Source organism: Lissotriton helveticus, chromosome 8 (genome assembly GCF_964261635.1).
Source record: "Lissotriton helveticus chromosome 8, aLisHel1.1, whole genome shotgun sequence".
NCBI lineage: Eukaryota > Metazoa > Chordata > Amphibia > Caudata > Salamandridae > Lissotriton > Lissotriton helveticus.
This window is the reverse complement of record NC_136069.1, coordinates 1,456,349,966-1,456,638,323: the sequence shown is the minus strand read 5'-3', so window position 1 is coordinate 1,456,638,323 and position 288,358 is coordinate 1,456,349,966.

Below are 288,358 nucleotides of genomic sequence, written 5' to 3'. Positions count from 1 at the left end.
CCTCAATCTAGAGATCTACACTGTGGCTGAGCTCAAGGAATTTTGCAAGGAGAGGAGGCTGCCTACCAAAAGGAACACCAAGAAGGCGGAGCTCCAGAAGGCTTTAAGAGCATGGGCAGAGGCCCACCAGTTGCCGGTCACCACCGAAAACCAGGATGGAGAGGATGATGATGTGGAGGGCCTGAATGCCAACCATGAGATGCAGCAGTCAGCTAGGGGGATAACTTGAGCCCCGAGCCGGAACTCCCTCCCAGATCAGAGAGCAGTGCGTTTTCTTGAGGCCTGTCCCCAGAGGAGATGGCAGTCAGGAAGGCAGAAAGGGAGTTTAGGCTGCAGATAGCCCAGTTGATAAGGGCGGAAAAGAAACTGCCCAAGGAGGCTGGAGAAAAGGAGGCTGAGGAAGAGAGAGCCCGGGAGGAGCATAAATTATGATTGCCTCATGAACTAAGTTTAAAAGAGCTGGACATCAAGGCCGTACAGACAGGGTCCAACAATGATGGGGGCAACATACCTACAGTGCCCTTTGGAAACAAGAGGGTGCATATTCCTAAAGGTCTAGTGCCTTACTTTATGGGATGATGACATTGACAAGTGATTTGAAGCTTATTTGGTGGCTTTGCAGATGCATTGTGTTAGACATGGGGTCTCTAGTTGATAGTGGTTTGCACCCTGTCCAAGTAGGGACCCTCACTCTAGTCAGAGTAAGTAATTTACACCCTCAGAATAACCCGTGCTTACCCCCTTGGTAGCTTGACAAGAGGAGTCAGGCTTATCTCAAAGACAATGTGCAAATTATTTGTACACACACATACAGTAACACAGTGAAAATACTACAGAAGGACGCACACCAGTTTAGAAAAATAGCCAATATTTACCTTATTAACACAAGACTAAAACAACAAAAATCCAACATACACAAGTCAAGATATGAATTTTCAAAGATTAAATATAGTTATAGGTCTTAGAAATCAAAGGTGGCGCTTGACCAGGACAAAGTATCTTCGACGCTTTAAAAATCAATGATGGCGCAGGGGAGGTGAGGCATTGAAAAAGCAGTTGATGCATTGGTTCATTACTGCGATGCAGGTCGTGGGCCCGGTGACCCTGAGGGACAGTGGTTGGAAGAGGACTTGATGGGTTGCTTGTAGCAAGGGATTTGTCAGTTCCTCAAGGTGGTGCAGAGTCATTGAGCCATCCACATCCGGGAATGATGCGTGGTGCAGGGAATGTGATGCGTCATTTGCAGGCACAATACCTTGTTTCCCTACTGCGGTGCCTTGTCGATGATGAAAATGGTGCCCAGTGACGATGCATCAATGCTGTGTGAAAAGTGAAGTCATGCTGCATCGATTCCAGAGTGTTGTTGCAGCTCCTGTGTTGCAGTCGGAGCGGTAGCTCATGAACTTTGGTGATCCTGTCCTCAAGACTTCTCGATTATTCGGAGGTGCTGTGGCGAAAAGTCAGACTTACGTTGTAATCCGCTACTGTTGAGTCAGGCGGGTACCACGCTTCAGTGCATACAGTGGGGATGCGTCGAGTTCTGGCAGTGATGCACCGGTTCTGAATGATGCTTGAGTCGAAGCATTCATTTTTCTTCTTGTTGCACCATAACTCACTTCCAAGGGCATAGGAACTGGATTTGGCACTACTTGGCAGAATAGAGCTCTCAGTAGAGGAGCCAGATGCTGGCAGAAAAAGTCTGTGATGGCCCAGTGGAGGAAAGCTCAATTTAAGCCCTTGGAGAACCTTAGAAAGTACGATGTAGACAGCAAAGTCCAGTCCTTTTACTACCAAAACAGAAGCAGCAAGCAGCAAGCAGCAGGCAGACACAGCAAAGAAAACAGCTTAGTGGTAGTGCCTCCTGACTGCAACACAGCCCTTCTTCCTGGCAGAATGTCTTCAATCCTGAAGTGTTCTGAGTATATGGTGTCAAAGGTCCAGTACTATTATCCATTTCAGCCTTTGAAGAAGACAAACTTCTAAGAAAAGTCTTTGTAGTGCACAAGACTCTGCCCTTCCTTGCCCTGGCTCCAGACACACTACAAGAGGTGGAGACCTATTTGTGTAAGGACAGACACAGTCCTATTCAGGTGTCAGTGTCAACTCCTCCCACCACTCTATCTCAGGAAGGCCCTTCAGCCTGGTAATGGGCCACCAGGATATGCATGGCACACCTCGCACACTTTGTGTGACTGTCTAGAGGGAATGCACAAAAGCCCAACTGTCACCCTGACGCAGACATGTATTCAGAAAGAGGCAGAGGTACAGCACGGTTAAAGTAAGAAAATGCTCACTTTCTAAAAAGTGCCATTTTCAGACCTGCAACTTAAAAACCACCTTACTAAAAGATGCATTTTTAAATTGTTAGTCCCGAGACATCAAACTCCAATTTTCTATCAGCTCCCAATTGGAAGATACATTTGTAAGATGTTACGAGTCCGCTCCAATGCTAACCTATGGGAGAGATAGGCCTTGCTGTAGTGAAAAATGAATTTAGCACTTTTCTCTACAAGGACATGTGAAACACAACTGTAGGTGTCCTACCTTTTAAATACACTGCACCATGCCAATGGGGCTGCCTTGAGCTTCCCTGAGGGGTGACTTATATGTGATAAAAGGGAAGGTTTGGGCCTGGCAAGTGGTGGCAGTTTAAAACTGCACCCAGAGGCTCTGCAGTGGCAGACCTCAGGCATGTTTGCAGGGCTACTCATTTGAGTGGCACAATCAGTGCTGCAGGCCCACTAGTAGCATTTGATTCACAGGCCCTGTGGCCACCTTGTGCACTGAACTAGAGACTTACTAGTAAATCAAATAGGCCAATCATTGAGAAATAAAACACCATTATATTTTAGACATAGAGCACTTACACTTCAGCACTGGTCAGCTGTAGTAAAGTGCCCAGAGTCCTAAAACCAGCAAAAGCAAACTGCAGCACATAGTCAAAAACAGGAGGTCAGAGGCAAAAAAAACAGGGAAGGCCACGCCAAAAGATGCCAGGCCTAACACATAGGATCTCTGAGTAGGATTGGGGGCTAGTCTCAGGACGCACATCCCCAGTTAGGGGCGGGCACCCTACTGACCCTAGAGAAGTCGAACAGGATGAGGCATCCCCCCATGAAGGAAACTCTTGTAAGAAAATATTGCGTCAGCCTAGGAAGTACAAGCAGACATTTAGGGACAGCCAGAAGCAGACCCAGCAGTCCTGGGGGGATTGTGTGGATCCCTATTACAATGCACTGTTTGGTTGGGTGAAAGCAGTGCTTAATTTGTAAAATATTAAGTGCCAGGGCTCTGACCAGGAGGCCACTGCAGCTTGCAACACTCATCTCCCTTGTCATCGCTGCCAAAACAACTGCTAACCATCTCTCTCGCATATAAATGCGACAGTTCCGATTATTCCAGGTCCCCAAAGCTAAAGGAATGGCTGGCGAGGTAGGTATTAGTAATTTTTAATGTATATTGTTTTCCTAAACAACAGTTATACTGCTCATCTCTAAATTATATGAGCAGCGCCACCTTGTGGCAGACTGCCCTAAGTGTGGTGTTGCTAATTAGGTGCCAGTGCGAGTACAGCAAACCAATTAGGTGCCGGTGCTCAGCACCGGAAAGCTCCGGCTCAAATTAAGCACTGGGTGAAAGGCAGTAAAGTAAAGGATTACCAGGTTTTGTACAATTTGATCGCAAGAGAGCACATGTTCCGTCTTTGTATTACAGATCTGTGCCAACACCTTAGTGATAGTAAGCTCACTGACCCCAAGGAGCTTGCTAAGAAGGTAGACTACTGGCTTTGCACCAGGGTCCTGAAGTGGGTATCGGGGGTGGGGGCGCAGAGTCCCCGCCAAAAGAAGGGCGGTGAGACTAATATAAAAAAACAAGGAGGTCTCTAAAGGTCCCCAAACTAGTTCTAAAAGTCAGGACTCCCAATCCTAGCCTGAACACAAAAAGAAATGTTTGAATATGGCACAGGACAATTTTCCGGGTCTTAAAGCCACTCGCTGCTGCGGAGCCCTAGCATCTGCAGCTGAGATGTGCTGATGAGTGGATGTCTGCCAAACGTGGCATAGCGCCTCTTCACAACATCAAGCATTGTTCACTTGTCAAGCTATTCTGCAGCTGGCCTCACATTTCCGGCGCGGTAATGATATGTTACCTCTGAACTGATATCTGATGTTGCTAATGATGCATTCAGCTCTTTATGAATGTCAAGCTTGTGGGTGCGAAACTTTACCTCATTGTGATCAAATCTCTGCACTGCTGGTGAATTGACTGCAGGCCTGATGCGCGCGAGGCTTTTCTCTACGTGATGTCGTTAGAGATGGATGGATGCACCACTGCCTTACACGGAAATTACACGGACCTCGTCAGGAGGGCCCACGTCATACCTGAATTGTTGAGGGTATAATAAAGCTCTCGGTAAAATGTGAACCATCCCATACGCTTTTAGCCTTCGCATTTCTAAAGAAGAAAATGTCAAAGTAGGACACTTCGGTAAATGTAAAGCACTTTTCATCGTCACTTGTAAGTTGCGCATATATCTACCTAAATCATGACAGAAAGGTGATTCGTAATAATAATTTTGCAAAAAAACATAAAATTCAATATTGGCTGTCATAGGGGCAGGTGGAAACTAAGGGGCCCATTAGGATGTCGGGCAGATTGCCCCCGCCAGGCTGGCGGTAGCCACCGTCGGCCTGGCGGGGGCAATCCGCCGACATCCTCTCCTGAATTACCCCCCCCCCCATATTAGAATGGCGGGGGGGACCGCGGCGGGCGGAAAAAACATCCGCCCCTTTCCGGCCCCGGTCGCCTTGCGGCCGGGGCGGAAAAGGATTAATATGGTGGCGGTGTCTCATAGACACTGCCAGCCATATTATGATGGGCCCAAAGAGATGGGGGGAGGTCCCGAATTTCGACAGGATGGCGGGCGGACAAAGTCCACCCTTCATCCTAATGACCCCCTTTGTTCCTCTCTGGGTCAGTCACATCCCTATACAAGTGTAATGAAGCTCTGAAACTTGATTACGTCTTGCACTCCTTTCCTTCTCTTAAAAATGGTCATTTGATGTATTGAGAAATTGTTATGTTGTTTATGCACTCCTATCTTTTTTACCTATTTTTAGTGTAAGTTCGTTTTTTAATCTATATGTGTGATTATAGCCATGCAATATTTCTATGTACTTTTAATGGTCTATTTTTATTTAGACCGAATAAAGTTATATTGATTGATTGATTCGTAATAAAATTCTCCGGCTATTTGCCAGGTACTACCCTACCAGAGGCCGAAAACAGCACGAGCACCGCGCATCTCTGCTCCTTCCAGTCACAGCGATTTTACTCAATTTACAAAGGGTGAAGTGTTAGACATGAATTATGTGCCCCTGGCACACAACCTCTGCTCAATCCCATTGTCGCTTTAATTCATTTGTATCTAATACGTTTTCTTTATAGAAAAGGGAGCAGCTTCCTATCCCCGTTTGACCAGTGTGAAATAACTGACTGAACGTGGAAAACAGGAAATGTAAGATTCCCTGGCATTAGGTAATCATGGCTATTAAACGGAAGCGTGAAAGGATTTAGGGCCTGCTTATAGGTAAGTGGCTCATCTCGAATGCGATCCCACACTGAGGTGTTCTGAGTTTATTGGATGCAGAAATTACTGCCTATTTAGACGTTTGGGGGAAAACAGTTTACTGTACCAAAGTGTGCCTGTCTCTGTAAAAACCAGGCATTTTTCTCTTGTTAAATTCTGAAAGGTTTGACCTGTTGAAATTTAATAAAGGGTGTGATGTTTATCTTAGTGGTTGAGATGAGGAGTTTATACAGGGATCGCAAATTTACTGCCAACTTGCAATCAGGCACTCAGTGCTCCTTGTGGAAATTATTTCATGCCACCACAATCAAAGTTGTATTTATATACAAAGTAGTTGACAGTTCCGATAAATATATAATGGAAATTCCAGGTAACACATTTATTGCAAATTAGCCTGTAAGATTCCAATATGGCATAGCCTTGCAACAGGGCACAGGACCTTCAACAAAGAGATGGATCTCACAAGCGTAAACCAGCTGCCCGTGGGCACGCAGTCCGCCCTCCTAACAGGGCGGCCCCGTAGTGAGCACACTTCCCATCATGCTAGCCTATGGGACCCCTGGGAGAGTCATTACCTTCTGGTGCTCACCCCGCATCATGTTAGGCACCTTGTGGGCTGGGGCCAGGTACTCATACCTGCCCAACACAGTTGCCGCCCTCGTTGTTCCCCGCTGGACACGCTGGCCAGTTGTTTTGTCCATTTTATGTTGTCGTTGGTACGTCAGTTTAGCCAAGGTGAGCCCTGTTTTTTGGGGCCGAGCTGGCCACTTCCTGTCTAGTGTTGCTGGTGCCACTGGGCTGCACTGCCGTTCAGGGCAGGGAAACTGGGATGACCAGGTGCTTTGCTGCAAAACTGAATCCCTCTCTCTTCTCTTCCCCTCCTGCTTCCCTGCTGAACTCGGGTGGTGTGGTGACTCTGGCAGCAGACAGGCATGGTTGCCAAGTGGTAAGGTGTAAACCGAAGATCTCGGGTTAGACCCCGTCTGTGCCTCGGTAAGTTACACCAGCAAATAAAAGCGAGTGCGTTTTTGTGTACTGCATTGAGGTATAAATGTACCAGTGTTAGGGAGTGCTCCCCCCCTCCAGAAGGTTCTGAGGATGGGGCTGCCTCAGCGGTGGCTATAAGTTTCTGCGTATTTAATGATTTTTTGGATGGCGTAATGGCCTATTGTATATTGTGATATTGTATTTGAAATGCCGACCGTTATTGGATCCTGTGTCTTTTGTTCATGAGGGCACTGTGGAGGAATGTGCAGTCGGGGCCCTCACTACATTTAAGGCCAGAGACATTGTCTTCAAAAACGGTTTTGTTCGGGTCTGACAACATTGCAATGGGGCAGGTCATCAATATGCAATCTTCCCACTGCCCACTGGTCCTGTGCTTGCTGAGGGAGCTTGTGAGGGCGTGCCTGCACCACAATGTTGAATTCCAGGCACAACACATTGAGGGGGTTAAGAATGTGGCAGCTGATGCTTACTCGCATTTTCAGTGGCCCCTTTTCTGGGAGGTTAGGCTGCAAGCGAGAGCAGAGATGACACCTTTCTCTCAACAACTTTGGCACCTATTACAGTGGACCAACGCCTAATGAAACTGGGTGAGCTATCGCTGGCCCCTGGGGCAAGGAGGCGGCACAAGAACTGTGTTTTCACAGTCTGCAGGGAGTCTGAGGCCTGGGGGGTGGGGCAGCAACCATTGAGTGAAGGGTTAGCACTTTGTTTTATGGGCTAGGGGCAAGAACAAGAGCCACCCGTGGGTCACAGGGCATCTAGCAACGGTGAGCCACCATTCAAAGCTGGGAGGCCAATAGGACCTCACCACGGAATTCCCCATAAGGGCAGCACTCAAAGGCTGGGCCAGAGAGGAGGAGAGGTCAGCAGATGGCAGGTCACCCATTGAGTTCCACATTCTATAAGGAATGATAGATTGTGTTCACAGGGCCACATATTCTGATCATTAGGCCACCCTATTCTCAGCAGTGTTCAGTTTGGCATTTGTTGGGGCCTTCCGAGTTGGCAGCCAATTCAAGGAAAGATTATACAATTGACGCACTAGGCATAGAACCATAGTGTGCAAAGGGATGCCACAATAGTCCCTCGGGTGGTTGCAAGCCTGAGCAACCAAGGCTTGCCTGGTGATGCGCCGGCCCTAAAAAAGGTGTCAGTAATAATCCTGGACTGGCGGTCTATGGTATTTAAGGGAGAAAATTCCCCAAATACCCAAATACATTTGTAGCACTGAATGGGTTGGCCCTCAGGCAATTTGGCTTATCAGGCCGAAGGGCTGCTTAGGTTACTGATCGCTGCCTTTCCTTGGATTACCCATAAATTAACCCACCACTTTGGCATGTCTTATTTATGAAATAAACCTGCATAAAACTGATTTTCCCCCAAACCATGTGTTGTGTGATTTATTTAATTCCATGGGGGCTGTTTAGCCATTTACCATTGTTTGTGGTGAAGGGTTGCTGATATCAGCAAGATGTGGCTGCCTGCAGCGTGAGCAGTGTGCCCTCCTAAGAGGGTGGCAAGTTAGTGCTGCATTCTAGCACACTCACCATATTGCTAATCTATGAGACCACTTGGTGGAGTCCCTATCTTCCGGCGCTCACCCAGCGTCAAGTCCAGCACCTGGTGGGCAGGGCTCAGGGTACTTATGCTTGTCCCACACTGTTGCCTCCCTCTTTGTTCCCCCCTGAACATGCAGTCACCCACACTATTTTGTACCTAGCATGCCGGAGGCTGAATTTGCTTCTGGTTCTGAGCATATTAATTGTTTACTGGCGTTGCAGGTGGAGTTACAGCGCGATCCTGAGGAAGTTTGGTACACATGGATACCATCTCAGGGAACAGAGCAGGGGTGCTCTATGCCAAACCCCATGAGTCTTTATGACAGGACCCTGGGATGTAAGTGGTGGCACCTCCTTAGTCCCTCGGGCAGTTGCAAGCCTGAGCAACCAGGGGTTGCCTGGTGACGCTCTGCCCCTAAAAAGGCCCGAGTAATAATCCTGGACTGGTGTTCCATGGTATTTAAGGGAGAAAATTCCCCTAATAAAATTATACCACTCAATGGGTTGACCCATGGTGCTGTTTGGCATATCAGGTGGGTGTGCAGCTTAGGTTACTCATCGTTGCCTGCCCATGGATCGCCCAAAAGTTTACCCACTACATTGGCATAATTTCATTTATGAAATAACCCTGCAGCAACTGTTTTTCCACCAAACCATGTGTTGTGTTATTTATTTAATTCCGTGTTGGCTAAGTAGTCTTTTACTATTGTTTGCAGGGAGGGTTGCCGATATTGGCACTATGTTAAGTGTTTTAATGACAAACACAAAGATATCAGGCAATTGACAACAAACTCAAAGAGGTAAACCATTTTCTCTAAGTTACACCTTTCACTGAGCAACTATATGGACAGCTCAAGTTGGTGTGTGCAAGATTAGGCAACCATTCTCTTATGACTGACCCGTACTTCATGTGCATACTACAATTATTAGCCGTAGCTTGCAAAGTTTTATGCATGGGTTTTTTAATGTTAAAATCAGTACTTTAGTGCCCTTTTTAAATAAAGGTGGATGTAACTCTTGTAATTCCGTGTAGCGTAATCACGTAGAATTACCCAAAAAATTCTGCCTAACTACGCAGAATTATTGGAGATGTTTAATTTTGCGTTTGGTGCTATTTTCATAGAGCAACAATGCCCCCATTGCATCCAAAGTGGGTGTGAGTATTCTTTTTGCACTAACAAATAGGACTAAGTACAACAGAGCATAAATAGTGACAACGAGCATCAACTCAGGCTCGCTAATTGTGCACTTGGGGTAGGATTTCCCCCCAATTTACTCCCAGCATTTAAAGCTAGCTTCTAAGTTTTGAATTGCAATACGAAAAATTGAATTTATTTTGTCAAATGTCCTTGCGGGAAGGTGTATGTACATTGGACAAACTATCCAACCTGTAAAGTCCTTCATTTTACATCATTAGTCAAGAATTAAGTGTCAAATTCAGGGTGCTCCATTGGTGAAACAGTTCCACACAATGAATCACTCTGAAAGTGCCTGTCATTTTTGTGGCACAATGTGTCTTTAGGGGTGGCTCTATCTCTGCCTTATTGGCCAACAAGGAGTCAAGGATGACTGAAAAATTTCACACAGCAATGATAGGGCTGAATGACTTTCACAAAATGTGGTTTGTGATTTAATGTTTTAGGTTCACCACTTAACTTGATTGTGGCGGCACGGATCATGTACCTGGTGTTTCAGCTACTTTAATAAGAACTTTAAGGCCTGGTTATATTACCAATTGTTCTCAGACACTTTGCTACAGGCATCAAGTATTTGATGACTTTATTGCCTTAATAATATTTTTAAAGGTATGTGTTTTATTACCCACTGTTCTATGATACATTGTTTCTGTATTAGGGAACTGACTAATGTTTGCTTGAGTATTCACCTATGCATCATGAGCTAGTTACACATGAATTATCATCAATGCTGTAATTGGTCCCTATAGTTCTAGGAAGGTGTTTGCGCTATAAATGTTCATGTGTCTGTTGGAGTTTTCCATTCTTCAATGAGTAGGTACTTGATAATAATTGGTTACTTCCTTATGCACTACATAATTGACATAAATGGCTCACAATTAGCACACAAATAATACAATTGTATTAGACATAATGGCTCGCTTCCATTCAATGATGGCTGCCAGCCATTCAGTGACGCCTCTCGTTAGTTTCAAGCACTCAGTACTTTACCACCTCCACTGCCACGTATCACATTGAGGTCAGGTGTACACTTTAGTGGTGATATGTGGATTATCGGCATGTACTTACCGCCTGACATTAGTTTAGGGCCAGCCTTGTAATCCAATCGCTGGCTATGCATTGTTTGAGAAATACAACAAAATGGACACTAGATGCACAGAAGAGTGCCTTGGCACTCCACCATTCCCGGCATTGGCACCCAACTGTTATTCTAATCACACTCCATCTCTCAGGAGTGATAGGCAGTACAGTGATATGTCGGGAGGTACAGATCACTGAGCACCCATGTTGGTTTAGCCGACAGACCACTACACTCCTTGGAGGGTCAAGCTTCATTGACCATGCATGCGGATTCATACCAACGTACGAGACCACGCTGTAGGAATCTTACCTCCGAAGACAAGGAAGCCAAGTAGGTCATTGAAGACGACAGTGGTTCATGAGTAGCAGCGACAGTTCCCCCTAGAGGGCGGAGGAGCGTTGCCCCACCTTCTACAAGCACAGCAGGTACACGTAATGGTAATTATTGTTATTTTATTAGAGGTACGAGCTGTTGCAGGCAAGTGTCAGAGTAGAGTGGGGGGCGGGGCAACAGCAGGATGCGAAGCTGGCTACCTGCGCGCATGTCGGATTGGCCAGCCATCTTGCGATGGCCAGCCTGACACTCCCACTTGAGATCAGACAAAACCCAGCCATGTTAACCTGGCCGGAACTGCAGGCTCAGGCACCAAGGCTCAAAAGAGGCACTGGGTTAGCCTGCTCAAACCAATCCTGGCGCTTCTCTCAGCACAAGAGCAGTTCCAGGATTGGTTAGGTTTGAACCGTCTTCCTTTCCTCCTTAACTTCCTTCCCTTCACACCATCCTCTGCCAGCACTTCCAGCAACTAGGAGAGTTCCCCAGTCAGCCACTGCCTCCGTGACCCCACCGGACTCGGGGGCTCTTCCCCCTTCTTAAGAGAGTTGACAACCGCTGCCTTGACTCCAGGTGGCCTGTGATCTGTGGGCATCAGCTGTCTGGCCGGGCTCAGTGCCATCAGCAGCAACCTACACTCTGGGCCATCTACAAAAGGTTTCGCAGTTGCCCAGTGATGCTCGGTGGCTTCTGCCGGCAATCCGGCTCCTTGCTCAGTGAGCGGAGGAATCTCTACCTGCCCCAGGTAATGCGGTAAAACAGACGACCGTTGGTACTCGGGCCTCAAGGCCGATTTCACCGTCATACCTGGCCCTCAGCACGCCCTCAGATCACAGGCCAAAAGACGTTCCTTCCATCTGACAGATATATGCTCCCTATACTAGTATACTAGAACCCCCTCCCCCATCTGCCCCCCGCTCCCCGAGCAGCCCCCCCCTACTCCGGGCAGGGAGGAGGCCCAGTGAGCCTGTTTATGGTTTTGGAACATAGTATTTCATTAACTTGAGTAAGACAGTTAGAGGAAAATAAACACCTTGCTCAGTCTGGACAGAATAAAGAGCTTAAGTGGCCGCGCCTTGAACAATACTCCAATATTCACACGGATTTCAAGAGAGGGAAGTCACAAATGAAATTGTAGTTGCCTCAATCAGCCCTAAAGTGATAGTAAATTCTTCAGAAATGTTACGCTCACTGTTTCTGAAAATTAATTTATATTCGTGTTTTCCATTTACATGGATGGGATTGCTTTTTTACTTAAGCGAAACGGTGTGTGTCGGGCATGCCGTGGGGAGAAGGGCGAGGCGAGCAGGGGAGCTGGCTGGGGTGCGGGTAAGATGGGATGGAGACAGCTCCGACATGGCAGCTGTGGGCAGTGAACAAAGCCAGGAGCAGTGGAGGAGCCGGGATGTGCTGCACTCACAATGCTGCCAATGTGGCTCTGGCCTCCGTGGTGGGCATCCTTGGTCTCCCAGACTAAGCTGCAAATGCAAGACAGGTAAGCACTGATGGAGCGAGATTCAGAATAATATTTTGTTCTGGCTCGCAAAGTTAAACTTCCATAAAATCATAACCGTATAATAAGCATGAGATGAAAAGTACTAATCAACCTAGTTTTAAAAGGCATTTACACAACACGTGGGACTAATTCATGTGCTCTATGTTGCCAAAGCAAATGCGTATAAAAATAATAAACTAACCTTGTCTATTGTCTTTGTCAGTATTAAATGCGGCTGTTTTTCTAATGGCATGTGCTTATTTGTGTGCTTAAGTTATGTCTTTTCGTCTTTTATGTGGCAAAGCTCGTGGCGGATCCTGCGGCCTAAAAAGAAGAAGGTTGATATATATGCAGCTTTGTGTGCACAGCTAGTTAATATTAATTAATTGGTTAATAATTAGCAATGGGGGTGGGTAACAGAATGGGTCTCAATTCTCTAATTAATTGATGTCTTGTGTTTGTTTAAATAATAGTTTTCGAGTGAGGCCTAAAAGCACATTGAAAGATGGCGTTGTCAAGTCCTGTCCAGAAAGAGCGCTGCACTGAAGTGGAAACTTTTACCACATTGTCAAGCTTTGCAAATATAAATGAACTGTGATAGACGTGCTCAAAGAGTGACTGATTCAAGGACAGGAAGCGGCAAAGTTTGCCAAGCTAAGGAAGTCAAGGCCTGTGACTCGTGAAATGTTTCTCTTTTGAGGAAGCTAAAAGTCGTGTATGCAAAAGGACAATAGGGCTTAAGAGAAGTCTGAAATTGGTTTGGAAATGGAGATGACCTAACGTTTTAATCATGGACTGACATGGCGTAGCCAATGAGCGACGTGGATTTATGAGAAATTATACAATTTGTAGAAAGTTTAGCTAGATAGAAAGGTATAAAACTTGGCCTCATGGGCAGGAGGGCGCTTCTTGCTTTCCGATTCCTGAAGGGCGTGTCGTGCTGTTGGACGTTTTGGCGCACGTAAGGATAACGGGCTTTAATGACTTTTCCATTTAGGTGAAGTGAGTTTTAGTCAGGGAAATAGAATTTAGGGAATGGATACTGTAATTGACTTTAATTCATGCTAACTGAAATGTCTATAACATTTAGGACTAATGCGCCTTTCTTTAAATAAACGTTGGACTTTTATTATTGCTAATAAAATAAAGATTTCTTATTAAAATGCTCATTCTATGAATAATAAAGTTAATAAAATTAAATTTTGAAATGACAAGCTGGTCTCGTTTATTCATGGTCTAGTTACCACGAGTTTGTTATTACCTGCTAGAAGGGTAGAGTAGCCTTACTTTATCAATGAATTTAAATATTCTGTGAGAATAGCGTCATCTATTTCACGCAAAAGAATACATGAATGACTGAAAAAGCTATCACTTTATTTTAGCGAAACAGACAAATGGTTTGTTTATGTGGAGTTACTAACTGAATTCCATTGAAAAGTTTTGCAAAAATGGCGCTGTGAAAATATTTTGTGAAGGAGGGGTTTTCGGAGCGGAGCTTCTCTGTCCGAAGCTGCAGTGGCAGTATACGTCACTAGTGTTGCACTGTGATTGGCTAGCATACGTCACAGTATTCGCGCACTGATTGGCTCATGTGACTAGTCAGGCTTGCAGCTGATTGGCTTATCCTAAAAAGCAGCTATTCTATTGGTTGGGCCGAACACTGGTAGCTTAACCTGATTGGCTTGTTGGTGAGTTTCGTGCACGGATTGGTTGGTTTTGTGGAACAAATATTTCCTTGTTGAAATATTACGGTCCATTCCGAAGTAAGCGGAATTGTTTTAAAACATGGATTATTATTTCATGAAAAAGAAAAAGAAGCTTTCTTGGTTTCAGAAATTGAAAAATAAATTGAAACCTGACAAGAAAATTGAAACACGAGGTGGGAGATTAATTTATAAGTACAAAACACCCGCTGCTTATATGTTAGGTGAATATGGTTATCATACTTGTCTCTGGATTGAGAATTGGATGGCATATACCAAAAACGATGGTGTATTAGCATGGCCGGAAGATGGATCGTTTAACATTAAGGTTTTGAAAAACTTAAGAGAAAAAATGACTGCTCTTGTACCAAGACCTAGACCTACTCAATTTGAAGCTTTAGTTGAATGGGAGGATGAAATGTTTGAATTACAACGAGAATATATAGGAGTATCGAGGTATGGAGGAATAGATTTAAATAGAGAAACACATCAAGATAGAATGCGTCGATGGAGACAGGGAGACATGTGTGATGGTCTGTATCCAGCAAGATTTGGTGAGTCAACTGATCAAAAGAGTGCCCAAAAGAAAAATAATAATGTTGAAGATCGTGAATTAGAAGATGCAGTTTTAGAAGAGATTTATATTTCAAAATCGAAACCGCCTCCTTATCAACCAGCAGCTTGTTCATGGTCTTCCCCGAGAGTTCCTCCAGGAACTTCTCCAAGTGCTCCTCCTAGAGAAAGTATTGATGAAACATCACCCAGATCAAATCCGAATAATGCAAAAACTCCTGAAAGAGTAGAAACTAGAACTAATTCTAGTATATCTGGTGAAAACAGAAATTATGTTGAAACCCCAGTTCACAGAAACGAAACCCCAAGAAAAGTAATGAGAACTGAAAGATGTGAGGAAATACCAAATACTTCAGAATATTTCCGATCAAAAGATGAATTAATTCAGCAGTTAACTAAAGGTATGGAAGCAGTAACAGTACCAGTAACGATTGGACCTGTTCATCCAGTATTCGATCAAAGAGAAATTAGACATTCAGCTTTAACTATTCCATTAAATGCAGAAATTCAGAAAGTGGCTGAAAATTTGTATTCAGATTTATCAGAAATTCACAGAGATAAAACAATGATGCCTGACTTAACTTTTAATCAGAGTTTGTCGAATAAAACTCCATCTGGTGCAGATTCTGATTCTGGAACTCCGCAAAAGAGCATTAATAAAATAGATTTAACGCATACTCCACAACGCCCAGATTATAAAATACTTGATGTTGCAAAACTGAAAGCAGATTTGGAGGAATTAATTATTGGCACAATTGGACCTGACAGTTTAAAGCTATATCAGGATGAAGAATTATTGTTAATTTGCAAAAGCATACAATGGAAAACGAAAACTAAGTATGATCAATTAGAAGAAATGGCTGTTGAATTAGAAATAGATTTAAGCAGACAGAAAAATTTGCAGAAACATTATAGAGTGAATTTCTCTGAAAAAGATATTGAGAACACGAATACCACAGGAAGAATTACTCATATAAAAGAATTAATTGTGTTTCTAAAATGATTAGGTGAATTAAGTAAGTGGAGAGTAAAATGGACAAAGAAAAGAGAGGAAGACAGATGAGAAAGAGGAGGAGTAATAAATGAATTCCCAATGAGAGAAATAGCTGGAGGTGGATATGTACATGTACCTTGGTCAAGACAAGACATTTTATTGTTCACAAATGATTTTCCTCGGCTGAGAGAAAAACCTGTGGAATGGTATCGACAGGTAGACAGATTTGTTAAGGTTTCAAAAGTTCTGTGGATTGATCTTGATGGATTCTTTGATATTGTTGTCCCATCGGATCTTTGGACAGAATGTAAAATTTCTACAGGTTGGCCCAAAGATGAACCTGCTCGAGATAGAGTAACAGGTGCTCCTTCAAAAGATGTTATGGATTTGTACAGCAAGGTAATTGTGTGGTTGAAAAATAAGATTCCCCCAAAAGAAGTTGATTGGGTTAAAATAGATAGAACAAATCAAGAACCAAAAGAATCAGTACACTCATTCTACGAAAGATAACTACTGATATTTAAGCAATACAGTGGTTATGAAAAATTCAGTGAGAAGGAGATGAGCCATTTTATTTACAGATTTGTTTATGGCTTAAGACCTGAAATTGGTGAAATGATAAGATCAGGAATAGTTGGCTGGCAATCACTTTCCGTTGATGACATTTTGAGAAAAGCAAAATATTGCAGTGATGAAATAGATGCTAAGCAGAAAAAGCTGAAAGAGAAAGCTATGTGGGCTCAGGTAAAAGTGGCTGAACAACAAATAGCAACTTTAGAAAATAAAAATGTTAATCAGAATCAAGCAAAATTTAAAGGTAATTTTAATAAGCCAAAGTTAATGGGAAATATTGAAGAGTTAAAACAGAAACTCCCATGTTTTAATTGCGGCGAAATTGGACACTGGAAGCGTGAATGTAAGAATCCGCCCAGAAATGTTAAAAATGCATCATTAAATCCACAGATGCAGAATGAGATAAATCTGCAGCAACAGCTACAGCGACAGGTAGTGAATCAGAAGAGTCAGATTCCACAACCGCCACTTCCAAACTGTGTTAATGTGCAGAGATACAATACAGAAACGGGATTCTGCGGAGGTGAACAGGTAAACAGATCACCAAGAGTGAATGTGTCAAATGTTTCTCAACAATATTTGTTGAATGAAAATGGAGGGAGTGATTCTGATGATTACTTATGACGGTGCCTGAGAGAGGAGGAAGCGTGTGTACTTGGAGCCACTCTTGAGGTAGATCAGTCCGGTCCATTTGTAAATGGTAAAGTGAATGATGTAGAAATCACTTTTCTTGTGGACACTGGTGCTACCCGTTCTACTGTTAGATCAGTGGAAATAGAAAACCTGCCTCTCTCGGGTGAGAAAATCCAGGTAGTTGGTGTAGCTAATCAACAGATTAAAACAGATTTAACAGAACCAGTTAAGGTTGAAATTGGTAAATTTAAAGATAAACATAGATTTGTAGTTTGTAACAGCAGTCCTGTAAACCTGTTAGGAAGGGACATACTTTGTAAAATGAACTGTAAAATATATTGCTCACCGGATGGTATTGAGCTCCAAACTCTTGAAGAAGATGGGCTTTACAAGTTAACAATGTTAATGGTTGAAGCAGAGGAAAGTAAATTGTTTCCTGCATTTGATAAAAATAATCTACCTGAAGATTTAAAAGAGACAGTCAATGCTGAAATTTGGGATTTATCAGGAAGTGAAATGGGTTTGATGAAAAATGTAGACCCAGTAAAAATAACAGTAAAGCAAGGAGTAGATTTTCCAAACATTCCTCAGTATAAAATGAAAGCAGAAACTATTGAAGGTGTTATTTCTGTAATTGACAAATTCATAAAACAAGGTGTTCTGAAAGAAATTGAAAGTAGTCCATGCAATTCACCGATTATGGGATTTAAAGAACCAAACGGAACTTACCGGATAGTTCAAGACCTGAGAAAGGTTAATCAAATAGTTGTTCCATGTTGCCCAGTTGTACCAAACCCAGCGGTAATTCTTTATCAGATTCCGCATGATGCAGAATGGTATACAGTTATTGACCTATGTAACGCATTCTTTACTGTTCCATTGCATCCAGAAAGCCAGCAAATGTTTGCGTTCAGGTTCCAAGACCGTATTCTAGCATGGTGTCGTATCCCTCAAGGGTATACAGAAAGTCCATCAATCTTTAATCAGTTGCTAAAGAAATCCTTGGAAAATTTAGATTTACCTGAAAAAATCGACATTAGTGCAGTATATTGATGATCTCCTTGTGGCTGCAAAAACACGAGATAACTGTGTAACAGATACCATTACTCTCTTAAATCATTTGGCAGATGAGGGACATAAAGTATCTCCTGCAAAATTACAGTTTTGCAAACAAGAAGTGAAATATCTTGGTCACAGAATTGCAAAGGGAATCAGACAAGTGACAATTGAGAGAATTAAAATGATTCAGGGAATGCAACCTCCAAAAACACAGAGACAGGTTAGAATGTTTCTAGGAATGGTTGGATATTGTCGCCAATGGATTAGTGGATTTTCAGTAATTGCAAAACCACTGCAGAGTCTGACAAAAGCAGACATAAAAGACCCGATTATCCTAACAGATACTGAGTTAGAAGCTTTTGAGCAGCTAAAGAAAAGTCTGTGTGAAGCACCAGCTTTAGGTATGCCAGACTATGAAAAGGAATTTGAGCTTTATTGCAGTGAGAGGGAAGGTTGTGCATCATCAGTTTTGATTCAAAGACATGGAAAACTGAGAAAGCCAATAAGCATTGCCAGGCTGCTTAAAGGCAGTAGCTGCAACAAGTGTAAGTCTTGAGCAAAGTGAGGGAAAAATTATGGGATTTCCTGTAAAAGTATATGTACCCCATTCAGTTGAAATTCTTCTTACCAAGAGCAAAACACAGCATTTGACAAGTAACAGGTTGACAAAATATGAAAAGGTTATTCTGGGATCAGATAATGTTTCGATTGCGAGATGTGCGAATTTAAATCCTTCCACATTATTGCCTGATGGTACTGTAACTGAAATCAGAAATGAAAATGACATTGATCATGAGTGCTTGGATGTTTTAGAATACTGTACAAAACCCAGGCCGGATATTAAAGATGTCCCATTAGCTGAATCAGATTTTGTTTATTTTGTTGATGGTTCATGCCTAAGGACAGATGAAGGTGTTCTGAGAGCAGCATATTCTGTCTGTACAGTTGCAGACGCAGTTGAAGTTTCATGTCTCGAAGGAATTCGTTCAGCTCAAGTAGCAGAATTGATTGCTTTGATTTGTGCATGCGAAAGAGCAAAGGAGTTAAAAGTTACCATAGTGACTGATAGTCAGTATGGATATGGCGTAGTCCATGACTATGGCCAGCTCTGGTCTCAAAGAGGTTATTTACCTTCTGCGGGAACCCCTATCAGGAATGCAAGATTGATCAAGAGATTGATCGATGGCATTCAGTTATCAGAGAAAATTGCTGTCATAAAATGTACAGCACACAGGAAAGGCAATGACTTTATGACGAAGGGATATGCATATGCTGATGAAATCGCGAGGTTCTGTGTGAAGAATAATATGTCAATCAATCGGGAAAAAGACAATGAACATGTTTTGAACTCACTTATGCTAACATCTGTAGTTGAGACATGGCTAGGAGTAAAAGAGTTACAAGATGAGGCAGATGATGAGGAAAAAGACACATGGTTAAAAGCAGGTTGCAGACAGCGAGAAGAAGATGAAATTTGGGTTTACAAAGATGACAGACCAGTTATGCCAGATAGCATGATTGCTGACATGGCCAGAATGTATCATGGTCCAGGACACATTGGAAGTGATTCAATGATTAGGTTATTTAGGCAAACATGGTACAATCCAAAGTTCAGACTAATTGCAGAAGCTTTTTGTCAGAGATGTTTGATCTGTCAACAGATCAACCCAAACAGAAAAAACAGTTGTGAGCTTGGGAACCATAGGACGGGAGGGTGGTCCTTTTACCAGATTGCAAATGGATTTCATTGACATGCCACCTCATAACAAGTTGAGATATGTCCTAGTGATAATCTGTCTGTTTTCGAGATGGGTGGAAGCGTTCCCGACTCGTCACAATGATTCAGTTACTGTGGCTAAATTGCTTTTGAGGGAAATCATACCAAGGTACGGTTTTCCAGTGACGGTCGAGACTGATCGTGGAACACATTTTGAAAACAGATTGCTTAAATTGATTTGTGAAGCACTGAACATAAAGCAAAATCTTCACTGTGCTTACAGACCAGAAGCATCAGGTGTTGTTGAACAAGTGATTGGCACAATCAAAAATAGAATAGCTAAAATGTGTCTCGCTACAGGAATGAAGTGGACTGATGCACTTCCATTTGTTTTGATGTCTTTAAGAAGTACACCAGATAAAAAGAGACAGGTCTAAGTCCGCACGAGATACTCATGGGCAGAGTCATTTCATTTTCATTTTCAAAAAGCTTTATTCGATTTTTTGTATAAAATCATAAAAGCATACAATTTTAAAATACATTCATAATTAAAAAATAAGCTACATACATACGAAACACAGATATCTCCAAGATGAAAGAATAAACAAACATTTGCTCATCCTGTGAATATAACTTCCTACCAATAGCATACTTTACAGTGTTCATGATATCAGTTCTTCTTTTTCATCGAAAGGGAATGTGCAAGGAGTAACAGTGATTAAGAAATGTTAAACGGTATTTCAGTTCTATTTGGGGCGAAAATACTACAAACAAGCGGTAAACAAGATCCTCTACCCAGCCTGGTACAATCCCCAGTCGTTGGCCTAGCGGCGCGAGTATACAATGTGCTTGGATAGAAGTCATGTAGGTCCCAGATGGATATGGGACCATCCCCTTCTTTAGGTTGCCAAGTTCGAAGAAGTGGGACAATGTTTCTTCTTCTGAATCTTATTAGTATCAGGTCACCAATAATGTTTTTCGGAAGGGGGCCCAGCCAACCTACTCTCCTCACGCTCACAATCCCACCGTCACAGTCACGGGGCAGGGGTCTATTTTTTGATAACCAAAACTGGACCTTATTTAGCAGGTCATCCTGTCTCTCTATTTTACCCTTTTTTAGTTGCGGAACTCCCGAGAGGATGCATACAAATGGGGCTGCCTCTGGAGGTAGATGCATTCTGAGAACCCTGTTTCGCTCTACCCTGGGGACAGTTTTTTTTGGCGTAGTGGAATTAAGAGAGGCTTTAGAAGTGTTTAGGGGAAGATTAGTGGGAACTGATACTTGAATTTGGGCAACTTTATTTTGGGTAACTTTATTTTGAATGGCAGGTATGGGCTTATTTAAGGTAGCAGTTGTCAAAGGATGGGGGGGTATAGAAGCATGGGTAGAGGTTAACAAATTAGAGTTTATTTTTTCCTCAATCCCTGTCAACCTATCCCCCAGGATGTTTATTTTATCAATTAGGGGGTCTATGGTGGATTTGATAAGTTGTTCGATCATTGACAATAGGACACTCTGGGAGGAGGGAGCAAGGTCGTCTAATTTATCTACCACCTCTCCAGTTTGGGGAAGAATAATGGGGGGTGGATTCAAGGTTGGGGATTCAAATTGTATTAATTGTACTTTCGATTGGATCTCGTTGTATTTATCCCCGTCCTCCTTACTTTTGTTAGGTGTGGCCCGGGCGAATACTCGACATTGCATATTTGTTTTGGCAAATATAGGGAAAGGTTCCAGCATTCTCTCATTTGTAGTTAATAAATTAATATTATTTGGAGGAGCTGGTGATCCTGCAGGGGCATAGCTGGTCTTACACAAACTGTTTAATTCCTCCAACAGTGAAAGTCTACACATTTTATTGTTTGGTTGAGGAGGAGTGTGATTACAAGATGGACTGGCTACAGGCTGGTGGCAGTTATTTTTATCCGCCTCTGTAGGTGAGGGTAGCATTATGTTATTTATGTACTTATCTTGCGCCCTCAGACAGGTAGTCGGCTGAGGCGCTAGTTTTGTGGCAACCCCTTTCTGGGTCATGATATAGCTTGGATGTGGACAAGGTAATAGAGTTTGTTGGGGTAATAATATTGACCGGAACAGTATGTAAAATGTGCTTTACCTCCTCCGGGAAAACCAAGTGGCGGAGCCCGTCCCGTCCTCCTCGGGCCTCCTCGGGCCACAGAGGGCCCTATGTCCCGCGCGCGTCCCGCGTCGCGGGATTAGGAGCGAGATTTATACACTACGGGCAGGGGGGGCGGGAACGCCGAGGGAAGAGGCAGCAGCTGTGGAGCAGAGAGACTGCTGGTCCTCGCAGTCCCTCGGCGTGTGGTGCAGTCTCAGTCCTTTCCCCTCAAGTAGCCCCACACAAAGTCACAAGCGCTAGCAAAGCGCACGGGTCCCACGCCGTCCTTTCCGGCCAGTAACACACTGTGAGCGGCACCAGCGGAGCGGGGGCCGCAATAGGTTAATGTAATGTCCAGGCGGGGGGGCGGGAACGCCGAGGGAAGAGGCAGCAGCTGTGGAGCAGAGAGACTGCTGGTCCTCGCAGTCCCTCGGCGTGTGGTGCAGTCTCAGTCCTTTCCCCTCAAGTAGCCCCACACAAAGTCACAAGCGCTAGCAAAGCGCACGGGTCCCCCGTCGTCCTTTCCGGCCAGTAACACACTGTGAGCGGCACCCACGGAGCAGGGGCCGCGATAGGTTAATCTAATGTCCAGGCGGGGGGGCGGGAACGCCGAGGGAAGAGGCAGCGGCTGTGGAGCAGAGAGACTGCTGGTCCTCGCAGTCCCTCGGCTTGTGGTGCAGTCTCAGTCCTTTCCCCTCAAGTAGCCCCACACAAAGTCACAAGCGCTAGCAAAGCGCACGGGTTCCACGTCGTCCTTTCCGGCCAGTAACACACTGTGAGCGGCATGGGCAGAGTCATGAGACAAGCATTTGTACCAGTTGGTAAATTAATGAGTGTTAAACTTTTAGCCTTTATCTAAAATTGATATGAAAACTGAATGAATTTATACGGCAAGTTGTGTATTTTAAAAGTAATGTTTTAGTGTATTTATGTATTGTGCTTTTATGGTATTCATGCCGAAATAAAGATTTTCAGATTCAGATTCAGAAATTAATGAGTATTAACGATTGCGTCTTTCTGAAATATTGCAAGAACCTTTCTGACGTGGTGACTTCTGTGTTCCATCAGGTGGGAACTGAAGTGGTAACGAAAGAGAAGGAACAGGCTCATGATCTGTTACCAGGTGACTGGGTGAGAACAAAAGTACATCGAAGAAGAAATTGCCTAGTACCCAGGTGGCAAAAGGCAAGACAGGTGATACTTGTCACAACAAATGCAGTAAAGTGTAGAGGTTTGAGAAGATGGATTCATGCTAGTCACACCATTCGTGTACCTCCACCTGATAATCCTGAAGAAGGTGATACTACAGCTGATTCAGATTCTGAGGAGGAGACTGAAAGAGATCCAGATTCTTAAGATCGACAAGAAGGTCGACATCTGGAAAATTCAATCGCGAATGAGGCGTTGAATGAAGATACTGAAGAATTTGTGGTACAAGACTCTGAAGATCTGCTAGAAAAAGAAGCAGAAAAGGAGTCTGAGGTGATTAAAGATCAGGAGAGTATTGAAAAGCAGATTGGAAGCTCTGAAAGCAGGAATGAAAATTCTGAAACTGGGAAGTTTGAAGTAATTGAAGAAGAAGAAGAAGACGAAATTCCGAGTACCAGCTGTAAGGATGATGTTCCTAACAGAGTGAAACTGCAGAGTGAAGAAGAACCTAGGTTTAAAATTGAAACCTCAGAAACTGAATCTGATGAAAGTGATGATGAATCCAAGGAAAAGAGCTTGGAGAGCAGAGTGTAATCCAACTGAACCAAAAAAGAAATTATCAAGAAAAGGAGATAATTGGCCAATATGAGAATGAGGGCCTAAAATGCAAATTGGTAAACAGATCAAAGGAGCAGGTTAATGATGTCTCAAGTCAAAAAGGAGATTTAGATAAGAAAAATCAAGCAGGAAAGAAAATAGAAGTAATTAGCAGTAGAGCAAAGTGAGTAGTGAAGCCTAACCAGAAGTACAAGTCCCCTGAGTGGCCGTACATTATAATACCACCAGTGGTTGAAGTGAATAGCAGTAGTCAGGAAGATTTAGATCACACAAGTGAAAATGATTGATTTTGTTTCCATATAAAGTTGAAATTTGTATTTGGCAAAAGGCTGAAGAAATTGTGTTAGGGGACACAAGGTCGAAGAAATTGTGTTAGCTGGAAAAACACATTTGATGTAAGACGCAAGGTCGAAGAAAAGCTGTTAGAAAGTAGGGTTTTCTTTAAAAAAAAAATCAAAAATAGGGGGGTGTATATCAATTTTTAATTTTTAATTTCTGACTTTTTTTTGTAAGGCTCTTGTTTCAAAGTAAAGATGCCTTCTAATAATAACAATTTGAGATGTTCTATCTTAAGAAGATGTTGCAAAATGTTTTCTATTTGTGTGATTTTATAAATTTTTGTTTGGTTAATTTTAGCTGTCATTTTTCCTTTAGGGATTGATAAAGATGAATACAAAGCTAATATGACTAGCAAAGTTGTGGCTAAACAAGATAACCATAATGTGGTAGACAAGTCTAACAGAGTTATTGAGCACAAACCAGAGATTCACCAAGATAGATCTGTTGGTGATTTTTCTAGTAATACTTTTTCAAGACTTTTATCTGAATATGTTAAAGTTATGGATGTTAAGGATTGTTACATTCGTGTGAAACTACCCGCTTCTGTTTCAGAGGGGGTTACTTATAATATGCTTCCCCTTACTTATGGCATCACTTGCAGTGTAATAGCTAGTTTATTTTATCAGACAGGTCGTTTGGAGTACTATTACTCTAACTATGACGAAAGTTTTGCAAACTTAAAAGTTGATAAAAGCTTGAATAAACATAAACATGCTAAACAGATGAGGGAATTCTTCATTGTAACTAATGAACTAACTTACTTATGAGTATGCTTTTAAAAATAATTTAAACTTGCAAATTGAGAACTGAAGAGAAATCTTTCTTAAACTTGGTTGAAGAGAGAAGGGCGATTTATAAACGGAATGAAATGCTGAAACAAACCAAATCTAAGTTTTGGCAGATTGAGGATGAAAAGCTTAATGGTAAAAATGAAAATGTTGCTATTCACATAGATAAACCTGTTAGTGGAAAGCTTTGTATTAGAAGAGATAACACATTATTTGATAATTATTTTGTTGGTGCTAGTCAGTGTGAAGATACTCACCAAATCTTAGGTGGGTGGGGATTTAAAGGTGGTAAAGATCCAACTTTTCCAGGAATTTACTTTGTGTGTGGAGACAAAGCCTCCTACAATCTCTCCTTGACCGCTGGTATGGGACTTGTTATGTTGTTTTAGTTTTCCCAAAATGTTTTCATGTTGACAGAAATGTAAAGTGTTCATTCGAAATTAGCAATCATCTGAATAGATTCAGAAGGGAAAGTTTTTCAGAAATTTTGGAAGATATTTTTGGTGCAGTAATACCTTTTGTAGGTATAACCCTGAATGCAGTCAAAATCAGAAAAATGTCTACAATTGTTGACAGATTGTCTACAGATACTGCTAGTGGATTCCAATTAGTCAATACTGAACTTATTTCTATGAGAACGATGGTTATGCAGAACCGTCTTGCTCTTGACATTCTGCTAGCTAAGGAGGGAGGAGTTTGTGGGATTTTGCATGTCCAGCATTGCTGTACAAATATCCCAGATAAGAGTCAAAACATTGAGATGTATATCAAAAATTTTATAGAATTACATAATGAAATTGTACCCTTAGAAGATGATGATTATTCAGAATGTTTGAGCAAAAGATTTGCTGCAATCAGAAACTGGTTTCAGGAGATAGGTAGTTCAATTTTAGGCAAGCTATTGTATCCTTTATAAGCTATAGTTTTTTTGATTCTTTTGTTAAAAATTAGTTGCATGTTACACAAAAGAAAGAAATACCTAAGGGAAAAGAAGAGAATGTTTAAGCTCAGAAAGGAACAAGAAAAAGAAATAGAATTAGAAGAGTTTCGTAGGTCACAATATGAGAGTTACAAACAAACAGCTGATGCAAAGGTTTAGAAACACTAATACTGTGATTGTCCAAAACATGTTCAAGGGTTAAAAATTTGCTAAATTTTTGGGTATAGTTTGGTGATTTTGAAATCACCAGATGAGGGAGTTGATGGAGCGAGATTCAGAATAATATTTTGTTCTGGCTCGCAAAGTTAAACTTCCATAAAATCATAACCGTATTAATAAGCATGAGATGAAAAGTACTAATCAACCTAGTTTTAAAATGCATTTACACAACACGTGGGACTAATTCATGTGCTCTATGTTGCCAAAGCAAGTGTGTATAAAAATAATAAACTAACCTTGTCTATTGTCTTTGTCAGTATTAAATGCGGCTGTTTTTCTAATGGCATGTGCTTATTTGTGTGCTTAAGTTATGTCTTTTCGTCTTTTATGTGGCAAAGCTCGTGGAGGATCATGCGGCCAAAAAGAAGAAGGTTGATATATATGCAGCTTTGTGTGCACAGCTAGGTAATATTAATTAATGGGTTAATAATTAGCAATGGGGGTGGGTAACAGAATTGGTCTCAATTCTCTAATTAATTGATGTCTTGTGTTTGTTTAAATAATAGTTTTCGAGTGAGGCCTTGAAAGATGGCGTTGTCATGTCCTGTCCAGAAAGAGCACTGCATAGAAGTGGAAACTTTTACCACATTTTCAAGCTTTGCAAATATAAATGAACTGTGATAGACGTGCTCAAAGAGTGACTGATTCAAGGACAGGAAGCAAAGTTTGCCAAGCTAAGGAAGTCACGGCCTGTGACTCGTGAAATGTTTCTCTTTTGAGGAAGCTAAAAGTCGTGTATGCAAAAGGACAATAGGGCTCAAGAGAAGTCTGAACTTGGTTTGGAAACGGAGATGACCTAACGTTTTAATCATGGACCGACATGGTGTAGCCAATGAGCGACGTGGATTTATGAGAAATTATACAATTTGTAGAACGTTTAGCTAGATAGAAAGGTATAAAACTTGGCCTCATGGGCAGGAGGGCGCTTCTCGCTTTCCGATTCCTGAAGGGCATTACGTGCTGTTGGACTTTTTGACGCACGTAAGGATAACAGGCTTTAATGACGTTTCCTTTTAGGTGAAGTGAGTTTTAGTCAGGGAAATAGAATTTAGGGAATGGAAACTGTTATTGACTTTAATTCATGCTAACTGATATGTCTATAAAATGTCGGACTAATGTGCCTTTCTTTAAATAAACATTGGACTTTTATTATTGCTAATAAAATAAAGATTTCTTATTAAAATGCTCATTCTATGAATAATAAAGTTAATAAAATTAGATTTTGAAATGACGAGCTGGTCTTGTTTATTCATGGTCTAGTTACCATCAGCTGATCCATTTTCCTAAGTGGCTTAATAGAATGATATATGTTTTAAAAACCATGGTAAGAAATGATAAACTGCAGCTATATAAATAGTGTAAATAGTTTGTGAATAGTTCTGATTTATTAAGTCACATGATTCAGTTGCCCAAATCTAGTCTTGTTAGTTAATGGGCCTGCATGAGTAATTTATGATTAATGGTAAGTATTGTGGTGTTGGGTAGCGTTGGTGAGACAGATTTTCTATAGGGGCGCTGGATCAGCACAAATAAAGAAACAGCCATGCGCATGTTTATACTTCTTTTGATTTATCTGAGAAAGGGGGAGTTGCAGGTTCTGGTGTTTGTTGGGGTTATGTCTGCCAGTAGCTTTTATTCTCGCTGCGCCACATGTTCAATAGGAAAGGACTCTATGACCCCTCTCCAGTGAATTGCACAGAAGCAATATGTGTTCCTCTGTTGTTAAAAATGATTTTTGAAATATGAATGTAGAAGCATTCAGGTGTCCTCACCCTAACAACAATGCTATTAGTGAGTTTTTCTACACCTTATATGTGGCATAGTTTCTCATGATACTTAAGCAGCATTATATTCTGTGAAATCAAACATAAGATATGTTTGTGCAGAGCATATCCTGAACTTGCGTATTTTTAGGTGCACTCATATGTGGTAATGAAGAAAAGCGAGGCTTGGTAAAAAAAAAAAAAATTTCCGTAGGATCACACAGTTTGGTCAAGTGGGGAAGCCGGAATTGGTCAGAGGATTTTTGCTTTCACGTTATGCAGTTCAGACCTTGGGACTGCGTGTCATCTTTGCTTATGCTGTGGAAGTTGGAAATAACTTTAACGCCTCACCACTTTCTAAAGTTGCCAGCCACCACTGCCTTTAAGTAATAAATGTTGCGCTCATATATCAGTTGTCACAGTCTGTTCAGTAACTCAGAACAGACAGTTCATAGTTCAATGAGATAATTACTAAATTGAAACAATCAAATGCCAAATGAGTCAGAATTAATTATCGATTCATTTCAAAGATTTAATTTGACATCTCATGGGGGTCAAGTGGTTCAATTCTTAATTCATTTGGATCATGTGCTGTCGGATTTGGTACACTGTTGGTATAATAAGGCACTCTTGCTCTCTTAAATCTCCTAAGTGTCTGTTGATCTTCTGTATGGCTTACACTACTAGGTTTTGTTTCTTCGTTGATAGTTTGTGGTATGTGTTCGACTGACACACTAAGGGCCAGATGTAGGTAACTCTAATTTACCGACTCATAAATACCGAATTTTACCAATTCGGTATTCATGAATCGGTAAATTAGAAGGAGGGAGATGTAGGTAATTTCTTATTTTGAATTACCGAATCTGTAACATTCAGTATTTACCGATTCGGTAAATACCGAATCGGTATTGTCCATTGATTCCTATGGGCCTTGAAGCCCATAGTAATCAATGGGCAATACCGAATCGGTATTTACCGAATCGGTAAATACCGAATCCTGCAAGGGTGCAGGGGGTGTCACTTTGACACCCTCTAGCACCCCAAGTACAGGCTTGTGTGAAATGTGGCACACATACATGCCCTAAGGGCATGTCTGTGTGTCACATTGCACAGGTGTGCATGCACAGATGTGCATGCACACCTGAATTCGGTATTTTACCACCCAATAGGTTTGGGTGGTAAAATATCGACTCTTAAGGGCCTGTGGCACTCTTAGGAGTGTCAGCTACATATGGATTTACCGAATCGGTAAATATACCGATTCGGTATTTTACAGATTCTGTAAATTTACCGATTCGGTAAATTTACAGAATCGGTAAAATATAGGCGCCCTACAGCAGAAAACCCTAATACCGGTCGGTAACGGATGAATTCGGCCATTACCGACCGGTATTAGGGCTCCTACATCTTGCCCTAGATCTTAATTTCTTTCTTTTTTCCAGCCATTCCTCTCTCCTTTGAGGTATCCCAATTTTCACAGTTCTTCCTTCACCAGTGTCGGTCGCATGTACCTGTGATGGCTCTGCAGCTTCCTCCTTTTCACGTCTCAGATTGTCCTCTTTAGGATATGCTTCCGCACAACTCTTCGAGAATTAAGCAACCTGGATAGATGAAGAACTCTGATGGATGACAGTCTTCTCTGGTCCTTCGTAACATACAAACACAGGAGGTCGCAGACCTGTTTCAAACGTCAGCACATCGTCGAGTAGAAACCTCACTCTTTGGGCATGGGAGACGTGTATCCAGTTAGGTGGCCCAGCACATTTAAGAGCAGTGTTGGCGATCAGACTCACCCGGTAGAGTCTTTTTAACCTTGGTTCCAAGTAAGATTCTTGCCTTTTTAATTTCAAATTTGTTTTATTGAGTTTAAGAGCAAGAAAAACAGGCATAGTAAGGCGAATAGCATGCAGTAGGTTTATGTAGCGAGCGAGACAGACAGGCACGTCTTCTCTGAGAGGCAACCAAGAAGCATATAAATCACGCCTACACAATATTGCATTGCCGACATTTAGGTGAAGATGCCATGTGGGAATTACAACCAAACAAAACAGAAGGAAAAACTCAACCCCCCACCCTTCACCCAACAGCCCCTCCCCCCCTCCCCCCACCCCGGCCAGTATGCCAATAGTTCGGAGTCTCCCTGAGTTCACTCTCGGGCTAGTGTGTAGCAAGGTGTCTAAGTTTGTGGCGGGTTCTGCGGTGGTGTCGTGAGCCGTAGAATGCGAAGATATTTTGGGCATGTGATTTCGTGAAATTCCCTGGATAAGAGGGACAGGAGCGGTTGCCAGGTCTTCTGGAAGGAGTCAGTCGAATGTGTGAGTGTGGCTTGGATGCGCTCCATGCCCAGTGTGAACCACAATTTGTGTAACCAGCCAGTGTGGGTGGGTAATGTGGTGGAGCCCCATAGTGACAGAACGTGTTGTGACGCTGCCTGCATGGCAATGCCCATCTGTTTGCCACGTAGTGACTTTAAGGGAAATGTGAGTGCGTTGGGTAGCCCTAGGATAGTGTATGCAGGAAAGCGCGGGATTTCAGTTTCAAAGGTGGAGTCAATATCGTCTAATACCGCTTTCCAGTACCCTTGCAGAGCGTTGCATTCCCACAGGAGATGGGTCAGAGTGCCCCTTTCACCGCAGCCCCTCCAACACAGAGCGCTTCGAAGAGGATTGCCCTGATTGAGTCTTGTCGGGGTAAGGTGCCAGTAGATGGCCAGTTTCACCGCCGACTCCCTGGCGCTAGTATTACGAGTGGTGTGTGCCGCTCTATGGTATACGAACCCCCATTCCTTGGGCGAAAGTGTCCTTCCGAGCTCCGATTCCCAGCGCCTCTGCCCCGCTGTTTTAACCGGGCCGGCCGCGGGGGATAACATTTTGTAAAGGTCCGATATAAGGTGCCTATCCGAGTCCTTCGTAATCAGCCATTTCTCAAACTGCGTCATCGGTCGAGCGACTAGGGGAGCGCGATCCGGGTGTAGAAGCCAGTGACGAAGCTGGAAGTATTGGAACATGTGAGGTTTATTCACTCCGTAGCCGTGTGTGATCTCGGCAAGGGGGAGGAAGCCCTCTAAGTCAAAGAGATGGCCGGCCGAGCGGCAGTCCGTGTTCCGCCATTGTAGAAAGGCACGGGGATCGGCGCCCGGCAGAAATTCCGGGTTATCAAAGAGCGGAGTGAGCGGGGATGGGAAAGTTGTCAGGCCCCGTTTGACCGCTACCGTGTCCCAGGTCTTCATGATGGTGCGAGTAACCGGAGATTTAAGAAGGTATCGCGGTCTATGCCGGCGGGCAAGAAATGGGATCTTCCACAGCGATGTCTGAGCCATCGCTCTGTCTTGAAAGAGCCACCTCTTTTCTGACTCAGGCCTGTACCATTCCACCAAGTAGCGGAGCTGCGAGGCCTGAAAATATTGCCTGAGATCAGGGATCCCGAGGCCTCCCTCATCAATACGTCTGTGCGCCACCTGTTTATGCAGACGTGCGCGTTTCTTTTCCCAGATGAACTGGTGGAAGGCATTTTGCAATTCAGCAATCGCACCTGGCGGCGGCATTACTGGGAGGGTCTGGAAAATGTACAAGATCTTGGGCAAGGCTGACATTTTTATTGCCGCTATGCGGCCCAGCATGGAGAGGGGTTGTTTTGACCATCGCGCGAGGTCGGCTCGAATTTGGGAGACAAGTGATTTATAATTAAGGGTCACCGTTGAGTCCGTGGAAGCAGTAAGAGTGATCCCTAGGTATGGAAGCTGCGCGGAGGTTTGTAAGTCGCAGCCAAAATCAGGTGGTGGGGTGTTAGGAAGGGCGTTCTTGCCCAGGGGCAAGATCAAGGATTTCCCCCTGTTGATTTTGAAGCCCGACACCGCTCCGAAGCTCTCCAATTCCTCCAGGAAAGCAGGTATAGAGCTGGACGGTCGGTCCAGAGCAGCGATGATGTCATCGGCGTATAGCCCCACCACGTGGGGTTCATGGCCGAATGAGATACCACCAATGCGAGGATTGTCTCGAATTTTCTGCGCCAGGGGTTCCACGTACAGGGCGAATAAAAGGGGCGAAAGGGGGCACCCCTGACGCGTGCCTCGTTGTATTTCGAAGGGGTCCGACTTTAGGCCGCCCAGCCGGACCCGGGCCATAGGGTGGTGGTAGCAGCTCGCGATCCAGGCCTGAAACCGGTCGCCCAGTTGGTACCGCTGCAGGACTTTTTGTAAGTAGGTCCAGTCGACACGGTCGAATGCCTTTTCCGCATCGACGGCTAGAAGCACCGAGTCCGAGACCTGAAAGTGAGATTTATCCACGAGGTGCATCAATCGTTTAGTGTTATCACTGCATTGGCGGTTCGGGACAAAGCCCGACTGATCCGGCTCGAGGATACCCGGTAGACAGGGGCCCAAGCGGGCCGCCAGCACCCCTGTGAAGAGCTTTAAATCTAAGTTAAGTAAGGAGATTGGACGGAACGCAGAGCAGTGCGTCGTGGGTTTGCCCGGTTTGGGCAACACCACTATGTCAGCTGCCAGCATGTCCGGCGGAATGGAGCTCGGGCCCTCGAAAGAATTAAACAATCTCGTGAGTACCGGAGCTAGTACGTGGCCAAAGAGCTTGTAAAAGCCTGAGGAAAAACCATCAGGGCCTGGTGATTTGAGCGGACGGAGGCGCGAGATGGCGGCCAGGACCTCATCAGGGCGAATGGGAGCATCTAAGGCTTCCGTTGTCGCTGGGCATAACGGTGTAATGTCCGCCGATTGCAAGTATGCGTCAATGTCGGTCGGCGAGACACTGTCCTCGCTATACAGGGAGGCGTAAAAGGAGCGGAAGGCGTTAGCCACTTGTGCGTCTTCGGTGAGTGTGGTACCGGAGTCGTCCAGGAGAGTGGTGATTTTTGAGCGGTGAGTTTTGGCTTTTAAGGCACTGGCAAGAAGGCGTCCGGTGCGGTTACCTCCTACGTAGTACGTATGGCGGAGGCGAAGAGCGGCAAATTCCGCTCTGTCTGTATCGATGCCGGCCAGTTGAGCCCTTGCGGCCTTCAGCTGACGCCAGATCCTCGGGGCGCAGGTGCGGCTATGAATTCTTTCAAGTTCGGCTACTTGTGCTGAGAGGTCAGCTCTCTTTTCTTTGCGGATCTTGGCGTCAGCAGCTGCGATGGCGATCAGCTCCCCCCTGACTACTGCCTTCAAGGCCCCCCAGAGAGTCGACACTGAGATAGCTGGGGTGTCATTGGTGGCGAGATAGTCCGAGATGCATTTATGGATTTGTCGAACAACGGCCGGCCTCTGCAATATGGGTTCATTGAGTCGCCAATAGCCAGGAGTGCGTGGCACCTTGGGTATACGGAGTGTCAGCTCCACCGCGTCGTGGTCTGAAAGGGCTGCCGGGACAATGGAAACGTCGGTGATATGAGGGTGCAGCTCCGAAGAGCCTAAGAAGTGATCTAGACGCGCGTATGTATGGTGTACATGGGAGTAGAAGGTGAAGCGCTCTGTGTTGGGGTGTGCCGCCCTCCAGAGATCAAGAACGCCCCTCTCCAGCAGCCAGGACCTACCCGCCTCCGAGAGTGCGCCGGTATCTCCATAGCGGTGCCCAGACCTGTCTTTATTTGTGTCCATGACCAGATTGAGGTCCCCCCCAATGAGTAGCTGAGAGGGAGGTGACTGTAGTGCCTCGGAGAGTGCAGTTTTCAGGAATAGTTCCTGACCCGTGTTGGGAGCATAGATGGTGCCTATTGTCAGCGCACTATTCCCTATGTGGAAGGAGTAGGCCAGGAGGCGTCCCTTAATCTCCCCTACCTTGGTTCCCACCCGGCCTCTGAAACGTCGGGATACTAGGATGGCCACCCCAGCTTTCTTAGACGGGAGAGAGGAAAAGTACTGTTGAGGAAAAGCCCGGGAGCGCATTCTGTGCAGATCTTTAATCAGGAGGTGGGTTTCCTGCAATAAGCAGACATCAGCCTCCGAGTGTTCGAGGTATGAGATAACAGCTCTACGTTTAATTGGATTGTTGAGTCCCTTTACATTGAGAGATAGTACCTTGAGTGTATCAGTCATATTGGGAGAGTTCGAAGAGACCTAAGCGTAGCATCGTGTAGCGCAGTCGTGCTCGACATGCCGTAGTCAACATCTGAAACCTGTAGGAGTCCCTTGGCATACTGGTCCCCGCCCTCGTCCCCCACCCTGCCCTGCCCGCAACATCGTACCCCCCCACAGCCCCTCTCTCCCCCCGTCCCGAGAGAACCTCCCTAACCCCAACAAGATGTGCCCCCGCAAGATCAACAGAGCCCACCCCCCCCCCCCCTTCCGCCCCTCCCTCCTCCCCAGAACAAACCCCAAAACTGGAACTAGTCAGAGTCTCGGGCCTAATTGTGTATGACACAGGTCCGTAGAAAGTCAATAGAAGGGGTACCATGGTAGCGGCCGAATTAGCGGCCCCCCGACCTGTCGCCCCAGGTTATTACAGCGTAAAAGAAAACCCCCAAGCATACTTAGTCTTACAGATCTGTTGCAGTGTTGTCCGCCACTTCTTGCACAGCCGCCTGTCGTTCTTGAGCGACCGTGGCAGGGTCCGGTTTCGGGACGCGTCTCGGGGAGCGTCTTCGTCGCACTGTTTGCCAGCTGTCCCTCGGCCGCTGTGACGAGTCATCCTGTGATCTACGTGGGGATGCGTCTCTGGATTCGGACCCCTCTGGCATTTCAATGTTCAGTAGGGCACAAGTGTCGCGGAGCGATCTGAGCTGATGGAGTGAGCCATTCCACTTAAAGATCAGGCGGAACGGATGGCCCCAGGAGTAGGGTACCCCATTGTCTCTCAAGAAGTTTGTTGCTATCCGGAAGGACTTACGCTTCTGTAGAGTGATGGGAGAAAGGTCCTGGAAAAGAGCCACGGGTTCGTCGCGGAACCGGATAGGCTGTGCCCTGCGGGCCTCCCGTAGAATGCGTTCCTTGAGGGGAAAATCCGGTAGGAAAGCCAGAATATCCGGTGGAGGGGCTGACTCCCGGCGCGCCAGGCCAACCCTGTGCGCCCTGTCGATTCGTATCTCAAAATCCTGAGGTTCGCCCAAAATCTCCCGGAACAGAGCTTGCAAATAGGCAACCAGGTCATTCTTCACTGCTTTCAACGGGACTCCACGGACCCGTATGTTGTTCCGCCGGGAGCGGTTCTCAAGGTCCTCTGAGTGCGATTGCAAGTCTACTTGTTGGTCCTGGAGTCGAAGGATCTCTTGCTGTAGCCTCTCCACCTCCATGCTGCGTGACTGGTCCGACTCCTCCACCGAGGCTACTCGCTCGCCCAGGCCGTCCAGGTCTCGGCGCAGTTCCCGTTGCTCCCCCGTCAGTTCTTGTTTCAGGGTTTGAAAATCCTCCCTCAGGGTATTGAAGAGGGAGGCCAGGAAGGCTTTAGTGATGGGGGCATTGTCCTCTTCCTGTCCCCGGGGGCTTGCTTGGGGCTTCGGGGAGGCCGCTGTTTGTGACTTCTCCACTTTCGGTGCATTTTTGCTCAAGAGGTCCACGATGTTCCGAGTCCCTTTGCGGCTGGAGTGCGCCATGATGTCAAAGTTAGGAACTCGTAGAGCCGGACTGGGGGGGCAAGAGGGACTCAGGTAGCGCTCCTTTGGTGTGAGATGCAGAGTCCGCAAGGCCTGGCGGTCACTCCGGCGGGGTCGCGCAGATGGCTTCTGGAGCGGGATGTAGCGCTCCGGCAGTCTGTCGCCTAGAGCGTTGTAGTCGAGAGATAGAGGCCGGATGCGGTTCCGTGGGAAAGACCCACAGGGTACCCAGGGTGGGCGCGCCGGGAGAAACGAGCATTCAACCACGGGCAGTAAGGTCAGGCTCCCGCCGGTAGTGTGGGGATCAAATCAGGTGAGGTCAGTTCCCTGAAGGTGGGGCACCGATGACCCCTCGGAGTCAGGGGAACCCTGCTGGTGAGGGCGGTCGACGAGCAAGAGCTGCTGTGAGCGCTAGGAGCGCCGGTCCCTCAGGCGTGAGCAGGCCCCAAGCCGGGGAGTAGGGCAGCAGGCCGGCCGTCCGCCGTGCTCCGGTGCCAGGGATGCCGTCTGTCTCTCTAGAAGCCTCAGAGGTGTTTGCTTCCTGAACGTGTGCTGCGTGGTCTGGCAGAGCAACGCAGGAGTGTCCTCAAGCTGGAGTTGGGGGACCGTAGTGGCAAAGCAGGGTCCCGTGTGATTGAATCCCTGTAGTGGTCCCACGTGGCTCCCAGTCCACAGGGGGCCAGAGGTAGCAGGCCGGGGCCGCGGCGCAGGAGGGCCCAGGTGTTTCAGAGCGAGGTCGCAGCAAAGACAGGCCCTGCGCCGGGGCCTCTGGTATGGCGCTGTCCCCGCAGGGGGGGCAGTAGCGGCGGGTGGTGTTCCAGCCCCGGGGCGAGGCTCTCCCTCGACTCGGAGCTCCAGGCGGGGGGGGGTCGGAGCTAGGTGCCGGCTGTGTGTGGTCGGCAGGTGAGGCGCGGCAGCTTTGGTTGGACCGGACTCACCAGGGAGGGGTCCCGTCCGGTCACGGTGTAGGCCCGGACCGGGGGCTAGAGTTGCGGGGACCCGCCGGATCCTCGCGCGGTCCCCGAGTGCAGAGGGCGCCAGGCGCTGGTCGCGCAGCCGCCGCCGGGATCAGAGTGTCTCTCACCGGCTCTGGTGGGGTAGCGCCGTAGGACCGCAGACCGCTCTCTCTCCTCCGGTCCCGCCGGGCAGCTTCAGCTCCGCGCCGCCATTGCGCCGGTCACCTCGGTCTCAGCAGCAGCGGGCGCAATGGGGCGACGGTGTCCTCCGCCGGTCCGGATTTCGGCCAGGGGGGTGTTGCGGTGGGGTGCCACCCAGCGATGCAAGTTTAAGCTGGGTTCTGGGGGGATTTCTGCAGTGTACACCGTGCTATGGGGCATTGGGCCGGGGAGCCTCACAAAGCACGTCCGTTCAGGCTGCCATCGTAGCCACGCCCCCCGATTCTTGCCTTTTTACTAAGTCTCAGTCACCAAGGCTAAAGTTCTACAAATGAACCACTCTGGTCTATCTGTAAGACTGCACCAAGTATGCACCATCTCCCCCCATCATGCACTATCATTGTGAACTGTCGGAGTCAAAGCTTTCATTCTCAAGTATAGGTAATTGTTTTTTTTTTTCTCAGAGTCTTATGTAGCGCGAACTAGACCTGAAGATATCGGGTATCAGAGTGCTTTACAAAGTACCAGTTTAGTTACACAAGGTCACATTCATTTTTGTTAGGCACAGGGAGATTAAGTGATTTGCCCTGAATCACAGGATGTTGAGCGTCGTTGGCGAGACTTAAACCCGGTTCCCCAGCTTCGACATCAACTGCTCTAGCCCTAAGGCTACATCCTCTCCCCAAATTTGTTGAAATGGATTTTGATTTTGGAAAGGACTTGGTACTTGATTTGCAATATATCTGGGGTTACCCACATTCTTGGAGGCATTAGAGCTTGCGGGACCTGCATCATTGGGGCTTGTGACTGATTTGGAGTTTGCACTTACTGAATTGGGACATTATGCATTCGAGTTGGATTAACATTTTGCATTTGTCCATCACCAACTACCCTATTAGGAATCTGTCGATATTTCCTTTGTCAGTGCCCCAGTTTGTTACATTAATGGCAAGGAGTTGATATGCCCCAATATCTGTCCCCAAATTTGAATCACCTCAACCCCTACCTTTTGAAATGCCAACTCCACTTAGCATCATTTGACCTCCACATTGGTAACCAACATCTTGCATTCCACCAACATTTCCTACATATGGCTGATTTTGAAACCCTTTCTGTACCAACTTTGTTTGGGCAAGCAAAAACTTCTCCTTAAGTCTTTTCTGCTTCATCTCATGTTCACCGGTAAAGTACTTAGCATACCTCACGATCTCATCTAACAGCTTAGTCTGCCAGCAAATCAGATTCTGTTGTATGTGCATACTGATCTCTGGGCACAACCCAAGAATGAACTGTGACACAATGCTTTCCATTTCTACCCTTTCAGGATTTTCCTAACCACTGAGATGTTTGAATGACAACTTTGACAAACAGACACAGGACACCAAAAGCCACTCCGCTCCCAGCAACGAAAGTCAGCCTACCATCTCCTCCTGAACCCCAGTTACCATCGAAGACACCGCATCAACCATGGAAGGCATTCACTTAGGAGCCCCACTGACCTCTGCCCTCCGCACATCTTCCACAGAGCTGCTGCTGCCATTGCACCGGAGCTACGACGCACCATCAACACCTTCCTCGAAGCCAGCACATTCCCCGATGACTGGCAATGTGCAGAAGTCAAGAACCCTCCTCAAGAAGCCCTCAGCAGATCCAATGGACCTCCAGAACTACCGACCCATCTCTCTCCTCGCCTTCGCGGCCAAAGTCACAGAAAAGATCGTCGACGTCCAACTAACGAAATTCATAGAAAAGACCCTTCCCAATCTGGACTCCACAGCAACCACAGCACTGAAACTGCCCTACTCGCTGTCACAGACGACATCCACATCCTCCTCGACAAAGGACACACCGCAGCCATGATCCTGCTTGACCTCTCTGCAGCCTTCAACACTGTCTCCCACCGCACTCTCACTGCCAGACTCCATGACGCCGGCATACAGGGGACAGCCCTCGACTGCCTCAGCTCCTTACTCACCGGCAGAACCCAAAGAATCAGACTTCCTCCCTTTCTCTCCAAACCCACAGAGATCAGCTACAGAGTACCCCAAGGATCATCGCTCAGCCCCACGCTCTTCAACATCTACAAGGCCCCCTCACTGCCATCATCAGACAGCATGGACTCAGCATAGTATCCTGGGCCGATGACACCCAGCTCATCCTCTCCCTCACTAAGGGCCCCCTCACCTCAAGACTCAACTTCCAGGAAGTAATGAAGGACGTCGCAGCCTGGATGAGCAGCAGCTGCCTGAAGCTCAACTCAGAGAGTCCAGAAGTCCTCATCCTCAGACCCTACCCTTCTGCATCTGACAACACCTGGTGGCCCACTGCCCACAGCAGCCCTCCCACACCCACAGACCATTCCAGGAACCTCAGCATCATACTTTACTCATCCCTCTCCATGACCCGACAGATCAACGCTGTCGCCTCCACCTGCTTCAACATCCTCCACATCCTTTGCAGACCCTCAAATGGATCCCCCTCGAATCAAGAAAGACCTAACCCACGCACTCATAACCAGAAGATTAGACTACGGAAACGCCCTCTATGCCAGGATCAACAAACCCTGCTCCGCAAGCTCCAGACCATACAGAACACCGCAGCCAGACTCGTCCTCGGCATCCCCGACACGAACACATCACCCCACACCTGTGAGACCTCCACTGGCTCCCCGTCAAGAAGAGAGTAACTTTCAAGACACTCACCCATGCATACAAATGCCTCCCCAACATTGGACCCCAATATCTCAATGAAAGAATCACCTTCCACATACCCAAGAGAAACCTCCGATCTGCCGACCCTGCCCTCGCCAAAACCCCGTGCATCCGCAGAGCCAGAACATCACAGCAAAGACCTGGAACAAGCTCCCAATCAACATCAGACACACACCCACTCTGCACATCTTCAGGAAGACCCTCAAGACCTGGTTCTGTGACTGACCAGATCTGTGCCCCCCCTCAGCGCCTTGAGAACCCCACAGGTTAGTAGCTCGCTTCACAATTCAATGATTGATTTATTTGAACACCTGCAACAATTTTTCGTAATAAGTGTGCACTGAGTCTTCCTTTTGATCTTCAATCAATCAATATACCTAGCCAGAAGCTTTCCTTTCAAGATGGTAATTGTTGCCTCATCATACTTTCTCATCACCGTAGAAGACTGTGCACCAGTATGCGGATCCCTTTGTGGTTCTGCACTTGGCCACTGTATGGCTATTCTGCCTTCAGCCCATAGATCACTCGCTACCACAATGTCAAAAAAGTATTCAAATCTGTTTACAAAATGATCACAAACCTGTCGGCCTGGGTATACCACTGGGCAGGATTTTATCTTAGTTTAAGGACGTCGTTCAGGAATATTGCAAGAGAACCTTGACTCCATGGTACTTGAACATGTCCTCCTCCTGGTATTTCTCTGATAGGGAATGTCAAGGCCTCGTCTTTTTATGGGGGTGCAGGAGGCCATTTACCTCTACACTGTCTGTTTGTTTATTTTTCTTTCCTTGCTTCTTTGCTCATTTGCTCTGCAATCTGTAAAAATGGTTCCATTTCCAAATGCATTTAACCAATTCAGCAAAGTGTAACTTAATCCTTATAGATTGCATGGTGACGTCGCTTCGTCGTCTAATTTTGCTTTAAAACTTTTCTGCAAAGGAATGTTCTAATGGCCAGATGTACAACCCTTTTTTGCGGTCACAAACAGGAGATCAGCCCTTTTGCGACTGCAAAAAAGGTTCCAGGCATGCACAAATGCTGTTTTGCGAGTCACTGACTCGCAAAATAGCATTTGTGACTCTTGGTATTAGGAAGGGGCGTCCCTTCCTAATAGCAAGTCATCATGCCATGTACTGTTGTTTTGCAACCACATTTACGGTCGCAAACCACTTGCAGTTTACCACCTACTTCAAATAGGTGGTAATTAAACCACTCGCAAACAGGAAGGGGTCCCAAGTCCTTTAAGTAGAATGGGTTGCATTTAAAAAAAAATGCTGCTATATTGAAAAAGCAGTCACATGGTAGTCTGCTGACCCCAGCAGGCCACCATCCCTGTGAGTGTTGGCCATTCCCAATGGGGTCACAAATTGCGCTTGCCTCATGAATATTAATGAGTAAGCATGGGCGTAAAATCCGCTCCGCTCGCGGATTTTTCGGATTTTCGGCAAATCCGCAATCCGCGAACGCTCGCGAATTTGTCGAAAATCCGTGAATCCGCTCGCGGCGGATTTTTTGCTTGGTTGCGGCGCGCGGCGTGGTGCACGGCGTTCACTTTCCGTCATTTTAGCGTTTGCCGAGTTGTTTTTCTTTGCGAGTGACGCGCCATTTTAGATCTTGCTGCGGGTTCCCGCGGGAGTTTGTCGCCAGCGAATACGTACTCGCGGCTTGCCACCTTGCACAGCACACCTCGCGAGAGTTCGCAATTACGAACACGTAGTTGCGGGGGAAAGGAACAATCTCGCACTTGCGAAATAGAGATTTTGCAATTTCGCACAAGAAAATCACCAGCAAACAGGATAAACCTTCAGAAAATTATGATTTTTATAAGATTCACTCCTCAGGTTGACATTTGCATGGCCTTTTTTTTTTGCAAGGAGTCCATTTTGGGGGGGGGGGGGAAGGAAGTGCCCCACAGTCTCCAACTTCCTGTTCCTGTCCAGCAGGCTCCTCCCAGTGCTTTGTCCATCTCCTGGTCACTTTCATTTGGATCTGGAGCTGGAAGGATTACTTTTTGTGGGTGCTGCTGGATATTTGGACTTGAGGCCTTTTTGACTGTCTTTGGATCACTTTTGGATTAGAAATCAACTTTCACAAGTAAGTTTGTTTGGGGCATTACAGTTGCTGCAAGTAAAATTTTGGAACTTTTTCAGAACATTAAATAAATTATATTGTGGGTAGCCACAGTATCCAGTAGGACCAGGGTTGGTTAGGGGTGCATGATACAACTGTTTTGTTGAATTTAAACACCATTTAGGCCATGGATGGGCTGGGATTGTGCTGATTTTTGTCCTTTTTTTGGGACTGCTGGTGGGGCCCTTTGCCCAGGGGTGGTGAGTGTTGCATGGGCCTTGTCTTTCTGTGGGGTGTCTTCTTGAATTTAAACATAATTCATGTCATGGATTGGCTGGGATTGTGCTTATTTTATTGTTTTTTGTCGTTTTTGGGGGGCTGCTGGTGTGGCCTTTTGCCCAGGGGTGGTGGGTGGTGCATGGACTGAGTGTGCCTGTGGTGTGGTCTCACTCTCTTTAATGTAAACATCATGGATGGCGTTGGATTGTGGTGATTTCTGGCTGTTTTTCTGTTTTTTGGGGGTGTACTGTTGATTTGGACTGGCCATGTGGGTGGTGGTGGTGGGTGGCCATCTTGAGTGCTGGCTGCTACAGGCAACATGTGCTTGGGGTGTAAGGGGCCATTTTGAGGAGAGGCAGTGTCTGAGGCCTGCACTTATTTTGCCTACTTTTCATCCATTATGCCCAGGGGTAGTGAGTGTTGCATGGGCCTAGTGTGTTTTTGAGGGGTGTCTTCTTGAATTTAAACACCATTGAGGCCATGGATGGGCTGGGATTGTGCTGATTTTATTGTTTTTTGTCGTTTTTTGGGCCTGCTGGTGGTGCCCTTTGCCCAGGGGTGGTGAGTGTTGCATGGGCCTAGTCTTTCTGTGGGGTGTCTTCTTGAATTTAAACATAATAGAGGCCATGGATGGGCTGGGATTGTGCTTATTTTATTGTTTTTTGTCGTTTTTGGGGGGCTGCTGGTGTGGCCTTTTGCCCAGGGGTGGTGGGTGGTGCATGGACTGAGTGTGCCTGTGGTGTGGTCTCACTCTCTTTAATGTAAACATCATGGATGGCATTGGATTGTGGTGATTTCTGGCTGTTTTTCTGTTTTTTGGGGGTGTACTGTTGATGTGGACTGGTCATGTGGGTGGTGGTGGTGGCCATCTTGAGTGCTGGCTGCTACAGGCAACATGTGCTTGGGGTGTAAGAAGGGGCCATTTTGAGGAGAGGCAGTGTCTGAGGCCTGCACTTATTTTGCCTACTTTTCATCCATTATGCCCAGGGGTAGTGAGTGTTGCATGGGCCTAGTGTTTCTGAGGGGTGTCTTCTTGAATTTAAACACCATTGAGGCCATGGATGGGCTGGGATTGTGCTGATTTTATTGTTTTTTGTCGTTTTTTTGGGCCTGCTGGTGGGGCCCTTTGCCCAGGGGTGGTGAGTGTTGCATGGGCCTAGTCTTTCTGTGGGGTGTCTTCTTGAATTTAAACATAATAGAGGCCATGGATGGGCTGGGATTGTGCTTATTTTATTGTTTTTTGTCGTTTTTGGGGGGCTGCTGGTGTGGCCTTTTGCCCAGGGGTGGTGGGTGGTGCATGGACTGAGTGTGCCTGTGGTGTGGTCTCACTCTCTTTAATGTAAACATCATGGATGGCATTGGATTGTGGTGATTTCTGGCTGTTTTTCTGTTTTTTGGGGGTGTACTGTTGATGTGGACTGGTCATGTGGGTGGTGGTGGTGGCCATCTTGAGTGCTGGCTGCTACAGGCAACATGTGCTTGGGGTGTAAGAAGGGGCCATTTTGAGGAGAGGCAGTGTCTGAGGCCTGCACTTATTTTGCCTACTTTTCATCCATTATGCCCAGGGGTAGTGAGTGTTGCATGGGCCTAGTGTTTCTGAGGGGTGTCTTCTTGAATTTAAACACCATTGAGGCCATGGATGGGCTGGGATTGTGCTGATTTTATTGTTTTTTGTCGTTTTTTTGGGCCTGCTGGTGGGGCCCTTTGCCCAGGGGTGGTGAGTGTTGCATGGGCCTAGTCTTTCTGTGGGGTGTCTTCTTGAATTTAAACATAATTGAGGCCATGGATGGGCTGGGATTGTGCTTATTTTATTGTTTTTTGTCGTTTTTGGGGGGCTGCTGGTGTGGCCTTTTGCCCAGGGGTGGTGGGTGGTGCATGGACTGAGTGTGCCTGTGGTGTGGTCTCACTCTCTTTAATGTAAACATCATGGATGGCGTTGGATTGTGGTGATTTCTGGCTGTTTTTCTGTTTTTTGGGGGTGTACTGTTGATGTGGACTGGCCATGTGGGTGGTGGTGGTGGCCATCTTGAGTGCTGGCTGGTACAGGCAACATGTGCCTGGGGTGTAAGGGGCCATTTTGAGGAGAGGCAGTGTCTGAGGCCTGCACTTATTTTGCCTACTTTTCATCCATTATGCCCAGGGGTAGTGAGTGTTGCATGGGCCTAGTGTTTCTGAGGGGTGTCTTCTTGAATTTAAACACCATTGAGGCCATGGATGGGCTGGGATTGTGCTGATTTTATTGTTTGTTGTCGTTTTTTTGGGCCTGCTGGTGGGGCCCTTTGCCCAGGGGTGGTGAGTGTTGCATGGGCCTAGTCTTTCTGTGGGGTGTCTTCTTGAATTTAAACATAATTGAGGCCATGGATGGGCTGGGATTGGGCTTATTTTATTGTTTTTTGTCGTTTTTGGGGGGCTGCTGGTGTGGCCTTTTGCCCAGGGGTGGTGGGTGGTGCATGGACTGAGTGTGCCTGTGGTGTGGTCTCACTCTCTTTAATGTAAACATCATGGATGGCGTTGGATTGTGGTGATTTCTGGCTGTTTTTCTGTTTTTTGGGGGTGTACTGTTGATGTGGACTGGCCATGTGGGTGGTGGTGGTGGCCATCTTGAGTGCTGGCTGGTACAGGCAACATGTGCCTGGGGTGTAAGGGGCCATTTTGAGGAGAGGCAGTGTCTGAGGCCTGCACTTATTTTGCCTACTTTTCATCCATTATGCCCAGGGGTAGTGAGTGTTGCATACTTGCATGTCCGTAGTCTTTCTGTGGGGTGTCTTCAATGTAAACATCAAGGATGGCATGGGATAGTGCTCATTTTTCTGTGTTTTGTCGAATTTTTGGGGTGTATAACTGAACTGATGTTCCTCTGTCTTCCATTGCTTTTAGGTGCACAAGAAGACTCAAGAGAACCACCAGTGCCAGGAAGAAGTCCTGCAGCGGTGTGTGCAGCATAACGTCACGCGACGTCACGTCTGGACACAGAACCCTCTGCAACTCGTGCAACTGCTGCCTGCTGACCTGCTCTGAAGAGGATGGCCCCAAAAAAAGTAACCCGTAGCTCCTCTAGCAAGAAAGGTGCCAGTAAGGAGCAGAAGAAGCAAGTTACCAAGGAGACTGGTGTGCCGCCCGCCCCTTTTTTTGGGAGTAAAAAAAAAAGTATGCCTGCAGCAGCAGCAGCGGGATCTGCTGGGGACCAAGCTGGCAGCACCCCCCCCCCGCTCCATTGGGCTCAGTGCCACCACCACCACGCCAACTTAAGTCCAAGCCCTTGAGTGCTGCAGAGGCAGCCAGTATAGTTGTTCAATCACCATCGACCAGTGATGTTGGCTCATCGCAAGAAAGCAGCAGCAATGTCCCTCAATCAACACAGGTTGTTGTAGCTCATCTGACGAGTGTTGAACAACCACAGCCGCAACAACAATCACATGTGCAAGTACAAGCCCAAGTACATGTGGAAGGAGAGGCAGCGCAAGGAGATGCGCAAGCAGAGGTGCATGGAGGGTCACAAGTGCCCACAATAGTTGTTCCTCCCGAAGTAGGGGCACATCAGGAAATCGACAATCAAGGCGAGGTATCATTTGAGGAAGCCACTCCTCCTGCTGATCCTTCATTGTCTTCCACAACCCTAGCAAGGAAGAGATCAAGGGTGGTGTCTACATCCTCTTCAAGCACACCTCCTTCTGATGATACGGATCAAACTTGGGAACCAGCACCACAGCCGTCTGAGAGTGAGGCACACCATGATCCAACAAAGGTACTTAAGCGTAAAAGGAAGCTCGTCCAAAGTCTCAGACTTATGGAGTGTGATGAGGCTCAACAAGAAGTGGCGGATACTGCTGCTGATGAAGACTCTGCCAACGACGACCCAGTCATCATAAAGGTCACTGCAGCCCCAGCGGGCATGCAGCAAACAGACATTTTGACCCTAGCCCGAAGAGCTGCTGCGCGTGATGATGATGATGATGATGTTGTCGATGAGGAGGCAGTGGAAACACCACAATCATTGGAGTTAAGTAGTACACCAACTCGTCCCGCTTCCATATTTCTTTCTGGCAAGAAGAGACCTCCGTCAACCTCGACCTTAATTAGTGGCGGTGAAAGTGGAAAACGTACAAAAGTTGGGCAATCCAGATCCTCCACTTCATCTGGCATTAGCTTCATGACCACCACCACCAGTATCGCCGCCTCCTCCAGGTCCCACAGACACTTCAAGTCCCCAGTTTGGGACTTCTTTACTGTTTGTCTTAAAAATCCAAAGTTTGCCATTTGTACCCTTTGTAAGCTTGCAGTTAGTCGTGGTAAGTCAGGTACCAACTATGGTACCGGCGGCCAGAGTGGTCATCTTGAGAGAAAGCACGCTGTCAAATGGTTTGCGCACCTAGCTGCGATCAAGAAAGGCCAAAATCAAGGAAACGTTGATGTTTCATCTGATGTTGACGAGCAGGAAGAAGACGTGCCAAACACTTCCCTTACACCCAGTACCCCTGTCAGCAGCACACCCAATGTGAGGCACACTAAGAGTGTTGGAGCGAGTGAGACACCAACGCACAAAAGTTCACCAGCGAGCAAAATTGGGTCAACGAAGTCATTATCAGCCCGTAAATGCTTGGTCCAGGGCAACATTAGAACAATGCTTACTTCAGACGTGCCATATGAACGCAACCACCCACTGACGCGTCTGTATAACACTAAGCTGGCTAAAATGCTAGCTGTGGACCTTCTACCTTTTTCTTTTGTAGAAGCGGTAGGTTTTCTTGAATTAGTTGCAACGCTCTGCCCTAAATGGAAGGTTCCGAGCCGGTTCTATTTTGCCAGAGTTGCGGTTCCAGCACTACATGAAGATGTGCTGCAGGCGATTGGGGCAGCTTTGCAGAAGAGTGCTGTTCACACAATACATCTGACAACAGACATGTGGACCAGTGGCCCAGGCGATGATTACATGTGCATCACTGCACACTGGGTCTCTTTTTCAGGTGTTAAAGCAAAGCTAAACGCAGGTGTTGACCCGGACCAAGTTTTCAAAGCTGCTCGGAAACATGCAACACTAGCCATGTTTGGCTTGGAGAAAAGTCACACAGCAGAAAACCTTTTGGAAGAGTTTGACAAAAAGGTCTTGACAATGCTATCCCCCCTAAAACGCAAGATTGGTTATGTTTCCACGGATAATGGCGCCAATGTAGTTAAGGCCATGTTCCTTGGTGACCATGTTAGAGTGCCGTGTTTGGCGCACTGTATCAACCTGGTAGTTCAAAAATTCTTGAGTGATAAAGAGAGTCCAGCGTTCGAGGTAATGGCCACCTGCCGCAAAATGTGCAACCATTTCAGCCATTCTTTTAAGGCCCGGAAGCATCTGCGGAGACTGCTACTTCAACGTGGAATGCCAGTGAAAGCACTCATCCAGGAGGTGGCAACACGTTGGAACTCAACCTTCTACATGCTTGAGCGTCTGCATGAGCAGTATACGGTACTCGATCACTATATCTTGACAGAGGCTACATCTCAGAAGGAGGACCTGCGGATGAGTAAGGCGCAATGGGACATAGTTAAAAGCCTGACAGACATGCTTCGTCCTTTTGAGTTCTTCACGCGTGCAGTCAGCCAGGAGGACTGTAATTTGGGAAAAGCTATCCCATTGTTGTGCATACTGGAGCACCAACTGATGGCGGTTTCTTCTGAGTTTGAAAAAGATGAAAAAAAAAAAAAACATTTCATTTTGTCTGAGAAATTATTACATCGCCTACGTGGTGATGAACGTCTTCAAAACATCAACTCAGATCAGCATTACATTTGTGCTACTATTCTGGATCCACGCTACAAAAAGGCGCTGGCAGACAACGCATTCTTTCCTTTCGCTGATGCAGATGTTCAAAAGTACAAACATTGGTTAGCCTGGTCAGCCAAGAGGTTTGAAAAAGAACGGCAGGTTATTGAAGGAGAAGCCAGTACATCAGCATCAGCATCAGCAGGCCATCCGCAGTCACAAGAATCCACTTCTGCACCTGTGGCTGGGGCACAAGTGACCTCTCAGCCGTTAAAGACACCGGCAACTGGATCATCTGCACCACACACAATGACAACACTAACAGTGGCTGGGGAGGAGGATTGGCTAAGTTTGATGGGGTATGGTTCTCGAAAAAATGTCACAGGCACAGCAAAAAGTAAGCAAAGTGGAGGAACAGTTGATGACCTTGAGTCGATGGTGCAGGACTATCTGAATGACTCAACAGAGGTCTTCCTTAATGATGAGCCATTGCAGTATTGGCATGGCAAAAAACAATTGTGGCCACAGCTCTTCAACCTGGCTATAAACTATTTGTCTTGCCCACTCGCAAGTGTGTCTTCTGAACGTGTTTTCAGTGCTGCTGGTGGCATTGTAACTCCCAAACGGAGCCGCCTCTCGCCCAAAAATGTGGAGCGGCTGACAATGATCAAGATGAATCAGCACCTCATACCACCAGATTACAAAGTACGAGAAAGCACGCCGCATGAAGACGAGGAGGACAGCAACGTAGATGAGGGGATTTTTTCTCTGTTCGGTGCCACTGACCTCATCCAGCCTGAATTCGCAGAGTATGATGACGAAATCTTGTTCTTATTCCCTGACACCGAGCCCTGAAAATGAGACAATCAATCAAGAACTTTCTTTTTCGTCCTTATTCACTTTTATTCCTGTGTGCTTTGTGTCTCTCTTTCTTTGTTTTGCACAGTTAATTTAATTCAAACTTTAATCACCTAATCCCAAAAACAAGACCATCATCAGAACTGTCTTCACTTGTTTGCTTATTGATTTGAAGGTGCCGCAGTCTACATTCCTCAGGTTCACAAGTTCTGAAGAACATGCTCCTCTATCCTCCTCCTCCAGACTGCGATTTCCCTCCAAGCAGAGTGCTGGATTACGCACAATGAAGAAAGACTCAGCACTTGTGGGGGTGTTGTACTTCTTTGCGGGTGAGTTGACGGTTTTGGGCCCATTGCTGTGAAGCTCTAATAATGGACAAAAGTGTTTTGGACCAAATATGAGGTGGAAATTTCTTGCCGTTTTTGCTGACTTGCTTGCCTTTGAGGTGCTCTTTGGCGGGGTTCCGGGGGTTTGTGAGTAATTTTTGGTGTCTGTCGAAGCACTGCTGCGACAGTCTAATCTTGATTGCATTTGCTTTTCAGGAAATCCGTGGTGGAAAACAGGAGTTATGATGATTGATGATGATGACCTAGCTGAACAGCGCCGCATTTGGAACGAAGGCCGATAGATATTGTAAGTATGAGATTTAGCTTTTTCGCTGTTTGGGGGTGTTGTCGGGTGTTTTTTTGCGGGTGGGTTGGCGCCGGCGGGTCTTGCCTGGGGCATTCCTGGGAAGGTCTAATACCGGATAGAAGTGTTTTGGACAAAATCCATAAGGAACAGCCTTTTTTTTGCCATTTCTTCAGACATCTTGCTCAATGTAGCGTTTTGGGGGGCTTCCTGCTGTTCGTGGGTGGGTTGCGGCCGGGGTCTCTGTCGAAGCACTGCTGCGACAGTCTAATCTTGATTGCATTTGCTTTTCAGGAAATCCGTGGTGGAAAACAGGAGTTATGATGATTGATGATGATGACGACCTAGCTGCACAGCGCCGCGTTTGGACCGAAGGCCGAGAGACATTGTAAGTATGAGATTTAGCTTTTTCGCTGTTTGGGGGTGTTGTGTCTGGTGTTTTTTTGCGGGTGGGTTGGCGGGTCTTGCCTGGGGCATTCCTGGGAAGGTCTAATACCGGCTAGAAGTTTGTTGGACAAAATCCATAAGGAAACACCAGTTTTGGCACTTTTTGTAAGTTAGGGTTCGTTAGGGTTAGCCCTAGCAGCAGGATTGCATGTGTTTAGGGGGGTTCTATTGCAACGCGGTTCTGTTGTTGTAGAGCACTGTTGGAGCGATGCTGGCTATGGATACTTTTGCTTGCAGGCAAGTGGTTTGAATACAATCCACGGTCTGTATTTGGGCCTACTGTTACTTTCAAAGTACGTTTTGTAACCATTTTTCTGCTAGGCATCGTTTTTGGAGATATGATTGGGTTCTTCTACATTTTTGCGACTGGCTTTAGTAAGGGTCTTAGTGGGAGCATTGCTGGGAAGGTCAAATTTTGTTCTAAAACACAGTAGTACACCCACCTTGAGGGGAAAGATCCGCTATAATATTTTGGCCATACTTATTGATCCTTAAAACGGTGACTCAGACAGAGCACGCAATTTCAAAAATATTGTACTGTCTATTAGGGAAATCAAAGTGTCACTTTTTGAACCACACAGCGTACATACCTTTTATTTATTTATCAGTGGTATTGTAATAGCACTTCCTGTTTTCCGTTCAATAATTACAGGCCGGGTTTCAGTCAACATCCGCCAGGCAGGCAGTGGACAGGGTGTCTCTTCTGTCAGTGGTCACCACCACATTGATGGACGAAGCGTCAGCTGGAATGGAGGAGTGCCGCCAATAAGAGGAATTGTTTGCTGCATGCAACTTACTTACCAATTTCAACAGGACAACTCCAACAACATACGCAATACAGATACAGTATCCATTGTTGTCTTTTATTCTATGAGTGTGACTGCATGTGCTTACCTTTAGTTTGTAACCAAGGATTGTCTGTAAACTCTGTATCTTCAATTATTGTTTGTCCATGCTCTGCTTTTTTTTTCTTCTCTCAACAAAACCTACCCAAAAAGAAACCCCCATTCCCATCCATTTTACAAACCCTAACCCTCTTCCCCCGGGCTGTGTTGTTTTGCTTGATGTCTGACTAAAATGACATCAATAATTCCACACACTTGCTGGGAAGGATAAGGTGATAGCAGCAACAGGCTGGTGAAGGAATACGAGGATATCTTCTAGACTTACTCAGCTTCAGTACTATATCTTCTAGTAGTAGTAGCCAATGTCAAATAAATTCAACGCAAGTACTAGTTATACTTGCAAGCAAATACTTTACCATTTGTTAGGCTACATTATGGCACTGTTCTAGTGTACTGTCACCTGCTATTTTCTCGATCGTACCGTAACCGTTGTAATGCTACAGTAAGGAGGACAAACAAGGTTTCGTTTTCTTTTTTTCCATAGGCATGCAACTGCCACTGTGTCACACCACTAGTACCACCGCAATGAGGAAATGTCACCCGCCCAGGATTGACAACGTTAATCCCCATTTCACCTGGAGCCAGCCCTGGGCCTAGCCCTAATTTCTAACACAAATTACAGGTAAGATAAGCGTTTGGTGGGAGGTAGTATAATGGAGTATTATTTCGGAGTAGACAAGAGATTGACGGTTGTACTACTAAAGTCCTACGACTGTTCAGGAAAACAAAGTTACTGTTACACCCCCGCCCCCCACCCACCAGACTGAAAAGCAGTAAAAAACAGGTATGGTCAGATAAAGTTGAAAAATATATTTATTTAGCCCTAACAAAATAATCTCCCTCACCCACCCTAACCCCAACGATTGTCTCTGAAACGTCCCAAAACGATCCCAACTCCCAAATCCCACCCCCCAAAAGTCTATAAAAAAAGGGCAAGGGACACTCCACTACTGGAGGGTGCTGGTGCTGGTGCATGATGCGGCATGGGCATCATACTCCTTGCGGAGGGTGGCAAGCTCGGAGCGGAGGCCCTTAACCAAGTTCTTATACCTCAGGACCTCCTGCTCCAGGTTGGACATGCGGACTCGTAGGCGGCGTTGGCGTTCCTTGCAGCTCCTGTGGGGGGCAGCTGGTATTTCGGTTGCTTGGCGGTGGCGGTCGGCTTTCTTAGCCCGGCTCGGTCCCGCTGGCTTAGTCACGGAGGAGGATGCAGTGGTCACAGTCGAGGATATTGCCCCGCTCGACTGCGTGTCCTCCTCCTCCTCCAGGGCCACCAGCCGCCGATACTCGGCGACTGTGGCCTCCAGCCTCCGTTGCCGGGCCAATCTAGCCTGCTCCCTCCTTGTTGTTGATTTGGAAGGAGCAACTATATGAAGAAAGAAAGACATAGTCTGTAACCAATGCTCCTTATTAATAACACAAAGTGATTGAGCCGAAAGTTGGGTCACAGAGTACAAGTAGCAAATTGAAAGCACAGTACATAACTATTGAGGACAGTATCTATGTAACCTCCCACTTCTGCATCCTTGCTCTAACAGTAGTGGTAGTTTAATGAACTAATTCTACGACCACTATGGACTTCCATTACAGTCGACTATGACAGTACACCAGTCTTATTCTTCTTCTTCTCTCTTGTTTAGGGAAATGGGTACGTTATCTTATGCAAGCCGGCAGAATGACATGGACACAGCACAGTGAAGTTGCACCCGAGAAAAAAAGTTGCACACCATGATGATTGAGACAGACTTGCGTTACTGTACCGGTCCAGTACATGCAGGTGGTGAAGCTATTACTTTTCTATTACGGGTGGCACTGAGAATACTCTGTTACAAGGGCTACTGCTTAATTAATTTACCTTTCACCCTACAGTGCAAATGAGTACTAGAAAAGGAAACTGAAGAAGCTAACTAATTTGATTATCTATCACTTCACATGGGACGTATTTAATGACAGATGAGATGACTTTAGGTGCTTTGCTTAATATTGAGTGAACAGTGATACACCCACACATGAATGACGTACTACAAGTAAACTAAAGTTATTAAGAGAGGTACGGAGTGTCCACCGTAATAACCAGATATATGCTGTGAATGCAAACGCAATACAAAGTACTGCTACTATTCATGGTAGTATTGGACACATTTACAATTTCTTTTCCTTGCCTTCCCTGCACTGGGACGGACGTGCGGGTGCGGTGGTACATGCTCTTCAAGGTAACACTTACTTCACCTGGCGACCATCTACTCTCTCTAGATACACATGTGCTATGTAAGAGTCAGAGAATACCATGCTCCAGGCATCCATTCAGTCAAAGTATACGCACACATACAGTTTCTGTTTCACCCACCCAGGCTGCTGTCCTTCCACCCATCCTTGCTTCATCATTGACCCAGCCATGCACCATACCATATTCTTTCCTTCCCAGCCACCTCGGGGGCCAAGCAAACACATATCGTTCTTCTTTGCCAGCCATCATACAAGTTCGCGTCCCACTTACTTACACCCTTCTTTCGCTTTTCGTTCATCCCATCCATCACGTTCGTCTAAGAACTTATTGGGATTCTTCTCACCAAAAACTTCACAGCTAAGTCGAAGTACATTTCGAGGAGGCTACTACCTGGTTGATTTGTAATTGTAATACACCCGTGCAGAAAGCACACTATGCAGTCTTCAATCTCAATAAGTAAGGAATATATAGCTTACCTGTTTCCGCCACCACCGTTTGATCCCCCACAGGAACGGCCACCAGCTCTTCTACCGCCGCCTCCTCCCCAGAGGCCTCCGAGTCCAAGTCCAACACAGCCACCTCCGCGCTGGCCCCGTCACCAGATGTTACACCTACAAAGTACATTTAAGAATGTTAATACACCACTCACTACTATATAATATTTGGTCTAGGAGAAATGTTAAAAAACCAGAATACAATGTAATAATTTGTGACTGTCTACTCCATAGTAAAAATGTCCCATTTTCCAGGGAAGGCTGTTGTCTTGCTGCACTTTTATGCACAACTGATGAATGCTTGCTTTTGATTTTTAACACGCACCACTTTTTCTCCTAACAGACAGAAGCTTGACTCCTGAGTCCTAAGAACACGACCAGGATCAAGTTCAAACTAGGTGAGAGTTCGGCTCGACCACAAGAAATGTGTCCAATTAATCGTCAGCACTAACCACTTTTCCGTTTACAGTTAAATAGTTTTATGACAAAGTAGATTTTAATAAATGTGTTTACTTTTAATAAAGCTTTTACACTTAAATAGACTCTGTGGTTTTTGTTCCTCTAGACTAGAGTGGATGAGCTAAAGGTTTTGGAATTTTTGCAAGCATGAGTGCCTCTGACACTTCTTGACTGTGCTGTGACTCCGTACTACTCTCTTGTCCTGCGTACGATAATCTAGAGATCATTGGGGATCTATAATCGGTGACTTCGGGAGCTGAATGACTCTGCCACACTATCTAGTCAGTAAGGAGACAGTGCATAGAGGTATTGCTGAATATAATGGGAGTCCAATGGAATTGCCAAATGTCCAATCTTAGTTAGCTACACAGACAGACTAATAAGAATAGTCTAGTAATACCACAGGGAGTCATATTCGAGGCAGGATAAGAATTTATATCCAGTCTACAAGAAGATCAAAGACGATTTAGAAAAAATCGAATGAGGAACGCTAGGAAAAAATAGGTACTGTTTATTAAAATGTAAACTTACTGGGGCCAGCAAAGGAGCCCTCGCCTGCCCGATCCTGGCCTGCATCCTCAGCACCCTCCTCCTGTGTCCTCTTGCCCTTGGGGGGAGCTGATGTACAACATGAAAGAAAGAAAAACCAGAAAACATGGATGAGATTTTTCAACCAAATCAAACATTTCAAAAGAACAATAACAACATATTTTGGAAAAATAGCAAATAGATAGACAACTATTCCACGGGATCTATCTCATGTGGTATACTACGTTATTCGTATTGCCTGATTTGCGGAACGTTGACTTAGAAAGTTCCTATGTAACTCAATAAACAGACTACTAAAGAGGTTTGCCTAGGCCTGGCACTGCAGGCAGCAGTGCGCAACACGTGACAGACAAAGTCCATCCTGCTTGCAGATCAGTGAATACTCAAACTATCAATCCACCCGCCACCACCGCCACTATTTCTTCTGATAGCCATGTGACTGTCTAAAGGAAGGACTGGACTTCAGTCTGTTGGGGCTGATTTATAAGTCCCTTGCGGAAGTTGCGGCTGATTTTCCTCCATTGTTGCGTGCCTTTTCTGACGCAGCGGCAGAACAAAAGACTCGCCATGGTGTTGGTGCGGCGTATATATTAAAAAAAAAAACACATATGGGCATATGGGCGATGCATCACGTTGTAAAGCCCTGCGCCATCAGGGGGCGTTCCGGCGCAAGGGAGGGCGTACCTGCGCAGGAACGAATCCTAACAGTGGCTGAGGGAAATCTACAAGATGTCAATCAGTCACTTTTAGGACAATGATGCATGACTCAAACCCTGCGCGCTTGAAGCCGACGTACGGCTTGATGCAGCATTGGGGAGATAGGGTACCCCAGAGCATTGCTGGAGCTGCGCCATCGTTGGCACGCAACTCCAGCAATGCGCTGCCTTTACGGCACAGATGCGTAAGGCTTCTGTGACGTTTTGGGCCAATGGGTGGTGGTGGCATGGCACACAATTACTGCCGCATCCCTGCTACTTTGCAGGGATGCGCCGGTAATTGAAAATATGACCCTTACTGTCTAGCATTACGCAGTTCTTTTCTTTACAGTACACTCATACATAATTTCTCAGGCCAATGAAATGCTTCTGAACACAACATACAAGACAAAGAAGCATAGTAGCAAGCAAGGCTACTGAGAAGGAGAGCAGTGCACCTGAAATGCATAGAAGATTTTGAAATATAATTTACCTCAATGTAATCGGCAGCATTATTGCTCTTGGTAAAGAACAAAGATTTGCAAATAACAGAGCAGGATAAAACAGAGTAGTAAATGTACTACTACTACTACTCACCAAGCCCGGGGACCTCTACGCCGAGCGCGTCCAGCAAGTCCCGCTCCCGGTCCATGACATCGGTCCAGCGGTGGGTGGCCTGGTTATATGTGCGCCGGACCCCAGAGATCTTGTACATGGCCCGGCACACCTTCTCCCACCGCTTGCGACGCTCCCGGATGCCATAGCCGGTCGCGATCTTGCCGCCTCCCAGGATCGTCTTGGGGAGGCGGCGCTGGACGTGGAAGATCAGTGCCGCCACTTCCTCCGCGCTGAAGATCTCCCTCGGGACCACTTGCTCCCCCCTTAAACGCCCGCACGGGAGCCGGGCACGGGGTGCGGGACCCTTCCCCTTCTCAGGGTGCTTCCCGGCTCCCTTTACCATGGTCTGGGCAGAAATAAACTTAAATGATAAAGAAGAAATAGAATAGTGAAGAAGAAAAGAAAAGAGTTTAAAAAAGTAGTTTAAAAGTAACTAAAAGCTGCAGAAAACACAAAAATATAGAGCTAGAAAAATAGAGGGTTAGATAATAAGTAAAATTAGATCAAAAAAACTTCAAACAAGCAAAGGATGGCAGAGATTGAGAGAGGATAGAGAAAGCATGCCCAGAACCATAGCAATGAATGAGAAACAAGATGGCCGCGCCCGTTCACGACCGCGTGGGTAAGTTCGCGCGAGATTTTCCTTGCGAGTACGTGCGAAATTGTACTAGCGAGCAGCACACTTTGCGAGATTACACATAGCGGGCGGAAACGGAATTACGTCACGCCAACAAGATGGCCGCGCCCGTGTACGACCGATAGGGTAACTTGGCAAACGTATAGCTAGAAGCGCCTCGCGAACACGCGCAAGATCACGCGAACATACACGTCGCAACAAAAACAATTTTGTATTCGCACGTATTCGCGGCTTCCGAAATCGATCTCGCACGGATTCGCGCCCCAAAAAACGCGCGAAATTGCAGAAAAAACGATTTTAGCTAAACTGAAAGCAATGAGCAGGTGCAAAAGTTCAAACTTAACATTAGTAACATTCAAGGTAGTGCTTCCTGATGGGCCCCTCCAGAGTTTGCAACTATTCTATGACCCTGCTATGACCCAAACAGCAGGCTCATAGAATAGCACCATAAAGGTCCTGTGAAAAAAAAATTTCACTGCAACAAAAAGCAAATTACAGATAAGGAAGGAAGCAGGTGCCAGCCAGACTGGAACTTTCAAAATTACTGACACATTAATGAAACACAAATTAATTGATGGCAGTTGAAGAAGGGCAGGTGTGCTTGCTTTTTTCAACCACCATAATCTACAGTGATAAATAAACCTAATAGGTGCCAGTGAGGATGTACTAGAGGGTGGCATGGGTGTCCCAGAGGGTGGCAGTGGTGAAACAGAGGGTGCTGTGAACCTGTGATGATAAACCAGACGTAGAAACAACATAGTCGCGGCCGTTGCACGCCGAAAAGTACGTTCGCAATTGCGAACTTGTCCCAAAATCGGCGCGAACACGCGCCAACACAAAAAACGGAAAAATCCGCAAATCCGCTAGAGTTCGCGGATCTTCGCGGATTGCGAATCCGTAAATACGCAAGTTCGCGGATTGCCAATCCGCAAAATCCGCCCATGCTTATTAATGAGGCATGCAATTTGCGCCCCCATTGGGAATCGCAAACAGTGTATGAGACACTGTTATACATTGTATTTAGCGAGTCGCAATTTGCGACTCGCTAAATGCAAGCGTCGTACCTTTGGCTATTAGAGAGGTATAACTCAAATTTTCCTGCCAATTCTGTTAATTTCGTATGCGTTGTAGCTGCACATGTTTGAATCTCTTTACCTTGATATATCATCTCCTTTTCCTGGCATTGATTCAGATGTGAGATGCCTCAACATCCCTTAATGATTTCTTCCAATTCCACCTTTAACTTTGGTAAGTCTAAGGATCTATTTCTCCCTTAACTCTTGGATGCTGACTCAGTATCTCTTGTCCCTCTACTCTCCGTAGTCTCCTCAAACCATCAGGGGAAGTTCCTCTAAAGGAGCGTGAGGGCGTTGACCGCCTACTGGGAGAACCCATAGACAGAGAAACACATTATTAAACTAAACTAAAATGTACCCGTTCTTTCACTAGTTTTTGGAATTGGGGGTTGGGCTACAGTGCTATTGCTGTTGGATGACCAGGACCAGCTGAGGTTATGGGAACTGGACTGCACTTGCCAGATTGGCTGGTGTTTTCACCATGGTCAGCCTAACATGTGCAGTTCAGACTTTCAGAACGAATGTGATGAGGGGACTGGAATTTCAGAGACATAGCCCCATCAGTCTCCACAAGAACGTTGTGCTTGCCTGACCCAGCCAATCCTGGCACTGCTCTTAAGCTGTTTACTAATTTAGACAGCATGAGAGCACTTCTTAGATTCAATCAATCAATCAATCAATCAGTACATTTATAGAGCGCACTACTTACCCGTGAGGGTTTCAAGACGCTGAGGGTGGGGCGGGGTGCTGCTACTGCTCGAACAGCCAGGTCTTGAGGTCACTCCTGAAGGTGGAGGTGGGTGGGGAGGGAGTTCCAGGTCTTTGCGGTGAGGTAGGAGAAAGATCTGCCGCGTGTTGTTGTTTTTCTGGTGCATGGTACGGTGGCGAGGGCGAGGCTGGCTGAGCGGAGTTGGCGAGTCAGGGTGTAGAACGAGAGGCATTTGTTGAGGTATTCGGGTCCGGCGTTGTGGAGTGCTTTGTGTGCATGAGTGAGGAGCTTGAACGTGATCCTCTTGTTGACGGGGAGCCAGTGCAGGTCTCTCAGGTGGGTGGTGATGTGGCTGTGGCGGGGGATGTCCAGGATGAGGCGTGCGGAGGCATTCTGTATGCCTTGTACTCTTTTCTGTTGCTCGACCGTTGTCCCTGCATAGAATGCGTTGCCATAGTCGAGCCGGCTTGTGACGAGGGCTTGGGTGACAGTCCTTCTTGTTTCCGTGGGGATCCATTTGAAGATCTTTCATAGCATGCAAAGGGTGTTGAAGCAGGAGGAGGAGATGGCGTTGACTTGCTTGGTCATAGTGAGAGATGAGTCCAGGACGAACCCAAGGTTGCGTGCGTGGTCGGTGGGGGTCGGTGCTGTGCCCAGGGTGGCGGGCCACCAGGAGTCATTCCAGGCGGAGGGGGATGGTCCAAGGATGAGGACCTCCATCTTGTCTGTGTTCAGCTGATCTTCATCCATTCGGCGACGGCCCTCATTCCTTCTTGGAAGTTGGATTTGGCAGTGACTGGGTCTTTGGTCAGGGAGAGGATCAGCTGGGTGTCGTCGGCGTAGGAGATGATGTTGAGGTCGTGTGCGCGGAGGATGTCGGCGAGGGGGCTCATGTAGATGTTGAAGAGCGTCGGGCTGAGTGATGAGCCTTGGGGTACGCCGCAGATGATCTTGGTGGCCTCTGAGTGGAACGGGGGTAGGCGGACTCTCTGGGTTCTGTCGGTGAGGAAGGAGGAGATCCAGTCCAGGGCCTTTCCCTGGATCCCTGTGTTGTGGAGAAGTGTTTTTAGGGTGCGGTGGCAGACCGTGTCGGAGGCAGCTGAGAGGTCTAGGAGGATGAGGGCTGTGGTTTCTCCATTGTCGAGCAGGGTTCTCATGTTGTCGGTAGTGGCGATGAGTGCGGTCTCATTGCTGTGGTTGCTGCGGAAGCCAGACTGGGACGGGTCTAGGGAGCCGTTGGTTTCGAGGACGTTGGTCAGTTGCTTGTTGACTGCTTTTTCGGTGACCTTCGCCGGAAAGGGGAGCAGGGAGATGGGCCAAAAATACTTGAGGTCCTTGGGGTCTGCTGTCGGCTTCTTAAGGAGGGCGTTGATTTCAGCATGTTTCCAACTCTCAGGGAAGGTGGCAGTGCGATGATGGTGTCTGCTTTGTTGAAGATGTGGTGAGGGCAGGGGTTGGATGGAGAGCCGGAGTGGATGGTGTTTATGATCTGGGTGACGTCTTCAGTGTTGACGAGGGTCCAGCGACTGAGGAGGGCGGTGGGGGGCGTTGGTTCTGCGGCTGGTGGAGGCGTCTGATTTGCGAAGCTGTGGTGTATGTTGGCGATCTTGCGGTGGAAGAAGGCTGCGAGGGAGTTGCAGAGGTCCTGTGAGGGGAGATGTCGTTGGAGTTGGAGCTTGGGTTGGAGAGTTCCTTCACAATGCTGAAGAGCTCCTTGCTGTTGTGTGCATTGTTGTCTATGCGCTCTCTGAAGGCCGTTCTCTTGGCGATGCGGATGAGCTGGTGGTGTCTGTGTGTGGCGGTCTTAAGGGCCTTGAGGTTTTCCGCAATCCGTTCTTGGCGCCAGGCTTTTTCTAGAGTAGGGCAGGATTTTTTGGAGTCCTTGAGGTCTGTGGTGAACCAGGTGGTTCTCCTGCTGTTGTGCTTGCTTGGAGGGTTCTTGATAGGGGCGAGGATGTCGGCGCAGTTGCTGATCCACTGTGTGAGGTTTCGGGCGGCGGTGTTTGTGTCCGAGGCGTTGGCCGGGGTGCCCTGGGTGAGGGAGGCGGTCAGCTGGTCAGTGGTGACTTTGCTCCAGCATCTTTGGGGGAACTGCTGCGGTTGGATGTGTGCAGTGAGTTTCTTGTAGGAGAAGTGGATGCATCGGTGGTCGGTCCAGTGGAGAGTGGTGGTGTGGCTGACCGTGACGTTGGTGCTGGCGGAGAAGATGGGGTCCAGCGTGTGGCTTGCTTTGTGGGTCGGGGTGTTCACTAGTTGCTTCACTCTGAAGTTGGAGAGGTTGTCGAGCAGGATGGTGGTGTCGTTGTTGTTGTCAATTGGCTGGGAAGCTTCAGGCTTATTTTATCTGGTAGTTAAAAAAAAAGGGAGAAGCCCCTCAACCAACGGTACAGGGCTTGATGTTCGACTGTAAAGTCACAATTTTTGACTTTGGTATAACCTTTCAAAACACTTATCTGTTTATAATTCATACATGCATACATTTACCGAATTCCATACATCTACCATTCATACCCCCAGCCTGAATAAGTCAAGTGACAAACTAGTTCACAATTAATTTCTGATTTTTTATATAAAATATTCATTACATATATCATTCAATTGATAGATCAATTAAAACGGTGTGTATATACACATCACATAAAACATAAATATGAAAAAACCCTTATTCTTTAAAAAAAAAAGATTATATTGATGATGGCTTCACCTCTTTTGTGTCACTCCAAGCAAAATTACATAAAATACCAATGAATTGATTTGATGATGACGTGCAGAAGTATACATGTGGCAGACGTATACGTGCAGCATGACATGTGGCACAACATACCTATGGCATTGGGAGCTATTAAGAACTATGAAAAGCCCCTTTGTGCATTGGAAGTAGCTGCAATGCATCCCCCTAAGACTCAGAGGATTCACTTGGGAGTCTTGTAAACTTGATAAGGAGGAAGAATCTCCAAGATAAAGGTAAAAAAAAGTGGTTTTCAAAGACCTGTGGGAAATGACCCTTAACTGAGACCAACAATGCAAATTCACTGGAACTTGACAATACTTGAACTATCACTATATAAAAAAGACCTTTAGCTTCTTCTTGGATTTTAACATTAATCATGTTTACATGAGAGATATCTGTTGTACTGAAGAAGGTGTTCCAAATCTGTAATCAACCACCAAAATGCATCAACGCCTTTTTTGGGGCTAAATTCGGAAGGCACATAGGCACAGTAGACAGTGGCGTAAAGAAACTTGAGGGGGTCTCCTGCAAACTACACGGAGGGGGCCCCCCTCCCATCCTCCGTGCCAGTCTAGAGCTCTCAGGCCAGCGACCCGCCAGTCTGCAGGGGATGTGGGGCGTTTGTTACGCCACTGTCACCAATACAGCCGTCATAAGTAACACTGGATGGTGGAGTTAAAGGTTGGGCTTAGGTTGCCAGCAGGCTATCATAGGTGGTGGTCCATTCATTACAGGGTCTCTTCCATCAGTACGCCAGGGAAGTTTGCCTAATTTTAGGTGGGTTTCGTGATGCAGACTCCTGTCATGATATACAACATCGGGTCCACTCATCGTTCAGTTTTGACAAAAGTGCATCCACTGCTCCTTCTTGTTTCCGTTTTAAAACATTAGACAAAGCGACAATGCAGTATTTCAAAAGCAGATGTAACCACAAAGAGCACATTTTGATAATACATTTTTATTAGTAGACAATAGCAATCTTAAGAGGCATTGCACAGCTTCATACACACTGTGACCCAATTCCATCACAGTCTCTCTCTCTCTCTCTCTCTCTCTCTCTCTCTCTCTCACTCTCTCTCTCTCTCTCTCTCAATGAGTCAGTCTCTCTCTCTCAGTCAGTCAGTCTCTCTCTCTCTCTCATTCAGTCTCTCTCAGTCAGTCAGTCTGTCAGTCAGTCTGTCAGTCTCTCTCTCTCTCTCTCTCTCTGTCAGTCTGTCAGTCTCTCTCTCTTTCTCTCTGTCAGTCTCTCTATCTCTCTCTTTCTGTCAGTCAGTCAGTCAGTCAGTCTCTCTCAGTCAGTCAGTCTCTCCGTCAGTCAGTATTCAGACTCTGAGTCAGTCAGTCTCTACTCTCTCTCCACTCTCTCTCTCTCTCTCCATTCTCTCTCTCAACTCTGTCCACTCTATCTCCACTGTCTCTCTCTCCACTGTCTCTCCACTGTCTCTCCCTCCACTGTCTCTCTCTCCACTGTCTCTCCATTCTCTCACTCTCTCTACTCTCTCTCCAGTCTCTCTCCACTCACTCTCCACTGTCTCTCTCTACTGCCTCTCTCTCCACGGTCTCTCTCTCCACTGTCTCTCTTTCCACTGTCTCTCCACTGCCTCTCACTCTCTCTACTCTCTCTCCACTCTCTCTCTCCTTCCTCTCTCTCTACTCTCCCTTCTCTTTCTCTTCTCTCTCTCCACTCTCTCCACTCTCTCTCTACTCTCTCTACTCTCTCTCCACTCTCTCTCTCTCTCTCCACTCTCTCTCTCTCCACTCTCTCTCTCTCTCCACTCTCTCTCTCATCCCTCTCTCCACTCTCTTTCTCCACTCTCTCTCTCTCCACTCTCTCTCTCCACCCTCTCCCTCTCCACCCTCTCCACTCTCTCTCTCTTTTCTCTGTCCACTCTCTCCACTCTCTCCTCTCTCTCCACTCTCTCTCTCCACTCTCTCTCTCCACTGTCTCTACTCTCCCTTCTCTTTCTCTACTCTCTCTCCACTCTCTCGACTTTCTCTCTACTCTCTCTACTCTCTCTCCACTCTCTCTCTCTCTCTCCACTCTCTCTCTCTCCACTCTCTCTCTCTCTCTCTCTCTCACTCCTCTCTCTCTCTCTCTCTCTCTCTCTCTCTCTCTCTCAATGAGTCAGTCTCTCTCTCAGTCAGTCAGTCTCTCTCTCTCTCTCATTCAGTCTCTCTCAGTCAGTCAGTCTGTCAGTCAGTCTGTCAGTCTCTCTCTCTCTCTGTCAGTCTGTCAGTCTCTCTCTCTTTCTCTCTGTCAGTCTCTCTCTCTCTCTGTCAGTCTGTCAGTCTCTCTCTCTTTCTCTCTGTCAGTCTCTCTATCTCTCTCTTTCTGTCAGTCAGTCAGTCAGTCAGTCTCTCTCAGTCAGTCAGTCTCTCCGTCAGTCAGTATTCAGACTCTGAGTCAGTCAGTCTCTACTCTCTCTCCACTCTCTCTCTCTCTCCATTCTCTCTCTCAACTCTGTCCACTCTATCTCCACTGTCTCTCTCTCCACTGTCTCTCCACTGTCTCTCCCTCCACTGTCTCTCTCTCCACTGTCTCTCCATTCTCTCACTCTCTCTACTCTCTCTCCAGTCTCTCTCCACTCACTCTCCACTGTCTCTCTCTACTGCCTCTCTCTCCACGGTCTCTCTCTCCACTGTCTCTCTTTCCACTGTCTCTCCATGTCTCTCCACTGCCTCTCACTCTCTCTACTCTCTCTCCACTCTCTCTCTCCTTCCTCTCTCTACTCTCCCTTCTCTTTCTCTACTCTCTCTCCACTCTCTCCACTCTCTCTCTACTCTCTCTACTCTCTCTCCACTCTCTCTCTCTCTCCACTCTCTCTCTCTCCACTCTCTCTCTCTCTCCACTCTCTCTCTCATCCCTCTCTCCACTCTCTTTCTCCACTCTCTCTCTCCACTCTCTCTCTCCACCCTCTCCCTCTCCACCCTCTCCACTCTCTCTCTCTTTTCTCTGTCCACTCTCTCCACTCTCTCCTCTCTCTCCACTCTCTCTCTCCACTCTCTCTCTCCACTGTCTCTACTCTCCCTTCTCTTTCTCTACTCTCTCTCCACTCTCTCGACTTTCTCTCTACTCTCTCTACTCTCTCTCCACTCTCTCTCTCTCTCTCCACTCTCTCTCTCTCCACTCTCTCTCTCCACTCTCTCTCTCTCTCTCCACTCTCTCTCTCCCCCCTCTCTCTCTCTCTCTCTCTCTCTCTCCCCACTCTCTCTCTCCACTCTCTCTCCACTCTCTCTCCACTCTCTCTCTCATCCCTCTCTTCACTCTCTCTCTCTCTCTCACTCTCTCTCTCTCTCTCTCTCTCTCTCTCAATGAGTCAGTCTCTCTCTCTCAGTCAGTCAGTCTCTCTCTCTCTCTCATTCAGTCTCTCTCAGTCAGTCAGTCTGTCAGTCAGTCTGTCAGTCAGTCTGTCAGTCTCTCTCTCTCTCTCTGTCAGTCTGTCAGTCTCTCTCTCTCTCTCTCTGTCAGTCTCTCTATCTCTCTCTTTCTGTCAGTCAGTCAGTCAGTCAGTCTCTCTCAGTCAGTCAGTCTCTCTGTCAGTCAGTATTCAGACTCTGAGTCAGTCAGTCTCTACTCTCTCTCCACTCTCTCTCTCTCTCTCCATTCTCTCTCTCAACTCTGTCCACTCTATCTCCACTGTCTCTCTCTCCACTGTCTCTCCACTGTCTCTCCCTCCACTGTCTCTCTCTCCACTGTCTCTCCATTCTCTCACTCTCTCTACTCTCTCTCTCAGTCTCTCTCCACTCACTCTCCACTGTCTCTCTCACTGCCTCTCTCTCCACTTCTCTCTCACTGTCTCTCTTTTTCCACTGTCTCTCCACTGCCTCTCACTCTCTCTACACCCTCTCACCTCTCTCTCTCCTTCCTCTCTCTCTACTCTCCCTTCTCTTTCTCTACTCTCTCTCCACTCTCTCCACTCTCTCTCTACTCTCTCTACTCTCTCTCCACTCTCTCTCTCCTCTCTCCACTCTCTCTCTCCACTCTCTCTCTCTCTCCACTCTCTCTCTCATCCCTCTCTCCACTCTCTTTCTCCACTCTCTCTCTCTCCACTCTCTCTCTCCACCCTCTCCCTCTCCACCCTCTCCACTCTCTCTCTCTTTTCTCTGCCCACTCTCTCCACTCTCTCCTCTCTCTCCACTCTCTCTCTCACTCTCTCTCACCACTGTCTCTACTCTCCCTTCTCTTTCTCTACTCTCTCTCCACTCTCTCGACTCTCTCTCTACTCTCTCTACTCTCTCTCCACTCTCTCTCTCTCTCTCCACTCTCTCTCTCTCCACTCTCTCTCTCCACTCTCTCTCTCTCTCTCCACTCTCTCTCTCCCCTCTCTCTCTCTCTCTCTCTCTCTCTCTCCCCACTCTCTCTCTCCACTCTCTCTCCACTCTCTCTCCACTCTCTCTCCACTCTCTCTCTCATCCCTCTCTCCACTCTCTTTCTCCACTCTCTCTCTCTCTCTCTCTCTCTCCACTCTCTCTCTCCACCCTCTCCCTCTCCACCCTCTCCACTCTCTCTCTCTTTTCTCTGTCCACTCTCTCCACTCTCTCCTCTCCCTCCACTCTCTCTCTCCACTCTCTCTCTCCACTGTCTCTACTCTCTCCTCTCTCTCCACTTTCTCTCCACTCTCTCTCTCTCTCCACTCTCTCTCTCTGCTCTCTCTCTCTCTCCACTCTCTGTCTCTGCTCTCTCTCTCTCAACTCTCTCTCTCCACACTCTCTCCACTCTCTCTCCACTCTCTCTCCACTCTCTCTCTCCACTCTCTCTCTGTCTCGCCACCGTCTCTCTCTCCACTGTCTCTCACTCTCTCCTCCACTCTCTCTCCACTGTCTCCCTCCACTCTCCCCCCACTCTCTCTCCACTCTCTCTCTCCCTTCTCTCTCTCTATTCTCCCTTCTCTCTCTCTACTCTCCCTCGACTCCTCTCTACTCTCTCTACACTCTCTCTCCACTCTCTCTACTCTCTCTCTACTCTCTCTCTCCACTCTCTCTCTCTCTCACACTCCCTCTCTCTCCCACTCTCTCTCTCTCCACTCTCTCTCTCTCTCTCCACACTCTCTCTCTCTCTCCACTCTCTCTCCACTCTCTCTCCACTGTCTCTCCACTCTCTCTCCACTGTCTCTCTCTCCACTATCTCTCCACTGTCTCTCACTCTCTCTACTCTCTCCCCACTCTCTTCCCACCACTCTCTCTCTCCACTCTCTCTCTCGCCACTCTCTCTCTCCTCTCTACTCCTCTCCACTCTCTCTCTCTACTATCTCTCCACTCTCTCTCTCCACTCTCTCTCTCACTCTCCACTCTCTCTCTCTCCACTCTCCCTCTCCACTCACTCTCTCGCCACTCTCTCTCCACTCTCTCTCTCCTCTCTACTCTCTCGCCACTCTCTCTCTACTCTCTCTCAACTCTCTCGCCACTGTCTCTCTCCACTCTCTCCCTCTCCACTCTCTCTCTCATCACTCTCTCTCTCTCCACTCTCTCTCTCCACTCACTCTCTCTCCACTCTCTCTACACTCTCTGTCTCTCTCCACTGTCTCTCTCTCTCTCCACTGTCTCTCCCCACTGTCTCTCTTCACTGTCTCTCTCCACTCTCTCTCTCCACTCTCTCTCTACTCTCTCTCCACTCTCTCTCCACTCTCTCTCTCCACTCTCTCTCTCTCAACTCTCTCTCTGGACTCTCTCTCTCTCCACTCTCTCTCTCCACTGCCTCTCTCAACTCTCTCTCCACTGTCTCTCTCCACTCTCTCTCTCTACTCTCTCTCTCTACTCTCTCTTCACTTTCCCTCCACTCTCCATCCACTCTCTCTCCACTCTCTCTCCACTCTCTCTCTCTCCACTCTCTCTTTCCACTCCCTCCCTCCACTCTCGCTCTCCTCTCTCTCTCCACTGTCTCTCCACCCTCTCTCTCCACCCACTCTCTTTACTCTCTCTCTCTACTCTCTCTCTCTACTCCCTCTCTCTACTCTCTCTCTCTCTCTCCACTCTCTCTCTCCACTCTCTCTCTCTCCACTCTCTCTCTTGCTTCACTCTCTCTCTTGCTCCACTCTCTCTCCACTTTCTTTCTCCACTCTCTCTCACTCCACTCTTTCACTGCACTCTCTCTCTCACTCCACTCTCTCTCTCACTCCACTCTCTCTCTCACAAAGTAGTCTTCTCCCCTCTGCCTTGTACCCTTCTCGCCCCCTCCCTTGCACCCTTCTCCCCCTCCCCCTTGCACCCATCTCTCCCTCCGCCTTGCACCCTTTTCTACCTTGCACCATTCTCCCCTCTGTCTTGCACCCTTCACCCCTCTGCCTTGCACCCTTCTCCCCTCTGCCTTGCACCCTTCTCCTCTCTGCCTTGCACCCTTCTCCTCTCTACCTTGCACCCTTCTCCTCTCTACCTTGCACCCTTCTCCCCTCTGCCTTGCACCCTTCTCCTCTCTACCTTGCACCCTTCTCCTCTCCGCCTTGCACCCTTCTCCCCTCTGCCTTGCACCATTTTGCTGCCTCATCCCTTCTCATATGAGCTTTGCCCTGGAGAATGCTCTCTCTGGGGACCCCCACTCCCACCCTTGTCAGGGTCCTGAGCAGTGCTCTGTGCTGCCTTCTGCTCTCTCTCTGGGGCCCACACCCCTGTCCTTGTCAGGGTCCTGAGCAGTGCTCTGTGCTGCCTCCTCTCTCTCTCTGGGGCCCCAAGCCCCCCTCTGTCCTTGTCAGGGTCCCGAGCAGTGCTCTGTGCTGCCTCCTGCTCTTTCTCTGGGGCCCCCCTCCTTGTCAGGGTCCCGAGCAGTGCTCTGTATTGCCTCCTGCTCTCTCTCTGGGGCCCCCACCCCGTCCTTGTGAGAACCCTGACAGTAGATGAGGATTGTTAAGAATCGGGTGTCCATAGTATTGTCTTGAACAAATGATCAAACCTGTAAGACAGATGTGATTATTCAGTTCTTGTTCTCTCCTTTTTATGTAATTTTGCTTGTAGTGACACAAAAGAAGTCACTCCATCATCATTATATTAAAAATCATTTTTTTGAAAAAAGGATACTTTTTTCATATTTATGTTTTATGTGATGTGTATACACACCGTTTTAATTGAACTATCCATTGAATGATATATGTAATCAATATATTTTATATTAAAATCGTAAATTATATGTGAACTAGTGTGGCACTTGACTTGCTCAGGCTGGGGATATGAATGGTAAATGTATCGGATGGGGTAAACGTAAGCATAAGTGAATTATAAACACGAAATGTGGAATCAGCACCCATCAAAAAGTCTCTTCAATAGTCTTTTAGCAATCTTTAGTAAATTTAACAGAATTCACTCCAAATGAACAGGTCCGGACTTGCGAATAGTTGTTTTTCAATTCTTTATTCAGTCAGTAGAAAAAATTATCCATAGATTTCTCTTTTTTTAGCCAACGCGTTTAGTCTCAAGAATGAGACTTCTTCAGGGCTAAAGATAAAACACATAGAATATTACAAATCCACATATATATTTACAGACATACGATATTTACAATGACAAACATAAGAGTTCGATATTAGCATAATATATACATGCCAAGTTAAAACCAATTTGGATCAATCCGAGTTATTCCATAAACACAATGAAATCCATACAGCTGTTATTTCAAAGTGCTATCGATATTTTTTAAAACAATTTGATTGACGAAGTTCCTACACTGAACTTCGTTTTTAGCTAGAAATTGGACAACAGAGAAGAGAATTCAATAGAAAATGGTCGAATAGTATCAGCCTTTCAGGAAAGCCATAAGCAATGAGTCAAATTCACAACATGAGTGTCATCATACCTCTAGAAAATTGTCTTTGAGGATCTATTTAAGGCAGGAAATTCTCATGATTCGAACACAGAACGGAAGATCTGGAAATATACATAAATAATATTTGGACCAATCGTCAAATAATATCAGTTTTCCAGGAAAACCATAAGCAATAAAACAAATTCCAAACATGAGTACCATCATACCTCTAGAAAATTGTCTTTAAGGATCTATTTAGAGCAGGAATTTCTCATGATTCGATCAAAAAGTAGAAAATCTGAAAATATACATAAATAATATTTGAATCGATGATATTAATTTTTAGGTAACACAAACAAAATGTGAAAACAGATATATCCCAGCACGATTCAGTCAAAGAGGTTCCACCACTAATGGCTAACACAGTTACTTCTTTGTTGATGACAAATGCAAAGATTCAACCCTACATAATAGGATGTTTCCTCTGATGGTACTCACTACTGATTACAAAAAATCTCAAAGGTGCCCTCGAGTTTTACACAAACAATGATAATGACAATGCTGCTTAAATATGGGCAATACCATGTATAATTGTATATGAACACGCTTTCACAACTATAACTATTCATCGAGCACGTCTTGTCATATCTATTTATGCTAAAATTTGGAAAAGTAATCATGATTATCAATAGAAAAAATAAAGTAAAGTTGTGTAATTATGAGACATTTTATTAAAAAAATACCTGTGAGTTCATGTATGTATTTCGACGAGACTAAAGAGGGAAAGAAAGAAGGAAAAATTTATAATACTTCAGTTCAAAACGAACTCTCAATAAAAACAGATAATTTGGTATATGTGTTTTTCATATGAGCCATTTTTAGGTAATGTGTATTGAATGGACTCGCCTTTTAGTACTAAGCAATAAAAATCGTATCCAAATAAACTGCGCTATTGGGTGTCAAGAAATGTTATTCAAAATAGCACTATCGAGATCTTGTTATGCGGACTCAATAAAAAATGTCCCACTATATACTCAAAAAGAATAATATTATGGGGAGGTATCTTTGAATTACGTTTGACCTAAGCACGACTAGAAGTAAAAGTTAGTTCTAAAATATTTCGGCAGAGCCTACGGCCAAACTTACCAGAGAAACGGCAAGGTAGCCAGATATCCTCGATCATCAAACTCGGAGCGGCAACTGAGAAAGACATCGGGGCCACTTACTCATATATGCTGTTTAATTGAATAATTGGTACAACCTGTGTACTGAGGAATGTCTATCAGTTACCGGAAGTGTGTTCTCGAAAGTCGAAAGCCTTAGTTAGTCGAAGCTTAGTGCAGTGGCCATCTTGGACTGTCTTTTTTCAAAGACGTATTCAATTTCTTGCTCGTAAAATAAAAAAGCTCCGCGGTAATATTTATACTAAACGGAAAAGTAAAAGTGTAAATGTGCAATTCTAGAAATTAAACGGTAAACAAAGTGAAAAAGAAAAAATTCATTAAATAAATAAAATTCTAATTTGCAATAATTATAAGAGCGTGTCGATCACATTTAGCCAGAATTCAATCCATATTATATCTTCAATAAGTCAATTATTACGATCCTAAGAAGATTACGAAAATGTAAAAACGGAAGTGGAAAGCGTAATCGACCACAATACAGAATCTTATTAATCGTACGGTATGTTCAAAACAAATTTAAATCCTGGGAAGAATATGTCAATGAGTAGTAAGGACAAAATATTAATAAGAGACCTGAGATAGTATAGATCTAATATTAAGACAACCCCCGTTAGTAATGAGGGTGCAAAGTCATATGTGATCGCCATCTTTAAAAGTCTGAGAAGTGGAAAACTTCAAGTGTATATCGGGGGATATTGATTTTCTTGTTTTATTTGAGGTCAATCATAATATACTGAGTGAAAAGGAATCATTATTATGTGAATTTCCAAAAGGACAGACAGAAAAATAAAAATAAAAAGTTTTAAAAAAGAACGTTAATTAATCCAAAAAATGCGACATTTTTACTTTTCATGAAAATATATATAACATCCACATTTTAGATTTGAACTCTTGCAAATTAGTCCAGGAAAAAAGGAATTGTAGATACACAGATAAATACATAAGCATTGAGCCATACACAAAATCTTAATCGCCAATACATGTAGCTTGTAACACATGTTTTCCAATTCATTAAGTACATTAAGAATCTTAGACATAAGATTTGATAATGGACGCCAAAGTCAAACTATGTTACCAAATTCACAAGAAATGATGGAATTCATTATTTTGGTTAACTCCATACTGTACACTTCTCAGACAACAAATCCAAAAGGATTCTAATCGTCTGAGGTTATGTTCCCTATTTCCTCCTCTAATATTAGCTTTCTGATGATCAATTGCATGAAATGTAACTGTCCTTTCATTAGGGTGCTCTGTACAGATATGATTGGCCATTGGATATTTTAAATCTCCATTTTTTATAGCTCTTAGATGTTCTTGTATACGTATCTTCAGACATCGAATACTACTACCTACATATGTCTTGTCACATGAGCATTGTATAACATATATGGTAAAGGTAGTATTGCAATTAATAAAATCTCTGATTTCGAAATTTTTAGAGCCATTGTACGAGAAATGGGTGATCTTATTTATGTCAAACTTACAGACACAGCAATCCCCACATACAAAAATACAATACACATACAAAAAAGCCCTTCGGTCGTTCTGGAAACCAAATTTTATTTTTCTGAGGAGTGGATTTGAAATAGCTGGGGCACAATTTGTCTTTTAGAGTGGCTCCTCTTTTGTACACTATCTTAGGTCTGACTGAAACTATATCGTTGGGAATGCTCTCTGATCTAAGAAGGTGCCAGTTCTTACGAAGAATGTTGAATATATGGCTACAATAGGAATTGTATTGGGTGATAACTAACAGGTATTTTTTTAATAAAATGTCTCGTAATTACACAACTTTACTTTATTTTTTTCTATTGATAATCATAATTACTTTTCCAAATTTTAGCATAAATAGATATGACAAGACGTGCTCGATGAATGGTTATAGTTGTGAAAGCGTGTTCATATACAATTATACATGGTATTGCCCATATTTAAGCAGCATTGTCATTATCATTGTTTGCGTAAAACTCGAGGGCATCTTTGAGATTTTTTGTAATCAGTAGTGAGTACCATCAGAGGAAACATCCTATTATGTGGGGTTGAATCTTTGCATTTGTCATCAACAAAGAAGTAACTGTGTTAGCCATTAGTGGTGGAACCTCTTTGACTGAATCGTGCTGGGATATATCTGTTTTCACATTTTGTTTGTGTTACCTAAAAATTAATATCATCGATTCAAATATTATTTATGTATATTTTCAGATTTTCTACTTTTTGATCGAATCATGAGAAATTCCTGCTCTAAATAGATCCTTAAAGACAATTTTCTAGGTACTCATGTTTGGAATTTGCTTTATTGCTTATGGTTTTCCTGGAAAACTGATATTATTTGACGATTGGTCCAAATATTATTTATGTATATTTCCAGATCTTCCGTTCTGTGTTCGAATCATGAGAATTTCCTGCCTTAAATAGATCCTCAAAGACAATTTTCTAGAGGTATGATGACACTCATGTTGTGAATTTGACTCATTGCTTATGGCTTTCCTGAAAGGCTGATACTATTCGACCATTTTCTATTGAATTCTCTTCTCTGTTGTCCAATTTCTAGCTAAAAACGAAGTTCAGTGTAGGAACTTCGTCAATCAAATTGTTTAAAAAAATATCGATAGCACTTTGAAATAACAGCTGTATGGATTTCATTGTGTTTATGGAATAACTCGGATTGATCCAAATTGGTTTTAACTTGGCATGTATATATTATGCTAATATCGAACTCTTATGTTTGTCATTGTAAATATCGTATGTCTGTAAATATATATGTGGATTTGTAATATTCTATGTGTTTTATCTTTAGCCCTGAAGAAGTCTCATTCTTGAGACGAAACGCGTTGGCTAAAAAAAGAGAAATCTATGGATCATTTTTTCTACTGACTGAATAAAGAATTGAAAAACAACTATTCGCAAGTCCGGACCTGTTCATTTGGAGTGAATGCTGTTAAATTTACTAAAGGTTGCTAAAAGACTATTGAAGAGACTTTTTGATGGGTGCTGATTCCACATTTCTTGTTCTGTAACTAAGGGTTTTCCCTTAAAGGAATAGACAGGGTTGTATTCCTTGGTTTCTTGGGCCCCATCGTCATACTACAAAAGTCACGGACTGCAACAGGTGCAGGTTCTATTGCCTCAACCCTTGTGTACATGTTTGTATTGAATTATAAACACATAAGTGTGTTCAATGGTGATACCAAAGGAATAAATGTGTTATTTTCTCTGGAAACAGCTTTAATCTTTTTACAGCCAGGCAGAGTGATACATCTGAAGTACTGCAATAAAGGTAAGTTGAAGTTTATTTATTGCAGTTCTCCATGCTTTTTTACGGATGGTAAATGCTCTTTAAATAGTCTGTGCCCAATCGTTTCAGCATTACAAATTCCATTTTACAGCTAAGCTGTACTTTAAATGGAATTTTTATTGCAGAGGTGTTTTAGCACTTTCTATTTATAAGCATTTACTGTTTGTTATAAATATATTCCCCTTTTACTCACCCCACCACTTTCAATGCCATCGGATGTCACTTCAAACCATGGGGGCAAAATCACATTGTCGAATGGACCCATTCCCCCATGAGCAACTGGAGTCATAAAAACAAGTTTTCTCCCTTCTCTTAAATATTGGATATTTTGTGGTGTAGTCCAGGCAACAATGTGTGAATTCTGTGACGTAGGGATAAACCCTATTGCAGCTATTCCACCTACAGCTCCTGGAACAGAAGGACTTGGGGCAAGGATTACTAATGTTGATAAACCAGGAATTGCTAAAGTCTGAGAAGATATAACTTGTGACATTGGTGCCGGAAACAGACACAATACAAGCTGAAACATTAGGAGTACATACAGTAGTGGCTACCTCAACAGGTGCAGCTGCAGCTGTAATTGGAAGAGTTGAGAGTGGTTTCCCAATGTGAGCTACATTCACATCAACAGGAGCTGTGACAACTGTACCACAAAATGTTGTAGCACTATCTGAATCAGTTGATGGAGCAACATAAGGTGGTGGACATGAGGACAATAAAGCATCAGAATCACTATCGATACCTGATTTCTCTACAGTATCAGCATCTTTGTTTCCCTGTTTCCAATTCTTTGTAGGCTTTTCTGTAGTTTGTGCAGGATACATTCTAACTCCTTTAACTAGACATTTCCTCCACTGATGGTGTTCTTCATCCCATTTAGTGTCAGCATAATTACACACGGCTCTCTTTGCTCTATTCTGATATTCTTCTTTCTGTTTTGCATGTGCTACATGCTCCCAAGCATTTACTGCTTCATATTGTGCAGGCCTTGGAGGTGGCTTCATGTCATATAATATTCCCCTCAAGTTCTTAATAACCTTTGGATTGAATGTGTCATCCTGTGGAAATCTCAATGCTCCCTCTTTTTTATTTATCTTATGCAATTGATGAAGCTACAAACATGTATGAGACCCTACACTTTTCAGAGGTCCGTGATGGAGCAACAGGTTTAGCGTGCCTCACTCATAAAGCCCTACATACCGGCATACCCTACATACCTGGCGGCCAAACTCAAAAAAGCCGGTCAGGCCAGGAACCTTAGAAGCTCTAACTCCTTCTTTCTCATCCCACCAAAAACTCGAAAAACAAAAACTGCATCCCCCCACACCACAACCATCCCCTGCTTTGTAAAATTCAAAAGCCAACTCAAAATCCTTTTCCTCAAACGTGCTTCAGGTAGACTATAGGAACTCTCAGGGTGGAGGTACAGACTCTTATTTTCCGCTCCTTCACCATCTCGGGGAGAATACGAAACAGATGCTCCCTTGAATACAAAGCTGATACCCCAACATCGACATGCATTTTGTCACTTTCTTGTATATTTTGTTTTCTTTGCAATGTATCCTCTGTAAAGCGCTCTCCGATACCCTCGGGTCAGGCTAGCGCTATATAAAACTACTAAAATAAAAAATAAAAAATGAAAAATTAAGTGAGGGTCTTGACCACCAGTATCGGTCAACACCTCTGCCGGACACCTCCCTGGGGCATTTGTGGCAAAACGCCAGCTGATGCTTGAAGAGGGAATCTCCCTCCCACACATATAGCATTTTAGCGAGTACTTCACATTTTTACAATCAATACACTCACTTAAGTATAGGTTGCCCCTTCACTTATTTAATGGTCCTGAGGAAAGCCAGTTTTAATCATAAAGGCCTGGCTGAAACATGTCGACCACACCTGGATGTAGGAGGTCTTAATATACACTCCTATTACATCCACTCGCCTTTTTAAACGCTAATAGAGGCCCAGTTATTAAAGATAAATGATCTCTCCGGTACTGGGACCACTGTATAGCTTTTTTAATTCTCACTATTCATGTCACTACACTGCACACTCAGCTACATACCTGCTCCGCTGTAACCAGGCGTAGAAGCACACCCGGGAAAAACTCGGTGTCACTGGGTGGGCCCGATGATGAAGCATGCCACCAACTAGGTTGGTGGGTGAGGGCTTCATGAAAAAACCTAATGGTTTACATTTCGTCATACATTTCGTCATACAGTTCTGAGTCCTGTAAACTTTTCACAACCGGCTAGTTCTCTTTGATTAACACACCATACACTTTTTGCCAAATAATGACCTGGCGTGCCTTCCAGTGGAGCTTCCGTACTCTCACGGACAGGAATTCGCACATCACCCCTCATTAAATCTCGAAGGACTCTGAAACATTTCCTGATTACAACAATTCGACTAAAATTAATAAAGTTCAGATATTTTCAATGTTTTGGTCAGATCTCAATTCAATCCTATCACAGCGCAACACCTGATGACTCACCAACTGTTAGAAATGGGGTCTCTAGTGGCAGTTGTTTTACCCTGTCCAAGGAGGGACCCACGCTCCAGTCAGTGTAAATGTAGTGCACACTAAGTTTACCTGTGCCCACCCTGGGGTAGCTTGACACAGAGCAGTCAGGCTAAAGGAAATGTGTAAATTATTTTTGGGGACACACACACGTGCACACACACACACGTGCAGTTTCAAAGTTAAATTCTTTGTAGTAAAGCATTTCACTCGTACTTGAGCCAGAACATCACTTCACATGAGTTTCTCACACTGCCTTGTGAAACCTGAAAGTTTCCCCTAAGGACATGCACTCAAAAACTATTTGCAATCATTTGAGATATCTAACATCAGGAAACAATAACAATACTTATCAGAAATGGAAATAAAGAGATAATTATGAATGATTTGGGTAAAAGAAAATTAAAGAATAGTTCAGAAAAAAAATTAAAAAGAAGGGTAAGAATAAAAAAAAAGTAAAATGAGTAAAGGGATAACCCCCGGATCAAAAGAAGGGGGATATTTACAATAGAATGTTAGAGTGCAGTGGTACTCCAAAATTGATAATGCCATGCTTTGATATTTTTTAAACGCAGGAATACGGCGTATTTACAAAAATACAGAGCACCCTGGCATTTCTTCTAGTGCTGGCACTAAAAAGACTGCCTAGCACCAGCGCAGACATCTTGCGCCATTTTGCAAGTGTGCATGCGCTGCTGGGGCAATTGTTTGTGAGCAGGAAGGGACCCTTTCCTGCACATAAACAATCTTTAAAGATGATTTGCTGGTTCTATGTGTGCAGCAGAATGCACACATAGAAAGAAGAAATAATGAGGAGAAATTAATAATTTCTCCTTGTATCGCCATCCTAAAACCAGGTTTACTTGGTCTTCGTTTTTGGCGTTGCCCCATCCTTGTAATTATTGGGCATCATCAAAAATCCATTGGGTGTTGCGGCAGAACGCCCACTGCAACATCCATCGCATGCCCCTTTCACGCTGAGTGAAGCCTGAAAAGGGACTTTATTTACAAGGCGGCGTTAAACCACGTTAAGTGGCTTAACACCGCCCTGTAAATAAGGCGAGGGGGATATTGCCAACAGAATGTCACTAAAAGTGACATTCTTGTGGCAATATCCCCTTGTGAATATGCCCCGAAAAGTTAAAGAGGCAACAGAGAAAAGTCCTTGTGGGGAGTTCCCCTAGTAAATTGATATTAATGAAAAAATAAATTACTTTGGGAATAAGCCTAAATTAGCAATCCAATATTAATAGAAAAAAGAAATAGAAAAGGACTGCATATTTCTTTGCTCTGAGTTTAATTTTCCAAGATTAATCATACAGATATTCCTACAAGGAGCCTCTTGTCCTGTGGAGGGGCGTGGCTAGGCCAGCAATGGTGGCAGACGTGCTCGGGTATAGCTCTGACTGGTGCTCCCTGTCCTGGCCACATTTCTCCGTGTACAATGCTCCGTGGATGAAAGTTGGCGGCGAGGCACTCGGGCATCCATTGAAGCTTTGAGGCAAACTTTGTGCACATTGAAGCCCGTACACCGCGCTGAGGTGAGCTTGCAGCAAGCTGGAGATGAGGATCAGGCAAGCCCGCGGTTGAGCTCCGCCCACAAGGCCAAACCGAATGGCACAGTTGTTCTGCAAAGACGCTGCTGCACGGAGACGAAGTCTCCCTGCACAGCTGGGTACAAGCGGCGCCCTGAGCCCTTTTGTGCAATTTGACTGGACTGCTAAGGCACCACAGACTCTAGTGATCAGTTCTAAAGGGCCAGCAACAATCAGATCCAAGTAGCGCCACAGTGACACACGGACTGTTCTGCCCACACACCACATCCCGGGTTCTGGTGCAGCAAGCAACCTCGTGGGCCCCGTTGGTGGCTCCCCGCACAAGCTGCACTAATCGACCTACCCTGCACCACTGGGACATTATCTGACCCCGCAGACGGCTGAAGCTGTCCTGGGCACGCGGAAGGTTACAGGGTGTTTGAGTCGGGGTTTCCACACTGGAACTGGCGGCCTTCCCTGGAGCCTGGTGTGGATGTTATTGAGCGGGGGCGGTCACTCGTGTGGACTTGGCGACTGGTCCCGCCCGCTGGGCCTTGCACAGTGGTGCGCATTGCTTAGGTTGCCACCGGCTGGGCACTGACGGCTGTTCTCTTCCCTCGATTATCGCAAGCTGGCAGACCGCACTGGTGTGCTTGTGGTCGCGGCGGTAGAGATGTCACCACATGTGGCGAAGCAGACAAGCATATCCAGCAACTCCTTAACAGAGTGGACTTTCTTGAAGACAGTGCGGCCGACGAAGAAGGTCGGGCCCGCCGCAACAACTTGCGAGTGGTGGGTTTGCCGGAGGTAACGGAGGGGAGGAATCCTGTTGCCTATGCAGAATCTTGGCTGCGTGACCTGCTGTCGGAAGGAACCCTCTCCTTGCACTTCGTGGTGGAGAGGGCGCACAGGGTGCCGGCCAGACCGCTGCCGTCAGGATCGAACCCCAGGCCACTGCTGATCCGGCTGTTGAACTATAGGGATAGGGACATAACATTGCAGGAAACCAGGAAATTGCACAACATCCAAGTGGACAATCATAAAGTGATGTTCTTTCCTGACTACACCATCCAAGTGCAAAAACAAAGATACTCGTACATGGCAGTGAAGACACACCTCCGGCAAAACAACTTAAAATACTCTTTATTATTCCTGGCACCCCAGAGAGTAGTGGCAAATGAGAAAATGCACTTCTTCAACACTTCCAAGGAGGCTGAGGATTGGCTCAACAGGTACGCTTCATCGGGGGCTATGCTCTTGCCTGGTCAAGCAAGCAACAAACCAGCTGGTGAGGTGTGCCACCATCGCCGCCCCAGGCGAAAGAAGCCGAGGCACCTACCACTCTCTCCAAAGATAAGCCCGGATCTGTACCAGGTACTGCAAGGACCGCAGGGGACTCTTCAGTTGGTGGCAAGTACCAGAGGAACACAGATGGAGGACAGTGTGTCCGTCTCCAGTCAGCGAGATCAGGCCAGCGATGCCGATGCTGAAGACCTGTCAGATGACCCTCTTACCACGCAAGACTCATATTATCTGCCGGATGTCCCTCCTCAGACGGCTGATAACATTGTTTGATGTTCAATGCTGTCTCAAGTTGTTTGAACTTATCCATGTCTCGTGCCTATACACGCAAGTATATAGTTATATGTTGTGGATTGTCAAGCATTGTTAGAAGTGCAGGTAACATATTACTGAATGTTTTATTTTACTATCGACAACCATGATTATGGTTTGCCCACTATTTAGCGTAGCGGTATTCCTCATATGTCATACAGTGCTCCTGAGACCTTTTGATGTTATATTTTAATGGATGTCTCTTCTTGCTGTTTTATTGAGGGTGACTGGAAGTCTTTCCTGGAAGGCAAATTGTTGAAAAATACATGACTGGTCAGAGACTAGGGGGTCCGAGGAGACTCTCTTCTTCCCTAGACACATTTTGATTATAGTGCTCAGCGCACCCCCACTGTCTTAGATTGTTGGATGCTTTTGCATATGGTTTGGATGATTGTCTGTTGCACAGTCGCCCTTTTGGTATTCTTTTTTATTTTGGGCATTTGCCTGCTGCGCACCAGTCTGTGTGAAATGTTGATTTTAATCTTTATTGCTGCTAATTATTATTTTTTGGCTCGTCATGCCATATTTCACGGATTGAGTTGGGACAGTTGTGATGAAATTGTGTACAGGGGGACGCACTCTGGGGTCACACACGTATGCACTGTTCTTCCTCCTCCCACTGAGGGGCTTGGCCAGCTCACATATATGGCTAGCTTACAAATGATATGGCACCTATCAAGATAATGACCTGGAATGTGAGAGGCATCCATAGTCCGTTTTGCCAATACCTTATTTATTTATATCTAAAGCATCATCATGTCCAAATAGCACTGTTACAGGAGACTCATTTGCATATGTCAGAAATACAACGCCTGCATAGGCGCTGGAGGGGTCAGCTGTACGCAACGGGCTACTCAGCATATGCATGTGGGGTGCTGGTGTTGAGTAAAGCCAAGGACCCCCTTCCAGGTGGTAGACTCCCATATAGACACAGAGAGTGGATACATCATAGTCAAGGGTATTTTGGACGGAAGGCAGATTCTGCTGGCTTCATTGTATGCGCCTAACACAGAGCAGGCAGCTTTCCTGGACCTTATCTCCCTTAAACTGTCCGGGTGGCACGATATTCCCTCGGTATTGGGTGGTGACCATAACTGGGTATTAAAGGCATCACTGGGCCGGTCTTCCCCCCGCCAGGCATGACTACACACACTGCTGCGAAGGCGCTAAACCAATCGGCTGCACATTGTCACCTGTCAAATGCTTGGTGCCACAATCACCCGCATGACAGAGTATATTCTTATTATTCAAGGGGCACACAGGCTCCATGTGTGCCTACACCGATTTATGATATCCAATGATCTTATGAGCATTTTAAGGTCCTCCTATATGGGACGGACACACTCGGATCATAATCTGCATAAAACAGAGTTGGGATGGGAGGACGAGTTCCGTCAATCCCCATGTGGCAACCTCAGAAGGATTTACTCCTTGATGCACCATTTCGGGACTCCCTGGCTACCAGCGTAGCTCAGTACTTTGATGACAACACGGTCACCGCTTCGTTACTGCTGGTGGGGTGGGACGCCCTCAAGGTGGTAGCTAGGGGCCATTGCTTGGGTACACAAGCAGGCATCAGAGTACAGCTGGAAAAAGTCCTTACCGCCTTAGAGAGGCAACTGGCAGATAGGGCGAAAGAGGCGACCGAGGGGTCCCAGAGGCAGCTAGATCACTGTAGAGAAGAGCATGCACGATTGCTGCGATGCCGCAATTATGCTGCACACTTGGCACAAACGCACCACATGGGGTACAAAGCTGAAAGGCTGCTAACGTGCCTCATCCGTCAGGAAGAGTCGTCGTCCCCTATCACGTCCGTGCTAACGGCATCAGGAAAAACAGCGTACACACAGCGCGACATCCATGCCACGTTCGTGACTCATTATCAGGGCCTGTACAAATCTCAAACACAGGCCACGCCCTTGGAATTAAAGCTCTACCTAGAACAGATAGAACTACCACAACCCACACGCCCACAGAAAGAAGATTTGAATGCTCCTCTCTCTGGGGAGGAAATATTACATTGGCATATTCTCATTATCCAACGGGAAGTCGCCAGAGCCGGCGTATATATTGGTATATATTGGTATCGCAGTTGCTGAAGGTGTATGAGACTGCTCTAGATATGTCCACGCTCACTGATACGCAAAATGGGGCTCTGTTAGTATCTCTCCTGAAACCTGAAGAGAGTCCTGAATCCCTGGGGTTCTATCGACCACTGACACTTCTTAATACTGATTACAACATTTTTGCATCACTACTTGCTAGATGGCTCTGATCCTTAGTGAAAACATTGGTGCATCCAGATCAGAACGGTTTTGTTCCCAACAGGAGTACATCACTAAATCTCTGTAGGTTTTTTCGGATACAGCAATACGCGCTGCATAGATGGCCTTGTTCTGGCTTCCTGGTGCTAGATCTGGAAAAGGCCTTTGATTCTTTGGAATGGCCCTATCTGGCAGCAGTGCTCAATAAATATGAGCTCGGAGATCATCACCTCAGTATGGTCCAGCTGCTATATCAACGCCCAACTGTCCGGGTCCGTATCGGCAAGCTCCTCTCAGATTATATCAGAGTGAGGCGGGGGATGCGCCAGGGTTGCCTGCTGTCCCAGATGCTCTTCTCCCTGGCCCTGGAACCGCTGGCGATGTTACTCCGCGGCAGTGGTGAGGAATGGGGCATACCGCTAGGGGACGGGACTCATACTGTGTCCCTGTATGCCGATGATTTATTGTTGTATGGCCGTGACATTGCTGCCATCCCCGCGTCCATTGCAGAAGGGTTGAAGACCTATGAGGGCCTCTGGGTTAATTGGGCCAAGTCGGGAGTGTACCCCTTTGATGCACACATGGAGGAAACTGACATGCTCATCAATGGCTTAGAACTCCTGTGCTACCCCACCACCTTCCGATATCTAGGGTTATTTATTTATTAGACACCTGATGATTTGCTGGAAGGCAACTTAATGAGGACGATCTCAGCGGTGCGGGCCCAGTTGCAGTTTTGGAAAATGCTCCCATTGAATTTTATGAGCCGTATCACCCTGCTGAAGATGATGTCCCAACCAAAATATTCAGTGACTAGGAGAGCATGTCCCGAGACTTCATATGGAATAAGGGCAGGCCCTGTCTTGCGGTATGGAAATTACACGCACCTACCAGTCAGAGGGGGTTAGCAGTTCCCAACATGGAACTATACTATATAGCTGCCCAGCTGCAATGGGTAACAAAACGGCTAAGTGGCAGCAATCTGGATGACACGGCGACCTTGCAGTAGCCGTGGACTCATACCCAAATCTATCACTTGTTTCATCCCGCAGCAAAGCTCCCACGTACGTCCCAGTTACATTTAGGATTAGTGTACAGATGCTACAGGAGGAGCTTGTATCTCACCCACGCGACTCTTCCGTACACCCAAAACTACCACTTTTGGGGACACCAAGAGGGAGGGCGGGCACTTCTGGCGCATGGCAGGCGTGGATATTCTGGGCGACCTTTATAGGGATGGTGTGCTATTAACGTTCGAGGCCCTGGCAGACGACACTGATTTACCTGTAGGGCAATTCTTACTGCACGCCTCTTTAACGAGAGCCCTATCGACTCTTTGGGGGAGATCTAACGACTGAGCCTCCAATTCTTTTATTAATACAGTATCTACACGTTATGGGGGCGGGGTCACATATAGTACATTGGCTGGTGACGGCCTTGCTTACACACACACTGAAATTGATGAAGTCCCTTCCTGCCCGCTGGGAAGCAGATCGTGATCAACCCTGGACTGACAGGGAATGGGACAACAGCTAGGCCAGCCCAATTTATATACCAAGAAGCTGGTGGAGTGGTGTGGCTCACTGGTTAGAGGCGGCAGACCCGGAAGCAGAGAACGGCCCGGGACCAGGTTTCAATTCCCGACGCGGCAGGGTCGTGGACCAGGGTCAGCGGACTCGACAATTCTCGCCTCGGTGCCTACTCTAACCAGGGATCACACTCGGCAACTCTGGGCATTAAGCTTGCCTCATCTCTACAACGGCCCCCCACAGACGCCGGGGATGCCTGGTTTCACCTTGGAGATACCCAGAAGGGACCATCTCACAGGGAAAGCTAGGACGGGTTCCCCAGCGGTCTCCAGCGCCGGGACGCTTACAGGCAGCTGTGCGCTTTACAAGTCCAACACATTTACATTTACATTTACAAGCTCCAAATTCAAATTAAAACAAACTTATTTCTTACACAGGGCGTATTTCTCTCCTGATAAAATTAACAGGTACTTCAAAATTACTACTTCTGAGTCCCTGCGCTGTCGACGGCCTGATGCAGACCTACTCCATATGTTATGGTCCTGTGTTTCCCTCCAAAGCTACTGGCGCGAAGTCCCCGCATTCCTAGCGCTCTGCACTGATGCATCCCTGCAGTCAACATGGGAGGTTTGCATATTGGGGGTTTATGTAAGGACCAAGAAAAATAAAGTAACGTCACAATTTAGAGACTTAGGGCTGATAGTTGCAAAACTCTTAATTACGAAGCGGTGGAAACATGCAGATCCCCAAAATGATTAGCTGGAAAAGATCACTTACAGTCTGGGCTCAGGCGGAAAGTACAGCGCTGCACAGGGAGGAAACCGCAGGGCTGCGCAACTTTCCCATTATGCAATGCTGGGACACTATACTCTCAGCCTTCAATAACGAGGGACATGAAGACAAAGCCGATACTCGCCCAGCTGACACATAATACGTATACTGGTGGTCCCGGGTCACGGGGGATATGATATCAGTAGATGGGAATCACCAACTGTTAGAAGCTACTACATAGTTGTAATCTGATGTGGAGGGCCCCTCACCCCTTCCCACCAGACTATTCACCGACACAACGTTGCCCCTCAGAAGTCTTGTGAGTCCAAGCCCCACCCTGGCGAACCCCTTCACTGCGAAGGTTGAGATACACAGTTCCACACACAGTCCAGAAAAGATTATCACATTTATTTATCAATAGCAGCCTCCTTTTTCTTTGTTTTTAGTATGTTGTTAGTAGACGTTCATTAGTTAGTATATGTCTTATTGGTGCATTCCCATTTCCTCTCTCTTTTTTTTGCCAAACCCCTCTGTTAGGGTATTGAAGCAATTGTACTTGACCTCTATTACGTCTACTGACGACGTATATGCTGTGTATTATCGCACTATTCAGAATAACTCATGCTAATGTATAGACCTAATGATTTCAATTGTGAACTAGCAATAATGGTGCAGAAGTGTGGGCAGGCAATCATAGTGTTGCATGGTTTACTGCTTGTTCGTGCTGCATGTGAGCGCTATGGCATATCCTGATTATCCTCCTGTAATATGCAGTGTTGATCTACATAGTGATCTAATGAGGTTGTATAATGAAGATTTATATGTAGCTTTTTTCGGTATTGTCATGCAAAGTGTAAAAAGAAGGGGAAACAATTTAAGAAAAGCCCAATAAAGATATATAAAAAAGAGCCTCTTTTCCTGTGGGAAAAAAATTAAGAAAAGACCAATGAAGATATTTAAAAAAAAAAAAAAGAGCCTCCTTTTTCTGTGCACATGCGTGTAGCCCCAACCAACATGGCAGCTCTCACGGTATAAAAGCTGGACTTCAAGGCTGTCTTTGCTCCAAGCTCAAAGTACAACGTGAGGCAAATTGATCCCAGGTAAAAACTAGAAGGTCGATTCTAAATAATGAAATATACTGCACATGACATCCACTGAATGCGCATCTTGCCTTTTATGTTGCTGGTCCCACCACTAGGGTGTATGTGGCTTGAGACCCTTACCAACGTGAAATGTCGCTGTTTTCGCAGTTTTTGAGATCCAGATCAATTTCAAATGCACTGCTAGTAAGGTATTTCTTTGTTCTCGTGGCACACACCTTAAGAACTGCAGCAGTGTGACACAATTTCAAAGCCCACCAGGGACCTTCCACTTAAGAGAGACATGTCTCCAGTTGGGAAAAAGAACAGGTAGACGTTTCTGGCATCACCATCTCTTCTTCAACCACCCATAGGAAGAGTCGGGCCATTAATCAAACACGTTCTCCTCATTATTAGGAACTATAGATCGAGAAGAGATGTGTGAGTTTAATGGGGTTCTCAGAAACCAAATAAGTGTAGAGTCAAGAAAGGCGAGGAGTCTTGATTGCAGGAATTAACCTGTGGAGAAAAGTGGTCTACTTTGTTTCTTGTCTTTTTCAGAAGTAACTATCTTGCAGTAAGATCCGCTCTTTGCATTCGCTTGCTTTTGTTAACAGACGCCTTTGCAGTTTGTCGACAACCCTCGCAGCCAGGGATAGAAACCTGCATCTTCTTTCAAAGCATCAGTAGCTCGTTAGCTGCCTGAAAATAAAGACATCGTTATTCACGAAGCTGTTTGCCTGCTGTAATGTTAAGCCTGGGATGACAAGGAGCGTTGCTAGAAATTGTCTTTATTCCTGTTCATTTAAAGTACCTAGTTGCAATGCAAAAATAGCTTTATATTATGCAAATCACCTAATTCCGAATTCTTTTTAGGAAAAAATATGCGCTTCTAATTTGATGCTCACTCGTATATCATTGTTAAATAGAAGCAAGTAATTTGGGTGTCCAATTTGCTTCTTCAGCAGAGCTTATATGCAACTGCAATTTAGTGGGAGAATGTTATTAGGAGCAACAAGCGTGCCTTTATTCCTATATATTTAAAGTACCTATAGCAATGCAGTTGATTTCTACTGCATAATTCGAAACACCCGTGTCCACTACGTTACCCATTTGTTTTAGAAACTGAATTGTATTATTTTAAATCAAATGACACGACATTACATAGCCCTGTACATATGGTGATAAAATACATACCCATACATCACAAAATATCCTTCAAAGTGGCATTATTCTGTTACAATACTCGTTATTGTAACCAGTTCCCCCATATTTTATCATGTTTACTGGCGCAGCATCGTGATCTATAGAGAGCCTGTTAGAAACTGGGTTTCTGGTTGGCAGAGGTATGCACCCTATCAAAACATGAACCCTCAATCACAGTCTGGCTAAGTAAGATGCACACCCTAAATTAACCTGTGCTCACCCTTTGGTAGCTTAGCACAGGTCAGGCAAGCTCAACTTAAGAAGTATTGTGTAAATATTTGTGCAACAAGAGTAAAACAGTGAAAACCCCACATACAAATAATCTACACCAGTTTAGAAACACAGCTCTTCATTTAATGAGAAATACAAGGGCAAAACAACAAAAATCCAATAGGTAAAACCAGAGATATACATTTTGTAAAGATTCTCTGCAAATATAGTGCTTAAAAGCATAAAGCGCCAACTGGGACTATCTGGTCGCACTTGACCGGGTTAAATCCAAAAGTTTAGGCCCACTGCGATGGAGCATGGGTCGGATTCAAGGACCAACCTTGTCCTACTGAAAAAGTCCCTTTTCGTTATTTCTTATCAATGGTGGTTGTTTTGTCTTGTTTTATTTTGTTGTGTCATAACCATTTGTTTTGGCATTTCCTGCTGATATTTTACTCAAGCACTTCATTCTTACCTATGACTGCCTTACCACTGATTAATACAAGTACCACACCCTCAAAGCCCCATGAGGAGGGTCCTTTCGTTCAGCCAGTAGCAGGCCACTGAAGATACAGAAAAGAAGTGTGTGATATTCTTTATGGCCTTCAGCTTAGCTGGAAAAATAACACATATTTCAGGTCCATTTGACGTAAGTGATCTTTTAGTGTCAGAAGGTACTCGTGCTGTTTCTGCACTCTGACTGTATAATCTGGGAAGATGAACACCTTGAAAACCCTGGGCAGTGTCTGTGCCACTTGCAGGATCCAAGCCTGTCTATGAAATTAAGTAGCTACCTTGAGACTCTGGTCTTGAAAAAACATAAGTACACTCTCTGCACAGCAAAACCCCCACCCGGGTCTATTCCCAGTTTCTGCCACGCACCCTAGCAGATTATATATGTCAGTCAGGCCTTAAATCCTCATGCTTCATCTTTACACCAAGCACGGCTTTGTCTTTCTTCCATCTGCTGTCCACTGAGGCCCACTCCAACTCAGTGCTCCTGCCCGCTTCAGGTCTGGGCTGCCCCTTTCCACTCTAATTCTCCCACTGGCGGAGCTCACTGTTGAGTCCCATTGAGCCCCAAAGTTAATCTGATCAGCTGATTATGTAATGCCATCTTGCCTTTCACACTCCCAGCTTGTGTTTGGATCTTTTCTGTGCATTGTCTGCTATCTCTATTGTAGCTCTGCCATCTACGTTATCAGCTGTGGTAGCAACATTTGGGGGTTCAGGATTTGGCTGTATTTTGGTACTTATTTCTGTGCAGTCCTTTTGTGGACCAGTGGTCACGAAGCTAAATTTACATGCATCTGATTCCAAATTCAAATCGGCCATGCCCCAATGGCTAAGAAAAGGATTGCGGATTAGGAAGTCCATCTGCTCTTCATCGCCAAATACCCATAATCCGTTCTGCCACCATCACTTCTGAAAAATTCTGGATCCTTCTGCTGGCACTATTCAGGAACGGTTGCCATGTGCTCATGAGATATCGGCTCCAACGCTCGCACGCGGGGCTAATTCCCCCGCTGTGCTGAACGTTTCAAAGAAACGGGTGTGGCCGTGACAAGCTCAGCTTGTCATGAGCACACAGCCATCATGGCTCATGACGAGCTGAGCTTGTCACGAGCACAGGGGCGATGTGCGCGCCCTTCCGCCCCTCAGCACAGCGAGGGAATTACCCCTGCGGCCAAGGGGTTAAAAGATGGCAGAGCAGTGCACTGGTTCATGTTAGAAAAATGCAGGTCATTCCCTCCCCATCTGCTTTATATTATTTGTGCCGCATATCTAAAGCTGTTAACCGCAATTAGCGCCGGGACACCTCCGTTGGAGGTAGCTGTGCATTCTACAAACTTTAAAAGAAATAAATAAGTTCAAGGGTGCCCGTGAATCATGTACAATAGGATAGGCGTCTTTGAGCCTGCTTGAACTTTAATATTTTCAAAGGTAATGGCATTTGATCCTTAGCACCATCATTCCATGGCTGCCCACAATATGCCATAAATTACCATCACTAAGCCAAGACCAGCGATATGCTATGGTGGCATTATCATGCCAAGACATGAGTAGCATTTTACCAGTGGTGGTCATCATGACTTGGATGTCCAAAGGTTATCATGAATTACTGTCATTATACAAGGGCCTGCATTTTAGGAAGGTACAATGGTCCTCATTCAAAGGATGCCCACAAGTTTCCAAAAATGACCACTATGATGTCAGTGCCAGTATTTTTGGATGAAGGAACTGGACATCATCCTATGGATTTACACAAGCTTCCAAGGTAAGTGGTTTTATTTTTTTTATATTTAAGTTAACTTATCCCATCGTATGTCGACTTCCAAGACGTCCATCTCGCCCCCACCCCACTGCCTCTACCTGTGCTGCCCACCACTGCTTGTAGGACAGTGGATGGGACATCCTTAACGTTTGTGACAGAGTATCATCTCTGCCAAGTTCTAAATAAGACCCTTATGGAGCTGATGTACAACATTTTGCAATTGTAGACCCTGCTATCTGCAAAATCACAGGATTTTTACCTGCAAAATGTTTTCATTAAATGCCCTGAATCTCTTTTCTGTCTCAGTCAAGCCTCTGTCAATAAGGAAAGGGGGATTGTGACTGATCCGAAATCGTAATTAGGTGTGGATGTGAAAGGTCATCTCCTATTTGCCATTCACAATGAAATGTATCAAAGGTGTGTGACCACTGTTGCAGTCACAATCCCCCTTCAGTGCTAATGACAAGGGTAACTCGTCATGGAGTTTCCATTGATTTCAATGGAAATTCAATGGTCCTTATTGCACACCCCTTAGCATCCAAGTGGTTAAAAGATACCAACGTCAGAGAAGGTGGTAACTCATTCATGTCCCCATTGAAAAGCTTCCCATTTGGGAACTTGAGCCCGCAGCTTCAATAAACACTGCCTGCCCGATGTCTTGACAAATTATAAACATTATTTTTTTTAAACAGTATCTATTCCTTTAAAAGAACATGGGTAGCTTTAAAAGAAAGTCCCATTTGGGAGTGAAAACGCCCGGAGTAGAATGGAGTCCCTTACAGGCCACCATCCTACATGGGCAGACAATTGAAGAGGGTCGCAAAAATCAACCTGCTTGATTACTATTCATCATAAGGCAGATCATGCTGCAACTCCCTGTGAATGGGCATTTTGCGATGCAACCTTTTAGTACACAGATGGGTTTGCAAAATTAAAGACAGGTCACTAAACGCTGGCGTGCAATTTGCATCTATTATTTGTAGCCAGTCTGCATGTTCTACTGGTCCCAAGTTATATTTACCCTCACGTATTTGCAATTAAGTGTTTTATTGAATACTTTTATGAGAGTAAAAGGAGAGCACAGATTGTGTTTTCCAGTGGCCCTGCCTAGACTCTGCAACTCCAAACCGAACATATCGTTGTAATGTTTTAAGAAGCTCCATCAAGTGTTAGCTTATAGTGGAAAGAAAACTTTTAGCGAATCAACAAGGCATATCATTCATTAGGAACAAATGAAAAAAAAAAATTTCCTTTCACCATTTACAACTGGTTATTGATGACTATTTCCAAGTACAAAAATATTTCAGAGTGCGCAAAAGTTATATTTAAACTTAATAGTATTTCACAAGAACAAAACTGCTGAATTTCTTCAGCTTTTTATTTTCACAGAGCATTATAAAGCTGCAAAAAACATCGGGCCTTATTTATGAAGGCCTTACGCCGCCGGTGCGTCACTTTTAACATGGGAAAAAGTGACGCACCGGTGGCGCAAGGCCTTCATAAATAAGGCCCATCAGATTAAACTATACTGTGCAAAGAGGGAGAAACCCAGAGTTGATATTACGTCCGACCCCTTGCTTTAAAGGATGCAGTCACTCTCTGGCAAGGGAAGGCCACGTATAAATGATTAACTCGACCTATAGAGCAGCCATAATGTCTTTGAAAAAACGAATTCCATTCATCCCACATTTATACATATTGCACTTCAAAAGAAATATATAGCTAAAACGCAAAATATTTTTTGTAGTAGGAGAGGGTATAAAAATAAGAGTTCTATGTATGCCCATAAGCAGAGCAAACAGATGCAAGGTAGCTCTGTTCTCAAAGGCTTTATTAAAATCTTTGCCGATGGCACAAAGCTTTCAGCTGCGGCTCGTGGAATTAGATCACAAAGAAAATCCGACAGTGCGCAAAAAGAGGTTTTTTTTAACTCATGCAAATGAGTAAACAACCCTCTTGTGAAGTTTTTTTTCAAAGTGAAATATGATTGATTTGGTTTCAGGGACAGTTATGCTACTCTGATTATAAGAACTGTTTATTGTGAATATTGCAAGGAAGATAGGCCATAGAAGCACATAAAACCATTGTCAGCAATTTCTTAAATGCAGAAACAAGTAAACATATATTTTGGGAAAACTGCTATGTCAACAGTAGAGTTGCAAGCTTCATCTTTTACTTTCGGGACCGTCCACGCAGGGCAACTGCAGATGTTCTTGTTATCCAGAGGGCAACATGTCAGAATATGATGGACAAAAATATTGACATGCCAAAATATTGTAGCCAAAATAACGACAGCTAGAATGTCGTGAAGGAACCATATATAAGCACAAATATAGGAAAGTAAAGAAGATTTACAATATATGACACTATGCTTAAATCCCTCTAATCCCTCTAGGAGATATATATATATATATTATTGCTTGCATTCTTCAATAAATATGCAGAAATACTCACCCGTGTGAGCTTCATCATTGGAGGCAACTTTGTGTGTGGATATATTATATATATATATATATATATATATATATATATATATATATATATATATATATATATATATATATATATAGATGGATATATATCTATATATATATATATATTTAGTGAAAACATAGGTTTCAGCGACGTTATAGTTAGTTGGACATTCTTCTCGTACAAAACCATAGAAATTCCCCGTTACAGTTAGTTCAGCTAACTATAACTCACGCACCCGCAATGCACTGCTGATGATGTCACATATTACATAATTCATGACATGGTCAGTGACATCACTGATGACATCTCAAATGACATCACTCATGGCATCATCCAGTGACTGTGTTTTTCCTTAAAGTTTAAATATGTATTATATATATGCCAAGTTGTATTGAAGAATGAATGGGTGTATAAGTGTCTGGATGGAGGATTTAGTAAGTGTGTGACTGACTGTTTAAGTGAGTGATTGCATGTGTCTTACTGAATGCATGGGTTAGTGACTAAACTGTGTGAATGTCTTTATCAGTCTGTCTGTTGCTGCTGCATGGGTTGGTCAGTAGCTACATGAGTGTCTATATAGGTTATCAATTGGTTGCCTGACTATTTGTATGGGTGCCTGGGTGTGTGTGTGGGTGGGTGAGAGGTGTGTGACTGCGCATAGATGCTTGAGTGGTTGAGTCACTGTGTATATAGGTTCAAGAGGGCTTGTGGAAACAGCTGTATGGGTGTCTGAGTGTCTGTATGGGTGTGTTGGTGAGTGAATGGATGTCTCAATGGCACATATCCAAGTAACTACATATGTAAAAGGCAGTGTATGTGAGAGTTGAAGTATATAAATGACTATACGTGAGAGTCAGTGATTATGAGAGTGGCTGTATGGATGAGTGTGTACTTGTATCAGTGATTGTATAAAAGAGTAAGTATGCATTTGTTTATGTTTGAATAAGTGATGTGGTGTGTGTATAACTGTATAGGTCAGTAAATGGAAGTGTGATTTCTTCTTTGCATGACTGACTACGTGTGTGAGTAACTCTGGATGAGTGGTGGTGTGTGAGTTCATATATAGGTGATTGAGTGCTTATAATGGTGTTGCATTTATGAGTGACTGCATGTATATGTGATTGTATGGGTGAATCAGTGGATGTGTGTGTAGACCTAGGAATCCGTGAGTACGTATGTAGTAACTGGTATTGGTGTGTCAATGGTTTCGAAAATGGTAGTCTGTATTTTACAGTGGGTGTATCAAAGGTTATATTAGAGTGTGAGGAGGTGCATGAGATTTTCACGTGGATGATGTCATCAGAGATGTCATCAGTTATGTCATTTGAGATGTCTTCAGTGATGTCACTGCCCATGTTATGAATGATGTAATATGTGACATCATCAGCAGTGCATTGCGGGTGCATGAGTTATAGTTAGCTGAACTAACTATAATGGGGGAATTTCTATGGTTTAGTACGAGAAGAATGTCCAACTAACTATAACGTCCCTGAAACCTATGGTTTTTTCAGTGAATTTCTCAGATTTATTAAATGCTAATTTCTAACTATAACATGCCTAAAACCTATGGTTTTTTCAATGAATTTCAAAGTGGTAATTTCTAACTATAACGTACCTTAAACCTATGGTTTTTTTAGTGAATTTCAAAGGTTTTTTAAATGCTAATTTCTAATTATAATGTTCATTATAAAATCTATGTTTTTTTCTGTTAAATTAAATTATCATCTCATTCTCAACCTGGTGAAAACTGCTGATATCGTCAGTTTTCCAGCGATATCCTCCGCAAAAAAAATCACCACAAATGAGAGCGACAACTAACACTAATGATATGCAGAGTAGGTGTTCCCGTGCAAAATTAACACAAAAGCACAACTTCCCGATATTTTCAATGACCAGCCAAACCTGCGATCCAAAAACAGGCAAAAAGCTGCGTTAGAATTTAACATCTGCCTTTTACTGGTGTAAAGCAGGACGTCTACCTACAGTATAAAAGGGAGCGCAGCCCAGAGCCACATCTGAAGACCAACACATGTCATAGAGTTATTGATCATGCAGCTCCGACATCCAAGAAGGCCACAACACCCACCACCACCACCCCAGGACCTCCACCCTGGACCCCCCCCACTGCCACGAGGCAGCCCAGAACAGGACAGTGGACCTCCCAGAACGGCATGGCCCCTCAGCCACACAATAGCTGAATCTTGGGAGATGTGGCAACCAAGTATGTGTGAAGGACGCAAGTCACCCATCAACAACAATGCACACAATGCCAAGTGTAGCGGTGATGTACTGGTCGGGCCTCACTATGCAAATCACAGACCTCTCCATGTGTACATATACTGCTGGTGCTTTTGTTGTTGTGGACACTGAATTCAACCATGTTACCTCAGGCAGTGGGGAGGATCCCAGTTATGTAGCTGTGTCATTCCCCCTGTAAGTAGAAGAGGAAACTGAGTGGGCTGGTCCAACGTACGCACTCCAGCGAAGGAATGTAAATAAATAGGCCGTGGCTCTGGGTGTGGTGCACTTCTGGGAAGGCCAACACGTCTGCCAGATCAGCGGCCCTCACCCTGCCATGCGGCCGCCGCCATGACCGCCGGCCTCCTTGACAGAGGCCCCTGCGAACCCCGCGGCACAGCACCGCAGATTTATGTCTATGCTGACTGCTGCCTTCGATTTACATTGCGCACAGCAGGGCTCACAATTCAGATCGAGTCGCGATTGCAGATGATGCAGTCCAATGGGCAAGACACATTGCCCCCAGTGCGGCCCACCCAGACAACACATCATCGCAGGCTGCACACACGCTGGTTGCTTCAGGTGCCACTAACTCAGTGCACCACAAGTCATCACCACGTAGCCTTATTAAGGCAGAATTCATTAGACAAAAGACATTGCTACCAGCGCGGCCTGCCCGGACCACGCATCATCGCAGGCTGAGTACATGCTGAGTGCTTCAGGTGCCACTAACTCAGTGGACCATAAGTCATCACCACGTAGCCTTATTATTCTTTTAAATTGCCATGCATCCTCAGAGAGGTGGTAATCATCCTATATTTAGTACCCTCTGTCTCTTTAGATTTCTTCACATTTGGGAGTATCTTTTAGAAGGTCTTACCTCACTAGAGAATTTGCTCTATTAAGAGCTCTATTAAGGACTGGGCTACTATATCCTCTGGCTCTGAACCTAGACATGCCGTCTTTGGCTGCATGCTGGAACTCTACTTCACTGCTGCTGTTTCTTTTGAGTCTGAGTAACTCCCCATATGGTATGCTCTCAATGAGTTTACTAGGGTGACTACTCCTTGCATGGAGAGTTGAATTCCCTGTGGTGGATTTTCTATGGAGCCAAGAACATAATTCTCCTGCTGAGATGTAAACAGTTAAATCAAGGTAATTAACAGACAAAGGATTAACCTCCCCTGTGAATTTCAAATGGACTTTATTGGAATTTAAAAGGCCATCACTATATCGATGCCAGGTGACAATTTTTTTTGTCCAAGGTTCATTGGTGGCCACCCAGGCCACCCGCTCCTCCCACCAGCAATGAATAAATTTGCATAGCTCGGGGCGAAGCAGATGCCCATCACGGTTCCGAAAGTCTGCCTGAAATATATGTCCTGATAAAGAAACATGTTATTTTCAAGATAAAACTCAATTAATTCCATCAACATTCCATTATGTTGTACAAAGGTCAGAGGTCGGTTTCCCAAAAAGAATGTTACTGCTTTGATTCCATCTGCATGGACTATACATGTATAAAGACTGTTTATGTCCAACACCATTAATTGATAATCACTCTCCCACTTGATTTTGCTGATGTGTCCCAAAAAATCTTTAGTGTCACGAATGTACGATGTAGGTTTTGTTACATGCTCTGAAAAGAAAAAGTCAATGTATATCGACAAATGCTCAGTTAGACTAGCCCCACAGCCGAACCCATGCTGAAAGTCCTCAGGGGAAAATGTATTCCAGCCATTAAATACGGCTACCTGGCATTTCCAGGAGCTTTAGACAAACTTATAGCAGCAGCGCATGTCAAAGGCCACAAGATCGTGCGGCAAGTACCCAGGAATGCTAGGAACACAAGATTACGGCCGGAACTAGGGCTAGCCAGACCGGAACTGGCCCTCCAGGGAGACCTAATAAAGTATTATATTGGAGTCCTTAAAGCACTGCACAACTCTCTAAAACATCATTTGGAAACAATCTTCAATGAAGAGGTCTCCCCCTTGCACACCAAGCTTGGCAAAGCAATAGAGACCCTAAACATAGGTCAAAACAGTCTGCCCCTAACAGAAATCCCGCACAAAGCCTGGTTTAACACCATGAGACGGCATGCCCATTCCATTTCCTATGAAAAGGATCTAACTGCACTCTGACATAACACCCATACGAAGGCACTGGACGAATCTTACATCCTGGGGAAAGTCCAATCATAACTAATGGAAGGACTAGGGGCCCAGGCCGTTAAGAAAATCCTTTTTATGAGGCTAACAGCCGTCAGAATTTGTGACTTTAACCCAGCATAGTCACGAACAGACGGAGCTGTTTCATGTTGCCTATGCTGCTACCAACAGGAATCTTGGCTTCATTTACTGTGCTGTTGTCCAAAATTCATTAACGAACGACAAAGGCTTCTTTGCCCCATTTTAGGAGTCCTTGGCATCTGAACTTGCAAGGAGGCATCAGATTGGTGCTTCTCGGAAACAAAAACACACCACCTTGCAAGAGCGGCAACATTTATTTACATGATTGAACAAGCTCTAGGCGCTAGAGTATAAAGGACTCTCCTTAAGCTCTCAAAATCAGAGTTGTCAAATGCACCAACAAACGGTTTCCGCAAACAACAATGGGCAAAGAAGAACTCACAGCTACTTCAAGTGCTCTGCCTGGAACCCTGCTGCATCAAAATGAAGTCACCGGATAGAAAGCTGAAAGGTCCCCGTAACACAAGATTGTCTGTTGGAACAGGGTTTTTAATCTCACAGGGGGCACTGGGAGGGGAGTTGAAAGGGCGGGGGTAAGGGGGTGGGGTTCTAATTTGAGCTTTTTACTGTAATTTTAACAAATCAAACAGTTAATAATAAATCAATCAATCAATCAGTTAGACTACCCTGTGAGGCAACAATTGGTCTTCCCGGTGGGTTTTATCTATCCTTATGGACCTTAGGGAGATGATAAAAGATCGGAATCATCAGATGCAGGTACCTCAAATACAAATATTCCTCAGTTTCTAGCATCTTCCTTTCATACCATTTCTGTGTCATTAGGTGGTAGTTGGTAATACTCTGGTTATACGTTTTTTACTCAATCCTCATGTAGCAAAGTGTCCGAGAGTTGTCGATTGGCCTCTTTATTAAATTGCTTCAGTGTCTGTAGAACCTCCTTTGTCTGATGGCTTACAGACTATGGAAGTGTCCTGGCAAAGATTATTTAATGCTGTCATGTATTCCCTTGGGAAAATGTTCTCCTTTCCCCGATATTGATTCTTTCCATGTCTAAGTTTCAGGATATCTCTATTCACTGATCCCGCTCAAACATCAATGGCATCAGCCGACATTTGTGGCAGAAATACTGAGGTGGGTTGAAAGGGACTTTGGGGTCCTTTGGGGTAGAGAGCCATATCTCAGTGAGGCATATAAACAGCTTAATAACAAACTGAACTATGCAAGAGTGAAGAAAGAGGCCATGATTGCTAGTCATTGTAAATACAATGATTCACTCAAGGATTGGTTCAGGTGAGGTTTAATCAGTAATGATGAGATGTTATTTTTAAAAATAAGCAATCCAACAACGCCTGTATTATATCTAATACCTAAGGTGCAGAAAAACTTTGAGAAGCCCCCAGGCCGCCTTATAATTTCGGCCATTGCCAGCGCTTTTGAAAATACATCTAAATATGTGCATTTGTTTATTTGTCCCTTGGTTAAAAAGCTTCCGTCCTTTATCCAAGATACAGGTGATTTTTTGCGTAAAATATATGACATACCATGGGAATCTGATATTTTTGCTGATGACTATGGATGCTACAACTTTACACACCAGCATTAGACATATGGATGGGCTCAATGCCTTCAAACACTATCTAGGGAGCGGGCCACTAAAACTATGGCACCACACTCAAATGCTGCTAAGTATGGTATCTACCTGTCTTGATAATAATTATTTCTTGTTCAATGGAGAATTGTTCCATCAATTGTGCGGGACTGCGATGGGCACCTGCTTCGCCCCCAGCTATGCGAATCTGCATATGGGCTGGTGGGAGGAACAGGTGGTCCAATCGTATTGGCACAAGGAGTGGCATGAAAATGTGATGTATTGGTGGTGATACATCGACGATCTCTTAGTTGTGTGGAAAGGGTCACAGACAAGTGCAAAATAATTTGTAAAAAAAGCTTTAAAATAACAACTTGAATGTAAAACTGACATGCGAGATAAGTAACACAAATGTGAACTTTCTAGATGTGAGAAAACTAGAAACTAAACTTTATCGGAAATCCACAGATGGAAATACCTTACTCCATGCCACCAGTTCCATCCCAATAATCTAGTGAGAAGCATCCCTTATGGGGAATGTCTTAGGGCTATGAGAAATTGCAGTAACAATCAATATTTAGAGTCGGAATTGCTATGTCTGAAGGGGCGTTTTGCAGCCAGAGGCTATCCTCGGGCATGGATTAAAGCAGCAATCTGGGAAGCATGCAAGAAATTAAGGGAGGAAATCCTATTTAATACTGGAAAGCAAGTAGAAAGGTCAGGAAAGGAGGGTGAGAACAAGGGTAGGATGATCACAGGCCGAGGACCGGAACCTAAATAGGTTAGAATGCTGGGTGACTACTCAATTGAAGACCACCCGCATTGTCAATCCGGTCCTGTGTGATAAAATCAACTTCCCCGAATTGGATGCAGTCTGGCAGATGACACACACATTCTCTTTACACACCATAAGGAACAGCTACTCTGCCCTCACTTTACTGATAGGATAGGGACCGCCCATCCTTTGAGTTGCCTCATATAGGGAGTCAGTCTTGCCCTGAAGAAAATCCTGGACCTTTACGGCCACCACGGACTGAAACATGTCGGCACTAGGGTCTTAGGACCATAACACTACAACAAAGACCCAATTTTAGATATTTTTAATTACCCAGACAGACCCAAGAATAAAGGGAAACCGGGGATCTGTTTGAGGTATTTTATCTTTAAACCCCCTTGCCTCTTGTCTATCAAAAGAGCTCCCAACACTGGGGTTGAGCCCACCTTGACTTTTATGAGTCGGGCAGACCCGATGATGAAGCCTGACACCACTAGGGTGTGTGAGGGTAATTAAAAAAAAAGCTTTTTTCCCCACAATTATGGTTGGGTTAGGTACGACCTTTCACTATAGAGTTTTTTTTACTTCCCCTCCTATTTCTTTGGTCCCCAACTTCGGGCACAGCTAGTTTACTAGCACCACTGACCACTGTGTGGTCAATGTGAGTATTTTTTTGTGATTAGTACACAAGCTATAATAACCATCAGGTCAAGCTGAGAAGCATCTTGCAGAAACACTGGCACATTATTTATAACAACCCCATCCTTAGAAAATGTGTCAAACGCAGGCCCCAGATAACTTTCAGGAAAGCCAAATCATTGAAACAAACTTTGGTAAGCAATATGCTGCCGACATCACATAACAAACCGGCTATCAAGAACTGGCTACACAGGAAAGATGGTTTTATTAATTGTGTCAAGTGTAAAGCTTGCACACATGGCAAAAACACCTCCACTTACATATTGGGGCTCTCTTCGAATGAAAGAAAAATCAAAGGGCAGTACGAAGCTTAATCTTTATTGGCTGTGAAGTATTAAAAGTAGAAGGTTTGGCAGTCATTCCTTGCTTGTCTGTGGAACAACATGGACATTTTATTGGCTAAAGTGTTCCGAGCACAAGTTTGCGCCTTATTGGGTGGGAACGGTTCACTGTTGTCAGTGATATTGTGATGCATTTTCCAAAGGAGTATGGGAAAATAAAGTAGTAGAGGGCAGGTTAGGAACATTATTAACTCTGTACAGTGCCCATAAGGTGGTGGAGAGGGATTATGAGGGAAACAATTGTTTTTATATGTTTCAAGGGCCATTTATATAATTGCCGTGTGGTGTATAAATCACGGCGGAAAAATTACCGTTTCTTGCGCTGTTTCTTTTTATTAAGTTTGTGGGTGACCTACATCTTAGGAGTACTATTTACTTATAATGTGGTGTTTACTTTCCTGATGGGGAGGTGTGGTTGCGCAGCCAAAAATTCAGTCTAGGTTTGAAACAGTTTTTATTAAGCAAATACAAATAAACTTTCTTCAGAAACTGTCGCTGTATATATGAAAGGGGTGACAATTAAACATGGAATTTCATAAAATATCAGTTAGGAGTGGCTATATCCTTCTTTTTTGAGCTACAGTTTGTAAAAGTGTTGCCCCACATTCTTGATGATGTAAGAGGGCATCAGTTACTTTTAGATAAAGTAGTGCTAAAACAAACACTCCCACACTACATTATCTCAGATCAAGAGAACAAGTAAAAAACAGTTAAATACAAGTAATTTCATATTACATAGAAATGCATGCATTATTATTTTTCAAATTTGTATTCTGTACAATTCAGGAATGTGCTGTCGTAGTGCTTAGAGGTTGCAGACTGTTCCGCTAATAAATCACATACTCACTAAAGAATATATAGGATGGTACTCTTATAATATAAAGTACAGGTCCTATATATTCTTTAGGGAGAAGGTGAATAGGAACCGCAAATAGGAATAGAAATTAGAAAATAACATTCAGAGATGTAGGGTTTATTAAATATTTAAAGTGACAAAGTATGCATGATAGCTATATTTTTTTGTTCTGCTGTTTCGTAAAATATGTTTCTTGAAAAAAATATCTGATCAAGTACTTTTTAATATTTGAAAGTTATATTATAGATGGTGCTGAAAAATTTCCCATTCCTCTTCTGTAGCAATAGGACAATCTATGATAATAGAACGATTGATACCATTGTTACAGTAAAAAGAAAAGGAAAATAAAGTTATGTATTTAACAGAGCATCCATAATGAAGTACTTTCGAGCAGTAATTATTTACTGAACTTCTTTTCTCCGGGAGGTGAAAAAGTTTGATCTTCGTGGTGACTGGTAATAAACTCCGCTGAGATCATGACGGTGAGAATAATAATATGTATATATTTTCACAGCTCATGTGCCATGATTAAGTGCGCCAGTGGAAGACGGAAGACCGTGTTTTACTCACGGAATGAGCAGAGTTGCCAGTCCCGATAGAAAGAGAAGAGGAGCTGGTTGTTCGCTACGAGAGGGCTCGAGGCTGATGGGCCGTAACTGTGTCTTTCTGTCAGTGTCTGACAATCGAGTACCCGAGTTTCCATTGTGACATACGGTAAAAGACTGAGAAAATAGAGTCTATTCACCCTCGTCCTGAGGAGGCCAAGAGTCTTGGTGGCCGAAACACGTCCGCGTCGACATACCATTCTGAAAAGAGGGGTCTATGTGATATAATGTACTGGATTTAATTGTTTGGCTATACACAATCTTTAAATTTTAGTTCGGAATTGGTGAACTAATTGTGTGAATACACGACTTCCTCTTTAGTGTACCACCTGACTCCATAGTTGGACACTTCTTTGATTATGTGTGAATTTTTCGGTGTACAACCTTTACAACGCAACTTTTACCACGCAGTGCCTTTACGACGCAACTTTTACAATGCAAACCATTACAACGCATTGCGCTGGGGGGCACTCTAGGATAGGGAATATATTTAATTTACTATCCAACACCTTCCCTACTATCCACGGGGACTGGAGTTGGAATAGTAAATTAAATAAATCACTATCCAGCGCCTAAAAGCACTATGCGTTGTAATGGTATTCATTGTAAATACCGCGTTGTAAAGGCATGCGATGTAAAAGTATGCGTTGTAACGTCATACATCCGATTATTTCGGTGAAAATTGGAAAACAATATTTACTAGTTTATTTTAGAATCATGTCTGTTGGTAGGATTGTTGTTTAATTATGTAACAATGATGTGTATATACGTGTATATTGTATGATTACTAACATTGCATAAAAAAAGCATTTTTGAAGTTCAGATTGCCAAAAATAAAATAGGTGATCATGATGACTGGATGGCATATATTCATTATATTTAAAAAATGTTATGAATTAAGACTGAGAATTATGTTCTTACTGTAGGGGGAATTTAAAGTCCCTGTACTTGTAGTAAATTTAGAAATGGATCCCTCCCCACTACTTTCTGTAATTTGCAGCACAAGGGGAAAATAGACTGAAAACCGCAAGCCGGTAACGTTGCTTACTTATCGTTACTCTTTGTGACGACGGATCGTTCACTCCACTAAGATCACCAAGACTGTTAATGTTATAATATGCATATTAACAGTATGTGATCTCTAGGGGAAAACACAATACCAAGTGGAAGATGGTGACGTTGATTGTAAATGTTTAGGATTTGCGTCGACGGGTCACCAACACCTCTCAAGCGAAGCACAGTGTCAATATTATAATATAAAAAGTCACTATATATAAGGTGAAAGGAGCCAGAAAAGGAGCAATGTTTGTTATAATCTATCTGTTTCTAAAAACAGGCTGCTGACGTTACAGAGAAAAAGCGAAAAACATGCAATAACATTTTTTTTCTAGATATAAATGTTTAAATATTGACAAATAGCCACAAATTATAACTAAGTACTATGCCTATGCCATATTGAAACAACTTACAACTCCGGAATATGTTTGTTGACGCAAAAAGAGAATCCAATGCTAGAAAACGGAACCTGCAACATGGATTGGCGGCTTAGAAATAACTCGCAAAAACGAAACTAATTGCACAGTAGGTGTGGTTTATATAGTTTTTGGTTGTTTAGTAGTCTATGGAAGGAAGCTGTGGGTCCGCCTATTTAGATGGCACATTTTGCAGTTTGCATGTGCGCACGTTTTAACTGTTTTTCTTCTGCACGTGTTCGGAAAAGTTACAAACTGTGAAGCTGTAAAGGTTTCGATTTCGATCGTAATACGTATAAGGTATCTACATACGTTGGAGAGTTTAAAAAGTGTTACTCGATAAACTGTGTTCTTTGCATTTTCATGATAAAAAAAATCTAAATAGAAGACATAAAAAAATATCGTTATCATTAGAAGAAAAAAAAAGGATTAATATTTGTTATTATTATGCTTCTTAATTTAAAAAATGCCAGCATTTGTAAATCGTAAACCTATCCTCGGAAAGGTGTGCTGGCACTTGGGGCGTTGGGAAGATTAATAAATAATAAATGCCCTTTTCTATGCACCTGTAAACTTGGCTTTTAAACTTTCAATTGCCCAGTCTGTATCTTTACTCTTCCTCCAAACATTCTGCTACTGCTATTTTAGTATTGTAGTGAGCCATACAGCAGTATGTGTTTATACACTGTTTTAAAAGTGAAGCATTAATACATTCAGCTCGACACTCTCCTTGGACAACTGTAATCATTCAGCCACTACCCAAGTAGTCATGCAGCAAAGTAGGCCTAAGGGCATGGATTGCTTCAAACACCTATAGATAATAGATGCACTTTTCTATGCATCTGTAAACTTGACTTTTAAACTTTCACTTGCTCAATCTGTATCTTTACACTTCCTCCAAAGATTCTGCTACTGCTATTTTAGTATTGTAGTGGCCATACAGCAGTATGTGTTTATCTATACACTGTTTTAAAAGTGAAGCTACTATATATTCAGCCAGACACTCTCCTTTCAGAACTGTAAGCATTCAGTCAGTTCCCAAGTAGTCATGCACAAAAGCAGGCCTTAGGGCATGAACTGCTTCAAATCTGTATAGACTATGCATGCACTCTTGTATGCACCTGCAAACTTGCCTTTTAAACCTTCAATTGCCTAGTCAGTATCCTTACAGTTCCAATTAACACGTTCACACTTCTGTTTCAGTATTGTAGTGAGCCATACAGCACTATGGGCCTCATTTATGAAAAGTGACGCATCGCTGCATCAAAACAGCGATGCGTCACTTTTCATTGCACCCTCTTTGCGACACCAATGATGCAGCATATTTACAGTATGACACATCATGTCGCAAGGAGTTACAGATACTTCAGTATTTCTGACGTATCTGTACGGCGCAAAAGTGACGCATTGCTGGAGTGTGTCACAAAAGTGACGCAACTCCAGCAATGTGTCCTTTCACATGGGGCAAGTCCCATGTTAAAGGGCCTGCGTAAGTCTTACGCCTGCTGTGAGGCAGGCGTAAGAAATTGACGCATTTGCATCCTAGAAGTGGCGCAGTGAAACTTATAGATTTCACTGCATTACATCTATGACCTTTTCTTGCGTCAGAACGCTCCCGCTTGCATGCATTATACCTGGTGCAGGTATAATGTAAAGCAGGGGTTTACAAAGTGACGCATCTACCTAGATGCGTCACTTTGTAAATTTGGTGCAACAAGGCACATTTTTTACGCTGCTGGTGCGTCACAAAAAGTGACGCACCAGCGGCGTAAAAGTGACGCACAGCCTCATAAATGAGGCCCCCAGTGTTTATCTATGCACTGTTCTAAAAGTAAAGCTGCTATACATTCAGCCAGACACTCTTCTTGGAGAATTGTAATCACTCAGCCAGTACCCAAGTACTCATGGAGCAAAGTGGGCCTCAGGGTATGGACTGCTTCAAACCCCTATAGACTATGCATGCACTGTTCTATGCACCGGAAAACTTGTCTTTTATGTCTTCAATTCCCCAGTCTGTAATGTTACACTTTCACTAAACACTATCACACTACTGTTTCAGTATTGTAGTGATCCATACAACAGTATGCGCTTATCTATACACTGTTCTAAACGTGAAGTAGTTATACATTCAGCTTGACACTCTGCTTGCAGACCTGTTATCATTCAGTCAGTACCCACGTTTTCATGCTGCAAAGTAGGCCTTAGAATATGGACTGCTTCAAACTCCTATTTACTATGCATGTACTCTTCTATGCACCTGAAAACTTGTCTTTTAAACCTTTAATTACCCAGTCTCTATCCTTACACTCCCTCCAAACACTCTGCCACTAATGTTTCAATATTGTAGTGAGCCATACAGCAATATGTGCTTATCTATACACTGTACAAGAAGTGAAGCAGTTATACATTCAGCTCGACACTCTCTTTGGACAACTGTAATCATTCAGCCACTACCCAAGTAGTTATGCAGCAAAGTAGGCCTAAGGGCATGGACTGCTTCAAACACCTATAGCTAATAAATGCACTTTTCTATGCATCTGTAAACTTGGCTTTTAAACCTTTAATTACCCAGTCTCTATCGTTACACTCCCTCCAAACACTCTGCCACTACTGATTTAGTATTGTACTGAGCCATTCAGCAGAATGTGCTTATCTATGCACTGTGCTAAAACTAAATTCAGTCCGGCACTCTCCCTGCAGAACTGTAATCATCCAGTCAGTACCCAAGTAGTCATGGAGCAAAGTAGGCCTTAGGCCATGGACTGTTTTAAACTCTTATAGACTATGCTTGCAGTCTTCTATGCACCTGCAAACTTGCCTTTTATATGTTCAATTCCCCAGTCTCTATCCTTACACTTCCAGCAAACACTCTGTCACTCCTGATATAGTTTTGTAGTGACTCATTGATCAGTGAATAGTAATCCATTCACTATATTAAAACACTAATGGGTAGATGTACAATAACTGGCATATCCCCATGGATATGCCAGTTATTGTGCACAGTGACATCATCACTATGGATGCGGTGTATTTAGAATGTGGAGCACTATGGGGCAAAAACGGTACAGATATGTGATGTATCTGTGCCGTGAATGTGACGCATTGCTTAAGTTGCGTTGCAAGTGCAACGCAACTCTCGCAATGCTCGGGGGCTCTATGCTCACAATGCTGAGTCAATTCTTTCTCCTGCTTCGAGCAAGTGCAGGGTTTTGACGCAGCATGAGTTCAAAAGTGACAATGTGAAATCTTGTACATTTCACTCAGCCACTTTTAGGAGGTGTTCCTGCGTCGGACCGCTCTCCCCATCCCCCCATGTAGGAATGTCTCCTTCTGGTACAGGAATTTACAATGTAACGCACCTCCCAGATGCATCATATTGTAAATAATACACACCGTGACGCATCCTTTGCACCACCGCTGCGTCAGACAAGTGATACAATAGCAGTGTAAAAGAGGCAGAAGGAGGTTGTAAATCTGCCCCTAACACTTAAAAGTTAAAGTTAAAAAAAACTATTTTCATGATTATCCCAGATAATGTCTACCCTTAAAATTTACATTAAATACATAGATATATCGTTTTAAACATTATAAAACTTTTGTGGGGTATGCGTGCGGGGCGCCGTACAAGCGTACATGACGTCACGCGGAAGCGCTGATGATCCGTGTAACGTCAAAACATATTTGTGTTGTGTGTGCAGGTATGCGCAGAGTACGATTCACCGTACAAAGGACCGTGCGATCAACGTACTCGTACCGTAAGATTATCCCTCAAAAAAATTGGAAAAAGAAAATATATAGAATTAAATTTTAATATATTGGAAAAAAAAATTAATAAAAAATCTTTTTGTTTAATTTGTTTTGTTATTATTTTACATTAAGAATAAGGAATATAACTTAAACAATAAAATAACTAACATAATTATAATAGAAATGTAGGAATCTAGTATAAAAAGAAAGTAATATAATAATTAATACATTTAAAAATTATCATTTACAAAACCTTTGAAATTCACTGAAAAACCATAGATTTCAGCCACGTTATAGTTAGGAATTAGCATTTAAAAACCCTTAGAAATTCACTGAAAAAACCATAGGTTACACACATGTTATAGTTAGCTGGACATTTCACTCAAACAAAACCATTGAAATTCCCCCGTTATAGTTTGTTCAGCTAACTATAACTCGCGTGCCCGCAATGCACTGCTGATGACGTCACATATTACATCACTCATGACATGGTCAGTGACATCACTCATGACATCACTGATGGAACTAAGGAAGAGACTATCCCTAAGCTGATTGCTGTCTGGGGGATTGGCCTGCAGTGGTTTTCTGACGGCCAAAGAAAGGAGAAAAAACTTTGTGCTACTGTTATTCAACTTGTGAAGGATCTCCAAGGGCTTGAAATAGAGCTTGCCTCCTGCTGAAGTCTCAGGGACAACAGACTTCACCCACTAGCTCCCCAATAGTTCTTTGGAAGTGCCTGCAGTTGTGTTCGGCTGTCTGAGGGGCTGCGTGTCGCAAGGAGCTGGAAGCGTGACTCACGAAGAAGAATCATGTCACCGCCGCAGCCACTGTCATCGCATCACTGAAGAAGGGTGTGGCCGCTGCTGCTTCGCCTTGCAGAAGCGCCTCGCATTGCCGGAGAAGAGTGCCATGTCACATCAGATGCTGTCGCATCATAGGGAAGTGTGTCGCCGCTGCCGCATCGCATCGCCGAAGCGTCTCGCATTACCGGAGAAGAGAGTCGCCGTCGCTTCAGACGCCGTCTCTTCACCGGAGAAGCGTGTCGCAGGGCGTGTCACAGTTCAGAAGAATCATTGAGTCGTCGCACGGCCGTCGGGTGTGCACGCATCATGTTGCATCAAGGAGAAGACGCCATTTGTGTTTCATTGCACCAGATCTTCATCGCATCATGGCGCTGCTGGTTGCATCGCCACAGAAGCGCTGTAAAGTAGCAACGTATCACCTCCCCACGCCAAGAAGAACCCATGCATTCCCTAAACACCAGTAGGGACCCGACGCATCACCTTTCTTGCGTGTAAGGAACCGACGCATCACCTTTCCTGCAACACTTTAGTTGTATAGTGTTACGCATCCAGAGGTACATTTAACTTAAAGTGTCGCATTTACCATCTAATGAAAACTAAGCTACCATTTTTAAAGTACAGTATTGTGTTTTTTTTTGTTTATGGTCTTGTGTTAAGTCTATATAAAAAAACGTATATTTATACTACAACTTGTGTGGTGTCCATCTGTAGTGTTGTCACTGGGTTACCGTTTGTGTTCACAAATACTTTACACACTGCCTCTGAGATAAGCCGGTCTGCTCGTGCCAGGCTACCAAGGGGGTGAGCAGGAGTAATTTTAGGAGTGTACCCCCTTACCCTGACTAGACACATGGGTCCCTGTTTGGTCAAAGGTACCTACCTCTGCCAACTAGAGACCCCCAAACCTAACATTGGTGGTGAGCGGTGAGGATTCTAGACTTGCATTTGTGACTCATATACAGTGATTGGTGAACACTACTAGTAAGTGCAGACCAAACGCAACCACATACTTTTGGTAGATTGTTGTTTCTGAGATTTTCTATTTTTGCAAAGAACTACCAAGTTTAACCACCATGGAGAAAGCAGCATCCATAGCATCTGTTGATTTTGATTGGAAAGAGGAGAAACTGGAATGCTACAATGTGAGACAGCTAAAGCACTTCTGCAGGAAATTTAAAGTTGCAATGACCAGTCTCACCAAGAAGGATGAGTTCCAAAAGGCGCTGAGGACCTGGGTCAAAGCAAGGAATACCCCTGAGAATGAGGACGGGGTTGAGAATGCAGATGAGCAGCTGGATGGTCCATTGGGTCCGGGGGAAGGAGAGCAACCTCCCCAGTAGGTAGCAGTGTTTCTGCCAAAGCCCTGTCCCCAGAGGAGTTGGAGGACAGGAAGGAGTGTACTATGCATGAAATGGAGCTGACCAAGCTCAAGTTAAGTGGGCAGTTAGAATTTGAATTGCAAACTAGGAAATTAGCCCTAGAGGAAAAGAGGATGCAGTTTGAACATGAGTTGAGAATGAGGGAGCTTGATTTGGAGCTCGAGAGGCTTGAGGCCATGAGTGTCTCAGCACAGAAAAAAGAGGTGTGTGTAGCTCAGGAAGTGAGCTTTGCTGAGTTGGAGGTGGAATCCAGCTCAGATGCTGGCAGCAAAATTGGGTTATCTAGTGCTGAGGGAGCAGTACATATACCCATAGATGTGGCGCCTGACTTGAAGGTGGGGGTTAACATACACCAGGAGGTTCAAGGACAAGAGGTAGCTCCAGTAGTGCACAGTGTCCTTGAGGAGAATGGGGAAACTGACGCAGGGGTTCATGGTCCTAGTAGCAGGAAGGACACTACTGACTCTAGATGAGAGGTGCAGGGAGAGGGGTTCCCCCAAGGTTGAAGTCCTGGTATGTGAGTGTGAAGACCACCCAGAAGAGTGTGGGTTGAGTGACAGACAGTCAGATACTGTCTTGCCAATCTCAGGAGAGTGGTGTGGGGTACGCGTGCAAGGCACTGGATGTTGAGGTGAAGGATAGTATGGTTAACCATTTTAGGGGGCTGTGTGATTCAATTGTGGGAGAGCATTTTGTAAGTCCCTGTTTTCCAGAGCTATGCCAACACCTGTTGGAGAGTGAGTTCTCTGACCCAAGGGAACTCACATTTGAGGCAGACCTTTTGGTGGATTCCAGAGGGTCGGGAGAGGCATTCGGGAGTGATCCTAGGAATGGTTCAGGTATCTTGCAACCCAGAGTGGTGGAAGAGGTGCAGAGTAGGCCAGCTAGGCCCGGTGTAGTGGGAGGGGTGTAGGGGCTCACGTCCTATCTCAGTGGAGACGGAGTGAGTGTGGGATTGCGTGTCCCAAAGTGCCCAAAACCCAGTCTCAGCGCCTGGATGGTTCTTTAAGGGAACACCAGGGAGGAAGCCTAGTCGGTCCTGATGGACCCTCCATTGAGGGGGATCTCCCTGTGTCAGGTGAGCTGGGAGTGTCTGTAAGTGGACCTCCATCAGTGCTGGTGTTTGGCAGTACCACTCCTAAGTGGAGGGTACAGACGTTCAGAGTGGGGGGTGAGAGGGGGAAAAGGTCCCCAGTCGAAGAACCAATGGGTCAGGGGCCAGCCAGAAGGGCTGAGCCTTAACTGAATGACCATGGTGACACAACATCTGTTCCTGGGGGATCTTCACCCGCTGTCAGATGGAGAAGGGTCGGGAGATCTGCGCCAGGCAGACTGTCACATGACACATGAGTGCCTCCCTCAGGGGGCATATGTGATCCCAATGAAGTCCTGGTGCAATGGGAAAGTGTTCAACCGCAGGGTTTGGTCCCTGGGTTGGGAAGCCAGTTTCAGGTGTTGTCTGACCTGGAGGAACGTGCAACTGTAATCAGTGTCCGGACAAATGTAGCTTCTAGGGGTACAACTCCAGTTAGGAGGGTGCAGTGCTCTGGAAGGGGGTGCAGAGGGAGGGAGTCCTCGCCTCTGACCCCAGTACAGCCTGAGGGGTTAGACCCTAGGTTGGAGGGCCAGGTTCAGGGTGTCTCCCCTGACCTGGATGCCAAGTTGCAGGATAGAACCCCTGAACTGGTGAGCGAATTATGCAGGACACCTGCTACAGGCACCCTGACAATTCTGGAAGGGGGTACCGTTCCAGGTGGGAGGTTATAGAGCCCCAAGGAGGAGCACAGGGTGTGGGAGAGCCCTCCCAAGTCTCTGGTCCAGCCACCGGGTACAGGCCTGGGACTGGTGTGTCAGTGTTAGGATGTCTTACCTGGCCTGACAGGAGGGAGAGTGGACAAAGGGTGCCAAGCACCTGGGTCTACAGCCCCCACTCTCAAACGCCAAAGAGGTTTGAGAGCCCTGAGAGGCATACGGCCTGGGTATCATCACTGACTACTGTCAGTGGCCACTGTGGCTTGCTGTCTGTCTGTTGGGACACACCTTTGAGCAGAATAAGGTTAGGTGCTGCACAGATGGTGTCCACAGGTGAGGAGAAGGGTTCCCCATGGGTTAGCTTGGTGGGCCCTGAGAGTATAGACAGAGAGATCCAAATGGGTTCAGATTGGTGTAGAACTGGAATATGCCCCTGCTGTTGCGGGCCAGGGTCCATGTTCTATCACCCAAAGCTGAGAAGCCCATCAGGGTGGTGATTGGTCTACCCTGCGGTTTGGCTGGAAGGGGGTTGTGTTGGACTTTTTGCAGGGTCATCCCTGAACTTTTTGCCTTCCTCCTGTATTTTCTTCTGACCTGTTGTTGGCTGTTTTATGACTCTGGGCACTTTACCACAGCTGATCAGTGCTAGAGTGCATATGCTCTCCCTATGGTAAATTGATGTATGGATTAGTGATTCCATGATTGGCTGGTTTGGTTTACTTGTCAGACCCTAGTACAGTGCACTAAGTGTGCCCAGGGCTTGTAAACCAAATGCTGCTGGTAGACTTGCAGCACTGGTTGTGAAACCCCCAGAAGCAGCCTGTAAAAGTGTGTCTCAGGTCTGCCATCGCAGAGCCTGTGTGCAGTCTGGTACTGCCATGTTGACTGGGCAAGTGCACCCACTTGCCAGTCCCTATAACTTCTCTTTTCTGCATATTAGTCACCCCAATGGTAGGCCCAAGGGCAGACTGCATTGTAGTTAAAAGGTAGGACATGCCCTGGTGTGTGTGGCATGTCTTAATAGTGAAGCCATTTTCGTTTTTCACTATTGCAAGGCTTCCTGTTCCCCATAGACCAGAATGGGCTGTTTCATTATTACATCTTATAATCCTAACTGACTCAGGGAACTAGGTAGAAATTCGAGTTTAGTATGCCTGAACTCAGAATGATAAAATACATCTTTTAGTGAAGGTGGTTTTAACATTCTGTGTTTGAAAATACAACTTTTAGAAAGTAGGTATTTTCTTGCCTAACTGTCCAAGCCTGCCTCTGCTAGGTTGTGTATTCCTTGTCTGGAGTTTGAGTGACAGGGGCTGGGGCATTCCAGGAGACAGGGTGAGTCAGCACAGTTCTGAATAGAGCTATCTGCATGTAGATGGGCGGGAGGAGCGCACTTGGGACCTGAATAGGGCTGTGCCTGCTTTCCACAATGCCGGCTCCACCTCCTGTGGTGCGTCTCATGTCCTTGGCCCACACTGTCAAAGGAAAGAAGGAGTCTTGTCAACAAAGTGCTCCAGGACTGCACAGAACTTGTTTGGACTGGGTACAGGACCCGCTGCCTTTAGAGGAGAACGGATTTGCTAGTATAAATATGGGGGCCCAGTCCCCAGAATTTTAGATCACTTTTGGGAAACAAGAAGAAACCTTTGCTGAGGAGAGGAACCAGAGGAACTGAGGAAGGGACTATCCCTAAGCTGAGTGCTGTCTGAGGGATTGGCCTGCAGTGGTTGCCTGACTGCCAAAGAAAGGAGAAAAGACTTTGTGCTACTGTTATTCAACTTGTGGAGGATCTCCAAGGGATTAAGATAGAGCTTGCCTCCTGCTGAAGTCTCAGGGACAACAGACTTCACCCACCAGCTCCACAAGAGTTCTTTGGAAGTGCCTGCAATTCTGTTGTGCTTTCTGAGGGACTGCGTGTCACAAGGATCTGGAAGCGTGACTCACGAAGAAGTAGCGTGTAGCTGCCGCTGTCGTCGCATCAATGAAGAAGGGTGTCGCCGCTGCCACCTAGCAGAAGCGTCTCGCATTTCCAGAGAAGAGTGCCGCCATTGCATCAGATGCTATGGCATCATCGGGAAGCATGTTGCCGCCGCAGCGGCTTTCGTCACATCACTGAAGAAGGGTGTTGCTGCTGCAGCTGTCGCATCGCATCGCCTAAGCATCTCGCATCACTGCAGAATAGGGTAGCCAATGCATCAGATCCCGTTGCATCACCGTATAAGTGTGTCGCAGGGCCTGTTGCGGCTCAGAAGAATCTTTGCGTTGCCGCACGGCCATTGGGCGTGCAGGCATCGTATCGCATCAAGGAGAAGACGCCATTTTTGTTTCATTGCACCGGATCTTCATCACATCACGACGCTGCTGGTCGCATCGCCAGGAAAGAGCAGTAAGAAACTGATGCATCACCTCCCCAAGCCAAGAAGAACCGACGCATCCCGTATGCATCAGTAGGGACCTAAGCATTACCATTCTTGCGTGTAAGGAACCGACGCATCACCTTCCCTGCAACACTTTTGTTGTATAGCGTCACGCATTCAAAGGTACATTGAACTTAAAGTGTCGCATTTACCATCTAAAGAGAACTAAGCTAATTCTACCATTTTTGAAGTACAGTATTGTGGATTTTTTTCGTTTGTGGTCTTGTGTTAAGTCTATATAAAAAGACTTATTTTTATACTACAACTTGTTTGGTGTCCACCTGTAGTGTTGTCACTGGGTTACTGTATGTGTTCACAAATGCTTTACACACTGCCTCTGAGATAAGCCTGTCTGCTTGTGCCAAGCTACCAAGGGGGTAAGCAGGGGTTATTTTAGGAGTGTACCCTCTTACCCTGACTAGACGCAAGGGTCCCTATTTGGTCAAAGGTACCTACCTCTGTCAACTAGAGACCCCCAAACCTAACAATATGTATATACACAAATATCCAGTGAATGAAATCCGTTTTACAAGAAAAACACTGGTTCCGTGGTCTCTATAAACAAACGTGTATATTGCAACACAAAGTCCCGAGGCAGTTCGGAGTTACGCCACTCCTTTCTCCTGGGCAAAGTTTTGTGCCTCCTTGCTTTCTTTTAAAGAAACAAGTGCTAATTCATGTGCATAATAATAGACATAAAAAACATACTTCGACTGGTCGCCATTAGGTGTGTCAATAAAGTTATTCTATATCAACAATTGCGGGAAATGCATCTTATAAAACATCATGAGCATTTTTAAATGATGATTTGTGCCAAATAAAATAGCAGCATAATCTAGCCTGCGTTGTTATCGCTCAAGTGAGCCAACTTCTTCCACAAAAGGTGCACTGTTGCACAGTTATATTATAAAGTGACAAAGTGGGCAAACTTATAGCTTCCTGCGCTATACGAGCACGATGAGAGCCCATTGCTACATGAATGCAACATAGTTGTAGTGAATCACTTAAATAAGGGCAGTCCTCGTCCAGTGAGCAAGTTATCCAGCACCAAATTGTGACAGGAATTCAAATTCATCAGCTGATGTGTAGAACGATATTAGAGCTCATCTGCATGCCTCACTGGTATCTGTAACAGACCAGACAGAACCAATCAAATTCAAAACATTGATCAAAGTGCACAAAATAATAAGTTAAAACAGAAAATCAAACCCTTTTTAAAACATATGGATTATGTACGAGGACAGCTGTGATCACACTCCTTATCCTAAATGGACGGACATTTCTTCGTCCAGATTCAGACCCAATGGAAATAGGGTATCGTATTCGATAATCATTATTAACTCAAGTTTTTTAATTCTAAGTTTCTGTTGCTTCATCTTTCCCTAAGGGGTATACAGTTAAAGACATAGAATTTGAGCAGATTGGCATTCTGGTTGTGGCATGTGCTAAAATGACGTGAAACAGGATATTGCTTGTCATTTCTCTTTATGGCATGAGGATGTTCCAGCACCCTCTTTTTAGCCTTCTGGATCGTGCTCCCTATGTAAAATCTAGCCCTGTGATAGATAATTAGGCTGTGGAGTTTTAGGTTTAAACCCATAATAACTGATAAAACCCCACTGAAAGAAAAATAGCCCTCACCGGTGAAAGCATATAAACACTGAAAAAACACCTGGACAACCACAAACTAAATGCCATTCAAAGAAAGGAAAAAGAGAGTGAAAGAGTCATTTTTTTCTTCCTGAAGGGGTCAATACAATGTAACTTTGTTTTACAAGTAGCAGTAAGAAAGACTGGCTAACAGTATTCTGTTTGAGTTTTGTTCTTTAGGGATGCCACTAAAATATTGTTTCTTCTTCCTTTTACTTTTTCAGTTTTGTGGCCTTTGGTCTAAAGATGCAGGGTTTAGTTTCATGTTTTAGGTCTAGTTTAATTATTCTATAAACTTTAGAGAATCAGGAAATATCAAACTCATATTTGATATTTTGGCTGCATTTGATTCTTTCAGCGATAGGTAAAATGGCTGGTTTCATAAAAATCTTTCCTAATATGTGTCATCACATTTACCCACAGAGAATGGGTAAAACCCCTTAATACATCAGACCATAGTTTCTAGTGGGTCAGTATTGATAGTAGGTGAATTGCCAACACCTCAGGCTTTAAACATTCAATGCAAGGTATAGTGACAAGTATATATATCACCAAGCATCTGGGATAGTGGTGAAAACATGACACCAGACTTTTAGAAAACATGGAACGCAGGTTCACTTGTAATGCTCTGCAAAAAAGGCTCTTTCCAAGTTCAACAAAGATTGGAGTGATATTGTTTTCGTTTTTGTTTTTGTATTTGCAGTGATTCAGCTACGTATATATAAAAGTTGTGTGATGACCTGTCAAAATTGATACTCGAGCTGAAATGATTCCCTGTAGTAGATCCTTGCCACTTGTTAGATAGTATGCTGAAAGCATCTTTACAATCTTAAGAGTTAATGAGGGATGCTATTGACTTTTTAGTCCATTCTGGTGCATTGGTTTCTAATGCACAGGAACTAAAACGCTAATATTTATCATTTCAGGCTTTATGTGGCATCAAAGAAAGAGTCATCCCAACTGTGTCCCTTAGCTGATGGTTCTCAGCCCAATGGGCTAAGAATGCTGAGAGGGCCTTTTCACAGACGTTTACATGGGACGGAAAGAGCGAGCACACATGACCCAAAGACTCACTGAAGAAGTACTGTATGGTGTACTACAATAAGATTAATTTGCAAAAATCTATTTGGACCTCATATACACTATAAGTACACTGTCTAGATACCATGCTCTTTCAGTGCAGAAAGCAAGCAATAATAAAAGAAAAACGTTCCATAAACATCGGAAAAACACTTTTTCTGTTGTTTTTAGCGGCGCGAAAATGTGTAACCACTGATAACAACTGTTTTTTAAGATATTGAAAACACTGAAAAAACCCCACCAGAATTTACCAAAAATAGAAACTGAAAATAGGAAAACCTATAGATAATGTATCTATAATGTATCTATGTAACATATATCCATGTGATGTAAAATCTATCATCCAACCTGTGGGAGAGAACAAAACAACAACAGAAAACTCCAGGGAGTCCAGTCGGCTGCTTTATGGACAGGATGAGTGTACAATTGCAGCTGTGATCACCAGTTCTAATTGGCACCAATTGGCACCGCTCAGCGGTGCACAGTGGGTGCTGCCCTACCTAGACTCAATGCATAGCCACTGTCTATATATTTGACGGTGCACGTGGAGCGATAGTGAAGTCTGTGGATGTTATGCTTTCAAAAGAAAGTAAACTTGTGCTTCCTTCTCTCACCAGGATCCACTATCTTACCAGGATTCCCCTCTCAAGGGAGTCCCCTGAGGTCCTCTTCACCAGACTTCCATGTGGATTGCACCGTCTTGCTCCAATGCCCTACTATAGGCTCATGGAGGAATCGTTATGAGTCCCACCTTCAAGTCACTCACTCCGCCTCGAGGGTAGTTGTTTCCAGGTTGGTGTACTCCAGCCCTCCTGACTCTGGGGCACCAGCATTGACAAGATAGTCTTTGATGTAACCAGCTTCCGACAAGAGAACTCTGTGCTTCCTGGGACCTGCAGGGGAGCTGGAGCAGATGCATCTCTTGTGTCAGGATTCCGCTCTCACCGGTGATCCCTGCGGCCCTTGCACCTGGATCGCCACGGTCTGGTGTGGATTGGTCAAATCCTCTTCTAGATCCCACGAACAATGTCCCTCAGAACATCTGAGCAGGACCACAATCCAGTCCAGCTTGCTCTCTTCTAAGGGCATCAGGTTTTCTTGGGGTAACAGAAGTCTTCTGGACAGCCAGCCTACTATGATGCCACAGACTCTTCACTGACCTCTGGGTGTACATAGGTACAGTGCTTCACTCACGATGTCAAAAGTTCCTGAGATGTTCTTGCACTCACAGTCATGCCCTGTGCTGTACTTTGAGGTGTGCCAGATGTCTATTACACACCCTTCTCTAGAACTTTCTTCAACTCTTTCTCTGATTTAAATTTGTGGCCTCATGCCACTTCTACACTTTCATATTCTTCCTCTTGATTTACTCTTGTGGCATCATGCCATTTCTCCACTTTCATTTTCATCCTCTTCACAACATGGTCTGGTCCCATCTTGCCTTATTCTCTTTCTTCTGATGGTCACTTCACATGGGTCTCGCTGGCCATATCCTACCCCTAGGACTATACTTTCTCCTCATCCTTTGACCAGACCTCTTGTCATAACCTTCTTCATTTCACGACCTCGCCTCGGTCTTCTTCCTTTGACTTCAGGTAATAATTTCTCCGACCTCTCACAGGTCATCTTCTCCAACCTCTCACAGGTCATCTTCACCGGTCCCTCACAGGTCATCTTCTCAGACCTCTCGCAGGTCATCTTCTTGGACCTCTCACAGGTCATCTTCTCCTACCTCTCGCAGGTCATCGTTTTCGATCTCTCACAGGTCATCTTCTCCAACCTCTCGTAGGTCATCTTTTCCAACCTCTCACACGACTCTTCTCCGACCTCTCACAGGTCTCTTCTCTGACCTCTCGCTGGTCTCTTCTCCGACTTCTCACAGGTCATCTTCTCTTGAGGATGCACTCCTCTCGCTTCAAGGCTGTGATTGATTGATTTCTTGTGGCACTCTCTTCAGCCTCTACTCAGGTAGGCTTCGCAGGGCCTGTACTTTCAGCTTCAATGACGCAGTCTTCGGCGCACTGCAGACTTTGGCACCCTCCCCTTCTCCTGGCGTCTTGCTCATCTTGTTCCTCCTCTTGCGGTGGTGATATGCAATCAGAGGGGGTGCTCATTCCCCACCTTCTTCCTCCGGAAGTCTTTCGCTTGTTAGGGGCCTCTCTGCTCGGGCCCACATTCTTCCAGCCTTCTACCGTGGCAGCCAGTCATGATGGTGCATGCTGGGATTTACCTTACTTCCCTTTCAAAAATGCTTGGCAGTACTCGGGTGCACTGTAGTGGGGGCCCGTCCTCTCTTACCCCTCAGCAGTTTATGTCCCTTGGGGCTGCTGCTAGTTAACCTGGGGATCAGGCAGCTTGCGTCACACTGTAAATAATTCCTCTATGATGCGCTAAGCAATGGGGTGCAGTAACCACCTGTGGCCACTAGGGAGTTCTGTCCCTTCAGTTCTGGAAGTCCCAACAACATGTGTCCACAGTGGGATGCCACTTCTCCCCCGTTTACAATCTAAAACTACTGAGCTGCTCTCAGCCTTTTAGCGGCAGTTCCACCCACCTCATCGGCACTGTGGGATGAGGCTAGAAGTGGTACTGCAGAGGAGGCACACCCTTTCTCAGTCCTGCAATTGACAACAGGCTGGCCCAAAGAGGCCTTGCGTTGCTGTTCAGGCCCATTTCCTCTGTGGTATGCTAACTGCTGCAGCACTGGGCACAAAGAGATGGGTTACCCTACTGCTGTGGTCCTCCGTAGATGATAGGGCAAGCCTGCAATGTTGCTGTCGGCAGCCACCACAGACAAACTGCACAAACCTGGGCTGCCTGTAATTCATCTCGGGCCGTCACTACCCAATCCTCTCCTATGACAGTGCCATGAGCAACCAATAAATGGCACTAGGTACTACATGCACACGCCAACACAGCTTTACTTTCTCCGCTATGGATGCTAGTTGACCGGCATTTCCCCAGTCATGCTTCCTTCATTGACTCGGGCCGCTGTGGCATTTCTCATGCTGCAGGCCTTATCGTGTTTTGTGGGCACAGTCTTTACTTGGACCGCCTGCAGCTTTCCAAGTAAGCGCAGAGGGGGTGATACTCTCCTCGGGCGCTCACCAGTCTTTGCCCCGGGGACACACGATCTAGGTGACATGGCGGAACTCCAGGATTACCAAATAGTAATCTGAGAGAGGCAACACTAAGAACCCCCGCAATCCGGGACAAAGATTAGAAACCCTAATTCTGGATAAAAGTATTCTACATTTTTTGAGAGGATAACCAAACGGTCGGTCCTTAATGCATGATATACACTCCTTAGCGCGAGTGTGAAAATGCAATTCACGTGGTCATTTTTTACCACTCACTTAATTTTTTACCACTTACTTAATTTCACTAAGTTACACTAATTTTGAGAGGTCCTGAAGAAAGCCCTCCATAATTTTTCTTGGGCTGAAACATGTCAACCACCTGATGATACATACAGCTACACATAGTGCCTGTAAGATCTCATCCACTCTCTATTGATTTTAATTGTACCCCAGAACTCCAGGAATAAAATAGCAGGCAGCATTCTGGAGGTATTTTTAATAGTAAATTCACACACTAAGTCACACATCACATCACCTCAAAAGAACTCGCTCCACTGTAACCAGGTGTAGAAGCACAGCCAGGTGGCATTTGGCCGCCTGGCTGGGACCCGATAATGAAGCATGACACCAACCAGGTTGGTGTGTGAGGGTTTTATTAACAAACCTTAGAGGTGCTATCACTTCACATTCGTCAGACAATATTTGTTCCTGGCCGTCTCTTTCTGTTTTTCAATATATTACCTGGGACACAGACGGCTGTCTTGTAGTCCTATCTCTCTAATTTGTTTTCAAATTCATCTCGGGCCGTTACTACCCAATCCTCTCCTATGACAGTGCCACGAGCAACCAATAGATGGCACTAGGTACTGCATACACACGCCAACGCAGCTTTACTTTCTCCGCTATGGATGCTAGTTGACCGGCACTTCCCCAATCATGCTTCCTTCATTGACTCAGGCCGCTGTGGCATTCCTCATGCTGCAGGCCTTATCGTGTTTTGTGGGTACAGTCTTTACTTGGACTGCCTGCAGCTTTCCAAGTAAGTGCAGAGGGGGTGATACTCTCCTCGGGCGCTCTGCACTTGTGCTTCTGCTACAGTCCTCACTGTCAATGCTGGCAGCCCATCTGGCTGCTGGTGCAAGTCTCTGTTTTTACCCTTGACAGCGTGGGGGTTGGGGCTGTGCACAGGTGTTCGCCGCTGCGGAACGTGCAGGTTGGCACACCATCTCTCAGTTTCTCACCCATGTCTGGCCATCACGCTTGTGGAGTTTCTGTTGTGGTTTGGTGATCCTCCTCACGAGTTACGGTCACTCCTCCTAAGCTGGTGCTCGTACTTCTCAGGTAGGTGGGCACTCACTGTACACTCTTCAGAGCCTCAGTAGCTTCACTCATGTGGTGGGATCCATGGGTGCAGCGGGGCCTGGAACGACTACTACTCTTACTCTCTGCCATGGCCAGGAGCTCACCTCCTGCCTGGTTGCCGAACAGGCCCTCCTCTTCCTCAGACAACAGGATGCAGCAGCAGGCAGCCACCTCAGTATTACAGCACCACTTGTGCTCAGGTTGAGGCCTCAGCAGTTGTACCTCTTGCCCAGCTATTTCTCTCTCACTGCAGGCACTCAGGTTGCCAGAGGATGGGCGACATTGTCTGGCCCCTCGCAGGCACTTTTCACCACAGCAGGGACTTACTCAGTCCTTTCTGTGTCTGGTGCGGCAATGCACCTCTAGCGTTGTGCTTATTGCAGCACTTTTCCTCCATTTACATCTCTCAGACACTGTCAGCAAGACAGGGGGTGTTCCAGACGTGGGCTACACTTTGCCCCCATAAACAGCGAAGTGGTACAAAAGGGGGTGGGGATGGACAGAGCATCTGAAGCAATCAAACACTCACACCCAGTCAACAGATCTGGGTTTAATCCATCACCGTTCTTTAGCCCACTCTGCCACCCCAGTTCAGACATGGCCATATGCACATCAGTCTGACCCTGTGCCTCATGGGAACAGTCCAGCCCGAACTGCCAAGCCATGCCCTGCCTGGACCGGAAACAAGCCTCCAAGGAGCGGTTTCTGGCATTTCAGCCGTCCATCACCACCCCCTTTTGTACCCCATAAACAGCGAGGCAGCTGCCACACACTTGGGGACGGTCCTGCCCGTTGCCAATGTAAAGAGTCGGGCCCTAGCCCCCCCCTGCACTAAGAGTAAGGACACAGACAGAGTGGCTTACATGGTAGAACTGGCCCAGGGCATGCGCACCCAGCCCCTTTTATTAGCAGAGTCACATGTCCTGTGATGGATGAGTGTGGGGTGGTAATGTAAGCCAGCCCTCGGGAGTGGCTGGTACAAGAAACACTAGAACAGTGGCCAGCCGGTCACTACAATTAGAGCATCGGTGCTATTTATTTCACCTGATAAAGAAAGATACATGGGGTAAGTTATTTATCATGTGTGATAAATAGCAACTATTATGAGTTGTTGGGGTATAATATGAGGATTTGGGTGTTTTTTAAGGCACCAAAATCTGCATGACATGGTAAATGTTGTATGCTTTTCTCCTATTAAATGTTGGCAGGTTCGGTTTTTGCACAGTACCCTGAAGCCAGCACAAATAGTGTCCAGAAAAGGGGCAACAATCTGGGGTGTGCACTGAGAACAGGCGGGTTTGCTACACTGGTTCTACATATTCTTTAGAATGCAAAAACCCTTCTTTCTTCCACAAGTTCCTTGTAAATGTATTCCAAAATGATTAGTTTAAAATTCCAAATAGTGACCACCAGTATGGCGGGTGACCTAAAATTGCAACATTTGAATGATCATGTAATCAGACCTGAAAGGCTAGAGTGGAAAACGGGGAATTAGCAGCCTCTCTATTTATTATACATTAAAGTGGAAATGACTGGAACTGATACCCGTCGTCTGCATATAAAAATCCGAAGCTTAGCATGCCCTGCCTGGAGGTACCAATTTCCCTTCTCTACAACTCACAATCCGGTATCCCTCATGCTTTTTTAACAACCCCACACACACCCACACACAAAGGCAATGCATTCAAAGAATACTAATGCCAAACGGGCGGTACACCACAAACTCAGTTAGACACTGGGAGATATGTACAAGGAAGTGGAGTAGAGAGGCGTTAGTCTTCCTGGCTTAACCCCTCCCTCCTTCACTTTTGAAACGCAAGGCTGCACCATATTTACAAGAATGTGGTGCAGCCTTACGTTTCCCCCTTCGGTGGCGCTAAGGTTAGCAACTTAGTGCCAACGCAGGCACTCTTGCACCTGAGTGCAAGGGTGTCTGTGAGCAGGGGAGGATTGTTTATGTGTAGGAAGGTGTCCCTTCCTGCACATAAACAATCCTAGAAATTCCATTCTGTCACTTTCATGTGTGCTGCTTCATGTAGCACACATGAAAGTGACAAAACTGCATTTTTTTAAAGGTTTGTTTATGTACAGGAAGCGACACCTTCCTGTACATAAACAAACCATGGCACTTTGCTTTTTTCATATGTGCTGCACAAGGCAGCACACATGGACAAAGGAAAACCAAAGATAATTAATGCATTTCTCCTCGTTTTGCCAACTTTAGACCAGTTTTTACCTGGTCTTAATTTTGACACTGCCTCCTATGTACGCCACCCTTATACATAGGGGCAGCGTCAAATAGAATGGGTGTTGCGGTGGAACGCCCACCGTAACACCCGCTGCCCACCCCTTTCACGCTAATCATAGTGTGAAAGGGGGGGCTTATTTACAAGGCAGCGTTAAGCCACGTTAAGTGTCTACATTTTATTTGCTCCCCTAAGATGCTAGTTCAGCTGCTTGTTCAGCGCTCTACAGTTGCTGTAAAGAGACAATGTGATGCTTTGTACTATTCCATAAGAAATAAAGATATTATTAATTAATAAAATAATACCTGAAAGCAAAAAGTCTTAAACACGCATAGAAGAGACTCCAGAGTTAATATGAAAAGAGAGCATTGGCCACTCTCAATTTGGAAATGCTCAGCTTTGCTACATTTCTTTTCTTAACACGCGCCCATTTTCTGCTCGTTTGACTCACACAATGCACTGATTGAATGATTTAATGTAATGCAATCATTCTGGTCATGTAAGCACCGCCATTATGAGTTTCCTGTTGGCTCGCTAATAAGACAACTTTAGTTAACAACTAGGTGAGTTATGCCTGGGTAGGCATTGTGATTGATTTTTCTAAATATGATTCTCATTTCTTCCTAATTTAAAGCGAGGCAAACATTTGCTGCGACCATGAGGATGCCAAGGAACCGTTCATTAGGAAGGCAGGCATCCCGCGGAGTACTGAACTGAGTGTTATTGTTCTCTCCACAGGAAAACATGCTTCATTGACTGTCTGCTGCTTGGCTACAGCAAATCTTGCAAATGAGCTCAAAGGGCATTATTTATTTTGCTTTTCAGTTTTACGTTTCACAAACTGGACCCAAGGGGCGTCAAAGCTCTGCATAAGGAGGATGAGTTATAGAGCTTAGGAACATCTCAGTTACCTATCTATTTTTCTATGTTTTCGTAATATTTTTCTTGATAATATCCTCATTGTTTAAACCTGGTTTGGGCCTTTCAAGTTCTTATTTCTTGTCCTGAATTTGTTGTTATGGGGTAAGCCGCATACTTCCACAGGTGAGCAGCCCTTTGACCTTGGCACTGTGCCAAGATACCAAACGAACAAAATGACTTGACTTACAGTGGCTTCTGTTGTGGGGTGCTTCTGGGGTAACCCGAACTTCGCTTTAGCTCACGAGGCAGCGCGGGGGCAGAGCGCGCAGCAGCAGGCAAACCACACCGACACAATGCTGCAGTCGGAAGTGACGTCCTCGGGCGGGCGTACTCCTTTTATTCACCCGCACAGGCCACGCCTGGCCTGCGGATGTGGGGATGCGTGTGTGCATGCGACCACTAGACCGCTGGGGACATTACATCCCTATCCAACTATATTATTTTTTTTTCTTGTTTTCAAACAAACAAACAAGTCCTGAACAAAACATTTGCAAACAAAATGTCTGAGTACTTGCGTGTCCCTTAGTGCTCGTTTTCAGGGTCTCAGCTAGCAGGCATAGTCTCTCAGCCTTTGGCTTGGTGGTGGGTTGGGCCGCAAGTTGTATCGCTGTGAGTTGGCCCTACCATTGTCGGCATCTTGACGAGCACTGCTGGTCGTGGTAGAGGGTGTGGGAGACTCTGATGTGTCCTCAGGTCCCTCTACCTGTCTTTCCATCCCCGTTCTTTCCTCTGCTCCTCCGGGGGCTGTCAACGCACGCGAGTCGGGACTCCTTCCGTCTGACTCTGAGTCTTGTCCGTTGCCTGACGATATGGCCTTGAACCAGGAGATGTTCCTTGATACTTCCTCCTCTCCTTTCTGGGCTGTGATCATGGTGCCTCTCGTGGATGTAATCGTCCAGGTGCCGGGCTCATTCTGAGTTTGGAATTTTCCCCCTGGGCGTCTGTTCCGTATGATCACCCGGGTCCCCGGGCTCACTCTTCTAGGGGTGGCATTTCTGCGGCGACTAGCTCGTTGGTTCCCCTGGCGCCTCCGTTCCTGGGCCTCACCATTGTCAGCTGGGGGCGGTGTCCACCCCTCGGCATTGGGAAGGAGGTCTCTTTGTGACCCGTGAAACATAAGGGTCCACGGGCTGCTCTGGGTGGTGCAGTGAGGGGTGCCCCGATATTCCCTCAGGAATTCGTGTAACCTCTGCTCCGGGTCGGCCTGTTCTACCGTTGCTATTCGGAATACTTTGTTTAGAGTTCGCAAAAAGCGCTCGACGTCTCCGTTGGCCTGGGGCCATTGGGGTGTAATCCGGCGATGTTGAATTCCTCTTTGTCGGAGGAATGTTGCGAACTCAGCCCCTTGAAATGGTGGTCCGTTGTCACTTCGTATCTTTGACGGGTATCCAAACATGGAGAACATCTTCTCGAGAGCCGGCCCCACATGGGTGAATGCAGTGGAAGGTACTTTGTCCACTAGTGGGTATTTCGAGTAGGAGTCGATGACCACTAGGGTGTGTCCCTCTCCCGGAAAGCTCCCAAAGTCGATGCTCACCCTGGTCCAGGGTGATGTAGAGGCTTCTTCAGTGATCACAGGCGGGGGTCTTTCCGGGTCACCCGTCAACTGGCAGGCCATGCAACTCCGCACGTGTTCCTCCACCATGCTCTCTAGCTCGGGGAACCGTACCTTCTCCCTCATTCGCGCCTTCATCTTCGTGGTGCATTGGTGCCCTCCGTGGGCAAGTTGCACCGCTCTGCTCCTCAGGCTCTGTGGGATGACCAGGCGCGACCCTCTTAGTAGCACTCCTTCTTCCGTCGCGCTTAGGTCATGCCTGACTCTCCACATTTTCGTGAGGGCTTCTCTGTCCTCGGCTGACCAGGAATTTGAGGGGCGTAGGTACTCAGCCCACAAGCCTTCTTGAACCGCTTTCAATGACCTCAGGTAGACATTGTCGGTTGCGGCTGCTTCTTTAACTTCTTCTAGTGTCATGCTCTGAGGGCACGAGGTAAGTGCCACCCAGTGGGCATACTCCTCGCAGTCGTCGTCCACCGACTCTGGTTCAGGCAGGGATGGATGGCGTGACAGAAAATCCGCTGGATTTTTGGCTCCCGGTCGATACACGACTTCCATCTCGTATGGTTGCAGTTGGATCACCCATCGCTCTATTCGGGGTGGTGGATGTGGAGCAGTCCCCTTGAAGAGAGACACCAGGGGTTGGTGGTCGGTGACCTTGACGAACGGATGTCCTCGCAGGTATAAGTGGAAGTGGCCACAGGCCCACTTAATGGCTAAGGCCTCTCTTTCAATCTGGGCATACCTAGTCTTGGTTGGGGTAAGGGCTTTGCTGGCAAATGCTAACGCCGTCCACTGGCCGGGTTCGTGTTCCTGGGTCAGTACTGCACCAAGACCCACCGGGCTGGTGTCCACGAGTACCTCCGTGCGCTTCTTGGGGTCAAAGTACGACAGGGTGGCCTTTTCCAACAGAGCATCCTTGATCCCCTGGAACGCTTCGTCTTCTTTCGGACCCCACTGCCAGACTGCGTCCACCTTGGTCAGCGCCCTTAGTGGTTCACTCCAGGTGGCTAGGCCCGGTATAAATCGGCCACAGTAGGTGGCCATCCCGAGGAAACTTCTTATCTCCGTTGGGGATTTCGGTGCCAGGGCGTCCTTGATGGCCTTGGATTTCCTCGGGTCTACTGGATCCCTTCCTGGTTGAAAACGTATCCGAAGAACTCTATGGAGGGTTGGAAAAACTGACATTTCTCCTTGTGGAGTGTTGCTCCGTGGGCACTCAGTCTCCTCAGCACACCTCGGAGGTGTTTGTGATGGTCTGAAGCGGTGGCAGAGTGGATCAGGATGTCATCGCTGACATTGATTACCCCGGGCAGCCCGGATAGAAGTTCTCTAATGGTGTTCTGGAACACCTCGGCTGCTGAGGAGATGCCAAAGTTCAGCCGCTTGTATCGTCGTAGCCCTAGGTGGGTACTAAACGTGGTGATGAATCGACTCTCTTCCGCCAGCGGTAACTGGTGGTATCCTGCGTTCAGATCAATCTTTGAAAACCACTTCGACCCATTTACGTCTGCAATGATATCGTCCATGGTAGGGGTCAGGTGTCTCTCCCTCCGGATCGCCGCATTCGGTAGTCGCATGTCGATGCACAACCGGATTTCACCCGGTTGCTTGGGTTTTTCCACAATGACCATGAGTGAAACCCACGGAGTGGGTCCCGTGACTTTTTCGATGACTCCTAAGTTCTCCAGCTTCTCAAGCTCTTTCTCCACCAGTGGACGTAGGTGAAATGGAATCCGGCGGTGTCGCGGGGCGGTGGGGGTGACGGACCTGTCGATATGTAGCCTGATTAGTTCACATTTGATGCAGCCCAAACCCCTGAAGAGTTCGGGGAATCGTTCCCAGTAGCTCGTCCACCTGGTGTGCTCTGATGCGGTTGGCAAATGCCATTAACTTCAGATCTTCAGCCGTGTGGCTGCTTAGCAGAGTATCAGCCTCTCTGTTGATTATGTGGATTGTCGCCACACCCTCCGATTCATCAGCCTTGATGGGTATTGTAATTTTTCCTTTAAGGGGTAGTGGGGTATCCGCTCCGTATGCAAATATCCTCGTTCGGGATGGTAGTACCCGTGGTCGTAATTTCCTGAATTGCTGCAATCTCATGACATTCACAGTAGCCCCTGTGTCAATTATTGCTTTGACTTCGTTCTCCGCCATCTGCACAATGCATGTCGCCTGTGGCCGCCGTCGCTGTTTTAGTTCCCGCGCAAACGAGATGACGTATGCCTCTTCGTCCTCGGACTCCGAGTCTTCGTCCATCACGGGTAGGTGTTTTTCCGCTTTCAGTGATGGTGGTTCAGCTAGCGACAGCTGCCGAATTGCTTTGGTATGTGTGCGCATTCTTCTGGATGATTTTGATGTGTTCTTTCTTCGGCACACCGTCGCAAAGTGGTTTGGGATCCCACAGTTGGCACAGGTTTTCCCCTGGGCTGGGCAGTCTTTGGCCGCATGGGGCTCGTGTCCACAATACCCACACCTTCCCCGGGATTGGTCTTTCCGGTATTCTTTCTGTGGTGGCCCGCGTGGCTGGGCTCTCACCGCATCTGCTCGTTCACTCTTGATGGCCTCTGGTTTGACTTGGGGTTTATGAAGGGCTTGTTCCATGACGGTAGCTCTGGCATTCGAGAGATCATGAGACCTGGCCAGTATTAGGATGTCCTCAAGGGAGATCCCTGGTTTGCGTAGTATCGATCCTCTCAGTGCCTTGTCTCGACACCCCTGGATAATTTGCCTCCGTATGGCCTTTGGTTGGTCCTCGTCAGTACAGGAGCTTGCTAGCTCTCTTACACGGGCATAGAAATGGTCCATGGTCTCACCTTCCCTCTGGCGCGCCTGTCCCAGTTTGAAAACTTCAAAGTCTAGGTTCAGTTGTGGGTCAAAGTGACCGTTGAGGGCGGTTACAGCAGCGTTATAATCAGTCGCCGCCCCCGTATTAGGCAAGTGTTTGAATAGTCTGAATATCTCGTCCCCTGTATAGTGTAGAAGCAGGGATCTCTTCACTGCCGTGTCGGTCTCTCTCGTGACCACAAAGTAATTTTCCAGTCTCTCAAGCCATACCTTCCAACGTGGGGATGCCGAAGATGGATCTTCCATTTCGCTGAATGGTGGCAGGACCCCAGATGCAGCATGCTGGAACGGAATGTTGATGGTGGCTGCTGGTGCATCCCCGTCCCCCATGGTGGTGGTTCGTTAGGATGATTACCCTTTCTTCCCCTTTTCTGCCGCCGTCTCGGGGTGGTGCGTATCCTCACTGAATTTTCCCGCCTTCCCAAATCCGCGGTACCACGTGGCAGCTAGGCGGCCTACCTCAGCGTCGTCGGGTGTTTTGTAGGCGTCTGGACGTGGACAGCCGTCAGCGATCTTCCTCCTGCCAGACTTGTGCTTATACCCCCTCCAGGCGCAGAAAGGAAAACACCAGGAGCCAAATGCAGTGCCTCACGCGAGATGCGTGAGCTTTGACAGGGTCCTCCACGTACCCGCAGCTCACGCGAGATGCGTGAGGTATGGCACCACGTCGCACCATCGGCCCGGTTCTTCTCTGCGGGGCTCCGATGCTGGGGGTATGCCACTGGGGCCTCCAGCGATCCCCAAGGTGAGGTGGCAGGGGTGGCTGGGTGGTGACAGGCAGGGCCGGCATCGAGTGCAGACACACGGCCGGGTCGCGTAGGGAGGCGGAATGCTCCGTCTCACTCTCCGGTGCACGGGCGGGGGTATGGATCCCTCCGCTCGTCACCAATGTTGTGGGGTGCTTCTGGGGTAACCCAAACCTCGCTTTAGCTCACGAGGCAGCGCGGGGGCAGAGCGCTCAGCAGCAGGCAAACCACACCGACACAATGCTGCAGTCGGAAGTGACGTCCTCGGGTGGGCGTCCTCCTTTTATTCAACCCCGCAGGCCACGCCTGGCCTGCGGATGTGGGGATGCGTGTGTGCGTGCGACCACTAGACCGCTGAGGACATTACAGCTGCCATAGGTACTAGGAAAGTTGTCTATTTTTTATTGGACCATGATCATTACCTATGAGTCCCTCTTCCTTTTGCCACTTACTACTTGCAAGATAAATCGCACCTCCTTGTCAGGAACTTTGAGTTCGAAACTACACATTTTTTGATGTGAGTGCCACTTCCACCTAAAGTATGTGACATGAACAAGGGCTGAAGTCCCAGAAACCCCTTGCACGTTACTATCTCTTTCCAGAAATGGGAGGTTGGGTAGGTGGTCTTTGCTAGACTTCGGTCTCTTCTTGTGCATCACTTTGAAAAGCCTCCTCCTTAGCTGAGGTGTTATTTGGGAAATACAAAGTTGGAGATCTGAAAGATCACAAACACAGAAAAAGTGGCCGATACTGATTGATGGAGCAACCAATTTATTGGATGGTCATGAAGATTATGTCTTTCAATCCCGCAGCACTTGCAGATTTTTGGATTGGTGGTCGGAATCAAGAGGTGAAACAATTCAATATGGTCTGTAGATCTTACTCTTGTTAACAGAGGAGGGCTTTGTGGAGGTCCTAGTCCAAACACACATGAGTGCCTCTAAATTCCAAACCTATCTCACCCAACCATCAGGGTCTAATTGCTTTGTGTTGATGATCTCCAATTCAAAGTTGTGGCACTGCTGTTTGGTTTAATAACTGTTTCATGTGTATCCACTGTGGGGTGTTTTGGTGCTTTCACCATTTTAATCACAATTTTAAGAGTAAGGTTTGGAGCATAATTGACAGAACTCCTAGCAGGGTAACTCAGTGACGTAAATGCTTGATACTCAATTGGCTAATTGGCTACATTTTCTGAGAGCAATGACATTTTACACGATACTCAATCTGGCTTTCGTGCCAGTTTTAGTACAGAAACGGCCCCTGTAGAGGTGGCTGAATCAGTGAGGGCGACAGTAGACTCGGGGGCATCAGCCATGCTGGTGCTACTGGATTTATCTACCGCATTTGATAGGGTAGATCATGATATTTTGGTTCTACGCCTTCATGACTTCGGCATTAAGGGGAACCGCCTTTGAGTGGGTGAGGTCATTTCTCCACAAGCAGACTCAAAGGGTGGCTTTACAACTCTATCAGTCTGAGCTGAAGTGCTTGTGGTGTGGGGTGACCCAAGGATCAGGTTTAAGCCCATTGCTGTTCAACATCTATTTGGCCCCTCTGTTTTCACTCTTTGGCAACTGGGGGTCAAGGCATTAAACGAAGGTACTCAGCACTACCACTCTTAAAGTGAGGTACTAAGTATTACCACTCTTAAAGTGAGGTACTCAGTGTTACCACTCTTAAACCGAGGTACTCAGAGTTACCACTCTTAAACCGAGGTACTAAGCGTTACCACTCTTAAACCGAAGTACTCAGCTTTACCACTCTTAAACCGAGGTACTCAGCATTACCACTCTTAAACAGAGGTACTAAGTGTTACCACTCTTAAAACGAGATACTCAGCGTTACCACTCTTAAAGTGAGGTTCTAAGTGTTACCACTCTTAAAGTGAGGTACTCAGCGTTACCACTCTTATAGCGAGGTACTCAGCGTTACCACTCTTAAAGTGAGGTACTAAGTGTTACCACTCTTAAAGTGAGGTACTCAGCATTACCACCCTTAAACCGAGGTACTCAGCGTTACCACACTTAAACCAAGGTACTAAGCGTTACCACTCTTAAACCGTGGTACTCAGCATTACCACTCTTAAAGCGAGGTACTAAGCGTTACCACTCTTAAACCAAAGTACTCAGCGTTACCCCTCTTAAACCGAGGTACTAAGCATTACCACTCTTAAACCGAGGTACTCAGCATTACCACTCTTAAACCGAGGTACTCAGCATTACCACTCTTAATTTGTTTTACCAAACGTTTTGTTGTTTTATCTATCTTGCAATAATTGCACACTCTTGTTAACGTCAGTGATTTGATGCGCCAGGAAGGGCACATGACATCTCCTTCTACTGTGAGAGTCAAATGTCAGGTGACAACACTACCTGTGATGTCATCGAGGGATCAAAGGGCCAGTCACTTCTGCCACCCCTGGCATACTGGTGAACACCCCACGTAGAATCAGGAAGACTCGGCAAAAGGCTGTCATCATGTGTATGTCAGTCAGATGGTCCAGGTTTTTAACTGTGCTGCTTGAGAAAAAACATCCAAACTGACTTAAATTCCTGTAGATAATTCTGAATCTTAGTGGTGATGCAGACTAGAATAAGACCTCTCTTTCTAGTTGAATGGTTCTTCGTGAATAGTAATGTGTACTAATCATGTCATTATTCCAGTCAGCTTTGCATATGACGTGAATCAGGTAACATCGACCTACATTCAGGAAAGCAACTGTGAGTACGTGGGATGAAGTATGTACTTTTTTAATAAGACAGCTGTCTCGAATTTAAACGTTTAAGCAGGTGTGTCAAAAGCTTTCCATCTCAAGGTAATACGATTTACTGAGGAAGGAGAATTTGCCCCATGCAATATCAAATATCTTTTCTGCTCTGCTGCAGTGTGCAAGATTGGTTTTAACCACTAAAGCATGACATTTAAAGACAGAATTGCACACCTTTTAATCCTGTCCACAGCTTTATTTGTCTGAAATACTTCACTTTATCAAATATTCAAAAAGTACAATACATATAGGGAGATGGCGGGCTTAGGGTCAGCACCCTTCAGCCACTTGCATGTATTTTCCAACGTTTGCCATTGGTTGGATGGGCTGTCTGTCAACGCCGTGCAATTTTGTGGATGGTTAAGTTGTCCCATGTGTGTTCCCGTTATGTTTTGGTGATGGGGCATCAAGTAATTCTTTTATTGGACTCAAATGCGGCATGGTGTGTTGCCCTTAATCTTTACAGCGAGCATGTGTTCTTTGATTAATTTAGTTTGATGAAAGAATAACACGTCAGTTGCTGAATTATGGCTTTTTGTTTAGCAAGTGCATGCTATGAACCTGCCCTAGAGTCACAGTGCCACCACGGAGCGTTTGTTTGTTTTACATTAATGTCATGATAATATGTTTTGGACGCATGTCTTTTTTTGTTCACAAAGCAAATACATGCATGCATGTAGGTTTTCTTAAAGATGCAATGAAATAACTGGTCCTTTGTCAAAAATACCTACTAAGTTGTGTATGCATTGAAGAAATTGAAGAAATATACCTGAAAATCATGTCTGCCCTACACAATTACGAAAAAGAAATTGAGAAATACTGTTCCATTGATTTCACAGCTTGGAGAAAATAAACTGTCCATGCACAATTCGTGAAAATTATGAAACTCCATCTATGGGTAGAAGTCACATATTCCCAGTTTTTGCCAAGAATGCTTGCCCCGCCTTCCATTGCCGTTTTCCTTATCCATGATGCCATACTTAGTGACATATTATAACAAGAAATAGCTCTGCAAGTGGAGGAAACCATCCCAGAAATACTTGTAGGTGTCAGGAAAGTCATCCATGGAAGTGCTGACAGTAAACATAGAGAGAGGTGGGCACGCTGCTAGGCTTTAATTGGTCGAGGTTATTAACAGTCATTTGGCATGGGTGGTCTGGTAATTTCTGTGGCTTGTTTAAGTTAGTTGGGAACAATTTTATTTGATTTGATGACCTAGGCTGAAAGGGATTGTCTAATGGGGAGAAAATGGTTCTAATTTGGAAAATGGACAATGGCTGCTGAGTAGATCCAATCCCCCTATTGTCTAGTCCTGCAATTTTTTTTAAAACTATGGGTAGTTTAAAAACGTCAGTGGAGCTGTGAGCAATCATGCTATGCAGCCCAGCACATCTCCTTTGCTCCCTCGTGGCTGCTGTCAGGTCTTCATTTCAGCAATATTGTACTATCATGATGTGTTATTAGATTTTGTGTATTGGATTGATTCAAGCGCCATTAATATTGAAGCCCTGCCCAAAATGGGTTTGGGGGATTAAGAAGACACTTAGGTAAAAGAGGAAACAAAGTACTTGCAATTAGCCCAGGACCTGGTTCATCTCTTGATAATTAACAATCGGCAACCTGAGCAGAGGACACGAGGAATATTTTCCTTTATCGGAATGCCTGATTGAGGATATGTGGTCTATTACGACCTCCTTCTGAATGTATGATTCTGTCAAATAACGGACCTTTTACGCTTGGAATGATATCTTGTATTGGACTTGGATTTTAAGGATACTTTTAAATATTGCTACCGTACTTTAAACTCTAAGAGTACAGTTATTTTGATTAGTTTCTTTTTTGCCCTGATGAAGTTTATGGCTTACAGCTGTATAGACTAAACACGTGTTGTAATGGTTTGTGGCTTGGACAACGAGTGTTAAGAAGATTGAAATATGGATGTATACCTAAAGATCTTGGAATAAAGCAAGAAGAATAAATTATGGACTGACACTTGGACTTTATATGTGCTTCTACTTTTGTGTTTCTGCTCAGGTTGCTGATTGTTAATAATTTTACTATATGTGGACTCAGGTCTACATGTTTACAGCATGGGGCGGTCGTTGTACAGTGACCTTAAAGCACTAACACTGATTGGTATATTTGAATCGGAGATATTTGTAGACTACCCTTTGAATATTTCCCCTACTACCTTCCTTTGATTAGTCGTTCATCTCTTGATAGACTCTTATTTTTAATTTCAAATTGAATACAATTTATAAAGTACAATTACCCTACAGAGTATTCAGACGCTAACTGAAAAGACTGAATAAAAAGTTTTGTTGAACAACCAAGTCTGGATTTTCTTCCTGAAAGCCCTATAGGTAGGTTCTGCCCTTTTATGAAGAGGGGCTGAGTTTGGTGAACAGAAGTAAAATGATATTCCTTAACTCCAACCGTTGGTAATTTTAGTAACAGATAGTAGGGACCTAAATGTTGAATGATGAGTCTTTGGTGGGTAATAAGGTAGAATAAGAGCTGTAACATCCATTGCGTCATTTCTAGAGCAGGCCTTGTTACAAATGCAAAGTGCCTTAGAAGCAATTCTACTTTCAACAAGAAGCCAATGTAGACTGTGATGATGGGATGACATAGAATTTCACCGCAATAACCCTAGAAGGAGTCTAGCAGCATTGTTATGAATCAGTTGCAGTCTATTCATAAGAGTAACATGAAGGCCTACATACAGAGAATTACAATAGGGCAACCTTGACATTGTCACTGCCTAGAGAATGGTCTTGTGTTGTTACAAAGGCAGGTAAGGAAGGATCTTATACAGCAGGAGTAAATAATAGAAACAGGTTGCATTAACTTTATTTATTTTAAAACAGATAAATAGCTAGCTGTCAAAGATCACCTTAAGACTTTTTGCTGCATCCACAACAGCAGGAAGGCATTCTAATTCAGCTGACACCATCTAGAAGACCAAAGTGGAACCGAGCAACCAAAACCCAATACCTATATTTTGTCTCTCTTCAGCTTTGGTAATAGAGCAAACATCTATAAGGTCACCTCAGACATGCATTCCTACAATCTATCAGTTTCAATTTCCTCATTAAAAGGAAAAATAATATGGGTATCATCCATGTATGACAACTGTTGAAACCCAAAGGACTGAACGACCTTGACCAAATGGGCAAGTAAACATTAAATAATGTAGGCCTCAAAGAAGAGAGGTCAAGCGGATGAGTGATAGCACGAAAGCCGTACAGCGCAGGTCCTGTGCGTCAAAAATGCCTTCCCTGGAATGTTGCTGAGTGCAGGCTGTTTTACCTGTATGTGGTGAGCTACCATGTCAAAGATGGTGCTCAGGTCAAGTATAATCATAGATCCTCTGTTCTCTTTCTTAAGCATTTAATGTAAAGACTCAATAGATGATAGTAAGGCTGACTTCGCACTATGCACACCTTGGAACCCACCTTCAGAGGGGTCAAGAATATTGTTTAAATCAATGGATTGGGACACTTTTTGGTTCACCTCTTTCGATAATTTTAGTGTGTAATGTAAGCAGAAAGATGGGTGTAAAATTTCTCATTACCGTAGTATCAGCCGAGGGCTTCTTCAAGAGTGGAATTAGAAGTGCCTACTTCCAACTGGAATGAAAGAAGCATTACATAAGTTGGGAAGGGCAGGAGCTACTTGCAAGTTTCAACTACTTCAGATGCAATCCGCTTGACCTTCAGATGCAGCTTCTTCATATGCAACCTACATGAGCTTGTTCAATCCACGATTCAGCCACTGATACCATCTCATTTACATGGAACAAGACTCTCCTGGGTGTTTGCACAAATGCATACTCGAGGGAGGTAAAAAATGAATCCAAGAGGTCATGCTCCATGCCAGATATTCCAAATAGCCAAAGGCTATGTAGAAGAATCTCAATAAGATTAATTGTGTTCTAATGCATCTTAAATGGGTATACTTAACAACTGGACTGGCATGCACCTGACCTTCCTGGATGCATCATGGACACCTCTGTTCTAAGACATTTTTTGATGTGGTAGCATATACTATTACAGGTGCCAATAAGTATGATTATAACTTATCTACCATGTTTTCATTAAAGCATTTCATTTGCAAATGTCTAGTGACCTTGCTGACATGTTGCCTGTTGAGGGAACCTGTGGTACTAGTAACATATCTATGCAAGTGCTGGAGATTCCACAAATAACGGATGAGACACTGAATCATGCCATCAGTTAAACAAAAAGGATGAATGTTCCAAGGGACTTCCATCGTTAGATAATGGGGATAGTCAATATATTCAGATGTCCATAGCAAATGGTAAACCCCTAACATGTTAGGCCAAAGCTGAGTTGCTGTAGAGGTATGTTGTGAATTCCAATAAAACAGATCGGTGGTCTTTTGTATTATATTTCAAGTGGTAAATGTGGAGAAAACAAAGTTTATGGTGCTTCACAAATCCAAAGCCGTAACTGGGAGGGTGTATATGAATAATGTCTCATTGGAACAGACTGATGTTTTCACCTATCTGGGTATAACACTAGGTAGGAAACTAAACTGGAAGCCCCAGATCGATATGCTGGCCTTAAAACATGCACAATTAGCTGGTGTATTGATAAAAGAGCAGAGGCTTTCGCAGACCAAACCCATTGTCCCCGCCCTTCAGATTTACAACTCTAAAATCAGTACCTCAATACTATATGGCGCTGAACTTTGGGGCTTTGAGGATTTAACATCACTGGTATTAACCCAAAACAAATTTGTCAGAGCATTAATGGGCCTCACGCAATCCACACCACTCACGCCCCTTTATCTTAATTTGGGTTGCTACAGCAAAGGGGATACGGCACGCTTCAGACCTATAGCATTCTGGAGAAGGCTCTGGACCACACCTGATCTTACTCTGTATGCTAAAGCTCTCCTTGAATTTTGGGGGTTGGCCCGTTTATACAAGATCTTCTGGTTTAATAACATCAAGACCACCTTGGCTAATATGGGGATGAGTACCCTGTGGGAGGACCCGGCTGCTAATTTATTTCCATCTAAAAAGAACTTCAAGGCAGTGTACTGGAATATGGTCAAAACCAAGCGGTTCTCATCAATTGAGGTCCACCCTGACTAGAGAATTCTTGGCGTTCAAGCATGAGACCAAGGTAGAAACCTATTGGGACCTTATCACCAGGTCAACAGACAGGAAAGTGTATCACCAGTTCAGGGTGGGCTCACTCCCTATAAGAGTTATTACTAGTAGATGGCACCTGCCAACGGATGACAAATGCATTTCATGTCCAGCCCAAATTGAGACACTAGCGCATATTTTGTTTGTATGCCCAGCCTATAATCCACCTAGGATCAAATGGCTTATACCCATTTGTATGAATCTGGGCACAAGATTGGCTCTGGAAGCCCTAAGGATCCTACGGACAAACACCAAAGATTCCATAGTGGTAGCAGTGGCAACATTTTTAAGCTGGATGTGGGTCATCCGTGCCAACAAGATGAGGGTACACTAACCTTGTCACTTTTACTCTTGAGGGTTGAGTCAACACGGAATGGGCTTCTTGATAAAATATCTGTCTAGACCCTGAGATTTGGTTATTTAAGAGACGATCAATTGCTGACCCTTCGCCTAAATCTGGTCTCCATATTCTGGGCTGATAAAAGGAAACAACTGTCCTGTCACAGTATTCGCGTTTTTGCGTATATTTATCTTTATGTCCTTATTAAATGTACTTTTATCTTTTGTATTTACAACTTTGACACCTTATGTAACAATGTTTTTAACCCACATGTAAATATATTTGTGATTTTTACATAAGCCGGGACGATTGTAGAACGTATATTATATCCCAGGCTTTTAAAATATTGATGTATTCTGTCTTTTATGATTTTGAAAATCTAAATAAGACTTTATTGATGATGATGATGATGATGATGATGACGATATTTCAAGTGTCTTTATTTTCTGTGTTAAGGCCTGTGATTTGATTCTTCATGTAGAATCAAAGGTGTTGTGAACACAGACTGATTCAATAGGATTCTTATAGTCAGAATCACAAGTTTTGTGAAGAGAGCCACCAGGTGTTTCGCCCCCTACTTGGCGCGAAGGCCTGGGCTTTCTCAAGGCTTATAATTTAGATACACTGCAAACAGGAAGTACCAATCATAGGCCTTACCTCTGAAAATAAAGACCCTTTATAATCCAAAAGACCATCGATCTGTTTTATTGGAATTCACAGAATATATCTACAACAACTCAGCAATGTCCTTTTCTTTACGTGTTCACTGAATCATGCCATGTTTTGTGCTGTGTGTCACTCACATTGCATCTACCTCAAAAGTTCACAGAATTGTGTTAAGTTTACTGGGTATAAAAACAATGAATTCAATCTAGACAGTGTGCTAGAGCAATTGGGCTACATCACTGTGCACACATGGCCCCACAGCAGCAGGGTTGGACAACGTGCTGTTGAATCTCTGCCTCCTCCTGCAATAACAGTTACCAGGACCAGGGACGGCATTAGCACTTGTTGGCATCACCCCCAATGACCTCCTTCTCCACAGATTCTCTCACTATTACCTTCCAACATCTCTCCATAGCCTTCCATCATAGATATTTCATTTGATTTATATTGATACTCATAGCAGTGTAGGGTGTCAGGGTACTTTACATCACACACACAATATACAGACACAATTAATCATAGTTAAGTAAATTAGTGTGTAGTAAATGTTATCTTGGACCTTTTTTTTATGCAGGGTCGCCCCCATATTTTTTTGTTCTGTTACTTAACCAGTATTTGATGGCATTAGGACTGCATGCACTTTTTCTCTGCTAACCACCAGTAAAGTGCTAGTGCTTGCTCCCTAAAGCATGTTACAGTTGGCATATATCAGATTGGTACATATAATGTATTTGTAGGTCCCTAGTAAATTGTGCTACAAGTACCCAGGGCCTGAGCAATTACGTGCTTCTAGTGGGCCTTCAGCACTTATTGTGCCACGCACTAAAGTAGCCTTTTAAAACATGTCTCAGGGCTGCCACTGCAACCTGTACTGCAGTTTTAAACTGCCATTTCGACCTGGCAAAATAAACATTTTGCCATGCCTAAACCTTCCTTTTTAATAATTAAAAGTCACCCCTAAGTTAGACCGTGAAGGCACACAGAGTGAGGTGCTTTTTTTAGTAGGTAAAGGGTGCTTAAGTTTTACATATTCTAGTGGTAAAAATCTCCTAATGTTATTTTTCACTGCTTTAATGCCTATCTCTCCCATTGACTAATAATGGGGTTCCTTATACTTAATAAATGATAACTTTTGATTGAGAGCAGATAGAGATATGGTGTTTACACTCAAATATATTGTGAGATAAGACACAATACTGAAAAGACCACTTTTATAAAATTGACTTAATCTTGTCTTAACCATTTGTGCCTTCTGCCAGTATGCTGGGTCACATGAATGTGAATAGCTCACCCGTTGGGGTTTGTCTATTCCTGCCAGGCAGTCACACAAAAGGGGACTAGGTATGGATAGGATGGGCGACCCTGCCAGGATGACTGCGGTTGGTCTGTGCCTTCTTCACTTACACTTCAAATTGCTTGCCTCCAGCACACACAAAGGAACCTGCCATTAGTCTTTTGTCACCCCAGACTCTCCAATGTGAGCTACAGGGGCCCAAGCTCCAGAGGACTCCCTGCAATTGCCCAGCTTTATTACTGTTTATGTGCTTTATAAATATATTACACATTGCCTCTAAGGTAAGGCTGACTACTTTGTGCCAAGCTACCAGAGGGTAAAGCACAAGTTAATTTAGTGACTTTTGTTCTGCACCCTGACAAGGACTGTGGTTGTTGCCTGAGTGGGGCGTTCACCCCCACCCCCAAACCAATAACCCAAATGTCTTACATGATAAATAAGACAGAGAGGACTATAAGGTGCAGGAGTCACATGCCACCCATACAAGTAGGTGTTATCTTTTTAAAATGCTTTGTCTAGAGAAGCACAAGATCCCAATTTGAAATGTGGCACAGTGGTTGGGGTTGGCTTTACTAATAATAATTTATTTCAACCCAAACAAACGTTTTTAAGCAACATTAGGATAATTACAAACTGGGGAAAAACCATAACATTCCAACCTGTACCTTGCAGTTTGTATGCAGCTCTTTGATGGCAGTTCATCTGCTATATTAGGATTGTAATGTATGAACTGCAAGTAACAAAAAGATGTCTCTGATGATAGCAGTAGCCCAATGAGCTACCAACAAAAAATATAATGTTCTGAGATTTACAGGATACACGTGCTGTGCAGTAGGCACATTGACCCTCAGTACTACATAACCATGAGTCACAATTGCCACTAGACTAGACAAAACTCTTATTTCTCTCCAGCAGGTACATTAATCATCAGAGTTATCTTGACATTTTTATTGTTGCTTGAATATTGCTAGACACACAAGGAACTCTGCAGCAGGTCTTCCGAAGCCAGTGCCCAGCTCAGTGCCCAGCTCAGTGCCTGGTGTGATGGCAGCAGTCACAGCACCCTAAAGCCAGCCCTGGCCATGACAGTCAGGCCTTCTGTGCTGAAATGGCTGAAAGGTTTGCTGTTCTAACTGACACTTTCCAAGCGACCACAAACCATCTTTGGACAAAATTGCACCAAGACTTGTTTCTCCTACAATCTGTTCCACCTCATAGAAACTGATTTGTTGCTCTCTTTTTTTGCCTATGGTAAGAATATCAAAATAGCATAGGAAACCTATTCAGTGTCTCTAATGAGAAGACAATGCAGTTGTGTCCGTCGAGAACTTGGCACCAAATGTTGGTGACCAACTTTGCCTTTTTGAGTCAGGTGCATCCTCTGTGAGTCCAACCCACCATTTGAGCCCTGCAGCTCAGCATCATGAATTAAAGTTTTCCACAGACTCCTCACACCCTCATCTCTCTGAATTAGTGTGAGGACAGGCACGCTCTCTTTTGAACTACTCTCAGACACCTCTTCAAAGAAGAATACAGCACAACAAAGTAAGAATCAACTTTTAATAAAAAAAATCACTCTTTAAATGTTACGTTGCGTTTGCCCCAGTATAGTTATCTGCTGCCTTTCAGCTTTGTTTGTGCTGTACAAATATCTTCTGCATATCTACATAGCTACTCAAACCACCTTAGACTGTCCTTCACACAGCCTGTCCAGTAGGTCATTGTGTTGTTAGAAATTGGGTTGCATGTTGAGGGAGGTGTGAGCCCTTGTCAAGCAACCAACACAATTTCTGTCAAGGGGAACCACAAAAGTCACTAAATTAGCCTGTGCTTAACCCTCTGGTAGCATGGCCACGATCTCAGGGAAAGCCCGAGGAACCGACGGAGAGGTAAGGCCATTTTCTGTCTTCGTGCTAAATATTGCTAAGAAATAAAGTGACAGCACAACACAAGAAAAATTCCACACCAATTTAGAAAAAAGGAGTGAAATGTAATAAATAGCTTGAGTAATAAATTATTTGACACCTAAACAACAAATATCCAATCAGTAAAACCAGAGATATGCAACGTCAAAGACTTAAGGTAAGTATAGTGCCTAAAAGTCCAAAGCAGTACTACGCGCAGTTCTCTTGTCAGGCTGGTCAGGCTGACTTCACTCAATGGAGCATGGAGCACGTTAATCTGACTTAAAATGTTACCTTCCAAAGTCCAGTGTGAAGAGTTCCATTCGAAGTGAAGAAGGCTGTGTTGAGCACGGAGCGGGTCGAGGATGGTAGTTACTGTATCATGAAGAGCAGGCCGGGTTTCATGGACAGTTCCTCACTGTAGGTCAAAGGTCTTGTCGGGCGTTGCAGACAGTCGTTGCTGGAGATTTGCATTGGCGGTCACCACAGGCTTCAATGCTGTAGTGTGAAGTGCATATCTCGAGGTGCCGATCATCACTGGTAGTCGCTTTAGCACAAACAGTCGGGTTCACTGCTGCTTTGTGTTGGTGATCAGCAGAGGTGGCAAGATGTTGGTGTGAACAGACCCATTCCCAGTCGCAAAGAACCAGAAACATCAGGATTTCTACCTTTCTCTTAGGAGGAGCTCAAATGATGCCATTCTAAGGTTCCAGGGCATTAGAGGCACCTCTTGGGGATCAGGAACTCATTCTAGCAGAGGCAAGTGGGGCTTAGGCAGGTCCAATTGCAAACCCAGGTGGGTCTAATGCAGCTGGGAAGTTGCAAGGAGCCCTATGGAGTTTGTTGCATCCATGTAACTCAGAACAGTAGGCCCGTCAGCTGACCCCTGGAGTCACTTCCAGCTGGGATGAAGTGTGCAGGTCCTTCTTAGACAGCTGGGCATGCCTCAGGCAGATCAAATTGCAGTAATCAGGTAAGCTGGGCAGCACTTCTGTCATATCTACACATTCAGGAGCGTACAGAAGAGTGCGTCTGAGGGTCCCCTTTTTATACCTGGTGCTCCCTTTGAAGTGGAAGAAACTACTAGAGTCTTCTTCCTACAGATATGTCTGGAATTTCCTGTCTCCTGTCCAGGTACCAGTCTGTCTGGTGGCACAATCGGCAAGTGTTAAGTTCTTTGTGAGTTCCATGGGCCAGTGCCTGTCAAGCGTAAGTGGGGTAGGTGACAACTCTGCCCCATCAAGCCAATATGGCCCATTCTGCCAGCATTCAGGCCCTCTATGGTAATACTGTCAGGGAGCAATACACAAAGGCCATCTGTTACTAACACCTAGTCTTGTGGCCTGGGAGCAGGTTGCAGGCACCAAATGGTTAAGACTAGAACATGGCAAATTTCTAAAAGTGGCATTTTCAGAATTTTGTCTTAAATCTTGACTTTACCATTAAAGAGGATTTTAAATTGCAAGTTCTCAGACACCAAACATCACATTCCTACCTGCTCCCAAATGAAAGTTATGACTTATTAAATGTTATAAGGTAACCCAGTGTATATCTTCAAGCCACATTATCTCCTTTTACAAATTTTCTTTAACTTCTTCCAATTAATGTACCTTGTTCTCATACTCAGACACCATTTACTCCATTTAATCAATTCTGGTAGAGAGGTTCCCCAGCTGCATACCATCACAACACCCTCATGCGCCCTCTATGTAGTGGGCTGAGCGCGCAGGGCTCATGTTGCTTTACCCCAGTAGCAATTTATGGTATACTATGGTACCATGACTGATGTTCCCCAAAAACCCATTGCGCTTGAGTATTTGCAAGCATCCCCAGAACCTGTAATTACATTGCACTTGATTCCATGCCAGAGTTCCTAAAAAACAGCAATTCCATTGTGCTTGATCCCTGCCAGCATCCTTTAGAACCTGTGTACCAATAGACTATCTGCACCCGCTGTTACTAGGGTCTTGGTGTAGTTTCCATTGAATCTCTGCAGGCTTCCCCCAGTATCCCGTGAGCCAAAGGAAAGCCTTGCTCCCGCTGTTACAGGGACCTTGGTGTTGTTTTGTATTATGCACGTTCGAGCAAAAATTATACATTTGTTTCCTGTTATTATGTTGTTTCGATCAACAAGTTGCAACTGCTTATTCTTTAAGGTGAAAGCTAGTGTACTAAAACATGTTTTCTCCAAGGCTTGAGAACCTTTTAGAGGGTCATGTGCCCCACATGTCACACATGATCTATCTACATTTGTTGAGGCTTAGAGAGTGTATATAGTCCCCGCCCAACCCTTCCTACTCACCTGAGGAATCCTGCCAGAACCAAGAAGTGATCCAGTCTCCTTGAAATCCATCTGAACTGGTGGTTCCTGTGGCTCCATCTTCCTTGATGTCTTCCTCCTCACTCCCTAACGCACAGCTAACTGGACTCTCCATGACTCCCTGGGTCAAATCCTCAAGATCTTCTTCAAGCGTCTGTCAAGTGGAATAACTAGGCTGATTACCTGATATAAGGTTTGTGCACACTAATCCTCCTATAGTAGTAAGCAGCACCAAGTATCCACGTCTTCAAAGACTATAGACTTTTCCTCAATGCCCTTTCTTTGATTTAGTCCAGTGCTTCTTGTGTGTTTATTCTCTGGACCTTTCCTACAACCTCTGTACTAGACTGTCGCCAAGCAAAACCTGAAAATTTTACCTTGATGTTTCTCTGATGAACAGTTGTGCCAACAGAAAGCCCAGAGAGTCTTGGATATATGCATCAACCTTGTATCACACCCTGTTTTCTGAGTTTACCCTTGGGAGTGCACGTAACTCCAAACTTTGTCCCAAGTTTATCGCTCGGAGTGACACACTCTAATCTGAGATTTTGGTTATTCTGCTCTCATGCCATGCTGCTGATTAAACCTGTAAGTGTACGTCACTGAAGTGAATGCATGTTCATTGTATGAAGAGACCTGATAGTGTACTGATGGTAACTGCCTCCTCTTGTTATTTCCAGTGCATTGTGCCACTGCAAAACCAGAGGTTCTGGTCCTGTGTACATATACCTCTCAAAATCAAAGGTCTCAAAAGTGAATGATCCTGTTATGCAGTGTCGCACAGCTCCTGATAAGATCTAATACCACAAGTCTCTCTTTCCTTATTTTGGCCCCAACCCCTTCCACCGCGGGCCGTGCGTGATCGAAGGAGTTCAGTCCCTTGATCTTGTGCTGCTTTGAGAGGGATAGGAGGTCCAGCATCGGCTCCAGTGTCATCTCCATGGTTGGAACTAAGTGAGTGGAAGACAGAAGGCCTAGCTTTGCATGCTTCCACTGTGAGGACAACATGGATGACCAGATACATGTTCAAGACTTGGCCCAGATGGAGGATACCTGTGTGTTTTAGATTTGGCAAGGTCTTTATGGGATGTACCCCACAAAGTTCAGTCCTTGTAACATGAAAATCAGTTGCTTAGGGACGAAGTGGTCCAATGTCACTCTCGCCCTTCACCATGGTATATTGAGGTGAGGACTAGGGTGGTTCCCAAGAGTACATGTCCCGTTCTACAGCCGCTACACCTTCACTACCAGAAATGCTAATCCTGTCCATGTCACAGGTACTACTCCTGTCCCAGTGCCCTTGGCCGTGCCTGAATGATTTTTGGGGGAATAGTCACAATTTCGATGCATTCTGGGGTCAGTGGGCCTTGCAATTTTTTTGTTACCAGGAAGCTTTCCCTCGGATACTGCTAATTGGGCTATTCCGCTCATTGAAGATAATGATCAGGCTTTACAAGATTTTGGAACATTTAATGAGGCGATGCGTCATGTGTTGCCATGCACACCTCTGTCCAGGTCAATGATAATGAGTTGTTAAATACTCCTTTAGAACAGTATGTACCTCCTTACCTACATTACTGACTCCTGTGACCTAGTTACGGAAACCCAGGGGCCAGAGAAAAATAGGCCTTCCCTGTTTTACAGAGGGTCACAGGATGACTTAAAGCATTCCTTGGTGTAAGTTGTAGAATTACCCTCGGATTGTTTGAAGTTCATTAACTTAGTTGTCAGGCTTGACCATAGTTTAATGGTGGCTGTCCCAGAAATTGTATGCACATAGAACTCCCGATTAATTCATCGATTGATGAATGATTTTTCAAAGTTCACCATTATCCAGAAATTGTGTCCTCAGGCTGAGCAATCTGAATAAGAGTGAGCAGGGTAAAATACATTAGATAAATGTGAAGGGTGAGGTGGTTAGGAAGACAAGAAGACAATAATATAGAGGGATTAGGTTCCTTGTATAGCTACAAAAAAAAGAAAAGTATGTTTGGCAGGTGAAAATTTGAGAAAACGGGCAAGTGAAGGAGACTGATGGAAGATTACTGTTAAACTGGAAAGAGTTGTGGGGATAAAGTCATGCTGCAAATAAGAAGGTCCTTGGTGGTAGACTGCTCCATTGGGAAGGCACAACATATAAAATCAGTGTGTTTGGTAACTCCTAACTTGTGAAAGTTTACTAAGTGTGCCAAATGGGGATACAATGATGGAGACCCAGATGCAGCTTTCTGGATGACCTAAAGCATTGAGATCAGATAGGGTGGCAGCAGAAGGCAAAGAGAGTTACCATAGTCAAGGCAAGAGTGGAAGATCAATGGGATAAGTATTATGAAGCAGTTCAGAGGAAGGACAAAGATCATTTTACATGGCATCTTACTTTAAAAGAAGCAGTTGCCAATGATTCTCTTGACTTGTGGATTGATTGAAATTTATTGATTGAAGAGAAACCCAAGATCCCCAGCAGATTTGGCGGGAGAGAGTAAGGGTATCTATATCAGAGCATCAGAATGCGGTGGTCCACCCAGCACCAGTACCTACATCTTATCACTCGGTTAAAGAGAGTTTGCTCTCTTTCAGAGCATACATTCTTTAAGACAGGTACAGAAACTGAATGTGTTTCTCTCTGGTTGTCATCAAAGCTATTGATAATTGTGTTTTGTATGCCAGAAGGGAAAAACTAATCAAGTGGAAAATTTAACTAAATATACAACTTCAATTTCAGAGTTCTAATTAAGGGAGTACCCTGGTCAAGAATCCCATATGACAGCCACTCAAAGGAAAAGCGGCAAGGAGGAAGACGGGCTGTGTGAGCGCGTTGAGAAAAACAAATAGGCCAGAGAATTGGAGCAGATATAACATTGATACAGACAGTTACACAGGGTGAAAAGCTGCAAAGAGAAGGGAGGGTTTACAAAAGCGTAAGCTAAAGCATAAGCTAAGCTAAGCATAAGCATAAGCGGTGTGTATCAATGGTCATCTCAGTGGTGCATCCTTCACCATGATCCATAGTCTTTTCAGACTGCAGCCTTCCAGTCAGCTGCTTCCTAATTTAAATGAATGACTTGCACAGGGCAGCTGCTCCAGCTGTTAACAGCACCTCTCTACATCAGTGTTTTTGGATGCCTTAAAATATTTTATGAAGGTTTGGGAGGAAGCCAATCTCTGCTATTGCTTGCTCTTGTAGTTTTTGGGTTATTGCTTGAAATCTGCAAGCATTGCAATGAAAATAAACAGAGCTGCATTCCATTAAGACGTTTTCAGAAGCAAAGTAAATCCTTTAAAACAGAAAAACCAAGTTCTTCCATGTTTGGCTAAATGAATCTAATACCCGAGTTTATCATTAGGAAACATGCATAAACCTTTTTGAAACAAGCTAAATTAAGCCTGGTGGTTTAGGCCCACTCATTACATGATCCGGTAATCCCCAGTAAAACTCTTTAGTGCCATATGGAGCTTAATCATTTGTTCTCTTAGACCTTAACGCGCGCGTGCTGGGTTTTTACTAATGTCCATCAGCACATAGCTCAAGCCTGGTACTTGGGATTGTTGATGTGCACGTTGACATTTCACTGCTATTCTTCAGCATCCTGCTGCCTGTGCACAGAGCTACTGCATTGTTGTTACAATGGGAATTGGGGGGCGTATTACCAAAGAGGGCGATAGGCGAATATCGCTGCGTCAGCGGCCGTTTGCGGCCGCTAAGCGGCGATAATTCTATCGCCCTATTCACAAGCTGTCGCTAACAGCAGTTAGCGACAGCTTGTAGGTGATAGCGAGCGGTTTGGGGCCCGCTTTGCATGTTAGTGATAGTGATCGCTAATGACATGCAAAGTGGGCGTGCCCAACCCGTTAGCGACCGAAAGCAGTCGATAATGACGCTATCGCCTATTAGCAAGGCAGTCGTAGCGATGGAAATATTCGCGCTAAGCGCGAATATCTCCAAAAACTAACGCCTGCCCAGACCAGTTCTTAGCCATGTTATCCAATGGGAGGTGGATAACATGGCTAAGAGCATTTCATTGCTAATGCGTGAATATCACTGTATTCTCAGTGATATTCATGCATTTCGCTGCTATCGCCTAGATTTTTATCGCTTTTGAGATAAACCTTGCTAATAGCAAGTTATCTCAGCGATAAAAAACAGTGATGCGCGGCGATAAAAATATTGCCGCTAAGCCTACTTAGCGATAAATATCGCTATTTGTTGGTAATATGCCCCTCTGATCTTTCATAGGGAGACGCTAAGAAAGTTGGAACATGCAAAATACAAACTTCTACGGAAGCAGCAGTAGACTAGAATTATTTTGGTGAAATGGACAAATGAATACTGCTACCCAACTATCCAACTAGTGTGGTGGTACATGCCTGCACAAACTGCACCAGTTCTTTGTGTCCTCAAATGTTAAACATGCCAATTGCTGAAAATGTATACACTTGTCTCTAACAGCTCAAGTTCGAGGAAATCTGGCTTCCTTTTAAAACCTTGAGGAACAGGAATCTTTCTGGGCCTTGGAGTGGTCCTCCAGGCATCCACATCACATTTTGCGTAGGTCTACTGTTTGTAAAATATTCATTTCACTGAAAGATGAAGAAGTTGTTGAAGCTTGACCCTGTTTTGATTTCACTTTAATGCTCTCCCTTTTTATTACGTGTCTGGATGGAACACTGTGCCCATGAATTGATGGTGCTTATGTCTGATCGTTTCACTCTTTTTGTATTGATTTTTCCTCAGGTGTACAACTCTTGCCATTGACGTGATGCTAAGTTATTTTGTATAGCTTTCTAACTTCAATAACAAAAATAAAAAAAATAACGTTCTATAAAAACACGTGCCAATTACCTATTTTCATAATTAACCAAGTTGTTCCAAACAATAGTTTGACAGGGTATGGAACTACACCCCTAACCATCAAAAGAATCCAACTATGGGGGGCGTGGCTTGCGCGCCGCTACGAGATGGCGGGTCGCGCTTGAGCTCCAAGACGAACGAGGGCCGTCGGAGGTTTTCAACCGCTTCCAGTTACCCCACAGTCGTCCAAAGCGGGTCTCATGTTTCGGAAGCTGCCGAGTGCTGTTCCGGCGACCTTCCTGCGGCCTGGAGCTGCTGGTGCCTGATTTTTTGCCGTTTTGAGGTGGCGCTCGGTGTTTCTACGAGCGGCCGCCATTTTGGTTTTCTTCACTGACGAAGTTCCGATTTTCTTCACAAAACGGCGGTGCCATTGCTAAGAACTTGCCAGGAATGCGGGTAAACAGGTGCTGGTGACTATTGTTATCCTTTATAAGCCTATAACGGTTTTCTTTCACTCTTCATGCTGCGTGGCTGCTTAAAGTGAGACTATTTTGGGTTCCCTTCTACTTTACCTTCCTTCAGACGCCTCCACTGCCTTTCAATGGTACTTATATCCTCTCTTTTTGCGTGTAAGTCCGCCACTATTTATTACTCTGCTTTACCTGCTGGACGTGCGCTCTCCTATTTGTGCTCATTTCTTTTTTTTTGCATGCTGAGTACGCCAATATCCTCTGGCCTTTTGCTTTCCCTCATTTATCTGAAGTTGTTTCTTCTTCTCCCTCTGTTTTGTGGGCTCTATGGCTGCAAATATGGGCTTGTCACCAACTGCTAAAGACGCAAAAGATTCCAAAGCCTCTCTTAAGAGGTCCAAACAAGTATCTCCCACACCTGAATCTTCTCAAAAAGATACCAATTCCACTTTGGAGACTATTCTGACGCGTATTAATGATGTACATGACATTGCGCAGTCTACCAAAACTAATACAGATTTGCTACAAGTGGAGGTGTCAGCCATCAGGAATGATCTTAAGGCTCTCTCCCTTCGTGTCTCTGCCACGGAGACACGTATCAGTGGTGCAGAGGATAATATGCAAAAGCAATCTCGATCTCTTTTGCAGTTAGATCGCTCAATGGCGGCATTGCGGAGGGATCTCACTGAGCAGGAGGACCGTAACCGCAGATCCAACCTGCGCATTTTTGGCCTTCCTGAAGAAGCCGAGAAAGTAGCACCGTCTATGATTGATTTTTTATACCAATGGTTGCCTTCTACGCTACAAATTTCTTTTCAAAGAGACTTTGAGCTGGAACGGGCACATCGTGTCCCCACCTTTCGTTCTAAATCTGCTACGCAACCAAGGGCGATCATTTTTTTTTTTTTTTTTTAAACCTTTATTGACATCAAAAGGAGAAACAAGTCGAGGCCTACAACCAAGCCAGCCAGCCGCAATGTACAAAACAATCAGGAGTCACCAGGCAAATATCACATAATCAATCAATACAAAGCAGAGGCCGTACAATCATAAAAGGGGAGAAGAAATACAGAAACCAAAGGGCTAAAACACAGGAGTAAATAAGGCTTAATTTTATAATAAGGGGAGAAGACGTATGACAGGCTCACTTTCAATACGGAGGCATCCGACATCCCGTAAACAATCTCAACATTAATAAGGGGGCATGGGGCCAAAATATCGGGGGGACAATACAATGCATTCAAGAAAATCAGGATATGTGAAACACAGTCAGCCCCTGAGCATTATCCTCGTAACATGCCCGCCACCCAAGACACTACCAAGCCAGAACAGAGGGTTCGGAAAGACAATGCATCAAAACCAGCCCGTCATAGCAACCTCTGGGACACAGGAGGGAAAAAAGGGGGGGGGGGACTAAGTAGGGAAGGGGAAGAAGAAGGGAAAGGAAAAATGGAGGGAGGACAAAATAAAACAATAAAAAGAAAATACGGAAAAATGAAAAACGAAAGGAAGAAGACACGCCGACACAGGCCCCCCGTGGCGGGAAGACAGGAGACAAAAGGAGTAGCGGCCCAAGTGGGGGTATGGCGATCGAGGAGAAAGACAGTCGAAACATAGCAGGAGAATTAACGACGCCACACCCCCCACCCGAAACACACCATAGGAGGTCGGGACAGACGCGGCCTCACGAAAAAGAGATACAAAAGGGCCATAGAACCAGAAGACAAACAAAAAATAGAACCCAACCCACCCGTCCCACCCTGCACCCCTGTAGAAGGCTATGGCCTACCCTTCGAACAGCGTGCCTGTCGCCCTAAACCAGAACACGAAATATAGCGAGAAGTAAGAAAGAAGAACGAGACAAAAAGGCAACAAAAGCGGAGAAAAGAAGACAGGAGGGAGGAGCAGAATAACTATAATCCGAACGGTCGGCCGCAGCCCTCCGCCCAACCAGACAAGCACAGTCAAAAACAGACCAGGACGACGCCCCATCACGCGCCACAAAACCTTATGAGAAGGGGACCTCCCACCTTCCTACGATTAGAACAATTGTGGAACTAAATCGTATACCGGGAATCAAACAGAAGTCGTACATTTCACCCCCAACCCTTTCGAGCGACAAACCCCACCCACCACATGGCAATGTAAAACCACGTACTAAATACAAAATCAACATATAATCGAGTGGAATGGTGACTAGCATAGCTACGTGGGGGGTAGATAGATCCACAAGAAAGCAGTAGTCCAAACAGAAAGTATCGATGCATCAACAATCGCAGCACAAGCCATGAAAAACAGGAGTTCAGTTGCGCCACTGGAGCGGGCGAGGTGGTCCCGATTATAGACACAGACAAAGTCATCGCAGCAGGCACAGGAGGCAGTTCACCAATAGTTTCAGGCAACAATGCCGAACAGGGTCGCAGTACAGCATCCAAGTCCCCGGGGTCCGAACCTTGAAAAGCAGGGCGCCCCAAAGTCACCGGCACACTACACAAACTTCGATCAGTGGTGGAGACACTCAAATCAATCGAGAGGGGTGAGGCAATGAAGTCATCGAAACAAGAGGGCGACAAGAAGAAATGGCCGCCCAAAATGGCGGCAGATCGTGGCGGACCCTCCGAGACGCCCAGGGCCAGGGAAGCGTGCAGGGATCTCAGGGCTTCCAGGATATCTCTGACTGTCGGCTCACGCCCACCAGATCCGATCCCCACACAATTAGGCAACACGGGCCCGCCACCACAGGGTGACTCTCGTTCCAGAGGGCCGGCCGCCATTTCGTGAATCAGCCCAATCGCCGCCCACCAAGACCCCCGGAAAGAACAGTTCGCAAATGTAGGACTTTACAAGCTCCGGGGGTCCCAGCAAGGGCGGCCTCGATGCGAAAAGGATGTCCGCCCAAGACGGGTCTCCGCCAGCACCAGCACCGGTGCCCCAAACAAGCGGAGTCCGGGCCCCGAGGACCAGGGCAGCGGCGGGGGGAAACCCCTTCACAGAATCAGGTCCCGGGGCTTCTCACCCACGTCGGCCGCGCGGCCACCAGGGCCGGTCCGGGTCAGGATCGCCGGTATCTTCGCACATCGGCTCCCAACACTGGTTCTCGCTCTCGGCCGGGGCCGAGAGCCGTCGGATCCCACCGGCCAGGTCCCGGTCCAAGTCTCGCAGAGGCCCCGATCTCTCGGAGGCCAGAACTCCGGAGCCACTGCACGCCGAGACCCCGGGGTCAGATGGTAAGTACAAACAAGCCGTTATGTTTCCAAGTCCCAAGTCCCCAAAAATGTGTCGTCCCCGGACAGGATAGAAGACAGGATAGGCAATCAGGACGGAGGGCTGCGGGAGCCGAGCTAAAGGTGACCATTACGGCCGCGAGCTAGGCTCCTCCCCAGGGCGATCATTTTTAAACCGCTGCGTCATCAACACACGGAACAAATTTTGTCTCATATGCGGAAGGTTAAAGCTGTCTCCTGGGAAGGTCATCGCATCTCAATTTCTCAAGACTTTGCCAGAGACACGGTGATAAGAAGGAAAGGCTTTCTTAATCTCCGGAAACGTCTATCAGAGATGAATATCCCCTTTTCCTTCTCGGGCCCTTCAAAATTTCGCATTACCTTCAAAGGTCGCTCCAGAATCTTCGATGAACCTGCTGACTTGGCCTCTTTCTTAGACAATCAGATGGAGCTACAGATGGACCTTCAAATGGAGGCTTTGTTTGTTCCTGGTGCTTCTGGCACTTGATGTGATTCCTATGCCTGCAATGTTTTTTTTCACTTTTCCAGATCTATTGAGCTTGTCTTTTTTAGACCTGCGTGGTGTTTTTCTGGTCCACTGTTGAAGGTGCGTCTTTGGTGTTTTTGTGCGTGGTAATGTAAGTTAAGTTTTTGGTAGTGTTTTCTCCTTCTCCCTGGTGTGTTCTCCTTTCCTTCTTTATGATGTCATTGATTGTTATCTTAGACATATCTCATTTATGTTCCCTTTTTAGGGCTCGGGCCTCCGCCTCCACGAAGTGGGGGGGCGGAGCTTCCCGAGGTCTTATGCGTTCAAAAGAAGAAGGAATTCAGAAAGGGCTCTGGCTGGCACATTCCTTAGGTTTTTCTGGCATCTGCGTAGTGATTCGTCTTCGCTGTGCTGTCTATTTAGTAGCGTTGACGTGATAGGCTGTATGTAATGTACGCGTGCCCGATTTGGCATATTCTGTGCGCGAACGAGCACGGCAGAGTGATTAATCTTAATTAGGAGCTGTCAGAGTGCCCGTGTAATGCAATCCAGATGGTGCGAGCGCGTTCGCCATTGCATTGCATACAAAAAAGTCATCTGATCTCTTCTGTGAGTGTCCGCATGCGCTGTACGGGTTTTTTTTTCCAGGCGCGAGGGGTCTTTGTAAAATCGTAGACTGCGCCTCGTTCCCCGCAAATCTAGTTTTGGGCTAGGCACCATGCCCCAGCATCATCCAGATGTCTCCTGCAGGCAAGCACAGGTGAAGCACAGTTGAAGGGCGGCGTGAGGTTCAGTGTGAACTCGGCAAGTGGAGGAAATTCGGCGGACTCGCTTTGACACGGATAATTGCAGGCTGCACGGAGGTGGCGTGTGCCCTGCTCCGGCCCTGTCTTGGTTTCGGCCCCCGCTTTCGCATTGCTTCACTTACTCGGCTGCTGGCATTTTTGCTGAGAGCCCTGAGTGCTGAGTGACCTGGGCAGTGCCGGTGGTGCTGGGGGGCTCCTTTCCTCTGATCTCCACTGCTCGGTCAGGATGGTTGTTTTGACCCAGTAATCTTCCCTATGAGGGTCCAGCAGAAGGGAAACAAAGGCTTGGAGAGGTTTAAAGCGGGTCAACGAGGCTATTGCATGATTCCAGTTGCTTTGGCCACAAAGGAAGGAGCTTTTTCTAACTCCTCTCGCCACCCTCTTGCAGGGTCCCATCCCGGGTGCGGCATCTGAGCGCTACTGTGTAGCCTCGAGGGCGGAGCGCCTGCTCCGGCGCTGGCCTAGCAGGGATCAGATTTCGACTTGGCATGTTTTAAAATGCTGAATGCCCCCCCCCCTTTTTGATTCGTGCGCAGATTAGATGATCAGCTGATGCATTTTTCGGTGGCCGCGGAAAAACTCCATTTGTTTTCTCTCCCTAGCGCCTCAGCGATCTCCTCAGCACGGCCTCCCGGAATTTCTTTAGTTTTTTGGGGCAGTAGATTTGTCCCCTGCCGCAGCCATGCGGCTGTTGCACACCAGACGGCTTTGCGTTTCAGAGCGGGTGAGATGGGGTTGTCACGATCTAATGACCCTGCGATTATATTTCTCCGGTCCCTCAAAGTGCTGGGCCGGAGTTGGAATTGGGGTTAATCGTGCCCAAACCGACCCCCCCCCCCCCCCCCCCCCCAGCGAACACTGGGTGGCGTGGGTCCTGGAGTGCCGGCCAGCTCGCGAGCCACGGCATGGCACTCTGGTTGGGGCGGCGGGTTTTAGTGTGTGACGGGAACGCTGCACAAATAGTAGTGTAATAGGTGAATTATCACTAAAGTTTAATATTCTACTCCAATAACCGGTTAGCAGTGCAAGTAACCTGACCCGTTTCTGCAGAGGGCTTCCACTTGTCCCTTGCACCACGAGCGGTGGTTACTTATTTACAGAGTACTTAGTCTGTTAAGTTCACATGAGGATGGCAGGGTTTCACGCTGTGGTGTAAACGTGCTATTTTGCTTTGTGCTTTTGCAGTTAGTGGCAAACTGTGATTTGCGCAGGCTCATAATCTGTTGGCCACGTGGGGAAATTGGGAGCACTCCTAGTTCCAACACACTTGCGGCTGCCCGAGGCCACCGCAGGGGGCCTTCTCCTCTGGTTGTCCTTCTACTCTGGATGCCCCACCTCCGCCCGTCGGGCAAGGTGGGGCATCCCGACCCAACTCAATTACTGGGGCATCCTGGCGAGGCAGGTCGCAACAGATGTGGCTGGCGATACTCCCAGAGCCACCCCTTCTGGCGTGATGGTGAGAACCGGAGCGCCACTTTATTAGAGACCTGCGCGCGGGCTATCGCTGGTGTTTGCTTTCGGAGGAGCGGTCACACCTTTCAGTGGCCCCACTCACTTTTGACCCGGTGCTGAGGGATCGGTCTGGACAGTTGCTTCCCCTTCATCACTACAGACAGGGCTCAGCTAGACGAGGAACGAGTTGAGTATGGACAAGTCCCTAACTTCGAAGGAGTATGCCCCTTCCCGTTTTATTTATTGATTTAATGCGTTGTTTATATAGCGCGGACTTTACCCGAAGGTGTCAGAGCGCTTCACAATAGGAACAGTAGTGAAACATGAGGAACACTTACTAGTCAGCATGTTACAAAAGCAACGTTGCGTTATATAAGGCTTAGAGACAATTGTGCTTGAATCAAGAGAAAGCAAAATACAAGGTAGCAAACAATACGTTACAGGAGGAAGATAGTGAGGTGTGCATGTAATAAAAGCGTACAACGTACAATTAGAGGATAATACTGCACTAAATGTCAGATTCTCGAAACACAAGAACAAACGTTACGTGACATGAGGCAATGGTGGCAATTGTGCATGTATCAAAAGCAAACAAGGACAATAGTTCAAGGCTTGTGAGGCTCTGGGGACAGGAAAGGCCCGGTATTAATAGCTGTAAAAACTGCATGAACGACGTGCCCCTGTGCTGCTTCTGTGTGAGGCGACTGGTTGAATAAGGTGAGAAGCTGAAAGGACGCTGCGAACTCTGCGGGCAAATTGCTGTTGGAGTGCCGTTGCCCATCAGAGGGGGGCTGCGGGGGCCTTCTTGCCTTTGCCTATATCCATCGCCCTCGGAGTGTGAACTCTGCTCTCCCCGTCACCTACGACGAGGCTGAACCACACTCTGGTGGGACTACCAGTCCCAGAGTGCATAGCGGGAGCACAGTCCTCTGCAGCTGAGCAAGGTGTGCTCCGGGGGCCTTCACAACTGCCGCCCCCACCCCGCAGCGCAGGGCTCGTCCTTGCCTGTCACTGACAGGAAGTGACCGGACAGGGCCATTCCCTTTGGTTATTCCATTCGTACATCGTCTGCCCAAGAAGACCAACATTACCGAGGACATTGTCAAACTCCTGTCTACCCCTCCACAAGGGCAAGTAGATTAATGACATTTGGTGTACTTTGGACATCCTGCTTTTTCACCTGTCGCCATCCTTGTCTGTCTGATCTTCTTTTTTAAAACTGGATATGAGGGGTACACTATCCCGGGCTTTCCTCTAGCTAGGAATATTACTGAGTTCACTGGTATTGTTTCCATGAACCTTTGATTCCTCTGTTTATATATTGTGTATTTAAGGTATAAACTGCAGAGCGTTCTTATTGTTGGGCTATTGGATTGGTCCTAATAAGAAGGGTTGCCTGGACATAGTGTAAAAATGGGGAAGCGCACCTGCATCCCCAGAAAAACTCTTACCTATCCGCACCCCCACGTCAATTGATAAAATGTTGCAAAGGGCCATAGGTGTTGTCACGTCTGAAATAGAACGTACAGAGAGGCAGCTATCAATTACTCCCGATCTTTTCCCGCCTATAGCTGATGTATCTTGTTCCAATACCTTAACCGGACACTTGGAGATGATCTCCCGTCCACCCTACTCCAAGCGGAGGCAGCAACCCTCCAACCAACGTAGGTACCTGAGGGTGCGGGCATTCGCAAGAAGGGGAAGTGTAAGCAGACACCTGGGAAGGCAACTATGAACAAGAAGGCGAGAATAGGGACCGACATAGGAGCAGCGGGTCTGCCCACCCACAGTCTCACAACAGAACCCGCACCAGTCCCTAATACTGATCTTGGGTACCCGTGTTGGGTTCAGTCTTTATTAGCAGATCTACTGCTAGTACTACCAGTACCACCACCACCAGTACTACCACTACCAGTACCACCACCACCAGTACCACCACCACCAGTACTACCACTACCAGTACCACCACCACCACCACCAGTACTACCAGTACTACCACCATCAGTACTACCAGTACTACTACCACCAGTACTACCACTACTACAGCCACCAGTACTACCACTACTACAGCCACCAGTACTACCACTACCACCACCACCAGTACTACCAGTACCACCACTACCAGTACTACCAGTACCACCACCACCAGTACCACCACCACCAGTACTACCAGTACCACTACCACCACCACCAGTACTACCACCACCAGTACTACCACTACCAGTACCACCACCTCCAGTACTACCACTACTACCACTACCAGTACCACCACCACCAGTACTACCAGTAACACCACCACCAGTACTACCACTACCACCACCACCAGTACTACCACTACCAGTACCACCACCACCAGTACTCCAGTACTATCACCATCAGTACTACCAGTACTACAACCAGCAGTACTACCACTACTACAGCCACCAGTACTACCACTACCACCACCACCACCACCACCACCACCAGTACTACCACTACCAGTACTACCAGTACCACTACCACCACCACCAGTACCACCACTACCAGTACTACCACCACCAGTACTACCAGTACCAACACCACCACCAGTACTACCACTACCAGTACCACCACCACCACCAGTACTACCAGTACTACAGGCACCAGTACTACCACTACCACCATCACCAGTACTACCAGTACCACGACCACCAGTACTACCACTACCAGTACTACCACTACCACCACCAGTACAACCACCACCAGTACTACCACTACCAGTACTACGGCCAGCAGTACCACCACCACCAATGCTACTGCTCACCACCAGCCATCAGTGCACAATTTCTACAGGCAGTCACGGCCAACAGTACATGCATCGATTGTTACACATCCACAATTAAGTATTGTAGCAATCTCAGTATGGTACACTTTAGTTTTAAACATATTCATGTAAAAACACAGCATGCCACCATTGCTACAATTACAATCTAACACACATAATCCCACTACACACCACATTAACACACTCCATAACACTTAGCAAAAATACATCACCATTTACAATGCCATTAGCTCAAACTCAAATAACTCCGAGCCCGATTGCATTTCTAATGCTTGTTCAATTTTGTAGTAGTGTCTTTTTTCCGGTTGCCCTTATTCCTGCTATGTTTTTTTCGCGTCTACCTGGTTTTTTTTCTATTTGTAGGGTCTATGTCCATGCTAGGTTCCTCTTTTTGTTTTTTTCACTTTATGGTATCCTTTATGTTCCTATCATCCGTATGTGAGAGTTGGTCTTTTTTCTATCCTCGATCTTAGGTTTCCTCTAGTCTTCTGCAACGTCAATTTTCTTCACTTGTTTTTTACTTGGTTCTTCCGTTTGGTGCTTCGTTATTGTTTGTATGTATTTATTGATTATTTGCTTGAATATTTCTTGTACTGTTTATTGTTTGGTTACAAGACTTGTTCGCAGATTTCTATTATCTATTTCTATATAGCTAGCATTAAGCTGCTCTTACCATGTTACAGTTATTGTTTGCTCTATTTATTTATATGCTTATTTAATTGTTGCTTCACTGATTAGTGTGCTTTACCATTATTAGATGCTTTTCTCTACTAGGTCTACGTTATTCTATTTATATTGCACTTTATTGCTATCTTGTCTAGGTATCATATATGTAATTGATATATTTAGGAAGTTCCTTCCTTTTTCCATTAGATTAAATATAACAAGGTTTGTATATTTTATGGACGGTAATTAATTGCTTATCCGTGCCTTTGAATATTTACTGTATACTTAGTTCTTGTACATATCTCCATTGCTGTTTCATTGATTGTTCTGCTTAACAGCTATTTAATATCTTCCACTACTAGGGATAATTTATTGTAATTTATCGTATTTCTATTGCATTTTATAGTCCTCTTGGGTAGTTCGTTTCTTATTATTAATTTTTTCCTGATGCATTTGAGGTTTGCTCTTGCTTAGTTTACTTAGTCTTAGTATCTAGTTAAGCTATTTCTGTGATTTTATTCATATAATGGTCCTATACCCTTTAGAATCAGCTACTGTTTTGATACATTTTAGTTTCTACCTATTTCCTATTTAATTACTTTTTGTCTTTTTCTACTTACACTTCATTGATTGGCATGTTTCACACTTATTTGATGTCTTTCTCCCTTCGGTTTCATTCATTTTTTATATTGCTCTCTCTCTCCTCCTATGTAGTATTTGATATATGCATATTTTTTCTATAGACTTACCGGTTGAATTGTTCTTTTTGTAATATTCCTCTTACTATCAGTCCAGATTTCAGATGTCCTCCTTTTCCTGATTACTCATACCAAGTTATGTGTTACATTGGGGCTGTTCAAGCTGATTATTATTATACCTCATGACGGTCCCCTTGCTCATCTTCCCACGTTCCCCCTAGTATGACTTTGGTCTTTTTCAGACCTTTCTCGTTAATTTCTTCTCCCTCCTTCTCTTGCCTTTCCTTGACTATCTGTCTCTATCTTCTCTCACTTTCATCTTTTTCTTTCTCTCTTCTTTCTTTTCTCTCTTTGGATTTCCTCATAGGATTCTCCCTTTTTGGTCTTAACGCTTTGTGGTTGGCTGCTTGTATTGGTGTTGCTTGTTTGCTTTCTCTCATCCATGTATTGTATTTTCTTTTGTCTGCAAGATTATGTCTGGCTTGAATGTGTTGTCCCTTAATGTTAAGGGTTTGAACCATCCAGTCAAGAGGTCAAAAATCTTGGATTATTGCAAATCTCTTTCCTCGGATCTAGTTCTTTTTCAGGAAACGAAGGTCTCTACCAGAGAGGCACTCTTCCTAAAGAAGGAGTGGGTATCAGATGTTGCCTGCTCCGATGCTTGTGGTAAAAGAAATGGGGTTATCACTTTGATCTCTAAAAATTCGGGCTTGTCCATAGCCTCTTTTGAGCACGATACCGAGAGTCACTGGTTATTAACTAAGCTGTCTGATGGTCCTGCTGATCTTTATGTCATGAATATTTACGCCCCTAACAAGGATGATCCGTCTTTTTGGAAAGCAGTTACCAAAAAATTGAACGACACACCTCACTCGGGTAATCTTATTGTTGGTGGGGATTTCAATTTACCAATGGATCCCATTCTAGATAGAAATTCAGCTTTTCAGTTTCTCCCTCCTAAATCGCATAAACAACTAATTAATATGTGTTCTATATCTCATCTTGAGGATATATGGCATCTACATAACCCCACTGGTAGTGATTTTTCTTTCTTTTCTTCCCCTCATTCTACCTTTTTGCGTATTGACTATTTATTGGTACACTCCTCTCTGGTTTCTTCTTCTTCCTCTCCGCTTATTCACCCTATTCTGATTTCTGATCATGCGGCGGTTACTTTTACGTTGCTGTCCTTTGCTCCTAAGACAAGACCTCGCTCCTGGAGATTAAATACTGAAATTTTGCATGATGATTCCCAGATTCGTGAATTCTCCAATGAAATTGATACTTTTTTTCTTGAGAATGAAGGCTCAGTTACTTCCCCAATTGTCCTCTGGGATTCGTTTAAGTGTACTTTCCGCGGTCAGGTTATTAAGTGTATGTCGAAAAGGAATGCTGCTATCAAAAAGGAACTTACCGACTTGGCAACTGAGATAAAAAATCTAGAAGCTCTCTTTCGACATTCTAAAGATAAATCCTGCCTACAGTCGATTAAGCAATTAAAATATTCATATAACACCATAGTCACCAAGAGAGCCCATATTGGGGTTCAGGCTCAGAAATCCAAAAGGCTATTGTTAAAAAACCGAGCTGGTAAAATTCTTGCGGCTACCTTAAAATTTCAGGAATCCTCTTATCACTCTTCTCAGATTTCTTCTATTAATGATTACCTTGGCAATAAAAAATTTCAGACTGAGGAGATTCTTGAAGTTTTTCGTGGTTTTTATAATAACCTATACACTCCTTCTAATCAATCCTCTTTTGAGCAATGTCAAGAGTTCTTAAAATATGTCCCAGTAAAATCTACTTCTGTGGAGGATAGTAGTTCTTTAAATGGACCAATTACCTCTGACGAAATTATTGCTGCAATTAAAGCCACTCGTTCTGGAAAAGCTCCAGGGCCTGATGGATACCCTATTTTGTTTTACAAAACCTTTCTTCCTTTGATTGTTCCCAAGCTTCAATCTGTTTTTGATGCCTTTATTAAGGATGGATCTGTTTCTGGTTCTGCTGCTGATGCCACCATTGTAGTGATTCCAAAAGAGGGAAAAGATCACTCTGACCCCAAAAACGTCCGTCCTATTTCCCTTCTTAACATGGAAGCTAAGATTTTTGCTAAAATCCTAGCTAAGCGTTTGGAATCCTTCATTCCTAAACTGGTGCATCCATCTCAAACTGGTTTTGTAAAGGGTCGTCTCGCGCGGGATAATATCAGAACCTTTTGTCATATTCTCAGTTCAGCTAAACGCACCAAGCTCCCGGCCGCTGCTTTGGCTCTAGATGCAGAAAAGGCCTTCGATAAGGTCTCTTGGCCTTTTCTACGTGCTGTATTATGTGCACATAATCTTGGTGACTCCTTTATTCATATGGTCATGTCCCTCTATTCACAACCCCGAGCCAACATAAGAGTCAATGGCGCTACGTCGTCTTTTTTTAATCTTCGCCAGGGCACTAGACAGGGATGTCCTTTATCTCCACTTTTGTTTTTATTATCCATTGATCCCCTCCTTAGACTATTTGACATACATCCAGATATTAAGGGTTTTTCTTTTGGCCCTCACCGGATTAAAACTGCGGCTTACGCGGATGATGTCCTTATTTTCTCAGATGATATTGCTTTGGCCATTCCTGCTATTTCTGATACCATCTCTCTTTTTTCAAAGGTTTCAGGATACACCTTAAATAAGGACAAGACTGAGATGTTCCCACTGAATGCTTATTGTTTCTCTACACATATGGGCTCTGCTGGCTTTAAATGGCAATCTAAGCAATTGAAGTATTTGGGTATCTATTTTTGTTCCACCTTGTATGATACAGTTGCTTATAATGAAAATCAGACTATTCTTAAAGTACGGCGTCTGTTGGATGCCTGGTCTCCGAAACACATTTCATGGTGGGGGCGCCTTCAGACTCTTAAAATGATGATTACGCCTATTATTAATTTTGTCTCTTCCATGCTCCTAGTAAAGTTATCTGTTTCCTTCTTTCATGACATTGATGTTCTTACTTCTAAATTTTTATGGAATAATAAAAGGGCTAGAATTGCTTATAAATTCTTACGACAACCTTATGATATGGGAGGTTGTAACTTTCCCGATTGGGAAAAATATCAAACTGCCTTTCTGGCATCTCAAGGTGCTCTCTGGTTTTCATCCCCTCCTATTTATGTTCCATCTTGGTTGCTAATAGAGCAAGAACTGGCCTCTCCTTTGCCGACTGCTTCTTTTTTAATGACGTCTACCTTGTCTATTCCTTTTTCCCGTTCTATTATATTGGATACTATTGCTGCGGTAAAAATGGTGGACAAGAGGGTGGCGACTCCATTACACAAATCTAAGTGGTCGTCTATTTGGCGGAATTCTAAAATTACAATTACTATTGCTTCTTCTTTAATGTCTTATTGGGCTTCTAAAGGGATCTCGCTTGTTAATCATCTCTATGATTCCAATAATGATCCATTGCCGTTTTCCTCTTTAGCTCAACAGTTTTCTTTATCTAATTTAGATTTTTATACCTTTCTCAAGATCAAAGTGGCACTGGCTAAGGTGCGCCTTCATCCTACTTCCGCTACGATTACTCTCTTTCAATTATGGATTAGGACTGGTCACGTAGCTTCTAAAATTTATAAATTTTTACAATCTACTTCAACACCTACCCATACTGTAGCTCAGCAAAAGTGGTTACACCATTTTGACCAGAGTGTCACGGACCATATTTCTTGAGACACCTGGCAGATGATTGGTAAATTTTCTCTTCGTAATAAAATCGCCCCATCGTTAATGCAATCTAAATTTTTCTCCGTTAACCTTCTCCATTGGACTCCTACTCGCTTACACTCGTTGAATCTCAAAGAGGACAATCTTTGTTGGAGTTGCGGCTTATTACCAGGCGATTTTCCTCATATGTTCTTTGACTGTTCCCTTCTTAAACCCTTTTAGGATCTCATTCACAAACACCTCACGCTCATTTTTGGTATTCAGTTTCAAATATCTTTTCCATTAATCCTATTAGGCCCTTTAGCATCCCCAGTCCCTCTTCCCTTAGATTCCATGGAATTACAGCTGGTAGATCTTTTATTGACTGTTGCAGTTAAAGTAATTTTAATGGAGTGGATATCATTTTCTTTAGTTTCTTATCATACTTGGTGGGCTTGGGTTTCCTTTTTACACAGTGCTCATACCTCGGTTGATCACGCCCATCTTTCTCCGATAGCACGATACTGCCAGTGCGAATAATTCCCTAGTGTCACCCTCGAGGAGCCTTAATGCTTCCCCGCAATGTCTCACACCCTTCGAGTTTAAAGCTGCTTTTAGCCATTTCTTACCAGATTTCTATATTGTGGGCAGAAGAACATGAAATGTTAAACTGTTTCTGTGATGGTAGGGCAATTTGGGCAGAACTTGTTGTTTGTAAATGTCCTGTCCCATTTCATAGTTTGAGTTCCCAGGGGCAGTATGCCACACCTAAATTGAACAAACAGGCGCTTAGCGTAACCTGGATGCATGCGATCCATGTAAGTTTCCAGGCAGGGAGAACATTTATGGTGGAGAATCTGATCGGTAATAGAATTTTCCTGATGTACTTTCCTTGTTTGAAATACAATTTCTTCCCAGAACCGAGTTTTCACTCCATGGGTGTCACTTTTGGTGATCTGCTCCAGGGTGTTCCAAAAATTAGCCATGCCTATTCTGTGGGATAACACTTTTATCTCCTTCAGCCAGGGTGTATTTACATCCCTGTCCAGGGGTACTAGCTCTTTTACACAATCTCTGTACGTTGCTAGTTGAACCACTAAGTGTATAGGGTTGAGGGCAAGATCAAATCTTAAAGGGGTGATAGGGAAACTTGGGGGAAGATTAAAAAAAGACCCCTTATGAACTTATTTTCTATTCACAGCTGTTGCTCTATACACAGAAAGGAGCAGGGACAGAGCACCTCCCAATGCAACCCTGTATCTTCTCCCTATGGCAGCAGTTTTCAATTGGAGGGAGGCTTTACTTTTCTCTAGTTGGGGGCCCCACATCTGAGTATCACTCAGCCTAACTCCCAAGTAGTCAAAGTGTCGAACTTTTTCAAGGCAGACCCCCTTAATTTACACGTTACCTCTATATGTTCTACGTCTTCATAACCCATGCGTTTTGTCTTTGCTGATATCTTTGCTTCCAAATATAAACCAAATTCTTAGTAGTTGTGACCAATCCACGTGAACTTCCACTTTTGAGTTTTATGCTCTTTGTATGCTAAACACATGTCGTAACAGTTTACGTGAGACTGATGCACTCTTTGTGCAGTGCATAATGAAATACTTACGCATAAATCAGTTTATTTCACCTAATGAAAAGCACTTTGCTTTCCAGTCCAGGTCTGGTTCGTGCTTCATACACCCACAAAGAAATATATTAAGGAAGAAAAAAATTAAATCTTGTTTCCAAAAGACCATGTTTGATTTTCATTTTGAAAAAAAAAACACCTAATATTATTCACAGAAAGCAGCTCGCCATTTTCCATATAGTTTGATCCGACCTATGTATATTTAGCCTATATGCTCGTGTCCCAACAGGATGTATGACGTTACAACGCATACTTTTACCACGCATACCATTACAACGCGGTTTTTACCACGCATACCATTACAACGCATAGCGCTTTGGGGTGCTGGATAGTGAATAGTTTAATTTACTATTCCAACTCCAGTCCCCGTGGACACTAGGGAAGGTTATTGGATAGTAAATGAACCTATTCCCTATCCTAGAGCGCCCCCCAGCGCAATGCGTTGTAATGGTATGCGTGGTAAAAACCGCGTTGTAATGGTAGTGCGTGGTAAAAAATGCGTGGTAAAGGTTGTATACCGTCCCAACATCATACGCTCAGTGTCAACCACATGCACTTTTAACCTTTAATGAGTCCATATGCCTATATCATTGTTTGACCTGTCAGCGTTAAGGTGATATTACCACAAACATGTTAGCTTGATCCTCCTGGTTTTGTGAAATTTGTTTTTGTTCACCTTAGGATGCAGCACGCTTTACCACTGCTAAGCAGTGCTGAAGTCAAATGCTTGCGCTCTCTCCTTGAAACATGGTGAAATTGGCTTACATCTAAGTGGCACATTGCCTTCCACTTATGTAGCCCTTTAAACATACCCCAGGCCTGCCATTGCAGTCTATGTGTTGCAGTTTTAAACTGCCATTTCAACCTTGCAAAATAAACCATTTTCCAAGCCTAAACCTACCTTTTAATGTATACTAGTCACCCTTAAGATAAACCAGTTCTACCATGTTCAGAGGAGTGAGCACAAGCACTTTAGCAATGATTGACAGTGGTAAACTGCTAAACGAGTCCTAAAAATCAACAAAAACAGGTTCAGAAAACAGGTAATTAAATGCAAAAAAGGTTGGGGGATTAAACTGAAGAAAGGGCCAAATCTAGCATTTTTTAAGAGTCAACACTAAACAACTACTTCCTCATTGCCCCTTTGACTGTGTCTTTGACATTCTACAAAATGCTAGTGTTCCTTATGAACAATTGTTTTCTTGGTCTCCCTAGCAACGACAAGCTCGGAGGGAGGATCTTGATACTAACTTGGCCACTGGCATGATAGCCCCATCCAAAATAGATTCCATCGTTTTTGTACACAAGAATGAAGCATTTGAACTCTAGGCTTGCATTGATTATAAAGGTCTAATTCTGGTGACAATCAAGTATTGACATCCCTTGCCTCTCATATGAGATATTTTGGAAGCTGTTCACCAAACAAGACCCAATAGGAGGTTATCATCAGATCTGAAGTTGATCTGGTGATGAATGGAAAACAGTCTTTGTAACATCTTTTGGGCATTTGAATACCGGGTAATGCCCTTTGGTCCATGTAATGCTCCTGTGTTTTCTAACGGTTCATGAATGCTATCTTCTCTGATCTGACCCTCCAAACCATGGTTGTCTACCTAGAAGATATCCTGATTTTCTCTAAGGATCTTATGAAATGTTGTCACTGTGTCAAACAAGTTCTGCAGCAAAAACTGCTAATACTGAAAAGTGTTTGTTTGAAAAGTATTCTGCACAGCATCGAGAAACATCCTTTCAATAGAGGTAATTGCCATGGACACATGAAAGGTATGAGCCGTTCTTGACTGTCCCATTCATTCCTCTGTGAAGGAAATACAAAGCTTTCCTGGGCTGACTAACTGTCCTTAAAAATTTATCAAGAACTCTTTAAGCTTGTTTTACCAATTACAGTCTACCAAAGAAGAACAAGGTTTTTCTCTGGACTAAAGATGCCACACTAGCCTTTGAAAGATTAAAAGCTGAGTTTGTCCAGCCTCCCATCTTGTAACAGTCAGATGTTTCTAGACTGTTTATTGTGGAGACAGATGCCTTAGACTTAGCTATGGGAGCAGTTTTAATTCAACCAGGCCATGCAGAGGAAGAACTATTGCCTTCTTTTCAAATAAATGTTTTCCAGTAGAAAATGATTATTTCATACTGGACAAAGAACTTCTGGCTATTAAGGCAGCATTATTTGAGTGGAAACATTTCCTATTAGGGGCCCAACACCAAGTAACTGTCTGAACCAATCATAGAAACTGGGTCTTCTTCTTCCAACAATTAGATTTTCTTCTTGCTTATATTCCTTGTTCTGAAAATGCCATAGCTGATTCCTTGTCAAGACATTACCCTGCATTTGAGAGTTTCAAAATTGTGGAAAGGAAGAAACAATTCTTCCTCAAGACTTCGTTTCTGCCATAATCACCACGTTTCTTGTGTCAATCCATCAAGAATCCAAACGGTTCAATCTACGCAAACTAAAACAACTATATCCTTGTATTCAAATAAAAAACATCAATAGTCTTATTTTGTCCAAAAAAGACTCTCTATTCCAACAAAACATTCACAAATGAAAATACTGCAACTTTGACACAATGGCGTTGATTCCGAATCGGGAAAAAAATCATCCGTACGATTCTTTTACGGAGCCCTCTCTGTACGAATCGTGAACATGCCGTACGAACCGACGAGTACATTCCAAACCGGGGGATGAGGACGCGATTCGTACGGTCCACGTCAGTTAAGGGCGATTCGTACAGAGAAGCACACATTCACATACACACCGTATGGTGTGTACACCTCATGATCGCAGGGGTATGCACCGTACTCCTGAGATAATGGGGTGTACGCACCGTGCCCCGCGATCGCAGGGTGTACGCACCGTACACCCAGCGGACATGGGGTACGGTGCGTACACCCGGCGATTGCGGGGTACTGTGCTTACATCCCATGATCGCTGGGGTATGCACCGTACCCCTGCGATCATGGGGTGTACGCACCGTACCCGGGGGGGCGTTCCATACCTGTTTCGAGGCGAACTCTGCTTCTCCGGACGTTTTCGGCTCCCGTAAAAAAAGCGTTGTACGGTGCGTACCCGACATGATTCGTACTTGCTGGGTCGGAAAAACCAGCCGCGAACCGTACGGATGTGGCGTACCGCGGGTTCCGAGGGAGATTCGTATGGGGATTTGATACATACGGACTCTGTACTATTCGTACGGAGTCCTGCTCCTGGTACAAATCATACTTCGTCGTACATACGGGGGACGTTGCAGGGTACGATTCGTATGGGAAAAACACTCCGTTCGGCTATTCGGAGTGGTTTTTCCCAAATCGGAATCGACCCCATAGTGTTAGTCTCTAAACAAGGAGGTTGATGGGTTGCTGAAGACATCATCAGGAGGCACATCTGGCAGCCTTCTCTTCACCAAGATGTCACAACATTTGTCAAGTCTTGTAGAGTCTGTACACAAAATGAAGTTGAGGCACAAAAAATTAGGATTACTTCTATCTCCTGAATTTCCTTTCAGTCTTTAGGAAATGATATGTACTGATTTTATCGTAGATCTACCCCTCCCCGTCTGCAAACTGTATCACAAAGTGGTTACCATAGATTCATTTACCAACTCTTTATGCTCTGATATATTTCATCTCTATGGATTACCCTTAAAAAACATTTTTGATCGTGACCCTCCAAATGTCTCTAAATTCTGGAGTTCCCTATGTCTTAAGCTTGGCATTCAAAAAGCATAAACGTCTGGTTTCCACCCTCAACTCTGGAAGTATAATGTTACATTTCAGCCTCTCAAGACAACTGGGAATCAATTGTTCTTCCACAGAGTTTGTCTGTTAAAATTATATTCATACCTCTACTGGATTGTCCCTGTTCTTTGCTTCAACAGAGGTATATCTTTAAATCTTTCTGGATCTTTTAGAACTGAAGATCTCGTACCTGCAATCCAAATATCAATAAAGAAATTAAAGAAGATTTGAGACAAATTACTTCAAAATGTACACATTTCTAAAACAGACAAATGTTTCAAGACAATCGACACAGGCGACTTGCTCCTACCTAAAAGATCGGTACCAGAGTCTGGATAGCTTCCATCAATCTACCTACCTCAACCTGTTAGTCCATTTTTCCCTAGATACTAAATGCCTTCTTCCTGGAGAGTTAATCCTTCCTTTTATGTTTTAAAGTAACGTACTTGTTAGTGGACAACCTGAATATGAAGTCCAAGAAACATGTGATTCCTAATACTTCAGAAGGGAAACTTCAGTACCATATTGAATGGAATGGATATAACTCTTATGACAATTCTTGGGAATCAGCAGACCAATTTTGTGCTCCCTTTTTGATTAAACGGTTTGATTTTAAGAATCCCCATAATCCAGGAGGAGAATATAAGGAGAAACTCCTTACTTTCCGCCTGTGCATCCTTCCTCAGCTGCCATGTGTCCCTTTTACCAGAATTATTTTCCTTCAGCGAGGACACAAAGCCATTCTCGTAGGCAGTTATGTTGGGGCCAGGCATGTTCGGTCTTCCATCCACGTTCTGCTTAGATTCGGGGGGATGGAAAAACTAAGACTATATCTACTACTTAATGACAGCCATGATCATCTTTAATGACACGTAAGAAAAGTTCATTGTTATGTATTTACAAATATTACATTTTTATTTGACCTTTTCCTTCCCAATCGAAGATGACAGATCCCTTTTTGGAATTATGTCATTCTCAGCTTTAAAAGGGTTCAAGTAGCATCGCAATTGTTCCTGCACCAATGCTCGCTCGCTGAATGTCGTTGAGCCTGCGTTCTTTTTAGTTCCGGTGTTTCTACACTGCTAGTCGCCCTATGTCTTGGCCTGGTCAGTTAGAAGGGTTTTTCTGGTTTTCAGCTTTTTCCCTTCCTGCTGAATTATTTTCTGGAGCACTGCTACTCCTCCTGTTCCAATCTGGCATATGAACCTGCTTCTGGAGGAAAGAGGCTTTCTCTTTGAATCAAGAAGGCTCTCCAAGCATCACCCAGATGACCTGAGCTTGATATCAGCTAATAAAACAAAGGAGCACATTGCCATGGTACATACTAACCTGAACTCTCAAATAGAAAATCCACCATAAAAACCTTACTCAAAAAAAAGAAAACCACACAGAGCTCAAGATTCCAACCGATCAAGGACAGACCCTAACAAGGCATTAACACAGAATGAAGTCAGTCAGTCAGTCAAAGATCTTTATTCGGAAAAAAATAAATCCATAAAAGTACACAACAAATGCAATGGCATACAATACAATACAGAAAATGAACAGCTGGTAAATATGATCTGTCTGATGTGCAAAAATGCAGAAACATATTAAAAAAGACAAGACAATATATACAGTATTTTTTTTTTAATTCTTAAAAATAACGACAACTGTCCAAACAAATATATATATACAAGTTAAAATGTACAAAAAAAAGAAGATGATATAAAGTGCAATAGCAAATTGTAGGTTCCTATCAATCAATATGCAGAGTAGCTCGTGAGCGAACAGCAGCTTTGAGAAAACAACTCACTCTAAATATTATTTCATCGGTACCTAACATTAGCAAGTTCCTCATTGCAATCTTAAAATCTACCAGATCGTATTTCCTGCAATATGGTATTAAAAAGTGCACAGTAAACGATTTATAAAAATCACAGAAAAACAAGAAATGCATAAGGCTTTGTTTCATAGTCGGGTTACATGGACAACTTAGCGTTTCCAAATGTTTGTTATAACCCAGTGGAAAGTTTAACAAATTTACTATGCTCCCGTCCCGGAAACGGAATAGTAAACTTCTATTCCACCTACCAAGATTTAAACGTAGGTATTTCTGGGGTGGGGCAGAGTAACTAGAAGTGAGCTCTGAGTGGCCCAGATATTTTGCAACCGTACATTTTGGAAAGTGTATCCTTTCCCGTCTTTCTCTGTACAGGTTGTACAAAGCCCTTTTAATACACTTCTTATGAGAACGATCTATGAGGTTAGGGGATGTAAACAAATAACCATACCCAACATTCGTTAGACTTTCATTTACTGCTTTTAGCCATGGTATAAAATGTGCCCTATCACATTTTAAGCAGTCTGATATTATGTCTTGGGTCAATATGGCTGCTGGGTTCGTCCATATCTTTAACGTCACATAATGAAGTAACCTCATTGTTGGAGATGACCATCTTTTGTGTGCTGTACACCCAGATGTTTGCCTTGACTGTTTATTCTGGCTGAGGAACACGTGCACTTTTCCCCAACTAACCACTGGAGTCTGTGATCTCCCTTTCAACATGATGAAACTGGAATACCCCTGATAGGTATATTTAACTTACACAAGTCCTTCACACAGCATCACCAGTGAGATGCATTCATAATCATGGCTCTCAAGTTTCCATCATTTAGAGGGTGCGTCCAGTATTTATAATCATTTCTAATCAAAAACTATTACTTTCCTTCGGTGGTGACCCTCCAAATACTTCTTAGATCCAATGCATTTTAATATGATTGTAGCAAGTTGCCAAAAATACAGAGTTTGCATACTACACTAACATGCCCTAAGCAGTTACACAATGATTCATATGTGCGTTCACAGCAGTTCTACAACATGCTGTCTATTCCCTCACAAATGAAATACCCCAAATCTCTTACTTTGCAGAGATCTGTGAACCTCATATGGGTCCAGATATGCTCCCTCCAGATGTGGCCATACCCTGTTCCCACCCACATCAGGCAGGTCTACGAACAACTAAATCACAGATGATGGAGGCGCGTAGGAACTGTGTCCCTCTACTGATATATTGATGGTCTACCACGTGGTAATCTGCACTCAATCAAAATAAGCTCTCCAATCATATGCGGGACATAAAAGCATGTTGTGCGTGGGAAGCAGGAGACACATTTTATGAGGGGTTACCTAAACAATTATTTTCGATGTCATTCTGAAAAGGATTCGGCGAAAATGAAACTTAAAGGAACATTCTGCCTACTGTGTATCTAGGCACTTCGGCCAATAGATAGGACAGTGACAGTGATTACAACCGCTGGGTTGCTAACATTTTCATTAGTTGTAGATGGAACATTCACAGTAAGCTTAATTAAGCTGCATGGTGTTTAATTCTTCTCGAGCTGTACAGCGAAACGCTTGCAGCCAGCTCACATTACAACAGCAGTGTTACAAACAATATTATGTGCGTGGGAAGGTTTTGCCAGAGAGGTTAATTTAAACAAAACAGGCGTAACTTTTTTCCTGAATGTTAAGTAGTTTTGGGCATAGCGTTAAAAAAAACGGTATGATGCGGCCAGTGTAGGCCACATCATAGCTCTATTCTGTGTTGGGGCAGGAAAAAAAAACTCAAGAATGGACGCAAAGAGATTCAATGGCGGCTCAACATCCTGTGATTCTGGGCCTTCCGTAACTTTCAACCATGCTGAACAGCAGATGTGCTGCGGCCAATAGGTCAGGCAGTGCCGAGACCTATTTGCTTTGCCAATGCTTGTTAGAACTTACTGGCCCGTTCTGGCGAGCTGATACAGAACAGGTGTTCTCTCAGAAAGTGAATGAGATATAAAGATACTTTCAAATCTTGCTTTTATCTTATCACATTTGATCTACCTTCAGAGACAGAGGTCAAAGTCAGCTTATGTCTTACAGTTTGCAGTCAGAGAAAGAAAACTAAACACAACTTCCAGGATAAAATAAGCAGCATAGTTAGAGGATTTTGTAAAGTGAACTATCTAACAATTGTGCTGTGCAAAGAGTGTGAAATAATAGGCTGTAGGATATCAGGTTTTTTCCGCTAACACACAACATTTCAATATCTTGTAAGTGAACTGTTCATACAATAACAAATATATTTTAGTAGTTATGAAAGAACATTTTTTGTAATTCTGTGTGATGAAAAAATGTTTTTATTATGGTGAAAACATATCAGACAACTTTACTTGGTGATGCGCAAATGATAAACATTTTTGCTGACATCCAATTTCCAAAGATTATTGTTATACACGTGAAATAGTTTTATCAGTAAAACTTCATGTTAATGGAACATTTGTGGCCATTTCGATTGGAAAATATGCTGGTTGTAAATGATAGTGTGCTACCAAATCATGCTTTACTAATACATTTATTAAAAGTATGTTTTTAAAGATGAACTGAGAATCGTTCCTGCGCCTGACCTGATGATAATGCTATTAGTAAACTAAGAAGCAGGTCAAGGGTTATTTGTATCCTATATGTGGGTTAGATTGTTATTATACTTGGAGCAAAAATGAAGTTTATCAAATCAAACAAAATAGTTTTTTGTACAACAAAAATGCTGAACTTGCATATTTGAAGGTGCTCTCATATGCGATATTAACGAAACAGGACGCTCTGTAAAATAAAATAATTGCTAGGATCAAACAATTTTCAGACCAGATTACGGGTCAAGTACATTAGTTAAATTGAGTCGATTATTCAAGTAACTAGAACTGCAGGTCTAGTAAGATTTTTGATGATTTTACAAGGCCTGACTTAACCCTCTGGTAGCTTGGGACAAAAGCAGTCAGGCTTAAAATAGAGGCAAAGTGTAAAGTATTTATGCAGCACACAAACTGTAATAAAGTAAAAATACAACACAGGAAAAATTCCAAACTGATTTAGAAAAATAGAGTAAATGTTAATACGTTATTCGACATTAAAACAACAAACATCCATTATGGAGAACCAGACTTATAAATTCATAAAGTTTAAAGTGAAAAATAGCGCCTAAAAGATCAGAGTGCCAACCACTGACACCCAGTCACGACTGGAGCAAAGTCAAAAGTTATGGCTGACCGCGATTGGAGCACTGTTCAGATATACAAGATGGATTGGGCCCGGTCTCCGCTTACCTTCGGATTTAGAAGAAATTTCAAGTACAAATGTCTGAGAAGGTAAAGTTTAGTGGGGCAAAGAGCCAACGACATCTGAGGATGAGGCGTCGTTGTTGAGGAGTGGCTGGATAAAGTTGTGATGAATATTCCTATGTAAACTTCCAAAGATAAGATGTAATTTCTTGGAGAATGTATTCTGTTGTATGTTAACATTTATATAGTGCTTACTACCTCTATGTGGGATGCAGAAGTGCTAGCATACATGTGTAGCATGCAACACTGTGTACAGTGTGTGGTTGGAAGTGTGTGATCTTTGGTTTGATCCTATGTATACATTTTCGTCAACTCAAGAAATTGCATCTAAAACCGTGGGTTATGAGTGCCCATTCCATTGCAAGATTTTGTAATATACAGTAGTCTTCTTTTAAAGCCTTCTACTGACCTATTTGTGAACAGGGACCCCTTCAATAAAGATATATTTCATTGGGGCAAAGCGGCTGACAGCTTCCGAGAGAGGCGGTGTTGGCGAGCCTCTGGATAAAGCTGCGGTGAAGATTCCTAAATTTGGACTTAATCTCTTTTTTGGAAGTCAAAAATCTCCAGTGGGACGAAGCCACAGGCTGTGGCCAACGAGGGCTTTAGCACTGATTAGCAGTGGTCAAGGGCACCAAATCCTAAGCCTAACAAAAACGAAGCTAGAAAAATAGGCTGGTGAAAGCAAAATGTTTGGGGGAAAACCACCCTGGGGCTGACCAGTCTAACAGGGATTATTCTAAACAAAAAATACTAAAACCATTAATTCATAGTTATTAGAAAGTACCCTGACATCAAACTGTGTTGCCTTTAAATGTTACCCTTACACGTGCAAACTGAAGGACTACTAAACTGGCAGCAAACACTTTAAACGGTTTTTTAAATTTAAAATTGTACATACATGTGTGGGAGGGATATTCATACAAAGGTGCATGCTCATTCTTCTTTAGAAATTGCTATGGCTGAGTTTTTGGAACAATTTTTTTCCAAAGATATTTAGAGCTATAACTAAAGATTAACATGTGAGGGTTTTGATTGTACAAGAAGGTATAGATTTCTTCTCACTAGGGGCCAGATGTAGGTAACTTCAATTTACCGACTCATAAATACCGAATTTTACCGATTCGGTATTTATGAACCGGTAAATATGAAGGAGGGAGATGTAGGTAATTTTTACATTTGAATTACCGAATCGGTAACATTCGGTATTTACCGATTCGGTAAATACAGAATCGGTATTTCCCATTGATTCCTATGGGCTGTGAAGTCCATAGGAATCAATGGGAAATACCGAATCGGTATTGACTGAATCGGTAAATACCGAATGTTGCAAGGGTGCAGGGGGTGTCACTTTGACACCCTCTAGCACCCCAAGTAAAGGCATGTGTGACATGTGGCACACATACATGCCCTAAGGGCATGTCTGTGTGTCACATTGCTCAGTGTGCATGCACAGATGTGCAGGCACACCTGGATTCGGTATTTTACCACACAATAGGATTGTGTGGTAAAATACCAACTCTTAAGGGCCTGTGACACTCTCAGGAGTGTCACCTACATTTGGATTTACCGAATCGGTAAAATTACCGATTCGGTATTTCACAGAATCGGTAAATTTACCGAATCGGTAAATTTACCGAATCGGTAAATTTACCGATTCTGTAAAATAATGGCCCCTACATCTGAAAACCCAAATACTGGTCGGTAACGGCCGAATTCGGCCGTTACCGACCGGTATTAGGGCTCCTACATCTGGCCCTAGATGTGTAAATGACTACAAATGTCCTCTATGTAATGTTTTGTGTTTCGACTAGTGATTCAAGCACAATTACAGCCCGTAAAGATATTTAAAACAATATCTGTGAGGATTCCCTATTTTCTTCTTTTCTTCGTTATAAGTCACACTTTTCAGTTTTCACATCATCCATCCAATTGATCACATCATGCGTGGCCTTCCATCATGAGGTCTTTTCTTGTGTAGTGTAAAGACTGTGAGCAAGCAGTATCTTACAACTAAAGGCCTTCTTCTATCAATCAGCAAATTGATCCTGACCAACACTACTGCTCCCTGGCTTTCTATCCAGTCCTATGCTCACATGCAGATTATGCTTTAGCAAATATCGAACCTTCCTTATTGAGTATTCTCATTCTTTTCCCCCTTGCAGTTAAAAATGAGGGCTTAAGAAATCTATTTTCAGCAGGATCTAGGTGTAAAATCCTGAGTTGTGTATAATGGAAGTGTGGCCTTCATTTAAATAAGTGAAGTGTACAAAGTTATTCTCTGCAGAGAGTCTATATTGTCTAAATCAGTCTTAATGTTCTCAACAAAACAGGAGCAATTGTTTAACCAGCTCCAGAGAGTGCCTTTGAAAGCTAACCTCTAATACTCAAAGGCATATGGCTCCCGCTCCCTGGTGCTAACTGTGAAAAATTAGACTGATCAGAGGTATCAGGATCAGGGGGAATAGTAGGCACAAGATCAACTAGAACAGGAGACAGGTACATCAGGGAAAGAGTAGGAAAATGCAATATTGGAGTATTTAGCTGGCATGTCAGCGGTGGCTGGGGCTCAAAGGTATCAGATGAGCCTTCTAGGTCGAGATCACTAAGAGACCAATCAGAGTGAAGCCTCAAGCGAGGGTGGGAGCTTCTAGGAAAATTTAAGAACTATGTTATGTTATGTTATGTTATTAAATTTTGTATAGCGCGCAGATGCCGCAGCCAAGAGGCGTCCCGGCGCTTTTGGAGATAAACTATGAGAAACAGTGGCCAGTTGCCATACAACCCCTTAGTTGTACGGTTTTCTCACTCGTATACTTGTAGCCTCACTAACCGTTTGCCCTCTGTCTGTACTATTTTTTCCTCCTCCCACATGCAGTTGTCTACTTCTTTGGCTTATTCATTTCTGCATTGACTGTTTAACTAAATCAGTTACTCTCTGAACCTACCTGGCTGGGGTGTTCCTCAGGTGTCACTCCCATAACATTCCACTGACTTCATAGCCACTGCACCTCGATTTATCTCCTTCCCAGCCCTCGGGCCCTTCTGATTGCCAGGAGTTTATGTGTACAGTTGCCCCTTTACCATGGACATATGAGAGTACAGAATTAGATACTTGTGACTCATTCTTAGAATTTAGTTTGGCTGACACTATATTCGCTATTAATGCAGTCAAACAGGGCAAAACCCCAGGCCCAGATAGAATACCTGGCAATCTCTGGAAACATGAGAATCTTTTGTGGGCTCCTTACATTAATTTGCTCAGCAATGAGATCTTAAGAGGAGCTCCAATTCCCGAGACTTGGCGGGGCGCAAAAATTGTTACTATTTTTAACAAGGGAGACAGACTCAACCCATCGCACTACAGACCTATTAGTCTGATAGACGTGCTTCAAAAAATTTTTGCCCGACAACTGTTAAGTAAATTGAACATGTGGATCGAGGAAAATACTATTTTTACAAATCACCAGGCAGGTTTTAGAGTTAGAATTAGTACGGTGGACCAGGTTTTTAGATTTTTATGCTTAATCTGGAAATACATTAATATAAGGAATTCCCACTTATATGTCGCTTTTGTGGATCTCAGGGCGGCCTTTGATCTGGTCCCGAGGGGGAAATTATGGAAATCACTAAGGGACATGGGTGTCCCCGGTGACATCCTCTACCAACTGATCAGGCTGCACGAGGGAAACTATGCAAGAGTGAGGTGGGGACCCAATGGAGAGTTAACAGAGAGAATCGATATAAAGAGAGGTGTTAGGCAAGGTTGCATTATGGCGCCAACCCTCTTCTCTCTATATGTAAATGACATCCTAGACACCCTCTTGGGCTGCGAGCATGACTTTCCCAAGCTGTGTGGTCAAGCCGTTCTGGCACTATTGTTTGCGGATGACACGATTTTAATTTCACAGACCCCTAAAGGCCTACAAAACTTGTTGAATAAATTTCAGTCTTATTGTACGGACAAAAGCCTTGAAATGAATTCTTCCAAAACTAAGGTTGTGGCGATCAGTCCTCACAAAGGTTTTAATAAAGCTTTTAGTGTAAATAATGAAAAGATTGAACACGTCCAAAATTTTAAATATCTGGGTATCACCCTTGACACTAAAATGAACTGGAAGCCACAAATTGAAAACTCGAAGCTACTACTAACACAAATTCAAGCCCCCATAATTAGAAAGCATAAGAATAGCTTCGTTAGAGCAGTTTCACCAGCAATTGAGCTATTTAAGTACAAAGCTCAATCGGCTACCTTGTACGGGGCAGAATTGTGGGGCCATGTAGGCACAGATGCCTTCTTTGTACAAGAAAACAGTTTTTTCAGACAACTTCTAGCTGTTCTAGGTTGTACTCCCTTAATTCCCTTATTCTGGGATTTGAATATACGTCGTTCCGATGATCATGCCTCTCTACGTCCATTGTTGTATTGGGTCCGCCTGTGGTCTACTGATGAGTTAGTGGACTATAGAGAAGCACTAAAGGAAATAATGCAAATAAAGAATTTTACCCGGTTGGCATGGCTAGTGCACATTGAAAATTGTTTTTTAAAATTGGTCTTTACAACTTTTGGACAGATCCTGATTCTCTTACTAACCTTTCTAAAAAATTGTTGAAGGCAAGGTATTGGGAATATATCCACAGTCGTATATTACAAAACCCTAATATTGAAAAACAGACCTTTACCTTTTTTGATGTTAAAACTGAAAGGGGCCTATAGTAAATACCAAACCTGATATGTGCGAATTGTTTGATATATGCGCTAGGGAAGATGAGGCCCATGTTTTATTTCTTTGTCCTGCATATCTGCAAGCTAGAAAAAAGTGGATCAAACCCATTTGCCTTCTTTTAGGCTTTCGAAAAATTAAAGATGGGGAAAGAGTGTTCAAGGGCGATACATCACAGACTATAGTATTTAGTCTGAGTCGTTTCTTCCTTGCTGTGGCAATAGTCAGGAAAAGATATGGACTAAAAATTTAACAGGATTGTATTAAAAAGATATGAATTGGTTTTAAACTCGACTCATTGATTTGTAATAGGTCAAGTAAAAATGGTCGTACACCAAAGTTGCTTTTATATGTTTAAGTTTTAACTTTTCCTTGTATAATGTTTACAGACTGCTATGATCTGGATACTTATTTACCGTACCGTTTTTTATATACTAGTTCCTGGTATCTTTTAAGTCTTTTTAGATTTAATCATTGCACTTATTTATTCTTTTAAAATATGTATTACCTCGACCGATGAATTTACATTGTGTCTGTAAGACTTTCCATTCCGACAAATTATGTGCCCCAGAAAGTTAACCCTAACTGAGCAGATATCTTATGTATGTTTGTTCCAAGCTCCATTTTCCATCGGTACCCTATTTCATTTCTATTTCTATTTTATTGTTATGATGAATGTATAAACATTGTACTGTATTCTTTTATGGTTGTCTTAACCGAAATAAAGAAATAAAGAAATAAAGAAAGAAATGTATCCTTTTAACTCTGAAATCTTAAAAGAGGCAGCTAGTAGCTATGATTAAAGGTGTTCAGAATGCTCGGTTAGAGACAGGCTTGAGGTACTAGCAACAGAAAAGTTTTCTTCATTACATGTGTTAACAAAATTAATTGAGAAGAAAGTAGAAGAGATGAGAGATAGGCAGACTGAAAGAAAGCCAATGTGGTATGAATAGCCTCCGTAATAGACTTAATGGAACAATTATGGGAGCTGTAACTGCAGCAGATGCCTGTTTGGAACGAAGAACACATGAAGGATGGACTTCCTAACCTTCTGTGAGATCGAGGGGCTCATTTAAAGTAAGATTTGTTCAGTGATCCTTTTCTTTGTTTCTTTAAATATTAAATGGCACCTATGACTATTAGATAAGCAGCACAATCCCAAATTAGAGATGGGTCACATCCCAAGAATTCATTCAGCTTACAGTTTTTAGCAAAGTTGTAGCTTGGATCAATCTTTAACCTTGAAGACATTTAGGATATTACGGGGGATTCTAGTCTATTAACTCTTGAATGCCATTGAGAAGCTCACTTGGTGTTTCCATGTATTCCAGGAACTTCAGGACTAGACATCTGATCACCCACTATTGATCTGAAAATTCAGTAAGTTTAATAACTCAGCTAGGCCCGGAAGTAAAACTCTCATATATGAACCTTAAAACATCAATGTCACCTTATCTCAAGCTCAAATGTCTTGCAATCAGTCCACCGAGTACTTTACTAATGGCACATCACAAGGCTTCCATTTTTTCAATGTTAAAATACCAACATAAGGGTGACTATACTTACAATGGACTGTACCAGAACTTCTTAGAAAAGCTTTCATACTTCTAGTGTGTCAGTGTCAGCACTTTTGAGAATGACATCTAGCCTAGCAACTAACAGTATCATTGATTCTAAGAAGGTCCATCTGAGTTGAACAGTACCTGCAATTTTCAGCAAAGCTGCAGCGTTAGTAGGCATTCTAGCTTTTTTTGTACAGCCAAATCACTTCGGCTGTTAGTGTTGAAACCACGATGGCAGCTAGGGCAATCGTCAGGGCAGTGGAATGAAAGTGCAGTTTTGAAGATGGCAATACATGTTTGGTGATGATAAAGAAACCATTTATCTTCATAAACATCTGCAAAGGGTTTCAACCTTATTAGATAATGCTAGACGGAGTAACTATTTTGTTATTCATTGTATAGGCGTTTAGTGTACAGTGTTTAGCAATCACTTGATGTAAGATAGAACTGAGAACACAATATATAAAAATCGCACTTGGATCAGAACGTTTGGCTTTGGATGATGGAAGGGAACAAATGCCTTATTACTTACCGGTAATGCAAAAACAATAATTTATGGACAGAATGCGGAACAATGTCATACATTCACCCCAGTACAAATATCTGGGCCTAAATCCCTCGTTTTTTTGCTCACCATGACATTCCAGTTTGTACTCAGCCATATGCAAATCAGTCTTGACCCTGTGCCCAATGGGAACAGTTCAGCCCGAACTGCCAGGCCAGGTCCTTCCTGGACTGGAAACAAGCATCCTAGGACTGGTTTCTGGTCCAGGGTGGACCTGGCTTGGCAGTTCGGTCTGGACTGTTCGAATGAGGCACAGGGTCAAGACTGATTTGCATATGGCTGGGTCCAAACTGGGGTGGCATGATGAGCAAAAGAACAATGGATTAACCCAGATACTTTGACTGGGGGTAAATGTATGATTTATTCGGCATTCCGTCCATCATTTGTGTGCGTAGCACTTTTCTCCCTAAGTGGAATGGGTATGCCCAGATGTGGGTCCCTTGCTCACTGTGCCACTGGATTCAAACTAGCCGGGCTGATGAAGGGTAATACCCAGGAAACCGGTCCCAGGATGCTTGTTTCCGGGCCAGGGTGGACCTGGCTTGGCAGTTCGGTCTTGACTGTTCCCATGAGGCACAGGGTCAACACTGATTTCCATATGGCTGGGTCTAAACTGGGGTGGCATGGTGAGCAAACAAACGATGGGTTTAACCCAGATCTTTTGACTGGGGTGAATGTATGATTTATTCAGCATTCCAGCCATCATTTGTTTGTGTAGCACTTTTCACCTTAAGTGGGATTGGTATGCCCAGACGTGGGGGCCCTTGCTCACTGTGCCACTGGATTCATGCTAGTCTGGCTGATGAAGGGTAATACCCAGAAACTGGTCCCAGGATGCTTCTTTCCGGTTCAGGGTGGACCTGGCTTGGCAGTTCGGTCTGGACTGTTCCAGAGGCACAGGGTTAAGACTGATTTACATATGGCTGGGTCTAAAATGGGGTGACATGGTGAGCAAAAGAACAATGGATATAACCCAGATCTTTTGACAGGGGGTGAATGTATGATTTATTCAGCATTTCGTCCATCATTTGTTTGCGTAGTACTTACTAGTAATGTCCATTATGCTCAGACCTGCATGTCCTCAACCCAGTCAGTACTCTTGATGCAATACCCAATCAGAGACAGGAAACTAAACAGGAAATGCTTACTAACCCGCCCACCCTCCAGCTAAGAGCTATAATACTCTAGCCTTATCTTACTACTTCCTGAAATAGCAAGCACCACAAAGGCCTGATGCCGGGAGGGTGGGTGGGAAATATGACTGAGTTGAGGACGAGTACGACTAAGAGTAAGGAACATTACAGGTAAGTAATTTGGCATTACTTCCATGTCCCTTGTCCTCGACCCTGTCATTCCTAATGAGGCTTACCATAGCATACCCCAGGAAGATTATTAACCTTTGTAAATGCCAAGAAAGGATATGATGCACACCCAGGTGATTTAATGCAATATCCAAACAAGGAAACTATTATACAGGAACGGAACCTTCCAGAGCCTGTTACACACCATTACCAAAATTCAAATGACTGGATTGACCAAGGTTTAACCAACAATGTCTAATAAACATGTGCTCAGAAGCTCAAGTGCCAGCGCTGCAGATCTCTTCCAAGATACACTTTTAAAGGCAGCCCATGATGCTGAAACACCTCTAGTGGATCTCTCCTGGATAATAGTCGGACAATGAACATCAGATCCCCGATGTGCCAAGGAGATGGTGTTCTTAATGCATTGACTAAGAGACACCTTAGGGGCTGCTTTTCCGCGTCCTTGAAGACCAAAAGCCACAAAGAGGTCTGAAACGCAGCAGATCTTTCAACATAGATGGCCAAAGCACGTTTAACATCCGAAGTGTGCAAAATCGGTTCTTCTGCGGAAGACGGATAAAGACAGACACAGGTTAATATCAGTTCTTGTGAAGAATGATATTTAGAGTGAATTTTATGAAGAAAATCAGGATCCAATTTCAAAACTACTGCATCTTCAATGAACCTTAAAAATGGAGTAGAACCACATAAGGCAGACAGTTCTCCCAAACGTATAGCAGATGTGATTGCCACCAGCAAGCCACTTGAAAGGAAATAAACTTTAGATCTACCTATTCTAAAGGTTCAAAAAGAGGAGATTGGAGCAAGTGTAGAACCAGAGAAATATCCCAAGAAGGAAACAAAGATTTCACAGACTAGAGGCTCAGAATTTGAAGAAAAAGACATTGAGTATCTGAAAGCTCGGATAGCCGCTCATTGACCCTTTAAAGTGGACAATACATGACCCTTCTCAAACCGATCCAGAAAGAATTGGAGAATAGAGAATGTTGTGCAGGAGTAGAATAAAGATTATGAGGAGAGAACACCATGTGTCAAAAGTGGCCCAGTGTTTTGAATAAAAAAGCAGTGTAGAGTCTCGAAATGAACCTTTGACCACAGAAATAATATGAGCAGGCAAACCTTACCGCTCTAAAGTCATCCGTTCAATCTCCAAACTATTAGTGTGAGAGGCACCGGCAGCAGAGGACTGGTTGTCTTCAGAGGAGATGAAATCAGAGGAAGGATCCAAGGTGGGGAAAACGCCAAGCCCTTCCACAACAGGAACCATCGTATCCATGGCAAAATTGGAATTGCTGATGCTACCAATTGTGCTCGGTCCCACTGTATCTTAATCAGCTAGCTGAATGAGGAGAAAGGGAGGAAATGCATACAGCAGTTTTGGAGGCCACTAAACTGGCAGTACATTCACTACCAAAGCCCCGCCTTTGGTGTCCTGGAACATACATTCTGAAGGAGCGCATTTGCCCTAGAGGCAAATAAATCCATCTTTGAACAGCCGAACTTCCTGCAGATTTGCTGAATTTGTTGAAGAGCCTCAGGTCTTGAGATGCAAACCTGCAGCTTCAGACATCTGCTACCACATTATTCATGTCCCTGATGTGCTGAGCTGAGACAGATTGGAGATGGAGTTCCACCCGTCGACCTATTAAACAAGCCACCTGATTGAATGACTGACTGTGTGTGCTGCCCGGGTGATTGATGTAGGCAACTGTCACGGTGTTGTCCAAGCATATCAGGAAATTGCAATTGATCAGGTGAGACTAAAAATCCCAAAGGGCTCTCTCCACGGTCGACAGCTCTTTATAACTGAAAGACCGCCTGGCCTACGATCGATTCCCAATGAGCCAGAATTTACCATTTTCTCATTGTGACACCCCACCCCACAGAACTGGCATCTGTCATCACCATTTCTGGAAGGGAAGGATGCATTACCATCCCTCTGGAGAGGATGGACATCTCAAACCACCACTGGAGTCTTTAAACAATGTCCCAAGACACAGGAATCTCTAAGTCCATGTCCTGAATCGAAAATGTCACGAATCGTGAAGATATCACAATAAAGGTAGTGGATGCTGTATTGGCCATTGGACTGTGAATAGAATGTCTGTCATATGGCTCTGTACTTCCATCCATTGGAACAACGTGGCCATCTTCTGGGACAAAAGAAGCATCAGAAGCAATTAGAGACATAAAATCCTGGTCTGGGGAAGAAATACCTTGCTCAGAAGAGTCGATTTTGGTCCTATGAATGTTCTCCATGCAGGAGGTTGTAGATTGCACTTCAGGATGTAGATTGCACCCTAAACCTAAACTCCCTACCCCCCTACCCCAGCACAACTGCCCACTTGACCTTAAAACTGCCCCTATTCTGTCCCCTACCCTGAGTCCAACAACTTAGCCCCCTTAAAACTACTCCGAACCCAACCCCTCCCACCCCTAAAACATAACCCACCTACCCCCGCCCCAGCCCAACTGACCCCTCAGCCTTTAAACTGCCCCTTTGCTGCCCCCTGCCCTGCACCCTAAAACTCCCGACCCCCCAGCCCTGAAAACTACCCAACCTCCACCCCAAAACTACCCCAACCCAAATATTCTACCCCCACCAAAAACTATCCAACCCCACCCCAAATATTCTACCCCCACCAAAAACTCCCAACTGCCCCCTACACCTGAAAACTGCTGCTATCCTGTCCCCTGCCCTGACACTTAAGCCACCTAAAATCTACTCTGACCCCAGCCCTCCGAGCCCTAAAACAACCGCCCACCCCCTAAAACCTAATGCTATTTACCTGTGCCCCAGCCCAACTTCCCCCTTAGCCTTAAAACTGCCCCTTACCTCTCCCCAGCCCTGAACCCTAAAACTTCTGACCCCTCCGCCAGCCCTGAAAACTACACCAACCCCCACCCCCAAAACTACCTCAACCCAAATAATCTACCCGCACCCACACCCCAACTCTGTCCCCTGCCCTGAGCCCTAAAACTCCCACCACATTGTCTCTGTAAACTCCCTGACACTATGCCAGCCCTGAAAACCACCCCACAACCCCTGCAAACGACCCCACCCCCTCAAAACCCGACTTACCTCTCTGCCTCGTCCCGATCCTTCCACTTCCCACTTCCTGCTCTTCTGCTCGGCAGCAGCAGCAACTAGACCACGCATATGCCTTCGTGGTTAAGGCATATTCGTGATTTAGACGGGCGTGGTACTGACTGCGTGGTTCAGACGCATAGTTCACGCGGCATGGTTGCTGTTTCCCCTCCATTTTACGCTATCCAGGGATACTCTGCTTAACCCGTTCGGTGCATCGGACGCCCCCCGGTCATCCGATGTCATAGTGGGCGTGTACGTAGTACACCAGGGGGCCGTCCAAAACACGTCCACTCCAAAAAACACTCACACCACAGCGGAATTCGCGCCGCGGTCAACGGGTTAAAGCATAACTGACACACTTAATGGGAAGGAATATACTATGATAAGATTACACAAATGTGACTGTCTTCCCCTTTTTGTTAATAATTCACAAGTTCATGCTGTTCTGTTCAATGATGAATTTGTAGAGCGCACTACTTACCCGTGAGGGTCTCAAGGCGCTGGCGGAAAAAAAGGGGGGTGCGCTACTGGTCGAACAGCCAGGTCTTGAGTAGCCTCCTGAAGGTCAGCAGGTCTTGGGTCTGTCTTAGGCTCAGTGGGAGCGTGTTCCAGGTCTTGGCAGTGAGGTGGTAGAAGGATCTGCCGCCTGTGGTTGTTCTTAAGATGCGAGGGACGGTGGCTAGGGCGAGGTTGGGATGTAGAAGAAGAGTCGTCCGTCGAGTTAGGCTGGGCAGGTCTTGTGGAGTGCCTTGTGTTTGTGGTTGAGGAGCTTGAAGGAAATCCTCTTGTTGAAGGGGAGCCAGTGCAGGTTTCTCAGGTGGGGGGGGGGTGATGTGGCTGTGCCGTGGTACATCGAGGATCAGGCGTGCAGAGGCGTTTTGAATGCGTTGCAGTCCTTTGATGAACTTGGCCGGGGCTCCCTCATAGAGGGCGTTTCCATAGTCGAGTCTGCTACTGACGAAGGCCTGGGTAACTGTTCTTCTTGTATCTGTCGGGATCCACCTGTAGATCTTGCAGAGCATGCGGAGGGTGTTGAAGCAGGAGGAGGAGACTGCGTGGACTTGCTTGGTCATGGAGAGTGTTGAGTCAAGGATGACTCCCAGGTTGCGTGCGTGGTCGGTGGGTTTCGGGGCTGCTCCCAGTGTCGTAGGCCAGCAGGAGTCATCCCAGGCTGAAGGGTTGGAGCTGAGGATGAGGACCGCCGTCTTGTCCGTGTTCAGCTTCAGTCAGCTGATCTTCATCCAGTCAGCGACATCCTTCATTCCTTCGTGGAGGTTGGATTTAGCGGTGAGGGGGTCCTTAGTGAGGGAGAGGATCAGTTGAGTGTCATCGGCATAGGAGATTATGTTGAGGACATGCTGTCAGGCCACTTGTGCGAGCGGGGCCATGTAGATGTTGAACAGTGTCGGGCTGAGGGATGATCCCTGGGGTTTGCGGCAGATGATCTTGGAGGCTTTGGATAGGAATGGCGGAGGCGGATGCTCTGGGTTCTGCCGGAGAGGAAGGAGGTAGTCCATTCCAGGGCCTTGTCTTGGATCCCTGGGTCGTGGAGGCATGTGCATAGTGTGCGGTGGCAGACAGTGTCGAAGGCGGCGGAGAGGTCCAGGAGGATGAGGGTCACGATCTCACCGTTGTCCAGCAGGGACCTGATGTCGTCAGTGGTGGCGATGAGGGCAGTCTCGGTGCTGTGGTTGCTACGGAAACCTGACTTGGATGGGTCCAGGATGCTGTTTTCTTTGAGGTATCAGGTTAGCTGTCTGTTGACGATCTTCTCGATGACCGTGGCTGGGAACGGAAGTAGGGAGATGGGCCGGAAGTTCTTGGGGTCACTTGGTTCCGCCTTGGGTTTTTTGAGTAGGGCGTTGATCTCGGCGTGTTTCCAGTTCTCTGGGAAGGTCGCGGTCTCGAAGGAGAGATTGATGACGTTGCGCAGGTGGGGTGCGATGGAGCTGCTGGCTTTGGTGAAGATGTGGTGCGGGAGTGGGTCTGACGGGGAGCCGGAGTGGGTTGTGCTCATGGTCTTGATGGTGTCATCTATGTTCACGTTGGCCCAGGCTGGCAGGGGGTTGTGGTCGATGGTGTGCGGGGTGTCTGGAGTATCGATGTCTCTTGGGGCTGTCTGGGCGTTGAAGCTGTCGTGGATGTCAGTGATCTTGCGGTGGAGGAAGGTGGCGAGGGAGTTGCACAGGGCTTGCGATGGTGGGATGTCGTTGGTGTTGGAGCTGGGGTTGGAGAGTTCCTTACGTTGCTGTTGTGTGCATTGTTGTTGAGGGGGTCTTTGAAGGAGGTCCTCTTTGCAGACCTGATGAGGTGATGGTGTTTGCGGATGGCGTCTTTGTGGGCTGCTAGGCTGTCCGGTGTCTTTTCATTGTGCTGTTTCTTCTTTAGTTTCCGGCAGGTTCGCTTGGAGGCTAGGAGTTCTGGGGTGAACCATCTAGCTCTCTTGCTGGTGTCTCTGTGGGTGGGTTTCTTCAGCGGGGCGAGGATGTTGGCGCAATCGTTGATCTAGCATCTGAGGTTGCAGGCGGCATCGTCAATATTGGAGGTGTCGGTGGGTGGGCTGAGAGCCAGGTTTGTGTGTAGTCGGTCTTCCGTGATTTTGCTCCAGCAGCGGCGGGGGATCTGTTGGGTGCGGTGGCGTGTGGTGGGTTTCTCGAAGGTGATATGGATGCAGCGGTGGTCGGTCCAGAGGAGTTCAGTGGTGTGGCTGAAGGAGACGTGGGAGCTTGAGAGGAAGACGGGGTCGAGCGTGTGGCCGGTGGAATGGGTAGGCGTTGTGACGAGCTGCCTCAGTCCGAGGTTGCGAAGGTTGGCGATCAGGATGGTGGAGTTGCTGTCGTTGTTGTTCTCAAGGTGAAAGTTCAGGTCTCCGAGGAGGATGTAGTCGGTGGAGGTCAGGGCGTGCATGCTGATGAAGTTGGCGATGGAGTCGCTTAATTGGGGTCGGGGTCCTGGAGGTCTGTAGATGAGGGTACCTCTGAGGGTGGTGTTGGGGTCTGTGTGGATCTGGAAGTGCATGTGTTCGGCGGTGCTGAGAATGTCGTCGGTGTTGGTCGAGACCCTGACGCTGTTCTCGTGGACAATGGCGATTCCTCCTCCGACTCCGTTGATGCGGTCTCTGCGGGTGATCTTGTAGCCATCTGCGATGGCTATGGCGATGTTGGGTGCGGAGGAGTCGTTCATCCAGGTCTCTGTCAGGAAGGCGACGTCCGGGGATGATGTGTCAAGCAGGTCCCAGAGATCAACGGCGTGCTTGCGTGCAGAGTGGGTGTTCAGTAGGATGCATCGGCGGTGGTTGAGGTTTTTTTTGGCGGGTGGTTCGGCGGCTCTGAGGCTTGTGTAGCTGCAATTCAGGCATTTTCGGTGCGGCCTTGATGCAGGTGTGGGTCCATCCGGGGTTGAGGGCATGCAGTGTGCTGGCATCGTAGCGGCAGCGGTCGTCGTGGCGGGTGCTGGGGCCAGGGGTTCTGATGGGCGCAGACGGGCTTGCCTTAGGCACGCCAGCGGCTCGGACGCGCAGCAGCCACCATATATTTATTTATTTATTTATTTAAGAAGGTTTTCTATAGCGCTGTCAAGACCCAAAGGTATCAGAGCGCTTTACAGTAGGAGCATATCATATAGTCAACAGAAACATGACATATGAACGATATAACAATCAGCGAGTGACAGAGTATAGAGCGGCGTAATTGTAATGTAGAGCTTCTTTGGTTTCAAGATTCTTAGGGGGTCGCATAGCTCTGTGGTTACTGTCTGTCCCGTGTATATGGGTAGGTGGGAGGGAGGAGCAGCTGGGAGGCGGGAGGCGGGGGCAGCGTATGGGCAGTCTTGGGGGTGGGGCCACGGGAGACGCAGCGGCAGGACAGAAGCAAGGGCACACAATCCCGGGGGCAACGGTGGGGACAGAAAGTGACAAAGGCACAGAATCACGGGGGCAGCGAAGGGGACAGAAGGAGAAAAAGGCACAGAGTCACTGGGGCAGCGAAGGGGAAAGGAGGAGAAAAAGGCACAGATTCACGGGGGCAGCGAAGGGGACAGAAGGAGAAAAAGGCACAGAATCATGAGGGAAGAAAAGGTGAAAAAAGGCACAGAATCACGGGGGCTGTGAAGAGGACAGAAGGAGAAAAAGGCACAGAATCACGGGGCAGCAAAGGGGACAGAAGGAGAAAAAGGCACAGAATCACGGGGGCAGTGAAGGGGACATAAGGAGAAAAAGGCACAGAATCACGGGGGCAGCGAAGGGGACAGAAGGAGAAAAAAGGCACAGAATCACGGGGGCAGTGAAGAGGACAGAAGGAGAAAAAGGTACAGAATCACGGGGGCAGCGAAGGGGACAGAAGGAGAAAAAGGCACAGAATCACGGGGGCAGTGAAGGGGACATAAGGAGAAAAAGGCACAGAATCACGGGGGCAGCGAAGGGGACAGAAGGAGAAAAAAGGCACAGAATCACGGGGGCAGCGAAGGGGACAGAAGGAGAAAAAGGCACAGAATCACGGGAGCAGAAGGAGAAAAGTAAAGCTTGCACTACTCCTTTGTGTTGATGCCTGTCTTTATTAAACATGAACAATCCCATTTTGGTTAGGCTTCATTTACCTCACACGCAGGCCTGGCATTGCATTGTGAAGGTTGTAATGACGCACAACAGACGCTGAGGTAATTGCAAGATTATGAAACAATAAGCTTTATTCCTCTGAATCCACTCTCTACTGACATCCGAGAAAATAAGTAGCTAGAAAGTTTCATGGTAGAAATGGCACAAACAAATCTGTACTTACCAAATGTTTATACAGTTTATCCTGTGCTCTCTAAAGAGCTAATATAGCAAAAATGTACTTCTTTTGCAAATTCACTCAACATACACGGCAATAATGCGATAACGTATGGATGTTTTATTTATAGGTTATACGCCTAAAGTGGTTTTCGCAATTTTGTGCTTACTGCTAGCAAAAATAACCAATAAACAGAAATCTATACTGCATTTATTACATTGAACCCGCATGCATCAAGTGCAGATTATACAATATAAAATAATGATTTATTTTGCGCTTGTAAGCAAGAAAAGCTTTATGTAAGAGTGTATCAAATGTCAGAAATAGATCCGAGGAATGACCTTTGAAGTGAAGTGTTTATTTACGGTCCAATACTCCACGTTCATTAGATTAGTCTCGATAGACACAAAAAGGAGAAAAGGAAATGTTTGTGCATTAAACCACGTGAAGAACAGGTATCGATCTGCTGCCTGTGGCTAGAGAGTAAAACTTGACGGGGCTGAAGCACCGCGCCTGACGGCTACGCCGACCACTCCAGGGGAATTAGCAGAATTAAATGATCCAAAGATCATCAAATGCTAGGTCTCGATTTAATCACTTTGTGTAAGATGCCCTTAGCTTCTAGCTCATCGACGTCATACTGGGCGATGAACTTACACGTATGGACGTATGAAAACATACATTGTTGAAGTAAAGTTATGGTTAAGATTGGCTATAATATTTTAGAAAAGACCTTTGAAATTCAACCCATAAACACATTTAGAGTGGAGTTATGCAACCACTAAAATGTATGTTATGGCTAGCTCTTCAATCCATCACTCACACAGCAATGCAAACCATAACTCACATGCTAAGTACAATTAGCCGCATTTATGAAAAGTGACGCATCGCTGCGTGAAAGCAGCGATGCGTCACTTCTCAGTGCGCACTCCTTGCGACATACCTGATGCGTCATATTTACAGTATGACGCATCATGTCGCAAGGAGTTACAGATACGTCAGTATTTCTGACGTATCTGTAAGCGCAAAAGTGACGCATTGCTGGAGTGTGTCACAAAAGTGACGCAACTCCAGCAATGCATCCTTTCACATGGGGCAAGCCCCATGTGAAAGGGCTTGCGTCAGTCTTACGCCTGCTGTGAGGCAGGCGCAAGGTTTTGACGCAACGGCGTCCTAGGAGTGACGCAGTGAAATCTCATAGGGCCTCATTTATGAAAAATGACGCATCGCTGCGTGAAAACAGCGATGCGTCACTTTTCACTGCATCCTCCTTGCGACACTAATGATGCGTCATATTTACAGTATGACGCATCATGTCGCAAGGAGTTACAGATACGACAGTATTTCTGACGTATCTGTAAGTGCAAAAGTCACGCATTGCTGGGGTGTGTCACAAAAGTGACGCAACTTCAGCAATGCGTCCTTTCACATGGGGCAAGCCCCATGTGAAAGGGCTTGGGTCAGTCTTACGCCTGCTGTGAGGCAGGCGCAAGATTTTGACGCAACAGCATCCTAAAAGTGACGCAGTGAAATCTCATAGATTTCACTGCGTCACTATTACGAGGCTTCTTGCGGGGGAACGCCCCCTCTGCATATATTATACCTGACGCAGGTATAATGTAGCGCAGGGGTTTACAAAGTGTCGCATCTGTTTGATGCGTCACTTTGTAAATAGTGCGCAACAGGAGGCATGTTTTACGCCGCCGATGCGTCACAAAAAGTGACGCACCGGAAGCGCAAAACTGACGCAAGGCCTCATAAATGAGGCCCATAGATTTCACTGCATCACTTCTACGAGGCTTTTTGCGGGGGTACGCCCCCCCTGCATGCATTATACCTGGCGCAGGTATAATGTGGCGCAGGGGTTTACAAAGTGACGCATCTACCTAGATGCGTCACTTTGTAAATATGGTGCAACAAGGCACATTATTTACGCTGCTGGTGCGTCACAAAAAGTGACGCACCGGCGGCATAAAAGTGACGCACGGCCTCATAAATGAGGCCCAATGCTTATCACCTCAGAATGTTTACATTAATAAGTAGCAACACCAAAAAGCACACTATTTAATAGCAACTAATATTGAAACCAATAAATATTAGTATATAATACTACATAATAGCTGTCTCAGTAATAGTGAAAATGTGATATTTAAAATGACTCGTAATTTCATTTTAGACATTTGTATTTGCATCTGTTACATGAAGGGTGAAGTTATAAACATTGCATTTGGAAGGCCAGTCATGGTTTGCATTTCTTTTGTGCTTGTGACAGATCCTTTCTTCAGAGTTTCATCCACTCCTTGCACCTCTGATCCACAGCGTTCTATTAGAATTTATACCTGCGTACATTTCATAACTATTATTATCTTGTAGCATATATAGATCACACTTGGGCACAGTAATGCAATTTAGACACTTTCTGTAGGTCAGTCCTTAGCTAAAAGTGCTAATTTGTTGCTGGGCGTATGAGCTAATTAGCACAGCTTTTCATTTCTAGCCTATGTTTCTGCTAATTTGCAGGCTCAAGCAATTTCCAGTATTTTCCTGCATCCTACACTCAAGACAATCTGCTTCGAATTTGGTCTCAATTTGCTTTCTTAGACTTTGAGAATGCCATCCTTAACTGTTATGCTTTACAGCCCTTCTTTTATGATTATGATACGGTACGTTCTAGAAAGGTGGCATAGGTGGACTGCTTACAGGAGGTTTTTTTTCACTTGCTGACATCTTTAGCACACATTAAGATATTAAAATGTAATATTTGTGCAGTGCTTGGAATATGCAGCCAGTACAACGTTGATCTCTGGATTATTTGACATTTCAGAGTGGTGGATAATGTATGAAATAGTCAGCGGTTGTCTGACCCTGTATGTAAAGTACACTGCTAAGTAACTCTTCAGACATTGCAGCATAGTCACAAAATCATGTGTACTACTGTACTGTGATCCAGGAAACGCATGGAATGCTGGCGATACCGAAATAGACTTTGGGCGAAGAAGCCTGAGTTCTTCTTGAGTTGTGAATAATGCACTTGGGTGCTCAGGGGTGTGCAGAGGAAAAGAATGGGTCATGCCTCCATGTGAACTCGTCTAGTATGCACAGAGGTAATTCAAAATAGAGACTGTGTCTCATCTGGCCTGGCATCGTGGATTTACGGATGAGTCCACAACCGAATGAAACCCACACAGTCTTGCGACTATATTGCTCTTTCTGTCTGCCTTCCCCTTTGCTAGCTTTCTCAGGTCTTCCCTCAGACAATGCTGTTGCAGCATTAAGCCATATATTCCCATATAATGTGTCTGCAGATGGTGAAGCTATAAGAAGATACAAGGGGAGTATATGTTAAAAAAGTGTGTCCTCACCTGAGTATAACAATAAATCCTCTCTTCATATTCTTTCTTCTGGTCCCCATTAGCATTAGCCACGTTTTTATGGCTTACTTATTCTGATTTTGGATCTCATGTACATTTGCTTCCAGAAACAGTATTCGATCCACAAGATTCCTTATTACTGCTGAGCATTATTCTTGGAGCTCCTCACTAAGCAAAATAAATTGTTTTCACAGTCCTTTATTTGCACTTTTTAATAGAAGACAATTTCAACTTCTTTTCTTAGATATGCACAGAGCATTGTGCTATGTCTACCTGTGACACTGGCCCCTATTACGAGTTGCAAAAACAATTGATGGACAGAATGCAGAACAACGTCATACATTCACCCCAGTACAGATATCTGGGCCTAACTCCATCGTTTTAGTGCTCACCATGCCATTCCAGGTTGATCCCAGCCATGTGTAAATCAGTCTTGAACCTGTGCCCCATGGGAACAGTCCAGATCGAACTGCCAGGCCAAGTCCTCCCTGGACTGGAAACAAGCATCCTATCCCCACACCATCGCTTTACACAGGCCTATAGATTGGTCTCTAACTCTCCTCAACCCCATTCTTGGTCCATTCTGTAGGGCAGCATGTACTCGACACACAGGGGTGCTGGTGGTCTCACAGAAGATAATGTCAATAAACTATACATAAAATATCTAGAGCACTATCGACAATATATATATATATATTTTACCAATGTACTACATACTCCGTATTGGTATATTCCAGGAAAGGTAATATCAATACCAGAATGTCAGTAACAGGTCTAAAGAGAGGAATTGAAGATATGTGATCGAATAGAGTGTGTGATAGGGAGCAAAAAAGAGTCTAGCGGTTAAAATTCAGGGAAACTCTCTGCAGGATTTTAGAGTGAGAGAAGGTTAGAAGGAAAGTAAGAGGGATAACCAAGCAGCACAATAATCTGTTAGTAGCTACGAGAATACTTCAGAGATCCATCAGCTATCAGAGGCATCATAATATGTGTGAATATTGTTTATGGTTCTCAGATCAATGAGGAAATAGGCCCAAACAGATCTGAGTATTTCTGTGGTGGAAATACTAACAATGAAGCCATGAGTGGTTGAAGGTCGCAACCCATTTGGTGGTGGAAGGAGTTCAGGCTTTGCACCAGATTCATAGGCAATGACACTGTTAGTGAGAGGAGACTCAGATATGTTTAGATGCTATTTCTCACAGTTTCTGGCTTGGGGGTAGCTAACATCTAGGTTTTCATGACAAATTAAGTAAGGCATTACTTAGGCCCTTATTATCAGTTTGATGGTCCAATGGACCGCCGAACCCGTGGTGGCAGTCCACAGACCAGCAGACTAGCGGTCCTCCCACCACATTAGTTCTATGGTGTAATGAATCTTACTTCATTATTCGTCTTTTTTCCCTTTTTTGTGTTAACATGCTTTTATGCTCAACCTTGGATACTTTTTCACATGCTGTATTGATCACTTTCAAAGGGTATCCCCTGGCTTTGAGTCTCACAATCATCTTCAGTCTCAAAAAGATCAGGAGTACTGAAACTGTGTTTTGCCTGGTGCAACTCTCCATATGGGATACTCCATTTCAAATTAGTGGGATGGTGGATACGGGCATGGAGATTGCTGTTACTTGCAGTGGCTTTTCTGTAAAGGCAAGTGTCTAAGGTACCATCTCAGACTGTGTCCAAAACATCTAAAAACTCCCTGACTGGCTTGTGTATTTTACTGGTAATTCTAAAATTACACTTCATTACAATTCATTCAGCCAAAGCAGAAAAGTCTCCAAAGCTTTCTGTGGGCCATCCCAGACGACAAAAGGTCATGTCTGTAACTTGTCCAGAACACCAGATGGTGGGTCCACCTGGTGTTCTCCTCTGTTCAAATGTTCTGCGCTTTCCATCACCTCATGAAATTATGGCATTAAGATTCATTACCACTTACAGCCATGAATCAAGAGCTATAAGTAGTATCCATTAAACATTGGGGTATGGTAAGATCAGATGCAATAATTGGCAAATGAGTCAATTCAATTTAATTTTTTACAACCATAAAAGTATACAGTAAGTAGCATATCAAACAATAAAATATCAATGAAAACCATGAAATATTCAATACATTTCTTAAGCTTATAGTTCACAGACCCTTAAAATAAGAGATAGATATCTTAAAAAACGATTCTTTTAAAAACAAGCTGTCCTTTCTTGGGTCATTTCGACCTTCAAGTATGGCTTACACCATACTTCTATCCATAAATACTTCATACTCACTATCGCTTAAAAGATCTCTAATTCATCAATTCATCAATGCTCTTTACATTTAAGGAACTCTTTAACTTCAGTAAGATTTTTACCAATAGCACAGGCTATATCTAAATTAATCTAAATTCATCATTCCCACCGGTGCCGCTCGCAGAGGAAGACTTTGCCTGGAGGCAGTTTGGTTGCTGGAAGTGTGGGGACTCTAAGGTCCAGGAGCCCCGGGAAAAAACGCACCTGTGTCCGCCCGCCCGCCCATTAGTGCCTCATTACCTCTCACGGCCCCCGCTTCGCGTGAGTTGTTCGCAGAGGAAGACTTTGCCTGGAGGCAGTTTGGTTGCTGGAAGTGTGGGGACTCCAAAGTCCAGGAGCCCCAGGAGAAAACGCACCTGTGTCCGCCCGCTCATTAGTGTCTCATTATCTCTCGGGGCCTCTGCTTCGTGGGTGCCGCTCGCAGAGGAAGACTTTGCCTGGAGGCAGTTTGGTTGCTGGAAGTGTGGGGACTCCAAGGTCCAGGAGCCCCGGGAGAAAACGCACCTGTGTCCGCCCACCTGTCTCCGCCCACAACCGCTATATCACTTCTCGCAGTACCCGCTTCGCGGGATGCGTGCGGGCGCAGGCCGGGCGAAGCCCGAGCCAAGGGCGGGCCCGCTTGAGCCCGTTCGAGACAGGGAGAGGCTAGGCTGGGCCACCCCTTTAAGGTCTTGGACTTTAACGGTGGAAGTACTCTTCTAGTAAGTGGGCTTTATAACTAATATTTAACAAATTGCTAAAGCTTCTACCCCCGACAACAGTAATTGTATTGACCTAACATGACAGCACGTGAGGGAAGAGGGACGAAAGGTGCGGGATTAGGGTATGTGGCGGGAACCCTTGACCAGTTCATAACGAGGGCCTCTTCTGTGCTTGGGCACGAGATTGCCATTACGGAACAACGCCTTTCCATTGACCCGGCACTTTCAAAACGCTCATCTTTGGGGAGTATAATCAATGCGCATTCCCCAGAAAGGCTGTGCCAGCCTGTTAGTATTATGGAACTCCAGCCGGAGAGTGCAGTCTCCATGCAAATCCTGATCCCCCCCTCCATCTAATAAGGAAGGAGATCCCTTGAATCCACCCGTACTTTCAGGAAGGACTCTTCCGGATCAAGCAAAGAGCACAGTAGTGTGCTTGGCAGAAGTCCACAATACACTTTCACAATCTATGGACTCAATACAGGGGGGGCAGAAAGAGAAAAAGAGGAGGCACGCGAGGAGGCACACAGCTTGAAAGAAATCCAAGACCTCTACGTCAAGCAAACAGAGTGTGTTGTTATCTATGGACACACCAATCATTGAAGCCCCACATGAAACTGCGCCTACCGTAATTACCTCCAGCACGGATGACAATGTAATTGACTTAGTGGAGCCAGAAGAAGTGCACTGGCAGAAAATAGGTGCCCTTGTCTCATCGTTATTGGAGCCACTTATGTACAAACTGTCATTAATTGAAAATAAACTTGAGAAATTGGAAGGATTGATAATGCCCACCTTGGGACGTATTGACAAGGAAGTAGTAATTGGTGGCCGTGTAGACAAGTCAGTAGGGGAGGGAGGAAGGGACCCTGCTGACTGCTCCAGTTTGAGAATAGCATCAGCAATGGGCCCGGCTGCCCACCCCATGGGCCCAGATAATCTAAGGGGAGGCTCAGCGAGTGGAGGAATGACAGTCCCGTTAAACGTACAGGGCACAACCAACCGTAATGATAGGGTTAGGGACAAGTATGAGGTGAAGAATTTGCCATCCCCACCTAGACTTACCCCCCGAATGTACCTCTTATGTTGTTGTCTTGACCGGTGTTCCTGAACTGGGAGATGGTAAAACCGAATCCTATGACCAACTCAAAAACAAGCATTTGCAATGCAATAGGTCTCGCATTTACGCAAGTTTGAGCTATTGGCATTGTAAATGACAATGCCTTTTATCTATGTTTTGGTTTTTAAAACATGCATAAAACAAACTGTCATTTACAATGCCAATAGCTTAAATTCTCATAAATACGAGACCAATTGCATTGCAAATGCTTGTCTTTAAAGCCTGTTAGTGTACCGCGCCTACCTGTCATGTTTTTTGAAAATCCCTGTTTCAACAAAAGGGTCATCTGACCGAAGCCCCTCAATTCTCTCGGAGGACTGCAAGATTGTGCTGTTTTCTGTAACTAGGTGACAAACACTGCTCGGTACAGAGGGGAGCAGCGGGCGCACTGCTCTCAATACTTTGTGATTAAACATTGGAAAAGCTTAAGCTCTAAAGTTTAATTGACGGCCACGCACCACTGCGCATCAGACTCGTCTGCCTTTCCAGTTAGAATGGACCCTGTAACTATTTGTATCAATGCCATACAAAATAGCAACATGCCCTGCTTTGTGAAACTACTGCTCTGTAATAAAGAGCGTGTCATTAAAGATGTCAGCTCTGTTTACCAGTGGGTGCATTTCTGTTGCTTGCTTTTACTGTAGAATTTTCATTCGAGGTAGGCTGACGGTAGGAAACATACAGTGTTACATATGAGAAAACCTATTATCCCCGAGGAGTGGCGTGGCTCCTGCACCTGTGTGCATTTTGCACAAATCTTTCCATCGAGCAGGCCCTGCCATTCTGTACTCCCTAGTGTCACCCTATACACCGTCCAGAGCTCTTCGCTCTGGTACACTGCATCTGGCAACCACGTCTAAAATCAATAAAGCCCGATGGGGCGGTCGCTCTTTTACTCACACAGCGGCGAGGCTCTGGAACTCTCTGCCTCTAACCCTGAGAGAAAATAACAATCGATTATCATTCAGGAAAGCTCTGAAGACTCACTTGTTTGCAAAAGCGTGTTGAATTACCCGTTAGCCCGAAACAGTAATCAGTCTAAAGCGCTGCGAGGCCTTCGGGTAGTTATGCGCTATACAAGTGAAATTTTTCATTTCATTTCATTTCCTGTGTGTGACGTGAACACTCAGTCCTCGCGCTGCACTCGCCTGCCTGCCCTGCGCCCGGCAGTGCCCCGTGCAGCGCTGCCTGCCTCGGCCCAGCACTGGGCTCTCGGTGAGGAGGTGGAAGCTTTTCTTCTGGGAGCCCACTAAGCCCTCCAGGGAGCTCTTGCGCAGCAGCAGGCAGTGGCCGGCCTTCACCCAGTCGGCATTGTTCAGCCTCACAGCCAGCTCAGTCAGCACCATCACCAGCGGTGCCTTCCCAGTGCGCACCGATAAGATCAAGGCGCAGAAAGCAGCAGATCAGGAGCAGATGAAGAAAATAAATCAACAAAATGCAGCTATAACTGGCCGCAGTCCGAGGTTAGAGTCTGCACAATAAAAGGTAACAAATCCAGCTTAAACGACTCCTTGTTAAATGCCCTATAGACAGCAGAAACGTCTCAATAACTTCCTGTCTTTACTGTAATTGGGCACCTATGAAAAAGCCCAATCGAAAATAAAACGAGACACAGGAAGCCAGGCGGGACTTTCCGGGACTGACTGGTTGAGGGTGGGGCCACCAGCACAGACAGGAAGCGGACGGGAGCCTACCCCGCGCTCCTGTCAAGGGAAGGGAGCAAACCGCCTACGAATCCCGTGCAGTCGCCACTACGGCGGGACAGGACGAGAGGAGTATAACAGACCCAGTGAGTGGGGGTGTCGGGGCACATTGACGGTGCCCGCCCCCCCAGTGATGGAAGCCCTGCGTGTGCCCGGTGAGTGAGGTTGGGAGGGTGTGTGTGTGCGCGTTTCTGTGTGTATGTGTATGTAATCCCTGCGTGTGCCGGGGGGGATGAGGGGGATGAGTGTGTGCGCGTGGGAATGTGTGTGCGCATGCGTGAGTGTGGCTGTGTGTGCGCGCGCGCGAATGAGAGAGGCGAGAGGCTGCTGAATGTTGAACAGGAGATGTGCACGTGCGCGCCCACGAGGTGAAATCCGCCGAGGGAAAGCGCGTGCACATCCCCTGTCCAACATTCCCGCAAGCCGGCGCCATAAGGTCTTTCGCTGACGCGAGACCTAAAAAGGTAGATGATGGGGAGTGTGTAGTAGAACAAACAGAAAGGGGAATTAATAGAGAAGGCGCACATAATATGGCAAAGAGTTAAATAAAGCAAGCTGCATAACCTGGGAAAAAGAGAAGGTTGAGTGAGGAACTACAAGGGAGAACAAGATAGAGGCAGAGGAGGAAATTGAGAGAAGGCAAAGAGAGAATTATTGGGTCGGAGCTAAAAAAAAAGTGAGGGACACCGATGGGGCCAGTGTGGAAAAAGAGATGGGGAAATAAAGGGTGAAGAGCAAAAGGGACAGGAAAAAGCAGAAGAGCTGGGGACAAAAAACGAGAGGGAGCTATAAACAGGGCTGAATGAGTTGGAAAGAAATAGATATGGTGATAGTAAAAACAAGCAGGAGAAAGATATATCGTGTGCAGAGTTTGCACAGGAGGAAAGAGCTTGTTAAAGGGAAAAATAGAGGAAGAGGTAAAGAGATAAATGCGGGGGAAATGGAGACTAACGGTGAAAGGCAGGAAAAGAAAATATATAAAAGAATAGAGAAGTTGCAGAGAGAAAGAACAGTAGCAGAAAAGGCAGGAGGAGAGTTGGCACCCACTGGGCAGTAGTTACCCTGCCCCCCACCCCGTCTGTGGGAGTGGGCAGCAAACTACAAACACAATTAGAAGAGTTGTGTGCTCTGCTAGGAGGGACGAAAGATCGAGACAAGTCTGCAGGCTGCACTCGGGTCTCTGCAGCAGGCAGATCCAGTTAGTCACTGTGGAGCATTGTGGGAAGCAAAGGTGATATTTGAGATGATCTTGTAGCCGTTTGTTCGAGGGATCAGAAGTTAAAGTTGTAATTTATTGCTATGCTGACGATGCGCACTTTAAGACCACTTTATTAAATGACGTCATATTCCTTCACCGTGCCTCTAGACTCCAGTAGTTTATGCAGGACTACCTTTTCATGTTGAACCGGCAAAAACAGTAGCTTCTTTTGCTCTCCCAATAACCCCTTGTTTTTTTTCTATTTTAGGTCACTGCTTATAATGCTTTTGCACTTTTATGTCCGTTAATGTTTTTCTCTTTGTATAATGTAATTCAGTATTGTTTAGTATCATGCAGCTTTGAAATCGGAACAAATTGGTAATGAAACGTACAGTTTTTCGTAACAAGGGATCTCCAAAATTCTTACGATAACCCTGACAGGGAGCCATTTGCTTTGGGCTGTATTTAATCCCCCGTTTTATATGCTGCTTGTTGCGTGGTTTTGACTTGACCGCAACATGGAAACTGTAACACTTCCCCACTCGATCAAACATTGTTGCCTTGAACAAATAGCTTATATCCACGAACACTTATTTGTTCACCAGTGAGAGTTTCAAATGGCGAAGTAAGGGGTGCCTTGGAGTAGCGCAGTATGCGGAAAAAGTCATTGGGGGAGGAGGGGGGTGAGTGTGTGCGCGTGGGAATGTGTGTGCGCGTGCGTGAGTGTGGCTGTGTGTGCGCGCGCGAATGAGAGAGGCGAGAGGCTGCTGAATGTTGAACAGGAGATGTGCACGTGCGTGCCCACGAGGTGAAATCCACCGAGGGAAAGCGCGTGCACATCCCCTGTCCAACAGTCCCGCAAGCCGGCGACATAAGGTCTTTCGCTGACGCGAGACCTAACAAGACAACAAATTGGCTAAATTTAAACAGAGATGTAAGGTGGAAAATTCTCTCAGTAAGAAGAGTCAACTGGGTAGGAGCAAGGACAAAAAACACAGCAGGAGACTGCATTGTCATTTATTTTAATGACCCCAGGGTGGTGGGTCATGTTTGTTGGGGCCCCTAGATAAACACACGATCACCTGTCCAAGCTCGGAATTTAAGATATTTTTATAATCCTCCAGATTGCAGACTGAATCTTGAGTGTTGTAATGGTCATAGGGCCAGTTTCGGCAGGCCAAGAAGGCCTAGAGGGGGGGGTGTCAGGGGGGAGGAATGACCCTTGGGTTGATACATCAGTTGGGGAGATACACACGATCAGCAGGCAGTGCCAACAAGGGAGGGGGTTGGGTTGGCTCTACCTCTGCACAACAGATATGCACCACTCCAATGGGGTAGACACCTCAGTGAGGTGGATTGACTCCAGGGAGTGGAACCAGGTAATGAGAATGCCCCGGTTATGGCCTTGACAAACTCAAAACCACAGGTGGAGGAGCAGGCAAGACAAGTTATATCGAATATACATCAGCTTGCACCATGTAAAATAAGGACTCCCGGAATTGAGGCACCCCGAAGTACTGAGAAACTTAGTACAGGCCCCTGCCCCGATGTAGATATAATAGGGAGCACTATTGAATTAGTATCCTGGAACGTTGCATGCCTGGCATCCAAATTTCAGAATCAGGAGTGGCTGGAACATATTAGAAAGTTCCAAATAATGTGCTTCCAGGAAACTTGGGAGGCAGACCACACTAATTTTCATCTAGTCGGGTATAAATCGTTCTGGATACCGGCAAGTAAATCTATGGCCGGAAGAACGAGGGGAGGTCTCTTAATATTTGTAGATGTGTGCCTGGGAGGGAGATGGGTTGATTTAAAATGGAACTCAGAGGATCTGCTAGGTCTCGGGTTTAAAAATAGGGATTTTAACATAAACCGGGTGAATTTTTATAACTCAAGAGGCTCCAGAGCGAGAGAGCTGGATGAGAGATTAAGTCACCTGAAGGAGAAGAAGGAGGGTACAACGGTGCCCATGCTTTTAGTTGTGGGGTACTTTAACTGTCATTTGTGCCCAAATTTGCTACTGATTAAAGAAGACTGGACCTCCTGTAATTTTGAGGAGGGACCGCATTTTGAGCACACATTGGAGGGTAGGGAATTGAGTAGGTTGATGAGCAAACACATGCTCAAACACACAATGGACCTATTGGTTGTAGACCCTAACAAGCGGGTAACCCCCACTTTTAAAGGAAGGGGTTGTAGCCCCTTCATTGATTTTATTTTAGTGTCTCATTTGTTGAAGAAAAGGGTACAGGGTTTTTCAATAGAATTGAGTGGCTTTAGTGACCACAATCCCCTAGCACTGTCCTTATTAGCACAAAATGCAAGGAGGAAGACTAAGAGGGAGGTGGGCTCAAATGTAAAAAAGATCACTGATCAGGGCAGGCGCTTGAAATGGTCGAGAATTAATGGGGAAGACTTTTATAGATCTTTAGTAAAAGAGGGCGAACTGTTTTAGAGAAATGTTTAGACCTATCAGTGGAAGGGTCACGTTTAGTGGTCGCTTTCGAAGAAATGGGTCAACTAATAGACGCCCATTTAAAAACAACGGGACAGGGAATGCCTAAAATGGATCCTAGGTGGTTTGATAAAGCCTGCTCTCTCGCACAGAGAAAGTTGAGAGCTGCCCTGAGCCTTACAAACGCTTTATCTAAAACCGGTAGCAACTCTACGAGTGAATGGTGGAAATACAGGACAATTCCAAATAAAAAGAGGGACTAGACAAGGGTGTCCTTGCTCACCATTATTGTTTGCCATATATATGGACCCATTAATACGAAGAATAGAAACATCAGAAATGATAGCACCTTTAACAACACTTATTGGGCAGTGCAAAATTTTAGCTTACGCAGATGACATTGCTGTAATTTCTCCAAATCCCTCTGATTCTATAGAAGACCTTGAACGCGAGGCGATGAAATTTGGGAAGATATCGGGGTATAAATTAAATACATCTAAAACACGGATAATAAAAAATTCATTCACCCTGTGCACAGATAACCGAGTGGTGCAGGAAGGTACTTATTTAGGGGTTATCATAACGCCAGACCTGGATACCTTAGTAGAAAAGAATATTAATCCTTTGATTAAGAAAGTTGAAAAAGACTTGGATAGGTGGGATAATTTGCATATGTCAATAGTGGGGTGGACGAATATAGTAAAAATGTTGATACTCCCAAAATTTTTATATTTATTTAGGGCAATACCTTTATTATTTGATGGTAAAAATTTTAAAAAACTGGAGCGTATAATAAATAGATTCATTTGGGCAAAGGGGAAAACGAGAAGAGCCCTAAGATTTCTGACACTGCCGAGAGAAAGGGGAGGCTGGGGAGTTCCAGACTTAAAATCTTATTATTGGGCGGCGGCTTTACAGAATATGATTGGTATGTTGGGAGGGGAAGAATCAGAGGAATGGAGCAAATATGGATCACTAGCAATATATGGTCTAACTTTGGGCATGGAAGTGAAGGATGTTTTCCTGAAATTTACAGAGGCCAGCTATTATAAGAGGACAAAGTTTAAGACGCCTATAGCTGCATATGAAATCTGGAAAAGCTTTGCTAAAAAAATAGGCTTGGGGAAATTTAACTCATACACTAGACTCTCACACAACCTAAATCTCCCACAAGATATCTTTTCAGGACCTATATTCGCAGAGTGGGAAATCAAGGGAATTACAACTATAGGGGACGTAAAGGGCGAACAGGGAATCCTTCAATTTTCAGATTTACAAGCTAGATTTAATCTAGAAACTAGGCAATTCTTCAAATACTTACAAATCAGGAGTTTCCTTTTGAACAAAAAAGGAGGCGTTTTGGGATTTAGGCGTAACTCAATTATGGAGATAATTCAAGGGGGGCAAGATTGCACAATTAAAAGGCTATATGCTGAGCTGATAAAAACAAAACGGGATGATTACCAAAAATGGAGCGAAAAATGGAAGGACTATCTTAATATTAGTTCCGAAAGTTTTGGTATCTCCCTAGAAAAGGGATATTCTTTACTATCTTCAGCACCACTGCAGGCGCAACATTATAAAACGATATATCATTTATACTTTACACCCGCTAAAATAGCACAATGGGGAGGTACAGTGGGTATTAAGTGCTATAGGTGCGGAAGGTTAGACGCCGATCTAAAACATGTATTCGCAATATGCCCTCACTTAGACTCACTAAAAAAAGACATTGAACGTTTCATAAACAATATTCTAGGAATTGACATTGCGTTAACTCCCGGAACTATGCTATTAGGAGTCAATGTTGAGGATGTACGACCATTCTGTGGGAGAGAATTCTTATTTGTTGCAATGTCTGTTTTGAGATTATGTATAGCCTCAGCATGGATTGACCCTATACCACCTACATTTCATAAATGGCTGGCTAAGCTTTTAATAACGTATAATGTGGAGAAAGAGATTTACGCAAGGAAAGGAAAAAGGGGAAGGAAGCTGGGTAAGAGAATTTGGGATCCTATAACGAGGTGGAGAGATGATTTAACAGTTTAAACATGGAGGGTTGTCTGAAATATGGTTAAATGAGGTTCATACGTGAGATATAAATGAGTATGTAGGTTATAATGGGGAATATTTATTCGACTGTGTGGAGACATGAGGAAAGGAGATTTATGTTTGTTTACACGCAGGCAATATAATTTGGAATAACATTTTGGATCAAAGTACCTTAATCCTATGTCTTAACTGGATGTTGACTTCTCTACCTCGCATGTTGATGTTTTATTGCCTGTTTTCCCTCAATGTTATGCACTGATTTTTTTTTAATTTTTTTTTAATTTTATTAATTTTGTCGTGCCCTGTATATAATTGCAAAACTTCTTAATAAAAATATTAAATAAAAAACAAAACAAAAAAAAAAGAGGTCTAACCCAAGGGACAAACAAGGGGTGATGCAATGTAGGCTACAGTATAAGCAGGAACTAAATCGACGAAAGAATGCCCTCCAAACTCAAACTTGGGAGGACCTAAGAGGAGCCGCTGAAAGGAAGGATACAACCGCCTTTTGGAAGATAATTAATAATCCCTGCTTCCAAGATGTAAATAGCCCGCAGATAGGATCCAATGTTCTTCCTGAACAGTGGGTGGAGCGCTTCAGAGGGCTTTACAATCGGAGCCACAAGGAGCACCCGGATAAGGGTGAGGGGCCGGGGTGGGAGAACGTAACACTTGAATTTTCACTAGAGGAGGTTACTGTGGGTATCCATGGTCTCACTAAAATTTAGGCACCGGAACCGGATGGGTTTCTGCCGGACCTCTACCTAAGTAAAGTGGATCTATGTGGAGAAGCGTGGCTCAGTGGTTAGAGGCGGCAGACCCGGAAGCTGAGATCGGCTGTGAACCAGGGTTCGATTCCCCGCCTCGGCGGGTCTCGTGCTCAAAAATTCCACGGACTCGACAATTCTCGCTCCGGTGCCTACTCGACTCACGGGGTCACACTCTGCGACTCTGGGCAATAGCTTGCTTAATCTCCACTACGGCCCCTCGCGGCGGGATGCCTGGCTTTCACCTTGTGGATACCCTGCCGGGGTATCTCACAGGGGAATACCAGGACGGGTTCCCTAAGCAAGCGCCTTGATGCCTTTGGGTGATACGTGCGCTATATAAGTCGCAATACATTTACATTTACATCTGTGGGCTCCAATTTTAACAAGAATATTAAACGCTGCTATAGCTACAGGGCTTCCCCGCTCCTAGTTGTCTGCCACAATAGTGCCCATCTTTAAAAAGGGGAACAGAGACAATCCCCACTGTTATCGCCCAATCTCCCATATAGACGTCACGGCCAAAGTCCTGGGACGTGTCGTCCTAAATCGCCTGATGATTTAGGCTGAGGACCAACACATTAATACTGATGTCCAGTATGGATTTAGGGATAATAGATCAACCACAGATCAATGCCTAAACTTATACCTATTGGTGGCTAAATATACCATTGCTGGTACCGAAACGGTCTATTTAGCCTTCATGGATCTCACCGCAGCATTCGACTGTGTTAATAGGGAGAAGCTGTGGGATCTATTAAGTAATCTAGGGGCAGAGCAGGACCTCATAAAGATCTTAAAAGCCCTACACTGGAACATGACAGCTAATGTAAGATATAATTTGAAGGGTGGATGCTCTGACCCCTTTACTTGTACGAGTGGTGTGCGACGAGGGTGTATTCTGGCACCATTTTTGTTTTCGTTGTATATAAATTGTCTAGAGCAAGCCCTATTAAGTCTAAATGTGGACTCTCCAAGAGTAGGTAGAAGAGCAATCCCAGTCCTACTCTATGCTGATGACGCGGTACTGTTGGCACGTACTCCACGGGGTCTACAGACATTAATAGATGGCTTTGTGGATTTTATGAATAATTTAGATTTATCCGCCAACTTAACTAAGTCGTACGTCATGGAAGCAGGGCTAAAACCAAGGAAATGTTTTAACTATAGAATAGGTGAACATGAATTAGAGAAGGTGCAGTCCTTTTCTTATTTGGGCGTTATATTTGACGGGCATCTACATTTTAAAGCATTACTGGAGGAGCGTTGTAATAGGTTATTGTGAAGCACAGGGGCAATAATGCATTTCCGTCGCAGATTGATGATGATGAATTTATATAACTCTGTTTGCTACTCTAAGGTGGCATATGGTGCGGAACTCTGTGGATTCGCCAATTTAGATAAATTGAAGGTAGAGGAGAATAAATAAATGAGAGTCCCAAAGGGTGTCCCTGCCTATATTGCCCATGAAAAACTGGGGGGGGCCTTCATAGAGGATAGGATTCAGGTCAGACCCCTGTTAGCATGGCTAAAGATTTGAGACAACCCGGAGGCTGAATTGACCAGGCAAATAATTATGGATTGCCTTGGCAGGGATAGGGAAATGGATATTCCATGGCTAAAGTCTCTGAAGGTCGTTTTTGAAAATATTGGCTGTAAGGACCTCTTCTCAAACCCGACCAGAGGTGTAGGCCGGGATAAGGCTAGTGTGAAGAAGAGGTTCACCACCTATAAAACTGCCTCTAGAGAGGAGAAGGAATGGGGCAAACAATCAGTTAGAGCCTACAGCTTAGTAAGGTCCAGCGAAGGAATGGAACCATACCTTGCCCTTACATAAAACGCTCAGGATAGATTTTTAATAACACGTTTTGGGCTCAACATTTTACATTATTTATTAGCTGAACCGGCAGGTTTTATCAATTATGTAGAGCCAAAGGCTCCCTGCGGCTGCGATCAACGATCTCCGCAGGATACCCTTAATTTTGTATTACTATGCCCTTTTTATGTATTTCCCAGGTGCCTGTATCTAATAAACTTGTTGAAGAAAATTAAATTTAGGCATGCTAAGGTTGCCCTTTTACACTTACAAATGGCGCAAGATCCTCTGACCCTGCTTTCCATCACAAGTTTTTTTTAGGTTAGCACTCAAATTAAGAGAGACAAGAGGATCTGTGGAAAGAGTGGGGGTTAGATAAGGGATTCATGAATTGTAATGAATTGTAATGAATACTTCTGTGCCCTTTTTCTCTTTTAATTGCCCATCTTGTATAGATAACAAGAATATATGTATTATTAGCATTCTTTTAATTGTACTTTTATGGTGTATTTTATAATGCCGAATAAAGAAATTTACCTACCTACCATCATTCCCACTAGGAGATTTACAGCTTGCATCCTATTTTTAGCATCATCATTTTTAAAAATCGGCCCTAAAATCTCTCTTCGTAAATCTAACGTTCTCCAGCAGTCTAACAATATATGTAAAATATCACACGTAGTACCTAAAGTGCACCTAAAGTGCATTTTCCATTACTGGTTATCATAAAGTTTTTTACCCCTTTGTTCATATAACAAGGGTTTATCCCAATTCTCAAATGTAGCACTTCACGCCTTAGCTGGCAACTAGGTAACCTGTCAATAAACGGATAATGTAGGTCATTTTTCCAGGCTGAAGTCATATGGGAGACTGAACTTTTCTGTGATAAGTACTCTTGATCAAGGATTCGAGACACTTCTAAGCCCAGGTTCCTAAGCTCTTGTTTGTCTAACTTAGGTTCAAGGGACTGAGGGCCCCACTTTAGGTGTAACACACCATACGCTTCGTTAATTGAGGCTCTCGTCTCTTTTGCCCAGGACAGTTCACTGTTGGCAATTTCATGTTTGCACCACTGTGAGAATTTTAGGTCCTCAACCAAACCTAGCCGCTGCCAGAAACGTAAAAAAGACATACAGGCTATGATACTCCATTCAGCGGTTCCCACTTCTAATCTTGCCACCTGTACCATAGACGAACTTGGTAGCGTGAACAAACATATCAGGATATTTCCCTCCTCTTTATCTCAGCTATTTTTGCCACTTATATATTGTACCTCTGCGCCATACAAGAATTGTGGAGGGACCATTGCTTGATAAGCCTTTAACATTGGTCTATCAGACATTTCACCATATACACTGCTGAATCTTTTTAATCCCTTCACTGAAGCAGAAGCCCTCATTTTTAATGCGTCAAGATGGGTATTCCAATTGAGACTACTCGTGAACCACATCCCCAGATATCTGTATTCTGTTACTTTTTCCAGCAACTCAGTGCCCAGATACCATGAGAACTTTCTTTTGCTTCTTCCAAAGCACAGGATTTTGGTATTTTCCATGTTCACAACTAGTTTTTTAATTTGGCAATATTCTTAAAACATGTTTAATTTTCTTTGGAGACCAATCTCCGTCTGATCCATAATGACCAGATCATCTGCATATAATAAGCAGGGGATATGGTTTTCTCCTATTTTCGGGCAAGCCCCTCTAACCTTTCTTAACTCTAAGGGCAGGTCAGCTATAAACAGGGGAAAAAGCAGGGGGGTAAGCATGCACCATTTCCAATCTGGATCCTCCAATACTCCATTCTCATCCAGGATAATTTGGGCCCAATTTTTAGTGTGAAGGGCTTGGATCAGGGCTAGTAAATTGTTTTGAATTTTGTACCCTACAAGGTTGACCACAGCTGCCCCCTGTTCACCAGATCAAAAGCTGCGCGTAAGTCCACAAAGCAGCAGAACAAATTGTCCCTCTGCTCAATCGACTTCCATGCAATGGACCAGAGAGCAAAACAGGGATCAACCATCGAATGACCCTCTTTAAACCCTCCCTGTTCTGGGGGCACTATCTGTTTTTCTTCTGTTCGGTCTTTGAGCAGACCCAGGATTACTTTAGCAAACACTTGTTTGCCTATGTCCAGGAGATTTATTAAACGGTATTTTTTAGGGGAATTTACATCATTTTTCTTATGTATAGGTCTTACAATTGCCCCTTTCCAACTATCTGGCATAACCTCTGTATTGAGAATCCCCTGGAACATATTAAAAAAGAACTCTGATCACCACTCCGGGTTCATTTTTATAATCACAGCCAGCAGATTATCTGGACCGGCGGCTCGAGTTAGGTTTAACCTGGATATTATACTTCTAATATGGTTGGGGGAGAAGTGCTGTTTTACTTTTTCCCTTACACCTGGCCAAACTAAGGTATTTATTTCATCCATCCTTGGCCAATTCCCATAGATTTCCTCCAGATAATCTGCCCACTTATCCTCCGGCACCGAGCACTGTAAAGACCCTAGTACTTTGCCTGTGCCCTCTTGTACTAATTTCCAGAGGCCTTTCACATTTTTTTCTTCGATTACCTCGCGTAACTTCACCCAGCATCTGTCCTTATCAGTTCCTTTTTTATCGCTAATAATTGCTTTATATTTTATCCTTAATTTCTGGAGGCTAAGTGACAGATTGTCATTGTGTCTTCCCTTTAGGCTTCTTTCCTTTTGCCTAATGCTAACTTTTACTTTGCGACAATCCTCGTCAAACTAAGGCTTATTATTAGTATGTCGTTTTTCCTTACTTACTGACCCAGGTTTACCCCATTTAATTTTTATCCTGAGACATTCTACCAATTGCCTTATTATATCTTCATACCAGATAATGCCCTCTTTTGGTTGCAATTTTTCTAGTGTGACTGTCAGCTGGACTTCCCTTACATTTTTTTATATGTTCTTCTGTGATACGAGTTGTAAGTCGCTTAGGGTATTCTACCTGTACTTGTATGGCTTTTTGTCTCTGAGGCGCCCTTTTTGCATATAGTTTCATCAGTAAAGGGTAATGATCACTGCCTTCCTCCCCTACAACTTCGAAATGTTTGACTAGTTCAAAGCTCCAAGCCTGTAAAAACATATAATATATCGGACACATTTGCTGCCCTGTTGTAAAAGTACGCTTAGCAGGTCTATCCACCTCCTTTCTACCATTTACACACACCAGGCCTCAAATGAGTCAGTCTGCTTCCCCGCATTACATACAGGAAGTGTAAATCCCTCGGGATAAATTGGTGCTCAGCTACCCCATTAAGAACCCAGCTGCTGCGGGATCTTGGCTCAGTGCAACTTGTTCTTTTTAAATATGGTACATGCAAAGCTTGTGCACACAGTACCAATGTGAAATCGGGCCCATTACCTACAAGTGGGACTGACCAAATTAGGAGATGCATCACATGCAGCACTGATTTTTTCCTTTATGTCCTCATCAGTCCTGGAGGACTTCGATATGTTGGGAGTACTATCTTCCCAGTGAAGAAAAGACTTCTGGAGAACATGCATGCCATAAAGAACAATGAGCCTAGTTATTCTGTGGCTAGACATTAGCATCAGGTCTATGCAACCGATACTGAAAAGATCTCTTTCTATGGTATTGACAGAGCTGTGACAAGTGCGAGTCGTGGTGACAGAGAACGCATCTTAAGGAGGTTGGAGTCCGAATTTAAAAAATAGTGCTGTATCGGGAGGAAGAGAGAGGAGAGTAGGGTAAGCGAATTAGTAGCCCAAAGCAAGAAGAAAAAGGAAAGAAAGGCACAGGTAATGGACAATTACCTGAAGTTAGCATAGCACTGATCATGTGTAGCGGCCTAAAAGGTCCAGTAGAAAGGGATCAATAAGTATGGGGATGAAAAAAATCAAGTGTGGGCGGCCTAAAAGTGGGAACAATTTATCTGACACCCTTCAAAATTCAACGCTCTTCTTATTGTTTGGAATGAAACTTGAAAATCTGACCCCTTAAAAGTCCAACACTTTGCATACTGTTACTCAGTTTGGAGTGAGAATAGAAAATCTGACCTGAAGAAAGTCTAAAAATATGGTAGATGCAAAGCTTGTGCACACAGTGCCAATGTGAAATCGTGCCCATTACCTACAGGTGGGCATCACGTGCAGCACTGATTTTTTCATTTATGTCCTCATCAGTCCTGGAAGACTTCGATATGTTGGGAGTACTATCTTTCCAGTGAAGAAAAGACTTCTGGAGAACATGCATGCCATAAAGAACAATGATCCTAGTTATTCTGTGGCTAGACATTGGCGTCAGGTCCATGCAGCAGATACTGAAAAGATCTCTTTTTATGGTAGTGACAGAGCTGTGACAAGTGCGAGGGGTGGTGACAGAGAACGCAACCTAAGGAGGTTGGATCCAAATTTATTATCAAGCTTACCAGCAAATTTCACTGGGGCTCAATCAAGATGAGGAACTTCATGCGCATATAGGATAAGTCATTTTCTTAACTTTAATATTTGGATTTTCCACAAAAAATAATTAATTGTTATTATCAGGGTTACATGTTAAAATTCATGGACATTCAAACAGATGTATCACCCTCTACAAAACTATGATGAACTCTTGCTTTTGTGCTTATTTGCCACTCCATTTTTAAACATGTTTAGTAACATTGGGACCTGTAATGTTTGCCACATTTTCAGCCACTTGGCACAGCTGATTAAAATGTATTAGTATTCGTGTCTGGCCTGTTTTCTTCGTATTTTACACATGTGCAGCAATATTGGGACCTGTGATGTTTGCCCAATTTTCAGCCACTTGGCAGAAATGATGAGAGAGCATTAGTATTGCTGTCCGGCATGCTTTATATCTATCTTACATATGTAAACGCTGCTATTTAGCATGCAGTACTATGGTCGCTTATGCCACCTGGCTGTTTTTTGTTTGAATGCCTATTAATTTTGTTACACTGAATGCGGAGGAGTTGGGTCGTTTTCGTAGAATCGCCTCCCTCAGCACTTGCAGTGAGTATTCTTTTAATATTTATTTTATTTTATTTATCTCTTTTTCTCTTCTTTTTTTCTTTTCTTTACTGTAATTATTTTAACTAATTGAACAGTTAATAAATTCAATACAGGCTCAAGGGAGTATTCAGTTATTGACTGATAAAAACTTAACCCCTCCTCCTTTTCAATGTAGCCTGGACTGCTATGTTTTTCTCTTCCAGGAAAGAAATCCCGAGCATTATCATGCTGCGTGTTGACACAGATTTTTACATCTCATTTCAAGTGGGTCTTGCTCCCACTACTCCACACCGGCCCTGCTGTGTGGATGAGGTCAGATATCAGCAAGGCAGCAGTGTGCATAATATATATATGAATACATATAAATATTTACTTATTAAATAAGTTCAGATTTTAGTTATATTGCTTATTTTACTGTTTGTTCTTATTTTATTTTGTTATGAAGTTTTACTTTTGTGATTTTCTATTTTAAATTTCATTTAGTTTCATATTTATTTTTTAATTACGTCATGTATTGTGTTTGGTATGTTTTTAGTGGTAATAATTTCTTGCTTTTTAATATATATGTTTTTAAATATTTGTTCACTTTCATTCTGTGTTATTTTTTATCATTTAAGTAGGCTATAATAAATATAATTCTTTTTAGAAGTTTACACTTTTTCTACCACTGGTCAGGTTGAATTGGGAATTTTAAGTTTGACGTCTTGCAAGTCCAAACATTCCCTCTAATGTATATGATGGGGTGGGAATTGCAAATCTGACCCCTCTAAAATCCAATAATGTCTCTACTGTTGCTTAAATTGCAGTGAGAAAGAAAGAATTACAGGAGTAAACCCATTAACCCAGGTGAGACCGGTAATGTTTGTAACAAAACAACAATGTCTCAGCTGGAAATCATTTGAACAGGGCAATTAAAATAGTGGTATACATCACAAAAGGCGGGAGCAAAAGACGGGAGACCACAACGGGACAGATAAGCAAAACAATTCTTATTTGCAAGTAGTTATAACAGCCCTACAGTATAATTCAATATACAGTGACCATACCACACAAGTGAGAACTGGGCATGCTAGTGGCAGTGAACGACGCAGTGACACAGGGGTGAAAAATTACATCGTGAATGACGAAAGAGTAAGAAGAAAATAACAATGTGGTCAATAATACAATACAAATATATACAATGTCGGTATTTTTTGATTTGGAATAAATAAATTGACCACAAAAGCGCCAAAGTTCAGGTCTTCATCAGGACAATGGTCACTAATTTCAAAATAGTGTTGTATAGGGGGAAGGGAGAGGAGAGTAGGGTAAGCAGATTAGTAGCCCAAAGCAAGAAGAAAAAGGAGAGAAAGGCACAGGTAATGGACAATTATCTGAAGTTAGCATAGACTGGTCATGCGTGGCGGCCTAAAAGGTCCAGAAGAAAAGGGATCAATTAGTATGGGGATGAAAATATCAAGTGTGGGTGGCCTAAAAGTGGGAACAATTTATCTGACCCCCTTCAAAATTCAAGTCTCATCTTATTGTTTGGAATGAAAATTGAAAATCTGACCCCTAAAAAGTCCAACACTTTGCATACTATTGCTCAGTTTGGAGTGAGAATAGAAAATCTGGCCTGAAGAAAGTCCAACAATGTTCCTACTTATTCTTATGTTGGAGTGGGACTGGTAATCCTGATCCCTCAAAAGTCCAGCAACTTCTCTTCTGCTGCAGGAATAGTAAATTCGACCTCTCCAAAGTCCAACTCTTTTCTGCTGTTGTTAGGTTGGAATGGGAATAGTAAATCCAACTCCAACAAAGTCCAAGTTTCTTTGTGCTGCTCACTTTGTAATGGTAAATATGACCCTCCAAAGTTATTTACTTTCCCAGATGTTTTTAAGGTTACAGTTTTTTACATGGAGAATTGATGGAGTTTTTTATTGTAGATTAAATTGGAGTTAGAATTGTAATAATATTTTCTTTGTTTAATTTGTATATATTTTTATTTCTCTTTTTAGAATTTTCATTATTTTAATATTTACGGTTAAGGAATATTTATTCAAATTGTTTAAAAAAAATTGTTTTAGTATTTAGAGATACCGTTTTCTTATTTACATTATCTACATGTTAAAGTATTTTTATATATATATTTCAATTTATATTCCCTTGACTTTTTTTTTGCTTTAATTTTTGAGAAGTGTTACTTTTAGTAATGTATGTTTATGTATAAGTTCTTTTGAATCAAATCTTTTATTTTGCTTATTTTATTAATTATGTATTTTTGGACGCTTTATAACAGTCGCATTATAATGTGTAAAATATTTTTTAATTAAATTAATTAAGCATCTATCCATTTTATTATATATTTCTTTTTGTTTACATTTTAAGTAATGCTACATATTTCATTTATTTGAAGTTATTAAATGTATTTATTTTGTATTACACACATGTTTTAGATGTAAATATTTTAAAGTGAATTAATTTTTAAAGGTATTTTCATGTTTAATACTTTTTTTATTGTACATTACATAGTAATCATGTAAAGTCGATATTTGTTCCCTGATTGTTTTCTGTGGTACATTTTTATTACAATATTTTGAACCTCAATAATATGTCAGGCATTTAAAGCATTTATAGCCTAGTCCTAAAAGTAGATTGAGCGAAGGAAACCTGATTTAATTGTCAGATGCATGAAGGTTGCAGAATGCACACTATGGGCCTCATTAGGATGGCGGTGAATCCGCATCCTCCGGGCCGGCGGAAGCCACCGCCGGCCCGGAGGATGCGGATTCACCGCCGCGGCCACATCAAACACCCACCGCCAGATTAGGATGGTGGTGGGAATGTGGTGGGACCAGCAGCGGATGGCAGGTCCGTCCGCCGCTGATCCGCGGGTTTTGCCGGGCCATTTGGTGGCGGTGTCTGCAAGACACCGTCATCCAAATTAGGAAGCATGAGTAAACATGCTTTTTCGCGGCGGTTTTTCCGCCGTGGAAAAGCATGTGGACCTTTGCTTCCGGGAGGCCCTTGTGGGCCCCCAGGGTAAAGGGGGGGCGGGGGTGCACATGGGGGGTACCTATGGTACCCCCCTGCATTTGCATGCACAAAGCGGCAGGCACCGCACGGTGCCTGCCGCTTTGTGCATGTAAATGTGAACCATGCTTTTTTAACCTGTCGGCGGGTGCTGCTTCAAGCAGCACCCGCCGCAAGGTTAAAGATCCAGGATGTGACCGCCAGGGTGGCGGTCACATCCTAATTTGCATGGAGGGACCGCAGCTGCCCATGCGGACGGTCCCTCTTCCACGGGGATGGCGGACGGACGCAGGTCCGTCCGCCATCCTAATGAGGCCCTTAGTGTGCTCATCTTTACAAGGATCTAAGCTGTGGCCTTTTGGTACCAATCAAACCTGATATCCAAAAACATATTTTTCCTGTAGGATTTTTAAGAGTACATTTGAACAGTGCTACATGCAAAACAGCTTATAGAGTTAAACCAAATTTGACAGAAAGCTAGATCTTTTCCCAGAAAGTGTGCTGGTTGTGATTTGGTCTAAATCTATTCAGTAGTTTTTGAGAAATTAAGGTTCAAAATGCATTGATATCTAGCAGTGCAGAACTACTATGAGTCTGGCAGATCAAAAGATAAGTATCTGACTAACTGGCCATAAACATCTACAAAGATGTATGTTAGTTATTTTAGCACTCAGGGACTTAGTCCCTTTATCATACTTAAGAAAGAAAAAAACATACAGGGGGGGGTTTGGGGAGGAATATTTTGCCCCCCTACGCCATGAGGGGTGTCATAGATGGACATCCCTGGAGACAGGAAAACATTGATTTTTTTATGGGGCTACAGCAGTAGTACCATGGTATCACAGTATTGCAGCAAAAAACAAGAAAATTCATTACAGACCGAGACCATCTTTTGGAGTTATAATCAGTACATTTATATTTTTTTCAATATGAGGAGGGTGACATGCATGGGTGCCCCTGAGCCATCTAATTGGCACGAATATCCTATGCTTCATGGCCCAATGTATTGAATTTCTTTGGGGAGGATTTTGTGGGATACCCCCTCCCTTAGCCTCCTAATAGTCCCAGGGACCCCATCCCCCAGGGCCCGACTGCCATCGCCGCGGGAGTGAGACCGGCTGACAAGTAGTCAGTGGTCCCACCCGCCATATTTTGATTAGACCACTCTATAGGCTGTCGGAAAAGGCATTTTTATATTACTGCTTGTGTTGCGGCCCAGAAAAGGGCTGCAGTACAAGCCCCATTAGAACAAGGCAATTTACAAACATCCATGCACCATGACCCACCAATAATAATTAAAGATGTGATTGTGCCAGGTAGGACTGGGGCACCCACCAAAAAGAAAAAGAAACACATCAGCTCCTTTCAGCACCTAGGATGAGTGATGGCCACTGAGCCAGTGGGGCCACAGGGTCTTGGGGCTCCACCACCAGTCTCCCAAAAACATTTGCAGGTGTGGATCTCATGGGTGGGACCAGGACACCCAAACAAACAAATTATTAATGCAGCCTGAGGCCATTAAAATAAAGTAATAAATGAGCATCCGGAGCCACTCTTCTATTATTCAGTGATCTTGGCAAGGATCACGCCATATTGCCATTAATGGGCAAATTTGAGATACTTGTTCTTGCTTTATATCGCCTCTTTTGGGGAGGCGCGCCCAGTTATGTAAAAAATGTTGTGGGGGCTGCATAGAGTGCAGCAGCTTCCCAGCAATGAATTAAATGTAACCCTATATTCCTTGGCTGCATACAACATAAACCCAAGAAATGTTTATAGTGCTTAAGCATTTCAAGAGCTGGAGTTTTTGCTCTACAGCTGAGGAGTGCAGAGCTCCCATGTGGTTGGTGTTATGGCTACACTATGTGGCCCAAACAGTGTAAAAGAAAGACTGTAGCACATGTTTCATATTGTTGACAAAGCTAATAGACTTGCATTCCTGTATTTATGTAGTGACCCTTTGGCAAAGCTGTTGAATTGAAGATCTACAGTATAAAGAATAAAAGTCTTTATATAAAGAATCACAGTACACCCAGTGTTAACATTAGCCAGTCCACTGGTACTGACCATAATAGCAGCATTCCAGAGTAGTCAAAGTAACAGAAGTGCAGAACTACACTTAAACATCAACAGAAGAGCAATACACAAATTAAAGCTATTCCCACACAAATTAATATAACACACATTTACCCTCAAAACAACAAAATGTGATAGAGAATATTTAGCAAATATTGAAATACCTTATAAAAAATGTCATACTTTACTGGTAGACTTCTGTTCCTGCATTCCCTCTTATTGCTTGAAGCTACAGAATCAGCTTCAGCATCAAAGTTTCCAGCATCAATTTCAAAATCTTCAAAATCCACACTGTCTCAGGAGTCACCAGGAGAAATGTAATTGTTTAGACTATTAGGTGTATGGTGACACACAGGACTGTTATTCTTGAGCAACAACTGAGTTCTCTCTATTCCATTATCACCTAATAAATAGCAACACTTCACCACCCTCCTCACATTCCAAATGTTGCCATCTTGAGTGACAGCACTTGTTCTTGTTGACCATAATAACCTTGAAGGCTCAGCCAAACTTCAAACTGCCCTTTCCTTAAATACCGGGTTTGAGCATACTTATCCAGTCTTCCACTATGAAGGTGGACTCTTTAACCTTCCATTTGCCCGTCCACTCCTGGACCGGGCCCAGGGTCAGAAATGCTGCCTCTCCATGTCGACAACAGCCCCTCACAAGGGATCTCATATTATCCTTAAATAATGTTCCACCTAAATGCCATCAGTCATTAGAGGCTGTTAAATGGGAGGGACCTACCAGCTGTAAAAACTGCAAAAAGGTTTTTTATCTCACACAAGCATCTATACCTCTAGAGAAGGGCATACATAGCAGCCTACGAGGGGGCCTTATAAATACAAGATCAATGTGCAAACACGCACTTCATATATATGACCTAATAGTTGATGATGGCCTGGATTGCCTTTTTGTGACTGAGACATGGCTGAAGGCCTGGTGCAATCCAGACATTGTGAACACCCTCCCCCCTGGTTATCTTATTCAAAGGGCAGACAGACCAGAGCAACTTAGGGGTGATCTTTCAATTATCTATCGCGACACTTTTAGGTGCACAATAGATCAGCTACCAGACCTGAAAGGAGCAGAAAGCATTCGTTTCTGCATTCAGTTACATGACTTCTTCACTTTTGCAGGGGCACTAGTGTATCGCCCTCCGGGACTGCATAATGATTTTTTAGAAAGCATTGGAGAGGTGGTTAGCACCCTCGCTCTTAGGTTTTCTAATTTTACTCTGCTAGGCGACATCAATCGACATCTTGAATCCTACAAGGACCTTGGAGCAACTTGCTTCAAGGAGATAATGGACATATTTGGCCTACAACAACACTCCCTATTTGCTACACACAGTGCAGGCCATACTCTGGACTGTATCTTTTCTAACTTGAATACTCTCAAAGTGAAGACCCCTGCTGTTCAAACATGGACCAACCATAAATTAATTCCCTTTGAGATCTTGATAAAGGCCAGGCCCCCTGTTAAAGAGAAAATAAAAATCCTACAACATGATGAAGCCAGTTGGAAGGCACAAATAAGGCTTCCAGACCTTCTTCCAAAAGCCCTCATTGGTAGGCCCAACATGGTTGGAGACCCTATAATTGACAACCAGCTTTTTGGGCAATGGATGCACGAACCAAGAGACCAGATGGTACCCACAATTTCACCTTACAGACCTTCTAAAAAGAAACTCTTTGCACCATGGTTTTCACAATCACTAAAACAACTTTAAGGCCCTGTTAGGGCGTTAGAACGCAGATGGCGCCAGAATTACGATAAAAATGAGCTTAACATCTATAAAACGGCACTCAGAAAATATCATGCCTTGATCAAAACCTCAAAAAAAACATATTACACAGAGGCCATTAAAACCACCAATAACAAACAGAGAGAGCACTTTAAAATAGTTCATCTGTTTACAAATTCAAATAGTTTACTCCAAGAGATTCCTTCTTCTCAGAGCCTCTGTAGTAATATAGCCGATTATTGTGAAGAAAAGGTTTTGACACTCTTAAAAGACTTTCCCTCTCCTACTCCCTCCACCAGAAATAAGGGAACTTCTGCAGGCACAGACACAGCTTGTATGATAACTTTCCAGCCCATCACGAAGGAGGAATCACTAATGGTGATCCTGTCCTTCAAATCAGGCTCTCCTTTCGATCCCTGCCCCCCTACTCTACTACACGTCCCCATTGATATTTTAAACACCATTATTATTAATATAATAAATGCCTCCCTTCTTACAGCTAAGATCCCAACGGAATGGAAACTCGCTGCAGTAAAACCTCTTTAAAAAACCAACTGGCCGATCCTACGACTCTCTCTAACCTACTTCCCATCTCGCTCTTACCTAGTCTGTGTAAGCTGACTGAAAAATGTGTTAATAGTCAACTCACTACTTTCCTAGAGGAAACAAATGTATGGCGCTCTAATCAATCAGGTTTTAGAGCCCAACAGAATCCGCTCTACTGTATACAACGGAAACCTTAAGAGCAGCCCTGGATCAGGGAAAAAAAGCAGTCCTGGTGCTATTGGACCTGTCGGCGGCCTTTGACACGGTCTCACATGTCATTCTTTTAGACCATCTTGCATCATCTGGCATATTTGGCAGTGTCCTAGAGTGGATTAAGAACTTTCTGCAAGATCGCCGCCAAGTGATCACGCTAGGACAACACAAGTCACAAGAAAAAGAACTCATATCAGGGGTACCTCAGGGATCGTGCCTTAGCCCAACCCTTTTCAATGCATATATGTCCCTTTTGATCAAGCTAATATCGTCCTTCAATATTAACACCATCTCATATGCGGACGATACTCAGTTTATCTTGGTCCTGGACAATGATACGATCGAGGTAGAAGAAAATCTCCAAAAATGCCTCACATTAACCTCTAAATGGATGAATAAAAACCATCTGAGGTGCAATTCAGAAAAAACTGAAATCCTTACATTTGGCCAACAAAACCTTTTTGCGCCTAAACTTTGGTGGCCAGAAAATGCCAACCCCCCTAATACAAAAAACGCAGCTAGGAATTTAGGAATAAAATTTGACACCACTCTATCCTTCAAACAGCAATCCCTGGAAGTTGCTGGTACATGCTTCCACATTATAAAAAGTCTGAAGAAACTCTTCGACTTGCTTCCCTACTCAGCCAAACTGTTGCTCTTGCCCTTATCACACCTAGGCTGGACTATTGTAACATCCTATATGCAGGAAACAACAAAGCAATTATGCACAAGGTCCAGATGGTCCAGCATGGCGCTGCATGGCTGGTACTGAAGTGGCCCAGGAGATCATCTCCCTCTGCGGCATTAGATATCTTGCACTGGCTGCCAATTCACAAACGTGTTCTGTTTAGGGTACTAATAATTACTTTCAGGGCTTTTCACTCACTAGGCCCCCAATACCTTCGAACTGGCTTTAAGTGCAACGTTCCCTCCCGTAACTTAAGATCATTTAACGCCAATCTGCTGATCATTTCAACTTTCAGATTGGTGTTGAAGGTAGGAAAATCACTCGCTGTCATAGGCTCAAAGGCATGGAATAAACTTCCACCACAACTTTGCCAGATTGCATTCTGAGTCTGTGTTTAGGAAGGCACCTTAAAACCTGGATTTTTAGCGCACCAGATATACTTTGCAAAAATCTGATCTGAACGCACATTTTTCTATCAGCAGCAAACCAGCTCCGTTTCCACCTCTGGTTTTCCGTATCAGCACCAAGATGCTCCTTGGAGTGATAGTTGCGCTATATAAAAACGCTTTTACATTACATTACTTTATATATTCGTTTCATTTTCTCCTGCTTTTCCTTCAACCTCAAAGCCACTTCACTCTTATCAAGGGTCAGAACATTATTGAACATTTTGTTCTTTATCCACTATTGGCACAATTTAGAAACAGAATCCCTACCTTAGAGCAAATGAAAAGCTTTACTTCTGTAACAGAGCGGGAGTGATACAATAGAATCATAACCTTTCCAATACAATCTTCAGCTCACTTCCAAATGTATGCCTGTAACTGCTCTCCCGGCTACTCCGTTTAATTAAACAAATTGTGCCTGTTTTTCAAAACGCCTATTGTCTCTTGTTTTTTCAAGGTATTTCTTGTTCAAGCAACAAAATGTACTTGTAAGTCCCTAGTAAAGTGGCACTACATGTGCCCAGGGTATATACATTAAATGTTGCTAGTTGGCCTGCAGCACTGATTGTGCTCCCACCCAGTTAAATAGCACTGTAAAAATGTCTCCCTACCTTGGAGCAAATGAAAAGCTTTACTTCTGTAACAGAGCGGGAGAGATACAATAGAATCATAACCTTTCCCTCAATACAATCTTCAGCTCACTTCCAAATGTATGCCTGTAACTGTTCTCCCAGCTACTCCGTTTAATTAAACAAATTGTGCCTGTTTTGCAAAACGCCTATTGTCTCTTGTTTTTTCAAGGTATTTCTTGTTCAAGCAACATAATTTACTTGTTAGTCCCTAGTAAAGTGGCACTACATGTGCCCAGGGTATATACATTAAATGTTGCTAGTTGGCCTGCAGCACTGATTGTGCTCCCACCCAGTTAAGTAGCACGGTAAACATGTCTCAGGTCTGCCATTGCAGAGCCTGTGAGTGCAGTTTTAAACTGCCATTTCGAACAGGCAAAATAAACCTTTTGACAAGCCCAAACCTTCCTTTTTAATACATTAATGTCTACCCTAGGGGAGGCCCTGGGCAGTCCACAGGGGAGGGTGCAGTGTATTTAAAACAAGGTTTTAAGATTACATGTGCTGGTAGTGAAAATTCATTTTTCACTACTGCAAGGCCAACCTCTCCTATAGGATAACTTTGGAGTTACCTTATTACATTTTATAAGTGATATTTCCAAATTGGACTATGTAAACCCTTCATGTTTGGTATGGTTTCAATTGTAAAGAGAAATCCTAACTAATGGTGAAGTCACATTTTTAATTACAATTTTGAAACTGCCTCTTTTAGAAAGTTGCCATTTTTCTGCCTTAGCCATTTAGTGCCTGTAGCCAGTTCCTGGACAATCTGACTGGGTGTATCTAACTGGGCTTTGTGGATTCCCTTTTAGACAGCCACACACAATAGGAAGCAGAGGTGTGCCTAGATGGGACATCACTGACATGATGGGAGGGAGGAGCTGAGCACAACCCTTCTTACACGTTAATAGTCTATGTCCTGCCTTTAAACAAAGTAATGCACACATGACGTAGTTAGTCTGGAGCCAATGAGGGAAGGCAAGATGTCTGGGGACTTCAAAGGGAAACCTATAGAAGCTTCTCCCCAATTCATAGGCAAAACTGTGTATGAATATTGGACCTTAGACACCAACTCTTCATTAGATGTCTGGACCTGTGGATATTCTGCCAGGAAGAAGGACTGCTGTGCTGCTGAAGGACTGCTACTTTGCTGGATTCCACTCAGCTAGACTGCTGCCTTGCTGTGCTGCTGCCTTGAAGTGCTGACCTGCTGCCTGCTGCTCTCCTGCCTGGGTGAGAAGATCTACACCTGCATCTCTTGAACCCAGAAACCCAGAGTGACTCCAAGGGCCAGTTGGCTTGCTTCCTGACTTGAACCTCAGGGACAGAAAGCACCAATAACGTTGCTCCGTATGTATGATAGTACAATGCGATCATTTTGATCGCGGTACTTTACATCGCAGATTTTACAACGCAAGTCGTTACAACGACTTGCGTTGGAGGGCGCAGATTTAGGATTATTATAATTTTCTATTCCAACACCTGCCCACATAACAGTAGGGAATGTGTTGGAATATAAAATTACAATATTCCTTAACCAACAGCGCCATCCAGCGCAAGTCATAGTAACGACTTGCGTTGTAATGGCAGCGTGGTAAAGGTCGTGCGGTGTAAACACGCGTTGTAAACGACCTTTACCGTTGCGCCAGCACCTGGTCTCTGCCATCTGTGAGTCTACCCTTCCAAGTGGTTCCACCCCAGTCCTAAACCCTTGGAAGTGGGCCTAAGGTGCTCTGCCATCCACTGTGGATCCCATGGAACTGACGCATCTCCTCTACTGCGAGGCGCAGCCATGAGCAGAACTGGCGCATCTCCGCTGCTGCATGGATCGGAACTTCTGCAAAGACCTGCATCTCATCACATCCCAGTGCCTCTTCAGAACCGAGGCAGTGCAATGCACCCTCAGCTGAGGTGCTTGCATTCCTTATCAACAGCAAACTTGACTATGACGACGGACTCTGCACCGCAGCTTCCCAGCTCTCTGTAACCAATGCATCTTCCCAACTGCACTATGTATCCCCAACTCCGGACATCGCATCACAGGCTTTTGTCGCCAGAATGTTTTATGCCGATTTAGAAGCATCTCACACCCCAGCCTTGCCACACCTCGGAACCGATGCATCGCTTCGACTGCATGACACTTCTTCAACGTGGATTCTCACAACACTCCGCAAATCAAGATTGAAGGTACTGAAGTGGGCTTAACTGGGACCCTGGTGCTTGCCCACATGCCATCGCAGTCGGCCTGAACTTGTGACTTTGTCCCAGTCCAGTGCGACCAGATAGCCACAGTTGGCGTTTTTTGCTTTTAAGCGCTATTATTTAATGAAACATGTAAAATTGAGTATATTTGGTTCTATTGATTGGATGTTTGTCATTCTGATCTTGATTTTGTTAATATAAAGTACTCTATTGGTCTAAATCTCTTTGGGGCTCCTTTTGTGGCGTATTTTCAGTATTTTCAGTGTGTTACTGTTAGAAGTGTTGCAAAAATACTTTACACATTGCCTCTGAGCTAAGCCTGAGTACTCTGTGGCAATCTACCCGAGAGTTGAGCATAGGCTAATTTAAGATTTGCTTGCGACTTCACTCTGAGAAGAATTGTGTTTGCTGCTTGAGAAGAGTTTCACTCTGCTCAACCAGCAACCCTATTTCTTACACCTTATTCATGAGCAGTGATATAAAACTTAAATCTATTGAGAGCAACAGTGGATGAGGGTTGGAACTGATTTTCGCTCCTCCATATGGCTTCTTCAATACAATAGTGTCACCCTGCTCTTGTTGAGGTGAAATTCATGGTAGTGTTCTAAAAACCACTTGCCTCTCAAATCCAAAACAATATAGTAAGATGCTTTATTTCCCTCCGCTGATATCCTTACTCCATCAAAGGCTTTCAGATGTTATTAATTTCTCCTTCCATTGTACGCATGGAGTTGGAGGCTCACCTATGTTTTTGAGAATCTTTGTAGGGTGGTCGAATTGCATGGTATAATAGGTTTAGTAACATTTGGTAAACCTAACAAATTTAGCGGAATGTCCATAGCAAAAAGTGAAATTACAATGACAACCACAAGACTCCAAAACGTTCATGGTGTTGATCAAAATCCAAACGAATCCACACAAGCATATGTAAACATGAATCCACACAGGTGTCTATGGAAGCCTGTGTGTACTGTTTCCTGTTTTGTTCAATTCAATGACCACTTTGCGCAGGTCGTGGTGGCTGCACGCTACAAGCCTCACGCTGCATGTCATGTGTGCTCAAAACCCGGTGGAGATCTGTCAGCACTGAAATGCATGCGAATGCAGGAATCCTCATCTGCGAAAGATGGCACGTGAATCCTCCAGTGATGTTGTCTGACCCAAAATAAATAGAAGAGCTCCTAACAGGGCACACAGTACAAATATATGTGTAGGAGCTCCAAACAGGATTTCACCTAGTCAATTACAATATCCAAAAGAGAGGTTGTGAGGGGAAGACAATATCATGTCAGCTGCAGTAGTCATAGCAGATATGTCCTCTTCTCCCCGTCGCCACTTGTTAAATTGAAGATCCACGTTATAAAGAATAAAAGTCTTTAATTGAGGCAGCACAGTACATCCAGTGTTCCTTGTAGCTAATCCCATGCTTACTGACCATAACAGCAAGATTCCAGAATAGTCGAAGTAACAGCAACAAATAAGTGCACGTAAACATAAAGAGAGTAACACACAAATTAAAGCTATACCTACACCTATCAATATAACAAAAACCAATAGACTGGTCTTGTATAATGATGTGGTTACCCCTTGACAAAGCCAAAAGTCTTGTCTTGTATGATAATGTAGTGACCTCTTGACACTTGATGTGGTTAAAGCTGAGCTGAGTTAACTATAACTTACTCCCCCACAATGCACTGCCTAGGACCTCAAATATTACATCACTCATGACATGGTCAGTGATGTCACTCATGACATCACTGATGGCATCTGAAATGACATCACTGATGGCATCTGAAATGAAATCACTGATTAAATCATCCAGTGATTGAGTGTTTTCTAAGAGTGTTAAACATATATACTAATGTAAGTGGCTGTGGGAGTGCCTATATGGGTGAGTGAGTGGATGTGTTAGAGGTGTATAGAAGTGTGAGTGGGTATATAGGAGACTGTATACATGAGTGAGTGGCTGTGTGAGTTTTTGTATGAGTGAGTGGGTGGGTGTATCAGTAGCGGTAAATGGTGAAAAAGAGGGTGCATCGGTAGCTAAATGGGTGACTAAGCAGGTACATAAGTGTCTGTATGGGTCAGTAATGGGGTATATGAGTGACTGTATGATTGCATGGATATGTGTGTAACTGGCTCTATGGGTGAGTGAGTGGATGTGTTAGTAGCTGTCTTGCTGAGTGAATGGGTGTGTGACATACTGTATGGGTGAGTAAGTGAGTGTGAGAAATGTTGTTTGGGAGAGTATTTGCTTCTCTCAGTAACTGTATAGGGGAGTGACTACATGTGTTAGTATTTCTATGAGTATGTTAGTGGATTTGTGAGTAGCTGTAGGGGTGAGTGAGTGGATGTGTGACTGACTGTATGGTTGATTGAGTAGGTATGTGAGTATCTGTATAGGTGACCAATCCAGTATGAGAATAAGTGTATGGGTGTCTCTATGTCTGTATGGTGTATGAGTGGATGTATGTGAGGCAATATTGGTTACTGAGTAGCTGCATGAATGGCTGTATGTGTGAGTTAGTGGTTGCATTAGTGGCTGTATGGGTAGGTTGATGTTTCATTGGCTCTATGGATCAGTGATTAGGAGTTTCTCTGTTTTATGGGTCTGCTAATGGGTATGTCAGTGGTTGTGTGGGAGAAGGTGTATGGGGTGTAACTGGATGTGTGACTGGTTCTGTGGATGATGTCATCGGTGATGTCATTTGAAATATCATTAGTGATGTCATTTTTAATGTTATCAGTGTTGTCATGAGTGAATCCACTGACCATGTCATGAGTGATGTAGTATTTGAGGTCATAAGCAGTGCATTCTGTGGGAGTAAGTTGTTGTTAGCTCAGCTAACAATAACTGCTGAATTTCTCTTGTTTTGTACGAGTGAAATGTGAGCCTAACCTAGGGTAACTATAAGGTCCCTGTAAACTTTGTTTTTTTCAGTGAATTTGTAAAGTCTTTTTAATGCCATTTCCTAACAATAAGGTCCACGTAACCTTTGTTTTTTCAGTGAGTTTCTAAGGTTTTTTAAATTCTATTTCATAACTAAAACGTCCCTGTAACTTTGCTAAGGTTTTTTAAATTTGATTTCCTAGCTAGTGGAGAAAGGGGGCAAGGCCCCCCACAAACTCTCAGCAATCCCACTGGGTGGGGTCTACTGAAGGTAAAAGGAGGGGTTCTTGGACCCCAAAGACCCTTAGCAGCCAAGGGGACTTCATCCCCTAATAAGTAATACATCAGGAGGCACATTTGCTGGGTGGTCGGGAAATGGGGCAATCCCACTGTGTGGGACATAGTGGATGTAACAGGTGAGGTTTCTGGCCCCCAAACACCATTAGCATCCAAGAGACATCATCCTCCAACCAGCAGTGCACCAAGAGGAGCATTTGCAGAGTAGTGGAGAAAGGGTCATGGTCTCTGAAGACCTCTCAGCAATCCCACTGTGTGGGAGTAACAGAAAGTAACAGGACGAGTTATTCACCCCCAATGACTCTCAACATCCAAGGTGACTTTATCCCCCAACCAGTAGTGTGCCAGGAGGCGAGTTTGCAGAGAGGTGGAGAAAGGAGGCAGGCCTTCAATGAACTCTCAGCAATCATGCTGTGCGGGGTTTACTGGCAGTGACAGGAGGGGTAGTTGGCCCCCAATAACCCTCAGGAGTCAGGGGGTCTTCATCCCCTAAACAGTAAGGCACCAAGGAGGTGCATTTGCAGAAGGGTGGTAAAATGAGGTGGGTCCGCCAGTGTTTGCCTAATGCCCCCTCCTGCCCTGATTGCAGCCCGGGGACCCCATCCTCCAGGGTGGGTCCTCCATTCTGGGCGCTCTGGTCCCACCTAGGGTACTTAGTGACTTTAGGTAGGGACTGCGGGGAGAGCCTAAAGGACCCCGCAGTCCCTGCTGGCTCCCTGCCTCCCTGCCTCCTGCGGGAGCCGGCATTGGTTTCACACACAGAGAGCTGCTGGAAAGGCAGCTCCCTGTGTGTGAAAGCAATTCTGCTGATCTTGCAGCAATCAAGAACATTTGTAATGCTCTCACTTGCTGGAAGCTGAGTGTTTGCTGTGGCTTTGTGGGAGCAGTAAAGCTTCTGCCAAGTCACAGCAACCAGCTATGTCCCTGGATTGGGCACCCCGGGACAATGGGGACATAGAAGGAGCTGGCCCTGGGGTGGTGGCAGTCTCCAGAGCCATCCAAAGGTCTACGATGGGGCCACGCAGCCCCTCCAATATACCAGTTAGCCTTGGGCAGGTGGTGGTCCCCAGGGCTAGGGGTCCGCAACAGAACCCATACATGAATTTGTTTCAGCCCCAGGAACATGGCGATACCCAGGGCTACAGGCGGGCTGTGTAGCCCCCTTATTTTTGATAAATTGCCCCAGGGAGTTGGTGGTCCCCAGGGCTGCGGTGGGGGCCAAATGGGCCTGCATTCATTTTATAATTAGCCCCAGAGATGTGATGGTACCTGGGGCTGCGGGGGAGGCCGTATGGCCCCTTCATGTCAATTTTAAGTTCAGCCCCACGGAGGTTGCAGTCCCTAAGTTTGCGGCGGGGGTGCATTTCTCGATAAACAATTGCCCCTGTGAGATGGCAGTCCTGGGGGCAGTGGGGGGGTCACACAGGCCCCCTGCATTATTTATAAACATTTGCCCTGGGGAGGTGGTGGTCCCCGGGTGCAGGGGTGCTATGTGGGCACCCCCACATACATGATAACCAATGCCCTGGGGAGGTGGCAGTCCCGGGGCCCATACATAATAACCAATGCCCTGGTGAGGTGGCAGTCCCGGAACTTTAATAAGACCCAGGTGGGTGGAACCAGTGTACCCCCTCCTATTTTTAAGGTATCCCCTGGGCATAACTATATGTGTTTTACCTGCTGGCGGTCACCAGTAGGTAACCATATTTGGGCTAATGTTTCTATAGGAAAAGCATTTTCTGACTTGCATATAACTTTGGCACTGTTTGATGAATCTTCATGAGATTTTCCAAAAAAAGGTGTGCTGGTAATTTTAGTTGTGTATGGAAAGTTTTGGGCCAATCTGTTTAGGAGGTTCAGAGAAAAACGAGGTCAAGAAAAGTGTGTTTCCCATGTTAATTCCCATAGAGTCTGGACCGCTGGACAGAATTACACCCATTTTGGCAGAAAGGTAGGTTTTGGTTCCCAGATCATGTTTTTTGTTATTTGGTGTAAATACGTTCAGCAGTTTGTGAGAAATTAAAGGAAGTCCAAATGTGTATATCTAGGGTCACGAAGCCTTTACGAATGATGACGAGCTCAGGCTGAGATATTCAGAGCTCTGATGGGCTGCCAACACTTCAACCAGGAAGTGTTGGCAGTCATCTTGAGTCTCAAAACAAACTAAGTGAAAAAGAAAAGGGGGAAGGGTACGAATGCTCTAAACCCCTAGCCTTGGTCATGGGGTTCCAGAGGGACAGTGGTAAGACAAAAAAGCATTTTCTTTTATTCATGGTGAAATTTGCAAATATTACCATGAATTTTTTAAAAAAGGGAATCCTTCTGCGCTTGTTTTTACTGTTGCCCCCACATGGGCCAGGTCCTGGGGGCATGGATAGATTATAAAAAATGGAGGAGGCGCACATGCCCCTTCCAAGGGCTTATTTATTCTCTGGGGCCACCACCTCCCGCTGCTCAAGTACATTATAATCAGGGGGTGTGTGGATCCCCGGGAACGCCAGGACAAACACCTGGGGCTACAGTAAATATTAAAGAGGGGACCCCCGGGGACTACCACCACCCCAGGGCCAATTGTATTTTTGAAAAAGTGGGAGGGACCCATGCAACCCCCTTACTGGGACATATATGGCCCTGGGGACCACCACATCCCCGGGGCAGTTCCTAGAATAACAGAGGAGGGGGGTTGTCCGACCCCCCTCCTAGAGCCATATGTGGCCCTGGGGACCACCATTCCCTGGGCCAGCTCCTGGTATCTCCCGAGGTGCCCACCCTCTGGAGATGGCTGCCTGCTTTTGCTTGGCAAGAACTTACAGATCCCACCAAGCAAAAGCAGACACTCCACATTCAGCAAGCAGGAGCTGTCAAAGAGCTCCGGCATGTTGGAAGCTGAGGGGCATATGTACAAGCCCCTATCGCCACCACAACATCACTTTTACCGACGTTGTGGTGGCGATAGGGGCTGCGCCTTATGTACAAGGTAACATTAAGCCACTTAACATGGCTTAACCTGCTCGGTACATAAGGCCCCCTTTTACGCTATGGCTAGCGTGAAAGGGGTGGGCAGTGGGTCTTGCGGTGGCAGTTCCACCACAACACCCATTCATTTTGACGCTGTCCCCTATGTTCAAGGGTGGTGTACATAGGAGACAGCACCAAAATTAAGACCAGGTAAATCCCGGTCTTAAGTTGGCGAAACAAGGACAAATGCCATGGTTTGGGAAACAAGGAGAAATGCCATGGTTTGTTTATATACAGGAAGGTGTTCCTTCCTGCACATAAAAAAACCTTTAGAAAAATGCCATTTTGTCACTTTTATGTGTGCTGCATGAAGTAGCATACATGAAAGTGACAGAATGGCATTTAAGGATTGTTTATGTGCTGGAAGGGACACCTTCCTACACATAAGCAATCCTCCCCTGGAGGCAGACACCCTTGCACTATGGTGCAAGTGTGCCTGCGTTAGTGCGAAGTTGCTAAACTTAGCGCCATTACAGGGTGAAATGCAAGGCTGCACCACATTCTTGTAAATATTGTGCAGCCTTGCGTTTTAGAAGTGGCGGAATGTGGCATGCAGCCAAGGAGTGTAATGCCGCACTCCGCCACTTCCTTGTACATAACCCCCTGAGTTTTTATCTCTTTATCTGCCTGCAGACATGCAGGCAGAGAAAGAGATGAAAGTAGTGCTCTCGCACACAGAGAGCTGTATTTCCAGCAATTTCTTGGTCTCTGATGTGAAGGGTGGCAGTCTGACCCTTTTGGTTCTTCCCGTGAGGAAGGAATAGATCAATTTGAGTGTGGATCCTTGTACGCCAATCTCGTGGAGTCTTCTGTTGAGGATGTTATGGGAGACAGTGTTGAAGGCCGCAGAAAGGTCAAGTAGAATGAAGGCTGCTGTTTTTCTCAGTCCAAGATGATTCAAATTGAATTGGTGGGCACAATGAGTGCTGTTTCAGTGCTGTGATTCTTTCTGAATCCTGACTGAGTGCTGTCTAGAAGATGGTGAAGTTTGAGGTTGGTTGTGAGTTGCTTGTTGATGGCCTTTTCAATCACTTTGGCTGAAAAGGCAGCAGGAAGATGGTTTAGAATCTGCTCAGTTGATTCGGGTCGGCTGTGGGCCTCTTGAGAAGGGCGTTGATTTCTGAAAGTTTCCATCAAATGTGGAGGACATGATGGAGGTGTTGATGGTGTGCATCAGGGTGGTGTTAATTGGTGATATTCAGTTGCAGTAGATTTAGTGGGGGCATGGGTCCGTTGGGGCCCCTGAGTGGATGTGTTGCAGGGATTCTGCTGGTTAGCAGAAATGCATATTAGGATGACAGGACATTAGAATGTACGAACTGAGTCTTTCTACGGTGTCAGTACCTGTCGGCCCAATCCTGGCTAGCTCACAATGCCTCACGTGAACTCCTAACCATTCCAGAGTAACAGGTGATTTTGGCAACCTCGAACAAGAACCTCTTGTTCCCAAGGGAACCATGGAACAAGATATCTAGATCCTCGTTATCCGCAGATGCTGAGGAAGTAGTTTTTTGTGCTGCATCTGTGTTATGAAAGTAAGAGTTCATAAGTCTAGGAGCCAAAGCATCCCTCTCTCAAGAAGAGATTGGCTCATGGCAAGCGTCTTAAATGAATTGCAAATTTATGGGACAGCTCCAAAAATTGGTATTTATCAGACTCATCAATCAGTTCACGTCCATAGTAAGAGACAACTGCATAATCAGGAATGTGAGTTCTGCCAAAATTTATGAAACCTAAAAAGGATTGCAATTTCTTGAGTGTATTAAGTAGTTGTAGCAGAGCACACTTCTCTAGGAAGTGTGATTTAAAGATATTTCCCTCATGGATAAGTTTGTATTCAATACACTTAGAAATGCAATATAAGATTTTGTAAAGTTGAATTTGTAGCCATATCCAGCAAATCCCAATATTATGCGATCCACTCTGCCTAATGCGTGTTTAATTAATCATCTGTGAACTAGATATCATCCATGTAGGACAATGCTTTTGAGTCAATATCATGTAGAATTGACACAATGCGTGCAGAAAACAGTCCAGGGCAGTTTTATAGCCAATCGTGAGTCGGCAGAAGAGATATTGAGAACCTAGCACCGAGAAAACAGCCCAATCTCTTCTTTCAGGTGCTCTATTTTGGCAGAAAAAAACCATTGGAAAGATCCAGGGTCGTCTTATATTTTTTACGGACTATATTATTAATAAGTGCCATACTGTGTGTATTTTGTATTGCTAATGTCCGGGTATGACAGTCTAAATATCTGTAGTCTAAGACAATTCAGTATGAGTTGTCTGGTTTTACCACTTTAAAAAGATAGTTGCTCATTTGAGAGATATAGGGTTCAATGACACCTTGGTACTCTAATTGGGAGTATATTTCTCTAACATGTACCTTAGCATCCTATTTAGTTGGGTATTGTGGTTGCACTTGTGGGCTGGACTTTATGGTATTATATGATAAGAAGAGTCCTTATCCCAGCCGACATGATTGTGGTATACAACAGAGGCTTGTGCAAGAGCCATTCAGATGCATAGGCTTGTTTGACTTTATCAGGGACAAACCCAGAAAAAGTGATCCTCATCTTGTTGGGATTTGTGTACAAACTCCGGGGCCAATAGACCTCTGCCAAGAGAATGTCCCAAGATAATGCTAAATATTCCCAGAATATTACTCGAATGGTGCGCCACATGTCACCCTCAATTTGTATATCTAATTTATATAATCTATCTGGAGGGCTTACACGCCTATCTGGGATTTCAACTTTAATGTATTTATCAGTTGATTTCACCGCCAGACATTCCTGGAGATTCTGGCGCACTATATTTGCTCTCTGCCACACTGTCGGGGAGAGTCATCTCCCACCTCCTGTTCAGGAGGAGAGTTCTCAGTGTTAGTTGCACATTTTGGGGTCAGACCTGCAACTTTCTTTTTCTGACATTGGGGTTTAAATTGAGGATGTTTCTCTTTCTTATTTATCTTCATGTCAGACGAGCACTGTGAGACCATTTACGGTTTCACATATTTCTCCTGTCTGCATTAACACCTTCCTCTCTTGTATTGTTTAGCCGTTGAGGCTTGAATAAAACGAGAAGGACTTGTATCAGAATACTGATTCTATCAAGTAGCTTCAATTGTGTGAAATCAAGCAAATTATGGCATCGTTCAGGGGAGTCCTGCTAGGAAGAACCACCCCTAGACCTAGCATTTTCTTCAGGTTTGGATTTGTCCCATTGTTTTTTCCTAAACTCCTGGTTCTGCTTGGCAGTGTCCTTGTTGGAACTAGGTTTGGGAAGATGTGCTTTAATTGGTTCGACTCCCAAATTATCATGTCCCAGGGAGGTATACACCTCAGCAATAATTATAGCTAGCTCACGTTCCTGGTCGACTGGAGCGACGAGCATGAGCCGTTGGCATATAGCAAAGATGCTACTTCACCCTTAATATTTGTGAGAATCATTGAGTAGACCACAGGAACATTTCCCATTAACTTCTTCCCCACGTTCATAGCAGAAGCTGCTCCATGTTTTTTTTGTATCTGTTTCAACACATCTGGCAAGACTGCCATAGATGGAGTACCATGTGTAAAGTTATAGACAACAGCAACTGCTGTGTTCTAAGTGGCTTAGTTAACTTTTCCAGGAACTATCCCACAGGCTAAACATGTAGTGAATATTCTATGTTTATCTTGTGGTCCAGTAAGAGGCAACACAGCTTCAATCTGATTTATTCATTGAGCTACCCAAAATGGAATTTGATTTCATTCAGCAGGACTTTATACTATAACTGCATTAATAATGACAGGGCTAATTTGTTGTCCTTCCAGAGCCACCAGTGCCGGAACAGTGTCAAGGTGCTCAAAACTTACTGAGTTAAGCATTTATATAGCTTCACTAGACCACTGTATAGTCTCACTAGCTCATTAGTATTGAGATTTTGTACATTAGGATATAGTCTATAGTCAGCTACCACTGCCCATGTGGCCACTTCATTACTAAAGTCTCCCATGTGGCCATGGGCCAGCATATGTACTAGGGTGCCTCTGAAGCAATTTTGATGCTCCCAAACAAAAGTTGGTATTTCTAACTGCTGATATGCTCCGTATTGATTCGGGGTGCATCGTTAGTGTAATTATGAAAGATTTGTGTTCCACAGCTGGAAAATTGACCCAAGAATAAAAGACTTCTAAGTGATAGGCATTGTGGGCTTCATCCACAAAGTTTACATCCCCATCAAAATTTCCAAGTACATATAAAGCCAAATGTGCATGTACTGCAGGTCGGCAATCATCAGCTCGGATGTTTCCGATAGAGGTGTGTATGGTACTAAAGCAACACACAAATACTACTCAAGAGATCTGTCAAATAAGTACCTGACCAAAGTTGGTAGCACCATGTTGCACCAATTCTGCTGGTAATCAGAACTGTGTGTTAGGGCGACAGGACGTCAGAGTGTAGGGACTGAGTCTCTGTACAGCATCAATGACTTTTGGTCCGATCCTGGCTAGCTTACAGTACCTTACTTAAACTCTTAACCTTCTCAGAGTAACAGGTGATTTTCACAACCTCACACATGACCCTCTAGTCCCCAAGAGATTTTTCCCTTTTGTAACTCACCCACACACTCATGCATTCCCATAGTAAAAAGAAGAAAGACATAAAGAAAGTTTACAATGCAGTCAACTATTGTAGTCTATTATGAAGCAAATGTGCTGAGGTCATTGGGCAGATGCAAGTGAATAAAGTAATTACTTACAGACTGTATATGACAAACATCCTAACCATGGCAAATTATGTAAGTGTCCATGTCTACTCTTAAGATGAAATCACAGGGAAATGTTTTTGATCTCTGGGATTGGCTTCGGACCTTATACCTGGTGTATGCAGTTAGGTGGTCATCATCATGAGTGTAAACTTATTTTATGCAGGACTGCATGGTGGGAACTGCTGTTATTAACGAACAGCTGTATCTGCTGGAATTCTCCTCTCTAGCCCCCAAAAGGACAGGACACAGTTTATATGATTCACTATTGTGTTATGCTGGAGATGCAGGTGTGCTATGTCTAGATGTTAGGAGCTTTTGCTGAACAAACAAAGAAAACAGTTCACTTTGGGGCACATGCATCAAAGGAAATTGCATTCTCAAATGGTGCGAATCGCAAAATTCGGCCGTTTGCGAATGCAATTCCCATTTTTGGGATGCATTAACATTTTTTGTAATTTTCGCAATTTACGAAATCGCAAAATTGCGATTTCTTAAATTGCGATTGCATTTAAGGAATCTCAAATTGAGATTCCTTAAATGCAATGCATCAAACTCTAAAAATTTCCAAATAAGGGGAGCAAATTACCATGAAGTTGACCTTCATGGTAATTTGCGAAAACTTTGAAAAATGCACTAAAGTGCATTTTTCAAAGTTCCATTTTACACACACACATGCCCTTGGGGCATGTGAGTGTGCAAAATGTACTTCTAAGCAGATTTCAGGGGTGCAACAGGGTGTCCTTTGGACACCCCTGCACCCTTGAAATTGCATTCTTAAATTGCGAATTTCTAAAGGTGAATTGCGAATTAAGAATGTCTTTCCATTCATTCCTATGGGCCTCTAGCCCCATAGGAATGGATGGGGAGGTATTCCTTAATTGCGATTCTCAATTAGAGAATCGCAATTAAGGAATTTTAATAAATCGCTATTTTTATAGCGATTCCTTGATGCATTGCAGTTTGCAATTCCTTAATTGCGATTCCTTATTTTTCGCAATAAGGGAATCGCAAAATGCAATATTGATGCATGTGCCCCTATGTTGCTATATATTCCCAGCAACCTTGTACCAAATGTGTAAATGAAATCCCAAGAAAAGTCCTGAATAATAAACAACATGTACTGTGTGACTTCAGAAATACCGGCACAAATACAAGTGTGCTATGTGTGGCTGTGCAGAGTGAGCAGAGAAAGCCTATGATGCAAAACTAAGAGAGAACCAAAATGGGTCCAGAAGGGAAATCACTAGAGATGATCAACAGGACTGCCTCTGTATTGTTTCTGATGAGCATTGTCCATTCGGTCAGGTGGCTGTCTTGGTTGGTGGTGGGTAGGTTAGCAACAGATTCTCTGGGGTTGGGTTGGTGTGTGAAGTTGCTGTAAATGTTTGTGATTTTGCTGTGGAAGAAGTTAGGTTGTCACAGAGTTGTTGGGAGGCAGCAATGTTATTGACAGTGGCCGTTTTGATTCTCCAGGTGAAAGTTGAGGTCACCAAGGAGAATGTAGGCTCTGGAGTTGATGATGAGCAGAGCCGCTAAGTCGATGTTGAAGTTGGTAAAGTTGTACGCATGGTTGGTAAGCAAGGGTTCAGTTCAGGGCAAAGTTTCGGAGGTTTGCAGCTTGACATGCAAAGGTTCCATGAATGGGGTGACGCTTCCTGTGGATGTTGTGCATTTGATGGATTCCTTGTAGATGCCATGGTGATATAAAGAGCTGGTGAGGGGTTAAGCCAGGTCGCTGTGCTGAAGAAGATGTCAGGTGTGGCACTACTCAGGAGGTCCCATCTTTTGGTTGTACGTTTACTGAGTGATCGTGTTTTGTAAAGCATGCATTCAAGTGGATGTTGACATACAGGTTTGCTGTGGCATGTGGTGTAGGGTGGTGGTGTAAGCATTGTTGGAGCTTGTGGGACATGTGTTAGTGTTTTTGTGGGGGTGGCTGTTGGAGAACCCACAGTGGGTGCAGGTGAAAGCTCCTACAGCTATGTGCAGCGTCACATTGGAGCAGCTAGGAGAACGGTCTCCGGGGTCTAGCAACCTAAGGAGTGCTGCAAAGTATTGCTGGACAGTGATTGAAGCAGGGTTCCTGACGCTAGGGTGGGCGGGGGTTTCACGTGCGGACAGATGCTGACAGGCTTGACTTTGGCACACACGCTGTGTATTTGTGTTGCAGCTGCCATTAAGTAAGTCCTGGGAGGGGGATTAGTGCATGGTGCCTTGATGCTCTTTCCTGTGCTGATGGATGATAGGAAACTAAGTAGTCTTGCTTGGATTCACCTTTTAAATATGATTTTGGTGGGAAAACCAGTAATGTCACCTCCTGTCCATATAGATGATGGGAAAATCAGTGATGTCACTTCATGTGCAGGTGGGTCATAGGAGATACAGGAATGTCACTTCCTGTGCAGTTGGGTGATGGGAAATTAAGTCCGCTTGCTTGACTTCTTCTTTTAAAGACCATCCTTTAATTACCTTCTTCTTATAAAGATCTTTCTTGAGGACTCTAACTTTGACTTTTCCACATTGATAACAAAACTCAATTCTATGGCCCCATGAACATGTCACCAACCCCTCGCTCACCAGTCCCTGAAATATTATATCATCCAGGTCCACCATCATGCTTAGTCCCTGTGCTCTGAGGGTCGCTGGCAGAGGCCTCACCAACTTGGTAAAGTACTTTGGAGGGAGGTTAGAATGAGTGGATTTGGCTTGAATCTGGATAAACAAACGGCATGCACTTCCTGTGATTTTGACACATTGGCACTACCAAGTAGGTTTCTTTTAAATCAAGACACAGCATCCAGTCCCCTAGAAGAAGAATGTCCCTCAGGCATATGATGGTCACCCTTTTCAAATGGTAGTACTGAACAAATAGGTTGAGCTCCTTCAAATTTATTACTGGCTGATAACTTTTGTTTTTGTTTTGAGCTAGGAGGATGTTATTGACAGAATGCTTAGCGTGTAAGGTACATGGTTATATAACCCCTTCTGCTGCAGCTCCTGTGCCTCTGTCGTGATCAAATCCCAACCTTGCTAAGAGAAATGTATTGCTAAAGGCCACCTGTCCTCTATTAGTGTTGCAAAGAATTCTATTTCAAACCCTCTCACCATCTGTAATACCCATGGGTCCTTTAATATTAAATGCGCTGTTTGAAAAAGAGTGCTAACTTGCCTCCCACTGTCATAAGGGAAGAGGAAACTATACGTATCTTGCCTTCCTCCTTCCCTTTCTTGACATCTGCTGTCGATAAAGTGCCCTCCACTTCTTCTTTGTTTAAAGAATGTTTGCCTTGATTATCCATAGCACTCATGGTAAAAGGGTTTGCAGAAGGTCCCCCAGCCAGTGAAACAACCCCCATACACACCGATCCTGGAAGAAACCTATTCAAAAACATGAGCCAGACATGTTTGTGACTTGTCAAAAAAGGTCTGAACGTACCACCTAATTTCTTTTTTAAATGTCTCCCCAAGCAGAGACTCTTTAGAACTCTTCCCTACATCGGATCCTGCCAGCATTGGAAGTTTGGGATCAATGTGCACCATTGGAAGAGCATGTGGCGTAATAGCCAGAATAACCAACTTTGGAACTGGGCAACCAGGTAAAAGTCACAGTTTAGGCTCAACATTCTGTGATACTGGGCAAATCAGTTTATCTTCCTGTGCTGTGACTGGTGCTCATGTAAATTGCTCCAATACATTTGGATGGGTTTGCTCTATATAAAGCTGCAAAAAAAGTCCCTTGTGTCTCTCAAAGGAAATTCCCCCAGTTGCATTGCAAAGAAAGCAGATCACCCTTTGATCCCAACCTGAAATTTTTTCTGGGTCCAGTTAACCCCCTGACATCAGTGCCTCAAAACACACAAGATGATGGACAGAATGTTGCACAATGGCAAAACATTCACCCCCAGTCACAGATCTGGGTTTAATCTATCGTTATTTTGCTCACCAAGCCACCGCAGTTCAGACATATGCAAATCAGACATATGCAAATCAGTCTTGACCCTGTGCCTCATGGGAACAGTCCAGCCTGAACTGCCAAGCCATGTCTTCCCTGGACTGGAATCAAGCATCCTAGGACCGGTTTCTGGCTATCAGCCGTCTTCAGCCAGGATAGCTTGACTCCAGTGGCATAGTGAGCAAGGGACCCACATCTGTGACTGGGGGTGAATGGTTTGCCATTGTGCAACATTCCGTCCATGATCTTGTGTGTTTTGCTATCAGTGCCTCTTCAGCAGCACCCATAATATGGGAAACAGGACCCAGGGTATCCATTAATTTATCCTGGCATGCCCACTTTGCCACATTTCAGTGCTTAATGAGCCAAGGGTCAAACATGGGAGCACATCCCTTGTTCAAAATACCAACGTGAAGCTTCTCCCCAGTTTTCATCTTTTTTCAACGTATTTGTACCATTATCAACATCATTATAATAATTGTCATTGTCATGGTATTCGTCAAAAGTCTTTGTACATAAATCATCATAGGACCTCTTACTTGGTCCTCTGATAATACCCAGCATGGGGTCCTGCCACATTGACACCAACACATTAAGTTTCTGTGGAATTGAACGGCCAACATCTCCCTCACACTCATCAGGGAAACATCATTTTTCTTAATCACTCTTTTGCCAACATTGTTACATAATTCCCCTAGCTGAGAATGTAACTCTGCAAGAATTGACAAAGAGTTCCTAACAGTATTCACCACTGAATTTCTTGTTTTTGTGGTCACCCTTTTAAATGATGAAAACACCCCTTTATAATTGGAATAACCAACTGGTTTGTCTGTAAACTCACAAATGTTTTTCTTAAAAATCTTACCCTCATCATTATAAAGACTGCTTGTCAACCATTTTAATCAACAAAATACAGGATAATGAATCCACGAAAAATTGGATTCAAACAAATTATATCAGATATATTCAAAAACAGAAAAAAAGGTTATGCCTTTAAATGGCATTCACATAAACTCAAAGAAGACAGACTAGGATTACCAGAATAACTCTATGTGTACCTGGGTAATAGAGCGTTACTTATGACAGCGTGCCACAAGGTGGCAATGTTTGTCTAATTTAGAGGTGAGCACAACAACAGTTAATTCAATGCACATTAAAATTGACTAATACCTGCCATGCAAATCATTCTTATAGCTGTGGGGGACTAGAACAGTCTGAATTGTCACACTTGTAGGAGTCTAATGGTTAGTAGTTGTGTTGGTACTGTCAGTGGCAGCGCTGGCAGAGGCAATGGGTGGTGCAAGCTGCTGTGGCCTCCTGGCAAGGACCCTGGTGCTTTTTTTTATCTTTACAAATTACACACTGGAACTGTTGTTTACAAAAAGAGAAAAAACCCTATATAGATAGATCCTTGTTAACTTACACAATAGCGGAATTAGTCTCTCCTGAAAGCCATTATTACGGTCTTCCAATAACTAATCTGTATCCTCACATGCATTGGCATTAAACTCTTGCCACAAACAAGTGCCATGAAGAATGCTTATTGTAATAATGTATTCATCAAATAATGCACAAGAACAAATCTAAGCAAGTGTGCAATATTTGACAGATGTGAATTCCTTGCTTTCTCATTTAGGTTGAAGTGCTCCTCTCTATTAAGTGCCCATGATACATCCAAGATGTGTTCCAAACAGTCCATTTTAAAGACTCTTATATGTTTTGTGGTCTCGATTTAGAGCTCTCCGATTCTATAAATGTGGGCTTCTTTGCTGAATAGAACCTCTGTTCCAAAGACTGTCACTAATCGACAGAGCAAAGTAGGGAGAAGTAGGGGGTGCTCTTTTTGTATATTGAATTTAGCCTGATGTCTCCAACAAGTCGCTTATGAAATACTGGTAGCTCTCCAGGCCTCTTTTAAGTAGCTCTCCTATGCGTAGCACACCCTACTAAATAAGAGGTTATTGCTTGGATGAATTATCATAGTTATAACAACATTGAAAAGTTTGTATTCAAGATGAAAATATGTGTGCTTGCAGAACTCAGGAGAGGTGTGGTGCAGCAGCCAGAGCCGCTGACTCCAGAACACAGGGGTCACGGTTTGATCCCCGGAGCCGGCGACAGCTCAGCTCAGCACCCTATGATTCTGGGCAATAGCTCACTCAATCTTCCCAACGGCCGCTAGCGTCTAGGGGCCCCTAGAGGTGATTAGTTTGCGCTTTACAAATACTGGATACAATGCTATACAACTCAGAAGATGTTTGGAGAAAAATGGTTGAATTTCCAAAATATAAATACATTCAAAATTGATAAAAAAACCTTTCTTGCATTACGTCTGAGAACTCTGCTTGATGCACTGAGGTAATCACCTCTTGCAGTCTTGCATGGGGTGTTCACTAATGTAATGTTGTCTGATGTGGCCACTATTCAACACTAGTAACTCTTCATGCTTTTCATTGAACATAAGTAGCTCTTATAACAGAAATGGTTAAAACCCCCTGATTTAGCTACACTTGTCAGCTGCTTGCCTAAACATGTTTCCAGGCAAACCTCTGCCTTGCAACAAATAAAATAAAACGATGTATCTAATCATGAAATAAATAACTCACCAGAAGCCTTGTAGTGCCACAATGTAATTATTCACATGTGAGTCCAGCAGGTACCCATGTGAATTTGACCTTTAACAAACTAGTGACAGAGAACTGTGGAAGCAGTGGCCTGTGCAAAAATTAACCTAAGCAAAGAAATCAAACACTCCAGTTTAAACACCAAACAATGGTACATCAATAATAAATCACAATCCAACGCACTTTTGTGTAGCAATAGGACAAGAAAAAGTGGTGTGTAGACGGCTGCTATTTAGGGGGATGTCCTTTATTTGTGTTAATACTTTCCTGCCCAGAGAAGCAGAATTGTGAGACTAGTAGTGTTTTTTAAGTGCTGTTTAACCCCTCCCATGCTGATGACGAGCTCAGCTCGTCATCAGCCACGGTGTTCGTGTGCTGAGCTCGTCATGGCCGTTAGAACGCTCACACGTGGTGATAATTCCCCCGCTGTGCTGAGCGTTCTAAGAAAACGGGTGTAGCCGTGACGAGCTCAGCTCGTCATCAGAACACGAGCACCGTGGCTGATGGCGAGCTGAGCTGAGCTCGTCATCAGCACAGGGGCGCTATGCACCTCCCCTCTCCCCCCCTCCCCGCACCCCAGCACAGTGAGGGATTTACCCCCGCAGCCAAGGGGTTAAAATGAAGCAAGAAGAGAGACTGCATAACAATAATAATTCCACATTTGTAAAGCGCAAACCTATCACCGCTTAAGGGTATTCAGGCGCCAGAGTGGTGGAGGGCATTGGGGAGATTAAGTGAGCTATTGCTCAGAGTCACATGATGCTGAGCTAAGTTTCTGTCAGCGATCGGTTTGTGAGCCTCGCACTCTGGAGTCAGCCGCTCTGGTCGCTGTACTGTCTTGTAATAAAATCTGGGGGTAGTCATATGTTATTTTCACAGAATTTCACATTCTGGTGAAGCTGTAACATATTCAGGTAAAAGGCAGCAATGCATAAATTTACAAGTTGGGAACTGGGAGGAAATACCCCAACATCCCACAAACCAAAAAGCTTCACAAATACATCCACACATCATCTAAGTTCTTTTCTCCGGCACTTGAATGTGAATATATACACATGCCTGTACGCTTGGGAAGCTGCAAAGTCTTACCTTTCAAGGAGCACTGGGAAAGTGGAACATTTACTCACAACCTGTGTGCAAACTTACATGATTAAAGGATGCACTGGTAAATCTGGCTCTGTATAATTAAGTTTGCATGTGGCATTATTTATTGGGTTGTAGAATTTTCAACACTGAGTCATTTTGGATGCACTTGTTTTCTTGTAGTAGTTTTACATCAGGTTTGATAATGCCCTTTTCATGTAATTGAACTGTCAAAATTTCTTGGAATTAGGGTCTGAGCAATGGTTTGTAAAGTGCGTGCAAGGCAGTCACAAGTAATCTCACAGAGATCCAAAAGATCATGAAAATGAAATAAAATAGGATATTACACCAGATGGATTTTATTTTACTCAACAATTACAATTATGAAATAACAATTAAACTAAATTGTCCTTTAAAAATGATGAAGCTTAATTCTGATAGGATTTAATTAAAATAAAATGAATTGCTTTTAGGTGTACAAAGCACTGCTGCCTTGAGCTCAGTTTAATAACCCACCTTGCATGTTTTGCAGAATTAAGAACTGACTTTCAGCATGTTTGAAGTAGTTTTTTTATATATAATACTGGGAAGATTAAAACAGTAGCAAGACATTTGGGCCTGCACTCTGATGTCACTACACTTTAAAAAAAATATTTCCATTGGTGAATAAGAATACCTTTTGTATTTCTTTTGGTTTTGAGACCTTAGTGGCACTACACCACTGTATCGAAAGTTAGCAAATAGCAAAGCTTTGGGTCCTAGGCAAAGTAATATTCTGATGTCCCCTTCTATACTAAAGGAGGTTTGTGCGATGCATTCAGGGCAGTCTGTTGCCCCTACGGGGAATATCCTAGGTCCTTGCCTTGTACTGCTTTGCTATAGCACAGCCAGCATTTTTACAAGAAATGACTCCAGCTGTCTGTCTCTGGACCTTCTGCTACTTCTAAATTCAGTGCACTTGCACCAGTCAACATGCTATGGCAGGGCCATCTGTACCTGTCGGATTCACTTGTCTGCAGGCGTCGTTTACTGAGCAGCATGACAATTTGTTTCATTATTTGCTGAATATCTTTTTGAGCCTTCCCTGAAAGACTTCAGTCGATTTCAGTGTGTATACGTGTGTGTCATATTTTTATTATCGGTCAGAGCTATGTTTAGCTTCACACATCTGTTGTCGGGCACTAAATTAACATTCATTTCTGTTTGCTAAACGTTTCAGCTGTGGGCGAGAATATCCCTGTCACAGCACCGCTGTAGGTGGAATGTTATGGTAAAAATATCCATAATTCCTCACTCGTGTTAAATTAGGAAATATTGTGGCCTTGACATTCTGCTAATATAAGTGAAAATGATTGCTCCTGAAAGAAACATTAATATGCATATGCCGTAGTAGCACATACTTGATTAGCATTTTTCCAGCAGAAGTGCACATATGTTACAATTACTTGCATGACACAACATTTTCCTTGGTGTACGCCACATGTTATCATATATTTGACTGCTATGACTCGATGGCTCAACCTTTGTCACAGTGTTCATCATTATTGACATGTATCTTTCGAATAGGTTTTTGACATATAGAATTATAGTTGGGGATTTGCCAATAGCCAACGAAAAGGTTCCCAATGGCATCAAATTGACGAAGAGAGCAAGCTATGCTGATGTCACTCAGAGCTCTGAGGTGGAAAATACTACAACATGGTCTCAACTTCCTTAGGTTCCCTCTTCTCTGCTGTACAGTAGAAATTACATATATATCTTCTGTACTAACACCCAACCACACGTGCCTCTAGTCACCTTTCATCCCTACCATCAAAAGATACCTAGGGCCTTACAAGTAAAGGCTCCCAGAGTCACCCCCAATTTGAGCATCTCATTACATTATTACAACAAGCATTAAAAATGCAATAGGTCTCGGATTTATTTGAGTTAGAGGTAATGGCATTGTAAATGGCAATGTCTTTTATCCATGTGTTATGGAGTGTATGCATGTGTTGTGTAGTAGAAATATGTGGGTTGTATTGGAATTGTATCAATGGTGGCATGCTGCGGTTTAGATGAATATGTTTAAAAGTAAAGTGCACCATACTGCGATTGCTACAATAGTTTATTGTGGATGCGTTAACAATTGATGTGTGCACTGATGGCTGGTGGTGTGTGTGCCTGTAGAAATTGTGCACTGATGGCCGGTGGTGTGTGTGCCTGGTGGAAGCGTGCACTGCCGGCTGGAGGTGTGTGTGCCTGGTGGAAACGTGCACTGACGGCTGGTGGTGTGTGTGCCTGGTAAAAGCGTGTACAGACGGCTGGTGGTGTGTGTGCCCAGTGAAAGCGCGCACTGACGGCTGGTGGTGTGTGTGTGTGTTTGGTGAAAGCGTGGACTAATGTCTGGTGGTGTGTGCCTGGTGAAAGCGTGCACTGACGGCTGATGGTGTTTGTGCCCGGTGAAAGCGTGCACTGATGACTGGTGGTGTGTGGTTGCGTGTGTGGTGGTGACAGTGTGTGGTGGTGAGTGTGTGGTGGTGAGTGTGTGGTGGTGAGTGTGTGGTGGTGAGAGTGTTGTGGTGAGAGTGTAGTGGTGAGAGTGTGGTGGTGAAAGTGTGGTGGTGAGAGTGTGGTCTTTTGTGTGTGGTCTTTTGTGTGTGGTCTTTTGTGTGTGTGTGTGTGGTGGACTTAGTTCGAGTTTTCGTATCCTGCACACTCAGACACTGCCCCTACACACACACACACACTGCTCACCCTACACACTGCTCACCCTGCACACTCACCCACTGTTCACCCTGCACACTCACACACTGTTCGGCCTGCACACTCACACACTGCTCACCCTACACACTCACACAAGGTTCACCCTGCACGCTCACACACTGTTAACCCTGCGTACTCACACACTGCTCACCCTGCATGCTCACCCTGCACGCTCACACACTGCTCACCCTGCACACTCACACACTGCTTACCCTACACACTCAGACACTGCTCACCCTACGTAATGCGAAAAGACGTAGCTCTGCCCTTTGGCCTGTGTTGTAATCGTACAGTAGGTTGTGAGTAGTTGCACTTGATTGGTTGGGGCGTCCCCTCCTTGCTGCTCCCCTCACAGAGGGCCGGCTGCCTCCATGAAGCTCCCAAGACATGTGTTCACCTGTTTTTTTTTTTTAGATCCTGTGTGTCAGTGCACTGTGTAAGCGCACAAGCATACCCTGCTATCTCTGGAACACTCAAACTGCTGAGTCTCTCTCACTCTGCAGTCACTCTCACTCTGCAGTCACTCTCACTCTGCAGTCACTCTGCAGTCACTCTCCAGTCACTCTGCAGTCACTCTCACTCTGCAGTCCGGTCTATAGAAATGTCACCAGTACATCCCGAAGAGATGTCCCCCAACACCTTGCAAGGTGACTCATTTCGGGATATCGAGTGCATGCTATGTGTGAAGGATGGGAGTGGAAGACAGAAAAAAGAGATTTTGTGTGTTGGACAGACAGATGTGTGAAAGATAAATAGAAGGATTGTGTGTGTGAGAGAAAGAAAGAGCAACAGGGTGCAGAACTACAAGGACCGAGAGAGTGAGAGAAAGGGAAAGAGAGATTGTCTTTATCGGAGAGTGTGTGAGAGAATGTTGTATGTGAGACAACGTGAGAGATGGTGAATATGTGTATGTGCGATAGTCAGAGGAGCTGTAGAGAAATAACAACAAATAGAGATGGCGAGTTAATGAATGAGAAAGAAGGGAAGGGAGAGAGAGAGAGGAAGACGAACTACAAGAAGGAGCAAGAGAGAGAATGTGGGAGAGGGGAAGAGAAAGAAAAGAAGAACGAGAGCGGTACAAGATGCTCAGAGCTCAAGCCTTCACTCACCTCCACCTCTTCACAGGACGGAGTCTCTAGTCACGGTGGAGCCGGGCTCCTGGCCGGCAGCTGGTTGCAGGCGGTGCGGAAGGCACCAGTGACATCGCCCCTCCACTCCCTCATTCACAAACCCCCCGCAGCCAGAGGCTCACTGCAAACACGGCGCAAGGGTTAGAGCATCTCAGGAGTGCGAGCCGGCTGCACCCCCTCGCCCCTCTCTGAGGAGCGGTGCACGCTTACTTTAACATGTGTGAATTTCTGATGAAACATCATCGGCACGCGAAGCCCGGGGCACCAGGAGAATACATTGCAAACACTGGGCAGGCGATCCTTTCTTTACAGCAGAGGCGGCGGCTGCACGGAGGATCCCACATAAAAGCTCCTCAACCTGTGTTATACAGTAAACACGGCGGAGATCGGCAGCCATTAGCAGACAACAATGTGCTGCCGCGCCAGGTGCGCTCCATTTAAAATTCTATGCCCGAGTTTATATAATTATAGCATATCACGCTGCCAGCAAAGCGCTTTGTGAAAAGGAGGGGTACCCAGAGTCTCACAGACCAGGATAAAATTGTGCGTTCACAATCCAGGATCAGAGGTGGGTCACAAGTCGCAAGATAACATGCAGTCTATATATCGGAGGGATCTGGCCACCAGATGGCAGTGTAAGACAGCCTGTTGAGAATGCCAGCATAGACACACAGAGAAGAGGCGTTGACAACGAGACCTACAAAAGAAGCTCGAGTGGTGCCAGGCGCGCGCCACTGCGACCGAAGAGCAAAGAGTAGCCGGAGGCATCTGAAAAATGCACGGCAACGAGCGGGGCGGTTTGTGGAGGCACGTCGGCACTACGAGGGGGCCTGGCCACGAGAGCACACAGCAAAGAATGGTGCACGCGCGCCCGGCATCTGTCTTCAATTACCGCGGGCCCTTACAGCTGGTAATTGAAGAAATATGCCCTTCTGCTGCGCGTGTCCGCACGGAATATGCACTAGGCGGAGCAACTCTAACGCCTATGGCCTATTGCGTGCTGGCTTGTAAAAACACACGCATGCGAGGCCCAATTGCCATGCAGCTGCCAAAAATAACCAGCAAAAATCACAAGCTTTCTGGAATTCGGTAAGTAAGATTTTCGAAGCCCTCATAAAAGGACTCTTAAGCCGCGCCCACTTCGTGGGACATAGGCCGAACCCTAAAAAGGACTGAAGATGCTTGCAATATCCGTTCTGCAATATAGGTATTGCTGATGCAAATGTGCGGTTAATCAATCAGAAGGGGGCACGAGAGGTACGTTGTGGACCCTGCCTCCTGTATCATATAAAGAATCAAAAGAAGTCCACGAGAAAAATGTATTCTAAACTGTATCCTTTCAGATATATTAGTGGACCCTAAGGGAAAAAATACATTTTCTTAAAATAACCCTCACGCACCAAAAGGCCCCTTGGTGGCATGCTTCATCATTGGGTTCTTCCCGTCCCGCTGCGGGGCATGCTAGGACAGACAGAGACGTGGGAGCACTTTCATGGAAAGATGGGCTATATTGCTAGAGTAGGAGTGGAAGGGTCAGAAAATAGTGGAAAAAATTCTAAAAAATACCTCGCCACTAGGAACATAAACTTTATTAAATCCTGTGGCTGGGATTTTTTCGAAATAGGGTTGGGAGTTGCACAATGTAATGTGTGTGTTACTCCCGGTCTACTTGTTTTGAGCCTATCCCTAGAATTTTCGTCAGGACCAAGTGCAGTTAATCCCTAATATCACTCCTGAGTAGTGCCTGATGTATTCCTCAGTGCCTAGTCAAGGTATGATATGTGTGTGTTATACGATATCTAATTTGTATGATGTTTCAATACGACCTATTTGGTATGATGCCTCCAAACTATTTTTTTTCGGTCTAAACTCGCCCCATGAGTTCTGCATGGGATGGGATGAGAGCCTGTAGTCACACTTACTTCAAAGCTGCTCCCTTCCCCAGCGCATTATGCCTGCCCGTGGCTCTGTAGGTGACAGATGCAAATGTGCACCAATGTGATCCCGATGAGGAGTTTCCTCATTTGAGAGTACACTTTTGTTGCTGCATCTGTGCAATATTTATTTATTTATTTAGAAAATGTTATATCGCGATCATGACCACAGAGCGTATCAGAGCACTTTACAGTTTATGCAGCAAGTAGGGTACAATCAAACAGAACAGAAGCAATAAAGCGAAAAGTTCACAATCTTATAGTGTCCGACGGTCTCGTGTGCCAGGCAGCTGGGCCACAGATCACCCTCTATAGTCCCAGACTCAGATGGAGAGCCCCGTTGAGGCAGAAATGTCTTCATCTGGAGCCCTTTGACTTTTTTTTTTGAGGACAGTAAAAGGTTTCACCATGACTTTGGGGGGAAGGGAGTTCTATATCTGAGAAGCTCGATTATATGTCTTTTCTATTTTTTATTTTTGAGGAAATTCGGGCTGGACTGCTCCCAGAAAGAACAGGATCAAGACAGCTTTGCATGTGGCTGGGTCTGAACTAGGGGGGCGAAGTGAGCTAAAGAAGGATGATGGATTCAACACTGACCTGTGACTGGGTGTGAGTGTCTGCAAAGTTTCAGCTCTCCGTCCATCATCTTCTTGTGTTTGCATTACAGGAATGAGCACAGGGGGTAAACAGGACTTTTGGATGCCCACAAATGTTAGACCTCCTAGTGGGGGTGCACAGTGAATGTGCCTCCCAAGTACAACCATTGGATGCAGTACACAGGAGTCCCAGGGTCTCCTCAGGTATCCTGATGGCGAAGAAAGTTGCAACGTGGTTTGAAATGACAGTGTCATGCTACACTGATGCACATGTTGTGCACAGGCATAGCTGTCAGAGTTCATGTCTGCACTGTAAGAATGCATTTCTTTTCTGTAATTAAGTGCACTGTTTCATTCCCCGGTGTGCAGAACTATTTACTTCCCTTGCCCCAATACAAACAAGCATTGGTACATGCAATAGGTTTCACCTATGTAATTAATAATAAGCTGTTTTGTTGTTGTAAGTTGTAGCTTGGTGAGCAGTTGTGCAATGTAAGTTGCTGAAACTCTGTTAAAGTGTTATGACTTGTTTTTTGAGAGAGGCAATATATTGTGCTGTTACTGGTGGTACTATAAAGCGTGGAGATTAGGCAAAGGATGGAGGACAAAGAAAAAAGATGCACCTGACAAATATCCTTGAAATGGGTGCAGCTAAGGGGAGATTAGGTTAAGGGTGGAGGAAAAATCAAAGAAACTCATCCCAAAATCCAAAAAAGGGATGGGGGTGAGTGAAAGCCCAAGCAGTCAAGAGGATAACATGTTCAGAGCACAGGACTGAAACTGCGTACACTTTCAGTGACTTTGAGCCCTGGCAGATACTCAGCCTTGCACTCTGGCTAAAGAGCAGTCCCTATTTTACATACTTTAAAACCACTGCTTGAACGTCAGAAATACTCATTTAGGTTGGAGGAGAGCGGTGCACATTTGTTTAGCGTGTTTAAAGCACATGCTCCACCAAAACACGCTCAACCAGGGTAGAGACCGAGCCTTCAGTGGTTTGACTGAAAGCATCCAAAGGATTAAACTTGGCCATCTCTGTCTTGAACGTGAAGTGTTCAAGCCTCCCCACCTTATCAGGGGCCATTTTGAAAATGAACATTTCGTCCCCAGCAGTACAAATGAGACATCTTACATGAATTTGTCAAGAAAATTATACCGACTTTTTTCTTAATCACCAGAAGACGTACGAGAAATAGCAGTGGTATCTGTTCTGTGTAAATAAGTTAGGAAACATAGTTTTAAAGAAGAAAAAAACATGTATTCACATTCTACTTCAAAATGGCTGTAACCCTTTATTTTTTGCATTATTGATAAAACAATTAAGCATCCTGACGAAGGACTGAAATGAAAGAAGATTGTGAAACTATTTTGAGAAATCATTTAAGATGTCCACCTCATTCTACTTGCACGTTTTTCTCATTAGCCAGGATAGGGCATAGACCCTCCAAGTTGTCATTGGCAGATCGAAGTGTTCTACTGTCTGTCGCTAAGAATAAGCCAGGGCTTGTTTTGTTGTGGGCAGAAGGCTTGTTTTAGTGCTCAGTAAGCGGACAGAGTGACAGTGCTGCCCAAAGATTGCAGGGAACGACACCCACAGCAATGGGATATCCCTGCAGCACCCCGAGTGCAACCCAAGTCACTGAATTATCTTGAGACACCCTCTGCAGCAGGTACATCTGAAGCACCCCAGTAGCTCGCAAAGACCAGAGGCACCAGCAACAGTCCGAACAAGTAAAAATAAAAACAAGCATGATACAGAAAAAGATGGCCGGCGGTGCTTTGGAATGCATAATGGAAATGCATTTTAATTGTGCGTTCCAAAGGAGTGCCAGCCATTTTATATGCTGATCTTCCCGATTTGAGCAGAGAATGTGGCATAAGGGCTAAAGTGCCGACCATGCAGCTGGAGAACAGGGTTCAAGTCATGGTAGGTGGCGCAACATCCTGTAATTTTGGACAAATCACTTAAATGAGTTGGTGTTCAATGTAAAGCTTTCTGATACCTTCGTGCTATTTTAAATTGATAAAAGAGCGAACAGCAGAAGGGGTTGGAAAACATGCTTGTTCATGAAATGTGTGCAGCCACGGAGAGATTAGTTAAAGGATGGATGACAAACAGAGCAATCATGTGCAGGCAAACACTTTAAAAAAGTCCCACAAAGCAGAGGAAAACAGTACTTGGGCCATGGGAGAATTACGTGAGAAACACATTGAGGAACAACGGGAAGTAGTATGCTACAGCCAATAGAAATGGAGGGAAATTAAGTGGCAAGCACAGGAACCAATGAAAAGCAAGGGTGGGATATAATTCCATTTTGAGACATGTTAAATACAATAAATTGCACAAGCACAGTGCAAGCGCTGTGCAGGTGAAACCTAAAAAATGCTTTCATGCTGCCTCTGTTGTACCTTTCCAAAAACCCTATGGCCCTGCTCTCTCCATCTCCACCTGAAGAAATGCTCTCAACTCAATGTGAGAGCAGAAAACTGGCTCTATGCTGATTATTGCATGTTGAGAGCAACTGCTGGCACAGCCACACTACCCTGTCAGCGGAGACAGTCATTAGAGATGCTACAGTACTACCTATATTGAACTGCCTCTCTTGGGTCTGCATTGACTCATGGGAGACAGGAGAAGGCAGGCAAGATGGTGGATCATTAACTGTTGTCCCACCTCATCTGTCAAGCTACTGAAAACAGGTGGGAAGCAGCAGATCAGCGGTCACATTTCAGAGCCTACTTTTTCAGCACTCCAATGTCAGTGCAATCTAAAATAAAACTTTATCTACCTTCTCCTTTCCAGAGCTGCGAAAGAGCAGTGAAAACTTGGTTTCATGTCTTGTGTGGGCTTGTAAAGGAGAACCCTAACTCCTTTAAGTATAAGTTTGGATTGGAATAGAATGAGCAATAGCTTTAGGAAAGTAATATCCAATATATATCACCATCCATCACTCCTTCTCTGATGTCTCTCATATAGAGATTGCTCATTCAGCTTCTGTTTTCCAAATATGCAACAAATAAACAAAGGCCATCATTACATTTGTAACTATATCTGATTTAATATTTAAGGTATCAATTTGAAATTACTGGCCTGTCACTGTCCTTAAACTTGAAATGTTATGTTTGGTGTAGTAAATACCGAACCACATTTCTGCTGCTATCACTGTAATCCATGGCGGTCTTTTGAAATTATTTATTTTCAGGGAGTGACCTGCAGCCAATGTAACTCCAATAACAGGTATGCAAGGAGGATTTGGTTTCTCAAGGGTCTGGTTGTCGGATAAAGAGAGTTTAATTGCCTCTGCTCCAAGTTAGAGCATTCCATGACCTTAGACTGACCAAAATTGGCACCATTAATGAAAGCAGGAAGTATTTGAAGGTAAAATGCCACCCCTCTGGTAGACTGACCACCTCTCCCCGCTATGTGAATATGTGTTAATGCATCAGAGTGGGAGGATTTAGGGGTGCTGAAGAAGTATGATACATGTATTTTGGAGATAACCATCATATTTGTTTACACAGAGGATAGACCATAAGACAGGAAAAGGTAAGTAATAAGTACTGGGAAAATATGGTAATGCCATACCGTTGTTCTAAATAAATATTTAGGGCATCATTTACGTGTTTTGATGCATGGCAGTGCAGCAAGTCACGTTGCTGTGCTGCGCTGCCCTGCGTCAAAAGGAAGGGACAAGAATGCGCAATATTTATGATATATGTGCATTCCTGTCCTTTCTCACTGTGCTGGCGCCATTTTTTGGTGCATTGCGCCAATGCAAGCACCCTTGCACCATGGTGCAAGGGCGTCCATGGGCGTCCGCAGAAATTTTTCCCCGGGGGGGGGGGGGGGAGCAAAATGTTAACGTCATCACCATTCTCCGACATGATGTGTGCCAGGTAGGGCGGAGGAAACACTGGGGCGCAGGAGGGGCCATGGGGGGCAGAAAGCAGGCCGCATATGATCTCATACACCATAGGGTTGTGGTGCCACAGCCATCTTTCTTTTGTGGCACCCCAAAATCCATACCCACCCTGGTCTCTAAAATTACCCCCTAGCACCCCAAAACCCATACCCACTCTGAACCCTAAACTTACCCCCAGCAACCCAAAACCCATGCCCACACTGAACTCTAAAATTACCCATGTTCCCCAAAACTCATACCCGCCCTGAACCCTAAAATTACCCCCCTGGCACCCAGAACCCATACCCGCCCTGACCCCTAAAATTGTCCCCCTGGCACCCCAAAACCCATACCCACCCTGAACTCTAAAATACCCCCCTTGGCCCCCCATAACTCATACCCGCCCTGGCCCCTAAAATGTACACACTTGTACCCCAAAACCCATACCCACCCTGAACCCTAAAATTATCCCCTAGTATCCCAAAACCCATACCCACCCTGAACCCTAAAATGACCCCCTAGCACCCCAAAACCCTTAAATTTCCCCTGCCCCCAAAACTCATACCTGCCCTAAACCCTAAAATTCCCCCCCTGGAACCCATAACCCATACCCACCCTGACCCCTAAAATTGTTCCCCATGCACCCCAAAACCCATACCCACCCTGAACCCTAAAATGACCACTAGCACCCGAAAACCCATACCCACCCTGAACCCTAAAATTACCCCCTAGCACCCCAAAACCCATACCCACCCTGAACCCTTAAATTACCCCTGCCCCCAAAACTCATACCTGCCCTGAACCCTAAAATTCCCCCCCTGGCAGCCATAACCCTTTCCCACCCTGACCCCTAAAATTGTTCCCCTAGCACCCGAAAACCCATACCCATCCTGAACCCTAAAATAACCCCTAGCACCCGAAAACCCATACCTAACCTGAACCCTAATATTACCCCTGCCCCCCCCCCCCAAACTCATTACCACCCTGAACACTAAAATTATCCCCTGGCACCCCGAAACCCAAACCCACCCTGAACCCTAAAATTACCCCTGCCCCCAAAACTCATACCCGCCCTGAAACCTAAAATTAACCCCTGGCACCCCAAAACTCATTACCACCCTGAAACTTAAAATTACCCCCTGGCAACCCAACACCCATACCCGCCCTGAACCCTAAAATTACCCCCCTGGCCTCTTAAAACCCATACATTACCTGAACCCTAAAATTACCCCCTAGCACCCCAAAACCCATACCCACCCTGAGCCCTAAAATTACCTCACTGGCACTCCAAAAGCTGAACACTACAGGGCAGATTTACAAGCCACTTGTGTCACTTTTGCATCACTTTTAACATAGGAAAAGTGACGCAAAAGTGGCCCAGGAGCTTGTAAATCTGCCCCTACAAGCTTACACTACATTTGCATATTCAGAGGGGACTGTCCTCCTTGACATTTCCATCTATGTAAGTCTACAACACCTTTCACTGAGAGTAACCTAGATATGCAGCCAGTAGTCAATGCTGGTGATGCTGTAGAATGCATTAAAGTTACTGGAACTTACTTAAAAACTGCTGCCTGCTCTTCTGATACTATTTGGTGGAGGCGGGCTGATTAGCAGCACTGTCGTCCTGGCATCCAGCCCCCCCTGAAGGTCTCACTGTGTAGATAGATGCGGGTCAAATGTCTCCTGGGGATGTATGACGTTACAACGCATACTTTTACCACGCCTACCATTACCACGCATTTTTTACAACGCAGGATCCATTACAACGCATACCATTACAACGCATGTATTTACAACGCAGGTACCTTTACAACGCATACCATTACAACGTAAGTATTGGTAAGTATATAATATTTTTTAAAATGTAATTTAATTAAAATTAATATAATGTAATTTAATTTAATTTAATTTAATTAATTTAATTTAATTTAATTTAATTTAATGTAATTTAATTTAATTAATGTCATTTAATTTAATTTAATCAATTTAATTTAATGTAATTTAAATTTAATTATATTTACTTTTTACCCTGTACCCCTTTACCCAAAAACCCAAAACTGACCCTGAACCCTAAAAATACCCCTTTACCCAAAAACCCAAAAGTGACCCTAAACCCTAAAAATACCCCTTTACCCAAAAACCCAAAACTGACCCTGAACCCTAAAAATACCCCTTTACCCAAAAACCCAAAACTGACCCTAAACCCTAAAAATACCCCTTTACCCAAAAACCCAAAACTGACCCTGAACCCTAAAAATACCCCTGTACCCCAAAAACCCAAAACTAACCCTGAACCCTAAAAATACCCCTTTACCCAAAAACTGAAAACTGACCCTGAACCCTAAAAATACCCCTTTACCCAAAAACTGAAAACTGACCCTGAACCCTAAAAATACCCCTTTACCCAAAAACTGAAAACTGACCCTGAACCCTAAAAATACCCCTTTACCCAAAAACTGAAAACTGACCCTGAACCCTAAAAATACCCTTTTACCCAAAAACTGAAAACTGACCCTGAACCCTAAAAATACCCCTTTACCCAAAAACTGAAAACTGACCCTGAACCCTAAAAATACCCTTTTACCCAAAAACTGAAAACTGACCCTGAACCCTAAAAATACCCCTTTACCCAAAAACTGAAAACTGACCCTGAACCCTAAAAATACCCCTTTACCCAAAAACTGAAAACTGACCCTGAACCCTAAAAATACCCCTTTACCCAAAAACTGAAAACTAACCCTGAACCCTAAAAATACCCCTTTACCCAAAAACTGAAAACTGACCCTAAACCCTAAAAATACCCCTTTACCCAAAAACTGAAAACTGACCCTGAACCCTAAAAATACCCCTTTACCCAAAAACCCAAACTTTTAATATTTTTAATAAAATGATATACTTACCAATACTTACGTTGTAATGGTATGCGTTGTAAAGGTACCTGCGTTGTAAATACATGCGTTGTAATGGTATGCGTTGTAATGGATCCTGCGTTGTAAAAAATGTGTGGTAATGGTAGGTCGTTGTAAAAGTTGCGTTGTAAAGGTTGTATACCGTCTCCTGGTTTTTCCTTGCCTGGGCCTCCTCTGCTTCTTTGTCGGTGCCCTTGGATTCAAAAAGAGACAGATCCATGGCCCTGTTCACCATTCATCTGGTGAGCAGTGCCATGGATGTGTATTCCATACAAGTGCACAGACAGCAGGGGAAAGGGTTGGCAGTTCAGGTGACGCTTTTCCTTTGTAATGTAATTCCTGCTGGCATCATAGCCAGGGTTTGCTGTCTGTGCACTTGTATGGAATACACATCTTTACAAGTGCACAGACAGCAAACCCTGGGCTATGACGCAAGCAAAAAATTCCTACACAAAAGAAAAGCGTCAGCTGCTCTGGCCGTCCCTTACCCCCTGCTGTGCACACCTTCCAACTCCCACCCCATGATGAGGCAGCTAGAAGTCCGGTTGAGGCTTCCTGGGCACACACACAGCAGCACTGATTAGTTCACAGGTCTTTAAAAGACCATTTACTTGTTAATGAGGCTTTGTTGTGTTTTCACCCCTTCTTGGAGTTGGCGTGAGGTTTAAAAGAGGAGGTGAACGAGGGATTGAAGACGATGCGTGGTGATATGGATTGGTGTTTGAATTGGATGGAAGAGGTAAGCAAGTTCCTCTGGTGAGGGCCGTAATGACTTGCTTGAGTGCCTTAATGACTTGCTTGGTGCCATCAGAGCTTTGGCTCACAGTAGGGGGTATTTTAATTCTCTGGTTACTCCCTTGGTACGAACTCTCTCTTATAGGGCAGTACAACGCTGCTTTGTTTACATTTGGTCATTTAATGCTCACACGTTAACATAGTAACAAACTGTGAGGCACTAGTAACAATGAGGCGTTGCCAGTAGTCCCTGACTCCAGTGGTTTCAGTGACAATGGCAGTACTTGATACAGGGATTGCTTAGTTACCCCTTGAAGCAAGGAGGTAATCGGCAATTCAGTGAGTTCGCAGCAGTACCTGGCTCTAGTAGTGTTAGTGACAGTGTCAGTACTTGTCACTTTGATTCCCTTGGTACCCCTAAGATCCAGAGGCCCTGAAGAGCTGGTCTGACTGAGGCCTCTGCTGTTTTCTGGGACTGTGGCCCTGTCTGAGCTCAGGGTGTAAGTTCCAGCAGAGGTGGGAGGGAGGTGCAGTGAGTGTCTGTGTAGTCAGGTTTGCACCAGACACCAGTGCTTAGTGTGATACTTCAAGGTACTTTAACGCTGCCCTGCTGGGTCAGGGTTGTGAAGGGATCCGACTCAGTCCTGGTGAGTGGCGGTGCAGGGACATAGTAGGTCCTGCAGACAAGTGACCAACGCATTGTCTCACAGCTTGTCGCATTTAGGGTGTTAACTGAGTGACTGACCAAAGCACCAGGTTGGGAATGTCAGTCTCAACCCTGCCCTGCTGCAAAACCTTACACTTCCCTGTAAGTACATGTCTAGCTGAAGCAACAGGCCACTGTGTTTACTGAATCACTCATCCCCAGTGGGGCATCAACCTTGCCATGGATGTGGGGGGCGGGCTGTCACTCAGCGTTTTCTCAACCACAGCCTCGCCTCTGTGGTGAAAGTGTTACCCAGATGAAAGTTGGGCGGTCGTAGTGACACTTTGTACCAATTATACCCGTGGCTAAATTACCCCAGTGGCAGCCCAGCCACCTTTCATGGTTTAGGCCACAGAACAAGGGGTCTGGCGGTGAGCACCGGCATGGGGGCAAGCTGGCACTGGTGCCAAATACACCCGTCGGGTGTGTAAGCGCCTGCGCCAGGCTTTTGTTCATAGCTATATGGCGAAGACACGCGGTTGGGCTGAGAAGTAGTCCTTTATAAAGCCTGTCAGCCTCGTGGAGACTTCACTACTACAGGCGCTATACTTTAAGGTTCGCGTTTCATTGGCCCTGGAAGACTGACGGGCTGGGTCGTCCCTGCTGGGATTCTACCCCGTGCATTGCATCTGCTCAAGAACCAGTGCAGTGGTGCTTGGGAACCTCCTGAGCTATCTAACCAGACACAATAATGCATTTAAAACAGCAATCCCTACTGAAAGCTGGCCAGGCAGACCCTACAGATAAACTCTTCTGGAAAAGAGCTCAGAAAAGCCCCCCACGCACCACCTCCAAGAGCAGTAACATATAAATCTTTTTCTGTCTTTGCTCGTGAAAGGCTACCCCATGGCAGAGGGCAGTGTATGCCTAAGAAAAGCAGTGCTTTAAGCTCCACTAGAACATGCAGTTCACTCTCCAAACACACAGAAAGAGCAAGTGTGATGATTCTCTCATGCACCTCTCTACATTGGCCACCTGACCCCAGAGTCACACGTGTAGACATGAATTTTTTAACCCCGGCCTGCCGATCTACCCATTTCCGTAGACGTCCGCAGTGGGGGCAAGGAGGGGCACTCCAGGGGGGGGCAACCGCCCCTCCTTGCCCCCCCTGCAGACGCCCATGAGGGCGTCTGCGTTGTTGGCAGGATTGTTTTTTTGTGCACGAAAGGGTACCTTCCGCCAAAAAACAATCAATAGAGGGAAAAAAACGAGGAGAGATAAAGATATTTCCCCTTGTTACACCTCCCCTAGGAAGGCATGCGGTTTTGACGCATTCCCAGATTTACACGTCCTTGTAAATCTGAGAATGAGTCAAAATCCAAGGGTGTTGCATGCGAGCACCCACCGCAACGCCCATGGAACGCCTGCCTGATGCAGTGTAAGGCAACACATTGACTTGCGCTGCGTTCCCTTACAGCATATCTAGAAGGCCATTAAAAGCCACACAGAGTGGCAATGCATGTCCTCATAGACATGGATCTGCACTCTGAGCTGCCGGAGCGTCATAAAAAGTGACTTAACAGCAGCAAAAGGGGATTGTAAATATGCCCCTTAGAGGGTAATAAGAATCCATAATGAATGAATCTGGATTTGTAAAATGTGGTTAATCACCTGTGATGGTATCCAGGCACTGCGAACACAGCTGGAGGAATCTGTTAATCATCCAGGTCTTGAGTCCTTTCCTGAATTCCAGCAGAGAGGACGAGGTCCGAAGGTGAAGTGACAGGTTGTGGCAAAACTTTGTAGTGAGGTAGGGGAAGGAGCATCCTCCACTTTTGCTGCAGAGGATGCAGGGGGTGTGAGCAGGGAAGATGAAGGTGGAGTGCATGTGTCTGAAGGGAAGGTGGAACTTCATGCAGTAGTTGATGTATGCTGGTCTTTGATTGCGTAGGGCTTCGAAGGTGTGAATCCCCATCTTGAACTCACATCTCTTCTGAATGAAGAGCCAGTGGAGATTCTTGAGGTTGGAGGTGATGTGGGACTGCTTTGGGAAGTCTAGGATGAGTCTGGCTGCTGAATTATGTATGGTTTGCAATCTCTTGAGAAGGTGCAAGGTGATCCCTAGGTAGAGTGCTTTGCCGTAGTTCAGCAGACTGGTGACAAGGGCTTGGGTAGCGGTCCATCTGGTGTCACTGGGGAGCCACTTGAAGGTCTTACAGAGTATGCGAAAGGTGAGGAAGCAGGCAGATAAAACTGTGCTGATCTATTTTTTTTTCATTTTTAGCTTACTGTCCATGATGATGCCAAGGTTGTGGGTGTGACTGGTTGGAGTGGGTGAGGGTCCTGGTTCAGGAGGCCACCAGAAGTCGTTCCATGGGGGAATGTTGTTCCCAAAGATCAGCACTTCTGTCTTGTCTGAGTTTTAGGCAGTTGTATTTCATCCCGTCTGCAATGTTTGTCATACACCTGCAGAAGCTGGCAGAGGGGTCTTCCGATAGCGAGAGGATGAGATGGGTGTTGGTGGCATAGGATATGATGTTCAGTTAATTTGTTCTACAACATTGGCAAAGCGAGTCATGTAGGTGTTGAACAGAGTAGGGCTGAGGGACGAACCTTGTGGGGTGCCAGAAAAGGTGTTCCTTTGTTCTGCGTTGAAGGGAGGTAAGCAGATTATCTGGGTTATACGCGTGAGGAAGGAGGTGATCCATTTGGGGATAGGAGGGTGGGTATTGAAATTTGAAAGTCCCTAGAAGCAATGTGTTCGTTTTTCCCCCCATAACTACTTTGAAATGACACACACAATAAAAGCTATCACCATCAATACCAAACTTCAACCTCGGGCTATTTTACGATACACATGGATCTCTGGCCCAAAGTACTGATCACAAACAATTTGTCAAGCATGAATAATTCGTTCAAGGTAACATTGTAGTTAGTGCATTTACATATTTGTTGGAAATTAAGCTGAATAGGATGTATGTATTATTTAAATCTCCCACATACTTGACTGGTTAGCAACAGAGTGCTGGTATCAATTAGAGACTTACATATGCCACAAAGACATTACATTTTCTGTACTTACAGTAACATCACATTTCATGGATATGGAAAACTGTAGGTACAGGGAGGTTAAGTGATTTGCCCAGGGTCACTCTACTTGCAATGAAGTGCCGGGACAAAGATTAGAACAAAGAGGGCCGCCTCATGATGATGATGTTTTGCCTGTGAGGTGTCCAATGTTAAAACATGTTACTCAGAATTTCTGTAAGTTAATGCATGAACTTTAGACAGAACAAGAAACAGACTGAGGCTACCCCCAATCACTTTTTCTAACTTGTTCTGTTTAGAGATTATGCATTAACTGAGAATTTCTGAGTTATATGCTTGAACTTTAGACACCTCGCATGCAGAAAAACAGGTGCTCATCCCACCAAGACACATTCAAAGTTAACAGTGTAGCTGTTAGACCACATCTGTCTTTTCTAGGTATGCCAATCAGTTATGTTATGTTATGTGATAAAGAATTTTATAACGCTCTCTGTTACTAGCAAGTATCCTGGCGCGAGGGAAAAAAATGTGGCATGAGCAGCGAGGAGGGGAAGGCAATTTACATGTTCACATTAAACAGATCGGTTTTAAGCCCTGTCTTGAACCTGGAGATGGTCTGGGCTGCCCTAATGTGGGGGGGAAGGCTCTAGCGGTCCTGACCAAAATAGACTGGCCCCCCAGCCTGGTGTACTTAAATCCGAGCGCAACCATTTTACACTGATTAGCAGAACGAAGGCAGCGATTGGGGACGTACAAAGAGAACCATTTCCACAGATATACAGGCCCAAGCTGATGGATAGCTCGGAAAGAAAGAACCAGTCCTTTAAACATCATCCGTTGTGCCACCAGAAGGCAGTGGAGGATGCGCAGGTGAGGGTGGACGCTCACACTCCTAGGCAGATTGAACAGGAGTCTCGCAGCTGCGTTCTGAATCATCTGAAGCCGTTGGATCAAGTAAGAAGGTAGAACAGACCGCTGAACAGGGCATTCGCATAATCAAGCCTGGAGAGAATAAGAGCGCGCGACACAGTCTCTTTGGCCTCTCGCCGGAGGAGGGGGTAAAACCTGCGCAAAGCTTTAAGAGTGCCGAAACACACGCCCGAAAGCCTTTTAATGTGGTCCTCAAACTTCAGGTTGCTCCCAAACCAGACCCCCAGATTCTTAGCTGGCATGTCTGGTGGCCATAAGAGGTCTCTAAAGTTATCAGGAAAGGGACCATAAAAAAGGACCTCGGACTTGTCTTCGTTGCACATAAGCTGAGCAAGTGCTAACCAATGAAAGACAGATGAAAGACAATGCTGTATCGCCGAAGTATCCAAGTTGTCCCCTGGCCAGGTGAACAAGAGATGGGTGTCATCGGCGTAGGACATTATTTTAGCCCCCAACTGTTCAGCCAAATGAATCAAAGGAGTCAAATAAACATAAAAAAGCAAGGGGCTAAGTGTAGACCCCTGTGGGACTCCCGTAGTGAGTTTCCTGGGCAGAGAGGCATGAGGAGGCATCCAGACCTGTTGCGTCCTATTGTTCAGAAAAGACGTCAGCCAGTCAAGAGCCCGTCCGGATGTGCCAATAGCAGCCAGTCTGGTGAGGAGAAGCCCATGGGGCACCGTATCGAAGGCGGCAGAGAGGTCTAGTAAAATCAGAACCGCTCTGCCACCTCCGTCCAGGCACTCCCGAATTCCCTCAGACACCTCCACCAGCACCGTTTCAGTGCTATAGGCAGCCCGGAAACCCGATTGAGCAGGGTGCAGTACAAGAGATGACTCAATAAAGTGATCTAATTGGCGAAATGCAATCTTTTCGCAAACTTTAGCCAATTCCGGCAGCAAAGATATAGGCCGGTAGCTTGCTAGAGCGGCAGGATCCATCCCGGCCTTGTTTAGCAGCTGCAGGAGTTTAGCCTGCTTCCAGCAAGGGGGGACAGTCGCCGAGGAAAAAGAGAGGTTGACAATCTGAGTGACCTCACTACACACTGTATCTTCCACCCCCCCAAGCACCCTGGCAGGACACGGGTCAGTGGGGGACCCCGACTTCAGGGCCTTGAGTACTGCAAGAATGTCTGATTCAGTGGAGGGGGAAAAGGCAACAAACTGATTAACAGGCTCAGACACGGGTAAAGTAGGTAATGCAGGTAAGGTCTTATGGCTATCACAGACAGCACGTAGATCCTCTTGAATCTTAACAATTTTATCTATGAAAAAAGAGGAGAGCTCTTCGCACCATTGGGCAGATGAAGGCATCAGAGGTTGCTCAGCACATGGTGAAAGAAAACTCTGCACAATGGAAAAATGTCTTTGCTGTTGTTGTTTGCTTTTTCAATTCTCCCTGCGTAATAGCTACTCTTAGCTGTGCTAATCGCAGCATAGTAGTCCTTCTGGGCAGCTGGCAGAGCAATCTTCGCCTCCGGCACATACTCTTGCCTCCACACCCGTTCAAGTTTTTTGCACCCTAATTTCAGTTCTCTTAAGGTGTGGGAAAACCAAGGTTTGGAGGTTTGGAGTTGTCATACACACTGAAACTGCTAGGCCACATCTTCACCTTACAGACATGCCAGTAACTTGACATAAGCACAGATATACACTAGCTGATGTCAGTAGCCACTTTGGACAATTTGCTTTGTTATCTGAAACTTGTAATTGAGAGCAAACTTACTGGTTCACCTAAAGACCCTTTGTTGACTAGAATATTTAAGGAGTTATTACAGTCAGAGTTTACTTCTACTAAAGCCTTCTTAAGGTCTAGAGTGGTCCCTATTGGCTTTAAATCTTCTTCTGTAACTTCCCTGCTGAAGAAGCCATCATTAAATCCTGATGACCTGTAAAATTGTAGCCCAATCCCACAGTTGCTTTATCAGACTAAACTGTTGGAACAAGCACTTTTTCATCAGACGGCAGTCAACCCTTGTCCAAGTTAACAACTTATTGCACCCTCTCCAAGTAGGGTTTAGCCCAAGCGTCAGCAGTGAATTAGTGATATCTCTGGCCTGGGTGATTTATATTAGACCACTGGTGATACACTGATTTTGTAAGATTTGTCCGTGGTCTTAGAAATAACAAATCATTTGATTTTCTTAGATTGCTTGAAGAATCTCGGTATCAAAGGCCATAAAGGGCAGTGTTTTGCAGTTTTCTATCAGGTAACAGTGTGTACACATTCCTCATCATTGAATCAATGCACTGAAGGGCTCCCAGGGGTCAATATTGTCCTTGTCACAATTTAATCTCTATATGACCTTGCTGATAAGTCACACAGGTTTGACCTATTTATGCACCCCAAACACAATCAGATAGTATTAAAGAGCACTCTCTCTCGCTTGTCACAGGTTGGACATTGGATGTTTAATGCCCATTTAAAGTCGAATGGCAGTACGATGGTGATTCTCTGCCCTCTCAAACCTGCTCTCTTCTGAAGTTGTATGATTCGACCTGCCACATTGGGCACTAAGCAAACTTGGGCTCCCTATGTGAAGAATTTAGAGGTGAAAATGGATTCAACTTTATCTGTGTGAGAACAAGTCAAATCAAGGAGTCGTTGGAATTCTCAAAATTTGCTTATGCATAATTAGAAAACTTTTTGGCAAAATTACAAAAATTTACATGTAGTTATTTAAAATGTAAATCTGTCATTTCATGCTATATTTTATCGTGAAATACATCCTTACATCAATTTTTGGCTAGAGAGCCCATTTAAGCAAAAGCATTGAAAAACAACAGTGGTTCTTGTTGCCATGCTTTGTGGTAATTTTTTACACAAATATGGAGTTGCGTAATTGTATAGTTTCAGTCCCATAATTTCAACAACCGTCGCTCAGAAATTGAGCTTTCTCTATTGTTGCAGGACAACGATGGAACCAGCCACCACCTGTGCATCATAGGAAAGACTCCAATGCCTACAAAATTAGGAATGCCTTAAAAATGTTGCTATTTCTTCAAATATCTTCAGATTGATCTGACAGCTGTTTCCCATTATTCTTGGAGCTTATATACTGCTTTTGTCTTTCTTTGTCAGCACAGAATAATCCAAAAGGTGTGACAGATTACCCCTTATAAACTTCTTAACATAAACACAGTGACACCAAACATAGGTGGTTTAGTGAAACATTGAATAAAAATCAATGTCAACAGTAAGGGTTGAAGCCAAGTTTGCACCGAGGGACTTTCCACAACAAGTTCTGCTTCCACCGTAATGATTCCGGCGCTCTTCTTTCAATGGTCTACCGTTAAGACCAACACAGTTTTCCGTAAAAATGCAAATAGCAGATTGTACATTGGATATAGAAGAAAGTCAAATTCTGAAGGAATTAACACCAATTGGAACAAAGAACATGTTCACATTGGTTAGCTTAAAGTGTTATTTTTTGTGGAGATCACATTTTTTAAGTGTTAGGGGGTAATGGAGGAACTACCTTGGATAGTGAGGGACTGATTTAAATTAGTACACCTCCATGAAGGTTGAGTACTTTTGGTGGCATGTAACCAGCTAGACTTAGCATTTTTAATGACTTGGGTCTTCATACTCTTTGAACAGCCCACTCCCACTTAATCTCAGAGGATACATATATGTTGATTATTCTTTTTCTTTTTTGAACTTCATGCTAACAGGTATTTGAATGCTAAATCCCGGGACGTGGGGAGTGCGTTGATGATCAAACCTCGATTTAACTGTGATATAATTCAGCCAATACCAGATTTGAACAGCATATTTTGTTAAGGTATGTCTTCATATATATATATACCTTTTATTAGTCAGGCACAGGCATGTGAACAGTGGGTTCTGGAGACAATAATGGGTTTCTTGGAAGTGGATGGTGGATTCCAATTGAATTGTTATCATTTATTAGGATATGTTGCTTTTCAAATGCTCATAGTAGAATGGAATATAGGCAGGAGGATTGGGGATATGTATACATTTGTGGAATACTATCTGATTTGTATGAGGAATTGTACTGTATTATAACAGCGAATTATTTGTTTTGTATTAGTGCTGATGAGATTATGCTCAATCAAAAATGTATTTTGATTTTATGTTGTTTTATTATTTCACAGCCCTGATGATGTCCAAGAAGGTCAAAATGCATAGGATGTGTTGAGTTGTGATTTTTTCATGGACATTGAAACAGTGAACTGGATGGAATTCATTTTTTTTTTCCGTAACACACATTGGATTGGACCTTTCTCTCTGTTTGTGAATTTTTTTGGATTGCAAGAAACATTACAATAAAAATCTTGGACTACAATATTGGACTGAAAAACATGAAACATCTAATAGTTCCTCTTCCTCACTCTGGAATTACGTATACCCTTTCCTACACCACTGACTGGCATATTTTTCTTCATCAGTTTCTTTTTTCTTCATTGACTAGATGAGGCAGCAGTTTATATAATATTTATCAAAGTAGAGAAGCGGAGTAGCACACTTACTCACCTATTAAAGAGAACAGATGGTGCAGTTTAGGGATAAATTGGGTTTAAGCCCACCTTCTTGTGCTCATGGCTAGGTTTATGACCCTGGTGAACCTTCTCTCTGTATGAGCTTGAGTGTCATTTGCTCAATGATAGCTGGTTTGGCAATGGCTTCCACCTATACTCTTGGCTGAAATTGGGGTTTGTGGGATGCTGCCTCTTGTCTAAGTGTGACACTCCCCTTTTACTCGTCTTCTCTTTTATATATTATTTATGCTGATGTGCAGGGTGTAATATGCTACTTTTTGCCCCTTGTTGAGTACGTGGAGGGGCAATAATTTATGGGAAGTGAAGCATTGATTGAGTCGTTATGCCCCTCCAATACCACAATAATGGTAATAAATAGCATATGATGTCTGCATATCTGCACACATGGTTTATACCAGTGCAATTTGTTTATGCATTTGAAAAAGTATTTAACAAAAATCAGGGTGCAATGGGTTAAATGTAAGCAGTAATGAAAAATCACACTGAAAAGTTCTCATCACTACTAGTAGAGTAATTCCATGTGTAAGGAAATTGATACATGCAATCTGTAAGGGACTAAAAATAGTTTTTCTCAAGTCAGTTTCTCTGTTCTGTTTAAAAAAAAAATAGAATTTTACCTTTACACTGTAGAAGTGGGGATCAAGAAAAAATGGGGGGTGGGGTCAAAATACAATTTCCCATGTATTTTTCCCCAGGAGGTTTGGGAAGCAATAAAGACAAAATGGCTGAAAAGAATTACACCAACTTTGGCAGAATATCATTCCTCAGAAAGCTTGTTTTTTTTGTGATGTGGTGTAAATTGCTTCTTCGGTTTGGAGAAATTAACCTTCAAAATACAGACATATCTGGATGGTTGGTCTTGTGGGAGTCCGCTTTACTGTTGCTCTGCCACAAAAATGAAAAAATTGTGATTGACCCAAAGGGCTTTTTTCCCATCGGCCCTTTCCGTGCTGTGGGACCAGTACTCAAGGCGTCATCCAAACAGAGGAAAATATATTTTCTTGCTGGTATTCGGATCATTATAAAGAAGGGTATACCCAAAATCACTGGGACCTGGGTGTAGAACAGTATAGAACATGGTGGTCCCAGTACTATTACATCAAAATAGTGTAAAGTTATATCAAAGAAAAATAATCAAATGGAAGAGTTAAAAGGTGCTAAAGTGTTATTCAATCACACTGAGCATCTGACACAATTTTTTTAAGCAAACAATTTACAGAAAACATTAAAATGCATCGTTGGTGTGCCCAACTGGGTGGAATGGGAGAGAGGAAAAGTGACTTAGGTGAGGTAGTGAGGCAAGTGACATACACTATTCATGCGTATCACAATCAAATTGTTGGGCATTTTATTCAATGCCACACATTCATAGTATAGTCCATATTAGAAAGAATTCAATCATTTGCATAGCAATGTACAGTACAAGATCACAGTGTGACATGCACTGTTAGTGGTACTGGCATTGATTATGTGTCGACGTTTCAACCCCTGAAACCATGTAGGTTGGCTCTAATCCTTACTGACGGGGTCTTCCTCAGGAATAAAGTGAAAGTGAAGGGCAGAGGGGCACCTAAGGATAAAATGAGGTGTTTGTCAGGTCCAACATTTAAATGATGTAATAGTACTGGGACCACCACGTTCTATAATGATAGTGGGATCAGTCATTAGTCATGCCAGAAATACATACTAAACCACAATATAGTAGTTTAAAATTGTGCAGCTGTTATCAGAGTAAGCAGAGCTATCCACCGGGTGATCATGTAAAGTGATTTATCAGTGTTCTGGTGTAGTCTGATTCATATTACTTCCACTATATCATCTAGCACTATTTAGGCTAGGTAAGTGGATGTGGAGTTATGAATGTTAAATATATACTTACATTGATGGTATAGTGTCAGTGGATTTTGTGCATGCAATATTTTTTGTAGGTCGAGATAGCTACTACGGTAAAGTGGCATACAACGCCCTTCATCAACAACATCCTTGATCTAATGTCATATTTCAATCAGAACAATGAAAAATGCAAGTTGCTAGTAAGGTTGTTAGTTTTATGCAGTCGCTACTATTGATAACAATGTTCCACTTAACCCAGCACGTGATTGGGTCCACCGCTAATCAGAAGGAAGAAAAAGCAGACAACAATAATTCTCTTTTTGCCAAATGAAGATGTGAATCTATGGTGTAGGTACAAGTATCCCTGCAATAGAAAGCAATCCAACAAGTAAAGGGCACACAAGAAAATGTAAAGATGTCTGTGTTGCAGGGTCTTGTGCAAAGAGAATGGGGCATCACTACTTTGAAAAAGACATTTTATTGTTTTGACAATCCCACTGCGAGCAATTCTGCATTTCAGGTTTGGAATGCTTGATTCTTAACAGAAACAGTGCCCAAATTGGAATTTGCACATGTTCTAAACAATGTGTATGTTTTGTGAAGCTGAGCACACTACATCTCCAAAGATCACGAAGAGCAAATGCATTGATACCAAGACGAGCTAAAGTAGGACAACCGTGAGATCTTCTGAATCTGTGGTGCTTTCAGTGATGGAAGAAGACTATGTTGGCAGTCCACGTATTTTCCCCATTTTCAGAACGCCAAGCTCTACCTCTCATGCAACCTGTAGGTGGAACAGGGTGGCCAGTTCTGTTCTTTTATAGTCATCAGCTACGCTTGTCACTCCCACTGACACGAGCCATTTGCAGTCTTCAGCTGTGGAAATGGGTTGAAAAGAAGAAGACACACATCAAATATTAGTCTATAACAACCTTCTGATTCTACGTATATGTGGAGGCTATTTGACTAAAAATGCAGATACTACACCTCAAATACCTGTCCAAGTTCAGGTAGCCTCAGCTTCACAGAGCTGTGCACTCATTTGTTACAACTGAACTAAAGGGTACAACTTTATATGCTATTCACCTGACAATTGATGTGAGGAGCAGTAGAGTGGTTTCAGACTATGTGTGCATCATAAACATTAGGCATTATGCAAGGAACTGGTGATGGCAACCACTGTCATGTGTTGTATTTATCAGCACAACACTCTTACTTATGCAGCTGTCAACTCCGTTATTTTTTAATAACTTAAGTCAAGGGCATTGAATGTTGGTTTTGTACCTGCTAATGACAGGAACATTGTGCTGGCAATGTTAAATTGACAAATTGACAATGCTTGTAGACATTTCAGACATTTTTTGAAACTCGGAAGTAATAGGAATCTTTAGACAGTGAATGGTGTATCCCATCCTGGCTTCATACAGAAAATTAAGTAACAGTTTGCTCTGTCATTTGGTTCAGATTTGGGTAGTGGTTGGATTTACCATTCTGATGGTTCATGTTTTTTGATAACATTTCCTGCTCTGATTTACTACTATAGCTTCTTGCAATAACACCTATGTTCCACATCTTATTTTTATAATGCTTGCTTCACTCTGACTGCCAGTACATCTATGCATGGCACCCATGGCCATGTTCACTGTGTCTGTGGTTCTACGAGTGCTGATGTTCCTGTGTTGTACAGTTGTGTCTTGCTTTCTATACAAGGCACCCGTGGTCATGTTTACTGTACCTGAGATTCTTCGAATACTGATGTTCCTGAACTGTAAAGTTGTGTCTTTCTTTCTATACTAGGCCCCTGTGGCCATATTTACTGTACCTGTGCTTCTTCGAATACTGATGTTCCTGTGTTTGAAGGTTGTGTCTTGCTTAAACGCATAACACTTGCCATGTTCACTGGTATTCACAGTCTCACTCCTGCTTAGAGGTGGGAGTATGAGACATTTCCCATGTTTGGTCCTTCTATTTGTGGAGGAGGTGGAGTGCTTAATGTGGTGATAGCCTTTTGTTTTTAGAAGACATTGGCTCTTCACTATAGTGCCATAGAAGTAAGCCCATTTTCAATATGGGATCAAGACCAACCTGTCACTCTTGTTCCATTGCATGCCTTTATCTGTACTGACAACAGCATTTAGAAGTTGTACTTGAGTAGTGCCTAATTGCTTTAAAAATCTTCCAGTTTTCTCCTCAGAGCCATAGGGTTTTTCAATATTTTTGTACTACTCCAGTCCTGTGAAGTTAAGTCCACCATTCACCAATTGTTTAGTCTACAGTTGAATCAATCTTCTACTCTACATTACTTGTCCAGTATTTGCAAACTCGAAATTTTAACTATAACTAATGGTCCTGTCTTAAGGACTTACACCCTAAAGTTTTCTGATGTCTGTACAGCTTCCCCATATTGATGCTTTTATTGAATCTACATTTGTGTGGAGATTCCTTGGTGACCTGAGTTTACTATTACAGCAAACAGATTTTTCTGGAAGGTTTCAACCTTACATGAAAGTGGTAGTGGTAATCGTGAATAGATACTCTGTAACTATTATATAGGCTAGTCCCATGTATTCTATAGATCCAATTTTCAATTAGGATTCAGAATACCTATTAGAGTACCTCATTCATCACATATTTGTATAGTGATTACATTCATCTTGGTGTTCTTTGATGATCTCAAAAGTCTAATTATAATGCTTGACAAAGTATTACAAATAGTTGCCAGTCAACACATGTTTCAAACCATATGGTGCGCATGCCTGGGCTTTTTCAAGGTTGTTGTTTTTCAGTAGAACCCACAAGGCAAGAATTAGGTTACAATTTGATAGAGCATAAACATATTGGCTACAAGTAACTTAATAAATAAACATTCTGGACATTTATTGTATCCAACATATAATTCATTCACAAAAATATGCAATGACAAATGTTGAATATCTATTGGCATGTATTATCTGTCTTGTGGGTTCTACTGAAATGTACAGATAGTCTTGAAAAAGCCCCAGAAGTGTGCACCACAGGGGGGAAAATGCGTGTTGACTGGCAACTTTATGTAATACTTTGTCAAACATTATAATTAGAATTTTTAGATCATCAAGGACCACAAGATTAATAAATCACTGTACAAGAACATGATGACTTATGGACTATATAATTAGTTACAGATCCTGAATGTACTGTGGATTGAAGGGGTATAATCCACCCACAGGTAAACCCATTTTAAACCTAAATCTGAGCCCTGTCTAAACTGGCACAGATCCCCCAGATTATTACCCCATCTCTCCTTGGAAATTACAAAACGTGAATAAAGTCTTTGGCAGGCTGTGACACAATGAAGTTCATAGTATCATAGGCTTAAAACATTATTTAGAGAACACAAAGCCAAGGTAGGGCATTCGTGTTTTTGGTTACTAAGCAGTTGTAATTAATAGAGTCATTCGTCCAGATCCTAATGCCATTTGCATTTGCCATAACCTGGTACATGTATTGCATGACATCAAGCAGTATTTCAAAGATCTGAGTCTGATCAACAAATTACTTAAATACTTTTAAGGCCCGATTATGAGTCTGGCAGTCCAAGGACTGCCAGACTCGCGGGGGCACGGCGAAGGTGGTTCAGCCACCGCCACACTAGTGGTCTGACAGCCCCATTATGAGTTGGGTGGTCGGACCACCCTGGAGGTCAGAAGATGCAGTTTGCTTGGTGGAATCGCTGCGGTCCTGCCAAGAATATTACGAATTTCCTCTCTGCCGGCAGTGTCATGGAAGTTCCTCCTCAATGTACAACACGGAGGAGAGGAAGCAAATGGGGTCCTACAGGGCCTCCTGTGTCTCCACTGCATGTGGAAGCACATAGGAGGGCATAACATGTGCTGCGGGACCGTCACACCGCCCACATGCTAGACCACTGTAAAGTCGTAACTGGTGGGCGGATGTCGGTGAGTCTCAGTGGTGTGGGGACGCTGTGGTGGGGTCCCCCCGCTCCAGCACCGCCAAAACTCATAATCGGCCCCCAAGTGTGATGTGCCAGACTCCACAAAGAGCTATTTCCAAGGTATACATCAGTTCCAGTATTTTGGGTTGACGTACATACCTGGATTGTTTTTTGCTGCCCATTTCAGAGAATGATGAAAAAAGGCTGATCAAAACTGAAAAGAAGGCTCTAGTGAAAAGCAAAGTGTTTTACCTGGTCTGAGAATGGAGATATGCACCTGGTTGTATCTCAGATTTAGCAAAGCTCTTCAGTTAATCAAGGAAGCATTAACGGCCACATGCATCAATGTTCCCGTTTGCGAATTCTTAATTGCGAAAATTAAGGAATCGCAATTAAGAATTTGCAAACGGCTATGCATTAAGAAATCGCAATTTTTTTTGCGATTTCTTAATTTTCCTTAATTGCGATTCACAATTTGCGAATCGCAATTAAGGAATCCCTTTCCATTGATTCCTATGGGCCTAGAGGCCCATAGGAATGAATGTGAAGGCATTCTCATTTTGCGATTCGCAATTAAGGAATCGCAAAATGAGAATGCAATTTCAAGGGTGCAGGGGGGGTCCAAAGGACCCCCCCTGCACCCCTGAAATGTACCTTTAAGTACATTTTCACACACGCATGCCCCAAGGGCATGTGTGTGTGTAAAATGAAACTTTCAAAAATGCACTTTAGTGCACTTTTGACAGTTTTTGCAAATTACAATGAAGGTTAACTTCATGGCAATTTACCACTACCTATTTGCGATTTCGCAATTTAAAAAAAATCATGCATTGCATTTAAGAAATCGCAAATAAATTGCGATTTCTTAAATTGCGAAAAAAGCAAAAAGCTTTAATGCATGCCAAAAAAGGGATTTGCCTTCGCAAACGGCCGAATTTTGCGATTCGCACCGTTTGCGATTGCAAAAACCCTTGATGCATGTGCCCCTAAATCACATATCTTTAGCTTGTCAGGGAGACTTTTTCCGCAAAGATGTTACACTTCAAGAGGCCCTATATAAGAGTAATGTAATGCTGTATGGTGTAACTTTGTCTTCTTGCTACAGTTACATTTATTTAATCCAGTGTCATTTCTCTATTGCAGCAAAGTGCGCTTCACCAACTCTGGTTAGTGCCGACTAGTGCCCACATATTACTCTAGAGTCTTGATCACTTTTTCATATGTTGGTTAGAGCACTTTAAAAAAAAAGCCTGTTTTGCGCTGCCTGTGTCCTTTTCACAAAGACATACTTTCTGTGATTCTGTGGGTGGGAATTATGACGAGGAACACTTGGGCATAGGCTTACAAAATGTAGGCATTCATCACTCATTCCAAGCAGATTATTTGTCATTCTGTGGCAGTAGAAGGTATGCGGGCACTGGGGGCATTTTCCAGGAAATAATTGCAGCTTTCCAAACGTTCCCCATATTTTAATACACTCCTTAATCTGAAAGATACTCTAAATCTAAACCAACAGTTTAGGAACTCAGAACTCACCTTTAAAAATAGTTCAGAAAACCCAAAAAGCAAAAAAAAAATGTTTTATTTATTTAATCCGTAACGTGCTTCCACAGACTACACCTAAAACCACAACGAGCATAAAAACATAATTACAATACAGAAATATTATTTAAAGTATTACACACACTTACGCAGTGCATCCATAAATAAAACATTCAATACCCATTAGAAAAGAAAAAGATAAACGAATAGATCAATTTACTGCAAGAAACGATCCAAAAAACCTCATCACACAATAAACAGACATTGACTGTAGGAGGATTTAACATAAATAAAGTGCTTCCTCGCACATAACTGTAAAGTGCTTTGAAACTAAAGGATTTATACATTTTCTCTGGTGATATAAAAGGCCCGGGCAACATTTTAAAACAAATCAAATCCTGTTTCACAGCTCCGCAGCACTGACAAGCCGGATGGCAGGATAACCCATCTTTTCTAATCCACACATTTTCACTAATCGGTATTTGATGAGACATACATTTATTAAAAAAATCTTCACACAAGAGGACGAAAGTAAATTTGCATCTCGCCACATTGTAGAAACTTCCAGCTCGACGAAGTCTTTTTTATCTGTAAACAATGTTACAAACCTTGGTAATAACTTCCAATGTTAAAACATTTTTTAAGCAACACTCTAAAGCACCACTAATCAGGCAAGCAGGCAAGATAGCACCTCGTCACTATTCAAGTCCATCTAATGTAAACTATGATTCTTAACGGTCCCAAGTGTATAGATCCCTTCACTATCCCTAAAAAGTTCCAGCCCAATTACTTTTTTCAACGTATTTTCTGGACTGCTGATAGGTTTTAAAAAGAAAGTAACGAGTAACCTGGCAGTAAGCTCAGAAATGTATACAAGACCAATCCACCTCCACCTGAACCATTTCAATAGAGCTGAAGGACAGCAATGTATGTTTTCCATAGGATGGATTTGATGTTGATCGACATTTTTAACAAGGAAAGTGTCCTTGCCTCTATACCATACATTGCAACAGGGGTAAAATTAGCTATATGCACCTCTAAAAGTGGAAGCAAGATGGTGAAGGCTTAGCACCAATGCTAGTGGCTCTCTACCGGGTCCTCGCGTTTTCAGGTCTCCGAAGCAGAGAGGAGCGGCTACCTGGTGTGGAATGCGATTTTGGACTGCTCTGGCTCCAGTTCTGGTTTTAATTTTGGGTCAAAGCACTGGACTTCCCTGATGCTGGAGGTCCGAGCGGTGTTGCTCATGGCCTTGGAGGTGCCTCGGATGACGGGAGTAGGAATGGCGCCAGAACACCCTAGAACCATCCGTAATCGGGTGGATACATCGGCTCCTGGATTTTGTGCTGCAGCACAGCCCTGTGTAAGACAGGACCTCACCAGCAGGTGGGAAAGAAAGTTCCTGACCAGGGTGTTTCATCACATGAGCTGTGAGGGGCGGCCTCACATCTGCAATCCACAATCACTGAGTTCTTCCCCACAAGCTCCTAATAAGCTAAATCGGATCCCCTGGTTGCAGTCAAGGTAATGGGCAGCACTTTAAAGGGGAAGGTGGGGAAGTTTACATTTTCTCCGATGGACAACATTGGAGCTGTTTTGTATGGTTATGCCATCGCTGAAGGCATGGTGGATTTGTCCCAGCAATTTACTCTAGGCCCCAGAATTCACGTCTGGCTGTAGATTCAGCAGCTCGGAGGAGGAACCAATGCTGCATTTCAATGGCAGTGAGCAGAGGGTTTTTGGGGCCTCTGCTAGCCTGGGGTCCCAAAGCAGAGCTTTCCCGAGCGGAGCTCAATTACTGGGTGCAGTAACTGTTGCTAGGTCCATCCCCAAGGATAATAATATTGAAGAGAGCTTGGGTGGAATTCAACAGAACAACTCTATCATTAAGGACTTGGATAAATGTGAGCACAGGGCTAGGTGGAGGTTTGGATAAAAGCTTTGACAACTCCCGGGATGGCGGGGGATACATTTTACTCCCTCACTGATGTTTCAGAATCTACATGCCTCGGCTCCAGATGGAAAGGCTGAGTCTAGCCTTTCCATCTCCAGTGCCGGCAAGAATAGTCTCTCCTATGAAGCAGGCTCCATGGTTGCACAGCTGAAACATTGAAGGAAATTAAAAGAAAAGTTGCGTACCTCTCTAACTAATGTGGACAGGGGTCGCCAAGTGGCTGCAGCCTTGAAATGGGACTGTTCGTCCAAGCAACAAGTATACCCAGAGGGGGTGGAGTGGAGATTAAGTCTTCCGCAGTTAAAAAGAATCAGCCAACCCCCACTGAGGAAGCAGAAGAACCTTCACTAGGGCTCATCCTCAGCTTTATGAAACAGCATCAGGTGAAGTCTTGTGCTGATCGTAGATGGGCTTGACTTCTGACCAGGAAGCTGCAAGGAGCAAAAAGAAAGTTACAAAAGCTTGTGCTGGGATTGGTGTAAAGATCGCTTTGGTTGAACAGAGAACAGCTGTGGTGGAAACTGATCTAGGGGCCCTTACAGGTGAGGTGGAATCTCAGGAATCACAGAGCTCTGATATAATGTGGAAAATTGAGGATTTTGAGAACCACCAACAGCCAAATAACTTGAGGGTTCTTGCGTTGGCAGAAGGGTTAGAAAGCAACAATATCAGGGCATACATGGTGGATCATCTCAAGGGTGCCCTCACTGAGCTGTCTTCATGGAATTGGGAGCTGGAGGTTCAAAGCATACACTGATTTTCTTTGAAGCTTAAGAAACAGGGCTGTCCCTCTGGAGAAAATGCTAACCGACCAATAGCTAGCCTTGTATATTTTGGGAACTTTTTATTAACGCAAGCTATTTTCGAGAAAGACAGCCCTGATTCCACACTCTGTCACAATGGTCAATCTTTTTATGTATGCCCTGACATCTGCCATGTTATGGTGGAGTGCAGATGGAGGCTTAGACAGCTCATCAAACCATTTAAAGATTTTGGTGCTGAAGCATTTCTACTCACCCATGCCTGTCTGAAAATTAACTTCAAGGATAAAATCCGAACATTCACATCCAAAATCAAGTCCAAAGAATTTCTAAATGAATTTCCAGCAGGGTATTAAGGAGGCCTCTCTTATGTCTATGTAAAAAATGTGGGGGGTGGTCAGGTTGTTGTCTAGTAGGGGAGGGGTCTATTATGCTTCACAATATGGCTGGTTGTTCTACTATTGGAGCTACACCCATCCCTATTTCTTTTCTGTTTCTTATCTTTTGCACTTCTCTTTATCTCTGGTGAGGGGGTGTAACCTCCGTTTCTTTTCTTTTTTTCTTTACTTCTAGATACCCTCCCCCCTCTCATTGCAGTATTTTTTAATATTGGTAATCGAGTCGAGAGGGAGTCTGTAGAGGGTGTGCACAGCAGTCATTGCTCAGGCCATGGGTGGTCTGATTGCTTCATTAGGTTGGTGTTTGGGGAAGAGTGGCTGGGGTGTTGGTTGGTTGCGGGAGTGGAAGGGGCAGGACTTGAGCGGGGAGGGAGAGTCACTAATGATTTTGGGGAGAGGAGAGCACACCATGTTGATTCAAGAGGTATGGCTGAAGGGTAAAATGTGTGGGGTTTCCAATAGGTCAGTTAATCATGGCCACTTACATGTCTAAGCTACGCATAGTCTCAATAAACATTTGTGGCATGAAAAATGGGCCTAAAAGAAGAAGGGTAGAGGAGGATCTGAAAGTCCTGAGGGCAGATATCTACTGCCTCCAGGACATGCATATAAATAGTTCAAGTAAGAATTTGCTTAGATAGACACTTGGTCTATCATTAATAACATGCACTACACAAGATACCAAAACTCAAGGAGTTGCTATACTGGCATGTAGCAAGGCGTGTGTCTTTAAACTTAGTTCTGCAGACAAAAATAGTAGCTGGGCCATTATGGAGTGTTGTTATAAAGCAGGCTGCTATAATCTATGTTCTGTGTATGGGTCAATCTTAGAAGATCCTGCATTTCTAGATTTATTGAGTGTTGAACTCACTCTGTGGTCCACTCCTTGCTTATCATGCAGGGATCTGAATTTCAATGTGGCTGGAGGTATTGTCCGCGGCAATTCTGGGGTCTACTCAGGCTATAAACCACAGATGCGCAGAGCCTTGCATAATCTGGAGAGAGAGCAGGGCTTGGTGGATGCCTGCCTTAAAATTAATGTGCTGTGGCAACAAATGATGGATGGAATGCTGAATAAATCAAACATTCTCCCCAGTCAAGAGATCTGGGTTAAATCCATCATTCTTTTGATCATTTTTCCACCCGAGTTTGCACCCAGCCATATGCAAATCAGTATTGACCTTTTCCTTATGGGAACAGTTCATCCCGAACTGCCAAGCCTGGTCTTCCCTGGACCAGAAACAAGCATCCTGGGACCATTTTTGGGGAATGTCACCCATCATCAGCAAGGCTAACTTGAATCCAGTGGCACAGTGAGCAAGAGACCCATGCCTGGGCATACCCATCCCTCTTCGGGCGAAAAGTGCAGCACCAACAAATGATGGATGGAATGCTGAACAAATCAAACATTTTCCCTGAGTCAAGAGATCTGGGTTAAATCCGTCATTCTTTTGCTCACTACGCCACTCCAGTTTAGACTCAGCTATATGCAAATCAGTCTTGATGCTGTTCCTCATAGGAACAGGCCAGCCCAAACTGCCAAGCGGGGTCTTCCCTGAACCAGAAAAAGCATCCTAGGACCGGTTTTGGGGTATATCACCCCTTATCAGCCAGGCTAGCTTGAATCCCGAGACAAGACAAGCAAGGGATCCACGTCTGGGTATAACCATCCCAAGTAGGGCAAAAAGTGCTGCAGCAACAAATGATGGATGGAATGCTGAATAAATCAAACATTCTCCCCTAGTCAAGAGATCTGGGATAAATCCGTCATTCTTTTGCCCACTACCCCACTCCAGTTTGGACCCAGTCATATGCAAATCAGTCTTGACCCTGTTACTCATGCAAAAAGTCCAGCCTGAACTGCCATTCTGTGTCCTCCCTGGAAAGAAAACTAGCATCTTGGGACCATTTACGGGATATATCACCCCATATCAGCCAGGCTACCTAGAATCAGGTGGAACAGCAAGCAAGGGACCCACGTCTGGACATACCCATCCCACATAGGGCGAAAAGTGCAGCGGCAATAAAGGAAAGAGAGAATGCTGAATAAATCTAACATCCTGTCCCAGTCAGGAGATATGGGTTAAACCTATCATTCTTTTGCTCAGTACACCACCCCAGTTTGGACCCAGCCATATGCAAATAAGTCTTGACCCTGTTCCTAACGGGAACAGTCCAGCCCTAGCTGCCAAGTCGGGTCCTCCCTGGACCAGAAACAAGCAACCGGGACCGGTTTCAGGGTATATCACCCCTCATCAGCCAGGCTAGCTTGATTCCAGTAGCCATTACAAAAAATGGGGTGACCCAATATTAGTCTTGGACCTGGGCTTAAATAGATACAGAAAACAATGGTCCTAAACCTTTCTTTATACAGGATGTATCAATTATATCAAAGAAATTCCTTTGAGCTCATGTAATCTCTTCTCATAGTAATCAAAACATTTGAGATAATGATATGCAACAACCAAAGAAATCCAAATAACATAATTTGTATTCAATCGTAATTGGACTAGCAGTAGGAATCTTACTTCATTTTTTCGAATAGAACAGAAGAGACAAAGAGGTTGCTCCAGGGGAATGTGCAAAAGGGAGTGCTCAAGTGAAGGGAATGGGAAGGATCCCAAGTGAAGTAAGGAAATTATTTAGAAACAGTTCAGCGATTGGATTGATAGAAGAATATCAATCTCGGTAAACCTGGCCATACCGCATCAATAGTTTACAAGGGTCTATTTACATATATTTTGTAATCCAGAAATGTATCATTATTTAGCATGGCATGGATGGGAGGTTTTTTTTGGGTCCAGGCTTAATGGGTGTGGGCGTCGACGTTTCGACCCGAATTGGGGCACAGAGGGTACTCTGGGGCCTCGGCCTGCGGGTCTTCCTCAGGACAGGGATGGGCAACCAACTTCAGTGATGTGGTGTCCGTGTTCCACACCCGGAATGGTTGCTTGAATCCAGTGGCACAGTGAGCAAGAGACCCATGATTAAAGCACCGGGTCACGCTATACTTATTATTCAGCTCCCCATGGTACTTTTGCCTGTCTGGATTATTTTTCTATAACACCTAGTCCAATCCAGGGGTACCAATTAGAAATATTCCCTTATGTCATGTCGCAGCATAATCCTCTAATAATTGAACTCTTGCTAGCTAGGCGAATAGGGTGTGTGTGGAGCTGGACTTTCGAGAGAGGCCTGCTAGTCGATCCAGATTATATCAAGCATATGAATGCTTAGATCCCTGACTTTTCTGATATGAATAGAGGAAGTGTCCAAATTAGGGTAGTATAGTAAGCTTTTAAAGCCAGGGTAAGAGGTGAAACCCTCAGGTTCAGTTTAAACCGGGGGTCAACATCAGTGCAGAAGTGGATAAGATAGTTGAGTTTAACATTGCTCTGGTCATCAGGAAGACTAAGTGTGATTTAGCAAGGGTGAATAATCTAAACCTGTCAACAGTTGGCCGCTATAATATCATTAAAATACCATTCCTGCCAAAGGTCCTGTATCTCTTTTGGGCTATCCTCCTTGAGTTTGAGATCTACTGGTTTAAAATGATGGATGAAATGGTGTGTAGATTTAGTTGGCAATACACCGAAGCCAGAAGGGCACTCAAGTATTTGTCTGCACATGAATAGAGGGGGTGGGCCATTCCTAGTCTTAAACTATACTAATATGCTGCTGTGCTACAATACATGCACCCTCTTTTAGGAATTTACCCGGAGAATTACAGCTCCACAGAGCATGTCCCCTCTATAAATGAGCTGTTAATTGGGGATGATGCTAGAGGCTGCTTTTAGGATGGAACCAAGCTATTATAAAAAGGTTCAATATAAGACCCTGGGGGCAGCCTATAAGATCTGGGCATTCTGGTGGAAAACAATGGCTCTTGGAAGGTTTAACTCTAATACTCCTTCACAGAGGAATCCACTACTTCTAGGTATTTTCCATGATGCCAGTATGTTAGGAGGAAAAAAACACGGAGACAAGGGCTCTTCAAACTAGAGGATCTTTTTCAAGGACAGAATAGGGTATCATTCGAGGAACTACGGGCTTGCTTTAATATTAATCAGAGAGACTTATTTAAATACCTACAGGTTTGCAACTTCCTGTTTCGGAAAGATGGGCGCCCAAGTGGGTTTTCCAAAGCTCCTTTGATGGAACGGGTTATGGGGACAGAGGACTGTATAATCAGTCAAATGTATGAAAGCTTGTGCACCACCATGCTGGATGATCTTGAGAAGCATAACAGCAGCAAATGGCAGAAAAGACTTGAATCTTTAGATCTTAGTTTTTATGAGTCTTTGTAGCTTTGACTTACTTTGCTCTGTTCTGCATGGCTGCAGAACTATAAAACGACCTTTGACTTATACCACACTCCACCGAAGATTGCTAAATGGGGGGGCACCACTGGTATTTTCTGACCACGATGTCAAAGTCTTGAAGCAGACCTGGTTCATTTGTTTAGTACATATTCGGCTCTAGACCTACTCAGGATTGAGATCTCCAGATTTATTGGTGGGATTTTACTCTTACTCCACATTTGATGCTATTGAGGGGGTATAATGAAGGTGTTGCTAGGACAGACAAGCATTTTGTGTTTGTTACCATGGATGTGGTTCACATCTGTATCCCCTTTCTTCAACAATAGTTAGGATGATTGCTGGCAATGTTTAATATAGAAATTGTGCTATATGAGCGCAAAGGCAGGAAGTCTAGACAAAAGGGCAAAAGGATCCTAGCCCCCCTCCTAGACTGGGTTAAATACCAGTAACCCACCATATTTATGCTATGTAGATGGATTTTCCTTTGATTGCACATCCGGAGACCTGTCAGTGGTAGGTGGACTTGGGAATTAATCTTCATACATCTCTAAGCTTCCTAATTAGATGGCAATGAACTCTGTAGGGATAGAGATGCACAACTGGCACCTCATCTGTTTGTTCTTATTAGAATGCTTACTGTCTTAGGGTTTGGATAAAACCCTAAGAACCCATATCCCTCTTGCATTTTCCTGCCACTTGTCTGCACCCCACCATCAGGTGCAATTTCCCTGTTGACTCCCCCCTCCAACTCCCCATTCTCTTTGCCCATAAGGTATGTTTGATACAGGCCCCAGTGGATTTTAAGGTGAATCTGAGGAGGGAGCAGCTCCCTGTATATGTCCGACTGCATGTTACAGTCGGCCATGTCTGTATGCCATTCGGCCCAGGTAAGAATCGGGCCCCTGGCCCAGTGCATCGCTATCCGGTGTCTGCCAAGCAATAACCCAATAGGCACCAGGGGCCTGATTGTTTTATCCACTCCCTTGTCGAATCCCAATAGAGCCAACATAGGGTCAGCTTTGAGTGGGAAACCAGAAATCTTACACAACTCTCGAAATACCTCTTTCCAGAACTCAGCTACCTCTCTTCAAAGCATGCCATATGAATAAAATCAACCACACCTAAACGACTTCTCAGGCATTCCTCGAAGTCCCTTAACCCATATTTAAAAAGTCTTTCTGGGCTGTAGTATACTCGATTGATGTATTTAAAATGGATGAGTCTATGTTTCCCATTTAGCGGTGCCGTCTTGGTCACAGAACAACAGTATCTCCAGTCTTCGTCCACCATGGTCCTACCGAAGTCCATCTGCCACTGCAACTGCGCGTGTAATGCCAGGTCTACGCGCCTCCTGTGCTAGAGTATAGAACTTCGTGACCAGCCCGGAGGGAGTGCTTGATTGGATCAGAAGTGACATGGCAGGAAGGACCAGGAGCTCCTGTATGTCCTCCCCCAAGAATTACCACAGGGCGTGACAGACTCTAAAATATTGAAAACATGCAAGCGTCCCAACCCTTCTCCTCTCCCTCTTGGAATAAATCCCGCATCACGGTGACCCACAGACCATTTAATGTACTTACTACACCTTTCGCCCAACTCGGTGGAAACCAGAAGCACCAATCCATTGGAACATGAGGGGAATATTGTAGAGAGCCGGCCTGCTGCTCCAGCAGGTGCCGCCAAGTGTGTATTGCAGAACTAAGAGAGTGATAAATGCCATGGCATCGCAACAAGTTGAGGAATAGTGTCTGGATGAGCAAGAGTGGATGTGTCACATCCCTTTCAATGTACAGATGTGGCAGATCCCATGGACCATGAAGCCAGTGGTATGCAGCTGTGCACTGCTTTGCCCTATAGTATAACTCTAAGTCCGAAGCTTTTAGTCCCCCCATATCGTTTGGCAAAGTAAGAACCTTTTACTGCATGTTTACTGGCCCACACCAACTGAAGCAATTGAGCCTGCAGCTCTGCAAACAATGACCGCGGTCGGAGCATTGAGATATGTTGGAACAAGAATACAAATCATGGAAGTACCACCATTTTCATGTAAGTGGAACCTGCCCCATTAGAGACAGGGGTAGTTTAATCCACTGCTCAACGTCTTCTCCAAGTATATTTATTGCTTTGGCGTAGTTATCTCTGAGGGCCTGCACCGGATCCTTGTGGATTTGTATCCCCACATACCGGACAGAGTCAGTCGTTCAATGCAGAGAGCACTCCAGCACTATAGATGTCATTGCGGGGGAAGATTATGGACTTGTCCCAGTTGATCTTGAGGCCTGAAAGCCCCCAGATCTCACCACTTCTCATAACATGGGTGTTGGAACTGGGGTAGCCTGGCCTAGGGCAAGACATATACTTCAGAGGCACAGTGTTAAGGTTGCAGTCCACCCAAGAATAAAACCACGCAATAGCACACAAAAGAAAACGCTACACCAAAAATGTAGGAAAATAAGTACTGCTTTATAAAAATAATATACTCTGTTCTCTTATACGTTTAGCATTTACAGTTCAGTACTTTACAATAAATCAAGTGAAGAGCAATCCACTAGAGTTTTGGGAGAGAAAACTATCATACAATATAAGCACAAGAAGATATTATTGAGTTCATAGTAAACTATTCAGCAGTAACTTTCATTACATTTGGATATCATGTACGTCAGTAGTGCCACCTCCAAGAATGTGAACCTGCTTCAAGAGCTATTGTCAAAAGAACATGGCATCAGACACCAACCTTAATTAACTTTGGCTTCTATAACTACTGTTATCTAGTTTCTTCACTTATCCCCCTCTGTAATGAAAGCAACCATCATAACCAACAATATTACTCAGTTCTCACTTATCCCCCTCTGTAATGAAAGCAACCATCATAACCAACAATATTACTCAGTTCATTAATCTGGCAACTTTATCCTGCCTCAATAACCAATGAGGCTTTCTTGTATAATGTTTAAGTACTTTGGGAGAGTTCCCCCAGTCTCAATACCACAGTATAGTTAAACCTGTCCCTGGATTCACACTATGGACTTGTTTGTGGTATGTTAGCTGTGGGACCTTCCTTTCTCGTGATCCAATCTCTACTACCCCAGATCCCCACCTTACTTGTGGTACAGCGGGAGAAACTGGAGCTCACTGCTGATGTTCCTTCAGTCAGCGTCGCCTCCTCACCAGCCTGGTTGCGCAGTAATACACATATGCGCTATTGGGAGGTCGCGCTGATCCGCTCCCGCTGTTAGGAGCTCATCAGTGATGTTCTTTCTGAAAGGGGAGGCTCTGAGGGTTTTAGGCTCTTCAGAAGGGGAGAGGGCCGCTAGGGTGTCAAAGATCTCCCTTCCCGCTCGCGCCCGCCTCACTATATGGCGCTCGAGCAGGGGGGAGAGAAGCTCCTCTGTGCAACTACCGCCGAGGGACTCCCGGCGTCTCTCCTCACACTGGAAGGGGTCGCGCTGATCCTCCAGTCATGCACGGCGCTCTCCTCACTCCGGAAGGGGTCGCGCTGTTCCTCCGGTCATGCGCGACGCTCTCCTCGCTCTGGAAGGGGACGCACTGTTCACTGGGGCATGCGCGACGCTTCCCTCGCTCCCGCCTTCACTAATCCAGCTCCGCCTCACGGAGCCTAACAGCGCCACTGGGCATGCGCGAAAGATAGGTGTCTCACCTCTTGAGACCGCGCTGATCGTCTGACGCTGCTCCTCCACTGGGCAATTGATAAAGGCTTCCCCAAGTCCGCTCCTCACCTCAGGGCACTTGAATTCAGCTCACAACGGCGCCGCTCGCCCTGTACCGAATTGGGGGTTTAGAAGGGCGGAACAGCCCGTTTTCTCCTGGCTTCTGCTCTCCTCAATGGCGCTCCACCACAGCAGGTGAGAGATGACGCTCCAGGGAATTATGCTCAAGGGGACAGTCCAACTCAATTACCAGTCTCTGGGCAGAGGACTGCGCTCCGCAGCGCTGCAGTCTCCTTCTCCTATGGGCTTCCCCACTATTAGTTAGAAAGGGGGCAAGCTAGGCGCCCAGGGTCTCCAGCAACTTCTCACAGCGGGGCCAAGACAAGTAACCAACAGGGGAATAGTGGGTTAAACCAGTAAGGCAGCTTCCCAGTTCAGGAGGTCCACCCCAAGTCTAACCTCTTCCCACCCTCAGCTACCACCTGTCCTCCAGCTGACTTCCACAGGTAGACAAAATGGCTGCCCCGCATTCCGCCTTTTCTAGGCTGCCCTTCAATGGTCCAGCATGGACCAGAAGGTTCTGGAATGCCCTATGTTAAGCTATGGCCAAGTTCTAGGTGCGACAGTTGGGGCAGTTGGTGGCCACCATTTTAGGTGGTGCCAACTTTCCTGTCAGAACAGGCCTCTGGGCCTGAGGTAAAAGATTATGGGGGGAAAAAGAACACCTATCCCCTTGACCAACACCTAAAAAAAGTACTAGACACAAAAAATAGTAAGGGTATGAGGGGCAAAAAGGGGACAAAATAAATAATAATGAGGAGGGACTGCGCAAAAAAATCCAGACAGGTCTAACACGCGTCCCCCCCAGCTGAAAGTGGGGAGAACTACCCAACCCCTTGGGAGTCCTCTTCACTAAGGCGGAAATACCTGGAGAGACCGTCTGCATTGGCGTGGTCCACTCCAGGCCGATGTTCCACCCGGAAGTCCATTCCCTGTAGGGAGATGGACCACCTCAACAGCTTGGGATTTTCCCCCTTCATTTGCATCAGCCAACGACGGGGGCGGTGGTCAGTCTGAACCAGGAAGTGCGAGCCAAAGAGGTATGGCCGCAGCTTCTTCAGAGCCCACACCACCGCAAAAGCTTCCCTCTCAATTGCACTCCACTTCTGTTCCCGGGGAAGCAGTCTCCTGGATAGGAAGACTACAGGCTGATCCAGGCCCTCTTCATTTAGTTGCGATAACACTGCCCCAATGCCATGTTCAGATGCATCTGTTTGAACAATGAACTCCTTGGAGAAATCGGGAGCCTTCAGGACCGGTGCTTCACACATTGCCTGCTTCAACTTTTCAAAGGCTTGCTGACAAGCCTTTGTCCACACTACCCCTCGAGGTTGTTTCCTTGAGGTGAGCTCTGTGAGGGGCGCTACAATAGTGCCATACCCCTTCACAAAGCGACGGTAGTAACCTGTGAGGCCCAGGAAAGCTCGGACCTCAGTCTGTGTCTTGGGGGGTTCCCAGGCCAGGATTGCCTCAATCTTCGCCTGCAGGGGCTGCACTGACCCCTTACCCACCAAGTGTCCAAGGTACACAACCGACCCCTGACCAATCTGGCATTTGCTGGCTTTGATGGTCAATCCAGCTTGTTTCAGCGCCTGGAGAACAGCTTGCAAATGTTGCAAGTGGTCCTCCCAACTGCTACTGAAGACAGCAATGTCATCCAGGTAAGCAGCCGAGAAACCCTCCATTCCAGAGAGGACCTGGTTCACCAGTCGCTGAAATGTGGCAGGGGCGTTCTTGAGCCCAAAGGGCATCACACAGAACTGGAAGTGTCCCTCGGGCGTGGAGAAGGCTGATCTTTCCCTTGCTCCATCTGTCAAGGAGATCTGCCAGTACCCTGAAGTGAGGTCAAAGGTACTGAGGTATTCGGCAGCTCCTAGCCGGTCAATTAACTCATCCGCCCTGGGGATGGGATGAGCATCAGTTTTGGTAACTGAGTTCAGTCCTCGGTAATCCACACAGAACCTCAGTTCTGGTGTGGTGCCCGGTGGGGCGGCTTTTGGGACTAACACCACCGGACTGGACCAAGGGCTGCTGGACGGTTCTATCACTCCTAGCTCCAACATCTTGGCAACTTCGCCATGGATGCTAGCCTTCACCTTGTCCGACAGCCTATAGGTCTTGGATTTCACTGGAGGGCTGTCTCCTGTGTCCACATCATGGGTACACAGGTGGGTTCTTCCCGGGACAAGGGAAAACAGTGAAGAGTACTGCCCCAATACCCGTCGGCAATCCTCTCGTTGCTCAGGAGTGAGAGACGGGGAGAGAATTACTCCCTCCACCGACCCATCCTTCTCTTGACATGAAAAGAGGTCTGGGAGAGGCTCGCTTTCTGCTTCCTCAGCACCATCAGTCACCAACATCAGGATGACCTCTGGCCTCTCATGGTGGGGTTTGAGGCGATTGGCATGCAGCACCCGTAGGGGCTGCCGCGGGGTCTTAAGATCCACCAAGTAAGTGGCCTTACCCTTTTTCTCCAACACCTCAAATGGGCCTGTCCAACGATCCTGAAGGGCACTTAGCTCTCCAGGTTCCATCACCCAAACCTTCTGGCCAGGCTCCAACTCCACCGGGTGAGCATTTTGGTCGTACCATTCCTTCATGACTGCCTGACTGGCCTCTAAGTTGTCAGCAGCCTGCTTCCACAACTTGGCCATCTGGCTTCTGAAGGCCAACATGTAGCTCACCACATCCTGGGGAGGTTTTCTGGGAGACTTCTCCCATCCTTCCTTCACCAGGCTGAGAGGCCCACGCACCGGGTGCCCATACAACAATTCGAATGGGCTGAAGCCCACTCCTTTCTGTGGCACCTCTCTGTAGGAGAACAGCAAGCAAGGTAGAAGGACGTCCCACTTCCTCCGTAAGCTCTCTGGCAGACTTCTTATCATGCCCTTCAGGGTCTTATTAAATCTCTCAACCAGTCCATTGGACTGGGGGTGATAAGGAGTGGTGAACCGGTAGGTCACCCCACACTCCTTCCACATGGTCCGCATGTAAGCGGACAGGAAGTTAGTCCCCCTGTCAGACACAACCTCCTTCGGGAATCCTACCCTAGTAAAGATTCCCATCAGGGCCCTAGCTACCACAGGTGCAGTAACAGTCCTCAGAGGGATGGCCTCTGGGTACCGTGTGGCATGATCCACCAGAACCAGGATGAACCTGTGACCAGCTGTTGTTGGTGGATCCAATGGCCCTACAATGTCGATGCCCACCCTTTCAAAGGGGGTGCTAACGACAGGAAGTGGTTCCAGAGGAGCCTTTAGCTTCACCCCTGTTTTCCCACTGGCCTGGCAGGATACACATGTCCTACAGTATGTGTTGGACGCCACTTTCATCTGAGGCCAGTAAAAGTGGAGGACAAGCCGTGCAAAGGTCTTGTCCTGGCCTAAGTGTCCTGCCAGTGGTATCGCATGAGCCAATTCCAGCAGAAAGGCTCGGTATTGCTGCGGGACCACCAAGGCCCTTGATGAGCCAGGTAGAGGTACCTTGGGTTCACTGTAGAGGAGGCCACCCTCCCAGTAAATATGGTGGTGTCCCGTAGCATCACCTGCTGCCTGGGCTTCAGCCTGACGCCTCAGTCCCTCAAGGGTAGGGCACTCCCTCTGCCCCTTACAGAATTCTTCTCTGGTAGGACCTCCCTCCACGTGCCATTCAGCAGGGATGGGTAAGTCCTCCAGAGAGTCTACTCCCCCCTCCACGGACTCCTGGCCTACCACCGCAGGTGGCCGATCTGTCACATGGGGCGTGGAAGCCGGAGCAGGCTGTCCCTGTCTCCGTTTCTGACCCTTTTTGGCAGCGGGTTGGGCCATTGTTCCAGGCTCCAACCCAGGCGAACTCCCTCTCCGGGCAGTCGCAGACCGTGTGCTTACACAGGCCCAGTCAGGTGTACCCAGCATCGCAGAATGCGTCCGGTATTCCACCTCTCTCCAAGTGTTGTGCTCCATGTCATTCCCCAACAGACAATCAACTGGCACGGCAGGGCTTACGGCAACTCGAAGTGAACCTGCAACCCCTTCCCACTCAAAGGGAACCTCAGCCACTGGATAGTGGCCCATTCTGCCGTCAGCCATCGCGGCGGGGTGGAGTACATTAGGAACAACCTGCTCTGGAGACACCAGTTGACTTCTCACCATAGTCATACTGGCTCCTGTATCTCTCAAAGCCTCCCCTCTTTGGCCATTGATGGTAACCCATTGCCCATACTTTGTAGTATTTGGGGGCACCTGGATCTTTGGCACCATCTCCCGCTCTCCCAGGGACACTAAGGTGACACCCGCCCACTCACCCCCCTTATCTAAGGGCAACTCCTCCCCGAGCGCTACACTAGCTACTCCCGGTGACTTTCCTCCGGTGGGAGGGGGTGGTCTCTTTGGGCATCTGACATCTCCCTTATAATGTCCAACACCACCGCATTCAAAACAGTGGAGAACCCTTGGCTGCTGGCTTTGGCCAGGATTAGGGTTTCTGTGCGGGTTTGCCCTAGGGGTAAAGCCTGCTCCCTTACCTTGGAAATTATTTTGGGGACCTTTGGAGAACTCCTTCTTTTTATCTCCTCCCTCTTTCTTCTGGGGGGCGCCCTGTCCGGCTTTTTGAGAATCCCCTCCAGTCCCCTTGGAGGACACCCGGGTACTTGCCCAAGTGTCCGCCTCCTCTGCAAGCTTCCGGGGATCGGTCAGCTTGCTGTCCACCAGGTGTTGGCGCAACTCGGGAAAACATTTCTCGAGGAGGTGTTCTTTCAAAAATAGATTGTACAGCCCCTCATAGTCTTTTACCTCGCTGCCCTTGACCCAACCCTCCAAAGCTTTCTTGGCGTAGTCTAAAAAGTCTACCCAATTCTGGTTACTCATTTTGTGACTTCCCCTGAATTTTTGTCTGTACCTTTCAGGGGTAAGTGCAAACTTTTTCACCAGTGCCACCTTCATGGCAGGGTAGTGGGTTTGCTCATCCTGCTCCAGAGCCAACAAAGTGTCTCTGCCAGCAGGTGGCATGTATTTGTACAGCCCACCTCCCCAGTGAGTTTCTAGGATCCCGTGAGCCCTTAAAGAAACTTCGTAGGCGGCCAACCATTTGGCAATGTCATCACCTGGGGTGTAACTAGCGATGACATCTTTAGGTAAATAGGGTCTGGATTCCCTGGTGTCCACTTTCTTTTCGCTGCCACCATTGTCTGGATTGGGAGACCTACGGTTGAGAGCTTGTAAGTCCATCTCCTTGATGGTTCGCTCATGAGCTAACCTCCTTTCCTCCCTCTCCATATCCATCCTAGCTAATTCCAGCTTCATTCTCCTCTCCTCCCTCCTATCTTCTAGCTCGGCTTCAATTAAACCCTTCTCCGAGACGCTGCTGCCCACCCTGGGAGGTGACCTGGTACCTGTCGGTAGATTCCCCCCTCCCGCTTGGTACAGCATGGCAGTCTCAATGACAGTGTCCCTGTCACTCCCTTCTGATTCTGGTACCTCCCCGGAATGAGCCTCCACCCATGCCCGTATGCTTGTCAGCAGCTCGCCTTTCCTGGCACCCTTTTTAAAAAACACATTTTGCTGCTGACACCAGTCCTTTAGTTGGGTCACAGTATAGTTATCCAGCTCTTCCACATTTATCTCCATTTTTACTAGAGTATAAACTTTTCACACAGGAAGTAACCAAAAGTGTCCTGGGGTCAACCTCCACCCACCACCAGAAATAAATTTAGAAAAAACAAAATTTAAATTAGGAGGGCCGCAAGGAGAAAACTCCTGGTGTAGGTTAGTGTATTGCGTTGAATTACTAGTGAGTAGCTGCAACCAAGTCAGTGATCCCACCGCTAGGCACCAAATGTTGGAACTGGGGTAGCCTGGCCTAGGGCAAGACATATACTTCAGAGGCACAGTGTTAAGGTTGCAGTCCACCCAAGAATAAAACCACGCAATAGCACACAAAAGAAAACGCTACACCAAAAATGTAGGAAAATAAGTACTGCTTTATAAAAATAATATACTCTGTTCTCTTATACGTTTAGCATTTACAGTTCAGTACTTTACAATAAATCAAGTGAAGAGCAATCCACTAGAGTTTTGGGAGAGAAAACTATCATACAATATAAGCACAAGAAGATATTATTGAGTTCATAGTAAACTATTCAGCAGTAACTTTCATTACATTTGGATATCATGTACGTCAGTAGTGCCACCTCCAAGAATGTGAACCTGCTTCAAGAGCTATTGTCAAAAGAACATGGCATCAGACACCAACCTTAATTAACTTTGGCTTCTATAACTACTGTTATCTAGTTTCTTCACTTATCCCCCTCTGTAATGAAAGCAACCATCATAACCAACAATATTACTCAGTTCTCACTTATCCCCCTCTGTAATGAAAGCAACCATCATAACCAACAATATTACTCAGTTCATTAATCTGGCAACTTTATCCTGCCTCAATAACCAATGAGGCTTTCTTGTATAATGTTTAAGTACTTTGGGAGAGTTCCCCCAGTCTCAATACCACAGTATAGTTAAACCTGTCCCTGGATTCACACTATGGACTTGTTTGTGGTATGTTAGCTGTGGGACCTTCCTTTCTCGTGATCCAATCTCTACTACCCCAGATCCCCACCTTACTTGTGGTACAGCGGGAGAAACTGGAGCTCACTGCTGATGTTCCTTCAGTCAGCGTCGCCTCCTCACCAGCCTGGTTGCGCAGCAATACACATATGCGCTATTGGGAGGTCGCGCTGATCCGCTCCCGCTGTTAGGAGCTCATCAGTGATGTTCTTTCTGAAAGGGGAGGCTCTGAGGGTTTTAGGCTCTTCAGAAGGGGAGAGGGCCGCTAGGGTGTCAAAGATCTCCCTTCCCGCTCGCGCCCGCCTCACTATATGGCGCTCGAGCAGGGGGGAGAGAAGCTCCTCTGTGCAACTACCGCCGAGGGACTCCCGGCGTCTCTCCTCACACTGGAAGGGGTCGCGCTGATCCTCCAGTCATGCACGGCGCTCTCCTCACTCCGGAAGGGGTCGCGCTGTTCCTCCGGTCATGCGCGACGCTCTCCTCGCTCTGGAAGGGGACGCACTGTTCACTGGGGCATGCGCGACGCTTCCCTCGCTCCCGCCTTCACTAATCCAGCTCCGCCTCACGGAGCCTAACAGCGCCACTGGGCATGCGCGAAAGATAGGTGTCTCACCTCTTGAGACCGCGCTGATCGTCTGACGCTGCTCCTCCACTGGGCAATTGATAAAGGCTTCCCCAAGTCCGCTCCTCACCTCAGGGCACTTGAATTCAGCTCACAACGGCGCCACTCGCCCTGTACCGAATTGGGGGTTTAGAAGGGCGGAACAGCCCGTTTTCTCCTGGCTTCTGCTCTCCTCAATGGCGCTCCACCACAGCAGGTGAGAGATGACGCTCCAGGTAATTATGCTCAAGGGGACAGTCCAACTCAATTACCAGTCTCTGGGCAGAGGACTGCGCTCCGCAGCGCTGCAGTCTCCTTCTCCTATGGGCTTCCCCACTATTAGTTAGAAAGGGGGCAAGCTAGGCGCCCAGGGTCTCCAGCAACTTCTCACAGCGGGGCCAAGACAAGTAACCAACAGGGGAATAGTAGGTTAAACCAGTAAGGCAGCTTCCCAGTTCAGGAGGTCCACCCCAAGTCTAACCTCTTCCCACCCTCAGCTACCACCTGTCCTCCAGCTGACTTCCACAGGTAGACAAAATGGCTGCCCCGCATTCCGCCTTTTATAGGCTGCCCTTCAATGGTCCAGCATGGACCAGAAGGTTCTGGAATGCCCTATGTTAAGCTATGGCCAAGTTCTAGGTGCGACAGTTGGGGCAGTTGGTGGCCACCATTTTAGGTGGTGCCAACTTTCCTGTCAGAACAGGCCTCTGGGCCTGAGGTAAAAGATTATGGGGGGAAAAAGAACACCTATCCCCTTGACCAACACCTAAAAAAAGTAGTAGACACAAAAAATAGTAAGGGTATGAGGGGCAAAAAGGGGACAAAATAAATAATAATGAGGAGGGACTGCGCAAAAAAATCC